At 38.1% G+C, this 288,358-nt stretch overlaps 1 long non-coding RNA gene across 1 annotated transcript; it reads right to left on the bottom strand.

Annotated features, from left to right (window-relative positions):
- Positions 1-279,145: 279,145 nt before the first annotated feature.
- Positions 279,146-281,187, bottom strand: LOC139715484 (uncharacterized). The gene is made up of 3 exons (XR_011709825.1): positions 281,094-281,187; positions 279,996-280,103; positions 279,146-279,231 (listed from the first exon to the last, which is right to left on the bottom strand). It is a non-coding gene; the product is annotated as an uncharacterized lncRNA (long non-coding RNA).
- Between the last annotated feature and the right edge of the window lie 7,171 nt (positions 281,188-288,358).

Here is a 288,358-nt window from a genome sequence, read left to right on the forward strand (position 1 = left end):
ACATTAACCATTCTTTCCTTTAGTGTTCGCGACAATTCAAATCTCTCAAGTTCACAAAGGGCCACGCAGTTCAAAGTAATTGTCATTAATCTTATCAACTCTTTACTATAGTTCGTATGAAAGGCTTCAATTTGTTTAAGATTTTCGTAAACCCATACCTCGCTTCCGTAAATCAGAATTCATAATTATTCATATATCCTGGTTTTTCCTCTAGAGAAAATAACCACTTTCGATTTACTTACATCGACTTGGACAGACCATCATGTACAGTATTCACCGAGAGCATTTAAAGACAACTGTTATTCATTTTCAATTGCTCCTAGTATCACAATAACGTTCGCATACAGAAGCGAAAAGTATAAAAAAAGGTTTATGCCCTTGTCGAACATGAGCTCCTTCATAATTATTTTCTAGTACTCTCTCTAACAAAAAAAAAAGTTTCGAGTGACCTCAGTAATCACTCCAAAATCTTTGAGTGATCTCTGAGGTCACTCCAAAATTCACTCCAATATAACTCGAAACTAACCTTTTTCTGTAAGTCATTCCTTCAAGCATGTCGAGAGTGAACATTTTCACTCCTTCTTTTTTAGAGAGAGAGTAACAAATGGACACCGTTAAACCTTTCTCTTATGAATAATTCAAAATCATTAAAATATATAGTAAAGAGAAGAGGAGGGTTAATTTTCACTTTGTCTGACACCCATGTTGCAATAAAAAAAAAATCAGACATTTCGTTGTCTTTACACAGGATTCTAGATTGAAGTACATGATATTACTCTGAACACTTTCCCCTGACGTTATTTTGTGTAAGCTTAAGGCACAAAGATTCTGTCTATTGAATCAATTTTTTTTTTTGTAATCTATGAAGGCCCAGTATAATCTTTTCTTCAGGGAAAGGTACAAATCTATGACAGAATACAGCACTAAGTACATGGTCAATGGTGAAATAATTTTCTCGAAATCCTGCTTGCTCTTTAACAATAAGATCTAGGGAATTTAGATATCGACTGGGTATTTGATTTGTTATGGAAGAAAAAAGTTTTCTTTAACACAACTTGATAACGAAATACCGCGATAATTATCTGGATCATCAATGGACTTTTACTTTTATAGATATAAATGACATCTATGGACCATTCTGTTGGTATGACGCCTACATCCAGAATGACATCAAACAATTTAGTTAACTCGCCTATCAATAATCCCATATCGATTTTTTTATCAAGCACTTGTTGGAAATCAAATTACTTCCAGCATGTCCAGAGCTTTTGTTATTTTTTTAGTCGCTTGATTTGCTTTAACACTTCTTCCTCAGATATTGGGTTGTTGAAAATGTCTGCGTTTGACAAACTTGAAACATTAACATTGCGATCAATCAGGTTACTAAAACTTATACTGTACTGTTTGGTACACCAGTACCATTCAATGTTTCAAAGTGCACCTGAAATGTACCAATCCTGATAGTACAATTATTCATTTTCTTTTTCGGTTTCGCGATTGATTTTTTCCAAAATTCCTTTGGTTTCTGTTGTCTTCACAGCACGCAGAGATTCGTCGGACTCCTTACAATACATTCTTAGTGGTCTTCCTGTACAGTCGTTTACTCTTTCTAGCTCACAAATACTGCCGCTGTAAAAAGATGTACATTTCTAAAGGTATTTAGCTATAAGTTTTTTGTTTGTTTGTTTGTTGTTGTTTTGTTACAGGCATCATTAAATCAAGGCTTACCATTTGACGTTCTAAAAGGGTGAAAGTTTTTTTTTTTTTTTTTTTTTTTTTTTTTTTTTTTTTTTTTTTTTTTTTTTTTTAATCAAATATTTTCACCATACTTGCCTTGGAAGCTGCCTTAATTTAAACGCTTTGGATTGATTCTTAGATACGGCGGCCAGACAAGCCCGATAGCTTCGCAATACAAATCTGCCACACATCAAACTTACTCGACATTCATCCGATACTAATTCTACTTACGATCGGGAAAGGCGTCCGATGACGAACTAAGCTCTAAGGTTAGTTCCTTCATCAATTCATATAACCATATTTGCCTCATCGGATCACGCCTGACATGTATGAGAGTGAACTGGGCCCCATTTCATAACAGATGATGGCAACTCTTGCTTGAATGGCAACTTCTAGGGGCGGGTTCTCAGCTCTATTGAGCACTATCCACTTCTGCACCGACTTGGAACACTTGCACCATAAAAGAAAATTGTATACATGTACCTTCTAGATATGAAAAGCTGTCATCGACATAATATCAGGCCTACTACGTAATGGCACCACGTTTCCGCTATTGATATTATCGTAAATGTCGCCACCGCATGCACTTGCATCGTTTAGTAAATCTCCCCGAGTCGCCCTACTCCCCGGGATGGTGTCGTGGGAATATCGATGTACCTATCTTCATTGAGTTCGTTATCTGCACGTAGCTCAGCGAGTGGGAATGATAGACTTCCATGGATATCGCCACTGGAATCCAGACGTTGGGTGAGATTTGGATTCGGCGACTTTTTCCTGCAACACGACGCAAGAGAGGATGGAAGATGCTTCACAGAACTTTATCAGAATTTGTATGGAACATCCAATGATTTCATAAAGTGCACAATGATAAAATATGATCCAGGATTTAAAAATAACCCTACCGGAAAGAACACAGTGTAAAACACTGTGTGCATGGCCACATTGTGAACACAGGAATCGCTTCACACTGCTAAATTCGCTTTTGAACACCACTGTGTATCATTAATTCACATGGTGACAAAACATCAATTCACAGTGTGAATCAGTAGGCTCTACGTTGCTATGTGAACTCTCAGTGAAAAGCAATAAAGGACACTCACCCAATTTTTCGACGTCGGTGAAACAGCATAACATGTGCAACCGTGGAAACGACAACTATCACTCCGACGACGCTCACCAAAGCGACGTTGACTGGGCTAGGACCATCTGGATATCGATTGCGATTACATGAATGACTATAATTTTCCGCTCAATTTTACAACGCATAAAAAATTGACGTTGCCATCAATATTAGTTTTATTTCAAGAGAAGCAAGATTTGTAAATTATAAGGTGATTCTCTTTACTGCCATATTACCCCGTGTACTGGAGTAGATTTCCAATGCAATGGAAATGCTTGCATGAGTTGACATGGTTTTGCTAACTTGAATTTGATGACGACTCAAATTAAGTTGATTAATCTTAGCTTCATGTTTCAATAATTCATGAGAGATTACAACTGATATTATCATGATATTGATTTAAGTTCATGTTTATTTTCTTATATTTTATCTCCAACAAAATATGAATAAGATGAAACGTCTGAATACGTGTAATGAGGAAACTAGGAAATGGTAACTGAGGTACATTATAATTAGTGTTGTAAGATAGCAAATGCAAAAAAAAAAAAATTGTTGGAAACGGAGGGGAGTGCTAAAAAGCAGGTCTTCTATTAGGTTTATGCAGCCCCGTCATTAAACAAGGCAAGTGCCAAAATGTGTCTGGCCTATTCGCTTAGAAAAAATTAATGTTTTTCTCAATCCCGGAAGTTAATTGACTCCACCTACCTGCACGCACATTCACCACCATCACACATCATAGTTTATTTTCCCCTGCTATCTTCGCAGCCGAATTTGTATTGTTACGAATCTAGTACGTCCCTATCTTTTCCTCGGGCCGGCCATCTTTTCAAGGAATGCTTATAATGGCGGCCCTCTGCATAATTGCTATTATTATATTATTGTACTCAGTGCTGCATATAGACATGCATACTGTATATTATATTATTAATTTTCTGACTTTGTGTTGAATTTACTTTGTATATTTCCTACATGTTCATGATTAAGTAACTTATGTATGTTGATTTGAAGAAAATAAAGTATATATCAAACAATCAATCAAACCTATGACCTTTGGCCTTGTGATGAACTTCACCTTCCTAAGTAGGGACATCTACCACCGAAATTTGGTCACACATGGACATAGGGATCAAAAGTTATGAGTCATAAGGAAACGCACCGTACCTTGAGGTGACCTTCATGCTGGGATATTGTGTAACTTCGTATAAACACTCGTCCCTCCAAGTTTGATTGAAATTAAAGCCCTCAGTAGAGAGTTATTCAAGTTTTGTAGCGTTACGGACGGACGACGGACGCAGGCGATCCCTTAGTCTCCCCGCACCAGTGGTGGGGAAAAAAAGGGAAAAACCCAATTTCAAAACTAAGATAAACTGAGCAAACTGCCTAGGAAATAGAAAAGAGACAGAGTAGTACAACGTGTACACTCGCACACACACACACACACACACACACACAAACACACTGTCACAGGTAGTTTTTCCCAACCGCAATATCTTGAAATTTCCTTAATAAGTATAAAAAATAATGTAGTATTTGATATTTGTAGAAGAATTTTTTTTCTCATTTGTTTACGTATATCCTTGCCGGGAAGATGTTGTCAAGAAAACACGTTTAGGCACAGTTGTGTCTGTAAAGGAAAATATAGGTAGCTTAGTGGAAATGTATTGAATCCACCCAGAGAGGGAGACAGGTAGTATTATGTAATCGCCTCCAGGCAAGGGTGAATGTCAGGGACACTTGGAATGCCAAGACCCGCCCGAAGCTACAGGTTGTATTGCCCCAGTGTAGGAGAGAGTCACTCTTCATCCTGGCAGCAGAGAGTCAAGTTGTGTCCTGAGGAGCCAACAGGCTATGGCCCTCGAGTTCGAGTACTGTTAATTTCGGGAGGAGTTGTGTGCCCACAATGGTGGGTTTTATCCTGAATCCATACTCCTACCCGGAGTTCCTGTGCTACACCTACTCCGAGCTGAGTTCTTGCTCCACTTCGAGTCGCACTACATTTATTATTGAGTTCGTACTCCACATCGCAGAGAAAGAGGGGTCAACTTGTTTTAATGCCATACTGCCGTCAATGCAGCATTGATAAGACGAGTACCACAGTATCTACCCACACTGGGGATGCAGTATGCGCGCTGCCTCATGAACGTCGAATGTTTCTTCTGGGCCGCCGCCACCGCGCGAGCCGTCATCGCGCGAGCTGCCATCGCACGAGCCGTCATCGCACGAGCCGTCATCGCACGAGTCGCCATCGCGATTACGCCGCTTCAATGATGTCATAACGCGGTCAACTATAATCGCTGAATGGATTGGACTTCAGTCATCGATCAATACAGGAAAGTGCATTTATATTCTTTGGAACTCATGAGACAATTTAAATTTCCGGAAATTGATGTCAATGTGGTAATAATTCAGTTGCAATGGCAACCATTCAATTGTAATACACAATTTAGTTATAATAAATGTAATTTTGTTATCAACTGGCTACGTCATAGCTCTCTTCCATTGGTCGTGACAAATGGGGGCACGTCCGGGAGCAGTTTGTTTTGTCACCAGTGAGTGTAGAAAGTGACTAGCCAGAAGTACAATCTTCACAACGGTATATGTACTGCATTGATGTCCGGAGTGTTAGAAAATTTTAACTGTTGAAGGTTGAGTTAGAGTTTAACAGTGAGGTCATTTCCGGTTTATAAGTTGTTCCACAGTGTTATTTCAACGCAAGTATGGATTTCTCTGAATACATTGAGTTAGGAGAGAAGTATGGGCTACAGGGTGAGACGTTACTTACCTTCGCTCGTGAAGAAAGGGATAAGGAAGTTGGTAGGCGTGAAGCTAATGCAGCTAGGGACGAGCGCCAAAAACAAAGCGAAGAACAGTTGAAGCTTGCAGAAGAGGTTACTAATCAAAAGCAGTTAGAGATTGCTGAGTGTAACAAAGATAGGCATAGTTTAAATCCGGATTTGGATTCTCAAGGGTTTCAGAGTGTGCTTCCCCGTATGCAAGCGTTCAACGAGAACTCTGACGATTTGGATGCATACATATTGCGTTTTGAAAGACATGCTACCTTGTGCAAGTGGCCCAAGGGAGCATGGGCTCCTGCCCTAGGAAACTTATTGACAGGTCGTGCGCTAGAGTGCTATACGCGCTTGCCTGTTAGTGAAACTGATTATTACGATAGCCTTAAACATGCATTGCTGCAGCACTTTTCACTCACTGCAGAAGGCTTCCGGAAGCGATTTCGGGAAGTGAAGCAAAAGGACGGCGAATCTTTTGCACAATTTGCTGCGCGCGTGTCTGGGTACGCAAAAAGCTGGGTTGAGCGTTCGGAATGTAATGACTCTGCAGAAGCACTGTTAGACTTGTGCGTACAAGAGCAATTGTTCGCAAGCTGCACACGTGAGCTGGCGATATTCATTCGTGAGCGCATTCCTGGTAGTGTGCAGGACTTCGTTAAACACGCTGAGCTGTACTTTGAAGTGCGTGGTCTTAGCGATCAAAAGTGTCAGCCGCCATTTAGGGCTAACCAGCCAAAAGGCCCTAGCTGTCATTCATGTGGTAGATGGGGTCATATTGCGCCTAAGTACCCTACAAAAGGGGAGGTAGCTATCAAATACCCTCCTTAACAGCCTACCTCGGGAAAGGCTAAGACAGGGGGAAGTTGTCTCACAGGGCTATGTCCGGATGCACCTGCCGAGGTTGAGTCAGGTAAAGCAGACGCAATACGCACTGCCAAGCTGATATGCGGGCATGAGTTACTCGTGCTCAATAGTGGGCATGATTTAAGTCCTGACAATGTGCCTACCTGTCAGAGAAGAGTGAATGGTAAGAGTGTCACTGTGCTGCGGGACACGGGGTGCAACGCGATTGTGGTTCGCAGAAGTCTAGTTGGGTACTCTCAAAAGTCAGGTGAGCTCCAGCCATGCGTGCTCATGGATGGTACCATACGGAGGTTCCCGCTTGCCTTTGTGGATATTCATAGACCATACCTTTCAGGCAATGTTAAAGCACTTTGTATGGATAATCCAGTCTATGACTTGATTGTAGGTAACGTCACCGGAGTGCAGATGCCAGTTGGAGTCGAAGGAAGGACTAAGGAGGCATCGGGCTCTTACGTGGAGACTGCGTCTGAGGTCGACATGGAGGTGCATGGGAGAGGAGTGGACAATGAGACACAGACTGATGCTGGGGCAGATGGTGGTGCCAAGGGGACTGGAGTCGTTACGGAGAGACGGGAGGAGACGACGGACTCCACCACGAACACTGATATTTGATTTGGGCTAGTGTTGAGACTAGGAGGATGAAGAGGAGGAAGGAGCAACCGTGGAGGCGGCTGAAGACGCCGGACGGCATCGAGATTGCAGCCACCAAAGACGAGATGTTGAGGGAGCAGGAGAAGGACGTGACGCTGACGTGACTCCTATATCATCAATATGAGTCACCTCATGTTGAGAACGGAAACGTTTTCAAACAGCTCGTAGTACCAAAAGCACTGCGAGAATCAGTACTACACCTCGCACATGATATGCCGCTAGCTGGTCATCTCCAAACAAGGAAAACACTTGATAGAGTGATGTCACAGTTCTATTGGCCAGGTATCCAGTCAGATGTAAAGCGCTACTGTGCTTCATGTGACGCATGCCAGAGAACTACTCCAAAAGGTAGGGTAGGTAAGGTTCCCTTAGTTACTCCTCAGTTGATCGACACATGCTTTCGACGTGTTGCGGTGGATATCATATGTCCACTCCAACCTATCACCGACAAAGGTAACATGTACATACTTACACTTGTAGATCTAGCTACTCGTTACCCCGAGGCGATAGCTCTTCCGTCTATCGAAGCTGAACGCGTAGCTAATGGTCTCATGGAGGTCTTCTCTAGACTAGGCTTTCCAAATGAAATGCTTTCAGACAATGGCACCCAATTCACAGCCGGGGTCATGAAGGAAGCAGCGCGTCTAGTAGGAATTAAGCAATTCTAAACTACGCCGTATCATCCTATGGCAAACGGCACATGGGAGCGTTTCAATGGGACGCTCAAACAGATGCTTGGGCACAGGTGTCAAGAGAGACCCAAAGATTGGGATCGCTATCTACCTGCGCTACTATTCTCATATCGTGAAGTCCCACATGAAAGTACAGGGTATTCACCCTTTGAATTGATGTATGGTAGAGTAGTCCGAGGGCCAATGACGATACTCAGGGAGTTATGGACGGAGGAAATTCCTGAGGAAGAGGTAAAGACCACCTATCAGTACGTCCTAGACCTTAGGGATAGGTGACAGTCCACGTGCGAAGTCGCTAGGAGTGTACTTGAGAAGTCATCGCTCAGGTACAAGAAACACTTTGACGTAAGGGCGAGAGAGAGAAGGTTTGAAAAGAGGGACAAAGCCTTACTGCTGTTGCCCACCAGCTCAAACAAACTTGAGATGCAATGGCAAGGGCCGTTCGAAGTGGTAGGACGAGTTGCACGACACAATTACAAGCTGCGGGTGAAAGGTAAGGAAAAGACTTACCATGCGAATCTGATGAAGAAGTACCAGGAGAGAGAGAGAGTGAGGAGTCTGTGAGGGAGGCTAACCACTTGCGTGTGATCGATGAACAGGGAAGTGAGGATGAAGCTGTGTCCATTGAATGCCCATCCATTGTGCAGACTGAAGGTGTGAGTGGCGTTCACATCAGTGATGAGTTGAGCGAGGTTGAACGTAAAGAACTCGTAGGATTAGTGAAGGGTTTCGCTGATGTAATGACTAATGTACCAGGTCACACAAATCTGGCACAACACACAGTTCAGTTCAAAACAGAAAAACCAATTCGTTCTAGACCATTTCCTGTCCCACTGAGTATGAAGGAGACAATACAAGAGGAGGTGAACATGATGCTGGACATGAAGGTTATCGAACCATCGACGTCACCGTATGCAGCTCCTCCTGTACTAGTACCGAAGAAAGAGGGGAAGGTAAGATTCTGCGTAGACTACAGGAAACTTAACTCGGTGACTGTCATCGATAATGAACCGATCCCAAATGTAGAAGAGACCATGTCAGAAATCGGAGAGGCCAAATACTTTTCGAAAATCGACTTGTCGAAAAGATATTGGCAAATCCCCGTCGACGAGAGAGACAGAGAAAAGACCGCTCTCGTCACACCAGAAGGTCAGTATCAATTTCGAGCGCTACCATTCGGAATGGTGAACGCCCCAGCGGTATTCACAAGCATGATGAGGAAGTTGCTTGCTGGCTTGCCTCATGTCGTACACTAAATAGATGACGTAATGGTGTACAGCAAGACATGGGAGGAACACGTGGACGATCTCGGACGGGTCTTCCAACGACTACGAGAAGCTCATCTCATGGCACGACCAAAAGTGTCATCTCGGCTGTCGATCAGTCGAATTTCTAGGACACATCGTGGAAGGAGGTAGAGTGAAGCCAACTCCAGAGAAGCTGGCCACGGTGAAGTCGATGTCGAGGCCGACAACGAAAAGGGAGGTGAGATTGTTCTTAGGATTGGTCGGGTACTATAGGAAGTTCATTCCTAACATGGCCGCGATCGCAGCACCTTTGACCGATCTAACAAAGAAGAACCAACCAGAAAAGGTAAGATGGGGTGAAGTACATGAGCATGCATTTCAAACACTGCAAGACAGGCTCTGTAAGTATCCTATCTTACGCTTGCCAAACAGAGACGAAGAGTATGTGGTAAGGACAGACGCGTCAGACATAGGCATAGGAGCTGTCCTTATGCAAAAACAAGACGGCGACTTGTTTCCGGTCAGCTACGCGAGCTGCAAATTGCTTGAACGCGAACGAAACTACGCCATAGTTGAGCGCGAATGTCTGGCATTGCCACGGGCTGTCAAAAAGTTTTCGTACTACTTGTATGGAAGGAAGTTCACGTACCAGACAGACCCCTACCCACTTGCTTTTCTGTCGAAAGCGCAGCACAAAAATGCAAGAGTTCTTTGTTGGGCGCTAGCTTTGCAAGCGTACGACTACAGAGTGTAAGTGATCAAAGGATCGGAGAACGTAGGAGCAGATTACTTAAGTAGATGCCCTTAATTTCAAAATATAACAGTTGTTCTGAAGGAGGGGGAACTTGGTCACAGGTAGTTTTTCCCAACAGCAATACCTTAAAATTCGGTAAATAAGTATCAAAAATAATGTAGTATTTGAAATTTTGTAAAAGAATTTTTTCTCATTTGTTAACGTATATCCTTGACGGGAAGATGTTTTATGTATTAAATCCACCCAGAGAGAGAGACAGGTAGTATTATGTAATCGCCTCTACACTGCAAAAAGTCCGGTCTTAAATAGTGAACACCGAGCTGGTGTTGAATTTTCGGTGCTCATTTATGGTGTTAAATTAACACCTACGGGTGTCATTTCCAAATTTTAAATTGTTTTTTTTAAGAGTTTCTTAGTAACTGCACTTCTTGTTCATTTTCAATTTAAACAAGACGATCAAGAATTTTACATTAAAATACTAGATATTTTAAAAAATGTGAAAATAAATTTACACCAAAGTAACACCAGCTGGTGTGGTCCCTTATTGAAGCTGGACGGGTGTTAAACCATTGATATTAACACCAGCAAATATCAAATCAACACCATGTGGTGTCATTTGTGAATTAACACCAGTACAGTGTCAAAATAACACCAGGTACAGTGTCAAATTAACACCACGAAGTGTCAGGTGAACACTTTTCAACACCATCACAGTGCATTTTTAACACCTGTGGGTGTGGTCCTTTATTGAAGTTTGATCGGTGTTAGATTTAACACCCGTAGTGTTGAATCTAACATCGATGTTTTTACAGTGTAGGCAAGGGTGAATGTCAGGGATACTTGGAATGCCAAGACCCGCCCGAAGCTACAGGTTATATTGCCACAGTGTAGGACGGCCGTAATCTGGCAGAACTCCCTAAGTCGATTTTGGTCGATTTTCAGGTTTTGAGTGTTTTGTGTGTTTTTTCTCATGCTCTTTCAAGTGGGCCAAAAAATAAGTTGTGAATCGGTACAGAAAGTTATTTTTAGAAAGTGATTTTGGCAAAATTCCTGAGGAGAGAGGGCGATTAATCTGGCAGAACTGCGTAAGTCGAGATTCGAAATGAATTTTCCGATGTTAATCAGGCAGAACTGCGTAAGTCGACTTACGACAACGCTTGGACCAAGGTGTTCCTGCATCCCGCACGGACATGGTATATCTTAACACGCGCGTGCGCGACCTTGGTAGTGACGAACGCGCTGCGCGTTCAGGCTAGCAGTGCCTGCGCCTAGCTAGCTAGCTAGCTAGACACGTCGTACGGCTACGTGTATTGTACACGACGACAGTCACGCTAAAGCAATAACCCTCGTTACTCTTGGGGGAAATTGCCACTTTCTTTCCCTTCATAGACTGGCAGGCTTCAAAACAGGTCAATATGCGGTATGCCTTACTATTAAGTTTTGCTACAATCTAGTGTTTTTTAAGCCTAGAGCATTTCTAGATCTAACAAACGTTATAGTTTGCATCTTGTCTGACATCACGCTCCAGTCAACTTTAGGCCTACTTAGTACTGCTGCAGCACTTGTCCATTGTTAGTGTACGTGAAATCAATGTACCGTGCGGTAGCGTAGGTCACGCAAACAACAATATCTGTAATCCATTGACCATAGCTTCTTATTGTATTTTTCATTGTAATAAGCGGTTAGTGGGCTTGGATCTATGGGATTGATCTCGAGAAGTTTAATGAATATCTAGGATACCGTCCATAACGATGGCATTTTCGATCCAATCCTACAGACGTCAGAAATTGACCAATACTAACACTTAAATTACAGTTTACTTTTTAATACCGGTACCGTACCGGTACTCCCAGTAGAGTTGTGCAGTAGGGGCCTACTACTAGTAGACTACTGGGGCCTACCGTTACTTAACTTAGGCTGAATCGCCGGTTATTCTGTCTTTACTCAGTTTTCTATTTTTCTAGATTTGATTCGGCTAGACATTCTTGAAGTCTGTAATATGAAGAATCTAGAATCTACAGGTTAAACGCTAAATTATAAACATTTAGCCCTAGAAATAGATCTGAAACTTAGATTTAGATCTGTGTTCTATACATTACTACTAGTACTACTACTAGACATTATAGGCTATAGACTTTATACACTTACCGTTAGTCATTATAGATAGGCAGGTTAGGCTTTACGTTGTTCTTAGATCTACTATAATATTAGTACCTTCTAGGCCTAGATCCCCAATAAACAGTCTAGCTGTAACGCTAGATTTAGCCCTGGATATAGAGTCTAGCGTTAGATCTAGAGTCTAGACTAGAAAATCTAGAAACTAATTTTCATTGATCTACTAGTCTGTTATAATGACGCCCCAAAATAGACTTCTGGATGTTATATAGACCTAGACAATCGAGTAGACAGAGTTCGAGAGTTCTCGTACGTTTTTAATAGGCCTGCGTAGATAGTAACGGTTAGAACACTACTACCCTAGCGTTAGTACTGTACCAAGCGACAATAAGGCCTACAGTAGGAGTCGACACAAACGAGAACTAGGGTCTATTTTTTTCTAATAAAGCTGTAAATAAACTTTTAGTCAGGCCTAGCTCCTAGTATTCTTTAGTTTAAATAGAGTTTAGGCCTTCAGCCAAAAGGGTCTAGGCTTACTCTTACTTTGGGCATAGAGTAGGAATACTAGGATAATGATGAGATCAGTAGGCCTATCGTATGCAGATTCCTACGTACCGCTCTACTACTCTCTAGATGTCTAGTGTATCGTTAGGCCTGAATAGACTACGGTCTAGACGGTCTACAGTGTAGTTCCTGTAGTCTTGATGAACAATATATATAGCTTAACATCTAGAATCTAGTCTAATATTATTCTTAATCCAAATGCAATGCTTCACGAGATCGACAATAACCCAAGCAGCAGCCAGGCTTTTGATGTAGCAGTACTTCTTGTGCCGCTAAATAATACTGAAACATGAACACAGACTGACAACATTTGGGGAAAGCAAGTTATTTTCCACATACAAATGAATGGATAAAATGAAATTAAATGTGAATCAATAATGATGACTTTATACAATACAAATATTTCAAAAAAAATTGTACTCAATCTAAAATATTCATTGTTTTGACACTGCATCCGCTGAATAATAAGAGGGTGGATGGTAAAATACGATAGATAACCCGCAGAAAATAGACCGAGATACGTAGTTCTGGTTGATAAACCACGTGTTTATCAGCCAGAACTGCGTATCTCTAGGAGATACGCAGTTCCAGTGCCGTATATTAAGAGAGTCTGGCCAACTCGGTTTTTGGCTTACGTGTTTTGAAGCCTGTGATTGGTCAAAAGCTGGTCCCGTGATCTACAAGCGCCATGTCGTTACTGAAGTGCGCTCATTCGCAATGCCCATTGTTAACTGCCCCTTATTTGGCTTGGTTATTTTGTTACGTCTGAGCGTACACGCTAATCCTGTGACGCGTAATACGCGCGGTAACGACATGGCGTCCAAATTAGCAGTTGGCCAGACTCTCTTAATATACGGCACTGCGCAGTTCTGGCTGATAAGCACGTGGTTGACGACGAAAAGAGATACGTAGTTCTGCCTGATGAAACACGTGCTTATCAGGCAGAACTGCGTATCTCCTAGAGATACGCAGTTCTGCTGAAATCCCCCCCCCCCCCGCATGGCCAAAAACTTACGCAGTTCTGGCTGATCAACCCGGGCACGTGACCAGAGATACGCAGTTCTGCCAGATTACGATCGCAAAAATTTGGCGACGATTAATCTGGCAGAACTGCGTAAGTTTTTTAAATTGGTAATTTTTGCTACTTAAAAAGGTCAAATTGTCATTTTTTTTTGCTGGAAATAAATTCTTTAGACCAATTATGACCGAGAAAAGAGGACAAATGCAACTCATCGTATCTCAGTTTAGAAAGGTGTAACATTGAATCTTTAAACCCGATTTCTGGTGTAATGTGTTAAAGGAGATACGCAGATCTGTCAGATTACGGCCGAGGAGAGAGTCACTCTTCATCCTGGCAGCAGAGAGTCAAGTTGTGTCCTGAGGAGCCAATAGGCTATGGCCCTCGAGTTCGAGTACTGTTAATTTCGGGAGGAGTTGTGTGCCCAATGGTAGGTTTTTATCCTGAATCCATACTCCTACCCCGAGTTCCTGTGCTGCACCTACTCCGAGCTGAGTTCGTGCTTCACTTTAAGTCGCACTACATAACAGTTCGTACTCCACATCGCAGAGAAAGAGGGGTCAACTTGTTTTAAAATCATAGTGCCGTCAATGCAGCATTGATCAGACGAGTACCACAGCATCTACCCACACTGGAGATGCAGTATGCACGCTGCCTCATGAACGTCAAATGTTTCTTCTGGGCCGCCGCCACCGCACGAGCCGTCATCGCACGAGCTGCCATCGCACGAGCCGTCATCGCACGAGTCGCCATCGCGATTACGCCGCTTCAATGATGTCATAACGCGGTCAACTATAATCGCTGAATGGACTGGACTTCAGTCGCCGATCAATATAGGAAAGTGTATTTATATTCTTTGGAACTCATGGACAATTTAAATTTCCGGAAATTTATGTCAATGTGGTAATAATTCAGTTGCAATGGCAACCATTCAATTGTAATACACAATTTAGTTATAATAAATGTAATTTTGTAATAATTCAAATGGCTACGTCATAGCTCTCTTCCATTGGTCGTGACACATACATTTACACCAACAATCAGCTTTATTTTAAAAGAAGAAATTACATGGATAGATAATTTAGTGCGAAAGGTATGGCATGAAGAGATTCTCACTCAATTCCCATTTAAACTGACACTTTGTCTTTCAACATTGATGATAATTGAAACTGTTTATTTTGTCTATAGGTGGTAATTGTACTCGAAATCATAGCTAACAAGTTTTTTTTTCCTATGAAAATTTTAGTTTTTTAAGTGATTATACATCCCATGACATCACATGACTTAATGACAATAGTTATCATGCAACGTATCAAAACCTCTCTTTATCTTTTCCGGAGCAAAATAAAGACCAAACAGATAAGATTTACAATAAAGTTTAAACGAAGGCAACGTAATCTACAGTGCGGGCGTTACCACGGGCACAGAAGTTGAGACTCCTCTTGGAGATCTCTGGAGATTTCGGTATCAATGATTTTGCGTGTTATTGAAAGAAACGGAATAGCTTTAGAGGTGGGGAGAAAATGGTTGGTGTAATGGTGGACGAAGTAGTTTGGTGCCAGGCAAAATATTTGCAGCTATATAAAAAAAAAAGAATACACAAGGGATATGATACACTATAGCGAACGAGCACTTACAGACAAACAGCATACAGCAAGACAGAAAACAATTGTGTTAATTAACTAATCTCTTAGCCATAGCCTATAGGGATATAGGCTAACAAAGGGGGACTACATAGACTTACATGGTGTGACAGAATGTCTGCTCATGCTAAGGTCGTCAATTCTTATGTGTGGGTTTCCTTCCTTTCTCACAGCAATAAACGAAATCTGAAGGGAGTAAACGATAAAGAAATAAGGGGATTTGTTTATACAGAATAATTAATGGCAACAAACAGTTAAGAAAGGCTGATGACACAGAAGTCGCCTTTATCGATTTCTCACTGTATAGTAGTGATTAAAGAGGAGAAATTTGGAAATTTCCGTGAACTATTTTGCATAACGTATCAGCGGAAATCACATTAAATGTATCATGCATAATGTGATATATATATATATATATATACATATATATATATATATATATATGTAATTATGAAGAAATTTCACATTAGTTAGACCTTTTTGTTTGTGAGGAAAAAAATGAAAAGAGCTTTTGAGCTGCACTTCTAACAAGTCCAGTAGTCCTAAATCCATTATGTATCTTTTGCTTCATAACTTTATCGCAACGTGCAAGTGTCTTCATGTTATTTTTTAATGGATTTATACAACTTGGCCAAACGTTAGTAAAACAGATTTGAGTTCGTGCATCATGTCATTGTGTGTATAATATTACATGGTATGCTTGTGTCTATACAGGTATGGGGTAATATTAAATACGTGTGTGTCCCTTTGTATGTGTGTGTGTGGGGGGGGGTGGGGTGGGGGTGGGTGCAACTTAACAATGTGTTGCTCTCACTGCGATTTATAAGGTATATAACTCATATTTTTTGAAATCTTCGAAATCTTTGTTTCTTTCCTAGGCCCTATATGACTAACCCTGAAGACGGAAGAACAAGTAAGATCCAGTTGTGCTTTCATAACTTCATCTCCAGTGGTGCCAAGGGTCATGGGTACTCTCCCGTCACAGCTGCTTTCTATCTTCAATAGTCCGCTACCACTTGAATAATATCTGAAGGAGAGCTGCCATAGTCCTGGGCCGAAATCACGTGGTATTGTGGTCTGTGCCGATCGTTCCAGTCCATTTGCACTCCAACAATTGTAGCTTGTGTAGAAATAACCTATGGCAAATTGCATTGTTACTTCGGTAGTGATAATGATGATACTTAGGTTCAAGTCAAATTGATTCAAACATGTTTATCCAGAGGGACCTGGTAAATATGGTAAAGATACTTCTCAATGTTCAAAGTACAGTACGTGGGAGATTTCAATATAGAAACCGTTAGTCTTGTAAGATGAATGTGGACAATAAAAATGCAATGACCATGATGACTGATTTGGAATTGTGAAGCCGATACCTAGTAGACGGCGAGTTGTCACAATATTGGGGTGTTCTTAAAATTTTCTGTAGATTTTGATTTTTTGTGCTATTTCCCCTATTTTGGGGTTGCTGAACATGAATCCACTTGTTACCATTTTTCTAATCAACGTCTTCACCCGTTTCCATGGCAAGGACTTATTTTCATTCAAAGAACGTGTATTCTTTATCAAACATCATAAAACATTTCAGTAAACACCCAAACAAGTCAATAAAGACATCTCTTTCATCAGATTAAAATCACAATTCTTATAATACCATTGTTACCTCACAACAAAGATTGTTGCCATGGTAACAACTATTTTGAAAGAAAATAGTGATACTTTCATGAAAAAAGCAAGAAAATATGACTAGATCGAGTGAAATATTGCTCACTAACTACTATCATGATAATCAGCTTTTTCTCACTATGTTCATTTCATTTCCTTTTCGTTGCTATAGCAGCAACATGACATAAGCTGCCTTTTAAAGAAAAGTAGGTATTTAAGGAAAGTAAGAATTAAATAAATCTGTTAGAGTTAGATTTTTTGTGCTCTACTTTGGGAGTGCTGTACACGAATCCATCTGTTGCTATATTTCTGAATGACTTCTTTAGCTGTTGCCATGGCAACAAATTATTTTCCTTAAAAGAACATGTATTCCTCATTAAACATTATTAAGATATACTGTTATCTCCAACATATGTCAATATCAACATCTTTCTTTCATTAAATTGAAAAGAAAAAAATCCGAATGTCACAACTATCTCATAGTAATGACGATTACCATTGTAACAGCTATTTTAGAAGAAAATAATGATTTTTTTTTCATCAATAAGCATGAAAACATGAAAAATGTAGTAACTGTTTATCACCAGTTGGGATCCTATTATGATTACTAGCAGTTTTCACTATGCTCATCCCATATTATTGTCGTTGCTATGACAAAACTTTTTTTATGGAAAGAAGAACTGTATCATTAGAAAGGAAGGAAATAAACTAAGCTGTAAAGTTTTAATCTTTGTGCGTTTCGTCTATTTTGGGAATGCTGACAGGAATGAACCTGTGGTCATATTTCTTTTTTTTTCAAATGAAATTCAATCGTTGCCATGACAACAAATTATTTTCTTTAAAAGAACATGTGTTTTTCTTTAAACATCATGAAAACATGCTCTTAACACCAAAATGTGTCAAGATAAGCATGTCTCTTTAATTTCGTAAAGCATTACTTTTTTTTTCAATTTTATGGTTACCTTATAGCAATGACAGTTGCCATGGTAACAACAATTTATTACAGAAAATAATATTTACATGAAAAACAAGAAAAATGACAAGATTGAGTAACATATATTTATAACAAGTTACCATTGGTTCTTTTTTCACTATATTCATCCCACATTTTCTTTGTTTCTGTAACGATAACATGAGAAAAACTGCTTCTTAAAGAAAAAAAATAACGTTAATCATTAGATAAGGATGGAAAGAATATACTAAACAAAAGACAAATAAGTAAAAACACAAAAGTTTTGTCAGCTTCCTAATTTTCTGATCACATTGCACCTTCAAAACCTTAAATATTCGTAATAACGGTTTATCTTTTTAAATGGTTGCAATGGAAATGCATCACATTTTTAGAGAAGAAAAAATCTTCAAGAAAAAATGTTTGAAATTATGGCCTAAATTTTGAAGTATTACAATTGTGCAAGACTATTAGCCATTCGTCATTTTGTTCGTTGAACATCATTTCTGTTCCTATCCCAACAACATGTTAAGAGATTTTTTTCACCATCCCCTAGGGCATATAAAATGCAAATAACAAGCAGTACAAATGTGTAAAAAAACTCCCCAAAATGTTCCAATTTTCTCGTCATGATGTTCTTTGTTTCAGCATCAATGTCTCCAAGACATTTGAAAATCTTAAATGACTATTATACCTCCCCACAGCAATTTCCAACAGTTTACTATAGAACTTTTATCCTTGAAAAAAAAAAAAGAATGTTCACATGTTATTGCTATAGCAACAGAAATGATGTGGAATGAAACTTGGGCAAAAAAAAAAAGATAGCCATTATTTTGTAATGACTATGATACTCACTCTCGTTTTTTTTTCACATTTTTTTGTTGAAATATCAGTAATTTCTTTTCGAGGATTGTTACTATATGGCAACTGTCATTGCTACAAGGCAACAATGTAATAATTGATAAAAGGTATTGTGTTAATTGATTAACGAGATATGCATATATCGACATCTTTTGGCCTTAACAACATGTTTTTATGATGTTAGAATGAAGAACACATGTTCTTTTAAAGAAAATTACTTGTTGCCAATGCAATGGCTGAAGACATCATTTAGAAAAGTGGCCACAGGTGGATTCTGTTTCAGCATTCTTAAAATAGAAAAAAAAAACACAGAAAAAATTAAACTCTACAAAAATTGATAGTTTATTGTTTGTTCTTTTAATAAGATTCTTCTCCTATCTGGGGGAAAAACATCATGTTGTTGCCATAGCAACGATAATAATGTGGCATGAACATAGTGAAAAAAAGCTGATAATTATCATAATAATTCTTCATGGGTATGCTACTCAAACTTTTCATGTTTTCAAGCTTTTTGATGAAAAAATAATTTCCTTTTTAAAAATAGCCGTTACCATGGCAACTGTCATTGCTATGAGGATGCCTTGACAGTCGGAAATTGTGATTGAAGCTATATATGTTTATCGACTTATTTTAGTGTGTATAGCACGTTTTTGTGACGTTTAATCAAGAATACATTTTCTTTTAAAGAAAATAATTTGTTGCCATGGCAACGGCCATGGCAACAGCTAAAGATGTCATTTAGAAATATGGCAACAGGTCGCTTCGTGTACATCACTCCCAAAATAAGATAGAGAGCACCAAACATGTTGTATCAACCCCTTTATTTCATTGTTACTTTCCTTTTAATTGAAATACCATTTTTTCTTTAAATAGCTTTTGTCATGTTGCTGATATAGCAACGAAAAGGAAATGAAATGAACCTAAATTTTCTCTAATGGACTTGGGTCGTTCTTATATTCATATACTAAATTGCTTTTGCCATTGCTTGTTTTTCAACAGTATAAACAAAGTAATCTGTAAAATTGAGTATGCATTTGATAGAATGGTACAGAGGAAGAAATAACAACGACATATTCATGCCTGTGATCAGTGCTGGGGAGGCATAATATACTGTATATATTATACAAACATAATTATTTTGGCATAAAATATAGTCTGCTAAAAAGTAGAGGAACCCCTTCAAAAACTACTCTGTGGGTACCTCAGACAGTTTGAGAGGGGAGGGGAAAGAGGGGCTGAAGAGCTTTAATTCAACTACAAAATGTTCTGAAAAAAAAGAAAAAAGGAACAAAAAGGGGGAAAGAAATTAAAAAGGGGAAACAGAAAATATGGAAGAAAGAGATGAGGCAGTTCAAAAGAAAGAAAGAGAGAAAAAGTTTGGATCAATTCATTCATCACTAGTAAAAGGTAACATAATCTTATTATCAATAAAAAAAAAATGTAAGTGTACATGGAATGGCATTATTCAAAGTGCCATTTTTGTACTAGTAAAACCCAATCCCATAATGCTTTTTTTGGCTTAAGTTATGTAATTTATTATATCAGCGACAATTACAGGATAGATAAAGAATGTTGAAGGGGAGAAAGCTTAAGTCTAGAAATATTTCTATTACGTTATGAATTATGTTACGGAAAAATGATTAACGAACGTTTTCAATGTGAATTTTTAAGAATGTTCAGTACCCTATTCTAATGCCAAGAAAAGAAAAACACTTTCCAGGACAGTGTCACGGACATAGATATCTATAATCATCTATCTAAACGGATGCTAATATGAATATACTCACTCTTTGAATATTGGCTGAAAACTTTTACACATATATCCATTCCCATGTTTTCTTCGTTGCTTTTTTAAAAACTCATATTAACTGTTTGCACAAGACTATTGGGGTGTCCGTGAAAAAAAAAAGATTATTTAAGTCACTGGTGAAAAAAATATAAATGATAACATATTTCGAGAAGCACACAAATCATTGATATATGGAATAAACAACAGTGGACCCACTTAGCTACCATGTAGCACACCACAACATTCTCTTGTATCAGAGTTTTGATTGTTAAAAAATGCTTGCGATCAGTCACATAACTAAACCACTCCAGAGCCTTCCCACGTATACCGTATTGAGGCAACTTGCAAAGCAAAATATCATGGTTTAGAGCGTCGAATGCCTTATGGAGAAGTTATGGATGTCCAGAAAGATACCAATCAAATGCCATTGATTAAGGTAAAGCGTGTGCTAGTTTATCAATAAAAACCAGATGCAAACTTATTGAATTCAGTGACTGACGTTCGCAAAGTTATGAATAAGATGACATAGTTACAACAATGGTTGAAAGCGAGTAGGTAAATGCCAACCATCGTATGGTGACAGTGCGAACGGTCAAAAGCAACAAGAATGGCGCCCCCTGCCACGCCCCGCCGATTAGGCAAGGGACCTCCTAGCAGTACCCCCATTCGGGCGCCAATCAACAACCACGTGACATTATACAATGAAACAATAGAACACAATCATCACCGGTGTATTACACTTGGGTGTCACCTAGCAGCATATACAGCTTTGTGAACACAGTACAACACAGTCATGGGAAATTCAATTCATTGAGAAATTACAGACTGCAAATCATAAAGAATTTACATTGTTCCTGCATAGAGGGAGAAAACAATGAAATGTATAAAGCAATAACCGTTTGATGTGTCAAATAAATACTTTTAAAGCCATCTATATTCTACCATCAAATGTTTCACATACAGGTGAAGAAATGAAAAAAAAACACAAAACAAACCTGAATTGAGTACAGGGAAATTATGGTTAACAGACAATCACATTGTCATTAAGTCAGCCTTACAAAACGGTTATTGTGTTCATCACACATCCGTGTACAAAATTATTTCGATGTGTGTATATATATAAAAAAATGAAATAATAAGGCTTATTGTTTTTTATTATTTAGTCCAGCCAGTATTTGACGCAATGAACACGAAATTGCAACTACTCTACAAATGTAGAGAAACAATTCACACAAAGCTCTATTTCTCTTGTAAAAGTTTCAATTGTATGTAACTTGCTGTCTCTATAGTAATCTACATGCACACACTTGCCCAGTGTAGTAAGCATCCCATCGACTTCTTCCCATAATGATATGTAGTGTGAAATATATTGCAATTTGTAAATTGCCATCATGACTCTGTGGAGGAAGATTTTTTTTTTCTTTAAAAGGCTTTCCAATTTTGATTGTGATTTTCTTCTTGTGACCCTCTTTAAATGACCTACTTCAATGAACAGTATCATTGTCAATATTCATGTTGTGGTTTTTTTTTTTTTCAAATGAGATTACGATTCCTCTGCTTGATGCTTTGGTGATTTGAATTTCCTGTACTTACTGTCGTAATCAAACCAACGAGCACGTTTCCAACATGCACTTTCCTTAGAGTCTTCCATGTCACATGTGGAAGATTCAAAATCACACGTCCAGTATCCTATTCAGAGAGGAACGATAAACAATGTACAGATGTGCCATTTAGCAACATTTCTAGAAATTTTACCAGACGGATCTGTTGTAGCAAAAGTAGTGGCAGGAGCAATAGTGCTGGTAGTGATAAAAGTAGTAATTTGTATCGAATTCATCGAGAAAATGTAACAAAGCATTCATGACTTGATATTCGAGTCGTCAATTTGGCGGCTGGGGTCATCAGCATGGAATTAATAATCATTTTTTTTTCTATTTCATCTCATTTATTTCATTTTTTCTTTTAACAAAAAAAAATAACACAAAATAAATCAGGAGTTGTAACATAGGTACGTATTCAACTTTACTTGATAGATAATGATTAACAAATAGAAATATATAAATGCATACCGACTAAATGTGACCCTGCACCACAAAACAAACAAAATGTCGCCAGACATGGATTTTTAGTTGAGGGCAGATTCTGAAAGAGCAGACTCTAAGCTTTAAAACTATGTGTAACTCTCCTAACCTATCTAAATATTGGACAGAAAGTGCAAACTCTGGAAAAGTGTGAACTGAGAAAAGTGGCTCTGAAGTACATGGTCTATCTGCCTATTCAAGCGCTTATTCTTTACCAAACCGTGCTACCTGTGCGATGAATGGGACAAAAAAAAAAACAGGATGTAAACCACTGGAGCAACAACCATTAAGGGATTATCAGATTGAATGGAAATTGAGCATGCTCTATTAACACATTCTGTCCATGATAAATGCCAACTTTCAAGCAGTAGCGTTGTCCCTTCAAAAGTTATCAGACTTGAAAGTGAAGAGCGTGCAAGGGGTTATCAAGAAATGAAAAGGGGCCTCTATAAAAGACATCTGATCTCACTACTCTAAAAAAAAAAAGTTGTAAAAAACTACTAAAGATGCACTTTCCCATTCATTTCATGATCCCAAACTTAAGAATAATGTAGAAGAAGGGTTGCTCTTTTAGAAAATATGAAAAAAAAACCACCAGAATATTGACTTGGTTGACCCATTTTACCTTTTTTGAGTCTTCACATGAAATCAAGAGGTGCGACTTTTTGCTCCTTTTGTGATGCACGGTCACAAATACAAAGTTATGTTTGGAGGGGGAAAAAAGAAATAAGAGGTCCACCGACAAGCATGCTTGTTTATTGTGAACCACTTAAAGGATTCTTGTAAACATGTTTGTTTACCAAGACAGGACGGAACAAGACAGGACAGAACAAGACAAGAGAAATACAACGACATGACATGACTTGACAGAAGGGTATATGATTGAAAGTAATAAACCACAACAGAATAATGGGAAGAAAGGAAAAGAAAGGAAAAGCCCACACGCTGAAGATTGACGATGAACCCTTAGGTTGTAGAAACCAGCTAGCTAATGAATAATGAATGTCTTAATATGAATTTAACAAGAAGAGTTTTAGATTAAACAAAACGACAAAACTTGCGCTTAAACGAGTTCAAAGATGGAACGTTCTTTTTTTATATCAGAGCTTATGGAACTCCAGATTCTAGGTCCGGTGAAGATGCATTTTGAGCCAATAAAGTTCTCAGCAGGGGTAAATGAAACTCATTAGATCGCCCGGTGGGATGATTATGAAAAGAATGAATTAAAGAAACTGGGAAGTGTATTTTTGTTGTAATTAAACATAAACTGACCCAGTTGAAAGAAAAACAAATCTTTAATTTCTAAAATCTTGTATTTAACAGAGATTGGATCTGCATGCTATCGTGGTGGAACGCCACAAATAATACAAATTGCCTTTTTCTGTAGTAACAATAGTATAGCTATTACAGTTTGATGAGAACTACCCCATGCTAGGATTCCATAATTAAGATAAGGTAATATCAATAAAAAATACAACGTTAACAAAGAGGACAATGGAATATGAAATATAAGGCTATCAATAATACTAATATTACGCGAAATTATTTTGCTAATATTATTGATAACATGAAGCTTCCACGAAAGTTTATCGTCCACGGTGATACCGAGAAATATATGAGATACACGTTCTAAATGAACGTCATCAAAACTGAGGACTGTGCTTAAAACTTCTAGAGACTTATTGAAAAACGTTTAAATAGTTTTCTGAAAATAAAGTGATAATTTAGTGGCTCTTATCCACTGAGTCATTTTTCATATTCAGAATGAACAGTGTGGACAAGAGTAATTGGATTTTGGTGCGAGAAGAAAATACTTAAGTAATCAGCAAAAACTGTATAAGAGAGTGTGTCAGATGATCTGCAAAAATCAAATGTAAATAATGAAAAGAAAAGGACGGGATATACTAACCTGTGGGACGCCACATTTAATGACTCTTAAGACTACAATTGTTCTCGTTCGAAGAACTGCGCCAAGCAGATAGCATTACAGGTAGTGGTGGCAAGCGGTGCCAAGTCATTTCTTCTATTCACTACGGATATAATTCGATTTTGCACAGATGTTTAAAATGTAAATATGACATAACTATAGAGCATATTAAAACGATGTTAAAAGATACATGGTTACGTTTCAACTGATTACAATAGAGGTTTGTAGTATAATTTCGTGGCAAATCCTTGTTTCATATGTGATATATTTGTTACGGTGAAATATGCATTAAAAGCACTGTTTGGCATAAAACAATAGATCTATAAAAATAGTATTGTGCTGTCCGAGACGCATGATGTCCAAATGCATCAAAACATTATTCTAGAACACTTTTTTTATTTTTGTTATGGTGCCACATTTAAGGGATCTATAAAACATCACAATGATGATAAAGTGATATCTGAACTTTTTATTTCATGAACACCACTGTCGATAAGGAAGCATTAAGTGCAGTAAGACCTGTCACGCACTTTTTAAAAGCTTTTTTGATGAACAAAATATATGAATTTTCAACCAAAGTTTTAATAGCTGATGACATTTCTACACTGTCGAAGACTTTGGTAGGATTTGAACTTTTAATTTGTTTTCAAACTGGGAGCATTGTTATTCAATGTTTTATATATATATATATATATATATATATATATATATATATATGGGTGAAAACGTTGATCGACGTACAATTGGCCATTTTCGGGCTTTGCGATATGCAAACCCTTGTAAAATTGTCACCTGTGGGTGTTTTTCATAGTTTTATGTATCATTTGGTAGGGGAGGGTTGTGCCTTTCAGAAAATATACACTTTGTATTGTTGTTACCGCATTTCCTTAAAAAATAATGCCTTAAAGCTGAAAAAAATTGACAAAAATACATATTTTATGAAAAAATTCCAGAATCAAACGTCGCAATTTTTGTTTTTATCCAATTCTACAGCTTTGTTTTTCCTTGTGAGTAAGCCCACATACTCCAACTATTTATTCAAGTACTTCTGCCATGAACGTGTTTATTATTTATCTTATCAGGAACTTTTGAATTCACTCATGTCTGAAAAAGAACGTCTCTGAATGAATTATCTTTTCCTTGACGCAAAAACTCCAGGATGAATGTGAAAACATGTAAGGCTATATTTATTTAGCGTCTTATCCATACTACCATTCCATCAAAATTTGTGAGTGAGCTGTATAAAATAATCGCGTGGTGGCTCATTAAAGAAAATTATACTGAATAACCATCAGAGATGTTCGATTGGTTAATGGTGTCATTAATGAAAGTTGATTATGCTTGAGATAAAAACTGGTGATCAGTACGTCAGTGTGAGCCAGGCGATTATGATTATTGGACACAAGAGCAACATACTGTCCATAAAAATGAGTTCTGGTTGAAAATCCAAATTGGCAAACGTCTCTGATCAAAGCGAATGTCTCTGATTGAAAATCTCTAAAGGGATATTCCCTCATCTGACACTTACACACTGCATGATACCTTATTTGCGCGCTTATATTACGCACTGACGCGCCATCCTGGAATCGAGTCGGCATAATTCAACAACGGAAATGCCCACAAATCCTGAAAATGTGAGTAATAACAAAAACTTTCCTGGTGTTTGTGACGATTTATAACAGTTATCATTCCGTAGATTTGCCAATTAGTATCATCTGTGAAATTATGTATTTTAACCTTTGGATTAGAAATAAATTAAAGAAGGATAGACAGTAAATATGTAAGATTCTACATGAAGATCAAAGACCGCACGTCTCTGAGCAAAATGAAAAACGTCTCTGATAATTACTGTTTCATGAAATAAAGACATCCATTCTACAAATTATGAGAACATTAAAGTAAAATTAGGTCTGGATGGGTGCGGTTAGTATTATAGGAACAAGAAGAACAAAGTTTACACGGGCGTGTTATAATATTAAGAAAAATGAAGCTTCCTGAAAGATGTTGAAAATATGTAGAAGAGTTTCAAATTTAAGGTTTTCTGTTGATTTAGCAAGTGTAAACACATTGCCTGGACAGAAACTGTGTTTTATGACTAGTAATAGGTCAGTAGTGTATAATTATAATGTAGTAGTCACTTTGAATTGCGTATTTTTTTTGTGAGAGAAGCAGAAATGTAAGAAAAACAGGTTTAGGTCAGGGACGTTCTCTGAACAGATAAGATCTGTTCTCAAACCAATATTAATGACCCATCATGGCGAATTCCTGCCAACGTTTGAAGCACATAGGTTCCTCAATCCAAATATAATGCTAATATCTTGTAAAAATCAAACCCATTAAGTACTGATAAGCAAAGATGTTTACGTCAGAGACGTTATACGGGACGTTTTACATATTTTCAACTACTAAAATTGGGAGTAGATCTTTCATTATTCCACAGTAGATGGCCCTCGTATACATACATTGTTCTAGGTAATTTGCGCAATCTAAAAACAATGATGATTTTATAATTTTGATCAGAGACGTTCATTTTGTGCGTACATTGCTCCATTGCATGGCAAGTTAACTTTAATATCATTTTTACTCTATTTTTTTTTCTTACAGCAAGATGGGAAGACCGGATGGATTGTAAACACTCTGAATATCCTGTTTAGGATCTTTAGTCTCAGTCATGTTCATGGAGCCTACAAGTTCCAGACCACGGCCGTGGTACTGGGAAGACCGGACGGATATCTTGGAGGTGCCATCTGTTTACACAATAATGACTTTCCCAACCCCGGTTTCAGGTGTCGCAAGCGACACAGTCGATATTATGCACTGATTGAGGACATTGAATACCAAATGAAGGAGAAATTCAGTTCAATGTTATAATGCCGACTCCGTTTTCAATGCACTCTACTACGTTTGCTTTTGAGCCTGTGAAATTTGAGGCTTATACGCTAAGAAGTAAAGGTTCAAATGATTTGCACCCAATTTGAAACAATAGCAGGACACACTTGAACCCTTAATTATGTGTAATTGCACCCTTACTTAACTGCCTTTTTGAATTTATGCCAATTTCTGCAAATAAGGTTTTTGTACAGTGGATAAGAATATGCAAATGAGTGAGCTAACCATGTCATAACCTCCCTATTTTCCATTGATCGTGTACAAAAAATAACGAAAATTTAATGTTTCTGGCATTGAAATCTGAAACATAATGCTATTCTTGGTTGATTACCTTCGGAATAGTGATCAGTTACATATATACCCGGATTTAAGCCTGGGGCATAATTATGTTTGAATGAAAAACTGGAAATTTCAAAATATTATGTTCAAATGTTATGGCAAGTTGTGAGGGGATGACATGCTCATTTTGCCATTTGCAGATTCATAATGACCATTCAAAAACTGTTTACTGAAGAACTAGCGAAACTTCAAAATGTCACAACCTTCTCATTTTTGTGGAGCCCGTATGATTTTCTTTCTTATCAGCGAATAACTTTATACATTTGGGCTGAATTTCCCCTTTAATGGAGCTTTTTTCCTTTGGAAGTATGGTGAAATATTCTAGTGATATTTTTGAGGTTTGTAAGCCAAATACATGAGAAAAGGAAAAATACTAACGTCTGTGATGAAACAAGAAAACGTCTGTTAAGAATGTCCCTTACCTAGTTTCCACTATGAACACTATAATGCATCGCCTTTGAGTTGAAGGAAGAAGGATTAATAATCCCCTAACGATGTGACAGATAAAATGTGATATTGTTATGTTATCATTGTTAACCTCTTGAAAGAGGTTTTCAGTTCACTTTTGGTCAACAAACAGTTGCTATACCATACTGTCGATATTCTTTTGAGTTTGGTGTTGTGGCGAGTGCATTAAATTGTTTACAATTTATATCTGCCATAGTATGAAAAAAAAAGCGCAGCGAAATTTGATGATTCTAGGATAAGCAAAGGTTAATTACAGCTTTCTGAGACGACATCATAACAGTGGCCCAGGTACGGTCCCTAATGAAAATCCAAACTGTCTTATACTCATACAATCATATTTTAGACGAAGGGGTCAAATTGTAAATTAGTATCAATAAATTTGTGTTTACCTTTGTTATAGATTTGGACTACAATTGAAGCAAACATATACAAAATTGATAGCGTGTTTGCACACCTGCATATACACCTGAAGGTAAAATGCAAAGTAGTGGTCATCATAAACAAAAACAATTCTCGACATTTAGGCCTAGGTAAATGATTTCTCAATGAATGTGGAATGTCCAGTTGTGAGCATCTTTTAAAATAGGGAGTTTGATGTTTAATTTTAGTGATAACTTACAGCCGAAACGTCCCTGATGGAAAAGCTCTCTGATATAAATGAGTAATGAGATAAAGTAGTTGAAATTGCAATTTTTTCACGTAATTTTGTTGTCTGTCATTAAAAGGTGTTGTAAGATCTGAATAATATATCAAGAACAGGCTTGTTGTTGATTTTTGGTGCAGAAATCGAAATTCCTCTTACAATTTGGAGATTCGTAGTTACAATCAGTTAGTATGAAAAATAATTCAAGTTGAAATTACCATTCTGAATTGTTGACAAAAGATTAACATGTGTTTAATAAAGGAAAATGTTGTTTGCTCACAAAACTCTTAAATATGGATCAAAGGACATCATTTGTATTGCCTATGTCTGAGGAACGTCTATGAGTCGAACCAGAACGTCTCTGATCAAAACATGGCTTACTTCCAGCGTCTGTATAGGGCTTTTATGGTGGTTTGATCAAACGAAATGCACTTAATTCATTATTAGTATCTACTGAACATTAACATTTAAACAAATGAGACCCCTGGTACATGTTTTGTTCAAATGAGATGAAAGTGAAGATAAGAATATGAAAATCTCTGCTTAAATGACAAAAACTCCACTTTTTCTTTAACTTCCATGTGTATTAGCTTTTGTAAACTACACAGGAGGTAAACAATATTATAGGAACAAATTAACACAGTGTTCGAAAATATGAACAAGATTAAACTATCTTCATTTGAATGTTTTTTCACCCTTCATTTGAATTTTCATTAAAACGATATAGTCAGAGACGTTCGCCATTATGTCACAGTTCTATTTAACCTTGAATAAAAACAACACCCTTGGAGATATCCCAGTATAATTGGGTTTGCAAGAAAGCTGACAATAATGACATTTCACTGAGATGTATCTATATCAATGAGTCACATGTTTTAATTTTGACCCCTGATTTGCCCAATTGTACATCGTTCAACGTTTTCACCCATATATATATATATATATATATAGTCACTGGGGTGACAAGACCTTGTACCTGCAGTTTTGGTGAAAATGACTTTTTTGGATTAATGGTCAGATAATTAGTTTTATGTCTTGTCCAAATCCTAGATGTCGATTTACCCAAAAGATGAAGCCACCACGGCATGTCAAAGGAATATCTATCCCATTGGATACAGTGCTTTGGCTACCATGTTTTGTTTTTGTTTTTGTTTTTGTTTTTTGCTCTCCTGAACATTTGACATTTTGTAAGATACGAGGTCTTGTCGCCCCACCAGCGATATGTATATATATAAAACCATTATCATCTCGTATTATTACCAAACACATGCATAAACCTGAATTTAGGACTACGCAAATCTACATATAGTGATTTCAAATTTTTTCCACCCAGACTCGTGCCTGTTTCTCCTGACGTCAAAGGCAGACCGTCCATATAGCTTTTGGATATTGGGAGTTGACAACAATAGCGAGGTGTCATTGAAAAGACCGCGAAGAGGCGAAGTCCGTCAAATATACAGTGACTTCTGCGTTGGATGTGCAGAAAAAAAAATCGCTTTAAAAGTGAAAAAGTACAGCTTGTACTATAAAACCAAACGGGGTGTACGGAAACCTTACCACTGGCTGTGCCTTGGTGCAAGAGGGACAGTGTAATGACAAGCCAGATGTCCACATTTCCAACGAACATTTTTTTCTTAATGTAGGCAAGTGTTGTCTATGCAGGTATATTGTCAAATGAAGCTTGGCGCTGGCAAACTCAGTTTCACAAACTTCCTTGACCCTATCAAGAAGTGAGAAATGTTTCGAGGAAACTGTAATGCTGAAAGTAACAGTTTGCGCAAAAAGAGGAAGTAAGCGGAAAAATAACCCCTCATCCTTCGCCTTGTATATATTATACAGTACATATATCTAATGTATATACATATACACATATATTTGTGTGTGCGTGTGTATGTGCATGTGTGTGTTTGTGTGTGTGTGTGTGTGTGTATGTGTGTGTGTGTGTGTGTGTGTGTGTGTGTGTGTGTGTGTGTGTGTAATGCGAGAGTTCGAACCTGACCGAGCGTGCGCGATATCTCATGTAGCATGATTATTAATATCTGAAATAAATCACGTTTGAGATGGACGTTGCTCCCTACGTTTCTCTTTGACAAGGCTTCTGCCTTGTCATATCCCTGGTGAGAATTTATCAAGAGACAGATATTTATATGATATGGATTGGTCTCGAGGGTGATACGATATCTATTGCCTGAACTAGAATCCTATTGCACGAGTCGAAGACGAGGGCGATACAATCCAGTGAGGGCGATTAATGTCGTATCCCCCGAAAGTAGAAAGTCCATATCGTTATTATTATTGGCCAGTCAAAATATGAAAAAAAAAGAAGTCAACCCAAAACAAATTGTAACAGAAACCATTCCACTTGCATTTAATCTGAAAGAGCTACCAACATAACATATCAAAAGTTCCCTAAAATTGGAGTGTTGGATCAATGCCTAATTTGCATCAAAATGGCCACCATATTTTAGCTTATCTTTGGACGTAAAGCCCATAGAAAGTCAGTTCTTGTGTCTAAACCTATGTTTTGATGTCAAGGAACACAATTATGACACGAGTAGTAACTTAAAAACATTCCTTTGTACATAATTTGCATATAATTAAATATATATTGGCCTGTTAATAACACTGTATAAAACGAACCTCTAGAAACTAAATTCTGTTGTCTATACCTATGTTTTTCAGGTCAAAGAACCTAATTGTGATGTCAGTTGTAACCTCAAAGCATTCCTATATACATATTTTACATAATATATGTGCATTTTGCAATTATTTGCAAAATGGCTTGTGCATGCTTCAACTCCAAATACTTTATCCATAAGTGGGTCTTTTATCTTCACTGACAGGAATAATTACTGCAGTACCGGTAACTGCATTCAGGAGTAAGTCATCGAAAATCTGCATAAATAGACATATAAATGCCTTCATTCAAATTACTAATATGAATACACTTAAACTTTTAGGAAACACATATAATTATGTACAAACTGCACAATGTTGATTGTGATGTTTGTATGTATTATTTCAACCTTAATGTTTATCTTCACACCTATATATTTGCATGAATTTGGCAAGTACTGTACCACCCACAATTTCCTCAAAGTAAGCCTTTGAAAATTAATCAATGTAAACAGTATTAAACAAAGCCAATATTGTCATTTAACTTCTACTCCAAATAAGCTTCCAAGTGCGCTCAATGGTACACTTCTTCCTTGGCCCTGGGGGTCTTTAAAGGCTTCCAACTTTGATGTGTTCTCCCTAGTTAGTAGTTTGCAAGACTTCATGGAAGGTGAACTTGAGATACTCAGGTGAGCTATGAACCCATGGGTCACTTTTCCAAAAAGTCGCAAAGTGACAAGGCACCAAAATACTTATGACCAAAATATAGAAAACTCTATTACAATATATACTAAACTCATGTAACTTTTGTATATCAACTTATAAATAAACATGCTCATAATGAATTGATGTACCATCCCTCTTGCAAAAAGAGAATGTAACATAATTACAAATATGTATTGAACAATTCAAAGATGTCAATTTCTGTTTACCTATAATGAGCAAACTTGGAAGATAAATTGAAGTTAAAGTTTACTGAAAATTCTTTTTGTTCAATGCTGTTTAAATTGATTAATGTTCAAAGGCTTTATTTGAGGAAATCATGGGTGGCAAAGCAGGCCTATTTGCAAATTTATGCAAATATATGCAACAAGGTGTAATGATAATCGTTAAGGTTGTGCATTGTAAATGTTTTCTGCCTTTGAAATAATAGACAAAGACATCACAATTAACATTGTGCAGGTTGTATCTCATGTAATTGTAATTTGAATTTGGATATTATGTATATCTTTGCAGATTTCCGGTGACTTGCTCTTGAATGTAAGTACTGTAGGAATTATTCAGCAATAACAGACACAAAGGAACCCACTCGAGGATGAAATAACTTGGCGGCCATTTTGCAAATAATTATATGCATACATCATAATTATGCAAATTGTGTATATTTTTAAGCCACAGCTGACATCGTAATTGCGTTCCTTGACCTGAAAAAAAAACAACAAACATAGATATAGACTACAGAATTTAATTTCTAATGGCTTAACCCGTTCCACACGGGAACCTGGTTGCCTCTGTACTATGTCTACGGGGATTTCAGAATTCAGTATGGAACGAGTTAATTTACAGAGATATTAACAGGCCATTATGCAGCCATTTTGGGTGCATCTATATGTAAATTCATTCAGATTATGTACAACGGAACACTTTAAAGTTGCTATTGATGTCATGATTGTGTTCCTTGATTTAAACAACAAAGGTTGTTTTTATAGGTCTTCCAGGTTAAATGCAAGTGGAATGGTTTATGTTGCAATTTGTTTTGGGTCATTCCCTATTTTGACTGGACTATTACCAATTTAAGGCATCTAGAGCGGTAAAATAAATCAGAGGCGGATTTTTGTTGAAACAAAAGAAATGAAAAATAAAAATGGGGGAGGGGTGCGAGCGTCCACCACCCACTAATTTTGTAAATGCGCCCCCTCTTACAAAATTTCTGGATCCGCCCCTGTAAATCATTACAATGTAAAATCTTTACAACTTTCCAATTCACGGTATTCTACTCGGCGCCAACGCGAGCTCTACAACACACTGCGCGCTACATCCCTATACACAGCTCAGGTACGCGGCGCGCGTATAACAGCCAACCAAAGAGAATATGCCACAAGTGGACGCACTCCGAGGGAGCAGAGCTTTCTATTACACAAGGGAGCTGCCATTTCGCGTTGTTGGAGCTGCCATTGCTCGGATCCTGTACATTTATTGAACAGTAGATGGCATTTTGACGTTGGTTTCTCGTATATACCTCCTTACGTCATAACATCAAAGAACATGAACAACATTATGACGTTTAAACATAATGATTACTTGAGCATTGTGACGTAACTATAAAACGGCGCAAGGCTGACTACGTTGAATATTCAAATCGAGCGCATTTAACATTAAGATACGGGTAACAATGCACTGTAGTCTATATAGGCAGCATGACGTACCATGATAACAATATATTATTACCAGTACCAGGCATCATGTATTCTCCTGTTATTACGCGCGGATTGCGCAGGGAGAAGAGGGGTAAATTTCTCATATTCTTCTCTTTGGCAAACATGTATAGGATTTGCATGTTAAAAACGAGGGGAATAAAGCATCCGGGCACTTGAGCTCCCAGTCAGGAAAATTTGCTGTTGATGACAGTTTCTCGCGCAGTGGTTTTGCGACAAAGGGCAAATTCCCATCGGTTAACATGTAAAAGTAAAGGACGATCGCTGTTACTGCATGAGTTGGCTGTTTCTACGCGCACCGCATACCCGAGTTCGCGACAGAGATCAAATTCCCGTAGGCTAATACGTGAAAATAGAAGACAAACCATGCGCCTGTGTGAGTTCGATGTTATACACGCGCCGCATACCGTGAGCTAGCCTGTGTGTAGGGATGTAGAGCGCAATGTGGTGTAGCTCTAGCTGGCGCCAAGTGGAAAATATATTGTTACCGTTAATTGGGAAATAACACAATGTTTACACTTTAATGATCTATTTACTGCTCTAGATGCCCGAAATGGGAAATAATTTTGATATCCTGTCTAATTTTACGACATTAGCCAAGTTGCCCTCATTAGAATTGTATTGCCCTCGAACATCTCATTCTTGACACATGGCAGATGATGACTTACTACAAGTACTAACACAGAACAAGACAGATAGTAATATGTATTGTATTGTATTGTATTTATTATCCTTCATTAAGAAAATATACAAACAAAGATATATTACATCAAATAGACCTTCAACGGAGGGATGACCCTACTCAGCACTGTTATCGTAACAGCGCTGTGATATACAGCTCCGAAAAAGGCTTGGTGAAATAGTGCGATAAGTTACGTAACATTTTGTATAGTGCTTCACGGGATGCTCTTCACGTTTTCGACACCCAGCAATACAACCAAAGAGTCTACAGTCATACTGCCAGGAGTCGTACATGCCACGAGTCATACTGCCCAATGAGCGCCATACAGCCCACGAGTCATACTACCCACCCACGAGCCATGCATTCCACGAGTTGTACAGCTCACGAGTCATACACATGACGAGAAAGACATTTTGGGAACAAGGCCCACGAGCTCAACATTAACGTTAAACAGGTCCTAAGCTAAACCCTCTGCGAGCCGGACAATGCATTATATACAAGTTTCTCTTGTGTCTAGATCATGTACCAGTGGTACCTGTATTACTTGGGCCCTGTTGCATAAAACCCTTACCGCTGGACTTACCGCTCCTTTCTAGCGGTAAGTCTTCAAATTAGCGGTAAATTTTATAATTCTTGATGCTGATTGGCTGTGACGCCTAATTTTGACGGTAGTTACCATTGAAATTCAATGGTAAGTTTTATGCAACGGGCCCTTGGTGTGTAGCTCGTTGGATAATGACTCATGGCTGTATGACGTGTTGTGTTGTTGTTGTTTTTTCCACCAAGGTCTGGATAGTTCGAGGGCCGTGAAACACATGGGTGCCTTGCTCTCTGGATAACCCGATTTACATGTGTACATTCAACTTGAGTATCAACTGCAGATGACCAAAGTACTCTACTAAACAACACTACATCACGAATAATCATGGCATTCGTTCTATCCGCTTGCATACAGGCCCGTAGCCAGGATTTTTCAAGGGGGGGGGGGGGTGCGGTCACTAAAAAAATGGACCTTCGGTACCAATACCAACGATGACACACACACACACACACACACACACACACACACACACACAATTATATATATATATATATATATATATATATATATTCTTTGGACGACCGAACTACAAAAGTTGTATAAGAATTTGCGCGCGAAGCGCGCCGCAAATTGTGAATTTTGACTGTTTTAATGACGTTTTAAAGTATTGAGGAAATTTGTATTTTTGTCTGTTGCATGCAATCGCGTTACGGTATTTCATCTAGGAAATAAGAAAAACTCATTTTGCCAGGAAGTTGCAAAGTTTAATTGTGTTCGAGACTCTGCGCGCGTAGCGCGCCGCAAAATTGAGAATAGTGATTTTCCTGGTGTTGTTTTAACTTTTATTTTTTCTATTGTATACCCGCGTTAGCAGGCCTGAAGCCAGGATTTTTAAATGAAGGGGGGATTGCGTTAATTAACAAAACGGTCCTATGATACTGTCCCGGGAGGGGTAGCGACAATTAAAAGGTGGACACCATGCTCATACATGGACTTTCAAAATGGCCCCTAAACGAGTAATGATCATATGATTTTTTTGGGCCTTAAAAACAAGTATTCCTTAAATGTTTCCTGCACCCTAAAGAAGTACTTCATCATGATTGAACAATATACCATTTTCCCAAATTTCGGCCTTTTTGATACCCTTTGATTATATACGCTCGTATATCACACTTTCCATCTAATCCGTGAGAAAAAACGACCCCTATTACGCGTTTTCTTTAGCGAGTATGGTCACGGTGTCCACCTTTCAGTTGGAGTTTTCCATCCCATTGGATGCTGTTTGGAAGATGAAACATTCACTTTACTATACAGTATATCAGCCGTTGGTATGCGAGTTTGTCAAAAACGAAAATAAATAAGAAAATTTATAAAACAGAATGAATTGTAAATGTGAACCATTTATATTTTGCCTCCTTGTGGTAGGATATTTCCAGCATTTCCGAACTTTCAAATAATCATTTTAGATTTAATAATATTAAAGGTAGTAGATCCGATTCGCAAACATCTCCAATATCAGTCATGTCATATTAACCATCATGCTAAGAAGGTTTTCTTTGTGAAATTTGGAGGTCAGTGAAATTCAAAAATTAAACATCCGTTAGCCATTGGAAGAAGTTGAGTGCAAATTCAGACCTCAGGCTTAGTGCTCAGATGTTATCCTATTTGATTTGATCTGTCTTACTGTGCACACTAAGATACATACTGGAATGGTTATTTCTTATTTATTAAAGTAATTATATCATAAGTAGCATATTTGGTTACTAGCTGTCTCTAAGCATTTTCGAATTTGGGCTGCAAAGAGATCCACTACCTTTAAGTTAGAAGAGAGATAAGTAAATAATGATAAAATAAACAAACAAAAAAGAATGAGTTTCTTTTGTAATACTATCTGACAAACTTTTTACTTTACCATTTTACTTCATAGCTCAGCACTTTCCATTCTCTCTCATACCCTCTTACCCATTACATTTAAATGAAATACAACTAAAATGAGTTTGCGTGCCTGCATAATACTCTTTGGAAATTATAAGTGAGAATGTTCTTAGGTTTTGGCTCACTTTAAAATGAGAACCAATAGAACTGTCACAACATGAGAAAATGTATAAGTAATAATCAACAGTACATTTCCGAATTTGGCCTGCAAAGAAATCCGCTACCTGTAAGTTAGAAAAGAGATTAGTAAATAATGATAAAATAAACAACAAAAAAGAATGAGTTTCTACCGCCGTATCCAGAACAGAGCCTGAAACGGTGCAGGCTCAAGAAATCGTTTGTACTAATACGTCTTGAAGTACTGTGTGATACTGTTGACTCAGACTTCTACAAAGCTGTAAGTAAGAATTTTAACCCAATCCGGCTCATTACCTGTGTTTTTTATGAAAAAGATGAATAAAGAATGTAAATTAAATAACGACGCGTCACAATGCAGTCTAACGCTCTCACAATGTTATCATACATAGGGTTTTTCCCTGACTGTTTTTACTCCGGAGCTCTTGCAATATTCAGGCTTTTGTAATACTATCTGACAAACTTTTTACTTTACCATTTTACTTCATAGCTCAGCATTCTCTCTCATACCCTCTTACCCATTACATTTAAATGAAATACAACTAAATTGAGTTTGCGTGCCTGCATAATACTCTTTGGAAATTATAAGTGAGAATGTTCTTAGGTTTTGGCTCACTTCAAAATGAGAACCAATCGAACTGTCACAACATGAGAAAATGTATAACTAATAGAGAACTGGAGTAAGACAGGCCTTTCATTTTGTTTCGTCTCTCCTGATCGTTCGTAAGAAATGCTAATTCATGACCACCTTTTCACAATTTGATTGGAGCATGCATTCATAATGGAAAATAGTTGACATAATAATCTATCCCCAGGCATTATCATGCCAACATGTACTTATATGTACATGTACTATATCTTTGTGAGACGTAGATATAAAATGTCTCAGGTTTTCGATTATAGTAATTTCGAGGAATTTCTTTAATTTTTATCATATGTGACCGTGCACCTCAAAACGAATATAAAGTCGCACACACTGATTTTGCGTGAGGACTGAAAATAAGTGAAGTGGGTCAACCTAACCGAACTTGACTTTTTCATATTTTCTGAAAGAAAGGGTCTTCCTTTACATTATGCTAAAATTTGGTATCATAAAATGGGCAGGAATTACTGTTTTTTAGCAGTTTATCTCGAACATTTTTTGGTAGAATAGTGTGGTTAGGTGTGTCTTTAGAATCCCTTTTTCATTTCTGAAAAACCTTGTCCACACTCTTCACTTTCAACCGATAACTTTTGAAAGGATAGTGTTACCGCTTTGAAAGTTGGCATTGATTATGGACAGAATGTGTTAATGAGGCATGCTTAATTTCAGTTTAATCTGATAATCCCTTCATTGTTGTTACTCTGGTGGTTTACTTCCTGTTTTTTTTGTCTCATTCATCGCACAGCCAGCACGGTTTGGTAAAGATTAAGGGCTGGAATAGACACAGTACTTTAATAAGAGCCTCTTTTCTCAGTTCACACTTTTCCTGAGTTTGTGCTTTCTTTCCAATATTTAGATAGGTTAGGAGAGTCCATTTGATTTGAGTAATACATCATTTTAAAGCTTAAAGTGTGCTCTTTCAGAATATGGTCTTAACTAAAAATTCATGTCTGGCGACTTTTTGTTTGTTTTGAGGTGCAGGGTCACATTATATGTAAACTTGAGGCTATTAGATTTTCATCCACTTACCTCTGTACCTGTGAAAAAATGCAAGTGTCAACCTCAATGTCATCCACGAATCGCACGTACTCGGGCGGCCAGTGGAAAAAAAAAAAAAAAACACCGGTCACACGCGCCAAGGGCCATGGCATGCAGTGCCAATATAATAATAGCTCGCACAAATTGATACATAACATTTGTGTTTGTGTACATGGGGACGATCCGATGGTTCATACAACAAAAGGGTTTCGCACAATTATTTTTAACATTGTTAAACGTACTCTTCCACATTTACGTAGCATATAATGTGTCTTTATATTTATTTGGATTGTTATCTTGAGAATTGCTAAAAACCGTTATTATGAAAAAGTGGACCTTTCAGAATTTGGGGGGGGGGGTGCGTACGCACCCGACGCACCCCCCCCCCCCCCCCCCCTGGCTACGGGCCTGGCATATAGTATCACCGAAAGCATAAACATACAGACATATACACGTGTACTTGTTACATGTTTTATACACACATATTGCATATCTAATTAACATGATTTCATTGTTATCACTCATGTCATAAAATACTATTAAAAGAAAATCATGATAGTACATCTTTGTGTGTTTTGAAATAGAGGTGTGGGTAATGGAATTGCCAACAAACAACACAAAATACACCTACCCGTAAATATCACGTTGAGTATAGCTGAATATTTTCATATCTGCACCAGTTTTCAGGTATCAACAGTACAGACAGGTATCGTTGCCTGCATTGGGGTCGGTATGAGAATCCCTAGACCTACAGTGAATCGCCTTTAGCTGCCACCGTTTGAATGATGGTGTCCTCGTACGTGTGTACGAGTCCACCGAGTGTGTTATCCGGCTCAGCATCCGAGAACGTTGGGTTAGCATGGATTGCGTCATTAGAATCCAACTGCCTGACGGGATTGGATTTCGGCGACATTCTCCTGCAAAAGGGACGCAATAGAAGATGAGAAAGGAATGAAAGCAAACATGATTTTTTTCTATTATGTCTTTGATTTCCATGACAGTGGTCTTTTGAGTTGAAATAGCTGAGATAGAAGAGATGAAATCAAAACGGAAAAAGATTTTTTTTCTTTTTTACACATTCGGCCATATAAATATTTTGTATTGTATTTAGAGATGGAAACAAGTAAGTGGATGAATGGAATCAAACAAATAAATGCATAAACGAATGACTCAAATGACTGCATTTATACCTTTGAAAAACTGCAAGGAAATTTACAGAGTTCTTTAGTTTAACTTGTTCGTCGCTTGAGAAAATATATTTGCACGTGTGGACACAAAAACCCGAAAATTAGCGCGATTGGCATCGCGATGCTAATCCCAAGAAATATTGCTCTTATTCTTGAATTAGCACGCTAATCCCCCTCCCGTTTAAGAATCGCGATGCCGATCGCACTGACTTTCCATTGTTTTTTTTTCGTGTGCGTGTGTGTGCGTGTGTGTGTGTCCACACGTGCAAAAATCTCGACATTGAGATCGCGATGTAAATCTCGAGATTTCTAACCCGCTAATTGGTGTATGTGTGAATCCCCTATTGGCTGCAAAATCATACATCCAGTACTTTTGCCATGCAACCAGTATACAAATATTGACTGCTTCAGAGGGGGATGGTAAAACTATTTGCACTGAGGTGATTAGTCACAGTGCTATGCCCCGAGACGAAGTGGAGGGGCATGGCACTGTTGAGAAATCAACACAGGGTAGAAATGTGAGAGAAAGATGTCTATATCAAGGACTTAAAGTAGGCCTTAAGTGGCTTCGTTTACATAACTGGATCTTGTTTTAGTTTCCTGAAGAAATAATTCATACACCGTACCAATATGTTATTTGCACTTCTGTCGCAATTTTCGAAATTCCTCTGCTTTAAATACATGAAGCAGTCACTTTGTCAACTGAGCTGAATTGCATTGATCACATACACACGCCATCGCACCACAGATTTTTGTGATGCCATTGGTACCGCGCTAGCTGCTAGCTAGCGATTATCGCTACTATACGCGCACTGCGTACATTCTAATGTGAGAAATTTAGATATCGATCCGAGAATTACGATTGCGCGCAAATCGTGGATTCCAAATGTACCATATCACGCCAGATAGCAAGCTTTTGTATCGTATTCAGCTGCTCGTAGTTTTCTAGTAAAATTACAGTACCTCCTTTTCCTGTTCTGTATCTTGACTTTGTGCGCGTTTTTGGCGATTTATAACGCAAACGAACAACTTGAAAGCCATCGATGCATCGCGTGTTCATCGTCATCGCATGTGTTTCAATCGAGAGGCATCCATCAAAGACAAACTTCATGAGAAGTGAGAAATAAAAGTAATCTGGTGTGTTTGTAAGTAAACTGAAGTATTGTTTGTAATGTCACGCTGTCGCACATACAGTACAAAATCAACGGTGATTTCGTGGTTTAGGTCCCCACTCGCTGAAAGTGAGAGCGCAGGCATTCCTTTACAAATTGTGCCGCGTACTACTACTGGATTGCTGCTCCACACATAAACATCTGTGTTGCCTAGGCTAGTTAGCGTTCAACTCTTTCAACCTGTGCCGTATACCGTTGGGGTTCTAGACCTAACTATATTATCAACTCTTTTTCGTGAAGCATGACGCAAAGTCAATGGAGGTGGATTGAAGTCCCCATTGCGTACACTGAATACAGCGATAATGTTAGTGTTACGTGTACGAGATGAATGAGGGCGACCCAAGGCCTAAACCACGATTAAGCCAAATCAATATCATTATGTTCATTATGATAATATTAAAAGCCCAGACTAGTATTCGTAGTAACTTCACTCTAAAGTTATACCGAAGAAAGACTAAAGCTGATGTTACGGGAGGTTAACTTTGGCCTAACGAACCATCATAACCACCAAAAATACCCAGACTCTCAAACAAGGTGTTTGGTCGATCTCGGTCATCTTGTCGAACTCTTTTATTTACATATACCTCCGCGGAACGATAAAGTGCCCAGAAATGATAGTACAATGCACATGTATCCATAACACTGACCACTTTGGAAAAAAGAAGAGAGGAGACATAGTCTACTCCAATAATATATCAATATTCAAAAACATTGTCATTGACAATTCAAAACCTAAGATTGAGAACTATTTTGAACTTGCCACTCGTAATCATAGAACAAGAGGCCATTCCATCAAACTAGCCAAAGCAAGGAGTCACCTGGACCATGGCCGGCGCAGCCGTGGGGGCCTTGCGGGCTCGTGCCCCCACACTTTTTGTGCACCATACAAAAGAAAACATAAGGTGTCATCACTTTGGGCCCCCACACTTTTTTTTTTTAACACGGGAGTACGTAAGTGGCACTAGAATAGAAATAGATAGAGATCCTGAAGTATGGCGGCAGTAAGGTTATGTTTTTTCTCTTAAAACTTTTTTTTTTTGCTTGTCAGGTGAAAACACTCGGAAATGGAAGGGGAGAGGAGCTGAGGACCTGTTTTTTTTATTTTCTTTTTTTGGTTTTGTTTTTTGCTTGTCAGCTGAAGAAACCCGGAAGTGGACGGAGAGAGATGAGCTGAGGAACATTTTTTTTATTTTTTTATCTTTTTTGCTTGCCAGCTGAAGAAACCCGGAAGTGGGAAATGAACGGGGAGAAGAGATGAGCCGACGTTTTTTTTTTTTTGCTTGTTAGCTCATGAAACCCGGAAGTGGGCCCCTACACTTTTGAAAACGCTGCGCCGGCCCTGTGGACATCAGGAAAAAAAAATTATAGCCAAAGAGTATAGGCCTAGTAAATTAGTGGAACAAGCTTCCACTATCAGCTGTTGATGCCCCCTCACTCATTAACCTCGAGAAGCAACTATCCTACTTGGGTTTTTAAGTGGGCCCCATAGGACCCCCTTAACCCTGCCACACCATGCTACATTTAGTGATTATACATGATATCCTATCGCCAAGAACGACTACATGTAGGTGTAGCCTTCAATAGAATTCAAAGTAAAAAATTGTGTCACGTCGTAACTATAGCCGCTCTGCACCACTTTCACTTTTTGCCTCCCTCGCGAAGGCTTTGGCCAGGCTTGGGAAAGAGTTGCGTACAAGTGTATTTTCTTCAGCATTACTGCAGTACTTTTTAATGGAATTTAGGGTTCCTTCAAACTATATGAATATCTCTAGTTTAGTTAGGGGGCATAAATGGTACGAGTTCCAAATATTCTTCAGGTTAAAAAAAAAAAAGTTTAATTTCACAGGAAGCAAATGTCAATTTAAAAAGTAAAATACTTAATCATGGGGCCCAAAATAAATGCCTGTTGGTAGGGAGGGCAGTGAAATCTAGTTATTTTGAAGTTATATTTGTCAGTACACAAAAATGTTCTATTGAACATTTTTCTAGTTTTTGTCAAATTTGGAAAGGGATATGAAGGATTAAAAAAACCCATATGGAAGTGGTATCACATGAAAGCTTGAAGTATGGGGATCATTTTCCAATCATTTCTTTTACTGCTAGTCTGTTTTAGAGGGTCCGATTTTGCAGCAAAATTTTTCAATGTAATCTTTAAGTTGAAAGATCGTAACTTGACCACTTTTTTATCGATTTAGCAATCCATTGTCTTTCTCTTGGCAGGACCTTTCCAGTGATACCAAACTTGTCAGGTTTCTATAAAAGAATCCAAGCAAAAGTCATTGGCCTTTCTACTGTTGGCTTTTTGCTTTCCTGCCACCCTGTGGGCCATATATTGCCATAAGAAAAAAGCATTTTAGAATGTCCAGGAATACACTATTTTTAATAAAAAACATGATAGGTATGAATACGAAAAAGTTGTTTTTTTTTTCATGAGTTCTTTATGCGGGAGCCTTCTCTGTTGCTCAAAAATGTTAAATGGAGTTTCAAGTTTCAAGTCAATAGGTGAGAGGATGCATTTCTTTTGGGCAGCATTTACAATGCTTATGTACACATTTGCAAATATCCAATCCTTTCAAATTTGAAGTCAATAGGTGAAAGGGTGCATTTCCCTATTAGGTAATAGTTGGGGTCCTAAGGGCTCAAAATGGGTCGTTTGGTTCAGATTCTTCCAAAAGCACCAAATTTGGCTCATAGGTCCCTATAGGACCATACTCCTTCGATTTTTGATGGGCGCCAAGACTTAATACCCTCGGGGCCGCCATATTTGTGAAATCCAATACGGCCGCCATCCAGGTTAAAGGTCAACTGCAGTTCCAAATTGAAAAGGTTGATTTATGTTATGAATCCCATGTGAAAGATTTTACGGGGTTAAAGAATGTGATTCTAAATATCATTTTTGCAATTCAAGGTCACTATCACCTCTCAAGGTCACTCTCAAGGTCAAATAAGGGTCAAATCAGGCATTTTGTGCATTTTTCGAAATGGCGTCTGTGAGCATTCAACTGCAATTCACTGGTACCCCTATTTTGTCCCACTTGTCATCTCTTCCATACCCCTTCAATGGTTAATTAGGGCCAAGAGCGGTTCCACCTCCTACATATCAATAATGATTATAACAAATAAATGAAAAAAAAAACATATTTAAGATATATATATATATATATATATATATATATGTGTGTGTGTGTGTGTGTGTGTGTGTGACCCTGCACCTCAAAACAAACAAAAATTCTCCAGACATGAATTTTTAGTTAAGACCATATTCTGAAAGAGCAGACTTTAAGCTTTAAGATCATGTATAACTCAAATCAAATGGACTCTCCTAACCTATCTAAATATTGGAAAGAAAGCACAAACTCAGGAAAAGTGTGAACTGAGAAAAGAGGCTCTGTAGCACAGTGTCTATTCAAGCGCTTAATCTTTACCAAACCGTGCTGGCTGTGCGATGAATGGGACAAAAAACAGGAAGTAAACCACCAGAGTAACAACAATTAAGGGATTATCAGATTAAACTGAAATTATACATGCCCCATTAACACATTCTGTCCATAATTAATGCCAACTTTCAAAGCAGTAGCGCCATCCTTTCAAAAGTTATTAGAGTTGAAAGTGAAGAGTGTGGACAAGGTTTTTCAGAAGTGAAAAAGGGATTTTAAAGACACACCTAATCACACTATTCTACCAAAAATGTTCGAGATAAACTGCTAAAAAAACACACTTTCCTGCCCGTTTTATGATACCAAATTTTAGAATAACGTAAAAGAAGACCCACTCTTTCAGAAAATATGAAAAAGTGAAGTTCGGCTAGGTTGACCCATTTCACTTATTTTCAGTCCTCACGCAAAATCAGTGTGTGCGACTTTATGTTCGTTTTGAGGTGCACGGTCACATATATATATATTTAAATCTTTGAGCACAGAAAACGGGCTTCCATCGGTTTCGTTGTCTTTTCTCATTTTCTTTGCTCAAAGTTTTCACTATTTATCAATTGTTTCTGGTCAGTTTTTTTCTTTCTTTGTTTCAAATATACATGCTTAAATACGGCCGCCATCCCATTCCAAGGTGCCGAATCAGGGTGCAATGGCAAAAACGGTAATAAACACGCCTAATCTTATTTTGTCTTCGTTTTTCCTTCTTACGAGATAGCTGGATAGCCCGTATGCAACTAGCTGGTCAGTTGTATGTACTTTGGGTGGAACACTTTACCGCTTTATGCCCTTGAGTTTTCCGATAACGGAATGCCCATTCGGGATCTTTTCATGTATCAGGGGTTTGTGATTCTTTCACACAAGGGACTTCCACTTTTTATACCCAAGTGATGAGGTGCAAAGTGTTGTGCCTCTACTAGAGGGGACGGTATGACAACACACACCATTGCTCAGCTAGACTTGAGATAAGTGGGATTCGAACCCGCGCCGGAACAAAAGTCTTTAGACCGTAAGCCATACGCTATCGACTGAGCCACCTAGTCACATTTCATGGTCAATTATATAACTCTCCAGCTGGCAAGCGATATGATTCTCCTCCTGCTGAAATTGATGTATGCCTGCTCTCCCTTGACGAGACAGCGTCTGCTTCTTCAGCGAAGAAAGCAATGGCCGAAACTTCCAGGGAATCGAGCTCCAGGAGCAATCCAGGTAAGACCAGTATTCTAGGGGCAGTTAACTAAAATCGCAAAGATATCCTTACAAAGGATGACATAATGTTTTCTGAAAGCATTTTCTGAAAACAGTATACAATCGCACGGATGAGCATAACATCACATTATCGGTAGTGTGCCATTTTATTTAATCCCTTCGTTGGCTTTGATCTGAGGGAGTTACGGGTGGGTCGTGGTATTGAAAAGATAAAGGACTTTTCAGCTTTTTCTTGTACAGCATACCTCTCTTCCAGAGCCCAACATCAGGCACTGACAGGGTGCGACATTACTTCAGACTTGCTTTGATGTGGCATGCAAAATGCCTAAGTAGTATGGGTCACCAAACTAGAGCTCACTGACACATTAACTACTTCAATAATCGTGCTCATGTCCAGCAAGGACTGATGAGCAACAAGGTTTATGGGGCAGCCAGCGTCAACGAGGGTAGGCATCATCTCGTCATAACGTGGGAGCAGATCATCAGAAACTACCTTATCTGCTCAAGCGGCGCTTTATCAACATTTCGAAGATGAGTGCTGCTGCAAGTGAGTTTCTACAGGAATCATGACAGCATGGGTCATGATGTGATCCCTGACTTCAGGGAGTGGAGTTGGAGGAAAGATGGCACAGGTACATGGCACTTACTAGCAGTATCAGCCACACTCCGCAATGCTTCAGTACCAAATTTCATTCTTCTGCACCACAGCTGTTTCAAGGCATCCATTGGGAGGTGGAAAACATGGAAATGGAAAAAAAAATAATGAAATGAATGAATGAATGAATGAAGGTGAAAATGCACAATGTAGAGCAGGTGTCAGACGAGCCACGGTCAGTAGTTTGATATTGCTGCAAACTTAAAGTGGAGGGGGGGGGGAGTTGAGGGCCTATCTGACAGGAGGAGACATTGTCGCAATGCCAGCGTCTCGAAGAAATTATTTTCGCTGTCACAACTAACGTGATTTCCAGGGCGACGTCCAAGACGTCTTCAAACAAAGGGACAACTGTGATGCGCCTTAAACAAGGCCAATACCAGTAAAGAGGTCCGCAGCAAGTTGTCGCTCTCAGATCAAGACATGGCTTCCCAATCGTGGTCATTTGCAACATTGTTGTGATGGTTTGGGTGCGATCTGTACGGAAGCTTAAAAGTGCCAACCAGATGACGAGATAAGAAGACGAGAAGACAGCTTAAATACCGAGAAGCCGAGTTATTGCAACTCGGCAAGTCGACTTGCTTGGATCAAGAAGACAAGATGACAAGTTGTTGAAACTCGGTAAGTCGACTCGTTTGGGACAAGAAGACATGATAACCAGTTGTTGAAACTCGGCAAGTCGACTTGCTTTGGACAAGAAGTCGAGATGACAAGTTGTTGAAACTCGGCAAGTCGACTCGTTTGGGACAAGAAGTCAAGATGACAAGTTGTTGAAACTCGGTAAGTCGACTCGTTTGGAACAAGAAGACATGATAACGAGTTGTTGAAACTCGGAAAGTCGACTTGCTTTGGACAAGAAGTCAAGATAACAAGTTGTTGAAACTCGGCAAGTCGACTTGCTTGGGACAAGAAGTCAAGATGACAAGTTGTTGAAACTCGGCAAGTCGAATCGTTAGGGACAAGAAGTCAAGATGACAAGTTGTTGAAACTCGGCAAGTCGACTTGCTTGGGACAAGAAGTCAAGATGACAAGTTATTGAAACTCGACAAGCCGACTCGTTTGAAACAAGAAGACATGATAACGGGTTGTTGAAACTCGGAAAGTCGACTTGCTTGGGACAAGAAGTCAAGATGACAAGTTGTTGAAACTCGGCAAGTCGACTCGTTTGGGACAAGAAGTCAAGATGACAAGTTGTTGAAACTCGGCAAGTCGACTCGTTTGGAACAAGAAGACATGATAACGAGTTGTTGAAACTCGGAAAGTCGACTTGCTTTGGACAAGAAGTCAAGATGACAAGTTGTTGAAACTCGGCAAGTCGACTTGCTTGGGACAAGAAGTCAAGATGACAAGTTATTGAAACTCGGCAAGTCGACTCGTTTGGGACAAGAAGACATGATGACAAGTTGTTGAAACTCGGCAAGTCGACTTGCTTGGGACAAGAAGTCAAGATGACAAGTTGTTGAAACTCGGCAAGTCGACTCGTTAGGGACAAGAAGTCAAGATGACAAGTTGTTGAAACTCGGTAAGTCGACTCGTTTGGGACAAGAAGACATGATAACCAGTTGTTGAAACTCGGAAAGTCGACTTGCTTTGGACAAGAAGTCAAGATGACAAGTTGTTATAACTCGGCAAGTCGACTTGCTTGGGACAAGAAGTCAAGATGACAAGTTGTTGAAACTCGGAAAGTCGACTTGCTTTGGACAAGAAGTCAAGATGACAAGTTGTTGAAACTCGGCAAGTCGACTTGCTTGGGACAAGAAGTCAAGATGACAAGTTATTGAAACTCGGCAAGTCGACTCGTTTGGGACAAGAAGACATGATGACAAGTTGTTGAAACTCGGCAAGTCGACTCGTTTGGGACAAGAAGACATGATAACGAGTTGTTGAAACTCGGCAAGTCGACTTGCTTTGGACAAGAAGTCAAGATGACAAGTTGTTGAAACTCGGCAAGTCGACTCGTTAGGGACAAGAAGTCAAGATGACAAGTTGTTGAAACTCGGCAAGTCGACTCGTTAGGGACATGAAGTCAAGATGACAAGTTATTGAAACTCGGCAAGTCGACTTGCTTGGGACAAGAAGTCAAGATGACAAGTTGTTGAAACTCGGCAAGTCGACTTGTTTGGGACACAAAGACATGATAACGAGTTGTTGAAACTCAGCAAGTCGACTCGTTTTGGACAAAACGACATGAAAATGAGTTGTTGAAACTCGGGAAGTCGACTTGTTTGGGAAAAGAAGACATGATAACGACTTGTTGAAACTCGGAATGTCGACTTGTTTTGGACGAGAAGACAAAATGCCGAGTTGACAAAACACGACAAGTCGACTTGTTTTGGAAAAGAAGACAAATTGGTTAGTTAGTGGAACAAGTCGACTCGTTAGGGACATGAAGACATGATAACGAGTTATTGAAACTCGGAAAGTCGACTTGCTTTGGACAAGAAGTCAAGATAACAAGTTGTTGAAACTCGGCAAGTCGACTTGCTTGGGACAAGAAGTCAAGATGACAAGTTGTTGAAACTCGGCAAGTCGAATCGTTAGGGACAAGAAGTCAAGATGACAAGTTGTTGAAACTCGGCAAGTCGACTTGCTTGGGACAAGAAGTCAAGATGACAAGTTATTGAAACTCGACAAGCCGACTCGTTTGAAACAAGAAGACATGATAACGGGTTGTTGAAACTCGGAAAGTCGACTTGCTTGGGACAAGAAGTCAAGATGACAAGTTGTTGAAACTCGGCAAGTCGACTCGTTTGGGACAAGAAGTCAAGATGACAAGTTGTTGAAACTCGGCAAGTCGACTCGTTTGGAACAAGAAGACATGATAACGAGTTGTTGAAACTCGGAAAGTCGACTTGCTTTGGACAAGAAGTCAAGATGACAAGTTGTTGAAACTCGGCAAGTCGACTTGCTTGGGACAAGAAGTCAAGATGACAAGTTATTGAAACTCGGCAAGTCGACTCGTTTGGGACAAGAAGACATGATGACAAGTTGTTGAAACTCGGCAAGTCGACTTGCTTGGGACAAGAAGTCAAGATGACAAGTTGTTGAAACTCGGCAAGTCGACTCGTTAGGGACAAGAAGTCAAGATGACAAGTTGTTGAAACTCGGTAAGTCGACTCGTTTGGGACAAGAAGACATGATAACCAGTTGTTGAAACTCGGAAAGTCGACTTGCTTTGGACAAGAAGTCAAGATGACAAGTTGTTATAACTCGGCAAGTCGACTTGCTTGGGACAAGAAGTCAAGATGACAAGTTGTTGAAACTCGGAAAGTCGACTTGCTTTGGACAAGAAGTCAAGATGACAAGTTGTTGAAACTCGGCAAGTCGACTTGCTTGGGACAAGAAGTCAAGATGACAAGTTATTGAAACTCGGCAAGTCGACTCGTTTGGGACAAGAAGACATGATGACAAGTTGTTGAAACTCGGCAAGTCGACTCGTTTGGGACAAGAAGACATGATAACGAGTTGTTGAAACTCGGCAAGTCGACTTGCTTTGGACAAGAAGTCAAGATGACAAGTTGTTGAAACTCGGCAAGTCGACTCGTTAGGGACAAGAAGTCAAGATGACAAGTTGTTGAAACTCGGCAAGTCGACTCGTTAGGGACATGAAGTCAAGATGACAAGTTATTGAAACTCGGCAAGTCGACTTGCTTGGGACAAGAAGTCAAGATGACAAGTTGTTGAAACTCGGCAAGTCGACTTGTTTGGGACACAAAGACATGATAACGAGTTGTTGAAACTCAGCAAGTCGACTCGTTTTGGACAAAACGACATGAAAATGAGTTGTTGAAACTCGGGAAGTCGACTTGTTTGGGAAAAGAAGACATGATAACGACTTGTTGAAACTCGGAATGTCGACTTGTTTTGGACGAGAAGACAAAATGCCGAGTTGACAAAACACGACAAGTCGACTTGTTTTGGAAAAGAAGACAAATTGGTTAGTTAGTGGAACAGAAAAGTCGACTTGTTGCGGACAAAAAGACAAGTCAACGAGTGGTCGGAATTTGTTTAGGACAAGTTGTTTATCGATATTTGGGGTCTAGGAACACTACTTCCTGGAAAACTACCTCATAATTACTACCCCTTGGATCTGGATAACTACCCCCGGATAACTACCCCCGTATAATTACCCCCGGGATAACTACTTCTGGATAACTATCCCACAGATGACTACCCCCAGATAGCACTATCAAATAAAACATCATCACAACAACAACAACAAAGCAGTGAATTCAAAGACAAACGCAACTTAAACAATCACTGAATATTTCCGATGCCCCACCCTGACCCGATGGTGTTAGCTCATCCAGTAAAACTGGTAATTAAATTTATGTTCTTTCAGAAAAAAAAAACTTGTCATTATAGTGCCACCCAACGGCAACACATTGCCCTACGATGATCAAAGATATGTTCAGTTTATTTAGAAATGATTTTCCTCACCAAAATCTCAATGCATAAACCTGACCAATGGAGCAAAACACTGGTATTTTTTCCTGAAAATACTGTTTCCGTGACAACACAGTGTCTTACACCGACAAAATAATGACGAAGGTTGCACTACAATCGGGATAACTACTTCCCGCATTAGTACCCCTGGTATAACAACAACAACCCGATAGATACCCTAGGGATTTACCACTGCAATCTTCTACTTTCCCAGCGCAGTTACCCTCCAGGGCAATCACAGGGCTAGCCCCGAACAACTTACCTCCAGGGCTATTCCCGATAGGGCAACTCATGGGCGTCACGGGGGGGGGGGGGGTGCGCTGGGTGCGAACCTAAAAAAAATTGTTTATCAAAAAAAAAATGCTTCAGTCTGCGAGTGACCTCAACGCCGGACGCTAAATAATTGTTTTTTTTTTTCTTATTCAATTTTTATTTTTATTTTGCACCAGGGGGAAAAAACAAAACAAAAAACAAAAAAACAAAACAAAAACAAAACAAAACAAAAACAAAAAACAAAAACAATCACACCCCGGATCTGGCAGCACTGATGCATTATACATACAGTGTTTACTATCTATCGACCGTACTGTATACGGAATATTTCATTCATTGTGCAACGGATTATCAATTCAGAAAAAGCAAAAGCTCCATCGCATGGGAGGAAGATACCCCGCCCCACCCCCTCCCCCTTTATAGGTCTCCAATCAGTGGCGTAACGGGGGTGGGATGGGGGGGGGGGGGGCACGTGCCCCCCCCCCCCCCCCCAATCCGCTGGTAAAAAAAAAAAAATCAAAATGGTAATTCAAAGGTTAATAAACTGCTTTTGAAATTGACATGAAAGGGTGAGCAAGAAATTATTTTTTTTCTCTAAGATTTCTTTTAACCATAATTAAAGAGGCATCAATAGTGTGAAACATTGTTCAAAAAGCCCGGAGCCGACAAAAGATTGTGATTCATCGTGATTCCTGGTTGGTTTTCTGAATGATAGGCAGGATGGAGCAGTGTACTCAGAACATCCGAACGGCAAAGAGTCGCTGTAATGTTGCGCAATGTGATGTAGAATTACATCTCTGTACCTTACACTTCGTTATATCAAAGCTAGATCACTGATTGTTGCTTTACATACTATAGTCTATATTAAAATGCCTTGCATTGCCAATAATAAGACTTGACGGGCTATTTCCCAACTTTCCCAAGACACACAAACACACACAAACACACACAAACACACACAAACACAAACAATTAGGGGATGCTCTAAAGTGCAGATTTTGGACATCCTTCCCCCGCTTGGTCACTTCGACGCCCCCTCGCTGGTCATACCTCCCCCAATCATGAACAATAAACCGACATCCTTGACTACCAGTGGCGCACCGCCCCCCTTAATTTCCAAAGCGAAAACAACATATTTATAGCTAAAAACGGCAGTTTTTGGACTGTAAAATGTCAGAATTTTTACTCTCACTCGCTCCGCTCGCTCGTATTTAATCGCTCTGCTATTCTCCTGATGTTGCTGCCAGTATCAAATTGCCAGCAGTTGCACCCGGTGCGCCCCCTTAATTTCCAAAGCGAAAAGGATAGCTACAAACGGCAGTTTTTAGACTGTAAAATGTCAAAATTTTCAAGCTCGCTCGCATTTTAATCAATTCAATTCAATTCAAACTTTATTTCTTTTTTCGAAAAGAACATAAACATTTCACTTCCTTTGGTAACATAGAATACGGTTGCATAATCAAAACAAAGTAAATTGAGAAAACATAATTGTGGAACCTTGGGGTAACAGAAACGTTGTAAGGAAAATTGATTGACTGAAGTGATACAGACGATATAATCGTTATGCCATTCTCCTGATGTTGCTGCCAGTAATTGCCAGCAGTTGCGCCCTGTGCGCCCCCTTAATTTCCAAAGCGAAGAAATATACCTACAAACGGAAGTTTTTTTGACAGTAAATTGTCAAATTTTTCAAGGTCGCTCGCTCCGCTAGCTCGCATTTAATCGTTATCCCATTCTCCTGATGTTGCTGCCAGTAATTGCCAGCAGTTGCGCCCGGTGCGCCCTGCTTAATTTCCAAAGCGAACAAATACAGCTACAAACGGTAATTTTTTGACTGTAAAATGTCAACATTTTCAAGCTCGCTCGCATTTAATCGCCTTGCCATTCTCCTGATGTTACTGCCAGTAATTGCCAGCAATTGCGCCCGGTGCCCCCTCTTAATTTTCAAAGCGAAAAGATGCGTAGCTAAAAACGGCATTTTTTTAAAACTGTGAAATGCCAACATTTTCGAGCTCGCTCGCTTCTCTCGCTTGCATTTAATCGTTGTGCCGTTCTCCTGACGTTGCTGCCAGTAATTGCCAGCAGTTGCACCCGGTAAGCCCCCCCCCCCCCTTAATTTCGAAAACGAAAAAATATAGATACAAACGGCAGTTTTTTGACGGTGTCAAAATTTTCAAGCTCACTCGTTCTGCTCGCTCGCATTTAATTGTTATGCCATTCTCCTGATGTTACTGCCAGTAATTGCCAGCAGTTGCGCCCTGTGCGCCCCCCTTAATTTTCAAAGCGAAGAAATATAGGTACAAACGGAAGTTTTTGGACTGTAAATTTGTCAAAATTTTCAAGCTCTCTCGCTCCGCTTGCTCGCATTTAATCGTTATGCCATTATCCTCATGCTGATGCCAGTAATTGCCAGCAGTTGCGCCCGGTGCGCCCCCCCCCCCCCTTCATTTCCAAAGCGAAAAAATATAGCTACAAACCGCAGTTTGGGATTGTAAAATATCAAAAATTTCAAGCTCGCTCGCTCCGCTCGCTCGCATTTAATTGTTATGCAATTCTCCTTTTTTTTCTTTTTACAAAAAGTCCCTCCGTGGAAGGGGTATCCCCCTCCTACACCCTCTCCCGCTCGGTTGCTTCGCTCCCTCGCCGAGGATCTCACATCGTCACATAATGTATCCCCGTAATAGTCCTTCATATTATTTTCATTTTCACTATGCTCTACGAAACGCGACTTTTACACTTTTGTTTTTACAAAAAGTTCCCACCGTGGGAGGGGGTATCCCCCTCCCACACCCTCCGCACTGAAGGAGCGAAATTGATCATCGTCGAGGATCTCACACCGTCACATAATGTACCCCCGTATAGTCCTTCATAGCGAAAGATTCGTGTATGTATACAATCACATGTATGTACATATATAGAGTATGTGTAAATGTACATGATGACACAGGATCCAATAAATCAAATAAAAAAAAAATCTCACAGTTTACATTTACTGTCAAAACGCACCCCCCCCCCTTTGAAAAAAAAAGCTGGTGACGGCCCTGCAACTCACCCCTCCCCCGAAAACATCCCCCATCCCCGGATAAATACCACCAGGACAATTTTCGCAGGGCAATTACCCACCAGATAAATATCACCCGGTTGATTACTCCCTCTAGGGCTTTCCCACCAATCCTGATAGCCTACAACTATTACCTCTGGATATCAAACTTCTTAACCTCCAGGCCAATTCACCAGAACAATAATTCCCCATCGGGCATCCCCCGAACCCACGGCCCACGACAACTACTCAGAGGCAGGCAGGGATGAAATGTCATGGAGTACCCCATGAATATGTCTACTTATGGGCCCACATATTTTACCTTTATTTCATAAATTAATGAGTACATTACTGCATCTATTTTGAAAATTCTTATCACCGCCTCCAGATGTGTCTAGGAGAATTTCGATGCTATTTTCTGTTTATACCGTATTTAGAAGTCCGGCAGCCAAAAGCCATTTTTTTTTTTTTTTTTTGGCCGAAGTACTTTTTCTCTGATACAGTTTTTTTTTTTCTCTGATGATTATTCATCTTTTGGGTCTTTTCAAAGGTATTCAGGTGGTTGTGGAGCTCTCACCCTTGGGCAATTTTGATTATTCAAAATGGCGTCCAACATAGCCGCCACACAGCCCTCAATATAGGAAAATGTATGTAATCATGTGTTGTAAATGCTACTATATCAACGTTTGGATTGGAGCATTTGTCCAAAGGTCCAATAACTTGAACAAGATATTTTTGACATTTTTTGTTGCAGGACAGTTGCCACGGTAAACATTGAATTAGCTTAAAATCCCTAAAATGCACAATATAAATACAAAATGATATGGAATCGGGTTTGTGTGTGATTGGTGAGGGACGTGTTGACCAGAATGTTTGGCAGAAATTCGTAGAAACTATTTTACCTAAAGGACCTGAGTAGATGGTTGCCATGGATACTTGCTCTTTGGCTGGTTCCAGACATGATATTTTACATACGAATGTATAGTCCTGGGATGTTTCAAAATTTATAAGTAACCTGTATATATATATATATATATATATATATATATATATATATAGGAAGCTTATCAATCTGTAAAAGAAACTGACTACATCGTTGTCTTCCGAATTTGCCTTTTTCTTGGTGTTATACATGTTACCATGAGAGTATCATCTGAAGAGATAATTGCCTACGATGTCTTGAAGCATCATAAAATTATATACATTAAAGAAAATCCTATGATATCAAGTAGAGGAGATGCAGGAGAGTTCAACCACTTTTTCCATTTTTGGATATGTTTCCTAATCAATTCTTGCTCACAACAAGTGTTTGTTACCAAATTGAAGAACAACTATAAACCTGTCTTGTTATAGCTATGAAAATTTCTTCTACTCTTCTAGGATATTGCCTAATAAAAAAAAAAGAACTTTCTTTAGAAAAATAAATGTCAACACTTTGCAGAGCAAGGAGAGTTAAGCCGTGAGTTGGGCCACCTTTAGAAGACATGTGCTACTTGTTTGAGAGTTAAACCACGATGTCAAACCATAAAGATTAGATTACAAAATCGGCTTACAAGTAGCCAGTAGCCAGAAATAAGATTCGTGTATGTATACAATCACATGTATGTACATATATAGAGTATGTGTAAATGTACATGATGACACAGGATCCAATAAATCAAATAAAAAAAAAATCTCACAGTTTACATTTACTGTCAAAACGCACCCCCCCCCCCCCTTTGAAAAAAAAGCTGGTGACGGCCCTGCAAATCACCCCTCCCCCGAAAACATCCCCCATCCCCGGATAAATACCACCAGGACAATTTTCGCAGGGCAATTACCCACCAGATAAATATCACCCGGTTGATTACTCCCTCTAGGGCTTTCCCACCAATCCTGATAGCCTACAACTATTACCTCTGGATATCAAACTTCTTAACCTCCAGGCCAATTCACCAGAACAATAATTCCCCATCGGGCATCCCCCGAACCCACGGCCCACGACAACTACTCAGAGGCAGGCAGGGATGAAATGTCATGGAGTACCCCATGAATATGTCTACTTATGGGCCCACATATTTTACCTTTATTTCATAAATTAATGAGTACATTACTGCATCTATTTTGAAAATTCTTATCACCGCCTCCAGATGTGTCTAGGAGAATTTCGATGCTATTTTCTGTTTATACCGTATTTAGAAGTCCGGCAGCCAAAAGCCTTTTTTTTTTTTTTTTTTTTTTTTTGGCCGAAGTACTTTTTCTCTGATACAGTTTTTTTTTTTCTCTCTGATGATTATTCATCTGTTGGGTCTTTTCAAAGGTATTCAGGTGGTTGTGGAGCTCTCACCCTTGGGCAATTTTGATTATTCAAAATGGCGTCCAACATAGCCGCCACACAGCCCTCAATATAGGAAAATGTATGTAATCATGTGTTGTAAATGCTACTATATCAACGTTTGGATTGGAGCATTTGTCCAAAGGTCCAATAACTTGAACAAAATATTTTTGACATTTTTTGTTGCAGGACAGTTGCCACGGTAAACATTGAATTAGCTTAAAATCCCTAAAATGCACAATATAAATACAAAATGATATGGAATCGGGTTTGTGTGTGTGATGAGGGACGTGTTGACCAGAATGTTTGGCAGAAATTCGTAGAAACTATTTTACCTAAAGGACCTGAGTAGATGGTTGCCATGGATACTTGCTCTTTGGCTGGTTCCAGACATGATATTTTACATACGAATGTATAGTCCTGGGATGTTTCAAAATTTATAGGTAACCTGTATATATATATATATATATATATATATATATATATATATAGGAAGCTTATCAATCTGTAAAAGAAACTGACTACATCGTTGTCAAATTGAAGAACAACTATAAACCTGTCTTGTTATAGCTATGAAAATTTCTTCTACTCTTCTAGGATATTGCCTAATAAAAAAAAGAACTTTCTTTAGAAAAATAAATGTCAACACTTTGCAGAGCAAGGAGAGTTAAGCCGTGAGTTGGGCCACCTTTAGAAGACATGTGCTACTTGTTTGAGAGTTAAACCACGATGTCAAACCATAAAGATTAGATTACAAAATCGGCTTACAAGTAGCCAGTAGCCAGAAATAAATCTTAGCTTAACAAAATCGGTTTTATCCTAAATTCAAGCATAGAAAGATATGAAAATTTAAGAAGTTCAAACACTCATAAGGCACTTTATTCTTAAACATCCCTTAATATAAGAACCACTCATATCGGGGCTGGCGCTATGTTTTTTAAAAGTGAGGCGGCCCAGTTTATATTCGATACTATAGTCCCTCGCATAATGAAGCAAAGTGAAAATAAGCTACTCATCAGAACTGGAACCTGAATCTTAAAAAACTTACATGACCTAATTTAGAAACCTACATGTACTACAGAAATGAAACAAGAAAAGTAAGTCATAATATGTTTTTTGTTTTTTGTTTTTTGTTTTTTTTTTACAGAAAATTATAACAAACACATATTTTCTTTTTCAGAGTGTTTTTGCCTTATACACTTGTATAATATCAACTTCGGTTAAATTAATATGCATGACTCATGAATAAAAACTACAGGTAAGTATAGTGAGATAATTAACAGGAAATCATGAAACAAACTTGATTATTTCATCCTCAAGGACTGTAGTTTATTACGAACAATGTATGTATTGATGTCAATGTCATGAATGTGAAAGTTATTTCATTATACTCTTCACCTTGTACCACATACTAGGAAGTCTCATTTTTGAAATGTTGTTTTCACGTAAACACTTAATGAACGATTTTTTAAGGAAATTTATGCAGGCTGTAATATTGCAATGTATGTTCCAATATTTTGACAAAACCATGAAAATATTTCACATTGTATGATTTTATTTTTATATTACAACTTGGAAACAAATGAAAACATGCAAATCCCAGCTAACAGTCGGTTTATCCATCCAATAAGTATTACACAAAGATGTTAGTCTCTTGCCATCTAATTTTAATAGTGTCAAGCAATTTTGTTACAATGTGTATGTATGCATGTTGTGGGACTGTCCTTGAAAGTGACATTGAGCAGTTACCATGGCAACCAGGACATATCAACTTCATAATTATAACAGAGGGAGGTACTGGATTTGTGTAACCAATATAGGCATATGTGGAGTAAAGACCTGAAATATGGTATTTCACATTTTCACATCATTGCTATACTGCAATTCAATCCTTCGGCATTTATTCACAATTAAATTCAAGTTTAGGTTGCTATGGCAACTATAAATATAAATTAAGGCTAGATTAATGGTAACTTCATTAAGGCTTTCTTTGTAAGAGGTATGCAGGTATTTGATATTTCGTTGACGTCGCACAAATAACAGGCATTTTTGTGTATTTTGCATACTTTGCTAACTTTTTTGAGGTTTGTTCCAATTATTTGATGGTTACCATGGCAACCAGATTCTGTTCGACTAGAGACATTGTACTAATATTACTGGCCGTTTAGATAAGTGTTCTAATTGAAGTACTAGTGTTTTAGTGACATTTTTCTGACTCTTGTATAGGCTTCATGGCGGCCATTTTGGACGCCACTTTGAATAATTAAAATTGCCCAATGGTGAGAGCTCCACACCCACCTGAATATCATTGTAGAGATCCCAAAGATGAATAATCAACAAAGAAAAAAAAAATATATATATATATCAGAGAAAAAGTACTTAGCCCCCTCGGCTGCCGGACTATAGCATTTATTTCAGTATTGCCCTGCTGCATCATTTTGCAGTAACCACTACATTATAGGTAACACAGAACATTATTTCCATTTAAAATTACCCTTTTCTAAAATTAGACCCCAAACAATCACCTCTCCTCCAATTAATTTGACACAAGAAAATTACCACTCCCATTTAAATTTTCTAACATCGTTTGTTATTTCAGTCGGAAAAAACTCACATTCTGTGAACAGCGAAAAATAACGGGTATCAACGAAGTCTTCGAAATCACAGTGATTAATTATTCGTTTCTTTGTAATGATCTCGGTATTCCCGAGCCGCTCAGAGCCGATAATACATTAACCATCTGTTTGTTTTTTTTTTTTGTCTTGTCACTTTGTTTACTTGCTTGTTTGCTTGCTTAGTTTGCGGTCGTGCTGGTCATCCAAGGCTAACGCTCAGAGATCCCCATTTCTGCATTCTGTCTAGGAATGTAATCGTGAAAAGCTTGCTTGCTTCACATATGATAATGATGATTATGTGAATAATGATGATATTAATAATGATAATGATAATGATAATAATAATAACGAAATAAATAAATAAATAAATACTAATAATGGTGTCTATACTTGCACAGGGCGCAGGTCTACTTTTTTCGAAGGCCTTTCAAGAAATAAAAATGAATTTAAATATCATACATGTTCAAACAAGAAAACACAGAAGAAAAGGACAAGCAACAAACAACCACATATACCAGATAAAGATTGCAATCGTTCCGAACATTACATATTGCAGTTATAGTCCTCATTGTGAGGGGAACAGACACGTTTTAAGTTTGGATTTCAACATTTTATAGATGACAGTAATAGAGTAGGTATACGGGGAAAAGGGTATGAACCGAATGATGTACTAATAAGTTTTTGTGACATCTTTTTTTTTTGGAATATTACACAATAGCGAATTCGAAAAACCCAACCGAGAAGAAGGCAAAGAATGATTAAGCATAGCAGCCATGGGCGTAAATTCCCCCTGTAATGGAGGCGGGGGGGGGGGGGATGGTTTGTACATAATTTTATTACATAAAAGAAATGTTACCATTTTATTGAATTTATTTGGGCACTATTCAGGGCCGCGCCACATTTTTGAAAGGTTGGGGGGGGGGGGTCAAAATGATCTTTCAGTGAAGAAGAAAGGAAATCAAAAGACAAGAGAAACAACAACAAAAAAGTCTTCATACTGACAAGCAAAAACAAACAAACTAAAACAAGAACAAAAAGACTACATATTTTTGCTGCCACTTCCCTCCCACTTTATAATTCATGCAAAAGAATGGGACATTCGCTCCCTGTAAAGTGTGTGTGTGTGTGTCGGGGGGGGGGGGGGGGTCACCAAGCTTCTCCCCCTCCAAAAAAAAAAAACAAACAAAAAACAAAAAACAAAAGGGTGCGCCGGTCAGGTTATTGGCTTGTAACCGTGGTAATAGTGACTATCGCCGATCATCCCCCCCCCCGGAAGGATTTATGCCGTTGATATCAGCTGCAGATTTTGATCAAACAACAACAACATCAAAAAAGAGGAATCGTATATTTGAAACTTAAATAACCCAACTGATATCTAACATTCCGCTGAACTTGAGCTATATGACTTCGATATGAGATTTCGTGATCGACTATCACACATAAGTTACGGGCTGTTTTTGATGAAGTATACAGGTGCTAGAGACAGGACCGATATGGACATAACATCATTAATGATCGAATTTACTTAACATATGCAGGGTGGTCCACGAGGGGTTTCAGCATGTCGCTGCAACATGCTAAAATTCTTGTGCAACATCCTAAAAAGCCAGCAACATGCTATGCAACATCCTCAAGAATTTGCAACAAGCTCAAAGTAAAAGTATTCAAAAATGTGCAAAACATGTGCATAACATAAGAAACATCAAACTACTAGGTACTTTAGATATATAAAACATGAGAGAGAACATTGAATGTAAGCAGCACAAAGAGAGATAAGCAGCAAAATATTGCGTACTATGTACTCATCGTGTGCGCTCCGCGCATATTCAATTTCTGCAATATTCTCAGATTGTGAGCTTGCAACATGCTAAAATTTCAAGTTGTGGACCACCCTGCATATGATTCTGAAAACCAATAACTGAACATTGTCTTCTTGTTCCAAACGAGTTGACTTGCCGAGTTTCAACAACTTGTCATCTTGACTTCTTGTCCAAAGCAAGTCGACTTTCCGAGTTTCAACAACTCGTTATCATGTCTTCTTGTCCCAAACGAGTCGACTTGCCGAGTTTCAATAACTTGTCATCTTGACTTCTTGTCCCAAGCAAGTCGACTTGCCGAGTTTCAACAACTTGTCATCTTGACTTCTTGTCCCTAACGAGTCGACTTGCCGAGTTTCAACAGCTTGTCATCTTGACTTCTTGTCCCAAGCAAGTCGACTTGCCGAGTTTCAACAACTTGTCATCTTGACTTCTTGTCCCAAGCAAGTCGACTTTCCGAGTTTCAACAACTTGTCATCTTGACTTCTTGTCCCAAACGAGTCGACTTGCCGAGTTTCAACAACTTGTCATCTTGACTTCTTGTCCCAAGCAAGTCGACTTTCCGAGTTTCAACAACTTGTCATCTTGACTTCTTGTCCCAAACGATTCGACTTGCCGAGTTTCAACAACTTGTCATCTTGACTTCTTGTCCAAAGCAAGTCGACTTGCCGAGTTTCAACATCTTGTCATCTTGACTTCTTGTCCCAAGCAAGTCGACTTTCCGAGTTTCAACAACTTGTCATCTTGACTTCTTGTCCCAAACGAGTCGACTTGCCGAGTTTCAACAACTTGTCATCTTGACTTCTTGTCCAAAGCAAGTCGACTTGCCGAGTTTCAACATCTTGTCATCTTGACTTCTTGTCCCAAGCAAGTCGACTTTCCGAGTTTCAACAACTTGTCATCATGTCTTCTTGTCCCTAACGAGTCGACTTGCCGAGTTTCAACAACTTGTCATCTTGACTTCTTGTCCCAAGCAAGTCGACTTGCCGAGTTTCAACAACTTGTCATCTTGACTTCTTGTCCCAAGCAAGTCGACTTGCCGAGTTTCAACAACTTGTCATCTTGACTTCTTGTCCCAAACGAGTCGACTTGCCGAGTTTCAACAACTTGTCATCTTGACTTCTTGTCCAAAGCAAGTCGACTTGCCGAGTTTCAACAACTTGTCATCTTGACTTCTTGTCCCAAACGAGTCGACTTGCCGAGTTTCAACAACTTGTCATCTTGACTTCTTGTCCAAAGCAAGTCGACTTGCCGAGTTTCAACAACTTGTCATCTTGACTTCTTGTCCAAAGCAAATCGACTTGCCGAGTTTCAACAACTTGTCATCATGTCTTCTTGTCCCAAACGAGTCGACTTGCCGAGTTTCAATAACTTGTCATCTTGACTTCTTGTCCCAAGCAAGTCGACTTGCCGAGTTTCAACAACTTGTCATCTTGACTTCTTGTCCCTAACGAGTCGACTTGCCGAGTTTCAACAACTTGTCATCTTGACTTCTTGTCCCAAGCAAGTCGACTTGCCGAGTTTCAACAACTTGTCATCTTGACTTCTTGTCCCTAACGAGTCGACTTGCCGAGTTTCAACAGCTTGTCATCTTGACTTCTTGTCCCAAGCAAGTCGACTTGCCGAGTTTCAACAACTTGTCATCTTGACTTCTTGTCCAAAGCAAGTCGACTTTCCGAGTTTCAACAACTCGTTATCATGTCTTCTTGTTCCAAACGAGTCGACTTGCCGAGTTTCAACAACTTGTCATCTTGACTTCTTATCCCAAACGAGTCGACTTGCCGAGTTTCAACAACTTGTCATCTTGACTTCTTGTCCAAAGCAAGTCGACTTTCCGAGTTTCAACAACTCGTTATCATGTCTTCTTGTCCCAAACGAGTCGACTTACCGAGTTTCAACAACTTGTCATCTTGTCTTCTTGATCCAAGCAAGTCGACTTGCCGAGTTGCAGTAACTCGGCTTCTCGGTATTTAACCTGTCTTCTCGTCTTCTTATCTCGTCATCTGGTTGGCACTTTTAAGCTTCCGTAGATCTGCCAGGAATGGAGCGGAACATTTTGATTGTCATGATTTGGTGATTGGGTTGAGTCGTGACAAATTAGGACCTTGTCCGGGAAAATGAACGGACAAGCCGTTTTCTTTCGCATGTTCCATGCGGATTGTGGCGAGGACTCTCACGTCTGGTTGTACACGTGTGCTGTAAGTACATCGTGTATAGCGTCGATGGTGTATAGGCTCATGTCGTATCGGGCCTATGTACCTGCTTGCACGAAGGTTCTGATAGGCCTCATGCGTTTTGGTGAGGATTCTCACATTTTGCTGTACACGTTTGCTCATAGTATGTAGACAAGTGTATAGCGTCGATGACAGGCTCATGTATTGGGCCTGCATTGTTTGCATGTTGGTTTTGACAGGCCACATGCGTTTTGGTGAAGATTTTCACTTTTGGTTGTGCACATTTATTGTGTATAACATTTATGCTGCGTAGGCTTTGGCAGTCATTGACTGTGTTTGGACTACATGTCTGTGTGAAGGCCTAGTGCAGATTTTGGTGAGGAATCTCACGTTTGGTTGTGCACATTTATTGTGTAGACCTCTATAACATTTATGCTGCGTAGGCTTTGACAGTCATTGACTGTGTTTGTAGTTATATAGACTACATTTTGTGTGAAGCCCTAGTGCAGATTTTGGTGAGGATTCTCACGTTTGGTTGTGCACGTTGTGTATGACATTTGTTGCCGAGGCTTTGGCAGTCATTGACTGTGTTTGTAGTTACTTATATAGACTACATTTTGTGTGAAGCCCTAGTGCAGATTTTGGTGAGGATTCTCACGTCTAGTTGTGCACGTTGTGTGTAACAGTTATCTTGCATAGGTTTTGGCAGTCATTGACTGTGTTTGTAGTTATATCGGCTACGTCTTGTGTGAAGGCCTAGTGCAGATTTTGGTGAGGATTCTCACGTTTTACGTTTGTCGTTTTTGCATGAAGGTCTTGTGAAGACTTATTTTTGGTTAGGATTCTCACGTTCAGTTGTGTGCGTAACGTGGACATTGCATATAGGCTCGCACGTGGTTTGTAGTCGCAGACGGTCGGTCTAGCGAGTCGTGTGTAGGGCTAGTGCAGTTAGTGAGTGTGCGTACGCTGGATGCGTATGTGTGGGGGCTTGCGTACACATTGGCTACGGGTCACGCCGAACATTTTGGAAGGTTAGCCTCGGTTAAAGGCTGTAGTATATTTTCTTTGGTAAGTCTAATCTTTTGCACAATCGTGCTATGTGGTTGTTTGTATGGAGTGTATATACACTCATCTGATGTTTTTTAGATCACCTGCTTATGTGATGCAGTGATGTTTTGATTATATGCCTGCTTTGAAGGCTTAGGGATTTTGTTGTTTTCTGCTTTGTGCTTATCGCAGGAAATTGTTGCCTATTTTGCATGTGTAACTGGGTTTTGTGTGTACATGTATATTCATACGTGGTGCATTTTTGTTGGCAAGGCTTTGTAGTTTTGTGAGAAATTGTTACTTCTTGCAAGTTTTGATTTTGATATTCCCACAATGGCTGATGTGGTGCAGAGCTTTGTTGATGAACCCACTCTGGAAGGTTTCAATAACCTTAGGAAGGTACTGTTAGCGAGTTCTCCAGTTCTTGCAGCGCTGAACTTCAACAAGCACTTCATTCTTATGGTGGACGTGCGTGACACAGGAGGAGGAGGAGCCCTGATGCAGAAGGACGACAACGGAGTTGATCATCCCGTCGCCTACATCTCCAGAAAATTCAACAAACATCAGCGATGGTACTCCACTGTCGAGAAGGAGACGTTAGCGCTCGTCATGGCTCTTCGTCATTTTGACGTGTACCTGAACACTACAAAGTATCCAGTGCTGGTGTACACAGACCACAATCCACTTGTGTTCCTGTCGCGAATGAGGAACAAAAATGAACGTCTAACCAGATGGGCGCTAGTGCTACAGGAGTACAACCTTGTGATACAGCACATACGTGGAAAAGACAATGTCATTGCAGACGCTTTGTCCCGTGGATAAGAAAGAAGTGCGCGTATTTCCACGGATAGGACAAAAGGACACCAAATGTGACCCGCGACAACGGTTTCAGGCAAAAGTCGCAATAGCAAATTTCCTCCTAGGCGGGGTACAAAGATCTCTACCATTATTTTTGTCGATTTGGGTTTTTTGCAGAAATCGAATCTTTGATATGTTTTCTACATCTACACTAAATTTCGTAGCATAAGACTACGTTTTTCCTATCGAAAATGGAATTTTAAGCACCCTATGTTGGATCGCACTCGTCAGTTTCGAGCTTCTTTCGAACGCCGCGCCAATATCCCCAGCGTTGCTACGGCGCAAGGTCTCGCATGCGATTGGCTGGTGCGTCGCGCACATTTACATAATTCGGCTTTCGGAGACACCAGTTGCAGTGTTTGCGGAATGCTTTGTCCACGCGTGCATGTGATTACATGCTCCATTGTTCTTGCTGTAGTGGTTTATACGCTGTAGTGCGTGCTCTTCGTTTGGCTTTCTATCCAAACTATTCTACCGCAATGTTCGACAACGGAAGTGAAACAATTATCATGTACGTAGCACGACATAATCGTGTGAAAAGAAAAAAAAAAAACAAAGTCTACTAGTACATGTAGTAAAAATCATGACAGCAGACTGACTCAAGGGAAGGTAGATGAGAGGAAAGGAGAGGTCACATGAAACCAGTTATATTCAAATACTACACATCAAGATCGCACGAAACTAACGAGCCATGTTTGTTCGTTTGTTTTAATATAATTAACACCACCAAACAAGGCAACATATGCACGGCTTGTAAAAGCAAAACAAACAGGAAGCGTGACCTTTGCCAGCACTGCCATTTATCTGCCTTCAAAAGGGTCGGCAATGATAAAGTCAAATCAACAACAATGAAAACGCGATTTGTAAATGTGTGGATTCGCCACCCGCTCCTGTTACATGCACATGGTCATGGCGTGTGGATGCCATTGCGTAATGCGTGCACCATACACATGTACACCATACATGCAATTATCGTATCCGCCATCTTGAAAGACGTAATGGTAAAACAAACCCGAGCGAACCGCATTGTTTTTCGGCTCCATACGCTGAGCTGCTAGGAAGGGTGCCCGGGAAATTTGACTCTCTCAGTGAGCCAATCAGAAGGCGATGTGGTTGCTAGAGGCGGAGCTTAACAGCGATTGGCACCATCGTACGGATGGGTGATTCTCACCTCGCATCGCCGCTCGGACATTGTCTTTGAGAAAGAGGTGAATCTTCAAAGCCCGTTTTCTCGCAATTTTGTCAGGCTAACAACTTAAAAAGTACATTTTATTTCGTTTTCCATGCCCACTTATGGTGCCGAAAAATGCAAGTGTTTTATATCAATGCAAAGCTTAGGAAATGGGCAATGTGATTCAGTGAAAAAATGAATTTTCAAAATGCCCGACTTTTGCCTGAAACCGTTGTCGCCGGTCACAAATGTGCTTACTATCCAGAGATAATAGACTGATGATGACTTGGACGCATGAACAATACCAGACAAAAGAAATGTGTTTCCATGTTATTGTAGGAGAAGGATATTTCTCATGTCAAAGAAAGAGTGTTCTTGTTTTGAAATGATGACACAAACATTGTGTACACTGTTTTAATTTGTATCCATAATTTTGTTCTTGTCTGCATGGAAAAAGCGGCATGTTTTCCAAATTGTCATGATTTTTGCACCAAAACAAGGCAAAATCATTTCCAGTGATATAGCATGAGTTTTGCTATGTTTATGCTTTATGTGCTGAAGAAAAGGGTTTTCAGTAATACAGCATATTTTGATACAGTGTATAATGTAGACATTGAATTAATTGGAACTGCAAATTAAGTTGCATTGCTGTTTGCAGAAAGCACACACAAACACACAAAAGCTGTTGTTGCATCTCTTCAAAATGCTTAATTTGCAAAAGTTGGAATATTTGTGGTATCACCGAATTAATCAATTATACACACACACACACACACACACACACGTTGTTTTTTCCTGGCCCGTGCCCAATGTAAAAGTTTTGTTGACATGGATCACCGAGCTTCACACAATATTCACCGTATGGATCGCGTGTCGCACTCAAATTATTATCTTATAAGTCGCAAAAATCCGGCGAAATTTGACAATGACTGCATTTTCAGAAATTGGCGTAGAATAAAAAGTACTGAGCCAAATTAAATGATTTTGGTATCATAGTCTTCGGCGGAAGATGCTCTTTCTAAAAATGTCAAAAGATATATAACTTTTAGACCGCAAGGTACTGAAAATCCACCGTTCCGCTTTTTTGGGGACACCCGGTATATGTCAGGGCCGGCGCACTCATTTCAAAAGTGTAGGGGCCCACTTCCGGGTTTCATGAGCTAACAAGCAAAAAAACAAACAAACAAAAAAAACAAAACAAAAGAAGGTCCTCAGCTCATCTCTCCCCGTCCACTTCCGGGTTTCTTCACCTAACAAGCGCAAAAAAAAAGAAAAAAAAAAAGGTCCTCAGCTCATTCTCTCCCCCCCCCCCCCGTCACATTGTAGTGCCTCTTACGTACTTCCGGGTTGAAAAAAGCGTGGGGGCCCAAAGTGATGACACCTTATGTATTCCTTTGTATGGTGCACAAAAAGTGTGGGGGCTCGAATCCCCACGGCCCCCACGGCTGCGCCGCCCCTGTATACAGTATGGTATATTCATGTTGTGTGTGTGTGTGTGTGTGTGCGTCTGTGTATGTGTAATACTTAGGTATTATGCTTACGAGGGCAAAAGGTCCTACATGATGTGACGTAGTCTCACATGTTGTTTGAAAGATTGCATGATGATATAAACTAAGAAGACAGTTTTGCGGTTATATCATGTGCTTAAAAGTCCTTGAAGTGATTTTTGATTAGTGAAAGAAGACCCTATTAGAGAAGAGTAAAGAAGTATTTTCCATTCTCTATTCTCTAATGTATTGTTATAAAACATAATTATGACAGTCTCGTGGTTTTTCCTATCTCACAGTTTGCTTCGTCTTTCCTTCTCTCTCCATCGTTTGAGAGTAGTTGTGTTAGGCTATCATCAAGGAATCGAAACAGAAATTGATTTGACGAAAGAAAATCTAACATCAACCGACATAAGATGGAGTCATTAAACGATGTAGTGACATGATTATGGCCTCATTTTATTGTTAGGGGCTTCATCTGGAAACGAGGTTGCGTTCAAGTACTGAAATATGATATATATATATCATTATATTAACAAAACAGAACAAAACAAAACAGCGCTCTCATTTCCTGGAAGAGGCCAACTAGAAAGGAAAATCCCGAAGTAAAACGGTGATTTGAACGCCACATTATCGTTCTCATCGGGGCAGCAAGCAACGCAAAAATGGAGAAACGATGAATCATCCTCAACATCTACCAATTTTTTTTTGCTTTGAAGGTTTTGTTTTCATAAACAATGAGGATGTCAGTCGCCTTTTCATTAACATATTGTCAATTCACCTGTTTAGGGAAGTAAAGTTGTCAATTCACATGTCTGAAATAAAATATAATTCAAAACTGAAATAATCTGTGGATTGTGGCAATACATTGATTATGTATTAAAGTGGGCCCCAATACTGATCTATGTGAAACACTATTTGACACTTGTGCAGACATTTCATTTCCATAGCATACATGTATTAATCGGTTGGATAAATAACTGAGCATCCATTCTCATGGTAACTCACGTGTAAACTATGCCACATTATTTCATAATTCCAATTCACAGAGCTGGGAGCAAAATGTCCTGCTTAATTTATCGTATCGAAAGCTTTTGCAAAAGCAAAGGATGTAAATAATGTAACAAATAAATAAGGAAATAAATGTTACTTAACTATCAAAATTTCTTACACGCAGTAACCTTCAACTTCAAAAGTTTCAAAACCTTTCTTCGTGATAAAAGCTTTCAGTGGAATTCCACCCCATGACAGGAAATAAATGACGCACAATATTTCTTAATTTGCTAATTACTGGCACACGAAGAAAATTTATAGAGTTAGAAAATATGCTGCTTTAAAATGCTATGCAGCACAATTGAGCCTTGCTCTGGTAGATACAAGGTGGATATTATAGGCTGCACTAATATGCGAGTAACTGTAATGGTACATAAATGAAAATTTGCACAGAGACATACGCAAATTACTGTTTGCAAGAGGTTGTACTATTACTACTACTTCCATGACTTCTTACATGTATGTTAGGAGATCTTCTGAGGTCACATGAGCATTTCCTTAGTGATCATAAGCATTGCGTATATATATAGTAAGATGGGTCGCGTTATCGGAGCACCGATAAAGTTTACAAGGAAACTCTCTCTGACCAGAATGTAGTGAAGTCCAAAAGCAATTTGTATTTAACTTTTGAATCTTACCTTCATTATGAATATACTACTACATATGTGACCGTGCACCTCAAAACGAACAAAAAGTCGCACACACTGATTTTGCGTGAGGACTGAAAATAAGTGAAATGGGTCAACCTAGCCGAGCTTGACTTTTTCATATTTTCTGAAAGAGCGGGTCTTCTTTTACATTGTGCTAAAATGTGGTATCATAAAATGGGCAGGAAAGTGTGTTTTTTTAGCAGTTTATCTCGAACATTTTTGGTAGAATAGTGTAATTGGGTGCATCTTTAGAATCCCTTTTTCAGTTCTGAAAAACCTTGTCCTCACTCTTCACTTTCAACTCTAATAACTTTTGAAAGGATAGTGCTACTGCTTTGAAAGTTGGCACTTATTATGGACAGAATGTGTTAATGAGGCATGCTTAATTTCAGTTTAATCTGATAATCCCTTCATTGTTGTTACTCTGGTGGTTTACTTCCTGTTTTTTGTCCCATTCATCGTACAGCCAGCACGGTTTGGTAAAGATTAAGCGCTTGAATAGACACTGTACTTTAGACCCTCTTTTCTCAGTTCACACCTTTCCTGAGTTTGTGCTTTCTTTCCAATATTTAGATAGGTTAGGAGAGTCCATTTGATTTGAGTTATACATCATTTTAAAGCTTAAAGTCTGCTCTTTCAGAATATGGTCTTAACTAAAAATTCATGTCTGGCGACTTTTTGTTTGTTTTGAGGTGCAGTGTCACATATTATGTAACAATTCAGCCTTTTTTTTTGTATGCATTGTGCAATTTTAAAGTGTAAAATATGGGCTCACTGGAAATTTGTGATTGATTATCACAAGATATTAATGTTCTACGAGTCGCCGGAGGATCCAAAAGGAAATCTACGGTCAAACCTACAAAATCACAGCACTACTCTACATCAGCCCAAGATTAGAATAGGAATGAGAGTGTATGAGCAAAGAGAACTAAATAAATGAACTCCTCATGCTACGTTCACGGGTAGATAAATTATAACATAAAAAAATGTGACCCAAGAACAAGTAAAAATATGAACCATATTCTGAAGCCCTTTTAAATACAATGTAGCTTGAATTCATCTACAGATTCCATTGGTTAAAAAAAATTTGTTCCCACTATCCACTATATATCCCACTATATTCCCATTATCTACCCCTCCCTCTGACTTACGAGAAAATTGTCATAACAGTTATAATAGGCCAAGTATCATAATCATGGATTTATCAAAATGTGGTGAAGAGTTTAGAACACATTCGTGATAAAAATTACAATCGATACGAAAAAAAACCCGAAAAAATAATGATTCTAGTCATCCAATTGGACACATCGTTCATGTCAGTTTAATCTGTGATTTTTTAAAATACAAATCCCCTGAAAATTAAGACTTGCTACATTAAAAAGAAATTTATATGGTAGTCAAACTGTAATTGAAAGCCAGCTGATTTCAATTTTTATCTGTTGACGCATTTTAAACTTGAAAAACAAACATTTTGCACGCATTAACATATCTCTCTTTAGATTTTTTTTCCATGACATAATGAAATACACAGAACGTTTAAACACATGCATAAATATTCTGTGATTCGATCAAAATACACGATGGTAGTACATGCACTGCTATAAGAAACGTCATAGTAATCGTCATTGAGCATATCGTCCACTGGAGTCTTGTACCCATCGCTTTTTCCCTATGCTCACAGTTTCTGGGATTGAGGATGTTGGCTACAGCTGGATGGTCCATTCTCGTTGCCATGGTATCGTGGAGTCTTCGATATCTCCATTGCCCAATAGCCCAATTAGGCTTTACCTCAGGCTTGTCGGTGTGTGCAATAGTTAACTACTCGTCACCAATGTCCATTTGTCCATTGCCCTTCTAGCTTGCATCAATCTTTCCTTGTCCATGCTGCGCAAATCTGGTATTCAGCGCATGCACCAGAGAATCATATGTCTTGTCGCTATGAAGAACTGCCACGGTCGTTTTGTCTTCAGTCTTCCTCAGCATCACATTTCCGCTATCGATATTATCGTAGGCAATGTCGTCTGCGCCGCCGCATGCGCCTGCACCGTTCAGTGAATTGCCCTGAGCCGCTTTTCTCTCCCGGATGACGTCTTGGGAAACGTACCATGGGCGTCACCAGGGGGGGGGGGGGGGGGGTGCGTTGGGTGCGAACGCACCCCCCTTCAGATCAAAAAAAAAAAAAAATTAGTCTGCGAGTGACCTCAACGGCGGACGCTAAATAATTACTCTTTTCTAATTTTGTTTATATTTTGCACCAGGGACACACACACACACACACACACACACACACACACACAAAATCAATTCGCACCCCTGTTTCTGGCAGCACTGATTTTGTACATATCTATTACTATCCTACAGTGTTTACTATTTATCGACCGTACTATAAATCCGTACGATACGGAGCACTTATACACGTTTGCCCCATCCCACATAATCATAATATCCGCGATGAAAAGATTTTCTTGCTTTTTTTTTAGAATTCAAGAAATCTGTCCAATTATTTCACCCAAAAGCAGTGGCGTAACTACGGAGCGGGAGGGGGGGGGGGGGGAGGTGGGTGCGCCCCCTCCCAGTCCGCTGGTTAAAAAAAAAAAAAAAGACTTACCGAAATAGTATTCTTCAAGTGTTAGTAAACTGCTTTTGAATGAAAGGGTGATCAAGAAATAAGATATTTTTCTATGATTTCTTTTAACCATAATTAGATAGGTATATAGTGTGAAACATTGTTCAAAAAGCCCGGACCCGACAAAAGATTGTGATTCAGCGTGATTCCTGGTTGGCATTCTGCATATAAGCAGGATGTGCGCAGTGTACTCAGTACATCCGAACGAAGAGTCGCTACAATGTTGCGCAATGTGATGTAGAATGTACACTTTTGTACCTTACGCTTCGTTATATCAAAGCTAGATCATTGATTTTGCAGTGTTGCTTTACATACTAGTCTATGTAAAAATGTCTTGCATTGCCAATAAAAAGACTTGACCTGGGCTAATTCCTAACTTTTCCATGTACATTACAAGACACACACACAAACAAACACGCACAATTAGTTTAGGGGATGCTCTAAAGTGCAGATTTTGGACATCCTTTCCCCGCTTGGTCACTTCGACGCCACCTCGCTGGTCATACCTCCCCCAGTCATGAACATAAACCCACACCCTTGACTACCAGTGGCGGATCCAGGGAGATGGGCGCACCGGGCGCACCGGGCGTCCCCCCCCCCCCTCCCCCCTCCCCCTTTAATTTCCAAAGCGAAATATATATATATATAGCTTCAAACGGCAGTTTTTAGACAGTAAAATGTCAAAATTTTCAAGCTCGCTGGCTCCTCTCGCTCGCATTTAGTCGTAATGTCATTCTCCTGAAGTTGCTGCCAGTAATTGCCGGCAGTTGCGCCTGGTGCGCCCCCCCCCCCCTTAATTTCCAAAGCAAAAAAAATAGCTACAAACGGCAATTTGAGGACTGTAAAATGTCAAAATTTTCAAGCTCGCTCGCTCCGTTCGCTCGCATTTAATCTTTATGCCATTCTTCTGATGTTGCTGCCAGTAATTGCCTGCAGTTGCGCCCGGTGCGCCCCCCTTAATTTCCAAAGCGAAAAAATATGGCTAAGAACGGCAGTTTTTGGACTGTAAAATGTAAAATTTTCAAGCTCGCTCTCTTCGCCGCTCGCTCGCATTTAATCGTTATGCAATTCACCTGATGTTGCTGCCAGTAATTGCCAGCAGTTCCGCCCGGTGCCCCTCCCCCCTTAATTTCCAAAGCGAAAAACATATGGCTAAGAAAAGAACGGCAGTTTTTGGACTGTAAAATGTGATATTTTCAAGTTCGCTCGTTCCGCTCGCTCGAATGTAATCATTATGCTCTCCTGATATTGCTGTCAGTATTTGCCAGCAGTTGCGCCCGATGAGCCCCCTTAAATTCTAAAGCAAAGAAATATAGCTACAAACGGCAGTTTGTTTGTTTTTTACTGTAAAATGTCAAAATTTTCAAGCTCGCTCGCTCGCTCGCTCGCATTTAATTGTTATACGCAATTCTCCTGATGTTCCTGCCAGTAATTGCCGGCAGTTGCGCCCGGTGCGCCCCCCCCCCCCCCCCCCACCTCCTTTATTTCCAAAGCGAAAAAGTATGGCTCCAAATTGCAGTTTTGGGACTGTAAGATGTCACAATTTTCAAGCTCGCTCTCTTCGCTCGCTCGCATTTAATTGTTATGCCATTCACCTGATGTTGCTGCCAGTAATTGCCAGCAGTAAGATGCGCCCGGTGCGCCCCCCTTAATTTCCAAAGCAAAAAAAAATACGGCTACAAAAGGCAGTTTTGGGACTGTAAAATGTCAAAATTTTCAAGCTCGCTCGCTCGCTCGCTCGCATTTAATTGTTATGCAATTCTCCTGATGTTGCTGCCAGTAATTACCGGCAGTTGCACCCGTTGCGCCCCACCCCTCCTTTATTTCCAAAGCGAAAATATATGGCTACAAACGGCAGTTTGTGGACTGTAAAATGTCAAAATTTCCAAGCTCGCTCTCTTTGCTCGCTCGCATTTGATTATTATGCCATTCACCTGATGTTGCTGCCAGTAATTGCCAGCAGTTGCGCCCGGTGCGCCCCCCTTAATTTACAAAGCAAAAAAAATATGGCTACAAACGGCAGTTTTTGGACTGTAAAATGTCGAAATTTTCAAGCTCGCTCGTTCGCTCGCTCGCATTTAATTGTTATGCAATTCTCCTGATGTTGCTGCCAGTAATTACCGGCAGTTGCGCCCGTTGCGCCCCACCCCTCCTTTATTTCCAAAGCGAAAAAATATGGCTACAAACGGCAGTTTTTGGACTGTAAAATGTCAAAATTTCCAAGCTCGCTCTCTTTGCTCGCTCGCATTTGATTATTATGCCATTCACCTGATGTTGCTGCCAGTAATTTCCAGTAGTTGCGCCCGATGCGCCCCCCTTAATCTAAAAAGAAAAAAAAAAATGGCTACAAACGGCAGCTTTTTGAACTGTAACATGTCACAATTTTCAAGCTCGCTCGCTCCGCTCGCTCGCATGTAGTCGTGATGCCCCTGATATCGCTGCGAGCAATTTGTCGTTTCACACCGTCATTCCATAATCCATTTATAAGGGGTACAACCCTCTCCGGCACTTCCACACCGTCCCCCCACCCTTGCTCGCTCCCTCGCATACTACCCCCCCACCCCCCCCCCCCCCCCCCCCCCCCCCCCAAGATGAAATCCTAGCTACCGGCGCGCCGGTGCCCTTTCCCCGCTTGGTTTCCCTCAAAAAACAGTAAAAGTCTAGGGATTGAGAGCTTCCTATATTCCAAATGTCTGTCCAAAAAATCTCGTAAACATTTAGTGTCAAAACGCACCCCCCTTGAAAAAAAGCTGGTGACGCCCCTGCGTACACATCGCCACCTGGTCCGCTATTCTCATGTAACTCAGCAATTGAGATTGGTGGGTTACCATGAACACTAGAATCTAACTGTATGATGGTATTTGAATTCGGTGACATTTTTCTGCAAAGCGACACACACGAGGATTTCAGATGAATAAATGTACCAGCTTAATGAATAGATAAAGAACATTGCACAGTGATTTTTTAGATCTAAAATTGAAATGAGAGCAATTTGTCTTGGTTTTGTTCTGATTCTTTTACTTTTCTTCTTCTTCTTCTTCTTCTTCTTCTTCTTCTATAGTATGAAAATCTAACTAGAAGGATGTGCAACTTATTTGATCCATCAGCACTTCAGTTAAACGCATTTTCAAACTTGTGTTATCCCGTTATCGGAATATTTGCAAATTGATGTATACTGCACAATCTATTCGTTACGAATTTATTCCATGTTTGTCTCCCCTCACCCTTCCGGCATCCCTGAAAATGCTGAAGGAGAAGAAAGAAAAATATTGTACAGTGCACTCGTTATATCAAAGTCCTCGGGACCGGCGATTTTCCCTCATTACATCGAAATATCGTTAAAGGCGAACAATAAGGAACATAAAGATATTAAATGAATTATGATTTTGTGACCGGAATTCATGTAGTAATAATTTCGTTATTTTTCTTTTCGTCGTGACGGGAATGCACCGTAATAGACACAAGGGAGACGAGTCAAGAAAGAAAATATGATTTCATAATCACCTGCGCCCGGAATGTTCCTGCACAAGATGTACTCGTGAGGAAAGGGTATTTTGTTCCTGAAAGCGAAACCAATCGCATTTTTTTTTCAAGCTGAAGTAGACCTAGATGAAACTCACCCCTTTCGGCGCCGATGTAACAGGACTGCTTGCACCATTGAAACGAGAACTATCCCTGGGACGATGCTCATTATAGCGACGATGACCGGACTGAGACCATCTGGAAATAGATTGTGATTGCATAACGACTATCATTTGCTGTATCATCTTATTACCGTGGACATTAAATCAACGTTTCCATTAACCCTTTAAAAAGAAGGATAATATGGCAGTATCTCAGTGCCATTGATGGTATGTACATTTACATTTACACTGTTGTTAATATTTCGTGTAATATCGAAATAATACAAATATGAACAGCTGTAATGAGTTTTTTTTTTTAATCTGCTCATTCAAATTCGAAAAAGAATCAAGCGAAATTGACATACTATTATTTAATTCACTGTTGATAAAAACAATTAAAAGAAGGGAACACATTTACCACATCGCAACGCGGACGTTGTCATGGAAACAGAGGGTGAGATTCCTCCTGAAGATCTCTGCTGGTCTGTATTGCTCTCGCCCTGAGTAACAGCGAGTTTGCGTGATGTTGAAAGATTCTTGATAGCCTGAGAGGTGGGGAAAGTGCTGGTGTGGTGGAAAGGGGTGTAGTCGGGGTCGGACGCGGTATCGATCCTGCCTGTGTGAGACACAGGTAATATAACTGTGGCTATGTAAACAAATAAACAAAATATGTCATATCATGCTCGCGATCCAGCCTTTAAAGTCTCATAACGCATAGCAAGAAAGGAAAGAACTATCAAGATCACTTATTACATTGAATATTGAATTTATTCATCATTGTCATGATTTTGTTTTCCTCGATGTTAATATTACTTTGCTCATGCCAATGGATAGTGTCTGGCAATAGCCCTGCATGCGCTGAGGACCCCTGCATCCCTTTCTTTCTTCCTTCATTCCTTCCTTGATTCTTTTTCTTCCCATCCTTTCCTCTCTAAACCCCCACCCCCTCATATTGTCTCTTGTTGTTTGTCCCACATCTTTGTTTACCTTGGGCGTCTCGTGCCTGTGTTTGTAGTTTCGTTCCTGTATTTTTTTTTTTTTTTTGCTTTATTGAGAGTTCGATTTTCTGAGTGGCCCACATTTCTACAGATCTTGTCTTTTACGTTGGCCTCTCTTTTCTAATACCGCAGTAATTTTGAACGATAGTTTCCAATGTATATGCAAATATTCATTGTTGTATACATTGTATTTTTTCCTTTGAACTTGTATAAAAAAATAACAGTAATGTGATACTGGAAATAAAATCTCTTTTGAAATTGAAAATTGAAATTGTAAGGTATGTCAACAAAGAGGGCTGACCAATACTTACATAGTGTAAGAGAATGCCTGCTTACACTGATATCGTCAATTTTTACGAATGGGCGTCCTGTCATTCTCAAAGCAACGAATGAAATCTGGAAGGAGTAAACAAGAAAAATAATCACTCACGAACGAATAACAAACGATTACATCAACGTCTAGGGTAACGGAACTTGCAATGAAAGGTTGAGCTACACGGTACGGACATTGTCAACAGAACTCTCTCTTGTACGCCAGTATTAATTCCAAACAGGTAGAGTCTTTCTTGTGAAGCTACCAGGTTGTAGCACCGACGACTGATCTCTTTCAAGACCGAGTGAAAGAATTTGAGTGACTTAAGGACCGATATATTAATACATAATGAAGTCTTTTCGAATACCTTAACGTACCCCTTTGAAATAACGAATTTATTCCCAGTACTTGTAGTAGGAGTAATGAATTGAATTGAATTGAATTTTATCCAATTCAATTTAATAGAATTGAATCACATCCAATCAGCCGAGCACGGTTGGAAGTAACAAACTATAATGCATAATCATCAAAATCACCGATTCCAGCAGACGATCTTATCTGACGCTCTCGGCTTTTGATTTGATTTGATTTGATTTGATTTGAATTTAATTCCACTTTGCATTCTGGTCCTCTTGTTCCTTGTTCACAACTGTCATGACTAATAACAACTTGAGGGCTTTGTAAACAGTTACTAGAGCTCTTGCTGTTCTTGTATTAGCTTCTCTGACGTATTTTGCACAAAAGTCAGAGAAAACTGTAAACGACGGGTTCGTCGTCGCTTTTTCTTATTGTGAAAAAAACCAGCACATTTACTCAAACGCATGAAGAAAGATCTAAAAAGCATTTTGAACTTTGGAACTGCAAATAGGAATTCCTAAACTTATCTTCTATCACGTAATTTCAAATCGATGTTGAAATGTCTTCATTTTCTAAATGAATTAAGTCAAATACCTTAACAGCCCAATTTCTATAACAATTGCTGTAAGCAGGTGGAGTTTGTGCACCTTGTGGTGTATACAAAATTACACTATATGCATAATCGAATGTGGGGTGACATCACACTTGTGTGTGTATCCTTATGCGTAGATTTAGTGTGTGTATGGGGGTGTGTATGTGTTCAAATTGACAACATCTTACCTCATCAATCATCAATCAAAGTATATCATTACTAGATTCTTACATTCCTCTTCTTTTATTTTGTCACTCTTACTAACCTTAAAGTCAGAGGAACAAATTAGATCCAATTGTGCTCTCATGATTTCACCTCTGACTTGTCTGATAGCGCCAAGGGTTAAAGGTTCGCTTCCGCTACAGCTACTCACAACCCTCAGGAATCCGTCGCCAATGGAAAGATATCTGAAGGACAGTTGCCATTGTCCCGAATCAAAGTCACGTGGTACTGTGGTTTGTGCCTCTTGTGGGTTTCTATCAACCCAACAAATCGGGCCAGCTGAGAAATAATCTACGAGATGAAACATGACACTTAATGTTTCGGTGGTGACAATAACGATAACAAGGCAGTGTTAAATAACATGATGCAATATCGAAAGGTACGAGGCCGCAGGCTGCGGAACCATTTGCCATGCTACGTTTACACCATTTAGTCAGGCCTCTTGACGTTAAATTCTGAGATTACCGTTACAGGGCGGATAAGAGCATCAAATTTAGAGAGAGGATCCCTCAGGACCTACTCATTGATGGGCCTATATATATGTATATATATATATATATATATTATATATATATACATGTATATATATGCTGAATTTCATTTTCCAGGAATTTTCGCATGCATGAAACTCTGGAACAATGAAATAATGAAATTTTCGCGAGGGGCCAAGATTCGCGAAAGCAAAATGCAAGCGATTCCACACAATGCATTTAATGCCAGAGACAATTCGCGGAAGTTTCATGCCGCGAAAATTGCCTTCGGCTCCAATGCGCGAAAGCTTCATGTAACATTGCATTTATATTATGTATCTGAGGGAGTGCAATAACAAAAACAAGAGGTTCAGATTTGTTGTAAATGTTCTTTTTTGTCATGGAAATGAAATCATGAACCCAATCTTCACCTAGTGGCGGAGGAAATAAAAACACGTGCATATGTGACCCTGCATGACAAAACAAACAAAAAGTCGCAGACATGAAATTTTAGTCAAGACCATATCCTGAAAGAGCAGACTTTAAGCTTTAATATGATGCATTACTCAAACCAAATGGACTGGTGACTCTCCTAACCTATCTAAATATTGGAAAGAAAGCACATTCTCAGGAAAAGTGTGAACTGAGAAAAGAGGCTCTGAAGTACAATGTCTATTCAAGCGCTTAATCTTTACCAAACCGTGCTGGCTGTGCGATGAATGGGACTAAAAACGTGATGTAAGCCGCCGGAGTAACAGCAATGAAGAGATTATCAGATTAAACTGAAATTAAGCATGCCTCATTAACACATTCTGACCTTAATCAATGTCAACTTTCAAAGTAGTAGAATTATCCTTTCAAAAATATAGGAGTTGAAAGTGAAGAGTGTGTACAAGGTGTTTTAAGAAATGAAAATGGGACTCTAAAGACACACTAAAATCACACTATTCTGACAAAAATGTTCGAGATAAACTGCTAAAAAACGCACTTTCCTGCCTGTTTCATGAACCCAAATTTTAGCATTATGTAGAAGAAGACTTGTTCTTTTAGAAAATATGAAAAAGTCAAGATCGGCTCGGTTGACCCATTTAACCTATTATCAGTCCTCACACAAAATCAGGGTGTGCGACTTTTTGTTCGTTTTGTGATGCACGGTCACATATTATAATATTGACAAAAGACACTACAGCACACGAGGAAGAGAGCACAAGGATGTTAAGAGCCAGAAGAGAGAGTACAGCTTATGGAGGAGTAAACACAAGTTTGTATGAAAGAACAGACCACTCTATTATCACCATTGTTGAAAACGCACATGTTGTTACTCAATTGTTGATTATCGATTGTTATATATCGAAAGCCATTTTTTTTTAAATAATATTGAAATGTGAAAAAGTTAGATGATTCATTGAAACCGCAATTTAAATTATTCCAAAGTTTGAGTCCAGTATAAACAAATTTAATGCATTTTGTGAATGCAATTTTGTGAATGCAATGAATGCAACAAGGAAGATGAAGTTCGGTAGTGAATCGTCGTGTGGGGTAATTATACACGTGGCAGTTTAAATGGAATGAACCATGAAATATTTTATAGGAAGTTCATTACTGCTGCAACGGAACATGAAATGATTAATTTGAAATTCATACGAATACTTTCTATTTACGGATATGGTTGAAAAAAAAAACGGTATTTGATTGAGGATGAAGGTAAAAAAAAAATCTGAGCAAAATTTTTGCTGTAACAGGAAATTATCTAATAATGTCTGATAAGTGTTACTCCAAGCCAAAATTCCATTATTCAATTATGGTAACATTAAGCTTGAATTTAACATCATCAATGCAAAGGAGGGGAAGACAATATTTTCTAATACCTATTAATACACCTATAATGTTATCACTTTTGCTATACATGTACTACTGATATGACACTTCCATTGAAACTCATTATCAACATAAATACCGAATGATTTGATAGAATAAACCACTTCGAGGGGGTTGGTATCGAACATGATGTTGCCTGGAAGGCTATTTAAGCAGCTGCTATAAAAAGCATACAAGTTTTATTTGTAATGTTTAGTAACAACTTATTTGCGAAAACCCATCGTGAAAATCTTTTCATTAATCATTTCTTGTTTTTATCAAGATATTGTGGTCAGGGTGAGAGAAAAAAAAAACCCAAACGTTATAGTCATTTGCAAACAATATAAATGAGAGGTTTTCGGAGGACCTACGGAAATGGTTGATGTAAATTTGAATAACATGAGTCCGAAAAGACTTCCTTAGTTTTGGAACACTACATTCCAATGTTTTCATTTGTGAGTCATAGCCGTTGACGTGTACATATTGCACGAGGAGGATATGATTATATACATATATATTTGTATATATATATATATATGTATATATATATTTATACGTATATATATATATATATATACATATCTGTATATATATATGTATATATATATTTATACGTATATATATATATATATATATATATATATATATACATATATAATATGAAGAGTTTGTTCGCAAAAAACCGATATGTCCATATTTGCCAAATTGAGATATTTGCGATTAAAGGTCAAGGAAAATAAAGAGAATAATAAGAAAATTGTTGCTTCTTTTGACCATAACTTCAAAAATGTACCTTTATATGTAGTGACCAATATATCATGTAAAAGGTATTATTTTGTACTTTATGACAGAGACCGTTCTTCAAAATCTTCAAAAATGGACATCGGTTTTTACGAACAAACTCTTCATATATATATATATATATATATATATATACAAATAATATAATATTTATGACCATGCATCATGAAAACAACAAAAAGTCTTTTTTTGTGAGTAGTTAAAATGGGTGAAATTTGTCAAACTAGTCAATCTTTACATTTCAGTATTTTTTGAAAGACCAGTTTCTTTTTCTTTGATATAAATCTTTTGTTTTGGGTCATAAAAATAATTGGAAATTGTGATTTTGTAGTTTCTCTACAACATGTTATGGCAGAGTAGTGAGGTAATAAATAATTTAACACGTTTAATGGCCCAATTTCATTTCTCATAATTCTTGTACATGCACTTCACTTTCCGTTCTCATAACTTTTGACAGGATGATGATACAGCTTTGAAGGGTAATTTCAGCAATGAATGGAACCTCTTTAATGAGTGTGGAATTCCCACATTGTCCCATTCATTACGCGGAGCACAGGGCTTGGTGAGAATTAAGCGGTTGAGTTATAAACATTAAAACTGAAAACCTCTTTTCTCAGCAACACTTCTGGAGTGTGTACTTTCTTTCTATTATCTAGTTGTATCGACTTTGTCCTCCATCTTAAAGCTTAGATTCAGATTTTTTTTTTCAAAATTAACCCTATTGATAACTTAAAATCAATCTCTGGTGTATTGCTTGTGACGGTTTTGTGATTCAGGGTCATGTGATATAAAAATTAGATGCTTTCATATACAGACCCACAAACAATTTTGAGGGGGCGTCAGACAGTCTGTTTGACTCAGCATGTTTGCTTAGAGGAGTGAGAGGACCATAGTAAATTTGATAAATATTCCTCTCATTTGTAAACATAAGCATAACAATAAGTCAGATACATCGGCTTAGAAACCTTTAACCTTGCAAAAGACTGAAATGGAAGTGTAAAGCATACGAACTCGTCTCAGCTGTTATCGATCATTATCATTGTTCTTTAAGAATGGGGCATGTAGGAATTCAGAATTGTGCAATGGTCACAACGGAAGAAATAAAGGAAGAAATAAATTCTAAAGGGACGCAAGTTCTGCGGTGTCTCCTCTTTTTTCTCTTTCTCTTATTCTTGGTTGTTGCTTTTTGTGTGTGTGTAACTGGAAACCATATTGATCTTTAGATTTATGTTTGTACGACATAGAGACACGTGGCGTTTGATACACGAATGTAGTTTGACATATCTGAAACGCCTTCTCAAAAGTCTTGAAGACTTTTCAGAACTCGCATTGAACATTGAAGATAATCCCTTAGCAAGCCCTTTCCAAGCTAAACTGGGATAAGATGGCACGCCTCAGCCATGAAACAATCCTTGTGGGATTCATCTAAGAGTACGTTATATATTATATAATATTGTTGTGTGAAAATCATTCGCTTCAGCTCTGGTCTCATATTCAAGTAATGTGCAGTTCAATGTTTCCAGATTAGCATGACTGTACAGTGTCGGGGCGATCGATAACAGCCCGACACTGTACAGTCATGCTTACCTGGAAACATTGAACTGCATATTACTTGAATACGAGACCAATGTGAAGCAAATGATTTTCACACAACAATAAATATTATAATGAACTCTGAAATAAATCCCACAAGGATAGGAGCAATCATTCACCAGTATTCCCATTGATTCCCACTGGTCAGTTACTAGCCATGAATATGCACAATAAATTATTGTTATTTTTAATGTTTTTTTCTGAGTGGGTATCCTTGCATATTTGATAATAGAACCTACTACACTCATACAATCACAATCATCATTGACAAATATATCAATGTTAATTTTGCTTTAATAAGATTATGATTTATCTGCTTGGCGCATAAGTAATCTGAATTTTTGGTACATACTGTTGTCAGAAGGCCACTGACTGCGACTCCAACATCCACTTCCTTCATCGTCTTTCATGCCACACGTGGAAGATTCAAAATCGCATGTCCAATTGCCTATCCACGGAGGAAAGGAAAGTAAAGAGGAGTGATATTTTAGCAGATTAACATTTCTCCAAAAGTAGACGATGAAGTTATAGTAGTACTTGTATCAAATGGGAAGGAATAGTATTGGTAATGAAAGTGAAAGAAACAGCTGTTTATATTGATCGTGTTCATGGTATTGTTGATTGCAAATTCCATTCATAAAAAAAAAAACGTAATGCAGATAAAGATTCATGACTTGAGATTATTATAGCGACGATTTGTCAATAGGAGTCATTATGATGGCATTGCTGTTATAGTCAGGTTTGGTAACGACTGAATTCTTCACAAGTATACACAACTGATATTATATTGAGATGTTTGAATACAAAACATGCAAAAAAAACCACCTATATCGAACTGTAGACGATGAATTACGAACATACGTTTACACTGATATAAGATTACTTGGAGAAGTAGGCCAATTACAGAATAACTTCTCTGAAAGAATAGAATGAAATTCATTGTTTCATGAATTATGTATCATTGTATCTAAAGGTTTTAAGGGCATCCACATGAACACATTGAAACAAAAGTATGAAATTAGCTGACTGTAATGTATGATGATGTTCAAAATCAACCTTTGTACATGAAAATAATGATAGTGATAATAATAACATTAATAGTGATAATGATAAGAATTTCGACTCATAAACTTTTTTAAAATTGTATTGTCGTCTCCAAGAGGTTTATAAACAAATATCACCCTGATGATAAAATCATGTTAATGGTTTATAGGAAAAACATTGAGTGTAGAACATTTGCTCACTTACTCGTCTATTTTGTGCTTTCCTCAAGCATTTTGCTCTAATCTTCATCTCCATTTTAGATAGCCCATATTAACACAATATGATAAGACACTGACAACATGTGAGACCATGCAACTATTTTTTTTAATTGTGAGCACTATACAATGTCTGTAGAAAAATCATCGTCATTTGTTATAATCATCAATCTTGTGTATAAAATTATATTTATCACAGGACCGACCTATTTCAACATTTGCTTACAGATAATCTGCGTTAAATGTACAAAAGATATTAAAGGCTGTACTTAATACTTATTACGAAGAAGTGCCATGCAAGAGGCACAAGATTCTTACCGTTGGCTGTGGCTTGGTGCAAGAGGAACAGCATAACAACAAACCTCATGTCCATATTTCCACTCATATATTTTAGATGCAGTCAACTCTTGTCTACGTAAGTGTATAATCTACTGCAACAAGGCGTTCATCCACTTCTGGAGTTTGACCACGGTATCCTCCTTGTTTCTCTTCCTTGGTTCTCTGAAGAACTAAGAAATATCTAGTGGAAACTGTAACGCTGAAAGAAACAGTCTGAACAAAAGAAGGAAGTGAATAAAAAAAGCTGTTCACCCTTCCCCATGTCGCACACACGCAACGCACACGCACACGCACAAACACACACACACACATATTATATATATATATATATACACACCTATATATATATATATACATACATACTTCAATTCTATATGCATATAATATATGTATATTGACACCATTTTTTGTTTTCTTTGGTGGTTCGGTTAACTAAAACATTTGTATCTGAGATTTTGGCTTCCTGAAAAAGAAACGTATATAAACATAAACATTGCAAATCTCCCATCAGGCAATAAAACGAAAACATTTTAATATTTGATTTGATTTGATTTGATTTAATTTGTGATTTATGAAACATAACAATCTTTAGTGGACCTGATGACATTTATGTTATCTAATCATGATAATAATATGATTTTTTTTTTTATCATATTCTACACTGTTTGGGAGGACTGCTGTTTTTTTTATGCGCAACCTTTACTTTTTTTTTAAAGTAAATATTTCAATTTACTGCTACAGCAGTATTTCCAACAACAGTCATTCAAAAGGATACAGGGGTTAAGGTCTTTTTAATTTGAAGTATTTCAAGTTCAAATGCATTCACAAACAGTTTACATCGAATAAACCACAATAAAAACACACTGTAAAGACATTATGAATTAGGTAATATTATCTTTAGCATTCGTCCAATTGTAATAACCAGATAACAGGTCAAATTCCCCTGGATACTCTATAAGGTTACATTATGATAACCAGAAATATCAGTAATAATCAGCATGAAAGAAATAAGACTTATCGTTACTATTACTGTTATGATCAAATCTGTAGCAGTCTCAGAAATGTCATTATTAATACACTCATCATAGTCATCATCATCATTATTATCAGTATTAATGATAAGTAGCTGTTGTTCCTAGCGCACATAGTTCTTTCCAGCCCGCTAGCGTCTGATATGTCCTTGAGCACGGCAATGATGGCGACCCTCTTTTTTTGATTTGGTATCATGGTTTCTTCGAGCAGATCAACGGGGAAAGAGCCTTGCTGGATTTTCAGTGAACTAACGGAGCTTTTGAATCAGACTCTTTCTATGGGTCTAAAATTTTGCTCTGTCTCTCTTTCACATTTCTCGTTCCCTACTCCTCTCTATTTCCTTGAAGTCTTACTGTGCATTCCTGGACTGTTTATGTCTCTGCATCTATGTATTTTTATTATGTCGTAACGACGACTTTCCTTACCGTTTGTATATATGCATTATCTTAATTTCCTGGAGCGGTAATTCTGAAATCGTTCCTTGAAGAAATTTCTTCCTTGAAACAGGATTTTTTTTTTCTTCTCAGTGGTATTCTGAAAATCATTCAAAGTTTCTTCCTAAGTCTGTTCCTAACTTTTTTTTCCTAATCTTGGGAAGACACTTAGGAAGATATGCAAATTTCTCAATTAGGGAGAAGTTAGCATTCTTGAATGCACTTATAAAAGAATTTCAGGGAGATATTTAGGAATACCCCGTCCCTGTCCTAAGTATACGTAACGTACGTTATGGCAACCTGCAAAACATCATGATAGGCGTTGCCATTCACTGCGCGCAACAAGTATGGTTGGGTGTTCATAAAACCGGCCACCTAACGTTTTTCTATCAATAGAAACGTGAAAAATCTCACAATTTGCCTGAAATTTTACTCACGTGTGGAGAAAATACTCCGGATTCACAAGCGCGCACTGAAAATGCGATCTGAGGTACGCGCTCTAGATGGCGGCTTCGAACGCGTGGGGTCTCATTTTTTCCGCACTCAGTTGCCCTGTTCATTTCAACCGACCACCCTGACAATACGTATAAAAGGCACTTAAATGCGTTTTTTTCGACAAGCCGCTCTTTTTTTCTAGCCGTCATTTTTCCCCAATAATATTTAAATATATTTTGAATCCTTCGATATTACTTTTGAAGGACTGTTTGATGAATTTTAATTGATCTTCATGAGGAAACTTTTCATTGTAATTGAAATGAATTAGATGAGTCGGTTTATTTTTTCACATTCATTTCTCGTTTCTGCTTCCACTCGTACGGTCGTAGCGGGCGACAAAATAATTATGTCATGTGTATGTGTAACGTGTGTGCACGATCGTACAGGCGGCGGTGACAATTTTGCGGTCAAAATCGTCAAATTTATTACGGAAGGATACTCTACATCTAACAACGAGTCAGCAAAGGTAGGCCTAGTTATATGTAGTTACACGATAAATCTTATTCGATTTTGCTAAATTTCGTTAATTTAGAGGGAATACTTATTTGTTTTCGCCTCATTTTACTCGGTAGCGTAGCCCAGTGAAGAATCGAACACCGTTGCGCGTAGTCCCATGCGTACATTTTCTTTCTGTACGCGCAATGCCATTATAGTGCGCGGTCGGTTGATATGGACCCGGTCGGTGTGTTGAACACCTACCATACTCTGATGCGCGCGAAATGGGCATGAGAAAGGCGACATGCCGCGCACACGTGTACTTAACCCTACGTCATTTTAATTATGCGATTTTCATTGGCTGACTCCTTGTGTTACGGCTTTTCGTATTGGCTTAAGAAAGCACATAGTCGGGGATAAGGATGGCCTAATTTGCATTAAGAAGTTCTTAAGAAATTTCTGAATTCCAATTCTGTCTTTTCTTGGCACTTCCTAAATTTCTGACATAGGAAGGAACTTAGGGAAAAACTTAACACGAAGATTTTTAGAATACCACCTCTGCTCTCTATTCCTCAGCTCGCATTGGCTTGTTAAAAAAAAAATGTGTGTTGCAAGACATTTACCTGCTATTCAGTTATCAATGGCAGCTGTTCAAAGTTGCTACACTAACATTTTAACTCGGCATCGCGTGTGTGCCATTGGTTCTATTCCTTTAATAATGTTATATGAAGCATGATGATACATACATAATATGTATGTTTCATCATGCTTCATTATTTATATATTGATGTATAATATTATACATCAATATATTCTAACATACTCAATTATTACGTAATCAATTATGTCATTGAATATCAATTAAAAAAAAACATTTAGAATTTAAATACATATATTCTTTTTTTCAGTACGCATCTTATATCCTTTTAACAAAGACCTTTAGCTGCTGAAAAAAAAAAAATCAATGAAGAGATAAACATGATACGCGTAAAGTAAATGTCGAGGCGCGGTCAGACTGGCAAAGGATCGAGAAGTTTGGGGCATAGGTACGCGCGCAAGAAAGAGTGTGCCGTCCGATGGCTAGTGATTGGGATGTAACAATTGCCAATGGCCTCGCGCTTCGGACGCACCGCCCGCGAACCGATCGAGATGTTTGCAGTCACACTGGCAAAACTTCGAGTTTTTAAAGATCGCGATCTTAAACTTCTCGATCTTTTGCAGTCTGACCGCACCTATTGTCTGTAGCAGCAGAGCTGGCATATATCGTCTGATATCGCCTTGAACTAACGCCGAATGGTGGCGTCCTCGTATAATACATAAATATGTCACACAGATTGTTGAATTTAGCACGAAAATGGTAACTATTTTCCGTGAAAGACTGCACAGTCGCAGCCAGGCGTGAGACATGTGATGCGTCTAAGTACGCGAAACCGATCTGTTGAAGTTGTTTAACAAAAATGAGTGACAAACGTACGCGATTTTAAGCTCGCTTGTAATTGTTGAGTAACAACAAGTCCCGCTTATTGTGACATCAGAGCCGTGCAATGGAACAAAAACCTCGAGTCAATCGTGAGTTTGACACGGGAGTGAATGGAAATTGGTGTTGTCAGCCATGTGCTATCCATTAATTTTTTTGCTCAAACAAAATCGTGCCGTTGACAGCCACAGCGTGCGATCCGATGTCAGGTAACGGGCAAACGGCATATTGGATAGCTACATTCTTTTTAGGTGTTGTATAATAGTCATTATTTTGTAATAGCATTGAATTTATCGTTGATCGCCATGGTGACGCGGCTCTCCAATATGATAACCTGTGTTTCCTATGGTAGTACAGGGTTGAAGAACGTCACAATAATCGCCATCTACTAAATCGCTCACCAAAGGATTGTCTCTCAATGCCTGGGCCCCATTTTATCAAAAGATATAATCGATCGTAAATTCTCATACCACACAGGTTGCTATAGACTTATGATAGAAATCAACTATACAGTGCCCCCCCCCCCCCCAAAAAAAAAAAAATACAGTCGGATAACACCCGATACGACTAAACTACAGGGGCGTCACCAGCTTTTTTTTTTTCAAGGGGGTGCGTTTTGACACTAAATGGAACTTGCGATTTTTTAATATGATTTATTATTGTTGCCTGTATCATCATGTACATTTACATAATGCACTGTACATATACATTGTCAGTGGCACGTATTCATGAACATAAGTTAAACATAGTGGAAAAATAGCTGGAAAGGACTATGATTATAACATACAGGGGTAGTGACAGTCGTGTGGGATCCTCGGCGAGGGAGCGAAGCGACCGAGCGGGGGAGGGTGTGGGAGGGGGATACCCCTCCCACCGTAGGGACTTTTTGTAAAAGCAGAGTACATAAGCCTGTTTGTAGAGCATCTAAAATCAAATTTCTGGGAATTAAACATAACGGAAAACTCACTGTACAAGGACTATGACTATAACATACGGGGTTACATTATGTGACGGTGTAAGATCCTCGGCGAGGGAAGGAGCGAAGCGGGGATGGGGCAAAACAGCCCCCTGGTGCACACTTCTATGAAATACTTCGAAAATTGTCAGTCCCCAAATGTGTCGAATCTTAATCTGTGTGTAGGAACCGAGCGGGGAAAACATAAATCAAAGAGGATGAAGGAACTTTTGAAAATATTTGAATTCAAGTGGCAGATATATCAAACATGCTTTTTGATGAAATATTCTGAAATTTGTCAATCCCCCAAGTTTTCTAAGTGTATGGTTAGAGACCTAACGGGGGAGGGGTAGCCCCTCCAATGCGAGATTTTGCACTTTCAGAATTGAAATTCAACAATCCGTTGCATAATGAATGTAATATTTGGACAGTCCTCCATTAAAAAGGGAAGAAAATTTTCCTCATTTCGAGAATCATAGAGTGACGTTTGCACCCACCCTTGTCCTCCGGGATTGATGCTCCTGCATACGAGAAAGCTGATGCATTTTTAGAATTCAAAGTAAAAGAGCTCATAAAGATATTTGGAATTTAGGAAGCTCTCAATACCCAAGACTTTTAGTGCAGTAATGATATGAAAGGAAACCAAGCAGGAAACCAAGCGGGCAAAGGGTTAATTGAAAGGAGATAATTATCCCCTCCCACACGACAGTTTTGCTTTTTTTTTTAAAGTGAAGTGACAGGACTGGTGCACACTTGCGATAAAACATTTGTAAATCTATCAATCTAAAGGTGCATTAAGTCCATGGAAAATAGAACAAACGGAAGAGAGTGTGGGAAGGGGTATCCCCCGGCTCCCACACGAGAGAGGTTTTTAATTTGTAGGATTGAAATGCAGCAACCTGGTGCACACTTTGGGTGAAATATTTGGACAGATTTCTATAAAAAAAAGTAAGAAAATCCTCTCATCTCAGGGATTATGACTGTGTGTGTGGGGGGGGGGGCAATTCATATGTTTACCCTTGCGATATATCTATGGGGGAACTTTTTTTTTCTGTCAAAAAGCGAGAAAGTTTTCTCATCTGTGGAATTATTGATTATGGGGGGGGGGGCAAAATTGTGATATGCTTGCCCTCCAATTTTTTAATAAGGCTAAGGCTCGCACTTACTTGGCTCGCATTTTCAATTTTGATTGGTCAGAAATAAAGTGCTGTACAGAGACCCTACATCCTTGCAGCGCAAATACACGTACACGTACACGCAATTAACGTGTACGTGGTCCGTACCGTACTATACGGTCAATAAAATAGTGAACACTGCGAAATAGATAAGTATAAAATCAGTGCTGCCAGAGCCCGGGGTGCGACTTTTTTTTCCCCACGAATTTCTTTTCCCTGGTGCAAAATAAAAATAAAATAATAAAATAGATAATAAAAAGATAATTGTTTTGCGTCCGGCGTTGAGGTCGCTCGCAGACTTTTTTTTTTTGGGGGGGGGGGGTCTGAAGGGGGTACGTTCGCACCCAACGCACCTCCCCCCCCCCCCCCCCCCCCCCCCCCCCCGTGGCGTGTTTTTTTTAGACGGCGCAGATTGGGGACCCTAAAAATCTATTGGGGACCCTATCTCTAAACCTAACCCTAATCCTAATCCTAACCCTAACCATCAAACCCTAACCCTAACCCTAACCCTAACCAAAAACCCTAACCCAACGTTTTTCCCATAGGTTTAACACGCGCCATGCCCCAATCTGTGCCGTCTTAAAAAAAAACGCCCCCCGGTGACGCCTATGAACTGTGCAAATGCTACTTCACGGTCTTAAATTATAACATTTTACTTCTATTTAGCAGGAAACCCCATACAACTTGACTGAGCGGTCACAGGGAAATGTGGACTGTTGTGAAGCACGTCATGAGTCTGATTCTTCCAAGTTTAGCACTTGAATGCTCTTCGAACTGCACATTAATATGTAAACACAATAGACAAAACTTGAAGGGAAGAGATTCCTGACACGCTTTTCAAAATTCCTCATTTCTCTTTGACGATTGAATCAAATCGAATGGGGTTTTCTGTAAGATGTAGGCAATGAGTTATAGTTTCATACCTTGAAATTGTTCGATTAATTCATTTTTCCTAAAGCTATAAGTTATATAAAGTTATAATTGCGGAGGGTCCCGTTGTAATTTTTTTTTTCCGGGTGGGGGGACATACGGTATAATCAATTTTAACTCTTCATAAAACACGGCCCTGATCTGTTCACAGATTCTGGTATAAAGGATGTTATATGGCTGATCCATCCTCGTTGTCTTGGTTTCTTACAGCCTTTGATATCGCATCGTTCCCAGGCATCTTCGTATGAGCCTTGACGCAAGGCGAGTCAGTTTGTGCGAGAGTTTGATACTCGTCACCAGTGTCCGTTGGTCCTTTGCCCGGCTGGTTTGTACCAACCTTTCCTTCGCAATAGACCTACTGCGCGAACTTAGTTTTCAATGCACGCACCAGACAATCATACACCTCGCCATGAAGACCTGTCGCGGTCTTGATATCCTCAGTCATTTTGCATAACGGCATCACTTTTTTCCTCTATCAATAATGCCACCGGGAACGTCGTCTGGGTCGCCAGATGCACCTGCATCGTTTACTGAATCGACTTGGGACACCTTCCTCTCTTGGATGACTTCTTGGGAAACATACATATCCTCAACGGGTCTGTTATCTCCACGTATCTCAGCAACTGGGCATGTTGGGTGACCGTAGACACCGCCACTAAAATGCATCTGTGTAGCGGCATTCAGGTTTATTGTTGGCTGTCTCCTGAAAAATACGCAAACGAGAATGAAAGATGTGTAAGATTAGGCCTACTTCAGATAAGAACTTCTGCACAGAGTTTAATGATTTCACGAAGGATATAAAATAACGTGAGACGATGTAATTCATAAACAAAAAACTCCTAGAGTTTATCTATTTCATAGCATTTGATTCCGAAGATCTGAACAGTGCACATGGGGTTGAACCATTATCTTAGCTTATTATAGACTTTGTACATGAACATGTTGCCGGTAACTTTTTAAAATGTCACCTTTGGTGCTATCAAAGGATTACGCTACGTAATGCATGGTGACTTGTGTTGTTACCAAAAGAATATCTAATCATATATCACATATTTCATGATCCCTTATTACAATTTTCCTTCAGATTATTTGGATATTCCCACGAAGATTTGTTTCAAAACCCAGATTCTGTCAGTGACATCATCTGTCAATGTCTAAGAGACATTGGAATGCACCATCTCTTAGACCGAGCAGTAACTGAATATTTCCCTGCAATGGTTTTTGTCAACCATAATGTATCAGTAGGGCTACTTTAAAAAAAAAAATGATCGACCGATGACGTCACTTGTTTAGGTGATTTAAGTGATTTGAAGAAAAAATAATAGAGAAAATATTCTACAATATGTGGCACGTATTCGGATATAATATGATCAAATAAGTAATATTGACGGTATCATGCATCCATAAGTCAACGCACATTTGGGTTGTGGAGATAATCCCGAGGTCCGATTAGGGATATTCCAAAGCCAGGAATTTCGAAAGTCTTCGGAAACCGGTCACACACTTGAACTGCGTTCACGCTTGCATGGTTCGAAAATGATATTGATCGGTTTCGGTTCGCATGTTGGTCCATTTGTAGTTTTTACCACACATGATGCTAATCCTATATAAACGTGTCGTCGTTGCTTTGTTTTGCTTTTTAATCCCCCAACCAAGTGACGTAGGTTCGGCATGCATTGATGACACTCACCGCACTCGACGTTGATGAAACAGAACAACTGCAACCATGGCAACGACAGCTATCACAACGACGGTGCTCATCACAGCGACGATGATTGGGCTAGAACCACCTGGATATTGTGATTACATGGATTACTATAAGTTGTTGCTTGTTGTACAGCGCATGTAAATCGACGTTTCCGTGCGTATTTGCCGGTTAAGGAGAAGCATGATATAGTAATATTTCAGCGTACTGCTGCTTCAAACTTATTACCATCATACCTGTGCAATGTCTATTCTGTATTAGGTCGAGGTACGTATTCCAACAACTTTTCAACTTTTTAAAAAGATCTGTTATACATAACCATGCCAAATATTGAGCTTGCATTGTCCCCCATTCAGATTCAACTATCAATCCATTCCTCACTGATTCCAATATTTAAACTATATTTTCTTCTCTGAAAATGAACGCCAATTGAAACTATTTTCTCTTCCATAGCAATTCCAATTTCAACCATTTCATATTACCTCAAAGTCAATTCAAATTGAAATTATTTGATCACTCTTCCAAATTATTGATTTGTTCGTGTATTTATTTGAACATAACAACAGGATGTAAATGATCAGATAAAATCTGTTTTTGCAGATATTGCTCTGTAAGGATATTGCAGTTTCCTGCACAGGGGATTACTATAAGAAAGAAAACGCCTACAACAACAGGAGCAATAACAAACAGAAAATGGAAAAAAAAAGAAAATTTGAATTCAAATCATTTCCAATTAAAGCTATCTTATCACTCTGTCAAATTAATATTATCATTAAAGGTATGTTATGTGCCCTCTAAATTTAATTGATTAAGACTAATCTATCTTCTTCCGTACTAACTCCAGTTACAACCATTTCATCTTAACTCGGAATTGGTTTCAAATAAAACGCTTTTATCTTTCCTCGAAAATAATTCTAATAAAGATTATGATTTGGTCTCTTGATTGTATTCAAATGTTATCTGCAATATTTTCATTAATTAACATTAATTTGCAATTGAAACCCTTATTGTATCACTGAACACTGATTGCAATTAAAGCTATCGTGTCGTCTCGCCGTTCATTCTATTTGAAATCATGACATCTAATAGCTTTAGGTGTTTTTTTTTTCATTTTTCGTCTTGTCTAAGCATGGCTAATATATTCTGTTAGATTGAAACAGAGACACATTACCCCCTTCAAGCTTGGAATTTTCCGTCATGGGCTTCCAAGTGCTCAGCAAGGCCGACGTTGTCATTATAATTGAAGATGAGACTCCGTCTGAAGCTTTGTCGTGGTCTGTATTGCTCTTGACTGGAGTAACTAGTGTTGAGTATAATATTATAGCTTGAGAGGTAAGGAGAGTAACGGTCTTGAAGTGGTGGAAAAGGGTGTGGTCTGGATTTCAGGCACTATCATTAAATTTTGATTCTGTAAGAGAAAGGCGGGATATCTCCATCCATCAACGTATCACTTTTAAAATCCTCCTTATTGTTTACAAGATATGTAATAATCTTGCCCCATCTTATCTTAGAGATTTAATTTCCTTCCGCTCCTCCACTTCAACCCGTTCTCTCCGTTCTTCCTCCTCTCTCCAATTATCACGTGGTCCCCGCACCTGTACACGTTATGGTGATAGGGCCTTTTCAGTTATTTCCCCACTTCTTTGGAATAAACTCCCTTTTTATATTCGTAACGCTGAAAATGTTGATAGGTTTAAGTCATTGTTGAAAACTCATCTGTTTACACAACCTTAATTTTGCTGCTGTTGTTGTTGCTGTCGTTATCATAATATGTACATAATGCTGTATTTTGTTTTTACGTTATATATATTATTTTTCCCCGATTTGATGCGCTTAGAAACATCAGTATTAAGCGCTGTATAAATGTTATTCATTATCATTATATCTGTGTCTACTATATACGTGAACAAAGTCACAAAAATGGGATACACACGCGAGCACTTCGATGTACAACATTCAGAAGCAGAAAAACAGTGATGAATGAACTCACTTTTAAAAAAGTTAAAAGTTATATCATCTTATTGAACATGATGAACCTATTGCATTGTATGGTTTCTGTGAATAAAGAGAGCCGACCAAAACTTACTAGATGTAACAGAATGTCTTCTCACAATAATGTCGTCAATTCTTATCCCTGGGTTCCTTCTCTTTCCCACAGCTATGAACGATATCTGGAGGGAGTAAACAAGAAAAGAAAGAGAAAAGGCTCCTTAAAAGAGAGAGAAAAAATGCGACGAAAAGTGGTTGACTGAGAGAGTAGTAATAATAAATATTATTACCTATACGAGGTAGTTCTGCGAGGCAATTACAGTTGGTATTTTGCAGGGTCGGGAGTTCAGCAGGCGACATTGGAGCATATCACGAGCATCCGGGGTTTTACATAATACAGTGGACTCCTGTTATAACGAAATCCTCGGGACCGGCAGTTTTCTTCAGTTATATCGGAATTTTGTTATAACTGAACAAATAAACAATAGAAATACATAGAGTGGATGACATTGCAGCCCATTGCAGCCCAAATCTTTACTTCGTTATAACCAGAATTTTGTTATAACCGTAATCGTTATAATAGGAGTGCTCTGTAAAACTGAATTTTTAATGTATCCTGATGTCTGACTTCCCGAATTTCATTGCCAGAGTTTGATAGCAAAAGTGACGAAGTGGAGTGTGGATTAAGCTTTCTCCCGGTCATGCACAATGATTAAAGGAGACTTTCGGATGATTTTCAGATTTTTACATTTAAACAACCGTAAATTAGACTGAGGACATAGTTTAAGAATTTATAGTAACTGGGATGAAGAATAAGAATATTTTCGAAATTTATAACAAATTGCAATGAACATGGATGATGACATGACAGGGTCACCATAAGAAAGCATGAGTTTGGGCTCAAGGAAGCAGAACAAAAGAAGAAGGCATGCATTCACAGGTGAACTCGCAAGCAAGCGGTATTACACTGCTACATTTCTGAAATCTATGAGCCTCCTATATCTATATATATTCTTAGCTCAAGAACCACAATAAATTCTACAAATCTATACATGGAGCTGTTGATTTATGTACGACATGATGTAAAATTATAAAAATAGTCTGGAATGCTCCTTTAAAATCACAGATTTTCGCAGACGATCTCATCTGACGCGTTCGGCATTGGTTCTGAAGTTTGTTTGTTTGTTTGTTTGTTTTTTCCGATCACAATTTCCAGTGTTAACAACAACATAGGGGCCTTGAATAAGGTTACAACAACAGTTGTAGTCATTGCACGATTTTCTATTCGTTTATTTGTTTGTGTGTGTGTGTGTGTGTGTGTGTGTGTCATTTCTTTTTACACAAAGCATAACAAAAAATGCGTGGTATACAATCAATTATGCACATAGTAAAGTGACTGGCGTCATTATATTTCTTAGCCAAATGTGAAAACAAGCATGCAGATTAAGTTTCAGTATCATGGTGTTGTGTGTGTAAAAGAGTAAAAAATGTGATATGGCTCAGTAGGTATAATAGGGTGATATCAAATATGCGATTATCTTGGGTATGTGTAGTGTGTGTGTGTGTGTGTGTGTGTGTGTGTGTGTTTGCTGAGCATGGCTGCATGTTACTCTAACTGAGATGAAGATATGTCATTAAAATTTTCTTAAATACTTCGGAATATTTGCTTGGTACCGATACTAACCTCAAAGTCGTATGGGCAAAACAGATCTAGCTTCTGTTCCATAAAATCATTTCCGGTAGCATCAAGGGTCAAAGGTATATTTCCGTCACAGTCACTTGTGACGTTCAGCAATGTGTATCCCATAATTGCCCGATATCTGAAGGAGAGCTGCCATTGTCCCGAGTCGAAGTCACGTGGTATTGTGGTTTGTATCACCTGTTCATGTCTTCCAAACCAACATGTGTAGTCTACGTAGATATAATCTGTGACGAATGGCATTATTAGCCCGATGGGGGATGATAATAAAGAATTTTAAGGTAAAAATTATATAATCTTTCTTTTTTATTTTTCATTTCGTGGTGGTGGTGATGGTATATGTAGTTTTCCGAGCAACACTTGATGTCAATGCTGACATTCATGGCAAAGCACAATTCATTAGCTGAATTATCGGGAGAGTGTAACCTTCGACATAAATATTTAGGAGCAGAATCATGCAAACAATGAAAAACCAATAAACATAACGATCTTATATGGGTATAAGGACCATCAAACTCTCAGATCGCAGCTCAAGGGAAACAGCTTTGAACTTGATGAATGCATGCTATATGAGAGTGGATGATTTCCTTTAGGTCCAAAGTCTTCCTCATTATTGTTCATGGTGGTGCAGTTTTTGTTTTGTTTTTTCTTTAAGATGAACATAATAAAGATGGTATCATTATTGTTTATTCCTTATCATTATGATTAACATTTTGACATATAGTTGTAAATGTCGGCCGCCTATGCAACTCAGCCAATACAACCCCTCCCCCACCCCCGGTTATTAATGATGTTGATAATTATAACAATAAGCAAAATTATCAAAATTACACATATATACATATATGACATGATTTTATTATTTTTGATTGATTTTGATTTGGTTTTAGGATTCCTCTTCTTTTTTTTTTTCCTCCCGTCGAGTTTTTGTACACATTCAACAGCAGGACCTACTCTGTTTTCTTAAATTCACAATTTTACTTCTTGGTGCTCAGGTTATCTAGGGAGGTGACCATCACTTCTGGATTATCTGAATTTTTTCAGTACATACTGTTAAAATAAGACCACGTAGAATGTTTCCAACATCCACCTTCTTCGTAGTTTATCATGCCACATGAGGAAGATTCGAAATCACATGTCCAATCTCCTATCCACAGAGGAAAGAAAAAATAAAGATATGTTTGTTTATTAAAGAACAACATTTCTATATCAAAGTAGTAGCAGCAGTAGAAATAGTTGTTGAAGTATGGTAGCAGTAGTAGTAGAAGTTGAATAGTATAGTAGTAGTAGTAGTAGTAGTAGTAGTAGTAGAAATATTAGCATTAGTAGTAGCAGTAGTAGTATTATTAAAAGGAACTAGGTGTTGGAAAATAAATCCCACTTTTGACCCTTAGTATTTCAAAAACTATATATCACATTACTCTGCTATTGATATGAGTAATAGCTGAATAGTGCGCAATTTAAATGGAGTTGATTTGAATATTGATCATAATTCAATTTCTCTAAATCCATGGTTAATTTTGCAGTTTGGTTTCATATATTGGTCAAATTTAAACCCTCTTTACACAAGCTTGAGCTTTACATAGGAACCAATGATGTGTATGTGAGTGTGTGCTTACAATGATCCTGAACAATGGACATGAAAACCAGCTTTTCAGAGCTCTGCTGTCTAGGACTCTGGTATCTTGCTCTAAGAGACCGGACTTAGATTTAGATTCAGAGTTCTTCGGGTATTCAAATAATTAGGTAGGAGCACTACTGGACGTAGGCCTATTGTTTTTCAATATCTTTACCTTAAAGAATTATTATCATCACTCATTCTCAAAGATGATTATGTTGTAGTTAGAATTGGAATGTAAACTGCCTATATCCCCGTGAACATGGAATGCCAAAAATCTTTTCCAGCTTCTTGCGTCTTTTCTTTTGTTAGTCCTATATCATTACCATGCTGCGTGATCGCAGAATTGGCTTTTACCTACAGACACATGTAATGATTATCATCCAATGACTAATCAAATGTATTTATGCATGTGAAGTAGAACTACGCAATAGGTGAAAGAACCTTACCTCTGGCTGAAGTCGCTTGCTGTAAGAGGGTCAGCGTAATGAGATGCCAGACGCCCATGTTTAAACTCAAATAGTCATTTTCAATGCTGACAACTGTCCTTTGAAAGCTCGCAGTTAAATGCAGCTAGGCATTCGTCTTCTCAATTAGTCTGGCCTGCCTCCTTGATATTCAAGAAGTAAGCAAATTTAAGTGGAAACCACTGCTGAAGGTAATGTATGGGCACAAGAAGGAAGTAAGTTGAGATGATCTTTCAATTACTTAATCACTTTCTTATTCTCGCTATCGGATATAACAATAGAAACTCAAACGCCGGCGACATTATTCAATTCACGAAGCACTATTTCTACCTCCAAAGTACTATAGTTTCGTGGACATTCTTGGTAATTGACACGTGTCGGGAAAAACATTATCAACTGAAAGGCTCTGAAAGTGCATTTCTATTGCGAAGTGACAATGTTTTAGGCAATGTTATGAATTGTGACCGCGTTTATTGTTAGTAAGATCTCCTCATTTATATGAACGTAGCGTACGGCCAACTTTAATTCTCACCCAATCCCTAGCGACTAAATATTTACATTTACATCAGATCCATCTAATAGATTATTGTTAATTGAAAGCAAACGATGCAGTATGATTCTGTAACTATTTTCAAAGAGTAAGTGCGATTGCAAACAGAACACCAGCAATTATGATCCCTCATTACGTTTTAACACTTCTGTAGACATAACTGAACACTACTGCGATGCAAGACGTTTCATAACCCATCACGTACGCAAAAGTAATTTCACACAACCAGTATCCGTACTACAATATACCTGATTCGAAAATAGAGATAATAAAAAAGTTTACCGTATATGTTCTCTGTTAGATCATGTTTCCTTGTTGATGTTGATGTTGATGTTGATCGTATTAATTTCATATCTTTATTGATTTAAAAGTTTATTTAGAAGTTTACCTGCATCTTATTACAATTACCCTAAACAATATCACATAAGAGATACTGAATGCATGATAAAGCATGTATAATAATTCGGATGACAATAAATATCGCAATTTATCATGGCAATCTGCCTGGATGTAATAGTCGTTATATTCCTTATATCATGCCAAATCAATTCATTCTCTAAATCACTTCCAAAAATTTAGTAGACGTTCGTTCAACTAACAATTTTGCATCTATACAAATATTATATTAAAGGCATAATTTACCATTTGCAGATGAAAAAAAAAACAGCATTAGGTGCTTTGAAATAGTTCTAAATGTGAGTTGAGATAGAGACAACCGCTGTAAAAAAAAAAGAAAAGTATTGTTAAGGACACAAAATGTGAACAATAGTTATAATAAAAAAAAAAGGTTCTCAGAGTAAACCGTCTACGGTTATGGTTTATTGAGAAAAATAGTGATATCTCCTTATGTTTTAAGCTTTATTGTAAAATTGTAAATGTCATATGTTAGGATGTTTTGTGATACTACAGACCTACACATATGCATCAAATGTGATATCTTGAACATTTTTTTTTAGATCATTGTTCTTATTCCAAAGGCAAACAGGACCTTTAATCAGCTTGGGAATGTGAACCATTAAGATACATTTTATTAGTTCTTGAAATATTCAATGATAATCTATTATATGAATTGATTTTCAATAATTCAATAGTTAACATGCCTAGAAGGATATTAAGACTTTTGTGAGAAATTACAATGATATTTGTATCATCCGCAAAAAGTGTGAAATGTAACAATGGGGTCGATGAAACAATATCATCGTACACCATTATTTTTCACTTCTGATACCAACCTATTTTACCTATCATCTTACATTAATAAGCATTCTCTTTGTGCACATAGATGTAATATGTCAAAATGTTTTGGTTATAAGTATAAGTTAAGGGTGAGTCAAGTAACTTTCAAAATAAGTCTTGCGAAGAAGGTAATGAAATGCAAACAAACATATACAAGCAACACACATACACACACACACTCACACACGTACACACACACACACACACATTTGGACAGCTTCCAACGCCATTTATTGCAACTAAATGTCAAGTTTAAGTCTACTACACTTTTGTTATAATGTCTAGAGGATTTTTCAATCTTTTGTTGTTCTGTTTGAAAATATTGAGAGATATAATTATAACAAAGAAAAAATGTATAAGGACCAAACTTTACCGGGATCAAGCCAAGAAACAAACAAAGAAAAAATCACTGAAAAATTTTCCCCAAGGTGATAAGTAGGCCTTAGAGCATTGCGATTCATATCCAGTGGGTTTTCCCTGATTGACGAATAAACCGTGGGATTCTCTTTGATTTCCTGTCAGTGCCTGCGATGATGGCAAATCATAAACATGAATTTTCAGGAGAAACATAGGCAATAACATGTTGGCGAACAGAACAACAGGGAGATCCATTGACAGACAGATAGAAATGCAAGTAGATAGATAGATAGATAGATAGATAAACAGATAGACAAAGTATAAAGATAGACACTATTGAACAGGCAGATAGATATATCATAGGGCAACATGTAGATTGATGTTGTCACAGAAACACAAACAATATAATATACTCTTTGTATGAGATGAGACTTGATCATGTGAATGATATATTACATCATCCACGTCAAGCTCTGCTTATGATCACGGACCCCTGTATTGATTTCCAATTTGTTCATATAGCGTGCCTTAATATGTTGCTTTGATTTATATGTTATTACAGACTGATGTTATTATGAAATTGACATTTCTTATATTGATTTGTATAATCATTATTAAACTCTCATTTTTTGCATACTCTGTATCACTTCGTTTGTATTTGTTATTGTATTTGGAGAAAGAAAATGCAGAAATAAACCAAACCAACCAAACCATATGATAAACAGGTCTTAGAGAACATAGAAGCGTGTGTGCGTATCTGTGCACTACCAGGCTAGAAAAGGAGTCGCTGCATTTGAACAACATATAAACTAGAAAACACATTAAAAAACACAAAGAAACACACACACACTCAAAATACACACGAAAGTAGCAAGCAGACACATTATGTCCCCGTAGGTTTCCCAGACACACGTTCTTGGATTAAAGGGGGGGGGGGGGGACATACGTCTCTTTTCTACCGCGATGGATTCACAGCGGAACACATCGAGTGATTTATGGGGATCTTAAAAGGAATGGGTGAGTTTTGGTTGAGATGAGATATTTGCGAGATGATTAAAAACCACTTACAGCACGCAATTCTAAGAGGAATTAAAAGTTTACTTGATCAAAATCATTTTTAAAATGGCTGAGCTATCAAAAATCAAAGTAAAACAAAGTAGTCCCACTTTCCTTAGGACTTCTTTGTTTTTGGATTCTATTTTTGGATTTTTTTTTAATTGTATAGTTAATTGGTGGAGATGAGAATTGGGCTTTTAATTTTTTTTTTGTGAGACACCAAGAAACCACTTATAAAATAGTACAATGCATACCATTTTAAGAGGGATTCAAAGTTTATTAGGTGAAAATCAGTTTTGGAATTGCTGAGACATGCAGTATAGAAATAAAACAAATCGATCCTAGTAAAATATAGGTCCCGCTTTTTATTAAGAATGCTCTTTTTTGATATCTCAGCCATTGTAAAACTGATTTTCATCAAATAAACGATGAATCTCTCATGGAATTACATGCTCTTTCATATTCCATGAGATTTTTCTCATTATATCACCAAAAACATTACAAACCTGAAGTTAGGTCTCAACCAAAACTATACGCTCCCTTTAACTTTTGTATGAAAGACTACACCCAATATTGTTGTAAGGAAGCGTCATGTCGTCAAAGGAAATGAAATATCAACGAAAATAGAAACCGATATTTCAAGTACTGAAATAACAGCTATGTGTCTGTAATCATGATGTTAGATATTTTATACATTTCTACATCATTTGGAATTCACCGCAATAAAATGAACAATATGGTCTACTTTATGTTCAACATTATATTCAGATTTATTGTACACTCATCATTAAGAAATACAGTGACAAATTTTTTCACAGTTAGATAAACAAAATGTAGGTGATTAGAAGGATACATGAAAGTGCACGGTAAAAGAAATGAATCATTTCTTACAGTAAATTCACCCGTCGACAAATTATAATATCAAAGACAGCAAAAATTTAAATATGAATAAAAACGATTAATTATATACAAAGGCTTCCATGTAAAGCACTTTAGAATTGCCTGAATCTGTCCAAGGATATTATATTATATACAATGTAGATGATAAGTTATCTATATATGATACCTAAAGCTCTTGAGCAATTTATACAATCTTATTTTAGAAGGTAATCAAACTCCACATTTCAGCACCTTTGACAAATAAGAAATTCCTCTGTGATCATTGTTACAGAGTATCTTGTTTTAGGATATTGACAACTTGCAGTATGTCTAGTATTGTAATTAAGGAATCACTCTTCAGTCTTAAACAGTTGTAGGAGAATCAGAAAAAAAAACACAGAAAAATATCATTATGAAAGTTCGCAAGATGTTTTACCTTTAATATAATGAGTTTATGTAAATAACGATATGTGGTTCTAAGCACTACTGTTTTTTTTTCTTTTAGAGTTTAAATACACCTTCCCGTCTTTGTCGTAGTAGAATTTGCCATAAGAATTATACAGTCACTATGATAGGGCGATATTACAGTATGAGCTCAAATGCTTAAAATACATTCAGCATGAATTTAAATTTTCTTTAATTAATTTTTTTACTTGATTAACTTTTTTTTATTTTCCTTTGTTCATACATTAAACCTCTTCAACCGTGAAAAAAAAAATTAAAGATACATGCGAATTATCTACTAACAATGTTTCCGTGACAAAAATCATAGAATATACATGATACAGCAATATTATCTTTTTTATTGTTAATCCCAGTGCTTGAACGGAAATATACAATACTCACAGCCATTTAAGTACCTTACCCATGCACATGTGTACAGACATATTCCGTGAAGGCCTACCTTTAAATTTAAATCTAAATTCAAATTCAAATTTTACTTCATTTCACTTTTTTAAAAAGAGAATGTATATATATATATATATATATATATGATAAATCTAACATGCGAGCCGTTGAGAATATACATAGCCAGCCCGGTATAACAACATGTTCATGTCCACATGCTACTCAGTATAAAAAAAAAAACAAAAACATACACTCTTTATACACTCTGCGAAAAAGTGTAGTTACCCACTGAAAAGACTACGGCGTATTATGTGGGTACCTCTGAGGGAAAGGGACAAATAGGGGAGGTTGGAATTAAAACGACACTTGTTTCCATTCCAAGGGCTTTCCTAAAACTGCATACAGGTTTAAAATAAGCTATAGCTGGACAAAACAAATGTCATAGAATTACGCATCATTACGCAATTGCAGCTCGAAACATGCAACGGAACAGAGTAACCCCTCAGAAGCACGTGCTCTGAAATGCAACTAAGGCAATTTACTAAGCGCAGTCCGTAGTAGTAGTCAAAGAGTCAAGCTATTTCTCCGTATACATCACTGCTCCACGGTGGTTCATGTCGAGTCGGAGCATTGTTTTGGAATCCGCAAATGTCAGACATCATCACAGAATAATAGTCACTGGTACTAGCAAACGACGAATCGTCGTCGCCATGGCGAAGCGGTTCCCCTATACAGTTCTGATAATGTGTGTTTCCAATGGTAGAACTGCTACGAAGAACATCATAATGATTGTCATCGAACAAATTGTCCACCGAAGGTTTGTCTCTCATCGCCTGTTCTGTTCCCAGATTCTGGTATAGAGGATGTTCGGTGGCAGATTCATCCTCGTTGCCATGCTTTCGTGTAATCTTCGATATCGCATCGTTCCAATGCATCTTCGCACGAGTCTTGACGTCAGGCGTGTAGGCTTGTGCGAGAATTTGATACTCATCACCATTGTCCGTTGGCCCATTGCCCTGCTGGCTTTTGCCATCCCTTCCTTGGCATTGCTTTTTGGATCTAGTTTTCAACGCACGCACCAGAGGATCGTACTCCTCGCCATAAAGAGCTGATGCGGTGTTGATACCTTCAGTCATGTTATATAACGGAATCCCATTCCTTCTATCGATAGTGCCACTGGCAACGTCGCCTGCGTTGCCGGATGCACCTACATCGTTGAGTGAATTGGTCTGAGCTGCCTTTTTCTCTTGGGAAACGTACACATTCTCATAGGGTCCGTTATCTTCATGTAGCTCAGCAATTGAGGATGATGGGTTTCCATGGATACCGCCAGTAGAATCCAACTGTTGGGCAATCTTCGATATCAAATACATCCTAGGCGTCTTCGTATGAGTCCTAAAGTCAGGCAGGTTGTTTTGTGCAAAAGTTTGGTACTCGTCACCAGTGTCCGTTAGTCTATTACTCTGCTGGTTTGTACCAACATTTCCTTGCCAATGCTGATGGGAGCTAGTGCTCAAGGAATGAACAAGAGAATCATACTCCTTATCGCTACGAAGAGTTACCGCGGTCGTGACATCCTCAGTCATTTTGTGTAACGGCATCATATTTCCCATATCGATAGTGCCCCAGGCAATAACGTCTGCGTCACCGGATGCACATCCACCGTTTAGTAGACCGGTTTGATCTGCCTTCCTCTGTATGATGACGTCTTGGGAAACGTACACATCTCCACGGGGTCCGCTATCTTTATGAAGCTCAGAGATTAAGGATGATGCATTACTGTAGATAACACCAGTAGAATTCAGTTGTTGTGTATTCTTTGATATCGCATATTTCCAAGGCGTCTTCGCATGAGTCTTGAATTCAGGCTTGTCGGCTTGTGCTGAAGCTTGGTACTCGTCACAAGTGTCCTTTGGTCCACTGCCCTGCTGGAATGTACCTACCTTTACTTGACCATGTCGACTGGATCTGGCGTTCAACGCACGCACCAGACAATCGTACGCCTTCTCGCTATGAAGAGCTGCAGCGGTATTGATATCTTCATTCATATTGTGTAGCGGAATCGCATTTCCTATATCGATAGTGCCCCAGGCAACGTCGTCTGCCTCGCCGGATACACCTGCATCTTTCTCTGAATTGGCTTGAGCCACTTTCCTTTCTAGGATGACGTCTTGGGAAACGTACACATCCGCAAGGTGACCGTTACATTCATGTAACTCAGCAATTGAGGATGATGGGTTTCTATGGATACCGCCAGTAGAATCCAACTGTTGGCCAATCTGCGATATCGCATAGTTCCTAGGTGTATTCGTGTGAGTCTTAAGGCTGGGCGTGCGAGAATGTGCTAAAATCTGGTACTCATCACCAGTGTTCGTTGGCCTATTAACCTGCTGATTTGTACCAACATTTCCTTTGCCACGCTGACGGGATCTAGTGCTCACCGTTTCATCGTTTAGTGAATCGGCTTGAGCTGCCTTTCTCTCTAGGATGACGTCTTGGGAAACGTACACATCCCCACGGTCTCCGTTATCTCTATGTAGCTCAGCAATTGAGGATGATACGTTACCATAGATACCACCAGTACATTCTAACTGTTGGGCAAACTTCGGTATCGTATCTTTCCTTCGCGTCCTCGCACGAGTCTCGACGCCAGGCGTGACGGTTTGGGCAAGAGTTTGGTACTCGTCTCCAGAGTCCGTTGGTCCATTTCCCCGCTGGTTGGTACCAACCCTTCCTTGACATTGCTTTTTGGATCTAGTTTTCAACACACGCACCGGTTTATCGTACTCTTTGTCATTTCCTCTATGGATAATGCTACAGGCAACGTCGTCTGCGTCCCCGGATGAACCTGCATCGTTTAGTGAATTGCTCTGAGCCGCTTTCCTCTCTAGGATGACGTCTTGGGAAACGTACACATCACCACAAGGTCTGTTATCTTCATGTAGCTCAGCACTTGCCGATGATTGGTTACCATAGATACCACCAATAAATTTCAACTCTCGGGCAAACTTCGGGATCGCATCTTTCCTACGCGTCCTCGCAAAAGTTTGACACTCGTCTCCAGAGTCCGTTTGTCCATTGCCCCACTGGTTTGTACCAACTCTTCCTTGACATTGCTTTTTGGATCTAGTTTTCAACACACTCGCCACAGGATCGCACTTCTTCTCGGTACAAAGAGCTGGTGCGGTGTTGATATCCTCAGCCATTTTGTGTGACGGTATCATATTGTTTTCTCTATCCACAGTGCCCCAGGTAACGTCATCTGCGGCCCAAGATGAGCCTGCATCGTTTAGTAACTCGGTTTGAGCCACCTTCCTCTGTAGAATGACGTCTTGGGAAACGTACACATCCCCACGGGGTCCGTTATCTCTATGTAGCTCAGCAATTGATGATACGTTACCATAGATACAACCAGTACATTTCAACTGTTGGGTAATCTTCGGTGTCGCATGGTTCCAATGCCTCTTTGTACGAGTGTTGACGCCAGGCGTGACGGATTGTGCAAGAGTTTGGTACTCCACACCAGTGTCCGCTGGTCCATTGCCCTGCAGGTTTGTACTTGCCTTTCCTTGGCCATGCTGATTTGATCTAGTGCTCAACGCACGCACCAGAGAATCATACTCCTTCTCGCTATGAACAACTGCGGCGGTCTTCATATCCTCAGTCATTTTATACGGCGGCATCCCGTTTCGGCTAAGGTTCATACCCCAGGCAACGTCGCCTGAGTCGCAGCATGCACCTGCGTCGTTTGGTGAATCGGCCTGAGCTGCCTTCCTCTCTAGGATGACATCCTGGGAAACGTACATAATATCTCCATCGAGTTCGTGTTCTTCGTATAGCTGAGAGATTGAGAATGTTGGGTTACCATGGATACCGCCAAGGGAATACAACTGTTGGACGGGATTTGAGTCATGTGACTTTCTCCTGAAAAAGTGAAGCACATGTGGATGAGAGAAAAAAATATATAAGAACTTTATTAGAACTTGTACGGAGAGATGTATCGTTTTCACAAACTGTAAAGGGATCAAGTAATCTAAGCTTCAAAATAGATGGCTCTCTTATTTGTCTACTGCTTCAACTTTTTTTCGTTCTTTGGTCGTGAAATTAAAAATCAACATTTGAACAATGCGTAAATTGATCAAACAGCGTAGCACTTACACGGATTTTCTCAGAAAATGATGTAAATTATGTGCATATAATTGTTACAATCCATCTTCCAATAATCGTCGTTTTAAGCTGAGTTACCGTACGGAACCACTTCAATTCAGCTCCTATAAAAGTCAATTCAATGGACTGAAAGCTTTATATGTGTGTTCGTGTGTGTGTGTTTATGTGTGTGTAAGAGAGAGGGAGAGAGAGAGAGAGAGAGAGAGAGAGAGCTGGGTTGAGAAGTTTACTTCATGTTGAGGAGGATATTAAGTAACTTGAAGTAGCATGCCAACACAATAGTAACATGGCTCTAGCTCGAGTGACAAGCACATGCTAGCTTCTCTCGCTATCACTCCAGAGGAAGAACCTTTAACAAAAGATTTCACTCCTAATGACTTTTGGCACCAATCATCTCCCTGATTATAACAACAGTTTGACAACAGTTTGACATTATGCTTTCTTAAACGAACATTTACAGGAAAAAGAAAGTAGCGCGATCCATAATCAGTGATGTATTTCTTCAGAAATGCCTAGATTGTCGACTTGTGACTGACTATATAAGTCGAGATTTAAACTTACAAAGCTGACATTCAAAACTCATTTCAGCCGGACGTGTTCTTGGAAAAAGTGTCCACACAATATATTTTTAAAAATTGCTGTAGTTGTCGGTATGCCACTACAACTGTATCAGAATTCAGAATGCTTCGTGTATAATCACGATAATATTTCCCCTTGCCATCAAAAAAAAGTTTGGTTTTATAATTATCTGCTCCATAAACGTTTCCATACAAGATGATAAACGTAAGTAAGAGTCTTTTTGTTGCTTTCGCCATACGCAGTGCCCTGTATGTAACTTTGATATAGCAGCTTGTCTTTCATTTGCCCGTTGAATTAGGCACTTCATGGACAGCGATGGAGGAAACTCACCTTGTGCGACGTCGGCGAAACAGGACAACAGTTGCAAATATGGCGACAACAGCTATTACTACAACGAAGCTCACCATGATAGCGATGATGACCTCATTAGGATCTCCTGGATATCAATTACGATTATGTGTATGACTATCAAGTTTCTTGATTGTACAACGCATGTATATAAAAATCGACATTTCAACGTTAACAATCTATCGACTTACTTAACTACGGCAAACAACAAACTATTTCACTAAACAAAACATATATATGCACAACTTAATGACTTTTCATATTTGCTAATAACGCAAATTTGAAAAAAGTATCGTTCCAATATAAACCTTTCATATTCTATTGCTAATTACAATGGAAAATATTATTTCATTTCATGACATTAATCCCAACATAAAGAACCATTGTGTCTCTCAACCGATTACAGCTTTTTTCTTTCTTCCTTTTTTTTCTTTGTTTAGTTTAGATGAAGGGCACGTACCACATTGCAATTCGGACGTTATCACAGGAATGGAAGTTGAGACTTCGCTAAAAGATCTCTGGCTTTCTGTATTGCCCTCCCCTGGAGGAACACGGAAATTGCGTGATGTAGACGGAGTCGTGATAGGTTGAGATGTGGAGAATGTGTCAGTTTGATGGAAAAAGTTGTGATCTGGGCTGACGACGGGATTAGTTGTGCTTGTGTGAGAGGCAGACGAAATATCTGTAGCTTTATAAACAAAGACACAAAATACAAAGTGCACTACCGAGTGAGCATTTACAGACGTACAACCTGCAGTATAATATAAAGAAACAAGCAAACGCACTTATTTATTGAAGGTTTATATCTTTTCGTAATTGTATGGTATGTCAACAAAGGTTGCAGACCAAGACTTACATCGTGTAATAGAAACGGAAGTAGCGTAGACGGAAGATGCGACTCCGCTTGACGAACTGTGGTGTTCAGTATTGCTCTCGGCGGAAGTTACTGGTAGCCTGTGTGATGTATGAGTCGTTAATGATTTGGTGTGATGGGAATCGGTGTGGTCGGAGTGAAAGGCGGTATTAGCCTGGCTTGCAGAGGCAGTCGAAATATCTGTGGCTTTGAAAACAAAGGCACGGAAGATTTGGTTCACTCTTGAGTGAACAGACGTATATAACATGCAATGAGGCAGAAAGTAAACAAGAAAACGTACTTATCGTAGGGAATGTACCTTTTCGTCATTGTTTATGTCAACACAGAGTGCCGACCAAGACTTACATGGAGTAATAGAAACGGTAGTTGCGTTCACGGATGATGCGACTCCGCTTGAAGAACCCTGATGGTCTGTATTGCTCTTGGCTGGAGTAACAAGAAGACTGCCTGATGTAGGAGTGGTGATGGTCTCAGATGTGAGGAAAGTTTTAGTAAGATGAGAATCGGTGTCGTCGGGGTGAAAGGCGGTATTAGTCGTGCTTGTGTGAGAGGCAGGCGATATATCTGTTGCTATGAAAACAAAGAAACAAAAGTCATAGTACACTCTCTAGTAAGCATTTACAGACGGACAACAGAGGAAGGTAGAAAATAAACAATCGATAGCAATTACTGTATGGAATAATTCTTTTCGTTATTGTATTGTATGTCATCGAAAAGTGCCGACCAAGACTTACAAAGTGTTACAGAAACGGAAGGTGGGACTCCGCCTGAAGATCCTTGGTGGTACAGGTGTATGTACCATTGCTCTCGGCTGGAGAAACGGGGAGTTTGCGTGATGTCAAAGGAGTCGTTATACGGTGAGAGGTGGGGAAGGTGTCGGTGTGAAAGGTTGTGGTCCGAGTTGGGGAAAATTTGAAGAGGCAGGCGAAATATTTGTAGGTATGTAAACAAAGACACAGAATATATTGTACTCTCTCGAGTAAGCATTTGCAGAATTACAACAGAGCAAGATATAAAAAAAAAAAAAATCCAAACGCACTGACTGAACTGTAGGGAATGCATCTTTTCGTCATTGTATAATGGTATGTCAAAAAGAGTGCCGACCAAGACTTACAAGATGTAACAGAAACGGAAGTTACGTGAACGGAAGATACATCTCCGCTTGATGATCCGTGGTAGTCTGTATTGCTCTCCGCTGGGGCAATAAGGAGCTTGCTTGATCTTGAAGGACTAGTGATAGCCTCAGATAGGGGAAAAGTGTTGGGGTCATGGGAAAGGGTGCTGTGGTCTGGTCTGAGGGCGGTAGTAGTTGTACTTGTGTGAGAGACAGGCGAGACATCTGTGGCTACGCAAGCAAAGACAAATATATATATATATATATATATATATATATATATATATGGTACACTCTCGAGTCAACAAGAGCTAACAGACGTACAATTCATACAGTAAGACATTAAGGCCCCAGTCACATAATGCTCTGTGTCTGGCGTTACGTCCAAAAGAAAGTCTTTTTTTTTCTGCGGACTCCCGCTTATTCCTTGCCGTCAACAGAAAATTTTTACAAAACATACGGGAAAAATGCGGGCGATACGGACAGATACGACCAGATGCGAATACTTGCGTCCACTTGAGGATATTCTTACGAATTGGCACGTAATTTGTTCTTTCAACTTGCGTAAACTTCCGAATAGTTCTGAACACTTGCGGAGAGTTGCGAATATTTACGGAGAGTTGCGGATATTTTCGGATAGTTACGTATAGTTGTAAGAGATTGTTGTAAATAATTATGGACAATATTGTTTTCTCTGACAATCCTTGCCAAGTCAGTGTATTATGAAAGCAAGTTTATCACATATTGGACTGTCTTATATTGTACACTGGGGAAAACTGAAATTGAATTTCCTACAAGTTGTGAAAATCTTTCGTATTCCTTTAATTTGCTTTACAGTAATAAAAGATATATGAAATTTTGAACTTGAAGTTTGAATCTTATTTGTGCAAATCAAATATGAATAAACATCATACATGTAAAGAATACATAACATAATTATACCACAAACAAAATACAATATAGATCGATAAGTTAAACATTAGAGTAAGAAAATACTACTTATAGTCATGGAATAGGCAAACTGTAGTTACGCTGTCATTGTGCAGCTATATTCATGACTTACATGTACTGGGTTATGTTTGTTATAACAAAGCAATGCTTATTAGATTTCCAGAAAAAAAAAATATTAGGACTTTCGAACACCCCTCCCACACCCAAATACAATATAAAATAAAAATGTTATACACATTCCATGGAGCGTAAAGTGGGTAAGACTATAGAGAAATACTAAATTTGTTCTCATTTTATATAATGTATCGCTGTCCAACTCCTTCCCCGGCCAGAGAGGTAAATAAAATGCTGCCACCCCATCCCCTTCCCAAAATATTGCCTTTTTCGAAAAATATACATTCAAAGAATGCAAAAAAAAAAAAGTTCAGCACCAAGGGTCAACCGATGTCATGTGCATATTGGTGCCACCAAAAATGATCATTTGTGGGAGAAATTTCATAACTTGACCATGCGGTTCTACCTCTCCACTGTCCGACGCCGACTGTGTTGTAGCATTCCTTCAGGAAAAGGCACTGCAGCTTGGCAACACGAGTTGTGTGGCTTCCCACGAGTCTCTGTGTTCCAATGCGAGAGGAAAACTGAAAACGTCGAAGGACGTAATCGTCCGCAGCATCCGTAACTATCCGCAAATATCCGCAAGCAGACGAAAGTGCTGTGATACGTTAACTTGCGGTTACTTTCGGATACTTACGGTGGACGTAAACGGACGCAAACGGACGGGAGGTAGATTTTTTTTTCGGATGGTCTGCGTCCAAGCTACGGATAGTTACGTTCGGTTACGGATAATTACGTTTGGTTACGGTTACCTGCGTATGCCTGCATCCGTAGAGTCCCTCTGCGAAATTTTGAACATTTCAAAATTTCACAGGCTTGGCGCCGTCACTTTGCGTTTCTTACACGGATGAGTTACAAACAGTTACTTCTACATACGTTCCTGCGGATGCCAGCGTCCACTCATCCGTATCTATCCGCAGTGGACGTAACCCATCGTAAAGCACTGTGTGACTGGGGCATACATGAACAATCAAAAGTACCAACTGTAGTGAACGTATCTCCGTCATTGTATGGTATGTTAACAAAGAGGTCTGACCAAGACTTACTTGGTGAAACAAGATTTCTGCTCACTCTGATGTCGTCAATTGCTATAAACGGCTTCCGTTTCTTTCTCACAGCGATAAACGAAATCTGGGTCGAGTAAACAAAATTGAACAGAAAAATAAAAGGTTAGGCCCTATATATTTGAAGGAAGTAATAAACAATGACAATAACTTAAACGGTGACAAGCACTTACAATAAAAGGCTGATACTACAATCATACTTTTTGAAAGAACTCTCACTGTAGGCCTACATTTAGGCCTATATATAACAATTGGAAGTGGGCAAAGCTGATGATAACTCAGACTTTCTAGCAAAGTCACTAGGAGAGCCAAGACACAGCGAAAAAAAAATATATTATATATCTATTCAAGATCTAGTGTAATTACGTATTACATGAAACCTCATCTAATTAATCATCGTACCCCATTTAATACCGCAATTTAATCCCAGCATTTTATAGCAAAAATCACTATCAATCGGCCTAGCACCATCCGAAGTTGAGTAGCTCTATCAAACATTTTTTTTTCATCAGGGTTGTCTTTATTCATGATATCCTCCACATCACTTACGTGATGCATAGTAATCTAAATTGTAGCTCTCATGAGACAATCTCTTCTAAACAGAACGATCATTTACAGAGCGTCTCTGCAAAGGCAAACACGTCACATTTCATGGAATTTAAATAGAAATCGCTCTATTCCTTTCACTGTCTGTGCCACGCACCGTTTCTCAGGAGAACTTGATTTATTATATGTTAATCCCAAATGAAGTGAGGTTCGTTATTCAGAAACACTAAAATTCTCTGTTTACAAACATGTTCCTTGATTCTAAAATGAAACAGAGTTCGTTATTACGATCCATTGTGGAGTCACTCGGGAAGTTTGTAACGCCTATTGTTCGTCTATCCAAAAATAAAGTAAAGCTCGTTATTACGCAGGGTCGTTAACCTGGAGATGGTAGGAATCTTCATTATTCCGGATGTGCGTTAACCAGAAAATGAAATTAGTTTCGTCAATGAAAGAAAAATTGATATGTTAAATACAATTTCTCTTCATGTTTCATAAGATTTACATTTGATTTAAAATGTGATCATTCAAGTTCTAGTACATTTGAATGATTACCGAAATCAGCATTGGTAAAGGCAATTTGTTTACTCAATTTTATTTCATCAACATGCGATTTCGTGTTCTCTATATAATAATTATAAACAAACATGCAGTGACAAACCTTATTTACTATTCCGATTATCAAAATGTCGGAATGATGAACCTTATCTTATTTTCGGATCAACGAGCCTTCGGAATGACGAATCTTGCTTTTCAACGCACATGATGGGTGTTCACAGCATATGTGCCATATGCGTATAGTTGCGTGTTTTCATCATATTTTGTATTTGAACGAAAGAAACCGTGTCGGTCCCGAGGACTTCGTTATAACAGGAGTGGACTGTACCATGCATATAGTAAAATGGCTGCAGTCACTTTCTTAATTCTGATAATCCTTGCATATGTTTTTTTTTTTGGTCTCATTAGTAAGAGGAAAGGTTGGAAAAGCATTCTGAGAAAAATATAAATGAATAATTGGCTCCACGTTCTGCGATGAATCTGATCATATAACTTTAAAAGGCCGATATGTTAAAACAATAAAGAAGATTGAATTTGAGTATCATGATGCGTAAAATAATTTGAATTTGAATTTGAGTATCATGATGAGTATAATAATCAGTGTGTGTGTGAATGAGAGTAGGTGCGGGCTGATATCACATGTGTCTATGCATGCCTGTTATCAAAGTGCATTATGTGTGTGTGTGTGTGTGTGTGTGTGTGTGCGTGTGTGTGTGTGTCTGTTTGCGTGTGTGTGTATGTGTATTTTCCGTTCTCATTCTGAGCAAGTTAGGTCATTAACGTTTCCTAAAATTTGTTAAGTCTTTGCTTGATGATTATGACTGACCGTAAAGTTCGAGGAACAAAACAGATTAATCATGATTTCTTTCGGAATGAAACCAGCAGTCGGGTTAAAGGTCATAGCTTCACTTCCGTCACAGTCACTTGAGACGATCAGAAATGCGTATTTAGCTGTTTGATATCTGAAGGAGAGCTGCCATAGTCCTGGGCCGAAGTCACGTGGTATCGTGGTTTGTACCGTTTGTTCACCAAGCCAACATTTGGAGTTCACGCGGAAATGACCTGTAATAAATAAAGGATAATTGACCTGCTGATGGAAATGATGCAATTTAAAATGTAAAATAACATGAAGTAACTTCGTTAATGTAGCCTTTGGATGTTTCACTCAACCACGTATATATGAAGTTGATAAAGATTCCTCCCTTCAGAATAAATAACGTATAGCGTTTTCAGTTTAGAAACAGTGAGTTTTGGGGGTTATTATTTTTTGCGGTAGAGTGAAAAATTGATGACTGAAATAGAACCATTCGTCTCACCTCACGTTATCTTTCCTATCATCAGTAGTATCGATGAAACATAAGAATTCAGACTTCCGAGATGGTGGAAGCAAAAGATCTTAATGCATTTCCAATGCAAGTTTTTCGGCCTTTCTTTCTTTACTTTCTTTTTTCTTTAAAGAAGTTTGGGCTGAAGAAATATGAGAGTGCGAAGGATGATTATTCTTAATTACGTCAGAGCATGCCTCAACGAGGAAATTCTCGAGGAAAACAGTGGCGGATCTAGGCAGGGGGGGGGGGGGTGAGCGCAACTGGCTTGAGCGTCCCCTTTAGCTTTTGTTAAAACAAAAGAAATACAAAGAAAAAAAGGATCTATAAGATTTTGTAAAGGCGCCTCTACTTTACGGAATCCGCCCCTGGAAACTCCTGAAGCAAAAAAAAAAAGAAAAAAAAAAAGAAAAAGGAAGATTTGTCAAAGGTTTCCTCGTTTTCGTTCTCGGAAGTTCAGATTTGAGTGATGCCCATAAGGAAGATTCCATTATTGTATCTAACATCGTTATCATGATGTATTATATTCATTCACACTTGAATTGCAACCATCACTGTAGGATGGTTATACCCCCCCCCCCCCCCCCACACGGTGCTAACAATACTGACAGAAATTACCATGAAGTAATCAATATATATATATATATATATATATATATATATATAGCGCTTTTTATAGATATCTATCATTATTATCATTAATATCATTATCATTATTTTCATTATTATCATTATCATTACTATCATTATCGGTATCATCATCATTTTCATTATTGTTAGTATTATATAAATATACAGAACGGCTATCTGCCTGACGTGGCAAATGACGCATTAACATTAGTTTTCACTACGTCGACATACATTGTACATGTATACACGTTGTGTTTGTATAAAGTATGTACAAAATTATGTCTAAGTTAGGGTCTATACTTTTTCAAATTTCTTCCTATAGGATCATAATTATGATATGTTGTATGAATAGTTCAAATTCAAAGTGACTGCTAGGACTCTGTATAGGATTGTAATCATTCTGTAAAGATTATTAGGGCATTATGGTTTCCTTGACCTCAAGTGGCTTTTCTTTATACAGCTTTGACAGAAGGACCTAAATGACAATCACAGAAAATACCAATGTAATCTCCATTCTAATGATAATCAATGATGAATTTTCTGCTTGGTGATAAGGTCATTTAGGTACATACTGCCATTATGAAGCGCCGTGGTACGATTCCAACATCCGGCTCCCTTGTCGTCTGTCATGTCGCATGTAGAAAATTCAAAATCGCAGGTCCAATCTTCTATCCATCAGAGAGGAAAGAGAAATAATATATTGTCGATGCGTGATATTTTCAGCAGCATTTCTTTTAATGTAGACACTGAATTTACTGCAGTATAGTAGTATCAAAAGTAGTAGTATTGGGAGTCAAAGTAGTAGCTGTTGTGCGTTTATTGTCAAATCCATTCACACAATTATATATCACATATAATACATTATGTTCATGAATGAGGCTGGTAGCCTCATTCATGAGGAATAGCTTATAAAGTTTGACAAAATATTTACAGACTTAATTCTTTACATCACTACGAATATGATTATACCGAAATGTTTTGATAGACATATGAAATAACCATAATATTGTATATAAAAAAATGATTTTAGAACATACGTGTCGTATACTGTTCTAGTACAATACTGTTCGACATTGTTATCATGGTGATGGATCAATTTAAAAGAGTCAATCTTTGTTGACTGAGATGTATGATGATGTTCAAATACATGAAAAAATGAAATATCTCCAACTCACAAAAGGAATATAGTACATGTGAAATATGGACGTTCTTTCAACGAGGTTATACTACATACTCCTAAATAGGTATCTTTATAACACTGTAAGCGTATGTTCTAAAATCATCGTTTAGCAAGTGTTTAGTGTGCTACTTAAAATTATTTCAGGCTATATATACAAACATCTCGGTATACATTGAATACATTGTTCAACGTTGTGATGGATCAATTCAAGAAAAATCAGAGTTTGCTATTGTGTCAAGCTGAGATGTATGATTAACTTCAAATACAAGAGAGAAAGAAAAAAAAAGAGCACTTGGAGAGCGCGAGCCTCTACCAAGTAGCTCAGTTCCACCCATACAGGAATTCTGAAAAGTGTCCCTTTTTCTCCAATGATCAAGAAGCTTTCTGTTTTGTTGTGTCGCATGATCTACCTCGTCAGTCGTTAGCTAGCTGCACGCTGCGCCTCGGGCGGGAGCTCAGCTTGAACTCACTTGTATGTTGTATCATCAGTTTCTTAATATATATCAACTTTTTCTTGTATTAAAGTTTCATCCAGATCCGTTGAAAGCTTTTTGAGTTATTTTGCAGACAGACAGACAAACAAACAAATGCTGTCAAAACCCTAACCTCCTTGTTGGAGGCAATAACTCTTGAAAACCTAATTTCTTACATTATGCTGTCACCTTCAAGGATTCTAAGAACAAATATCAACCTGACAACATACCGTATAGTTTTTTGTAATGGTTAATTCTAACATCATTGTCTAATAGAAGCCTTGGTTATAAAATATTCGCTCATTCCCCTATCTTTTAGGTTTTTTAAATCTATTTTTGCATGAATTTTGATATTTAGTCAATATTAAACTCTGACAGGATGTTGTACAAGATTTTTTTCAAACTGTACGCATGAAGTACAATGTCTGTATAAGAATCATCGCCATTTTTTAGTATACTATCATCAAACGGATGCATGAAATAATTGTAGTTACTAGACACAGCTATTTCACAATTCCAATGTACTCGACCCAATTAACTCGCTATTTTTTTTCCTTGGTGGTCATATTTACTGCATGGGTCTTCACAGTAGCAGATATTACTTACAGATACAGTGTCATCTGCGTTAAACATGTGTACGGTAAACATTACATGCTATACTTACTGCACGGAAAGAAGTACTAAAAAAGAAGTGCTAAAGCAAAAGGTACTGGAACCTTACCGCTGGCCATGGCTTGGTGCAAGAGGGCCAACATAATGATATGCCACATATCCATAATTACTTCCTCTCAGATAATTGAGATACAGACAACTGTTGTCTACACAAGTGCCTCAGTTCACTGCAGCTAGGTGTTTAACCACTCCCGGATTTTTAGGCCAACCTCCTTGGTACACGGAAGAAGTAAACAAATATTTAGTCGAAACTATAACGCTGCAAGCAAGACCCTGGCAAAGAAGGAAGTGGAAATAATACAACTGTAGCTGTCTATCTGTCATCATGTATGTACGCACACACAAACACACACACACACACACACACACACACACACACACACACACACACACACACACACATACACACACGTATATATATATATATATATATATATATATATATATATATATATATATACATATATATGTGTGTGTGTGTGTGTGTATGTAAATGTTTAATTCAGTTCAATTCAATGGTTTCTTAATTTCCATCATCAAAGAAGAAAAAGAAAACATGATTCAAAGCGGTAGAAGCTGTATATATGCGTGTGTGTGTACATACATATTCATAGAATTAACTCATCCTCCCCTCTGCCCTGCTGGCCTGAATTTGTCGAAGTAGAAAAGCAAGCATGCTTGAGTTCAGGATGATATCCGTGTAGTTCCGCCACAATGTTATTATGAATAATAATGAAATCGAAATCCAAACATTGAATGTGCCACACTTGGGATATTTATAATGTTTGTGATCATTTCCGTATTTAAAAGCCAAATGACCGAAATCATTATTCTCGATTTGTATGTGATATTCCCATCCGATATCAACCAATTTTAGTTTATGTCTGACAATGATGCATCAGTCAGTTATACAGGTGTACATTATTTTCATTATTTTAGTAGCTAGGAATTTTTTTCTGGTCCAAGTTGCGGGTGAGTTAAGCAACTTTCCAGCAGCCTGCAGCCTTTAAAGGAGGCATTGAAACTCATGCACACACATACCAAACACACATGCAATCACGCACACACAAATACACAGACATACACATACATATTTGAACAGATTAGGCTTCAAACGATATATATTATGTTTTATGACGTCGTCTTGACTTTGATGACTATCTTACTACATATTTTAATTCCATTGGAGTATTTTTGTTTTGTTTACAGTATATCCCAATTTGAAAAAAAATACAATCAGTTTTCCGCATGGAAATCTTTCAAAATTATAAAACAATGTGACTTATTTCAGGGTATGAAACTATAACTTGTTACCTACATCTTGAAAAAAAAACATTCAATATGAGTAAGAAGTCACACAGAAAATGTGGATTGTTGTAAAGCATGTCATGGTTCCATTCTTCAAAATCTAGCTCTTGGATACTCTCAGCATTTTGTAAGGTGTGAGCACGATGGAGAAAACTTGGAGGAAACGATACTTGAAATGCTCTACAAGATCCCAATTTCTTCGTGACTGCCGAAGCAAATCGAATTGGGTTTTCTGTAAGATATACATAACAAGTCATAGTTTCATACGTTGCAATTGCATTTTATTGATTCACCATTCTCAAAGTAGAAAGTCCAATTGGATATACATTCCTCTTTTTTTTTGGGGGGGGGACGGTATATCAATTCTGTATAAAGCTATAGGGAAAGGGTTTATAAAATAAATAAAATATGATTGTGATGCCATCAAATAGGGTACGATGTCAAAACTTGACAGGATCAACCCATGAAAAAGTTAATAGCTCGTAATCCTTGCGATTAAACTACATTAAAATCTTTCTGATGGACAAATAAACCTTGGGTATACTTTTGGTGTCATGTGATGAGGGTAAATTTTTAGAAAATGCAGCAATACATAAATACAAGATGATAAAAACAGGTCGAAAGGTGGATTGATAAGGGGATACATTATTACAAAGATAGATAAGTAGACACAGAGATTGGCAGACAAATAAAGCAAATGCTATGCTCAAAGAAAGAGAAAGACAACCGTGAATAAGTATGAATGTAGGTGTATTTGAACAAACACTCTAGAACACGCATGAACAAATAAACACACTCACAAATGCAAACATAGTGCTTGTATGAAGACACTTCCCAACACGCTTTCTCTGATATCACCGGGTTATAGGTGAGAAAAAGAGACAGAAGTTTGTTTTTTTTTCAACTTTCATCAATTGACGGTACCGGTCAAAAAACAACAACAACAACAACAACAACAACAACAACAACAACAACAACAACAACAGAGGTAATAATGTCAGAAGTAAAAATGATAAGAATATAGTGGAAAATCTCTGCTCTCTCCAAAACCTGTAGACAGAGAATACAGATAGGTTGGTCGATAGATAGATTCCTCCTCCTTTGAATGGATTCACAGCAGAACATATCGCCTGACTATAGTAATCCACACTACTTTTGAAGATATATGGACTGTTCACACCTTGTTGTTATTGGTAGGCGATTAGTATCATACATGGCCATACGAGTGAGATGTAATATCAAAGTATAACACAGTACCCCCTCAAAAATTCTCCACTCATCCTCTCATAACGTGTCTTCCCGAAGAGGAATTCTACGCAGATTTTACGTGTGATGATGTGTGGGTTTTAGTTCAGAAAAAAAGCTGGTTATGGGATAATAATGACTTGACCCTTGGTGAGATGTAATAAGACTAGTGCACTGCAAAAACATCGGTCGATCAAGTGTCGATAGAGGACCACACCCACAGGTGTAGAAAATATGTTGGATGGTGTTGAAAAGTGTTCAGCTGGCACTTCATGGTGTTAATTCCACACTGTATCTCGTCATATTTTTGACACTGCGCTGGTGTTTGTTCAACAATTGACACCGCATGGTGTTGATTTGATATTGTTGGTGTTAATGTCAATGGTAAAACACCCGTCCAGCTTCAATATGAGACCACACCAACTAGTGTAAATGTGTTAACACCTTTTAAAAAACAATCAAGAACTTTATGGGAAAATTCCTGATCGTCTTGTTGAAGTTCCAAATCAACAAGAAGAAAAGCAACTAACAAACTATTCAAAACGGAGACAATTTTATGTTTTCAAATGCCACCCGGAGGTGTTATTAATCTAACACCATACATGAGCACCGGAAATTTAACACCAGCTCGACGTTTCATAATGAACACCGAATTATTTTCAGTGTGTATGTCGATATTTGAATCACTATGATAGCGGGAATTCTCTCCCTCTCTGCTTTCCTCTCTCTCTCTCTCTCTCCACCTCTCCTTCTCACTATCTATTATGACTTGCTTTTAAAGCTATCTCGCTGCACCTCTCTCTCTTGTCCTTTTCAAACACTCCGTTTGAAAATGTATATGCTTCGGTAGTCGAACCTCAAAGAAGGAAGCGAGTTCTTGCTATTGAGAGAGAGGGGGGGGAGGTGGCGCTCCACTTCTCTACACGTTTTACACATTGATCTCTCTGGACTCACCCTCACCCACACACGGAACTCTAATTCAGCTTATTGAGGAAAAAAGTGCTAAGTTACAATACGTATATTGGGATTCACATTACATGCATTTTAATCGATGTACAAAGTCCTTACACTACATTCGCTTAAATGATATTATGTAAAGCTTAATTAAACATTTAAATTATATATTCATCTATATCATATTGCATACTCAAATGTTGTCATGTAATATTTCAAATATGTCATGCAATTATAGAGTCTAAATAATTAACTCAGTACACATCTTATATGCTTTTTGAAATAGAAGTTTGGTTTATGAGAAATATCCAGGAAAGAGCCACACCTAATACGCGTAAAATCATGTTAGGTAGCTATTCTTTTTACGTATTACTGCACCATATCTTTCACCTTTTGACAGTATCATAGCCATGGTCGTCTGGGTCAGGGATAACCCATTGGCCCGAATTCACGAAGGTGGTACAAAATGAAACCATGGTTTAAATCATGGACAAAAACCATGCAGCGCCAAGTGTCGCACGGAATATGTCGTTACGAAATTGGTCATTTCATCGATGAAATGATTATTTTATAAAGAAATGACAAAACTTTGTAACGAAATGACAACATTTTGTAACTAAATGAACATTTCGTATACAAAATGATAATATCGTTAACGAAACGGTCATGTCATTTTGTCAACGAAATGACCAATTTCGCAACGAAATACAGTATTCCTTGCGACACTTGGCGCTCCATGGTTTTAGTCCATAATTTAAACCATGGTTTCATTTGTACCATCTTCCTGAATTCGGGCCATTATGATTCATTCATTCATTTCATTTATTTCATTCCTTCTTTCTTTTTCTTCAAACATAACACGAAATGAATCAGAAGATATAACATAGGCATGTATTCGACTTTACATGGTAGATAATGGTTAACAAATAGGAAATCATACATGCATACCGGCAGAATACAAAGTTATGTTTGGAGAAAAAAAGAAGAAAGAACTGAGAGGTTCACTGAAAAGCATGCTTGTAAATTGTGAACCACTCAAAGGATTCTTGTGAATACATTAAACTTTTTTTTTTTTTACAAAGACAGGAGAGAACAAGACAGTAGAAACACAACGACATTACTTTACAGTAGGGTATACCATGACAGTAATAAAACACAAAAGAACAATGGAAAGGAAGGAGAGAAAGAAAAAGGAAATGAAAGGAAAAGCCAACACGCTGAACATCGGGATCGTAAGAGGGAATTGAGGTGTTTCAGCTCAATCAGTGGAGCAAAGTTTATACAAATAAGATAATGTAAAAAATACACAATGATGAAATCAATGATTGACGGTGAACCCTTAGGCTGTAAAGACCAATGAATCGTATATATCTTAATATGAGTTCAACAAGAAATATTTCAACTTACGCTTAAACGAATTCAAAAATAAAGAATTTTTTATATCACAACTTAAAGAATTCCAAAATCTAGGGCCAGTGTACATAAATGTATTTTGAGCCAATAACGTTCTCAGAAGGGGTAAATGAAACTCATTTGATCGCCTGGTGGGATAACAATGAAAGATTGATTTCGTGGAAACATTGAATCAAAAATGCTGGGAAGTGCATTTGTGTTATAATTAAACATAAACTGACCCAGCTGAAAGAAAAACAAATCTGTGATTTTTACAATCTTATATCTAACAAATAATGGATCTGCATGGGAACGTGGGGTCGTTGGGTCTACCAGTTCAGTGGGGCCTGCAGTGAATTGCCTCGAACTACCGCCGCCGTCCTTGGTGGCGTCCTCGTATAAAACGCGTACGTCTCCACCGAGTTCGTTGTCCTCTTTTAACTCCGGACGCGAAACCCTTCATTTCTGACACAACCACATGTGACCGTGCACCACAAAACAAACAAAGAGTCGCACCCCTTGATTTTACGTGATGACTCAAAACAGATGAAATGGGTCAACTTGAGTTTTTCATATTTTCTGAAAGAGTTATCTTTCTTCTACATTATCCTTTAGTTTGGAAAAATAACACGAATGGGAACGTGTGTTTTCAGCAGTTTTTTTTTTCTACCACTCCCTTTCTTGGGGAGAGTAAAAAATGATCAGGTATGTATTAGAGGTCGTTTTTATTTCTTGAAATCCTTTGTACACTCTACAATTTTAAGCGTAATAACCTTTGAAACGATACTGCTACTGCTTTGTAAGTTAGAATTAATCATGGACAGAATGTGCTGATAAAACATGCTCAATTTTAGATTAATCTGATAATCTCTTCATTCTTGTTGCTCCGATGGTTGACATCATGTGTTTTGTCCCCTTCATCGCACCGTTAGTGCGCCTTGGTGAAAGATTATAAGCGCTTGAATAGACTCTGTACTTCAGAGCCTCTTTTCTCAGTTCACACTTCTCCATGGTGTGTGCCATCTTTCCAGTATTTTGGTAGGTTAGGGGTATCCATTCGAATTGAGTTATACATCATTTTAAAGTTCAGAATATGTCCATAACTAAAAATTCATATCTGGCGACTTTTTGTTGGTTTTGTGCTGCTGGGTCACATATCGTCTGTTGAGCATGAGAAGGGCGTTAAGTTGTCTTAAACACTATGGGTTTTGTGGCCACTTAACGTCACATGAAATTGGATGATAATTATTCAAGCTACACAACTCTCACAGTGTTATATGTGCACAAAAATATCTTTAGAAACTAAATTTTCGTCGATTAGCAACCAAATTATTTAAGCCCCTTCCCTCCTTTGCATGAACCACAATCTCCTCTGAGGTTTTATAAACTTATACACTTCTTCATGCAAAGATATTGCTACTATAATCATTACTTTGAACAAGTTACCTCAATGAATATGCGTATCAATGTTATCTTCATGAATAAAACACTGACATTTAAAATCACGTGGCTCTTTGGAAATTTCATGTTGTAATCATTTTCTATATTCTTCCTGTGCACTTACATATTTCTTTTCGTGCATGTGATTTCACTCTCATACACCACAGTCAAACATTGGACATGGAGTGGTGTTCTCACTGTTTCCTGCTTCAAGGAGATCATAGGCAGCCAGCCACCTCGGCAACGTTTTCTTTTTCCTAACTTCAGGCTCAGATCACCCGTTATGATTCTCTGTCTCATTTCCTCATCCATAATGATACTCCAGTGTCATCTTTCTCAACTGATATTGCGGGTATGGATAAGTATTGAGGTGTGAAATTTGACCCTTTTTTAATAGCTGCCCTTGCACTGAATGCGTGGGATTTGACTGTGTGTGAAGTGAATTTCATCGTAGTCCTTACCGGGAGTTTGGAAAACTGTAAATGCTACTGATATAATATATATGAAAGTTAGAAACGCTAAGCTGGAAACCGGTTGACACAGTGTGTGCAAATTCATCATGTTAGAAACTCTTCTACGCTATTACTTTTCATGGAAACTGCAAAGACATTCAGGAAACAGTAATTTCATCTGGTAATGATATTTTCAAGAGGCAGAGGAAGGCCTCATGAAGATATATCGCATGTAACATTTTGGTTATTTCGTATGCATTGTTTCGTCTATGGCAAAGCTGCCATGCAATTACTGTATAATGGGCTTCCGAGAAATTATTGATAAGTTTTACGACATCTGTTCTATGAGTTTCGTTGTATGCATTTGTATGACTATTAACATTAATCAAGAGCACAAAGTTACATTACTGCATTGCAACACCGCATCACTACAAACTAGCCTTAATTTGCTGTTTGCAATACTGTGTGACGAATTGGAAACAAGATTACAAGTACAAATACAATCATTATTTGGTGTATCTTAAATAATTATATTATTTGATACACCAAATAATTATATTATTTGGTGTATCTTTCATAATTATCCGACTAGACAATCTAATGAGTTTCATTTGCCCCTCCTGAGAACTTTATTAGCTCAGAGTACATTTATATACACCGGTCCTAGATTTTGGAATTCATTAAGCTGTGAAATAAAAAATTCCCCTTCTTTGCATTCTTTTAAGCGCAAGTTGAAATCATTTCTGTTAAATCCTCTTTGATATACTTCGTCATTAGTTAGATCTCATCAACCTCAGGGTTCATCATCCATCCACCAATCTTTCGTTTACTGACTTCATTATTACGTAATGGATTACATGGATTATTATGCAATAGCCATTAAATCCCTGCACAGCTGCGTGCAGTACCAGCCCTCTGAAGCACATTCTCAATCACCCCCTGTTCCATTTCCCTAGTTCAGCGTGTAGGCATTCTCTTATTCTCTTTCTCTTTTTTTTCTTTTCCTTTCTCTCTCCCCATTCTTTCCGGGTTTTTTTTTTGTCAAGTCGTGTCATGTCTTTTGTATTTCTCCTGTCTTGTTCCGTTCTGTCGTAAATTATAACTGTGATAAGTATTTGTAAATAAGTAATTCATAAGTTTGTTCATTTTTTGAGTGGTTCACAACATACAAACTTGCTTTTTAGTGGACCTCTCAGTTCTTTTTTTTCCTCAACTGAAGCATAACTTTGTACTTTTTTGCCAGTATGCATTCTTTTGTTTATTTGTATCATTTATCATTTACAAAGTCGAATGTTTATGTTTATGATGTAATTCCAAATATATTATGCGTTATGTTTTGTTGAAAAAAAGAAGAATGAAAAATAAATGAATTGAAAAAAAAATGAGTCAGTCACGTGTCAGTAGTGACTAAGCCTTTACTGTCGCCTGCAAGGCTGAAACCGATCATTCTGGTTTTAAAAAAAGTATCATGTCGTCAAAGGAAATAGGGTCTCAACGACAACAGAAACTGATATTTGATGCACTGAAATAATAACTCTGTACCCGTAATCATGATGTCAGATATTTGATACAATTTTGCATAGGATGAAATTCCCAGCAAGAACGTGAACAATTTAGCATGCCTTGAAATCAACTTTGAATTTAAGTTTATTAAAGACAGGACATTAAAAAGCAGTAAATATACATGATACCAAACTGAATGTAGACAATTAGGAGGAATGCATAATATGCAAGTGGGAAGAAATGAATTCTTCATAATGACTTCGCCCGTATACAAATTCGTGGCATATATTATAACTTCTCCATATCTCAGGACCTTCAGTAAATCTGATGCGTCACTTCGAAAGCCATGTAATGTAGCATAATCTTCTCAATTTTCTTTTTTTTTTGGGGGGGGGGGGGTTGGTAGATAATTTTTCATATCGATATACAGCTAGCTGAAAACCTACTCCACTGCAAGGAAAAGGAAATACTGGTTTAAAAATGTGAAGATTATTCTATTTGTTTTTATGTTTTATTTTATTCAATTTAATTTAATTTAATTTATTTATTTATTTCATGTCATTTTAAATTATCATATTTCAATCTTTTTTTCATTTCTGGATTTTAATGATGAGACACGCACACACACAAGGATTTTTTTTTCAATCTTTGCATGACATATTTCGACATAACAAAATGCATTCGTTCTTGACAACACTCAATGACAGTATTAAATAATACGACATCTAATCTATTTTTTTTTAATTCACAAAACAACATGTGTAAATATAAGTATAATTCAGAATCCTATACAACAACAAAAATGAAAGAAAAGGAGAAAAAAAAAACTCGTCCATGAAAAAAAAATCAGCGAAAAACAAACAAACAAACAAACGAATGACAGACATGGCACATTATTGAATAAGGAAATAAAAGGGGGAACAAGAAGCAAAGATTTAATTAGACTATGTGCCCAGCCTTCTGTCCCTCCATCGAGCCAGGGAGGTGCCCAGGGTGATGGTGTACATGTGTACTCGGGGTTGCAATTGTTGGGGTAAGAAAACAAAACAAGTCTCTTCATCATTTTATAAATGAGGACAATGACGCCCATAAAAGAAAATAAGAAAATAAAGATTATACCACCAAAGTCGGTTTTACGCCCAAGATCTTCATAATTATAGCCACCGACTTCATATGTGTGGAGTGATGACTCGCCGCAAATAAAAATTCCTGTTTTTAATTTTTTTTTGACTGTCATGTTTTAGGACATTGATCATTGATGACCTGCGGTATCTTTTAGTATTGTGTTACCAAAAGGCCCCATTCAGTGTAGAATTATTGTCGGGAATTCCTGAAGTTGTTCCATTCAATGGACATAATAACAGAAAATTATGAAAGTTGATACTCTCATTTATCTTAAAAATGCATTAATTTCATGTAAGAGTTAATGTGCGATCACGAAAATATAAATGAGAAATGAAAGGTCCAGCTTTATTTCAGAGGATATGCGTCCCAGTCATAGTCTTACTAGCATTTGCAAAAGTAGTTATACAATTATTATGAAAAGGATGTATTAAAAAAATATTTAAAAAAATAAATAGATGATTTCTTCATAAATGTATTGTAAGCATTTGATGTTTAGAATATACGCAGGATGACAATCTTCATTGTGTGAAGTGCAAAATGGTTTTAGGAATTTATAGCATAATCTATTTATTTATTTATTTTATTTATTTCTAATCTTTTGTCAGGGCAGTCCATTCACCAATAAATAGTGGTCTTCCATGGAGCCCTGAATAATATTGATGAACATATGTACATTACATAGCAAAACGTATATACAGAAGATGACATAATACAGTGTAGATACATACCAGCGTACTGTACATTGCAAAGTAACACAAAAAGTACATGCCACAGCAAGAGTTCACCAGAATGCCGAAATAACAATTAAAAACGCTATCATACAGGAATGATAAAGCCCAGAATGAATTTCGTGTGTTACTTACAAATAGCAACTCTGCTTAAACAATCTCTTAAATGAATATATGGAAGAAGCTGATCTAATTGAATGATCTAGCCTGTTCCATTCAAGTACAGAGGATACGATTGGGCTGCACTTGTGACAATCAGAGCGAAATCTTGGCACACATAGATTTCCACTGTCTATTAGCCTTGTATGATGTTCATGTACATCACTAGGCTTAACTAAGTGCACCTGAAGGTACGAAGGTGCTAAGTTATGGACGCATTTATATATCATCATAACGCGGCTGAAATCAAAACGTTTGTCTAGTGTCATCCATTTAAGACTTTTGAATAAATCAGCCGACGGTGTGTCATATGTTTGTCCAAAACTATTCTTGCTGCCCTCTTTTGAATTTTTTCTAGCTTAGTTGTATGGTATTGAAATCTGTTTGACCAAACAATAGAACAGTAATCAAATTGTGGTAACACTAGACTATTATAAAGTAATTTTAGGGATTGTTGGGGCAAAAAGGCCTTCGCTCTCTTTATCATGCAGACACTTTTTTGGGTACGTTTACATACATTTTCGATTTGTTTAGACCATTTCAGTTCTTCATCTATCAAAACACCTAAACATTTAGTGAACTGAACTCTTTTAATCCGACTACCATCTAATGAAATACTGAAATTTTCAATTTTCCCGAGATTAGCACGGGAGCCGATAATCATGACAGAAGTTTTGTCAGTGTTAAGGACGAGCCGATTTTTCTTAATCCACCCCATTACTTTATTTAGTGCAACAGTTATCTTTTCTTCTAAAACTGTTGCGTCATTAGCACTGACAGTGAGGGTCGTATCATCAGCGTACATATCTATAACACCTTCTGAAGTACACTCTGGTAGACTGTTGACATATATTGAAAATAAAAGGGGACCAAGAATTGACCCTTGAGGTACACCCAATTTAATAGTTGAAGGGTGGAACTTGGCTCCTTTGAATTGCGTCACTTGCTGTCTGTCACTTAAATAGGATTTAAACCAATCTACAGTCGTCTTACTACACCCTATACACTTTAATTTATGTAAAAGTAGGTCATGATCTACAGTGTCAAATGCCTTCCGAAGATCTATGAAGGCAACTCCAGAAATTTGATTATTATCTATATTCAAAGACCACTGGTTCACAAGTTTTGCAAGAGCAGTTGATGTGGAATGAAATGGTCTAAAACCAGATTGATTAGGGTGTAGTAAATCATTCGCATTCATGAGTTCGCTCAGTTGTTGATGTACGGCCCTTTCGATAATTTTACTCACTGTAGGTAAGATTGAGATGGGGCGGTAGTTATTCAACGACGAAATATCTCCTGCTTTAAATATCGGTACTACCCGAGCCTTTTTCCATTCACGTGGAACAACTCCCGTAGACAGGGATTTGTTGATAATATCGCAAAGAGATTCTGCAATAACATTCTTTGTCATCTTTAAACGTTTGCAGCCGATGTGATCTTCTCCGGTTGCTTTATCTATGCCAAGAAGCTCGATCTGTCTCAATGCAAAATCTCTCGTTATCATACTTAAATCAAATTGAGGATGAGATGGAACAAAGCCTTTGTCCTCATCAAATATCATTTGCCAAGTATTCCTCTGCAGGTCTTTTGTAATTTGATAATATGATACCTAAGTATTCATGCCGTATTGATTTCTGATTTATCCAGTCCAAAATACATCTAAATTGCTGCATATACATAGTTATTTACTGGATTGCACGTTGCTAAGTTCTGTATTTTTCTTTTATGATACATTAGACCTCTGCAACCTTTAGAATAAGCAGCAGGGTACAGATGCGTGTGACCAATCTGCTAAACAATGTTTTCGTTGCAAAATGTACGAAACATGTACTTCTTGTTACTGTCAATACCAGTGCTTCCACTACAATGTGCAGTAATCGCAGCCATATGCGTTTTTGTTATACTCAGTCACGTGTGTACGGATATCATATTCTGTGTACTTGAAAATTAAAGCGAAACTTCCCACCATTTTCGAAGCGTTTTCCTTATACTGTATGCAGGTTATGAACAAACACTCTAGACAGACTCTGCCATTGAATTATGGCTTGCAGCAAGATTACGCAATGTAAAAACGGCTCCATGACAATTGCTCCTGCAACAATTGCACCCATGACATATCCGCATGCTGAACCAATGTACAATTCTACCCACAAACATAACCTTATCCCAAATCCTAATCATCACATCAAACTAAACCTAAAACTCTTATCATCAACTTAACCCTAACCTTAAGTCCTCGGGGAAAAAAAGACCGGAATAACTGTTGCAGAAGGATATACCGTGTCACCTATAGAAACATACAACGGAATAGTTAAACTCCCTCAGAAACACTGTTTTGAAAATAAATGCTCATAAATCTTGCCAAGTGCAGTCCTAGTGGTAATAAAAGAGTCAAGCCAGTTCTCCATATACATCACTGCTCCACAGTGGTTCGTGTTGAGTTGGAGCAGTATTTTCCAACACACCAATGTCAGACATCATCACCGAACAATAGTCACTAGTGTCAGCATACGACGAATCGCCGTCGCCATGGTGACGCGTCTCTCTCATATCATGATCTGTATTTCCGATAGTAGTATCACTATGAAGGACATCATAATGATCGTCATTGAACAAATCATCAACGGAAGGTTTGTCTCTCATCGCCTGCTCTTCTCGCAGGTTCTGGTATAGATGATGTTCGGTGGCTGATCCATCCCCGTTGTCATTGTTTCGTGCAGTCTTCGATATCTCGTCGATCCCAGCTAGGGCCTTCTTATGAGCCTTGACGCTAGGTCTGACGGTTTGTGCAAGGATTTGGTACTCGTCACCAGTTTCCGTTGGTCCATTGCCCTGCTGGTTTGTACTAATCTTTCCCTGGCCTTGCTGATTGGACTCAGTTTTCAACACACGAACCAGAGAATCGTACTCCTTCTCGCTATGTAGACCTACTGTGGTCTTGATATCCTTAGTCATTTCATATAACGGTATCCCATTTCCTCTATCGACAGTGCCACAGGCAACGTCGTCTACGTCTCCGCGTGCACCTTCATCGTTTAGTGAATCGGCCTGAGCCACCCTCCTCTCTAGGATGACGTTTTGAGAAACGTTCACATCACCACCGAGTCCGTTATCATTTTGTAGCCCAGCGATTGGAGATGATGGATTACCTTGAATACCGTCAGTAGATTCCAACTGTCCAGTAATGTTCAATATCGCATCGTTCCTACGCGTCTTCGTATGAATCTTTATGCCAGACGTGGCGGTTTGTCCAAGGGTTTGGTACTCGTCACCAGCGTCCGTTGGTCCATTACCGGCCTGCTGGTTTGAAGCAATATTTCCTTGTGCATGCTGATTGGACTCGGTTTTCAACGCATGCATCAGAGAATCATACTCATTCTCGCTACGAAGAGCTACTTTGGTTTTTATATCTTCAGTCATTTTATGTAACGGCATCACATTTCTTCTATCGAAATTGCCACAAGCAACGCTGTCTGCGGCGCTGGATGCACCTGCATTGTGTAGTGAATTGCCCTGAGCCACCTTTTTCTCTAGGATGACGTCTTGGGAAACGTACACATCGCCATCGGGTCCACTATCTTCACGTAGCTCAGCGATTGAGAATGTTGGGTTACCATGGATACCGCCACTAGAATGGAACTGTTGGGCGGGATTTGATTTCGCTGTCTTTCTCCTGCAAAAATGACGCACACAACAATGAGAGATTAATGAATACAAAATCTTTATTAGAACTTGTAAGTGTTGAAGGATTTCGGAAGATGCACAGTGATAAAACGATCCAGTTGACAATTATTTTTCAATTGTTTATCTTTTGTTCTTCCTTGCACTGATCTCCCTCCCTTTTTTACCTGAAGAAAGGTCAAACTTGGGTGATGCATAACCTATTTGATCAGTACCCTAATTATAGGTATTTGCCAGAAAATTCATGTGATTATTCCAATCCTCTTTTCCGTAATTTTCCTTTGCCTGTCAGTGCCCCCCTTTTGATATCAATTAAACGGACCGGAAGCAATGGAACGACGAAATACCTGTTGAAATCCAGGTTCGCTACCCCTGCTTTATGTCTATTGCGCTTCATGGAGGACACTCACCTTCTGTGACGTCGGTGAAGAAGGACAACAGCTGCAACTACGGCGACAGCACATATTACTACGACGATGCTCACTATGATACCGATGATGGCCTGACTAGGGCAAGCTGGATATCGATTGCAATTAGATTGTAGGACTAATATCAATAGTTGCTTGATTTCAAAGTGCATGTAAAACTAACGTTTCCGTCAACATAAGTCTCGTTTCAAAAGAAACATGTTAATGACTATATTTCAGTGTGATGTTGCTTCTATCTTCTTGCCATCAGCATTTAGCCCTCTGGAGAAAGTATTTCGTGTTATGTCGAAGTGCGTACCGATATGCGTACAAGCACAACTTAATGAGTTTCAAGTCTTTGTTCATGCAAATTTGATTAGGAATCGAGTTAAATCCAGTCACACAATATTTCTTCCAGTATAAACTTTTTTGTTCAATTTGTTGCTGATTACAGCTGAAAGTATTATTTCATATCTCGACATTAAGTCAAAATTATGAAACTGTTTCACTGCCTGAAACGTATCTCTGCCTCAATTCTACTTGAAATCATAGTTTTTTTGTCTTTGGTCCGAATTCACGAAGGTGGTACAACTGAAACCATGGTTGAAACCATGGACTACTCGTTTCGAAATCAGTCAGTTCGTCGGCGAAATGATCATTTCGTTAACGAAATGATGATTTCTTTGACGAAATGATTGATTTCTTAACGAAATAGGCCATGCGACACTTGGCGCTCCATACAAGTTATCCATGGATTAAACCATGGTTTCAATTGTACCACCTTCGTGAATTCGGGCCTTTGAGTTTTTTTTTGATACATCACAGTATGAGATTAATTTGCAAACGTCATTATGCTTTAATATCAAAATTTAATGTTTACCCTTTTGCAGTAATGAAACCAAAACTGACGAAGAGAACATACCACATTGCAACTCGGACGCTGTCATGGAAACGGAGGTTGAGACTTCGCCAAAAGATTTCTGGATGTCTGTACTGCTCTCGGCTGTAGAAACAGGCAGTTTGGGGGATGTAGAAGGAGTCGTCATAGCTTGAGGGATGGGGAAAATGTCGACTTTGTTAGCAAAGACACAAAGGATATGACCACTGTCTAGTGAGGATTTAAAGACGTATAACATGCAGTAAGATTTAAAAAAAATCAAACGCACTTAATATATGGAATATTTATCTTTGGTCATTGTATGACATGTTAATTAGCCAAGAGTGCCGACCAAGACTTACACGGTGTAACAGAAACGGAAGTCACGTAAACCGAAGATGCGACTCCGCTTGAAGATCTCTGGTGGACTGTAGTGATCTCGGCTGAAGTAACAGGGAGCTTTCGTGGTGTAGGAGTCGTGATAGCTTGAGAGATGGGGAAGGTGTCGGGGTGACGGGAAAAGTTATCATCCGGCTTGAGGGCGGTATCAGTTGTGCTTGTTTGAGAGGCAGGTGAGATATCTGTGGCTATGTAAAACAATACACACACACACAAAAAAAAAAATGTGATACTCTCCCGGGCCAGCACTTACATGTACAACATACGGTAAGACGGACATAACAATAAGCAAACACCTTATCTCTTCGTCATTGTACGGTATATCAACAAACACTATCGACTAAGACTTACATGGTGTATTGACAGAATGTCTCCTCACGATGATGTCGTCAATTGCCACGAATGAGCTTCTTGTCAGTATCAGAGCATTGAATGAAATCTGGAGGGAGTAAAAAAAAATACACGGCTGTACTAAAGTCAAGAAATAATCAATAATGGCAGCAATAAACACTTGAAACAACAGGCTGATGCAATTCTAGTGGACGTTGCAGTCATTGGGAGAGGACCAATCAGGGTGGCATTTCATGAAGAGTTTTGATCGGATATTTTTTTTTCTGACAAGGTGTTATAAGCTATTGAAATCCTTGTATCTGATTTCCTGAGAGCAAATTAATTTTGCCCGACCAATACGTCAGACAAAACCGCTTCATGAAATGTCCCAGAGGATCACTCCTTGAGACTTTCCAGCCAGTGGGAAGAGCGAAGACCATTATCTCCATATCAAAACCCAGCGAAAGGATGAGGTTCAAGTTCCTATGTGAAAACATATGGCAGTGTGTGAGATCTCTTTCTAATTTATCAACGTGTCCCTTTCAAATTTTCAAACCGTTTGGAAGAAAACGTCGCAACCAATCATCCGAGCTTCATTGGAAGTGACAAACTACTATAAGACAGTTCGGAGTTGCCCATGAGCAGAACGCAGTCGTTTGTACCAACAGGCAAGTTGGTTTTTACATTTACAGAGATAAGCATCTGTCCTTCATGTTAAAAATTTAATGGTGTTTGCCAGCACATCTACATGACAGCAAGCCTGGTAATTGGCATATTGATGGATAAAGTATATTGCTACATTTAATGTATTTAATTTCCGTCATTTCCTCTTTTTCCTTCACTGTGTTTTGTTTCTCTCTCTCTATCTTTCTCTTTACAAGAGAGGTTGCTTGTGTTTGTCCATTTGTTTGTTTGTTTGTTTGTATAGGTCTGTATGTGTTGTGCACCTTTTATATTATGTCCAGCTAATTGCTTTTTGATGTTATTTAGTCTTTTTGTCCACAAGGAGACTGCAAAATACAAGCTTAGCTTTTTAGCATGTCTCCTCCATTTCCTGCAACTTTAGTTTTAATTCAATTTTCATTTGCTTTTGTAATACGTAGTATTGTTAACTTCACGTATTTTTCTTTGTTTTGAATACTACATTGTATTGATGTTGTGTTATTTTGTGTATGAAAATGTTGTTGGAAATGAAATAAATGAAATGAATGGAAATGAAATGCAATTTGAAGAAATGGATTGCTCCCCAGTTGTTCATTGAAGGGACCATTCTCGTCACCTGGTCTAGTTCATTTGTTATTTGAAGGTGATTGATTAATTTCATTTGAATTCTTTCGTTAGGCAAGATAATGCAATGTGCCGCTTTGAAAACGAATGAAAATGGCTAATCAACTGAAGAAAAAAAATGAATGGTCATGTGTAAATGTGTAAATGAGGTAACTAAGAACTAGCTCCGAATGGCGTCTTAATTAGTCCTTGAATTATACAAATGTACTCTAGGATACTGTATGTATTAAGCTTTCTCCCGGTAATGCACAATAATCAAAGTCACAGATCTCAACAGTCGATCTCCTCTGACGAGCTACCGGGTTTGGCCCTCTGTATAGTTCTTTGCTCACGATTGTCACAACAGCAGTATCAGGATCATAACAGTATTAGGGTCATAAGAGTCCAGAGCAGCAGATGCTACTATTGTGAATTTCACAGAAGAGAGTGTTTCGTTTATGATAAACCATGCATACACGTGCGAAATAAAAATGAATCCCGTCGACTTTATTGTGATGATATGTCCTTTTTTCGGGGTGGTTTTTTTTTTTTTTTTTTTGGTGTGTGTGTGTGTGTGTGCTCCTGACATGTAAAGAAAGATTTTAAAAAACCGTAAAGGACTGCAACTAGCAGTTCCAGAATTTATCTTCTAATATAATTTCGTATCTTTGTACGAACAACTCGACGAATGTCTTCTTGTTGCTTTTAAATAATTCAATAGGATTATAACTTAATAGCCTAATGTTAAAACAGATTTCACCAGGCTGAGTGTATCATGTAACGTGAAGAAGAGGTCTACGTAACTGCAGGTGTGTGGTGATATCACGTGTGTGGTATATATCATTATGTGTAACTGCGTGTGTGTAAGTGTGTGTATTAGTGTGTGTACAAGTGTGTGACGAAACTGACAATACATTGCTCTCAATGCGATCAAACTTTATCATTAACATTTGCTGTTTTTTAATCCTTCTAAATTTTTGCTTGGTCTCAATGACTAACCTTAAAGTGAGAGGAACAAATAAGATCCAGTTGTGCTCTCATGATAACACCTCTGATAATGCCAAGGGTCAAGAGTTCGCTTCCGCTGCAGTTACTCACTACCCTCAGGAATCCGTAATCTCTTGAAGCATATTTGAAGGACAACCGCCATTGCCCGGAATCAAGGTCAAGTGGTATTGCAGTAGAACTGAACCAGCAATCGCCTATGTAGAAATAACCTGGGACAAACACATCATTATGGCGATGGTGATGGTGGCGATAATAATGATAATACAATGTAATGAGGAAAAAGATGAAATGATATGATGTCACTTTGTTACCTTCGTATTAAACCTGCCATTGTGATAATCAAGATTGCTCTCAATTGTAACGTACGTGAGAGATATCAGTTCAGAAACTGTTAGTCCAACGAGTTTACCGTGGCAGGAAATGGTAAATAGACAATGACTGAAACGGAAATGTAAAGCTGATACCCATTCTTCTCTGCTGTTACTATCCTAATTTAATGATGAAATTTATCGATGAAATATCTAGGAATTAAGAGTTTGGAAAAGATGAAAGCAAAAGAAATAAATGTACATGTATTTCAAATCGACGTAAGTTTTATACTCATGATTTTTTTTTAGCCTCATCTTTTTTCTTTTTTTTTTTTGGGGGGGGGGGTGTATGCATAATGGTGGCAAAGCATATCGATCCGCTTTTGACCCCAAGATGCTCGATTGTACGAAGTATTCTCATAGATCGTAGTGTGGCGTATCTATCACACACAGTCTTTTTAGGACACACCTTGAACCTTGCTGCTTGAGGAGATAATATCCGAAGCAGCTCTTTCCAAGCTAGACTTCGATGGGATGGGACACCTCAACTATGAGGCCCTTATGAATAAATGGAAGGCATGATATAGGTGTGGATGGTTTTCTTGACGTCTGAAATTCAAACTGTTCTTGGTAGTGCAGATTATCATGATGGCCACTACAGGGATATCATTGTTGTTGTTATATCAAATTGTTATTGTTCCGAAAAACTGTTTGCAATCTAATTATGTAAAGAGGTAATGGTTATAATGCCAACAAACAAATATATACCACAGCATGTGTAACCGTTTATATGTATTTTTGTCAAAACAACAATATCTTATGTAATTCCTCATATGGATTTCGCTCTAATTTTTCAACTGAAGTGGCTCTTGTCGATCTGCAAGATAGTATTCTTATTGCGTTAAATGATAATTTGCATGTTAATGGTGTTTTTCTTGATATGTCTAAAGCTTTTGACTTAATAAATCATGAAATATTGATTCAAAAGCTTGATTGTTATTGTATTAGAGGTCATCCATTAAAGTGGTTTAGAAGTTATTTGAACAATCGGACACAAGTTACATTATACAAAAAAAAATTATCGGATACAGTGCATCCGATAAAACATGACATGTCATGTGATGTTTTACGTGGAGTCCCCCGAAGTTGCATATTAGGGCCAATGTTATTTTCGATATTTATTAATGATATGTGTAATATTTCACGTGTGGTTAAGTTTGTTTTAAATGCTCGTGATTCTACTCTATTGATTTCTCATTCTGATATGAATGTGTTGATAAATAATTAGAATAATGAGTTATTCAAATTATCAAAGTGGTTTTGTGATAATATTATTGATTGTAAATATTAAAAAATCAAATTATATTAACTTTTTGAAAGGTAAGAAAGAGATTCCAGATTTTGAACCTAATGATGCAAGAATGAATGATGTAAAATTATCTCAAGTAGAATGTACACAATTTTTAGAGGTTTATATTAATTGTAATTTGAACTGGATAAACATAAAGAGATGTTGAATGAAAGAATTTCGAGAAATATTGGATTAATCAATAGGCTAAAAGGTATTTTTACCAGCGAAGGTTTTGATTTTATTATATAACAGTTTGATTTTATCTCATTTGAATTATTGTAATGCTGTATGGGAAAATACTCATCAATCAAATTTACACAACACTTTTATCCTTCAAAACAGAGCAATTCGATTATGTACAAACTCGCATTATAAAGCCCGTTAATGCCTTTGTTTCTGAAAATGACTGTTTTGGATATATATCAATTGAATAAGTTTAATATTCTTATATATATGTTCAAGCATAAAATGAACTTGTTACCTGAGATGATATCTGGTATGTTTAAATCTAATGATCAAATTCATAGTTACAATACTCGAATTAGTAACAATTATCATTTATCTAGTAAAAGGTAGATAAGATGTATGTAATGCACACACTCAGGCTCACTGAACCCTCGTGGAAATCTTTATCAGAAAAAGTTATAAATTCTCCAACTACAAATATTTTTAAGAAAAATCTGAAAAGACATTTGTTACAAAGTTAGAGTTGTAATTATGAAATACAATTTGATTATGGATAATTTTATGTTTTTTGTTTTCTAGGGGTTGATATGACTAAACACTATCATTTAATTAATGATAATGCATTTTTTGTGAATGTTTGTCTTTTTTTTTGTGTGTAATATTTTCACCCGACCTATGCCATGATCGTAATGCAATTATTGTTTCATATCATTCTTTCTGTTGGAAACTACCCTGACAAGACCCCGGTCTTTGGTAGTTTCCATGTTTCATTTATAGTTATTATATATTATGTATGCATGTTCATGTACTCGTTTACTGTCCTCAGTTTGTCAACGTACAAATGATATGTTTTTTAAATGAAACAGAATACGTAAGTTCAAGATCAAAGTTCAAGTTCAGTTCAATTACACATAACTGTCATCTAATGTATTTCTTGATCACTTTCTCAAAAGAACCAATTGTCGTTTACATGTTTGAACTCGTTTGATAGTCCAGTCCAGATTTACTATAATTACCTCAGACAAGGAGGTAATGTTCTTGCCTGCGTTTGTTTGTATATTTGTTTGTCTGTATATAACGATTATATATCTAAAAAATTGTAAACGGATTTAAATGAAACTTACAGGAAAAGTTGATTTTGACACGAGAAACACATTATCAAATTTTGGTAGTGATGCGGGATTTCTTTTAATGAATTTTTGAAGGATCTTTCATCTTTTGGCATATACAAGTGTAGGGTCAATGAACTTCGGAGTTCAAGCTCTGCTTGGGTGTCGGGCAACTGAAAGCTGATGACGAAAAGGCTTCTATTTTCCAAAATTCTTTTATCTTAAGCATGCATGTCTGAATGGAAATGACTATCTGCATGGGAGAACATCTCTGTGGTGGAAAGGAGCCGCCTTGTTGAGGTCTAAAAGTGTATTTCTAGTTAGATTTGACGCAATTAGTGCAAGAATACAATCTAGACTACAAAAATGCGAACAATTTACATTTCTTACATAAAAAAAAGACTTGTACACACTTGGCGATCACACATCGCCGGTTTATATGGCGGTTCATGGGGGGTTCAGCAATTCGCCGTTCTCCCCCAAAGACTGTGTTCACACCTAATACAAACCCTGGTCATCCGTCACTCATCCGCCATAGACCCTGAGAACCGCGGGGAACCGCCAGAAAAATTAAACTTGTTTAATTTTTCGAGGCGGTCTTGGCGATTTGAAATGGACCGTGTTCAAAACGCCGTTCACCGTATAAAGAACGGCGTCCTCCGTGTTTACACCGCAAGATCAGTGATGATACCGTGTTAACATCGCCATAGGTGGATGCTTTGATGACGTCATTCACGTATACCAAAGACAAAAGTGGTCCAAATATGCTCCCTTGTGCAAGTACCCCACACATTATGGGTAGAATGTCTGAGTTGGTGCCCTTAAAACTAGTATATTGACTTCGACCGCTGCACATAGCTTTCGAACCAGCGAAGGAGTACACCTCGAATGCCGTAGTGTTCTAATTTGTGTAGCAGAATACCATGGTCTAATGAATCGAATGCTTTGGACAAGTCGACGTAAATGGCCAAAGGATTCTTTTTCTCTCTCTAAAGCAGCTGTAATCTGCCCCACGACATGTAAAAGGGCTGATTCAGTGGAGTAAGATGGTCGGAATCCAAGCTGTTTTTTAATCAATACGTTCTTTTCTGACAGGTATTTGTACAATCTTTTGTGCATAATACGCTCGAGGATTTTAGAGAGAGTATGGAGGAGAGAGATTGGTCTGTAATTTTCTATGAGATGTTTTTCGTTCTTTTTAAAAACCGGAATAACTTTAGCTAGCTTAAGGGAGTCTGGAACTATGCCTGAGTAAAGTGAAAAGTTGAAAACATGGGGCAATGGCTGAGCAATGAAGTGAATAATTATCTTATTAAATGTAGAACTTAATACATTATGTCCACAGGAAGTTGAACTTTACAGACTTTTTGTGATTTCAATAATTTCTGACTCTTCAGTAGGCATGAAAAAACTGAATCAAATATTATTTCAGAGTTCAAAAAACCTGTGAAACTTTTTTTTTTCAGTGTCAACGTTGTTGAATGCTAAGGTTTCTTTACTTCTTTTTATTTTAACACATAGAGTAACAAAGAAGTTTAATGTTTTAAAAAATGGTAGGTATGTTGAATAGTACATCAGTTATATTAAAAGATGTGTTTATAGTTTTGTTAAAGCTTAACAGCTTAAAAGATGGCCAGCTACGTGAACCTGTAAGTTATACACAGAACACTTGTGTTAAATGTGTTGGGTTCTGCTTTCGTGATTATGTATGCCTTTTTTAAGACTGCATGTTGATACAGATATAGTGAAACTTAAGAGAGTAGAGGGAAAAGAAATGTTGAAACTTGAAAAAAAACACCATACTTTGTTACGTGAACTTGTTCATGATAATACAGGAAACTGTAGACTCTACTGTATTTCTATTTATTTATTGACTGTTGTTAGAGATATGTGAAAACTTAATTGAGGAAGAGAGAAAAAGAGATGTTGAAACAAGCAAGTACTTGTACATATCTTGATAAACAAACCTGTAGATGAACAGGAAGCTTTGTAAACTATGTTGGATTCTGCTTTGACATGTATGTCTTAATAATGACAGTTAATACAGATATTTGAAAAGTTAAAAGAGAGAGAAAAAAAGTATGTTGAGACTTGAAGACAAATGCTTATTGCATCACTTATGTCAATCTGTAAATACACAGGGAAATACAACTTTTCGCATTTTCAATAAATTGCGTTTACCTAACAAAGCAATATGCTCCTTGTTGTAACCCATTGAAGGCGAGTGACAGGGGCTTGGTATAGACTCCTCCGTGTTACTACCGCGCTAGTCTGCGTTAGGGGGTTACGCCATTTCCTGACCCACTTTATCTGACACACTCTTTCTGACACACTTTTTTTGCCATTCACTCTGTACACGGGGCAGTTTTCATGAGATGGCCTCTGTTATTCGCTACTGTGCTAATGAATATTAAAGACTATGGTATGGCTTTTCGAACGTCGCGCTCAAGGCCGGCCAATAAGAGGCGGCCAGGAGCTGGTGAGCTGGAGGCGCGCGGCAATTTCTAACCTCATCCACTTGCTAGGCCTTGCTACTACGTGCGCTTCCAGTACCCTTTTTTTCAGCTGCTTAACCCATCCACGTACGGGCCTCTGTGTAATCTGTAATTTCGTGCCTGCCTAGTAAGTCGGCAGTGAACTTGTAATTGGGAGCGATCTTCCCTACGGCGCGATCTACACGCGAAGGGTATTCATACGTCATTGAAAAACTGCCTGTGTCATTCCCACTAGACAGGAGGGATGATGCATGTACACTTGTGGGAATGTGCACTTAGGTGACTGTCGCATGCATGCGTGCTCGTGGCTGGGAGAGTGCGGCAAGAACGCTAGGAATGCACCACCAGCAGGTACGGTGGGTTGCAAATTCTTGGGGCAAAATTAGACTTCATTGTTCAGCCCGTCTAATATTTATATATTCATAATAATTTTAATTCTTCATGACTATAAAAATATTTAATATATTCATAATACATTTTAGAAGTGTAATATGAAATATTTTGACTTTTTTTTTGCAATCCAAAGAAAAAAATATTTTGAATAAAAAATCAATAATAAATAATAGTTCTTGACTCAAGTCTAAACTTCGTGCGTCTTCTTGCAGTTACCCCGCAGTTGCCCATGGATACGACGCATAAATAATCGGCTGTTTGCTGAGTCATTCCTATCCTCCAGCCTCTGTTCAAATTGAGAGTGATTGTTATTTTATCGGTGGCATTTATAGTTTCATGACCTAATCCAATAAAACTAGACAAATTTAAACATCAAATGTTGTAACAGTTTTTGTCAGAATTCCCTATCAATATCACTTGTTGCCACGATAGTTTTCAGATTTCACTAGCTTCATTATCGAAGCTGTTCTGAGGCTGTTGGACATTTGAAAGAACTGCTTTGTAAGAAATCACCTTGTATTTAAATTTTATCTATTTTCACACACAAGAATTTTGATGACTTACATAATCTTTTAAAACTATTCTAATGTCATAATATTTCATGATGGTATGTGTTCTGTCTTTACATGGCAAGATGGGATTTTTTTTTCTTCCACCCAGGGTCAAAGAAGGAAGTGACAGGAAGGAAACCAAAACGATAGGGAGGAAATGAAAAGGATAGAATGAAACACCTGCTCAGCGGGCTCTTTTATTGATTTTTACAATGGTGAATGCAGTACATCAAAATTTAAGTACAGTTCTAAATAATTTATTATTTGAAAAATGAGCAAAGAAAATGGGATATCATCGAGTTCTAAATGAAAACTAAATTAGCATCGCCATTTAGATCTATAAATATTTACTAAAGAATAGCCCTGATGCAACCTTATTGTCAAGCTTTTGGTTGAGTTTCTTTAGAGAAACGAATTTTTGGAGCACTAACCTAAGTGAACAACCAAAAGGTTTTAAAAAATGATGAAATGCAGGTCTCTAGACCACTCCTGTGCATGAGGGAGCAAAAGCCCCCATGGACAGTGTCACTCTCGTCCTTGACCTTGGCCTAGGCTAGGCTACTCGTGTCGTTCTCGCCATCAACGTCATGGTCACACGAAATAAATTGCATCATCAAAAGGGTTCGTATATCATCACCAGAATCATTATGATCATCATCACTATCATCTCAACCACAGCAAAACCTGAATATCATTCCCACCATAGTCACTCCCAGCTCACAAAAACACATCAGCAAACGTACAGACATCGCAGACTTTGTAGCGAACTACGTTAGACTTTACAGATAAATGTTAGTTGTACACAAAATGAAATGGAGGTGGAAAACTAGTAATGAATACACGGAGTTCATCAACGATGGCATTTTACCGTAGAAAAAATATACTGAACATCTTGCATCGCAAAAAAAAAAAAATTGAGGTAAAAAACTAGGTTGAGGAAAACTAGGGTGAAAACCCGCTGCTAGGAAGACGAACGATGAAGACACTGTACGGTAAAAATGCACACGGAAACAAACGAGTGGGTACCATACAAAGTATGAATTTTCTCGCACACACGTAGATAATCTACATCGTGTTCAATCAAAAAACTCAACAAACACTCGAACAAAAACTCACCTCTAAATTGTTGCAAACGAGATAATCACTGCAAAAAATGGGGGAAAACACTTGTGGTAGTACGATTGTACTCTAAGAATAACAGAGATAAGATGATACGAAAGCAAAAGAGAGAAAAAGAGAGAGAAATGGACAGGAAACTTGCAGAAGTTATGCCACACTCACTGACACTAAAACGCAATTCGACACACACACCTGTACAGGTAATCAGATATCGTCATGGACCCCCTTGATAAGGAGATCGATATCACGATACCACGCGTAAGTCAATAGCTAAAAGCCAATCACAGACACAGAATCAGACAGAGTGACTCATTATGAAAAAAAAATCGTAAGGCTGTTGAATATTCATTAGCACAGTAGCCAGTAATAGAGGCCTTCTCATGAAAACTGCCCCGTGTACAAAATGAATGGCAAAAAAAGTGTGTCAGAAAGAGTGTGTCAGATGAAGTGGGTCAGGAAATGGCGTAACCCTGCGTTAGGGACGTGTATTGATTTTAACTTTACGTACGTAACACGCTGTGTCTCTAATGATGTACGGAAATACAAATATTGAAGATCTATGCTTATAGTAATTTAATTGGGTACTATAATACTTCTGCACGTCATAAAATCTTGTATTAAAAGCTCTGCTCTAAATCCAAATCAAATAAAAAATATGACCTTTATGATTATATACAAGAAGATAATCTCCCTAAAAGGGTCATTTAATTGGATTTATGATTTTTCCTCAAATGCCTCGTACACAGATATAGCGCAGTAGGCCCCACTACAGTCATACAGTTATCTTTTTCATCGATCGGGGGAGTCGAAAGGGGAGGGGGAGCAAAAGTTGATGAATATGTGCGAGAAGCAGAGTGACTGAGAGGGGGGAGGGTGTGCTTTGGAAATGTGCAAATCTGAAAAATGCTGCAAGTGACTGCTCCAGTCCCCTCTCACTACCCCCCCCCCCCCAATCGACACATCTGAATATTTAAAATACTAATTGTATGTATACTAACGGTTTACTTTCTCGACCTGATTAATGTAATGTTTGCATTGATGGAAAATTGTTAACTGTGACCCTGCATCACAAAAACTTACAAAAAGTTTTCAGACAGGAATTTTTGATTAAGGATACATTCTGAAAGAGCATGTGTAATCTAAATACTAGAAAGAATGCATACACTCAGGAAATGTGTGAAAACTGAAAAAAAAAAGGCTCTGAAGGACAGGGTCTATTCAAGCGCTTAATCTTTACCAAGCCGTGCTAGCTCCGCGATGAAAGGGACTAAACACAGGATGCAAACCACTGGAGTAAAAACAATGAAGGGATTATCAAATTAGGCTAAACATTGAACATGTTCTATTATCTTTTTCATCGATCGGGGGAGTCGAAAGGGGAGGGGGAGCAAAAGTTGATGAATATGTGCGAGAAGCAGAGTGACTGAGAGGGGGGAGGGTGTGCTTTGGAAATGTGCAAATCTGAAAAATGCTGCAAGTGACTGCTCCAGTCCCCTCTCACTACCCCCCCCCCCCCAATCGACACATCTGAATATTTAAAATACTAATTGTATGTATACTAACGGTTTACTTTCTCGACCTGATTAATGTAATGTTTGCATTGATGGAAAATTGTTAACTGTGACCCTGCATCACAAAAACTTACAAAAAGTTTTCAGACAGGAATTTTTGATTAAGGATACATTCTGAAAGAGCATGTGTAATCTAAATACTAGAAAGAATGCATACACTCAGGAAATGTGTGAAAACTGAAAAAAAAAGGCTCTGAAGGACAGGGTCTATTCAAGCGCTTAATCTTTACCAAGCCGTGCTAGCTCCGCGATGAAAGGGACTAAACACAGGATGCAAACCACTGGAGTAAAAACAATGAAGGGATTATCAAATTAGGCTAAACATTGAACATGTTCTATTATCACATTCTGTCCATGATTAATACCAACTTTCAAATCAGAAGCGGTATCCTTTGAAAATTTAGTAGACTTGAAAGTGAAGAGTGTGCAAAGGATTTCGAGAAATGAAAAGGGGCCTCTGAGACATGCCTGATCATTCTACTCCCCCCCCCCCCCCAAAAAAAGGACGTATAAAAACACTACTGAAAACACATTTTCCCATGTACGTTATGATCCCAGACTATAGAACATTGCAGGAGAAGGATAGCTATTTCAGCAATTGTCACAAAATATGACAATCTCAATATTGACTCGACTGACCCATTTCACTTTTTTGAGTCCCCACGTAAAATCAAGGGGTGCGACTTTTTGTTGGTTTTGTTATACACGGTCACAATTGGACGAACATCTTCTAACTTATTGGGAGTAATTTTGAATAATAAATTGACTTGGCATAAGGAACATAACAACTGTTATATCCATACAGATTGGTATATTATGTAAATTGCGATAATTATTGTCATCTGAATTATTGAATATGCTTTACAATGCACTTATTTCCCTCATATGACTTATTGTAATATTGTTTGGCTTAATAATATTGTCATAGGACGCAGGTAAATTGTTTTTGTCCTTAGTGCAAAAGAAGGAAATCCGAATATGATCACACTCTACGTATTCAGTGTGTACACCCCGTTATTTAAGTAGCTAAATGTGTCATACATTGGCGATAAACATACGTTTTAAACTTCCGTATTTATGTATAAATGTACCTTAAAAAAATGGTTACAATGCAAACATTCATTTGTACCCTACAAGACATTCAACAGATTTCCATTTACACAATCGGAAATTCCTTATAGCTCACAGGTCAGTGAGACATCATTGACCAGATACATGGAATGCTTTGGCCGACTCCCCAAAAAACACGAACGTCTCTGTTTTCTTTCAAACCTAGTTTAAAGAGACACCTTTTAACTCAATTTATTTAGTAAAATTGAATATGATATGATATGATTTTGTTGATATTTTTATCTGAATTTATCTGTATTATTGTATTGATATACTGAAGAATAATAATATATCATATGGCCCCAACATAAACATCCAATTCACCAATTGCACTCGAACAGCAGCACTCACTCACATCTTCTTTTCCCTCTAAAGCATACTATTGTAATTAGTAGGAAAAAACCAGCCATTTTTTTGTGAGAGGCAAACCTGAGTTATGTTTCCAACTGAGACTCAGTCAAGCTATTTTTGATTTGCCTCATCTGCATTATATATGACTATAAATGTTTTTCAAATATTTTTTTGTTGTTACGCATTGAGTATAAACTTTACTGATGTGTTGCTCCTCTGTCATTTGGTTATGTTTTGTTTAAATTTGTCCCATAGATTTAATTCATTTTTTATTTGATTTGATTTCAGAAGCAAAATCAATACGTACTAACGAACGAACGAGAATCTAATGACATTTTCTAATTTGCTTGAAGCTTAGATTTGAATTTGCAATACTTGAAATGCTGCCGTTGGGAAAGCGCAGTTGATCACGACTCCAGCATCCATATCCATCCTCGTCTGTCATGTTACATGGAGAAGATTCAAAATCACAGGCCCAATATCCTATCCAGACAGGAACAAAAAAATAAAAGATATGGGTTATTTTAGCAACTTTTCTACTAAAGTACACAATATGTTATGTAGCGTTAGTATGTAGTAACAGTGGTGGAAGTTCAAGTAGTCGTAGTTTGAATTTTTGTCAAATCCATTCACATTTGCATGGCTTACAAATTAGAAGTGTGAATTTGGCAACATAATATACGAATCCATTATCACGACATAGCTTAGTTTAGAGTCAAATCAATTAACATAACAGATATGATTATTCGTAGGTATATATGTGTCAGTGCATCACAAAGCGAACAAAAAGTCGCACCCCTTGACTTTATGTGGGGGCTCAAAGAAGGTGAAATTGGTAAACCGAGTCAATCTTGAATTTTTCATATTTTCTGATAGAGCTATCCTTCTTCTACACTATTTTGTAATTTGGGATCATAACATGAATGGGAAGGTGTGTTTTCAGCAGTTTTTCTACAACCCTTTTTTGGAGGAGAGTAGCCGAATGATCAGGTATGTCTTAAAGGCCCGTTTTCATTTCTTAAAATCCTTAGCACACTCTTCACTTTCAAGTCGAATAACTTTTGAAGGGATAATGCTTCTGCTTGAAAGTTGGCATTTATCAGGGGCAGAATGTGTATAAAAACATGCTTAATTTCAGTTTAATGTGATAATCTCTTCATTGCTGTTGTCCCGGTGGTTCACAGCCTGTGTTTTGTCCTTTTCATCGCACAGCTAGCACGGCTTGGTAAAGATTAACCACTTGAATATACTTCAGAACCTCTTTTCTCAGTCCACACTTTTCCATAGTTTGTGCCTTCTTTCTGGTATTTAGATAGATTAGTAGAGTGCATTTGAATTGAGTTATACATCATTTTAAAGCTTAGAGTCTGTTCTTTCAGAATCTGCCCTTAACTAAAAATCCATGTTTGGCCACCATTTGTTTGTTTTGTGATGCATGGTCATATGTGACCCTGCACCTGAAAACAAACAAAAAGTCGCCAGACGTGAATTTTTAGTTAAGACCATATTCTGAAAGAGCAGACTTTAAGCTTTAAAATGATGTATAACTCAAATCAAATGGACTCTCCTAACCTATCTAAATATTGGGAAGAAAGCACAAACTCAGGAAAAGTGTGAACTGAGAAAAGAGGCTCTGAAGTACGTGTCTATTCAAGCGCTGTAATAATTAAGCATGCCTCATTAACACATTCTGTCCATAATTAATGCCAACTTTCAAAGCAGTAGCACTATCCTTTCAAAAGTTATTAGAGTTGAAAGTGAAGAGTGTGGACAAGGTATTTCAGAAATGAAAAAGGGATTCTAAAGACACACCTAATCACACTATTCTACCAAAAATGTTCGAGATGAACTGCTAAAAAAACACACTTTCCTGCCCGTATTACGATACCAAATTTTAGCATAATGTAAAAGAAGACCCGCTCTTTCAGAAAATATGAAAATGTCAAGTTCGGCTAGGTTGACCCATTTCACTTATTTTCAGTCCTCACGCAAAATCAGTGTGTGCGACTTTATGTTCGTTTTGAGGTGCACGGTCACATATTATTATTATATATATCATATATGTATGTATGTATAATATATATATATATATATATATATATATATATATATATATATATATATGTATATATATATATATATACATATATATATGTATATAAATGTATATATATATATATATATATATATATATATATATAATATCAACGATCACTATATACAATGTATCATTGCTGTAAACCTTTCCTTAATTTCTCATATTCCACACTTCTACAACTGCAATGTGCGTGCATAATTATATGAAATGATATTGTATGAATAGTATATTGAAAGATGATCTAAATACACACCATCATGTATGCACTGATATAGGTTTTTGCAGTCATTTCCGTACGTTTGTCATTCAATTTGATAATTGGGTGATTCAATTTCAAAAAGACAGCTCCATGAAGATAGTCATCAACGTCGGTTTTCGATCATTCAATTTTGCACTTTTACTGTCAAACAGTTTTAGCATTTACATCATTCAAATCAGAATGCTCGTCGAGAGCATTCCATTTCGTCGGAATGCGAGTGAGCGTGCTTTTCGAGCATTCAAGTTTGCAAGAGAGCATTTTAGTTATGTGATTCAATCTAATTTTAGCAGTGAAAGGCTGGCTACTGGGCGGATACAGAAGGAAGCCGAGATAACAAAATGGCGTGCACATGAAGGCGTAACGTTGCTCTATCACTCCAGAAAAAAAATAAAAGAAAAGAAGAATAATGTTCAATGGTAAAGACACACCTGCTCCACAGATGCCCCAACCGCCAAGCAGTAAAACGCTATTTCTACACAGAACGTTGTGAGAAAAACTCATATCACAACATAATGTTTGGTATTCAAATCACAAGAAATGAGCATTTGTTGTTAATTGTGATTTCATGAAGTCTTTAACTATAAGTGCATAGAGGCACATCTGAGCAAAAAATCAAGGGAAACATAAAACAAAGACATGACATGCGTGCTCAAAACATAGACAATGCATAAAACACATGATTATGTTAATGACTATGTGATAAGAACAGGTCGAATGCTATAGTGCCAATTTGATTACTTGAAGTCTTAAATAGGTTGATGCGATTGCTTTGAATGGTCAAAAACGGCATTGAGCATGCACAGCCCCGTCTCTCGCGAAGTTGAATAACTAACAAAGTTGGAGCACTTTTGACGAAATTAAATGACATTTTTATTGTATATACATGAATGCAGATGCGACTGAACGAAAATGAATTTGACCGTCAAAAGGACCGTGTATGGTCAAAATCCTCGAATCTGAATGGTTAAAACATTAATTTTACTGAGAACTTACGAAATATACCCCAAAGACCTTTGTTACGTTACTTAAAAAAAAAAAGAATATTGACTATTGTGTTATTTACCCTTAAATAACTCATTTTCTGTGAAGATGTAAAGCACATTAACTTGCTGCATGCTCAAAATGTTCAAACTGTTTGAATGGGTTAAACTGAAAAAATAACAAGCTGTCGATCTCAGTTGGGTGAGATGTATAATGATGTTCAAATTGTAAAAAAAAAGCATATCAAAGTTTCAGAATTCTGCTATAACTTTGGAGAGATCTGGAATATCAACCTAAAATAGAATGAAGATCAAATTTAATGTAATCGATGATATAATAATAATCATTTTACAAACAATATCGAGATAATAAACCCGTGATATATTGAGTATTATAAATCCATTCAAGCTCTCTATCAAAATCTCCACCGTTCTATGCACTTTACATTAATAAGTAACCCCTTTTTTTAAATAAATAGCTTTATTATTCACGCAAAGCTTTGTAAAGGTTCTTAATTCTGTTGTTTGTATTTTTCAAAATACAAGTATTGTTACACGATTGCTTTGTAAAATAAGAATTATTATTATTCCTCATAGTTCGACATTGATGATTTGAAATATATTAATTTGAAAATAAATCATGATTGAATATCCTCCACAGGTATAATAAATCATGATTGTGTCGTCATTTGAAATCGGCATACCAAAACTCGTTTCCAGCATTTACGCTTGTTCTTTTGGTCTTATGTCATTCCTATACTGAGTGATAGCAGTAAATTCTATTACCTACAGATACAATGACTTCAGGGTTAGAATGTACAGCTAAAGATCACGCGCTGTACTGAAAGTGAAGATTTATTATGCAAGAAGTCCGAGAACCTACCTCTGGCTGTGTCTTGGTACAAGAGGGCCAGCGTAATAATGAGAGACCACATGTCCATATTTCCACTCAGAAATTGTTATTGCAGACAACTGTTGTCTATTGGTATAGTGCAGCTAGGTATTCACTCAGAGGGTTGTATGAGACTCCTGCTTTAACTGAAGATGTCGGAACTATAGTGCAAACGATAACAGCCTACATAATAGAAAGAAGGAAGTAAGCGGACTGACAATAAAAGTTCGCCTGACCTCACTTCTCGTAGTCGTTTTGTAGCATTTAAACTGTAAAACCAGGCCCGTAACTGGAATTTCTACTCGAGGGTGCTTTTACGCCCTACATGAGACCGACCTTAAAGAGGGATCGAAGGGATCGAGAGGGGTTGCTGATTGGGGTCCCTCTTGATTAAGGGGAATTTTGGAATTTAAAACTGTCTGAAAATCAGGAATTAGCTGTACTCTAGACAAGAAACTGTGTATATCATGTTTTGATAATACCCATGGATATTATCACCAAAAAAAATAAAACAAAATAAAAATATTCCCCATCCTTAGAGGCTTACCTCAAGTCCCTGGAAAAAAAAAAATGCATATTGAGGATCGCACAAAGGAGAGGGTGCCAAGTCGTTACCAGTCATCCTCAAATCCTCCATCCCTCTTAGCAAAAGCTTCATACAAGAGTAGTCATAATGGTACTAAGCAATTTTAGTAAATACATTGTACCAACAATACAGCCTGTTTCTTATCGTATATTTTGATTTTAGAAGTCAGAATATTTTTGGTGACACTATACAGGCCTATATTTTTGCGGGTGAGTGATAGAATGACTTTAGATAAATCTTAAGAACCCTGTATAGAACCACTTAACCACACCCACACACACACACACACACACACACACACACTTGAAAATTGTAAGTAAAAGAAGATGCCAACATCACGAGTTGTTTATTGATATATAGGTCCTACTCAAGTTGCATCTATTCAATACAAGCAGATTTTACTCAAAATTTAGTCAAGTCAAATGGCAAGTCATTACTTTTAAAACCAGCAGCTAATATAGTGAAATATTGGAAAACCCTGAAATCAAGCCACCAAATGTTCATGATGACACCTCCCACACGAGGGAGCTTTTGTATTTTTTTTTTAAAGAAAAACATTGCATACGCATATTTGATGGAATGTTAGGGAATTCACCAATTAAAAAAAAAAGTGAGCTATATCTTTGGTTGTTCCCTAAATTTTTCAGGGGGGGGGGGGGGGGGGGGATTGTTCCAATTCTGATATTCCGTCACTCCTGAGAACACTTCATACTGAATTACAGAAATTGTCCGGACAGTTTGAGAGAAGTAGATTATCACTGTACAAAAAATCAACAACTAACTTTTACTTGTATTTATAGTAGGAAGAATGAAATCAATATGCAACATTCCAATATTATGGTGGATGGCAAATTATTAGATTAAAAAAAAGTATCAATTATCTTTGCATTAATATCAATTGAAATTTGAAATGGGACGTTTATGTGCAGCATATCTCTCTTCAAAAAATTTCCTCTGATGTTGGCAGACTTCACAATCTTTATGTTCCAATTTTGTTCAGGCTGTTTTAAGCCCCTGATCCTATCTAACATTTCATATGGAAACATTGTTTGGACAACCTCAAGATATACTATACCGCTTTAAAGGGAAATCCTTCCGTATAATTGTATTATGCACTTAATCAATTTTTGGAGCATTCAATTTGCAGAATTGAAAACACCCAAAGTAAACAGCATTATTTACTTGCAAAATTCACTTGTTTACGTTTCCCTTCGTATCGCGTTAGTTACTGTCTTCTTTCGGATTCTCATTTTCAAAGTTGAACAAGACCATACACTTCTCTTTTGAAAGACAATCTGACAAATTTCATTTACATAGTGATGGCTTAGCTGAAATCTATCAGACACACCCAACCCGATATTTGGAACTCTCTTTCTCGTGATATTCGAAATATTAATTCTATGCATTCTTTAAAGAGAGTTGGAAAACAATGATGCTGTTTGGACGTTCTATGGTTTGCTATACATGTGTCGATTGTTTAAAAAAAAATAAAAATATCTTTCTTGTCAGGGGCGGTCCAGGATTCCGTAGGGGGGGGGGGGGGGGGGGGGGCGCAGGTTATAGTTCTGGTGCCACTTCTGGGTTTAATCAGCTGGCAAGCGGGAAAAGGGGGCCTTTAACAGGATTTTTACGTGATATTGATTTGTGAAAAAGAAACAAGCATGCTGGGATAAAAACAGTCAAACATCGACGATCGCCTAGTTCCCTTGTCCCCTTTCCTCTTGTATATCTCTTCTCAAATCACTCCTCCATTCTGGTTTGTGTTTGTGTGTGTGTGTGTGTGTGTGTGTGTGTGTGTGTGTGTGTGTGTGTGTGTGTGTGTGTGTGTGTGTAATATATGTTATGTACTGTATATGGCTACGAGCAAATCAATTTATGCTCAAGTTCTAGCCATTGTGCATTATCCACTGTGCTTGACATAGATCTTGTTACACATTGTAAATGAAATGAATACGAAACTATTATGTGTACTTAAAAGCAACGTGATGATGTAGAGATTGTGTTCTTAGTACATAAAAGGATCGAGGTTGAAAGGTATCTCTTTTCACCTTCCTGGTATTTCTACGTTTTTTCCCACACGCAGTTAAGGTTGCAGAGTGGGGAAAGTCAGTGACTTTCCCCACTCTGCAACCTTAACTGCGTGTGGGAACCGTGACGCAAATCTCTCGTTTGAAGAGGCTACACCCCAGTAAATAATGCCAGTGCATATCATGGCAATCAATGACTTAAAGTCAAAGATATAAAACACCTGTTTCTTGACCCTGGCCTAATCTAAGCATCAGTCATCGCCACAGCGCCACAGGAGGGGGGGGGGGGGCACCGCGAGAGGAGGAGATTGTTTTGGTTTTGGCATGGGCCATGTAGCTCCATGGTGCGTGTGTGTGTGTACGTGTGTGTGTGTGAGTGTAGACATTCAGCGTATGCAGACAGAGCATGCCTGTACTGTAGTGACCGGAACTATTGTCATTCCATTTTGCTCTCCCCTTCTCCCTCCCCCATCTCTCCCCCCCCCCCCCCTCTCCCTCCCTCTCTCCCCCTCGCTCTCCCTCTCTCTCTCTCTCTCTCTCTCTCTCCCTCTCTCTCTCTTTCTCAATGATCCAGTCAGCAGGCTGATTGTAACCAGGGAGGTAGTCTCACCTCCCCGTTGTAACTCACTGCCAAATAGCACATTGTCAGCACCGGCAAACTGGCAATGCTCTCCTTCTTATTCCTGTATTTTCGTTATTTACGGGTCGATTTTTTTCGTTCGAAATGTAAAATGGATGACCACAGAATTTCTCAATAGAATATAAAATTGAAAACTTTAGAAAGGATAGAGAAAATTGAGTTCACTTTGAATGGTCTGCCACAGGCAGATATCCTTATCATGCTCTTACGTAATACGACAGCTGCTTTCTCAACGATCCAGTCAGCAGGCTGATTGTAACCAGGGAGGTAGTCTCACCTCCCCGTTGTAACTCACTGCCAAATAGCACCGGCAAACTGGCAATGCTCTCCTTCTTATTCCTGTATTTTCGTTATTTACGGGTCAATTTTTTTCGTTCGAAATGTAAAATGGATGACCATAGAATTTCTCAATAGAATATAAAATTGAAAACTTTAAAAAGGATAGAGAAAATTGAGTTCACTTTGAATGGTCTGCCACAGGCAGATATCCTTATCATGCTCTTACGTAATACGACAGCTGCTGGAGTCATCAAACCCTGGCTTGGCCTCCAGGTTTGTCACGCCTGAGCAGAAAGTTTATTTGCAAATGGACAAGTACTTCGACTCCCAACTCCCAAACGACAAATATACGCACCCCACTTTGGGTAACCTCAGTTGAGGACTCGCCTCAAACGAGGGATTGACGGCATCCGGGAGCATTATAATGTCTTTTGCGTGGATTCACCACGAAACATATCAGGGATCACAGCGGCTGATTTTATAGTGATCTTTACTGAGTGGTCTCCTTATAGGGATATACTATGCTGGCTGTTTAAACGGGGTCATCCCACAAGACCGATACCCACGAGTCATACACGGGCCACGAGACCGACATAAAAAAAAAAGTAGGTCCACGAGTATATAGCCCATGAGTTCGATACTATGCAAAAACAAAAAAATGCTCACGAGACCGACACTAGGCAAAGAAGGCTCACGAGACCGACAGGATGAAAAGCGCCATCTACATGTCAATTACAAATAATTCTACCTGTACAGGGTGTTCCATGAAAGGGGAAATTAGATACTGGCGGATGCAATTTCGTCACGCTAACGACATCAAGTATGTATAATGCAGATATTATCTACACATGTGGCTTTTAGGAGGCAGTTTTGTCACACTACGGGGAGCTTTTACTTTTTGAAACAAAATTTTTCTCTTCATAGGACCCCCCCCCCCAAAAAAAAGAAAAATGATAGAGGACAAGAACAATGTATGGTTTAATTTTAGTTGCCATCATGCTATTTTTAATAGGCTTTCCCAATTTCTAGCTGACAGGAGGTATTTGTTTTTTTCGCACTGCAACATTGACGATTTTGTGAAATATTTTCTTGTTAACTTCATTTCATAAGTGTGTACTTTTTCTACTTATTTGATATGAATGTCCACATCATTTTGCTTCATTTTTTTCTAAGTAGATGTATACCGGTATATGTTTTGCGGAAAGAAAAACGAGGGTGTTTTGGCATTTTGTAAATAAATGTGAAACATCTCATGCACTTTTACTGAATTTTGTATATTTTTTTCACAAACACTCACACGAGCAAACACAATTAAAGATCTTGAACCGTTCAGGGGTGAGGGAAGGCATTTGATTGGGTAATACCCTAGCAGCTCTTCTTTTCCATCTCTCATATCTTCCTTATGTCATTATCTGGACACCCGATACAATACATTGGTCTAAAGGTGGCGCTATTCATCCTGTCGGTCTCGTGGGTTTTCTTTGCCTAGTGTCCGTCTCGTGAGCCTCTTTTGCCTAGTGTCCGTCTCATGAGCCTTTTTTCGCGTAGTGTCGAACTCAATGGGCCGTATAACTTGTGGGCTAAAATATTTTACTTGATATCGAACTCGTGGGCTTTATTTAGTCAAGGTCGAACCCGTGGGCTGTATAACGTGTAGACTGTACGACTTAATAGCTGTATAACTCGTGGGCTCTACAGCTTGTGAGCTGTATGACTTGTGGCCTGTATGACTCGTGGGTGTCGGTCTCATGACGTGCATCCGTTTAAACACTCATGAATATCAACACTCTTAAAACATCCGAGTCAGAACTGACCCGGAACTGGGTCCGTTGGGGTCATACACCGTTCCGGGTCAGAAATGATAAGGAATGGGGTCAGATATGACCGATTCAGAGTCATGAATTGGGTCAAGGTGACCCCATTCGGGGTCTTCATGACCAAATTCCAAGTCATTTTTGACCCGGAACGGTGTATGACCCCAACGGACCCAGTTCCGGGTCAGTTCTGACTCGGATGTTTTAAGAGTGAATGATTTTTAAAAAATCTATATCTTTGTGGCTGTGTGTGTGGGGGGTGTGCGTGCGTGTTTGTGTGTGTTTGTGCTTGTCTGATTGTCTGTCTGTCTGTACGTCTCTTTCTCAATTTGCGGTCACCATAAATGCAGCGTCATTGAAGCATCGTCCAGAGGAGAGATTTTGGGTGAAGTTTACTTGTTAGATTTTGATGAATTAAATTAAAACTAACAATGAAAAAGTACGTTATGTGATACTAGTAGTTGCTACTTGACTCCTGTTCAGTCCGGATCAGTTTATTTCATGTATTTACGGCAATATGCTTCAACGAAGCTGTTCTACCAATCCGTTAACAGGAATAGTGGAACAATTCATAAAACAATACAGTAAAGGCCATAACTAAACAAACAAACAACAGCAACAACAAACAAACAGTAGCTACACCCATCATTTACAACCCTAAAACGTATAAGGGTGATTATGTATACTAAGGGTTGCTATCTGAACCATCATTATTGGAATACATTTTTCCCTCAACCTGCCTCTGTCTGTCTGTCTCTCCGTCCCCCCCCCTCTCTCTCTCTCTCTCTCTTTCCTTCTTTCTTCCCTGTTTTATGCTAGTAATCGGAGAAAAACCCTATGTTTAAGATGTGTAAATATCCTTTAAAAGAAAAGCTAGTTCTCACACCCAGAGATGGCGCTCTACTTCTTTTTACGTAGTGGTCTTACAACCATTTATCATGTATGCTTTACTTCCAGGATATGTCAATGTATAAACCATTTTCTTCTACAATGCTTTGAATTTCATGTGCTTTTGTTGACTCTATTTCTCGAGAAAAATAAAGTGAGTATTTGGAATTGCTGCACAACTTTTGAGTAGCACTTTCTGCACATCAATTAGGAAAATTGATATTACTGTAGAACTTCTAGGTTTATTGATAGTGATATATCTTATGGTGACTACGTTTATACAAACATTATTTCATTTGAACAAACATGCCCAATGTAACATACGGAAAGAAGCTAGGAGGCAATTGAATAAAAAAGATCAGTCAAAGCCCTCTTGAAACGTCAGACAATTACATATTGTTGACGATATTAACGATAAAAATAGTAGTGATGATCGCTGCGGCTAACCATTATTTAGGTCAATGAGTGACAACAATAACCATTATCATTAGTTCCACAATTACTATACAAAAGGTATTTCATTTGTATTATCATCGTTCATATCATCATCGTAGTCATCATCATCATTATCATCGTCATCATTATGATCAGCACTGTAATTATCAGTTGGCCCATGTTGGCGCTTTCAGAGTCAGAGGAAGGTTGAACACTCATCTGAATAACTTTAGAAGCAATGGATAAAGTGTAGATTTAACTTAAAATTATGCAAGAGGTTTTGATTAGTACTTCTACGTCTGTATGGACATCTCTTGACGTCCTTCCGTATTAGTTTGTCTTTTCTTATAATCATATATTATGTACTGACGTAGATGCATGTTTGAGCGACTGGTATTAAAAAGGTTATGACAAAAATATATCACATACCCTGTTACATCAAATGCCAAAACGTGTTGCTGCAATGTACTTTGCACAATGAAGATATTGCACATTCAACAGTTTCGCTATTTCTTATGCATATTTTTATTTTCAAATGTATTAAACACTCACCAGAACGAACAATGCAATATGCTACATAAAAAATATGAACAAAATGTAGGTGATTAGAAGAAACACATGGAGAGCATGGGCAAATAGAAACAAATCTTACAGTAATATCACCCTTAAAGAAAGCATAACATTAGATAAAAGCGGACCCTGACAAGAGAACAATATAGCAAATATACATCCATACAAAAGCAAATCGATAGCATGAATTCCTGGCTTTGACATTAAGCATGTTTAGATAATAAAATCCGTATGGACTCACGTATTAAACTAAAGTGATATACAGAACTTCAGAGTAAAAGAATTGGAGAAGTCTGGGAGATGGTACGAGCATAACTATCGAAGTTGGCAAGATCTTTCATCTCCATTGTACTAGAAGTAAAAAAAAATCATGTATGAGCACGATTGTGTGCATTAGCATTGATATAAACTACTTTGTTTTGAAATATTGATAATCATCCATACTCTCTCTCTCTCGATCTACATTGTATCTTCAGGATCTTTGTGTTACTAAAATTTGCAGAAATACATGTATACAATTATTATGAAAAGGAAGTTATTCACAACCAGTCTAAAATGTGTGTCACTTTTTAAAATACGTGAAACACCGATGGTTCTATAGCAATCTTATGCCACACGCTGCATAATGTGTTCAAGAAACGTTAATTTGTGATTTATCAAAATCCCTTAAACTTTGACTGCCAACATGCTTAAATTTATGGTAATCTAACTGTAATTCAAAGTTAGTCAATTCTAGTTTTCTGGCTTTGTCCATAAATTCAACTTCTTTAGCCATGAAAACTGACTGACAACAGTGTATAGGTACATGAAAGCTATCTACTAAATGTATATTTTTCATTACAAAGGTTACAAAACAAATATCTACATTTTGTTATTGTAAATATCGCCACTTCGATTAACAAATGTAATTATTGCAGCCATTCACTTCCAAGGAAAGGTACCGATATTGTTGTTTCCATTCAATATGCTTTGGTATTTAAGCAAAGCTTCTCACCATTTTCAAGGAGGTTTCCTGCTATTTTTTGGTTGTGCAAATACACTCTTAGATAGACTAAACAACACTTATTGCATTTGGGCTTGCAGCAGGATTAAGCAATGTAGCGTGGAAGTATACAACGGACTAGTTTATCCCTGTCACGACCACTGGTCTGAAATGCCAGTCCCAAAGTGCCAATCAAAGAATCAAGCCAGTTCTCCGTACACATCACTGCTGCATAGTGGTTCGTGCCGAGCCGGAGCACTACTAGTATATTGCAATCCATCAGTGTCAGACATCACTACGGAATAATAGTCATTTGTAACAGCATCCGACAAATCGTCGTTGCCATGGTGACGCGGGCGTCCCATGCGATGTTGTGCGTTTCCGGTGGTAGTACGGCCATGAAGAACATTAGAGTAATCGCCATCGAACACAACGTTCACGGAAAGGTTGTCTCCCATCGGCTGCTCTGCTCGCAGATTCTGGTATAGAGGATGTCCGGTTGCTGATCCATCCTTATTGTCATGGTTTCGTGCAGTCTTCATTACCTTATCGTTTCCAGGAGTCTTCTTACGAGTCTCGACGCCAGGCTTATCGGCGTGTGCGAGAGTTTGGTACTCGTCACCAATGTCCATTGATCCATTGCCCTGCTTGCTAGCACCAAACTTTCCTTGACCATGTTGCTTTGTCCCAGTGTTAACCGCACGCATCAGACAATCATAATCCGTCTCGCTATGAAGAGCTGCCACAGTCTTGATATCCTCAGTCATTTCATACAACGGCATTACATTTCCTCTATCGATTATGCCACAGACACCGTCATCTAATTTACCTGCATCGTTAACTGAATCACCCTGAGCCTGATTCCTCTCTAAGATGACGTCTTGGGAAACGTACTCTTCCCCACCGTGTCCGTTGTCTTCGTGTGATAATGATAGGTTACCATGGCTACCGCGACCAGGGTCCAACTGTTGGACGAGATTTGATTGCGGTGACCTTTTCCTGTAAAGTGACGAATGTGATAATGGGAAATGAATAAAAAAACTTTATTAAAACTTGTATTGAGAATAAAGTGATTTCACAAAGTGCGCAGTGACAAAGAAATCCAAAATTTGAAATAAATGGCTTTGTTTATTATCTGTCTTTTGTTCTATCTTCGCCTTCTCCTCCTTCTTTGCTCGGGGAAAAATCAAACTTTTAGGATGCACAGCTAAACTGTTCAAATAGCACAATAGTGATACGTATTTCCCTCGGAAAAAGTAATGTTATGATATCTAATGCATATCATTAAGATAATTCCCCTTCTATTAATCATTGTCTTGAAAGAGAGAGATAAAGGAAGGGATTATCTCTTACATGTCAATACAGCCCTGATGATGGTCAATCAAACGGATCGAAACTTCTTGGACAAGGAGGGACCTGATTGAAACCTCCGGCAATTTCATACGTGATCGGTCAATTAAGTTTCAAAATGAATTGTTACGTTTCCTCGTATTTCGGGCCACCAAAATTTCAATTAATATAAGATTTCAGTGTCCCGCTGAAAAAGAAGTAAGTGTCAAGCCCTGATTTTATATAAAGAGTGGGTTGAGACTTTACCTTCTTGTGTTGAGGATATAACGTATGTTGAGAGGAAGTGATTGACAAACAGCTCCCAAAGTCTATATGTTGCGTAGCTTTTGGTTTAGGAGGACTGAACGGTAAACGTGGGGTTGACCTACCTCCATTTTAGCGTGCTATCGACATTGTACATCAATTGACCATGTTATCGATAAGATTGAGAAACCGGGCTGAGAGAGTAGAAGTGCAACTATCATAAATTCTAAAACAGGTTATTATTCCGTAAGGGGAATACGCCTTCGCCCACCCACTTGCTGATAACATTTAGTATCAAAACTGCCGCCATTCCCGAGCGAAGCTGTGAGCCAAAGTCTATTACGCTTGCCTCTCTTTTCTGATGGCATGGTTCCATTTCTAGAGACAATCGTCTGCACTCTTGCCTAAAGCCTTTGATAAAAGCTTCCTTGGCAGAGGAGAAGTGGCACTACTCATTCCCTTGATCATGACAACAGTATGACCACTATTATACTCATTATACTGAAATAAATGAACATCGACAAATAAAACCGGTGCAATTCAAAAAGACTCGTAAGTTTCTTTCACAAAAGACAAAATTAGTAGGTTTTTATTTTCTTCAAAACAATGATTCACGGATATTATTCAACAGTGATTTCACTCGAATTTGTTAATAATGGGAAAGCTGTTCACTCAAAATATTTCGTTCCTGCAATTTTCGGTATATTTTGTTTCTCTCGCCAAACGCCATGCCCTGGTCTAAATCTGCAAGTTATAACGAAACGATTTGTCGTTTCCGCGGCCGAAATACGCGCATTCTTGCGGACACTCACCACATTCGACGTCGGTGAAACAGGACAACATGTGCAACCACGGTAACGATAAGTACCATTACGACGATACCCACCAAAGCGACGGTGACTGGGCGAGGACCATCTGGATATTGACCGTGATAACATTGTTTGACTATCATTTGCTGACTTCATGAAGCATGTAAATCGGGGAAAAATAAGCACTTCAAGTTTAGAAGCAAGATATGGCAACATTATAGTGTCATAGCATGCATGTTGTCATGCCTTGATTTTATCGCTATCAATATTAACCCACGTATACTGGGGTAAATCTTTCCTGTAATGTCGAAGTGCTTACAGCATACTTAGATGAGTTTTCAAACAACTACCTAAATCAATCAACATTTGAAGAAGAATGAAATTAACCTCGTATCCTATTGCTTCCGATTCAATTTCTTTCATTTCTTGACATTGATATCGACTTGAACTGCAGCTTTATAGTAATTCTGATTGAGCTGTTATTTCGTCTCTTAGCATAAATTTTACCTGAAATTATCACTTGTGACCGCTTTTTTTTCACTTGTCTTGTATTGTTTCTTTTTCTTTTACATCAAATGACGTATTCACAGGAGTCATCGTTCCTAATGAACTATCAAAACTTCATTTTTTCAGTGATGAAAATAAAAATCTAACATATAAGATGTACGGTAAAGTTTAAAGCTAGACATAATAATTTACCACATTGCAACGCGGACGTTGTCCTGAAAACTGAAGATGAGACTCCGCCTGGAGATCTCTGGTGGTCTGTAGTGCTCCCGTCTTGAGTAACGAGAAGGTTTGCTTGATGTAGTAGGAGTCGGGAGAGCTTGTAAAGTGGGAAAAGTGTTCGTGTAAAAAGTGTGATCGATGTCGGGGATTGCATCGATCGTGCTTGTGTGAGAAGCAGGCGAGCTGGATGTGGCTATGGAAACAAATTCACAAAAGATATGATTCACTAATTAGCACTAATGTTCAGACGTGTAGCATATAGGAAGACAGAAGACAGACAATTAAACGCACTAATGACATTTAATAGTATATCTTAGTATTGTATGGTTTATCAACAAAGAGGGCTGACCAAGACTTACATGGTGTAACGGAATGTCTTCTTACTCTGATGTCATCAATTGCTAGAAATGGCACCGCCTGTCGTGGCAGTCTCACAGCAATAAATGAAATCTGGAGAAAGTAAACAAGGAAATATGAAAGAATGGTTCATACAGGATCATTCCAGCGGGTTCTTTAACAGACAGCTGTAACGAAAGGTGGACTGACAGATCAATGATTGATTATATGAGTTAATTTCCTGTTTGTCACATGTCTTTATGCCGGAAAGCATAAAACACGAACAAAACAAAAACAAAAACAACCATAATTGATTCAAGGTCGTAAAATTCTTTCCTGAAGTATTCATTGCAAGTAATTGACAAACTGCCTTACATCGACGTAAATATACATCGAATTAATTGGTGTGTGAGTAGTAACCATGATAAAAAAAAAGAAATCATAGGCACACACACTCGGGTTTGATTCGAACAATCGACCTCCTCATGACCTGACAGGCGCTGACAGGCGCTTTATCCAGTATACCACCGAGCTTCCACCCGATAACCAGCAGTGAATGCCGGACGGAACCTCTATTGTTTAACAACAAATATTCAAACAATGTTACGGTATAAAATTTTGTCAAAGTAAAGGGACTCTCTCTGTACGTTTAATAATATCGGAGGTGCTTTATAAATCAAAGGATCTCTCTCTGAGAATTTCTAGTCAAGCCCCCACAGAGAGGTAAGATTACTGATCTCTACCGAGAAACAGAGCACGGATAAGATTTAAAGAAATGCAAAGAGCCAACCGATCAGAACAACGACAACGAAAAAAACAATTTGAACACGTATTAGATTTGTAATTTGTCTGATGTATTTCAAAGGTATATGTATAATGGTTTAGTCAGTGTCGTAATTATAAATGTGTTGTACAGTTGTAAAGATTGGAAAGTCGCTGGTCTGTATCCTATGCATGCAAACAAAAATTCCAAAATTAAGCTTCTGCTACATCTCCCTATCAATGCATGCAGAGTAATGCCTTCTTAGTCATTATTGAATCAGATACTATAGTTTTAATACCTCAATGTAATGCATGGTTGAGTTCGTGATGCGTGATAGACATTAAAGATTATACGAGCAAATTATATGGTGCGTGTAAGACAGTACGCGTTGTTTGATATCAGATTTGTGTGTATTCCAGTTGTAATTGGGTGTATACTTTTTGAATGTGTGTGGATGTGCGTGTGTTGAACTTTACAACATGTTGCTCTTATATCGATTTGTCACTTTCATTTTCTTGAATATTTGCATGGTAAATATGACTGACCTGAAAGTCGGAGGAGCAAGACAGATTCAGTTTTAATTCCACGTACAAATATCCGGTGCGGTCAAGGGTCACGGGTATATTTCTGTCGCAGTCACTTGTGACGTTCAGGTATCCATGGTTATTCATCACATATCTGAAGGAGAGCTGCCATGGTCCTTGGCCGAAGTCACGTGGTATTGTGGTTTGTGTCGTTTGTTCCAGTCTACCATCACCATATCTATACCAACAACTGGAGGCTGGGAGGTAATAATCTACGACAAATGACATTGTTATTTCATTGGAGATGATAATTCAGTTCAAAGTTCAAATCTATTTCATATTTCCACTTTCTCAATGATGAGATTACAAATTTATTGACAATAAAACAAGAATACAAACCATATACAATCATGTCTTTTGATTGAAGAAGAAAAAAACACATTCTTGACACAAATGTACATGGTCATATCATATGAAGATGTCACAAATAAGTATCACAAATATGATGGGGCCTACATAAAAGCTTTAACGCTTGTAAAATTGTAGGTTCCCAAATTCATAGGCATATGATTATACGGAGAACTGATATGTTTGTCTTGACCAACTAAAATTATACCAGTACAAAAATCGATAAAGAATAAACTAATGAACCACATAAATATCGCACAAACCAGACTGTATACAAATCTCGCGGTGTTTGAAAAAATGCTATATATTGAAATATGTATCGGTACCATTAAATTACTTTAATAACTTGGTGCTGCGGACAAGGACAAAAGACTAGGAGTATAAAGAAAAAAAGTTGCTGAACACTTGGTAGTGTGTATCCACTATTAAAGTAATAACTGTTTTAATTTGCGTTTGAACGTGAATAAAGATAAGGAAGAAGTGACATCTTGAGGGAGGTCATTCCAATATCTGGGTCCAGTAAATATAATTGTTTTCTTTGTAAAAATAGTGCGAGTACGGGGAAGGTGATAGGCGTCACTCTCGCGAGTAGGATAACAGTGGATATAAGAGCGATTCCTTTTGAACATGTGGATAAAAACAGGTGGCAATTCATTAGTTATTAGTTTATACATGAAAATTCAGAAATTGTAATAAAATAGGTCTGGAATTTTCAGAATTCTGTTTTGATGAAAAAAAAAAACAGTTGGTATGAGCAAAATATCCGGCGTGGTTTATGATTCTTATTGCACGCGTTTGAATACGGAGAAGGGAATCTAATAATGAGTGAATTGCATTTCCCCACGGCAAAAATTCCATAATCAAAGCCTTGGAGATATTAAAGAAGAATATATACTCTGTAAAATATAAACAGGAAAGAAATGTTTAAGCTTATTCAAAACTCCGATATTTCTAGACAAAATCTTATCTAGAAAATTAATGTGAGTTCGCCAGGATAATTCTCGGTCAATCCAAAGCCATACAAACTTTGTGTTATTAACCTGCTTTAAACATAAATCATTTATTTTTATATCATGTGGGACAACATTCAGAGAATTACTGAATACCATATAATGAGTTTTTTTTTTCTATGTTCAAGGACAATTTGTTCGCATAAATCCAGGATTGCACAAACCTGAGCTCAATATTCATCATTATTAATTAATGCATTAGGGTCTCGATGTGAAAAAAACAAGCTTGTGTCATCGGCAAAACAAATGAATTATAAAATTTGCGATGATTTTGGAAGATCGTTTGTGTATCAAATAAATAAAAGTGGGCCCAAGAGGGAGCCCTGTGGGACTCCACATGAAATAGGTTTTAATTGCGAGTCTGGCCGTTAATATTAACAAATTGCTTTCTTTCTGTTAAATAACTCTTAAACCATTCCAAGGGCGTCCCGCGGATTCCATAATGACACAATTCATAAAACAAAATTACGTGATCTATCTTATCGAAAGCTTTAGAAAAATCAAGAAAAACTCCAATTGTATGTTCAAAATTATCTATAGCATGAGCTACTTTGTCTATAAAAGTAAGTAGAGCATGAGTTGTGTTGTAATGTTTTCTGAAACCAAACTGAAAATCCGACCAAATAGTATGATTTGTGAGAAATTTTGATAATCTTGTGTAAACCACCCTTTCAAGAATTTTAGAGATTGAAGTCAACAAAGAAATGGGTCGGTATAATGAGGCAATAGGTAAAATAACATGATGTAATTTCGTAATTTAAACTATTGCACTCAAGCACGTTATTCCAGAGGAACTGTTTACCAAGTTTGTCAAATAACCCTCTCCACAGTGAGAGATATGGACATGCGAAGTGATTGTGGCAGAGTTAACATGCAATGAATGAAATGTTACGTCACACGAGTGTCATGTGCAGTGTACTGGTGTATAGGCCTACTATGTAGGTATCTACTGTACATCACACTATTATAATACATCTTTTCATATATAGCGCACTTCCAGTATATAACACTGAACAATTAGCGAGGTCATAAAGAATGTAGGTTATCTTCATGATTACGTTAATTTCTTAAGATTCTCTTAATAAACTGACTATAGGGATGATAAGCAATGTATTTCATACTGAATGAGAAACTATGTTCAACATAATCAAAGGTCTTTGTTATTCGCTGATAAGTGTCTTGAGAACCGTGTTATTCATGGCAAAGCGCATTTTATAGTTGGGTGAGTGTAACAAAGGAGGTTTTATACATGGAGTTCCAACTGGCTGTAATTATTCAAACAGTTGTCATATTTCTGTTGTAGTACAAAAGAATTCCACAGGTGCACTCGTGCCTTTGATGATCGATGTTCGACGTCGTCGTCTTGCGGAGCAATCTGAAGATTCATTTTGAACGTCATCAAAATGTTAGCCATATTTTGCTTATTTATTCATTAAATGAAATGACATTTCACTTAATGATAAAGAATGTAGAACAAAAGTCAACTCCGTCCAGAAATTTGCGCAAAAATGTAAATCAGAGCTGTATCATGTGAAAATGTTTAAAACTGCACCATCCTGGAAAGCTGGTGTTATCACTTTTCCGCTTAATTTCCACAAATGAAACGAATATGGAATAATCTTCAAGTATAATTCTTTATTGATAGATATACCAGATTAGTGCCCGGGTATGCCCAATCGAGTAATTTTCATCTTCATTTCAACATTGTTTTTGTTCAATTTCTATTCGCACATCCTCATGTCTATACCACCTACCTTTTATGAGAAGGGATAGCGAAAAGTAATTACCATCACCTAGAAGACATATCTTCCTTTGAAAGTGGCTGGTGATTATGCATTGAGACACGAGTCAATTGTCTTCGTATCTGCGCGCCAGATCCTGTTTGGCACATGCTTCAAATATTTCTTAGTGGCGGCATCAAACATGGTGATGGGATCAAAGGAAATAACACTGATGTTACTCCATCTCTTGAACCTCCTTGGTGTAACATAATGTGACCGGGCATCACAAAAATGCCCGGTGAAATGGATCAACCTAGTTTATCTTTATCTTTTATATCTTCTTAGCAGTATTTTGTGAGAACAGTTTACTTCTTTTCAGAAATTCTACTTTAAGAATTCAGTGGAAAAGTCCATTTTGTATTGAGCTATACATTGTAAAGCTAAGAGTCAGATCTTTCAAAACCTACCCTTAACTAAAACGACTTTTTTCATTGTTTTGTTATACGGGTGATATGAATATCACTTGCACTACAAAAAGTCCGGTGTTAAATAGTGAACACCGAGCTGGTGTTAAATTTTCGGTGCTCATTTACGGTGTTAAATTAACACCTCCGAGTGTCATTTCCAAATTTTAAACTGTTTTTTGAAGAGTTTCTTAGTAACTGCACTTCTTGTTGATTTTTAATTTAAACAAGACGATCAAGAATTTTACATTAAAATACTAGATTTTTGAAAAAATGTGAAAATAAATTTACACCAAAGTAACACCAGCTGGTGTGGTCTCTTATTGAAGCTGGACGGGTGTTAAACCATTGATATTAACACCAACACATATCAAATTAACACCGCGTGGTGTCATTTTTTAATTAACACCAGTACAGTGTCAAAATAGCACCAGGTACAGTGTCAAATTAACACCACGAAGTGTCAGGTGAACACTTTTCAACACCATCACAGTGCATTTTTAACACCTGTGGATGTGATCCTCTATTGAAGTTTGATCGGTGTTAGATTTAACACCCGTGGTGTTAAATCTAACACCGATGTTTTTACAGTGTGCAATCTAAGGTCGAGAACCTATCGTGCCTATGTAGGGCGGTTATGACACCACCTATCCCCCCATTTATGATGAAAATGATAACAGCTAATGGCAATATACATGGAAAACGCTAGTAGCCATCCTATCGTATTTCATTCATCAGTTGTTGGCTTCGCACAAGAGTTACTTTTCTTTTGTACGATAGTCCAGCCCGGATGAATAGCATTGGTAAGTCTGAGTGAGTGAGTAATTACACATGATTATGAAAAAAAAAAAATATACGTAGACATACAACACAAAAGCCAGCAATTCACAATATTTCATTTCAGAAGCAACTAAACATTAGCATTCATTTTAATTGTGGCAATTCCATTGTATATCAAATGGTAACACCCTGGGTCTATAACATGTACGATGTACTTACACACAGGTTGCATAATAAGATATAGGCCTATCGATGAATTGTCATGCTTCAACTGTTACTACAGGAAAGTATACTCTTTCTCAAAGGACTTTATGATTAATTTTGTGTTATAGTTTTCTCTTGACTGGCTTTCTCTACAGATTTCATAGCCAATATCACTTTTTTTTTGGCTCTAATGATGTTATATAAAAATCAGTTTCTCTGCATGATATTAAGGTAATCTGAATTTACTTATTTATAGTACATACTGTTTAAACGAGGATACCGAGTGCGTTTCCAACATCCACCTTCCTCGCCGTCTTTCATGCCACAAGTGGAAGACTCAAAATCACAGGTCCAATCTCCTGTCCAGAGAAGAAAGAGATTATGCAGATATGCCAGCATAGCTAGTCAAGGTTAGGTCCGCTTGAATTCCAACGCAACAAAATAATGGAATCTATCATGTACGTATATTTGTAGATTCATATGACATAGCTTTATAACGCATGAAAAGCCACTGTACGTGATTCCATACTTACAATTATATCAAGTTTATTTGAGAAGCATACTGTGATTTAAGCCACATGTTTTCATGGGAAGGAAATCATCGTTTCATTGAAAATGTAAGTGACTCTACATAGCTGCAGAAGAGGGCCAAATAGTACACTATTTAACACTGAATGGGTCAACTTAAAGGAAAGTCAATAAACTTTCCTAATTGAAATGCATAATGATGGTGAAATGCATTATTAAGTATTGAGTCCACCAAACAGAAGTTTTGAGAACTACAGTATGCTGTCCCAAGAGTCCTGCATAGAGACAAGTGACAAGAGACAAATATAGAGGGAAACTGTTAAGTGCGTTTTTACTCTTTTTGATAATGTCTTTGAAATCAATTTTTGTAGCTTCACATCAAAACAATTCTATTGGAAGACTGGCAGCATTTGGAACCTTGCAAGTCAGATTTTTCAAACTGCTAAATAATGCTTTTAATGGTACGACGATATATTTGTTAATAATTATCCTTGTAGGTATTTGATACCATTATAAACGCATTCATGAAAAAAAAAATGTAAATCACTACAGGATAAGTCTATCACCGAACTTTGAACGTTTTTGACCCAAATTCGCAACACATCATTAGGGATTTAACGGCTTCTGCGTCAAAGTTTTGCTGCACCTGATAAAGTATATAAGCAAGAGTTACAGGAACCTTACCGCTTGCCTCGGCTTGGTGAGAGAGGACCATCGTTATGAGTAACCACACTTCCATATTTTCACACAGATCTTTTAGATAGGCCTCCTTGATCCAAGAGGATGTATAAATTAATGATAACGCTGAAAGTAATAACCCACGCAGAAGAGTACAAGGAGGAAGTATAGTTGGATGAAAAATAGCAGTTCCCGCCTGACCGCTGATCCCGTACTCATCGACGGTGTCGCACTTGAACTGCAAGTATCGGGTCCGTAACCAAAGTTTTGAAAGAGGAGAAGGGGGAGCAAACATTACATGAGATTTTCCTTTAAAACTGAAGGATTTAAGTGACAGTGTGGGGATGGCATGATGATCAGCCCCCACCCCCTTTATGGAGGGGCTTTGGAAATGTTACTAGCAATGTGATTATGTATGATTAGATAGATGGATAGATAGATAGATAGATAGATAGATAGATAGATAGATAGATAGAGATGTGTTTGGTTGTACTGAAGAAAAAAAACATTCTTTGAGGACAAAATCAGTGTATATCCATGCATTCAAAATGAAATTAAAAACATATACAACATATTGTGAACCTTCCAGGCGGATGTCAAATTACTGCCTGAATGAAAGAAGTCATTATTCAGACAGACGAGTATTAAGCATCTGAAATGAAGGCAGAGCTACCAAATCTCACGCATTGTGAGTGAAGCTCAAGCATTTACGGTCCGTCTCACGATCTAACGCATGGCATCCATTTTTTTCTCAAGCATCGAGAGCATAGCTTAAAGGATTAAAGTGAGAGTTGCAATTGAAGGCTACTTTCTTCCCTTTTGTCTTTCAAAATAAGTAAAAAATAGTCACTTAAGTATGCACCAGCTTGCACCATTAAGAGCTAAAAATTGAAAAAGCTCTCTACCGTGGGAGGGCGGACACCCCCCTCCCATACCCTCCCCTTGCTCAGTCGCTTCGCGACCTCGCTCACGCACATGCGCGCGTATGGCAAGCCAACTTACTTTTTAAAAAAGATTTTCTGATATCACGAATTCCATTTCGTGGTATCAAAAATTTGAATTTCTAAAATCACAAATTCAATTTTTGATATCACAAATACCCATTGGTTTATCACGTAAAACCAATTTTTGATATCACGAAATCGAATTAGTGACATCACAAATTCAATTCGAGATACAGTATCACGAATTCACATTCTTGATATCAAGAAATACATTTTGTGATATCACTAATTCCAATTTGTGATATCATTAATTTACATGGAATTTCAGCACATATCTTTCGCAAAGAAATCATTTGATTTCGAGCATTAGTTTTGCGCTGATATTCAACAGTAAATTCTAGCGTTAATTGAGCGCAGAAATACCCAGGGAATTCGAGCTTTAGTTCAGTGCAGAAAACCAACGGGAATTTGAGCGTTAGTTGAGCGCAGAAATACACACGGAATTCGAGCATTAGTTTTGCGCTGAAATTCAACTGTAGTTGAGCAAACGTGACACCTTAAGACTCAGATAAAACTGCAAAACCATAGGCCTACATTCATTGTTCTAGTAATGTGCTGATAAATCTAGCTCAAAAATGTCTCCATGGCTGAAATGCCACCACCTCTGAAAGTGGGTATAAAGATGGCAGACTTCATAACAGCAAATCATACGCATCTCACCTCCAGTGCCAATGTGTTAAGATGTTTCAACCAAAATGATGTTATACAATGTCATTGTGTACCTGATATTGACAGTAGCCTATTAGCCTACATCAGGTATACAATGCCATTTTATAGGTAATGTAACCTATGTCCCATACCTGATATAGCCTATTAACCCTTTCTCTATCAGTGAGTCAAATATGCACATATTTCACATATTTCAGTTCATTTATTTATTTCAATCTCATTTTCTTTCAACAAAATATAAAAACCTATAGGCATGAAATGAATATGACGCACAGAAGGTTAAACTACCATTTACACGTATGGAGAAGACGTATGATTCTACATCTGAAGAACCTCGGAAGGTGGTCCTATAATTAGGCCTACCCCTAGCATCTGACGGGGAAAAAAATCATCGCACTTGCACGCACTTACAACATGCGACAGAGTAGGGATACCGTACGTGAGCAGTACGTGTAATTATACAGCCTCCGCAAGAGAACGTGGCAATCGCACGCAGATTGTAAGTTGTAAGCACGTACAACTCACCAGTCGCGTATAGGGAAAACGGCGCCCGGGGCAAGCGCGAAAATTGCGCCCCTAATTTCTGAAAAAGTGTTCAACCCCAACCCCACCCCGGTAGTCACTTTAAACAAAGTGCACATGATATGCTTTTTCAAGCACTTAAAAGGGGTCTTTTGAGAGTGATTTCAATGTAATGTATTTTGATAAATTTTGGCGAGCGAGCGCAGCGAGCGAGCCGAAAATTTTTGTATTTCAGCTTACAAAACATGGAATTCTTGTCATTTTTTGCTTATCAAATCTTACAATTCTAATCAAGATATAGTGACGGCCTTATAGATAACGATTTCTACCAACAAACTGAGGACTTTAAAAAATACTCTAGATTAGTACGCGCGAGTGAGCCGAATTTGTATATTTCCGCGTCATCTTCACGTGTTGTTCTTATCTCTTTTTTTCTGATAAATTTTGGCGAGCGAGCGCAGCGAGCGAGCCGAAAATTTTTGTATGTCAACTTACAAAACATGGAATTCTTGTCAGTTTTTGCTTGTTAAATCTTACAATCAAGATATAGTGACGACCTTATAGATGACGATTTATACCAACAAACTGAGGACTTGAAAAAATAACTCTGTGTTATAGTACGAGCGAGTGAGCCGAAATTTGTATATTTCCCCGTCATGATTACGTTTTCTTCTTATCTTTTTTGACTTTTTTTTTTGCGCCCCCCGTATGTTCGAAACCGTTGGCGTCCGTTGGCGTCCTCTTTTGATCCAATCGGTGATCGCTTCAGAACGAATGAAATTGCAGCCGCGTTCCGAGTAACATTTTTCCTGCTAAATATAAAATGACATGTGTGAACACAATATACATTGTAATTTTGTCCGCGTCATCGTCACGTTTGTTTGTTTTGGGTTTTTTTGATAAATTTTGGCGAGTGAGCGGAGCGAGCGAGCCGAAAATTTTTGTATTTCAGCTTACAAAACATGGAACTCTTGTCATTTTTTTGCTTATTAAATCTTACAATTCTAATCAAGATATATAGTGACGGCCGTATAGATAACGATTTATACCAACAAACTGAGGACTTGAAAAAAATACTCTATATTGTACGAGCGAGTGAGCCGAAATTTGTATATCGTCATCATTACGTTTTGTTCTTATCTTGTTTGATTTTTTTTTGCGCCCCTTCCCCCCCCCCCCCCCCCCATGTTCAAAACCGTTGGCGCCTTCTTTTGATCCAATTGGCGATCGCTTCAGAACGAAAGAAATTGCAGCCGCTGCTCCGTGAAACATTTCTCCTGCTAGATATAAAATGACATGTGTGAACACAATAGACATTGTCATTTTTTCCGCTTCATCATCACGTTTTGTTCTTACCTTTTTCTTAATATAAATTTTGGCGATCGAGCCGAAAATTTTTGTATTTCAGCTTACAGAACATGGAATTCTTGTGTGAACACAATAAACATTGTCATTTTGTCCGCGTCATCATCATGTTTTGTTTTTATCTTGTTTGATTTGGTTTTCTGCCCCCTCCTCACCATTCTCCCCCCCCCCCCCCCCCTTTTTCCTGGCGAGTTTTTTTTTCCTTCTTCTTCTTCTTCTTTTCTTTTTTTTTCTTTTTTTTTTGTTATTCTTCTTCGTTTTTTCCTTTTTTTTCTTCTCCTTCTTCGTTTTTTTTTTTCGTTTTCTTTGCGCCCCCTAGGAGTGGCGCCCGGGGCACGTGCCCCCCTTGCCCCCCCCCCCCCGATACGCCACTGCAACTTACTTACCACGTGCACAACGTACGATGCACGTAACCCCTCATGGCCAGGCGTAGTCCAGATTCTGGACGTTTTTTTATCATTACGCATCCACGCGCCGCTCCACAGCTTATCGCGCTATCCCCTGTAACCGCTCGATGCCAACAAACTTGTCCGAAAAAAACGTCCAGAATGGTTTGACAGTGCGTAGGGTCAAAAGTTTACTATTAGGTATGCTGACGTATTGCCCTATTGGGTATGCATGAAAACTATTACAGGGATCGATCACAGAAAAGAGTTCTGTGGGATCGATCGATCTGCAGCCAGCTGTGTCCATTGCGCCGTGAATACAGTGCGATCTGCAACAATTACTAATTATGTGCACAGAGATGCCTGCATTTTTGCACAACACACATTATCACACTCAAAGAGCCAACTCTTTGATCACAATGCAATGCGATACTCAGTTCTTCAGTGATCCGTACCATGCATTGTTGCACAGCTGATTCGTGCAACGTTTTTGACTGGCTGAAAGTTATGGTTGCAGTCATGTCCGACCTGCTTTCACGTGGTGTTTTGGACTTTGTTGTGCCCAGATTCAATGATGACTTGAATATTATTCTTGAGCTTGAAAATGGCGAGCTACAAATCACCAGCTCGCCGATGTATAATTTGTGATGTGCCACTTCTAACGTCCAAACACTACATAAAACTGCACAGAACTCTGTGAAGGTCGTGAGATGTGGACCTCAAGAAAAGTTGGAAGATTTGTTTGGCGATGTTATTGTTGGTAAAGGGGATCAATATGGTTTTTTTTTTTGGGTTTTTTTTTTTGGGGGGGGGGGGGGTGGGGATTGTGCCAATCATATTCATTAAAGGAAATAATTTTGTCATCAATTATTCTTCATTAATAATATTGTATGATGAAATCTTCAGAAATTAAAGAAATTCTTTAATTGACATAGGCACTTGTATGCACCTGTTTTCACTATTATCTGGCCCACTAAATAACAATGCAATTTTGTAATGTAAGCTCAGGGCTGTGAGATGTGGGTTCTATGAACCGGTACTTAGCTATGGTATACAAGATATCAAGCATATTCAGGGGCAGTGGAGGTGAAGGGGATAGGGTACATTACACAATTTGTAGTGCAAAGTTTTGAAGTACATGTAAGGAAACAGAAGGTGCCTTTTTTGTTTGTTCTTTTCCCCAAATGTTAGTAGAGAGCAGTCTAAATTTAAAGAATTGCGCTAAGTTTGTACAACTTTTATCATTTTATTACCACTTCATGTAGGGCCTACTGGGCAGTTAGACCGAAACTATTTACTTTGATAATTTCTGTAACAGAGACAATCAGACCAATATCCCTTTTGTAAGAATACCCCGTCACTCAGTCTTTTGTTTGTTAGTCTTCATGATAATAGCAAGCTAAATTTAGTAAACCAAGATGAAGACGCTTAGGGGCATTTTTGCTAGAGATATTGGTCCATATGTCTCTGGCATTACAGAAGTGAACAGTTTCGGTTGAACTGCCCTTCTGCATTATGCATTTATATATCTCTTCCTTTTTTTTTCTTTTTTCTTTTTTTTGCAAACCATACCTGTATTTGCTCAAAATAGTAGCTCCATGTATATATACATTATTTGATAAGTAGGCCTATTCATATCAAAAGACAGTCTGACAGAGCAACTGTTTGTTTCTAATTCACAAACATTTAAGGGGGATATCAGCGTGAAATTATGCTTGGGAAATGTGTGGGCCATGCACATAACACACACAAATGCATACACGCATGTGCCCAACTACACACACATAAACATACACAAACACATGCACACACACACACACACACACACACTCACATGTTAGCAATTTGATTAAACCCCCTATTACAAATCACATCCAAATTAAAACATTGTATATATGTACTTTGTACATACAGCTGTACAGTGTAGTAGACTTTACTTTTTTTCAACGTTTATGGCACCTGATTATTGGTAAATAAGTTTAGATCTTTTTTTTTCAGTGTTGAGGTGTGGTCAGGAAATACATCAATTTATCACTATTGTACTTTGAAATGTACAATGTACAGTGTACATGTACATTGTACATGTGCAATATATGTACTGTTAAATACACTGTGTAGTCTTCATCATTTCATGTACAGTAAGAGCAGACAGCAAAGTGAAAACAAAAGGACTACGAGTAGTGTAATTTGAACATATGTATAATTTGTACATTTTTTAAATCACATTACTTCTTAAGCCTACATTATAAAAATTTGGCCATGATGGTAAAACTGTTAATGTTGTACCAATTACCAAGGAAGTTTCAAAGCTAGCATCCCACTCCCAACTGTCAATAATGAGTTCAAAAAGTTATCACTCGGGGAAGGACGTTCAAAATAATTCCTCAGGTGTATAAGTGTCTTTAGAGTTGGATATTCTGTGCCAGCAAGTACAATGTACTCATAAGGAACTGAAATTAAATGTTCTATAGTTGATAGAATATTAGGCATATTTCAGTTGTTTCTCCATGCTCTTGAAATTCCTTCATTATACACTTTCACTTGTACATGTACATGTACAAGTACTGTAATATACAATACATTTACTGTATATTCATGATAGTTCATGATCATTGTTCAACAACAGTGCATTATTTCAAACAAAATATATTGTAAACTGTTTGACTCTGAATTTTGATGTCAGAGAAATAATTTGATATGTCACATTTCAGTCTGATTACCATGTGTAGTAGACTCTCAATACACATCAAAAACACAGGATTAACACAAACTGGTTACAAGTTATGACAAAGAAATCTTCCTGGTCCCACTGTACATTTTGTTTTTTCATTTGTTGAGCTTTACAACAATTCTTGGTTTAAAAAAAAATGCTTAGAAGTTCAAAAAAGAAAATAAATTCATTGCTACACAGTTCAAACTACAGGTACAAATGTTCATGTGCATTAACAGAACTAGTTTTATTTTTATCAAAATGGGCCAAAGAACATACTGTACTTCTCATGAATGATTTTGTATGTAAAGAAAGTATATGTAAACAAGTTCTTGATAGTTGTACAACTCAAAAACATACTCTACACATGTGTACACTTGTATGTATGCATAGATGAACATGCGATGTACAATTACATGTGCAGACAAACAGCATAACAGTTCAATTTTCAAACACCTACCCAAACACCCAAAACACGCAGCCCATACCCACTTGGCATGGTCTGTATGTACATGTGCATGTAATCCACTACATCACAAAAACACAACCTTGAACTAAAATATTTCAACTTTTCCATAAGTTTATCACTTGTAATTACGATATGTACCCGTCAACATGTCCAATGAAATGAAAATATTCACGCCTAAAAAACAAAGTACAGTATGGAAAGTAGGTGTGTACATTTTAATGTACATTGTATTTGCCTCTATGAATAAGAGCAAGGTACAGTAATTGCAGTGATAAAAAGAAAATTATTGTACATGTAGCATGGAACTGCAAAAATTTAGGTACACCAGAAACCAATGTACCAACCACTCACCATTACAAACCCTAAGGAGGAAAAACACCCACAGTGGATTCTTGTTTTGAAACAATCATATGAATTCTCTAAAAAACAATTTTCAAAGCCCAAAGGTACAAGCTAAGTTACATGTACATGTGTATACGTAACATTTTTCATTAAAAAAAAAATCTGAGCTACGATGTACAGCTGTACAGCTGTACATGATCCTTCATGTTACCAGTATATCTGATAAGGCCTGAAAATTGAGTGCTTTTAAAAAGTGGATATAATCGTCTAGATCACTTGGGCATCCACACAAAACCGTACTGTGTACGTTGCTTACGTCAACACCCAGGCCAGACGCAATGGTAGCTATCAGAACTCTGATTTCACCATCTGTTGCTAACATGCTGTCAACAATTTCCTTTTGGATAGTTTCTGTGTTCCGGTGGTACATATAAACTTATTAATATACCTGTGGCAACCTTCTGGAAGCAGTGCCATAGGTCGCGTACACATTACTGCACATTTTTCTTATCATCCTTTCACAACATGCACCATGGATCTTCAAGTCATCTGCCAGCCACTTGAACATTGTATCTAAATCTCTTGCAGCAGACTTGACAACATGTTTTATATTTTGCTTGTCCGGCAACTGATTTATCCACACATAATTGCGAAGACCAAAGTTTTCGATGATACCGCTACGCACATCTCTGGTTGCAGTGGCTGTCAGGGCAACAGCGGGACTGACGACTGGAGTTTCGATCGTAATTCGCCCAATTTTCCATACACTGCTCGAAATGCTTTGGTGTCTCCATATTATGCAGTCCCCCCAAGGGCGTAGCGAGGGGGGGGGGGGGTGTTTTGGGTGTTCAAACACCCCCCTTTGCCAAAATGGCGGTGTTTGAGGTGTTCAAACACCTCCCTTGGGCAAAAGGGAGGTGTTTGAGCTGTTCAACACCCCTCTTCAACAATGTTTAGATGCTTAAAAATGAAACAAAAGCTGTCTTTACCGCTTTTATTTCCATTTTGAATTCTGCCTTTCCTTTCTTTTGTGTTCATTTTCTTTCTCTCTCTCGCTCTCTTCCCTGCTTTGCTTTCTGGCCGAATCGCGAAGAGACATTGCGCATAATGTTCACCGTTTACCGGTATTATACCGTACGCGGTACCGTAAATTGTGTATGATGCATAATATTATGTGTGTGCAATGCATGCTATACAGATTCTGTGACGCGCTTTGTGTATTATCGAAGCATCGACGTTTCTACTTCTTCTCTTCTTTCTTTTCCTCACCTTTTTGTCTTTTTTACTCCTTTTTTTCTTCATGTTTTTTCTTTTCCTTTTTTTTTTTGCGTTTTGGGGGCAACCACACCCATCGTCCCCCTGGCTACACGGGTGTGGTCTGGGTCAGGTTCTCCCATTTGTTTATACACAAAATGCGTCGGTTACTAAACCCAATGCTGTTTTGCGCCCTTTTCCATATATGCATGGCAGGCGTTACACCAAAAACGGCGATCTATCCGGTCTTCCTCTCTCCATAATCTTTTGTAAATTGGGGTCTTAAGTCTTAACTATACTGATGCTTCATACATTTATTACTAGTAGTAACATTGGTTCATTGGTTATACGAGCACAATTTCGCCGGCGGAGGGGAGGGGAGCTGAACCTTTCGGCTTTTTGCCAGATTATCAACTTCCTTATTTTCCCAAAATAAAGTGAGAAAAAACGCTACACAATCCAGTGCCTCAAATTTAGATTTTTTTTTTTGTTCTTAATAATTGAAGTTAATTTAAGCTAATTTGTGTGTGTGTGGGGGGGGGATCCAGACTATTAACACTAATATAAAAACAAAGGCCGTTCTAAAGGCAGATTTTGGATATCCTTCCCCATTTGGTCACTTCAACGTCCCCTCGCTGGTCATACCTCCCCAAATCATGAACATAAACCGACACCATTGACTACCAGTGGCGGATCCGCCCCCTCTCAATTTCCAAAGCGTAAAAATATAGCTACAAAAGGCAGTTTTTGGACTGCAAAATGTCAAAATTTTCAAGCTCACTCGGTCCGCTCGATCGCATTTAATCGCTATGCCATTCTCCTGATGTTGCTGCCAGTAATTGCCAGCAGTTGCGCCCGGCGCGCCCCCCCCCCCCCTTATTATAAAGTATAGCTACAAACGGCAGTTTTGAGACTGAAAAATGTCAAAATTTTCAAGCTCACTCGCTCCGCTCGCTCACATTTAGTTGTTATGCTATTCTCCTGATGTCACTGCCAGTTATTGACAGCAGTTGCGCCCGTTGCACCCACCTTAATTTAAGCCAAAAAAGTATAGCTACAAACGGCAGTTTTGGGACTGTAAAATATCAAAATTTTCAAGCTCACTCGCATTTAATCGCTATGCCATTCTGTGCGCCCGGTGCGCCCCCCCCCCCCCCCTCCCCTTAATTTCCTAAGTGAAAAAATATAGCTACAACCGGCAGTTTTGGGACTGTAAAATGTCAAAATTTTCAAGCTCGCTCGCTTCGCTCGCTCGCATAATAATCGTTATGTCATTCTCCTGATGTCGCTGCCAGTAATTGCCAGCAGTTGCGCCCGGCGCGCCCCCTTAATTTCCAAAGCGAAAAAATATCGCTACAACCGGCAGTTTGGGGACTGTAAAATGTCAAAATTTTCAAGCTCGCTCGCTTCGCTCGCTCGCATATAATCGTTATGTCATTCTCCTGATGTCGTTGCCAGTAATTGTCAGCAGTTGCGTCCGGTGCGCCCACTTGATTTCCAAAGCAAAAAAATATAGCTACAAACGGCAGTTTGGGGACTGTAAAATGTCAAAATTTTCAAGCTCGCTCGCTCCGCTCGCTCGCATTCATTTTAATTGTTATGCAATTCCCCTGATGTTGCTGGCAGTAATTTGTCGTTTCACACCGTCATTCCATAATCCATAAGGAAAAAAAATGACTGCGCAGTGAAATGTATCACATTCCGTTATGTATTGCAGTCCCCATTACAGTTTCCAGACTGACAGCACAAGCACATACGCGCACATACACACGCACGCACACACAAGCATGCATACACACCCTCAAAATTACTTTTCCACGAGGTGCCCCCCCCCCCCCCCCTGTCTTGACCAACCCGCCACGGTACGTCACTGGCTGCACCCGTCCGGTTATGGGCTTGTAATCGTGGTGATGGTGACTATCGCCGATCATCCTCCCCCCCCCCCCCCACTCCTTAGCACGGATTTACGCCGTTGACACACACACACACACACACACACACACATACACTTGTTCAACGTCCGTTGGCAAAAGCATACGGGCAATTCCGCAGTTAGGTGGACATGACATGGATAAAAGAAATGTGCCTCTTTATCTTACTCTTTAATCTAGGTATCAACTAATGCCATGGATGTTCACCAATCATTAAGGTCTTTTCAATTCAGTAGATTTTATCTTTCGTATTTATTGATTTCGCGAGATCTAAAACCATCATTTAAAATGTACATGTGGGACTGGGGATGCTGAAATTCACTTAAATGCAAATTACAGTGGGTTCCTTTGAAATTTTTTCCTCAAAGTTTTGCTAAAGGGTAAAAGATAAATACATTTAAATACTCCAGAAGTCATGTGACATTTTGTCAATTACAAAAGGGTGAAATGACCTGCGGAATTACTCCGGACAAATGTAACATTACTAACCGTAACGTTACTAACCATGCTTTTTGGGGTCTAGCTAAGAAATTATTGGTCGAACTGCTAAAAAACATTGTGTGAACATTTGTCATGATGCAATAATTGAAATTAATGCAACACTTTGTTTGAAGTAATTTGAATTTTTGCACACTTTTTGTTACAAGACATTGATTTTTTTGTCATGTCCTTTTTTCGTAACGTTACTAACCAGCCCTTTCAGTTGCCATAGCAATGCTATTATTTCTTGGATTGTAATCATTCTTTTCTGTATCATAAACCTGGGAATGATGAACATGTTTTTGACATAATTTTGGCTTTAAATGAATAAATGGTAATTTAGTAGTAAAAACAAATATCTAAATTTGTTCAAATGTAACGTTACTAACCGCGGAATTGCCCATTATACGGATTTGGGGAGCCCACAGACACGACGTAGCAATTTTAGGCTACTGCATGAGAGACTTCTGCTGCGTCCGGGCTGTGTTTGGGCCACGGATTCACTCCCCCTATGGATGATGCGCGTGCTCTCTACAGCCAACGAGCGCACAACGAATTGACACTGTGCGTCTTTTACGAAAAAATATAAAAGACGCCCGGTGTCAGTGAGGTGACCGTAGAGAGCACTCGCCTTACGCAGCTCGATCAATCGAAGCGAAAGATCCTCATGCACTTAAAGTGCCAAGACGTGTCTGCGTGTTCCAAAATCCGTACGGAATCGGTACTCCCCATGTACGGATCTCAAATGTTGCCCACGTTTTTGCACGTAAACAGCGTGCGGGCCACGTACTTACACCTTGGGCAACCGTACGGCCGACGTGCGTTGACGTACTCCCTTCCGGCGGTTGCCACTCCCTCCGTTTTCAGAAAAAACGTGGCGGACGTGGCCTCCGCAAGAAAGGTACGGGCAAAAAAACACGCATTGTGGGTTACCTGGGCAAGCTGTTGCCTTATTGTATTATTCTGCTATGCCTGAATTAATTTGGCTCTTTTTAAATTAATGATCCTTGCGTCGAGTTATTAATTTGAATAAAAATATGCAGTACTCGCTGCTATTAAGGGATTCGGACCAACACTGGCTATCGGGCGAAAGCTTGGTAGTCTAGTGGATATGACGCCTGTCTAGTAATCAGGAGGTCGTTTGTTCGATTTCCATCCGAGTATGTAAAGCCCATGATGTTTTTTTTTTTATATATCATGGCTTTACACTCAAAACACACTGAGTAATCGGTGTTTATACATGTTGAGAAGGGCGATTTGTCAATCAGTTGCATTCAACCACTCCAACCATGATTAACCCAGTGACTTCCTGGGATACTACATTACATCTATAAGTTAAAGCAAAATTCAATGTAACTCGTAAGAAAAAGAATCAAGATAAATTTCCTTCATAACAACAGGGCTCTGGCACTGTAGAGGCGTGGGTTTGCCGCCTTCGACGGCCCTTCTAGTTCATATTGCCCATGAGTCGCATTGGCATAACTACGGGAAGGGGCATGGGGGGCACAGGTCCCCTCAAATTGGCTGGTCAAAAAACCCAACAAAACATTTACGAAAGTAGGAAAGGAAAAGAAAGGAAAAGAAAAGGAAAGAGAAAGGACAGAAGAGCAAACAAAAAGAAAGTGGAAGAGAAATACCCGGAAGCGTTCGCTACCTTCGCTCACTCGCATTTTAAGTATCTTAAGCAATGCAGGTTATATTGATAGTGACTATTCTTATAAAACATGTAAAAGGGAATTGGTTTGTATCTTGTGTCTCTATTTAATGTCATATTATTCTTTTACTTATAAAGAATTTTAGTATATAATATAACTGCAAGGAATCGGGCGGAGGTTGACCTAAAATAGATGAATTTCAGTGGATAATGGCCTGTGACCAATAGCCTATTCCTATCATACCCACTATGAGAACGGAAGATGCCGATAAAATATACACCACAATGAGAATGGAGAAACAATACAGTAGAACCTGGGGGGGGGGGGGGCGTTTCATGAAGGAACTTGTCGGATAAAATGTCCGACAAGTCAATTATATCCGACAAGTTCAGAGAAATCAGCCAATCAGACTTAAGAATTTCTCAAAACTTGTCGGATATAACTGACTTGTCAGATATTTTATCGGACAAGTTCCTTCATGAAATGCCCCCCTGTTCTCAGTATATAAAATTCCAATTTTTTATCGCTCGTAAAATCTAGGAACAAGATGGTTTCCAGTAGCGTGATCTGCCATGCCTGAATATCATAATACTTGGGTAACTATACGAATGCGGCATGAAGATGTACTTAATAAAAATCAATTATTGTATTTTGATGACGAATCTACGTTTTAAAGAAAATAAAGTTTCTTGTCGATCGCTCGCTCGCAGAATGGTTACGGACGGCAAGCGAAGTGCCCAAACAGTCATATTCGGCTGATAGCTTGCGGCTGATAGCTTAGGTGATGGAATTATCTTATAGGCTTATAGTGAATTTTGGTGACGAAATCACACTTCTATACCGTGAAAAAAAAGAAGTAAAGTTAATGAAATTTCAGATGAGATCACTACGAACACAATACAATACAATAATAATAACGATAATGATTGATGATAATAATAATAATTATAATAAAGATGATTATGATGATAATAATAATGATAATAATAATAATGATAATAATAATACTAAACAGAATGACAGAAATAGTTAAGATAGATATGAAATAATTAAATCTGACATTTCCTTTTCCTTGTTTGCTGTTAATGTCACTTTCATATATTTGCATGTTTTATTTTTATGTCCACATGTCTCTGTATCTTCTGAATATGTAATTTCCATTGAGTTACATGTAAAGAGAACAAATTCCCATATGGACAATAAACGATGAATTGATTGAATTCACATTATTATCATAATTGTTATTGTCATTACTATTATCGTTATTATTACCATTTTTCATGTTTATCGGCAAAACTCCTTTGAGCTTCTTCCCGCTTCCCACCCCCTCTCTCCACCATACTTCCAAAGTGTTCCCGCTTCTCCTGTCAATCAATTATTTTCAGTTAAAATAAAGAATAGATCTAATCTTAAACACCCCCCTCTAAAAAATCCTGGCTACGCCTATGGTTTGAATGCTGATGTCTGAAAATCATCCAGAAGTCTACATCTTGCAAAGAAATCTAAAAAGGAAATAAGATTGATAAATGTGTATATAATAATGATCACATAAGTAGATTCTCATGGGGAATCTGAGAGATATCACTTGCAAACAAAGTGCCCTACGTCGTACATCGACGTAATCAACTCAACGGAAGAATTTCATGAATTTGAATAGTTAGCAGTACCCTCTGCAAACTACAAGTATTAGACCCACGCAGCACTGGCTGTCATGCATTCAATTTAACTTCCCTTGAATTGCCAAAAGTCACATTGAACTCATTTTTTTTTTTTTGTATAAAAAGTATGCAAATGTCAGTTATATTCTATATTTTTGTCGGAAATTAAATAAAATGGAAGTGAAATATAAAAGAAGTAATAAAAGAAGGAAAAAGTAAGGAGGACCATAAAACTTGAGTTTGATATTAGATTTCAGCTTTGACCATTTCAGAATTTTACGTTCCCATTTCAGTCATTGCCCGACTTATGCCCAATGGCTAGTTACTCTGCCATAGTAAGCTCGCACGCTTGACTTACCATTTGTACGTGATATCTTCACCTGCGTGTATATTGGTTACAGTTCATTATTCCGAATGTTTGTAAATTCCTAATTCCGAAAATGAAATACGGTTCGTTAATCTGACTCTGAGGGGAAAAAGGTTCATTAATCCGAGAACGAGGTGAGATTCGAAATTCCAAAGGTTCGTTAGTACACACTCTTTTTATGCCTCCGCCACGAAGTGGTGCCGGAGGTATTATGTTTTCGGGTTGTCCGTCCGTCCGTCCGTCCGTCCGTACGTCCGTCTGCTTTCGTTTACGCGATAACTGGAGTAATATTTACTGGAATTTTACCAAACTTGGTCCAAGTATAAAGTATGATGGGGCAGTTTTTTGATTAGATTTTGGGTGAAATCGGCTACAGGTCAAAGGTCAAAGGTCTAGGTCAAATCATGAAATTGTATCCGTTTACGCGATAACTTAAGACTAGATAGAGCAAATTTCACCAAACTTTGTTGGAGGATGATGTATGATGGGACAATTACTTGATCAGTTTTTCAGTGAAATCAGACAGAGGTCAAAGGTCAAATATCAAGGTCAAATCCTAAAATACGTGATAACTCAACACTGGATGAAGCAGCTTTCACCAAACTTGGTCCAAGGATGATGTATGATGGGACAATTAGTTGAGTAGATTTTAGTGACATTGGCAAGAGGTCAAAGGTCAAAAGGTCAAGGTCAAATGCTACAAATGTTGCAATTTCCCCCATATCTATGCTATGCCCAAAGGTATTTCCTTGAAACTTGGTGTGGACATGTACTACTGCGTACAGATTCTCCAGAGAGAGTTTCATGTCATAAGGTCAAAGGTCAAAAGGTCAAAGGTTAGGTGAAATTGTTGCAATATCACTTTTCTCGCAAATGGTTCAATGTATCTTCGTGGAACTTGGTACATACGCATGTACTGACTGGCAGAGATTATCTAGGGAATTTAGGGGTCAAGGGTCAATAGTCAGGGGTCAAAGGTCAAGGTCAATTCCTCAAAATTTTACTATTTCCCTCATATATATGCAATGCTTGCATTATTAGTTTCAAAACTTAATACATGCATTACCTAATGGAGATTCTCTGGGAAATTTCCAGCTAGAAGGTCAAAGGTCAATGGTTAAGGGTCAAAGGCCAGACAGGCTTCAATGCCCCCCCCAAAAAAAAAAAATCTATTTTGTACCGTTATTACACTCCTTCTTCATACCTCGGAAATTACTCAATGCATAAACTTATAAAAAGGTCTGTCATAATTCAAGTAAAAATTCTCAATTCCCCAAATATGTATACCTGCACTCTTAGAAAATTAAAGCAAACCCAGTTCCAGACATTTCTGACAAACCTGTCATTTCAATATTTTGCCACTTTTTAAAAAATGATATGGATCACACATTGTGAAGACATTGTACTATACGCCTATTGGGAGAATCATGCATTATGGCGGAGGCATCAGTCGCCATAGCGACATTTCTAGTTTTATTATAACAATTGACCATAATTATTCCATTTTCGTATCAATGAACATCACCCAAAACGTAAACCTTTTAAGATTGAGAGACATCTTTATCAAATTTGCTACAGCCCCCTAGAAAACATACTTGAGTCTAACATACTATGCTGCAAAGTACACGATAATATTATATTAATCATGCGTTGTTATGATTATTAATCATCTTTATCATCACCATCATAACCACCGTCATTATATCATTTGTTTCAGATTTTTTCCACGTTGACGGCCATTGTTGGTCTGGTGATACACAAATGGTACAAACCACAATACCACGTGACTTCGAATCGGGACGATGGCAACTCTCCTTCATATATCAATCAGATAGTAACGGATTATTGAGGGTAGTAAGCAGCTGTAACGGAAGTGTACCACTGACCCTTGGTACCATCGGAGATGATATCATGAGAGCACAACTGGATCTTATTTGTTCCTCCGACTTTAAGGTTTGTAATAGTGACCAGATCTAGGAGAGAGTTTAGGAGACTATTTAAATTTTGATTGCAATGAAAGCAACATGCTGTCAAGTTCAACAAACCACACACACATACGCAAACACACCCACCCACACACACACATAAACACACATGTTTACACAAAATGATATACAAAAAAAAAGTGATATCACCCCATACCCGAAGTCGTACACCCACCATGATATGAAATTTCAGCCTGCTTTATTATTGAAAGACTGGGCTAAATTCTAAAATCTGATTCATATAAGAACACGGAGTTTCTTTTTTTTTTTACATTGATATACGTAATATCTTCTGACCCGTTGTGTGACTGAGATATTCGCAGTAATAACAACATGTGTAAAAACCTTTTTCAAGACCATCATGCTATTGTTCGCAGTCATAAACAAAGAACTAGAGAGCCAATTCGAAGCCAAATAAATAGTTTAACCCATTCCACTTCTACTGAATAATTCAGTCCGGCCAGTAATTGATAGATTAGGTAACATTTCGGATGGCGTTCGGTTGATAAGTTGTGAATTTTCCTACCGAACGCTGGAAATAGAATTCGGCAATTGAAAGAGGGGATTGATAAATTACACTGTAGGCTAGGAAATTCGAAACAGATATCACACGTACCTTTTTGGTCCTTGAATCTGACCCTCTAGTTAGGCCTTGGTAGAGATCGGCAGTTTTTGCTGTACCGAAGGCTGTGTAGCCGTTAAATGTGCAAAAACTAGAATGTTCAAACGTATTACCCCGAAATGTGAAAATCTCTAAAATTGGATGAACCAAAAATATGCAAACATGACGCCGTGACATGTGCAAACATTCAATTTTTTAAGAAAAAAATGTGGAAACATATCCCATAAATGTACAAAACATTGTTTTCATCTAGAATGAATCGACTTCAAGAATATCACGAGGGTCCTATAGATGTATACTAAATTATGTGTCAAAACTACCCGTGAACAGTTCACATTAAGATGTTTTTCAGCTCCTTGAAAACCTTAAAAACCCCATAACTATTTTCCACCTAACTTGCGTGGTAGCAATCTTGCATGCAAGATTTGGGAGCATATAATTCTCAATTATATCTCCTAACTGCCATCAAACCAGATTCTCACTGATTCCCAGCATGACTTTCGTCAGGCTGTATCAGCTACCTTGCACCACACAGCTATCATCAACAATGCCAGGCTCTTCCCTCCTTCAGAAACTTAGTGAAGTGAATAACAGGTTCTTGAGCTTCCAAAATGCGCGAGATAGAGCGCGCAATCAACGCCTTGTGTCAAGCTCCAGTATTACAATGACATCACAGGTGATACACTGCACTGGAAGACGGCTTTCATCTCAGCAAGAAAACAGTACGTGGTTATTGAGTGTTCAAAGTCCTCATGGCAGGTTGTCTCTTTCCTCATTATGAGTCCACCAAGGTTCAGTCATTGGTCAGATTCTCTTTCTTAGTTCACAAATGACATCCAAGAAAACATCAAGTCCTCTCTTTGGCTATCAGTCTCGTCTACGTAGATATCTGGACTGATGATGACCCTCACACGCTGTAGCAAAATGTCCATCAGCTGTTATTTTGGTTTGCTACATGATACATATAGTTTAACGTTAAGAAATGCGCTGTCCTCTCTGCCACACCAACACGCACCGTCTTGGCACAGATAGATTAACCAGAGTCAAAGACTACAAATAGTTAGGCTAGACAATGACTACAGACCTGCAATTGAATCAACATTGTCAGAACTTCAGGAATAAGATAAGTCGTACACTTGGCCTCGTGCGCAGAATTCTGCCACCATGTTCGAATGATGCCAAAGCCAGGGCCTACACATGCGTCAGTCCATCCTCAAGTATCGGCTTCAGAGGTATGACATCCACCCAGGTTGAAATTCTAAAAGGCTATTTTATTGACCATCAAAACCAAGACGCTTGTTGGTTTCATTATAAGGGCATTAGAGTATTGGTCCGAAATAATCCATTAAGAAAATCCCTAGTTGGTCCAGTACAAATCCAGCAGAAATCTTACAGAAACCAATAGAATGTTTTACAGGTCCCATAGAATACCCATATTGTTGGACGAACGGAATACATTCTGTTCTGTCTAACAGAAATCCAGTAGCCACTGATATAGCGTTCTAATGGAATCTATTGAAACAAACAGAGATTTATTGGAAGACTAAATGAGCTTACTTGTACATACAGTAAGTTTAGCTACTCCTATCCTACATGCTGACTAAAGATTTTCTATCGGTTTATGGGTGCACATTTGAAAAGTTTGCCTCATGGAACATTTGTGCATTTCTGTAGAAAACCAGTTGACACCAACAAAACCATTTGAAACCACAAAACGATGAGAAACCATAAAGAACTTGCTATTAATTTTCCATTGCATGCACCATGTGGGTCTTTATGAAATATGTGTTGGTTCTGCTGGATATGTTGGTTACTGTGTGTCTTGTTGGATCTCTTGGCATGCCTTGGGTCTGCTATTTGTTTGTTTCTGTTGGACTTTTGATGGCTGCAATTTTCATGAAATTCTGTTGGCTTTGTCGGGAATTCTGTTTGTCCCAACTTTACCAGCAGACACCAATTGACATCAATGCAAAACAACATAAATGCTGTTTGATTGTTTTTTAAATTGGTTGTATGGGATCGTCGACCTGGACACATACTGTAACAGCTGTTACCTTACTTGGACAAGCTTACAGAGATAAGCAGCTCTGTTCTTCACTGTGACTTCAGGAGATCAACATCCTCAACTTCCCTGGTTTCAGCCCTTGGATAGGACAAATTTTTTAATTCCGTCCTCGTCGGCTCTTCTCACAATGCTAACTTTTAATGCCTTTTCCATTGATTCCGTCATCAATTGGTCTACATACCTTTTCCAAAAGTTAGAGCACATCAACATCCTGCATAGACAGTTACAATCACAAAGCCAAGTATGTTTTAATACTCAAAGCTAGAGTAGATGCATAACGGTACAAATTTGCAACCCTCCCAAGGTAAGTTAAATGATGACTATGGAATACTTTATCAGAATCTGTGGTATTCTTTATAAACCCAGTCATATTCAGAGCGGTCGCACTTCCCTTCGAGAATAGGATGCAACCTCCTGTTGGATTCTGCGTGTTGTAAAAAGAGACCAATGCATAGCACGGACTCTCTTGCTTTTATTGTACATAACAGAGACTGCATAATCTTGCTACATTGGCCCATCCATTGGAATAATGACGTGATCTCCATCCCGATGTGGCTTCTAAGGGTCTTACTGCAACAAGTAACAAGTAACAAGCATCCCTAGTGTGATGCTTGTTACACCCCCACAGCATCAAAGCCCCCCAAATGTGGGATCAGTTTTGTAAACTTATTTTCTAGAACCAGATAGTGCTATGAGGGGGGGGGGGGGGGGGGGTCATCCCCCAAGACCGAAACCCACGAGTCATACAGCCTACGAGTTCGACATTGGACAAAGGTCTATGAGTCTAAGAGCTCACGAGTCATACTGCCCATGAGTTCGACAATAGGCAGATAAAGCCCATGAGTTCGACTGATAAAACAGGGGGCTTAATCCGTCGGTCTCGTGGGCCTTGTTAGCTTAGTGTCGAACTCATGGTCTGCATGACTCGTGGGCTGTATAACCTTTCTGTATGACTTGTGAGCTCTATGACTCGTGGGCTGTATGACTCGTGGGTGTAGGTCTCATGACGTGCACCCCTATGAGGCACATTAATAACTGCAGTTAATAGTACTTGCCAAGCTTTTTGAAATCTGTCTGGGGGTTTTCAAAAGGCAAGAAGTAATGTCAAAGATTAAGGCTCATTTTTTTTCCAGACTTCCCCTGTCATCCATACGTAATATTGTTGAAGTAAATTGATTCCTGGTGAAAATAATGATTTGCAAATTTCCAGGATATGTTGGCACATTTCACGTCAAAATTTTGCACATTTATGGGTATTTGCACATTAAAGTGGGTATTTGCACATTACTTCACGGGTCTGCAGGGGCTGACTATTAAAAAAAAAAAAAAAAACTTACGAATCTTTGCTTGCTCCTCTTGCCGTCACTATGGACATACAGCGGGAGTCGGTTTGACAAACGTGGCAAAGGCTACTCCTGCTGCATTAGCCTTTCATTTTCAGTTTTTGATGCCCTGAATTTTAAAGTAGCTATCGACTATTTATTCTGTAGAGAGCATCTTATTATTTACTCTATTTTTTTTTACTCCCTCCAGATTTCATTTATTGCTGTGGCACAGACAGGGTACCCATTCATAGGAATTGACGACATAAGCGTGAGCAGACACTCTCTTACTCAATGTAAGTCTTAATCGGCCCTCTTTGTTGAAATACCATGCATGGCAAAGATATAAATTCAATATCAAGGTGTTTGATTTATTACCTTCGTTTTGCTGTAGGTTGTACGTTCGTAAGTACTCGCGAGTGTATCATATCTTTGGTTTATTTCTTTACACAGGTACAGTGATCTCACCTTCCTCTCACACAAGCGTGAGCACTAGTACCGCCCCGAAGCTCGACCTCACCCTTTCCCAATATACCAACACTTTTCCTACCTCTCAAACTTTCACGACTCCTACAACACGCAAACTTCGTGTTACTCATTCTGAGAGCAGCACAAACCGTCAGAAATCTTCAGGCGGAGTCCCATCTTCCGTTTCCATGACAACGTCAGCATTGCAATGTGGTAAATATGTTGTTTTTGTTTAAACTTTTACGTAAATCTTATCTTTTTGATTTATGCTTTCGGTATGAAAAAAAAATCAAATTAAGTTTCAATAAGCATAATAGATAGATAGATAATAAGCATAATAGATAGATAATAAGCATAGTAGATAGTACAAAGTTTTTAGGACTTTACATCGATAGTGACCTTTCCTGGAAAACTCACGTTAATTTTTTAAGCAAAATTTTGTCACGAAATACAGGAATCCTAAACAAACTGAAACATTTTTTGCCCAACCATATCTTGCAGATTGTATATTCAACCATGATTTCCCCATATCTTAATTATGGAATTCTTGCGTGGGGTAACGCGTCTAAATACTTACTGGATTCACTTTTTCTTCTTCAAAAGCGAGCGATCAGAATTATTAACCATGCTGGGTATTTATCTCACACTAACGCCTTATTTCAGAAAAATAAGATTTTAAAACTGATAGATTTGTTTGGTTATAATTTAGGTATTTTTATGTATAAATTTTCCTCAAAAGATCTTCCTGGTGTCTTTTTACAGATGTTCATAAGAAACAATTCTGTCCACCACTATCCAACTCGCCAGAGTGACGCTTATCACCTTCCACGAACTCGAACAGTTTTCGCTAAAAACACAATTATGTATACAGGTCCTAAATATTGGAATGATCTCCCAACAGAGGTTAAAAGCTGTCTGTCATTATCATCCTTTAAGCGTAAACTCAGACAGCATGTATTGAATAGCTACAACACCCAAGTGCACTAAAATTCCTTTTTATTATGCTGATGGCTGCTCTGTTATACTATACTCAGTTGTTGCCATGTGTTCAGACTCATGCATATACATTTTAGTTGCATGCTCTCTCAAATTCTTCCCATCGGTGTTTTTCCTTCCACTTCTAGTAAGACCTTGGTCGTGTCGCATAGTTTTCCCCTCCTTTCTTTCTTTCCTTTCTTTTATGTATCATTGCAGCTGGCTGGTATATCACATATAGGAATTGCAATTGATTCATGTTCTCCATTTTTTCAAATCTTTCCCCGTGTCTATGGAAGCCGGAATGTTTAAACCCTAATAGTATTTAAGTATTCACGTCATTATCACTCCCATGTCTAAATTGCTATTAGAGCAACTGCTATAGTGTGCAGCATGTGGTTACTTGTTTTCATAAATGCATATGAGAAGAATCTTCTGAGCCCCGAGTAAGAGTCATTCTCTTTTGTTTATCCTTACTTTGGTCTTAATTGTACCCGTGCTCCTCATCCTGTTCCCCTCACTAGGCTTTTGTTGGGACCTACACTCAACAAGCTTTGCTTTTTAGTAGGTTCCATCGTATTTCTCTTCGCATCCTTTACTTTGATTGAAAATGACACATCGACCGTTATGTATTACTTTTGTATTCCTATTTCTTCATGTATATATCCAAGCTGGACATTCTGTATTATATTTCGTTATATACCATGTATTTTCCATCGAGAAATACGAAAATGAATTGAAAAAAAATTGAAAATAATTACTATTGTGAATATGCCATGTATCAAAATATTAACGTTTCAATTGGAATTAATGTTGAGAGACATAGAGGCAAGTTAAGTTCGAACTAACGTAAAAAGAAATGAAATCACAGTTTCAATTATTGTAATCACGGATTAATTAGTAAAGAATATGAATTAGAAGCAAAGGTATATTGCCCTTACTTAATTCTTTACCAAATTTGAAATAGGAAAACCACGCAAACTCATTGACGTACAAGTACGCACATCGACATTAAATGAAAAATCCACTCCAGTGCGCAGATGATGCTAGCAACAAGAAAGAAACAGCATAACCATGAGATATATCCATTATCATACTTCTGTCGACGGAGACATCGGTTTCACTTGTAAAATCAAGCACAACTGATAATCGTACATGACTTGTAATCGCAATCGATATCCAGATGGTCCAAGCGCGGTCATCTTTGTTGTAATGGGCATCGTCGCAGTGATAGCTGTCGTTGCCATGGTTGCAGTTGTGGTCCTGTTTCACCGACGTCGAGTAGAGTGAGTGTGATCTAGGCTGCTCCAACATAAGCTGGGAAAAATTACAATCAAAATCATACCAGGGCATCACGTTTGGCGAAATAACAAAAGGGTTGTCAAGACATTTGCAAATTGCCCCGGTCTTCTTTTCTCCTAGGACTATATAGGGTTAGGGTTATGGTTAGAGTTGTGATAGGGTTTTAGGTTTATTAGTTTGATGTGAGGATCACGATTGGGGTTAGGTTTATATTTGAGGGTAAAATGAATGTTTGACTTAGCGGGCAGATATTTCATAAGGAGCAACTGACGCAGGAGCAAATGTCAGGGAACCGACAAAGGGACTGTTTCTGACAGTCACACCTGGAATAAGAAAGTTGAAGATTCAAACCAAACATGAAACTGCACATTTTTTTCTGACTTTTCTTTCGTGTGTATGCAACTGTCTTCTTTTCCCTTTGACGAACATTTTGCAATTACTTTATTCATTGTGATCACAGGCCCGTTGTGTTTCATTCGTGTTAACCGGGATTAGAGGTCTTATCGTCGTTATGACTGGGAATGCATGATAGAAGAAGGAGCAAAATACAGACAATTGAGAATGAAAATTAAATTGAATATTTAGATTTCATTTCAATTCATTTTATTTTTCATACTTCTCGTATATGAATATTACATCAGAAATAACAATACGAGTTTTTTTGCCTTGTAAACAACGTGAAAAAAACAAAAAAATATACATGGTAATAACACATCAATTGTAATGATAACTGGTCAATTTCGAAATGGGGTTGAACAAAATGAAATAATCAGTGTTTGTCAAAAAGAAAAAGAAAAAGAAAAAGATCACTTGATTACTGCAAGTTCTTAAAAAAAGCGCTTCTTATAAGTTCCGTCCTTTGTAATTCCTCTCTTTATATCTTTGTGTTACTTATTTAGGAGAAAGCCGCCGAACCCTGATACCCCCATACGGTTGGATTCTAGTGGCGATGTTCATGGTAACCCAACGTTCTCAGTTGCTGAGTTACATGAAGATAACGGACTCGCTGGCGATGTGTACGTTTCCCAAGACGTCATCCTAGGGAGGATTTCAGCTCAGGGCCTTTCATTAAACAAATCGGGTGCGTGCGGAGACGACATTGCCTACGACAATCTCGATGGCAGATGTGTGATGCCTTTACATGAAAAGACTGAGGATCACAAGGTCGTGGCAGTTCTTAATAGCGAGAATGAATACGATTTTCTGGTTCATGCACTGAACGCTAGATCCGACCAGCATGCCCAAGGAAAGGTTGGTACAATCAAGTTGAGCGATGGGCTAACGGAAACTGGTGACGACTACGAAACTGTCACACAAACCGACGAACCTGACGTCAAGACTTCTAGGGCAAAGACGCCTTGGAACAATGCGATATCGAAGACTGAAAGAAATCATGACGACGAGGATGAAATATCCACCAAACATCCTGCATACCAGAATCTGCCAGGAGAACAAGCAGTTGGAGAAAAGCCTTCGGTGGGCGATTTGCTTCATGATGACCACTATGAGGTTCCCCATAGCGATACGATAGGAAACATACACCATCAGAGCACGGCAGCGCCTCGTCACTGTGGCGAAGACGGTTCGTCGGATGCTGACGCAAGTGACTATTATTCAGTGGTGATGCCAAACATTGGTGGGTTGTGAAACAATGGTTCAAGACGGCGTGAACCAAGGAGCAGCAGTGATTTGTACAGAGAACTGCTTTGACTCTTCGACTACAACTGACGTCTGCGCTGCGTGAGATTTCAGTGGCATTCGAGAACAGAGGTGATATTAGGGTTAAACCATTCTGTGGCAAGTTTTGGGGTTAAATTGCGAAATCTTGCAGAACGTTCTAGTTGGCAACTGTCTTTTCTAGCTAGAGTCTATTTGCATAACCCGTATGAAATTTTAGGGAACTGCCTTGAAAATGGTGAGAATTTCAAATACAAACAAAGATATCTGTACGCTGTGCTTGTTTAGGGCGCGTACGGACAAAAATGTATATTTCAATCCAAGCTATGAATTTGACAACAACAAAATGCAGATGTGTGTGCTATAATCTCTGTAATGAAAGGCATGTTTTTAGTTCATAGCTCTCATGTATATACCCTGCTAGTAGATTTCAAGATTCAAGAATTTCAACGTATTGATAACGAAAAATATAGTATTCGCTAACTTTCAATTTTTGGTAGATTACTATAGCTTTGCATATGTTGAAAGTTTACATTTTCAAGGGTTTTGAGAAATCACAAATTGATATGGCATGAAGACATACGTACTGTGTGCAATGAAATTGCGAGAAGCATTGATATTTTCGTACATGTGATTTTTATCCTGAAGATATTCTACACATTTTACATCTTACTTCCATGTCATTATTACTGTGTAACATCTTCGACATAGTCTGACAAGACAAAGAAAGAGAAAGACAGAGAGAGAGAGAGAGAGAGAGAAAGAGAAAAAGATAGCTGTTTAAACTGGAAAAGGCCTTTTGGTATTAAATGGTTTACCATACAAAATAAGAACAATCTTTTCACTAAATCAATTCAAGAAGAGATAAGTTGTATTTATTAGATTTACATAACTTGCAATGATCTTGCCACGTTTAAAGCGATGTGTCCCCTCATAATGTATGTGTATGTATGTGTGTGTGTGTGTGTGTGTGTGTGTGTGTTTGTGTATTAATATGCAAGTCGGGGGTTGAATGATTTATTTTGTCATCAGGGTCCAACTTCATATAAGGCAATCAGCCTTCTTGTTGTGCCCTTACACTTTTATAATGCGTTTTCCATTGTCTTTTTTTTTGCCATCTCTGTCCTGCAGAAGGTTGTATGATTGTAAATGTCTCAATGTGTTTTTGTTGTGTATCAATTGTGATTTTTTTATGAAAGTGTTGAACGAAGAACTTGAACAAAAAAAGTCCTTGTTTTAACTCTTAATATTTTCATGCTCGCACAGTACTTTTCCTAAACCGAATATATTGCACATACCGTGTATATGAACTTGTCAACTTTTTATCACTTGCAGGTTTCATGTAGTATTTTTCAGATTTTTCTACTAATTGTTTCATCTTGGAAGGTGATATTCATAATTGAACAATCCAGATATAGTATTGATTAAAATAATTGTTGCAAATATCCTATAACAAATAAGGACGTCATTATTTCTAAAGGCCCAGAGTAATCTGCTTTCTGAAATGAAATGATGTATATAATATAATATATATATATATATATATATACGTATATATACATATATATAAATTTGTATATATATAACTTAATAGTTTTAAACATGAATAAATATGTTTTCTTTTATTATCTTAAAATTTGATAAGGAGTATTCAGAGTATATCATAATTGTCTTTTTTATGAAATTATTTTTTTATTGTTTTGTGCCATGGTTCGCTGTGTTTTATGCCGTATTTATACTCTGGCAATGAACTGTATGGAATTCATTTCTTCTCTATTTGCCAATGCATTCTAATTTTTTTAGCACTCACCTTATTTGTAATCAGCTGCAGTCTGTTTATTTGTATTACCGTATTGTATTTTCCATTGATTTTTAATGCTTAGCGTTCGAATTTAAATTTGAAGTTGATCATATGTAAAGTGCAATGTTAATCGAATGTCTTTAATATTTTATAACACCATTACTGTCTCAAATAGACATTTGTTATTCCAGGGAGATGAGACGGTTTCTACCTCATAGTGTTGGAAGTATTAGTCTTATTGAGTTGACACCCTAGTTCCTGTCACGTGATGCTTTCCTAGCAAAAGATCAGTTTCAATCACTATTGACTCATACGACGTACACCCCCTCAAATAAATAAATAAATGAAATCTTAGCAACCAAAGTCAGATCGGATTACGAAATTTTCATGCTGATCTGGAAACGTGATTTTAAGAACATAGCAAACCAGTGCTAGCCTTGAGTGATGTAGTGATGCCATGCACGTAGCACTATGCCTTCGTACGTTTGACTGTTAATATCCATTTGAATGCATGCAATGTATAACTCATAGAATAGATGTCTTGCAATTCATCACAATTTTCAGCGAGCCCATGTTTATCAGGGTTTTGCCGAAACAAAGTAATGTATACGAAAAGGGCAAATTGTTCATATGAGTATATTAAATTTGCAAATTAGATTGCGTAATTAGGTATCGTATACTGCATGAGTTTTCACTACACAAGTCACATGAACGATTTTCCTTTAACTTTTACTCGGTGCTCAAAAACGCAACGCACCCCAGTACAAGACATGATTACCGGTATATACATGTAATACCTGAAATCAAATGCGAAAAAAAAAGATAGTAAGGTTGTAGTAGTAGAAGTCGTAGTGGTAGTAGTAGTAGTATAGGAGGACATTCAAGCTCTAATATTCAATGTTTTACTATAAAATAACTCCTAATTTGGCTTTAGTTCGTCATTAAATTGTATAATGAAGGATATTGTGTGGTTATCATGCGCCAACGTTTTTCTCTGTCATGGAGTGGAATTTTACTATGTACTTGCATGTATCATTGAAAAAAAAATGTTGAAGTGAATGTTGTTGTATGGCAGATATAATCATTGATAAATGTTATTTCAATATTTGAAACCAACGCCGCCTCCAGTGGTCCATAACAAACCATTGGCAAGTATCAGATGACCTCAACTTTTATAAATGGTTCGAATAACATCAATTGATATTTAGATTTTCTTTCTTTAAATGAGGGTCTGTTTCGATTCCGTGAGGCAATGGGAAAGCCTAGCGCAACACACTCGAGTGAGGGGGGGGGGGGGAGAGAAACTAGAAAAAGAAAGAGGGAACGAACATTCAGGAAGTATGAGACCGCTTACAATGCTTCGTACTTTGTTAAGAATACATCTAAAGAATGAAAAAAATACTTATTTACTTTCCTCTTATGGGGTTTTCTTTGGCTAAACAAGTCTATCCAAGGACACATTTCACATACTGTGTTACCACAAACTCACTTTCTCATTCACATCTTTTAAACAGCACAAACTCACTTTCATATCTACAGCTCGTGGGCAGCGAGTGAGCCAGCCAGCCAGCCAGCCAATCAGCGATCTTGTCCCCACGCCTCCGCCCTGTACAGGGCTCACACCTGTAAATAAAATGGACTGTCCCAGACCCCTTCACAAATAAATGAAGAAAAAAATTAATTAAAAATCAATGATGTAGTTTGGCAAAAAAAAAAACTGAATAGCTGTAGATATTGAGTATGAATTCCTCTACAAACTGCATTTTGGTTGGAAGATGGAAGCTTTTCTGATGGAATTTGAGGGGACTATATTTCATTGGGTACGTGTACGGAAAATAGGTGATTTTTTAGTGACAAGAACTCGTAGTCTGGCTTTGCGGACCCCTGGACAGAATTAGAGCAGAACAACCCACCCTGAAAATCTGATGGATGAAAGGTAATATCTCACTTATTCAGGTTAGTGAAGATGAAACACCTCATTTCTCCCCGCTATTTTACAGAATGTTTTGAAATGTGAATTTTAACACACGTCTCTATGGGGAATTATTTACCCGTGTGAGCCCTACAGGAAAGCGAAAATGGGGACGGGAGTCCGAGTACGGGGACTGTCACAGCTGATTGCTTCCGCGTATTCTCGGCCTTCCCGTCGTGTGGCCAAAACTCTCTATTGATAGCTGAACCGGGCTCGGCGATGAAAAGAGTACGTGTATAATGACCGAACATGCGATTGTCAGTGCTTTATTCGTTGATTGATGTACTACTGACTGAAAATAGTTGTGACATAAATCGACAAGAGCAACCCGTCTCCTCTTCATGGCCGCAGGTTAAATGGATGGTACAGTATTGGTGGAGATGAGAACTGGGCTTTTAACTTTTTGCGAAATACCAAGAACACACTTATGTATTAGTACAGAGCATACCATTCTAAGAGGAATTCAAAGTTTATTTGATGAAAAAAAAAAGGTTTGGAGTGACTGAAACATCTAAAAACAAAGTAAAACAAAACGATCGTAGAAAAGTGTGGGTCCCACACTTTATTAGAATTGCTCTGTTCTGGATATCTCAGCCATTTCAAAACCAATTTACGTCAAATAAGCGTTGAATTCCTCATGGAATTACATGCTCTTTCATAAGAGGCTTCTCATTTTCTCACAAAAAAATGTTAGAAACCTGAAATAAGATCTCAACCAAAACTATATGATCCCTTTAGTCAATACTTTCATCTTTGTATTGCTGCGAGCATACAAAAGAAAGTTTGACAACACGCAGCTTGGCATTCCGCATGGCACGAACCCGGCCACGCTGTCGAGTTGCTCTGTCAATTGGGGAAAAGTAAGCCAGAACACGTCTGAATGTTCTTCTTTGTTCCTAGTTTAACATCAAATTATTTTATGAAACTGCTATTGTGGTCCCTTTCAAAGACTATAATTTCCTAAACGTACTTGAGAAATCGTAACATATCATACTACAGCTGCTTTGATTTGCCCCCGCCCCCCCCCCCCCCACCAAAAAACAAAAACAGAAACAAAAACAATCCTCCCAGTAACATCTTTCATTTGCGATTAGCATGGATAGTGTATACACATTTTAAAAGCTCGGTCGATAACAGGCCAGCGGTGCTGTTTCCTACTTATGACGTCTCTGCATATCATTATCATAAATTAGATTGAGAGCCGTTTTCCGATTTGGCGAGGAAGCGCTCTCTGGAACTGCTATAATTTCTTCATAATCACGTACATATATAGTGGAAGACAAATGTTTTCAACTTGATGTAGAGAGTTTATCTTACGAAAAATTGAAACAGCTAGTGTGAAATCTCATTTGAGCTTGCAATCCCTCTTTAACATTATATCGTAGGACCTATTTAAGTTATGAAGCGCATTATGCCCAATACAATAGCTAGAAACCAAAAGAACAATAACACATGGGGCTTTCACTCAACACAAAATAAAGAGATTCCACACATTGAATGAAAGCAGTCTGCATATTATCTAGACCCGTTTGACCGGGGGTGGGGTGGGGTAGGGAGAGACACCTCAATCAGCAATCTGCCTCTGCTCGGTCACTTCGCTCTGTATAGTAGAACTCTGGTCACAAGTTTGATTTGCAGTTCAAGAACATCAAAACGACTACTTTAACGGTGGTTAAGCGAGATGCTATTTTCAACCTACTTCCTACTTTCTATTTTGCGTAGGCTGTTACTATCAGTGTTTCTATTAAACACTTTCTACTTCTTCAGTCAACGAAGGAGGTTTGCTCAATTCCCTGAGCTAGCTGATGAAAGCCTTGCTGCAGTGAACTGCACAATTTTGGAGACAACAGTTGTCTGTATTAAAGATATCTGATCGGAGAAATGGAAGTGTGGCTTCTCATTACACTGGCCCTAACCAGAGCCACAGCAAGCGGTAAGGTTCCTGCACCTCTTACGTACACTTTTTCACAAGCAATATAGCACGTAATGTTTGCAGAATGAAATCACCGATAGCCTGATGTAGAAAAAAAAAAAGAAGCCGCTAATGCTGCTACCAGTCAACAATGGAATGTTTAGGCCACAAAACAAGGCACTTTATCAACAAATAAACTTGAAATTATTGTTGATCGAATGCTTTGAAGTGACATGGTTCCGTCTAGTGATAAATATTTATTTTCTCTTTTTCATAGGCATGCACACAATTGTTAATGATAAGAGACAATTATAAATCTTACTACTCGTGTGAGAATCACAAATTGGCCTATTGTCTAATAATGTTTACCGACTGAAAAATTGAAATTGCACGGTCTCACATGCTGCCAAAGTTTTCGATATTGTATAAATCTGAGACCATGAAACAAAAAGAAAAATGGATGAAAATTAACGCAAATGAAAATAAAATAAAAATGAGAATTAAAAAAACAACAACCGAGTGACCGAATTATTTAACTGCATGTTTCATCCATACTGCCAATAGATATTGGTGTTAAAATAAAAGATTCAGTAAACATCTTATTTGTATGGTGATACTTGTTTGTAGATCTCTTGAAAGAAAATTATCCTTCCATGAATTCTTACATGATGATCCATCTTAATCAGCAACGCTCGACAAATTGACTGACTTTACTTGATTTATATGACAATGGCTCCTATTGTCAAATTCATCACATTTTGTGAATTCATTGGAAGTGAAAATAGGTCATGTACTACTGCTTTGACTTCTTCTATACTACTATTACTACTACAACTTAATTGCCCACTATAACCAGTATTGTAGAAATATTGCGTAAAAAAGAACACGTATGTCTCTTTTTTTTTCTCTCTGGATAGAAGATTGGACCTGCGATTTTCAATCTTCTACGTGCAACATGATAGCCGACATAAACAATATTGGACAGTGGCGTCGTTCCTGGGACTATTTCTCTAACTGTATGTACCACACATCCATAATTGTATTACTTTATACAAGTAATGTACACGGTGAAAGGGCGTTAGTGGAGATGCAGCGCACTCGAGGGTATAACAATGGTGCAACATGCACAACATTGTGAATACCGGGTACAATGTACGTAGGAATATGTATGTGTTTCTTTCGTTATCTATCATATCCATTCCTGCAGCTGATGGGGAATGTACTCAAATCTTCTGCTTTTAATATTTCAGAATTTCGACTCCCTGATCGTGTTACGCTTAAAAAGATCAAAGACAAATACCAGTTCATATAGATGGGTATGATACATTACAGTTTCATTATAGTCATTGCATGCTTACTATGCCGCAATCAACTCCCAGGACTAACAGTGTTCAAACTGATATCTCTCAACGATTATTGTTATTTTTTCTTTAATATGCTAGGACGCTCTCGAAAAGCACGCTTGAGTCAAACGGACTTTTCCTTACGAAGTAGCATACTATTTTACCTATTGCATTACCATCATTATAATCACTATTGTCACCGCCATCAACACCACCATAATGACGTCATTTGTCACAGATTTCTACTTCGTAACCATCACTCATTATTGGATTGATGAACTAACGTCAAAGACCACAATACCACGTGACTTCAACCCAGGTCACTGGCGGCTCTCATTCAAATATCGTTCAGCTGGTGACGGATTCCTGAACGTGACAAGTCACTGCCACGGAAGTGTACCTTTGACCCGTCTTCCACTTACAAGAGGTTATTTTAAGGAGCAAATAATGAATTTTTCTTGTTCCTCCATCTTTAAGGTGAGTCATACACAAAAGCAAAGTAGAAGTCGGAAAACGTTAATGACATACACCATTTGTTGGACATTGTTATATATATGTCAAGTTCAGCACACAAACACAAACACACACTAGTATAGACCTCTTTGAAACTCTTACTTGGAATGATCATGTGAAATATATTTCATCTCCTATTGCTCGTAAATTTGGAATATAATGTAAACTCAGACATTGTTTATCTTTTGATATTTTGATCATGCTTTATAATTCACTCATCCTACCATACATTTCTTATTGTAATATGATATGGGCAAACTCGGTGTCTGCTAACAGTACTATATTAAAATTGCAAAAGAAAGTTATTCGTATATGTGCAAATGCTGGTTATAATGATCACACAGATCCCCTTTTCTTCTGCTTTAAGACCTTAAAGGTGAACGACATCCACATTTTACAAAATGCACTTTTGATGTTCCGCTTTAATACTGACTTATTACCCTCTTCATTTATCGATATGTTCCAGCTGAAGTCAGAAATCCACTCCTATCCTACAAGGCAAGCAATGGATGTACACTTGAGTAATCCCAAAACACTCCTAGCACACAAATCCGTAAGACATACTGGCCTAGATATTTGGAATAGCCTTCCACTTGAATTACGTAACATTAAGTCTATTCATTCATTTAAAAAAGCAGTAAAGAAAATTTTGATTTCACAATATACCGGTGATACTTTCTGTAGAAACACTTGATGACTCATTCTTTTTTCATTGTTGTATCTATTATGTTTCTTTCTCTCTGAGTCTCTGCACGTGCGGATGCACCTGCAGTACACTGTGCTCCTCTGATCCACTGGGATTCATTCCTTCTCTGTTGTTCATTATTCATGTTATGTCGGGCGAATCATGGTTCACTATAACGTCATGCCCTGAAAGGGCACGTAGAAATTTATGCTGTGTATACAGATGTCTTCTTCTTCTCCTTTTTCTCTCTTTCTCATTCAATGTAACTTTTACATGACAAAAGAAACACTTATTATGTGAATATATACATCACTGTAATTTATTAGTATAAATACAGTATGTGCATGTATGTATGTGTCTAGGTATAGAGGTATGTCGAGTTGATCTGCCGAGACTAGTATCCGGAGGTTTTTATCATCTCCTCCCCTTCCATTCTTCTCTCTCTCTCTCTCTCTCTCTCTCTCTCTCTCCCTAACCCTTATTCCACGAGTATCATGTTGGACCCTCTTGTTTTTCTTCATTGTAATGTTATTTGTTATCGGTTGCCAAACAGTCAAGCGTTGTGCTTATTATTGGCAATCGTTCTGTATGCAAATTATTAACATGTTACTCATGTAATTATATTACAGATGTATTGTTATAATTGATGAAAATGATGAAAATTGTATAAAATATACTACCGGTATTTTGTACTTTGTTAATGAAATTGCAGAAAGTTGATGTATTTGAAAAAATGGCATACAGAGAATAAATAAATCAAATCAAATCAAATCTTTGATATAATCCCACACCTGCAGCCACATACCACGCAATGCACTCTTATATACACACAACATCGTGATACTGAAATATATAAAAATTCAGCATGTATGCTGTCCTCTGTGTAAATGACATTGCTTTGGCTGTTAGGATTGTATGTTCTCAGCTCTCCCCCCCCCCCCCCCCCGGACAGTACCTGCCTTTTTGATAATGAGGCTACCCTGTGGAAATTAAATAAATGGATAAATAAAATAGATAGATACAATCTGCTTTATTGCCATAGCATAATGGGATACCATAGTTACATAGATAGTTAGATAGTTGAGAAGTCAAATCAGAATATGGATCCATTAAAGGTATACATAGTTCTGGTACGCCTGTACAACTGTCAAATTTCGCTCCAAAATGTACATGTATGCCTAAGAAATGTGTGGAATAACGCTGTAATAACAAGATATTCGTTGGTTAATGCGAAAATTCGGAAATGCGAAATATCAACCAAAAACGTTCGCATCACAGAACTTACCCGATTGGGGTCAGGCTAATTCGGACTCGGGGACCGAGTTGGCCTAGATCCTTCTGGAAAAAAAGTCGGTATAATATGTTTTCACTTTAACACAGCGATATGAAATAATAATGTAATTGTAATCTTGCAATTTAATTAATGGAATATCTATTTTTTTGGTGTGCGAAATGTCCAATCTCTCCTCATAACTTGAAAAAAAAATGAAAGCATTATCGCAATTAAAGAGATTGTATAGTGTTGGTTAAGATAAGGATTGAGCTTTTAACTTTTTTCGAGATAGAAGAAGCCACGTCTGAAATGTTACAGAGCATATGATTCTGAGAGGAATTAAAACTTCATTTGATAAAAATCGGTTTTTGAAATGACTGAGATATCCAAAAATGAAGTAAAACAAAGTGATCCTAATAAAAGGTTAGACCCACCTAATTAGGATCCCTTTGTTTGGATATCTCAGGCATTTCACACCAATTTTTCATCAAATAAATCTTGAATTCCTTGTTAAATTACATGTTGTTTAATATTTCGTGAAATATTTATCATTACCTCGCCAAAAATTGTTAGGAACCTGAAGTTAGGTCTCAACAAAAACTATAAAATCCCTTTATAAGGATAACGGCCATAATTCTACTATTTACATGGAAGTCGGCATTAATTTCCCTTGATGCGTTGCGTAGAATAATTCAAATTTAAAATCTTGTTCCATTTCACGAGTAAAGACCATACACTATTTGTTTTATACAATACCCCGGACATCAATGGATGTGATCCACACAAATTCTTGAATTGAGCACGGATATGGCAACCATTTTTGCGAAAGGCGAGTTAGTAACACCGTCACAGTCAGTCCAGTTGTGATATACGTACTACGCGAAAGCGAGTTCTCCCTGGTAGAGTGATCACATAGTCTTTCCCCTATTTGCAATCACAACATCTGCAGCGTGAGTCCCTTTGACAATGTCTCCTACTGCACGTTGCATCAGCGTTTTATAAACAGTGTTTCTAACTACAGAAAATCATGTAATTATCGATTACTTATTGATTGATTGATTACTTTATAGCGCAATCTGGAAATTCTTTGTACATTGTGGATATCACACACACACGCAAAAACAACCCAATATATATATATATACATCACAGGTACGCCACAGACATATCACAAAATGCGAATGCCATACGAAGCATTCTTTTACTTTTTCTCGTTTACTCCCCCCCCCCCCCCCCCCCAGATTTCATTCGTTGCTGTGAAGGAATACAATGCCAGATATTCTCCACGCATTGGAATTGACGACATTAGCGTGAGAAGACGTGTTTTGCCATGTAAGTCTCCGTTGGCCCTCTTTTTTGGTATATATCCTAAATACAGTGACGAGATACATTCAGTGTAATCAGTGCATTAAATTGATAGTTTGTTTTCTATCTTACTCGATGAATAAAACAGACCCAAACAAAACAAACAAAGAAATCTTCAATCGGAGTCGCATCTTCCGTTTACTTGGCTTCCGTTTCTGTTATACCGTGTAAGTCTTGGTCTGCACTCTCTGTTGGCATACTATACAATGGCGGAAAGATGTGTTTCATGTGATACGTGCGTTTACTCGTTTGCTTTCTACCTCATTTCGCGTCTGTATGCAATAAATGCTGGCTCGAGAGTGTATATCATTTGTCTTTGTTCACATAGCCACACAGCTAGCTCTCCTGCATGTCACTCAAGCACGGCTATATACCACCCGCATTCATCCCCAACCACACCCATTCCCACCACCTAATACTTTCCTCACCTCTGCAGCTACCACGACTCCTTCAATGTCGCACAAACTCCCCGTTACCCCAACCGAGAGCAATACAGACCACCTGAGATCTTCACCTGCAGTCGCAGTTTCCCTTGCCATGACAACGACCGCGTTGCAATGTGGTATATTATGTTTGCTCTCGTTTGAATCTTCATTGTTTATATTTATGATATGGAAAATATGAAAATTTGGTAGGCAAGATGACTAACCGTGATTACACGTATATCATGTGAGGTTATTAAAATGACAAAAACACACATGGGGGCAAAAAAGTCAATTTCAAGTGGTATCAACGCCAAAAGACAAAAGAACAGTTCCGAATTAAAATTCTAAGTAATGTCAAGAAACGAAATAGAAGTTTCAGTCGTAATTAGTGATAAATTAGATTAAAAAATCGAGGCAATAAAATATGGATTTTATTTAAACATGCAACATTTCATGAAAAATGTACTCCAGTACGTGGGCTAATCCTAATAGTAATAAGTATTAGGATGACAATGAGATATTGCCAGATCCTGCTTTTTTTTTCTTTGAAACTAAATTTGATGGAAACGTTAATCTTGAATGCTTTGTAAAAGCAAACAGAAACTGATGGTCACACATGTGATCCCAATCGATATCCAGATCGTTCTAGCCCGGTCATTGTCGCTGTGGTGAGCATCGTCGTAGTAGTAGTCGTCGTTACCATGGTTGCACATGTTGTCCTGTTTCACCGACGTCGAATGTGGTGAGTATCCTCGAGGCTGCGCGTAATTCGACCGGGGGAAACGACAAGTTTCGTTATCAAAGTTTCAGACCAGGGCATTGGGCTTTGCGAGAGCAACAAAATATACCATTCAACTGCACCAACGAACGTCCAACGTCCCAGTAGAATCATTAATCATTGTTTTGAAAAAAAAAAAAAAAAAAACCTCGACTAATTTTGTCTGTCAAAGTAACGATATTTGAAGAATTTCTGAAATGAATTGATGACTGTTTATGGTTCACAATGGTTTTGTTTGTTGATGTCCCTTTTATAATAGTATTATGTAACTGTGTCATGATCACCGGGATAACTGGTGCCGATAGTCCTTCTGCGATGAAGCTTTTGTTTAGGACTTTTTTCCCAAATACCAAAAGAAGCGAGCAGATAGTTCTCTCAAGAGCTAGAGCCTGTCTGTTTGGCTCGCAGCTTCACTTAATAACGTCGGCAGTGCTAAAGGGATGGTATTGTTTTGGTTGAATTAGTGATTCAGGTTTTAACTTTCTGCGAGATGATAACAGCAACCACTTACATGAAATGTTAAAGAGCATGCAATTCTAAGAGGAATTCAAAGTTGGCTGAGATATCCCAAAACCACTGAACAAAGCGGTCCCAATATAGGTGGGACCCAACATTTTTATTTATCATTATTATTATTATTATTTTTTTTTTTTGGGGGGGGGGATGTGGCAGAATGGATAAGAATCCCGACTCCCAACAGCCCAAGCGAGTTCGATTCCCGCCCAGCGCTTACGTCCTTGGACAAGATGTTTTTACCAAACACGTCCCTCTCGACCCAGGTTTATAAATGGGTACTTGGTAAACAGTACTAGGTAATGATAATAATAGGGCCCTCTTGTAGGACAGTGGCAACACTGAAGAGGCTATCCTGGATAAAGAAGAAGACATTAGAAGTTTTTCTTTGTACTAGAATATCTCTGTCATTTCAAAACCGATTTTCATCAAATGACTTCCTTTTACTATTGTTTTATTGTATAAAATTCTATTTCATTTCGCAGAAAGTTAAAATCTGAATCCCATATCACCCGGAACCATACCATTCCCTCATAGCAAGGTTATTTGCAAGTGGATGGTTGAAGGGGTATTCCCCAGTCCGGGTTAGGAGACTTTTTCAGAATTTGTGCATGAAAGTTGCATTTACAGAGCACTTCTACTCGTTCACTCTTTCAGCCCGGTGTCTCAGTCCTATCGGTAACAAACCATGTTCGAATGGAGTACAATGTCAATAGCACGTTACGATGTTGGTGGGAAAAACCCACACTCACCGTTCAGACTTCCCTAACCAAAAACTATGCTCTTGTCTGTTAATCACTTCCTTTCACATTATTTCATATCATGTGATATGACACAAACAAGTATTAAAAGTCTCAAACCTTCCATAAAAGTCTCAATACATGTCATGTATCAGGGCTCGACAACATTTTGTCAGCGGGGCTCTGAAACTTTTACACTTGGTATTTTGGTGGCCCGACATACAGAGAAATATAACAATTCGTTTTGAAACTTAATTGTCCGATCGATCCTCTAAAAGAGCCCTTTGTATACATTGCAACACGTGAAGGAAGAAGCGGTAAGTGCCTCTAGATCTCAATTAGGTCTCTTCAAGCTTTTGGTCTGTTTGATTGACCTTCATTAGGACTGCATTGTCATATAAGAGGAAATTATTCCTTCCCTCAGCTCTGCATTTAATTAGGGCTCGGTCACACTGCCCAAAAGTCGCGTAAACGCATGAATCACGCAAGAAATTTGGTTGTGCGTGCTGGTCCGTCGAGAATTTTCGCTGATTTACGCGATGAAAATCACCGATGAATTGCCCACGAACTACGGAAAGATCACGCAAAAATCACGAACAAACCACGTACGTTCAGCGCATAGGCACGCAAAGGCCCCAAACAGGGCGAATACGTCCACGGTAAACCACGCATAATCTGCGTATTATCACTAATGAACTGCATATGAATCGCGCATTATATGCGCATGAACGCAGTAGCGGCAACATTTTCACGAACGATCACTGATATTTCACGCATATTTCATATGCATTGTCCGCGTAAGAACGACGCAAACTACGCAAAAATTACGTAAAACAGCGCATTACTGCGTAAACTTTTACGCGAAGCCGAGTTTTGAGCCACTGGCCAAGGCCCGAAAGTCGCGTAGACACATGAACCACGTTAAAAAAAATTTAGCCTTACGCGATACATGCGCGCGGTTTGCGCATTTCATGAGTTTGTCTGACGTGGAACCTTCGTAGTTGTCCGCCGATGTGCGCCAGATCGGCGCTTTACGCGATTCCAAGTTTTGAGCAGCTCAAAACTCGGCTTCGCGTAAAAGTTTACGCAGTATTGCGCTTTTTTACGTAATTTTTTTGCGTAGTTTGAGTAGTTCTTCAGCAAACAATGCGCGAAATATGCTTGGAATATCAGTGATCGTTCGCGAAAATGTTGCCGCTATCGCGTTCACCGACGACTTTCCACTGACGAGTAGCAGACATATTTGGACATATGTTTCGCGCTTATAACACCTACGTACCACTGAAAATCACTGAAAAAAAATAAATAAGCGCATGTAAAACTTATGAAATACTGATGAATCACGGATGTATTACTATTAAAAAGCTCACGTATGATTGGCGCTATATCAAAACGGCCATTTTATCATATCCCGTCAGGCCAATTCCCGCTGTCGAGGGGTGCACATCAAACCCGTGATCTTTCCGTATATTTCTTGCGCAATTCATCGGTGATTTTCATCGCGTAAATCAGCGAGAATGGTCAAATTCTCGACGGACAAGCACGCAAAACCAAATTTCTTACGTGATTCATGCGTTTACGCGACTTTTGGGCAGTGTGACCGAGCCTCCATGGAATCGCTTAAAGCGCCGATCCGGCGCACATCGGCGGACAACTACGAAGGTTCCACGTCAGTTAAACTCGTGAAATGCGCAAATCGCGCATTTATCGCGTAAGGCTCGAATTTCTTACGTGATTCATGCGTTTACGCGACTTTTGGGCAGTGTGACCGGGCCCTCATGACTAACCGCTGTCAGAAAGCAGAGGAAATAATTGCTACCCTTAACACATGCCAGTATCAAGTTTGATGGAATGTGTATTTCTTATGAAAATGAATTTCTGTGTTGCTGCTTTCACTCAATTCACATTTCTCTTTGGGTTTGGGTTCCCTATAGGACAAAGATAACAAGAAGGAGAATTACAATATTTAAATGCGTTATTATAGCAATACCTTCTGGGTAAAATACGTATCATTGTTGTCCTGATTGATCTAAAACTACAATATATGCGTTCTTCAAGGTTATTCTTTTTTTTTCACTGAGCAAAGAAGGAGGAAATATAGAAGAAAGAACATTATCAAGAATCTCGCATCACCTGATCACTGTACACTTTGTAAAATCAGGAGATTCTCCATAAAAAGTTCTGACAAAGTTGTCTTATTCATTTCCCATCCTCGCATTCTTCACTTTCTCAGGAAAAGGTCACCGCAAACAATAAATCTTGCCCAACAGTTGGACCCTGGTCGCGGTATCCATGGTAACCTATCATTATCACACGAAGAAAACGGACACGGTGGGGAAGCGTTCGTTTCCCAGGACGTCAGGAATCAGGCTCAGGGAGATTCAGTTAACGATACATGTGCATCAGATGACGCTGCCTGTGGCATTATCGATAGAGGAAATGTGATGCCGTTATATGAAATGGCAGAGGACATCAAGAAGGTGGCTGCTCTTCATAGCGAGACGGAATATGATTGTCTGGTGCGTGCGGTTTCCACCAGATCACAGCGGAATCATCAAGGAAAGTTTGGTGCTAGCCAGCAGGGCATTAGGTCAATGGACACTGGTGACGAGTACCAAACTCTCGCACAAGCCGACTTGCCTGACGTCAAAACTCACAAGAAGACTCCTGGCAACGATAAGGTAGTAGAGACTGCACGAAACTACGGCAATGAGGATGGAGCTGCCAACGGACATCCTCTGTACCAGAATCTGCGAGCAGAGCAAGCGATGGGAGACAATGTTTCCGTGAACGGTTTGTTTGATGGTGATTACTCTAATGTTCTTCATAGCCGTACTACCACCGGAAACGCACACCATCGCGTGGGACAGCCGCATCACCATGGCAACGACGATTTGTCGGATGCTGTTACAAGTGACTATTATTCCGTAGTGATGTCCGACACGGAAAGGTTGCAGTATACCAGTAGTGCCCCGGCTCGGCATGAACCACTATGCAGCAGTGATGACTGTGTACGGAGAACTGGCTTGATTCTTTGATTAGCACTTTGGGACTGCGCAGTGGCTTTTCAGGTAATGCAGGGGTCCTGACGGGGTTACTGTGCAGTTATGTAGGCCTAACGCTTCCATGCTACATTGCGTTATCTTGCTGCAAGCCCTAATTCAATAAGGGTTGTCTGGTCGTTTGCTAGAGTGCATTTGCATAACCAAGAAATAGCAGTAAACCGCTTGGAAAATGGCAGGAAGCTTTGCTCCAATTTCAAAGTATATCAAATGAAAATGAGAATATCATCTCACTGTGTTTTATTTAAGTACGAAAATGGCTGCGATAATTGCATACTTTAATCGAAGTAGCGACATTCAAAATAGCAAACTGTAATTTTTTTTTTTAACTTTGTAATGGAAGACATACGTTTAGTAGAAAGCTCTGATGTATCCATACCCTGTTGTCAATTTTCATATTTAAAGAGGTCGAACTTATGGACAAAGCCAGAAAACTATAGAATAATTGACAAACTTTCGATTACAGCTATAGATTACCATACATTTGAAAATGTTGCCAGTTAGAGTTTTAAGGATTTTGATAAATCACAAATTAACATTATTTTCTTGAACACATTATGTAGTGTGTGGCATTGTTAGAAACGTCGGTTTTTCACATAAGAGTGATACACATTCCACACCATGTAAGGATAATTTCCTTTCATAATTATTCTGTGCTTGCTTCGGCAAACTCTAGCAAGACAAAGATTCTAAAGATAGACGGAGAGAAAGGGAGAGAGAGAGAGAGAGAGAGAGAGAGAGAGAGAAAGGAGTGAGAGGGGGTGATTATATATATTGTATTTCAAAAGAAAGTAGTTAATATCAATGCTAATTCACAAAATCGTGCTCACACAATGATTTTCCTGAACTCAGTACAGTGGAGTTGAAAGATCTTGTCAACTTCAATAGTTATGCTCGTACCGCTCCTAGATTTTCTCCTATTCTATTACCCTGAATAGTGATATCTGTGATTGCAATACCAGTATGGTTGTAGATATGCCAGCACAAAAACCTTCTCGATAAGGAATTGCTTATTTTTCATGAGATGTGGAGAAGCCTTCCTCCAGAAATTATTATTTTGCATGTTTTAAGCAAAAGTCCATATGAACTTTATCATCTTAACAAGCTTCTAGAATTTCAAAGGATTACATGCCATTTCAAATTGCTTTGTTGGAATTTATATTTGCTATTGTCAGTCTGCTGTTTTTATAACGTTATACCTTTTCTACGGCTAACATAATTCTAAAGAACACATTTCTTTCAATTTGACTGTGCACTTTAGTGTTTCTGTTATTCATTTGCATTCTGTATATTCGTATGTTATATGTTTTAATGTTCGTAACGGTGAATTTTGAATAAATTTGAGTAAAAATTATGATGCATACGATGTACCAAACTGTTACATGTGATTTATTTTCATTATGCAAAGCACATCACAACATGTTGTGGTATTCGTTGTCACTGGGAATATGATATATTTTCTCATAATCCTCACCCATTTCATGTGTCAAACATGTAATGCATCTTAGTACATATCATAATCATGATTACGAGAAAACGAAATACGGAGGACGTCAGGAGATTAATTCAAGTATTAATAATACCAGAATTGATAATACAACCTCTAGGATATCTTCTAGCTAAATGTACACTTTATCCAATGCCTCGAAAGTTATTCAGATGAGTGTCCGACCTTCCTCTGACTATGAAAGCACCATTACCAGATCCACGAACTATCTCTCTGAAAGATCAAAGATCGGATAGGTCGTATGCAAATTTGCCACATGTACGACAACTCGACCGTCTTTCCACCTTAGCTTCCCATTTACATAAAATACTGATGAATAAAGTATCTGGTGGAGTGAAATTACTGTTCCTTGCATCATGTCTGTGGACTTATCGACACTAAAAGAATTAGAATATGAATCGACACAGATTTTGATCAACGGTTTCCAACTTGCAACTGATTCACAAAGTGAAAATACCGATTTTTCAATGTTGAGGGGAGAGTTCGGATGCATTGTTCTTTCCTTTGTTTTTTGTTTGTTCGTTTTCTTTTTTTAGTGGATAAAAGTTATTTGCATACAAACTCGGTTAGGATTCGGACCCAACACCTGCTGATTACTGGGGTGGTTTCATATTCGCAATACTATAACGAACTCTCACCTAATAGGAAGTGAGGGGGGCGGCATATTGAAACTAATGAATCACAAGGAAGATACAGATCTTTTAATTTATGTTCTCTATTCACATACCACTGTCACAGCATTTGCAGTTTTCCAATATTCTGTAAAAGTCTACGATGAGATTTTCGTTACACCATTACAATTAACTGATTAAATATCATCCTTTTGATACAGATCAGATTTTCACATTCTCCATACTTTATGGATTCATACAATATCAGTTGAAATCGGACACTCGCGAAATTATATCATTAAGAACAAGGAAATAGGAAAGAAAATTATTGTAGGTTTGGAGAACTGAGCCGGAAGCCCAGCAAAACGATGCGGCTGTCTAAAGCATAATTATGGAGTCCTTGAAGCAGCTAATGTCTCTATGTCAGAGAGCGTTCATACTTTTATTTTTTTTTTGCGTGCATCTGCTTAAATAGAGCCAAAGATAATCGCCTGCCACTCACACAAGCAAGACTAACACCACCAAAACCCCAAGCACAGCCTCGTTATATCTCACCAACACTTTCGCTCGCCTCACACAAGATATTACGACTCTATTTACAAACTAATTGTTTCTCTATAGTTGAGAGCAGTACAGACGAGTACAGATCGTTAGGCGGAGTCCCATCTTCCGTTCCCATAACAACGTCTGCGATGATGAGTACTGCTTCGGCTGGAGCGGGGAATTCCACGATGCAAGGTGGTAAACATATATTTTTGCTTCCCCGTAAAGCTCCTTTTTTTAAGATCTGAAGGAGGCAATTGAAATCAAATACACACAATGCGATAATGTCATTTGATGTATTTAAAGGTTTGGAAGAAAACAACAGAGGTGTTAAAAAATATCATGTGAGTTGGAATTGATGTTAAAGGACGAAGATTGAAATCATGTGTAATTAATGTTACCTAGTGAGTGATATCATTGCTTCAATAAGAATCCTGTTTAGTCTGATTTTTTCTACTTCTGGATTGTAAACATGAAGGAAACAAATACATTCCCACCACTGCCAACTCTTATTTCACATAGGCCTACACCTGTACATTACCTCATCAATAATCTCTGGAATTTATGGAAATCAAAATTGTGCATAATGATGCATGGCAGCATGCGAAAAGATTGATAAAATCAAAATCCATAAAGATAAGAAAACATTACTAATAAAGATACAAAAGACACCAACTGGGAAAAATTGGACACTGGACTGAAAAAGGAGAACAGGGAGAAATATTAGACTTACACTTTGATTTTGAAGATATGTGATCTCTCTAATTAGATCAGGGGGTGCACTAACCACTTCAATGTCATCACTAGAGAAATACAGGTAAATCAGTCCATCAGTGTTTTATGTATATCGCTATGTATCGCTATATATATATATATATATATATATATATGTATATATGATATATATTTATATTATATATATATGTATATATAATATATATTTATATTATATATATATATATATATATATATATATATATATATATATATATAATGGAGAGAGATGAGACAAAAAAATACAACAAGAGAAGTAGAGGAGGGAGAACAGGGAAGGGAGACAGGTTAAGTGCAAGCCCCATCACTGCACCCATTACCATGATTAATGCTTATACAGTGTCTTTTTTAATCATTCACACATCGTGTTGAACATTATGTTTCGCCACATTACATTATGCAAATCTAAAATAAGCTATGTTTGATACATTGTTCTATAAACATTATGGTTTCAAATCTTTGGAGAGTAAGCCTATCCTTAAACCTTCAGACATCAACATTTCAACAACAACAACAACAACAACAAAAGAAAACCAACAAACTCTCCTCTGCCGGTACTAGCAAGTCCATTCAAATAGATTTCTTATATACCCACCCCTTTGAATGTGGCAATAATAATCTTTACACCCATCTCACTTTCTGAGCTTGTAGAATTGAATTAATGGATCACATATTTCCTCCTCCGCTTTCCGAATTATTATCATCAATATCATTCTCACCCCTCATTTTGATTGAATATGTATTCACTCACAGAGACTAAAACAATACTTTGATTTTGAATTTTAACGGGTAGCGATACGAGAGTTCTAAATTGAAATAATATTGATGCATTTATAAGAGGCGCTGTGGCATTGTGAATAAGACTCCCGACTCCCAAACGAACGACCCGAGTTCGATTCCCGCCCAGTGGTTACGTCTTGAACGAGATGTTTTTACCCACATTGTCTTTCTCAACCCAGGTGCATAAATGTGTACCTGTTTAGGGTAATAATAATGGCAGGACCCTCTGGTAGAACAGTGGCAACACTGAAGAGGCCTCCTGGATAAAGAAGATCTGATAAGAACATTGTTGTAATGATAAATGCAATAGGAATTAAGGTAACATAACGAAATGCTGATTTTATTTCAGTTTAGAATCGGTATAAAACTGAGAAAAACAACAACAAACAAACCCATATTAAGAAACAAAATATACACGATTCAAATTCAAAATGATAGGCGAAACGAAAGGTGCAATAAGTACTATTGATAAGTGACAAAGAACAGTTTTGATTAGAAGGAAAGTAAAGATGTGACGAGATTGTTCAGTCGGAATTAATTCTGACTAGGGAAATACTAGTTTTATTGTAATTCATGTTGAGAAACTGATAATAGCATCAATGCTACTTAATGCTACTGAAAAATAAATAACCTCAGTTCGAATGAATATTTTTGACAGAAGAAAAAACGGGGGCTACTGAAGTAAATTCTAAAAAAAAACAGCATAATAATTTCACAACTACATTGAACCATTATAAAAAGTTTAAATGATTTTTTTTTCTTTACTCGCATAAATCCAGATAGTCTGTGTTCGTACATCTGTCCTGTTGTAAGTATCGTCGCAGGGATAGACGTTTTTGTCATACTTGCAGCTGCCCTGTTTTACCGACGTCTAATCGGGTGAGTGTCATGTATGTAGGATGTACCTACTTCATAGGTGGGGTGGGGAGTGGGGGAGATTACAGGTTTCTCTATCAAAGTTTCATGGTGGAGCATCGCGTTTGGCGAAAGCGACTACAAGAAACAAGAAAAAATTATCGACCTTTACTCGAGTGTATAACGTCGTATTTTCTCAAGCAATGAAAAAGTGAAACTGAAGAGCTCATTAATGTTCTTTGCAGTTCTTTAAAGTATCGTTGCTGTCATTTCTATGACCGGAAATGTGAGGGAAAATTCTGTCCGGTTTTGATTTCTTCCTTTTGTAATGTATCACACATTAATATTTGTCATCTCACACACTGCAAAAAGTCCGGTGTTAAATAGTGAACACCGAGCTGGTGTTAAATTTTCGGTGCTCATTTATGATGTTAAATTAACACCTTCGGGTGTCATTTCCAAATTTTAAACTGTTTTTTGAAGAGTTTCTTGGTAACTGCACTTCTTGTTGATTTTTAATTTAAACAAGACGATCAAGAATTTTACATTAAAATACTAGATTTTTGAAAAAATGTGAAAATAAATTTACACCAAAGTAACACCAGCTGGTGTGGTCTCTTATTGAAGCTGGACGGGTGTTAAACCATTGATATTAACACCAACAAATATCAAATCAACACCATGTGGTGTCATTTTTTAATTAACACCAGTACAGTGTCAAAATAACACCAGGTACAGTGTCAAATTAACACCACAAAGTGTCAAGTGAACACTTTTCAACACCACCACAGTGTATTTTTAACACCTGTAGGTGTGGTCCTTTATTGAAGTTTGATCGGTGTTAGATTTAACACCCGTGATGTTAAATCTAACACCGATGTTTTTACAGTGCAAGATCATTTTCATGGAAAACATAAAGAAATGATACTAAAAACGTGTTTTCTTTCATTCTTCTCCTATTCTCACTTGCATTACTTTGGCAGGAGAAAGTCCCCGAAGTCCAATCCCGTCAAGCAGTTGGATTCTGTCGACGTAATCCATGCTAACCCGACGCTCCCAGATGATGAGCTACAGGGAGATAACGGACTCAGTGGAAACGTGCATGTTTACGAGGGCGCCATCATTCGAACAATGGGAGCCCAAGGCGATTCACTGTAGGCTTACGTATCATGCCGACCGCAACGTATAGGCAACGCAACGATAATACTTATACGAGACCGTCGATTTATAGCCGCTGCTGGAAAATGGTGCGGTTTATAATGTGTAAAAATATCAGCTCTAATCAACGTGACAATATGCGTATTGTGTGTTTTTCTTTATTGGCAATATCTCTATAACCTCACCACTTTTTCAAAACACACAAAGAAGGAATTAACATGATTGTGCTTTATCTAATGAGATATCATAAGTGATAACAATGAAATCATGTTGATTAAAGATGCAATATTTATGCAATACATTTAGTATGCATGTATAGTAATTAATGCATGGCTATGTATTATGGTTTGCAAACGGATAGAAAGAATGCAACTTACGTTATGCATTGTTGTGAAGTAGTGTACTTAATTTACTTCTGCAGTTGATACTCAAGGAAAATGCACACAATCTAAAGCGGGGATATCCAAAGAACTAGACACCCACGTATTATGCGACCCTCGAGCTAAACTTTGAAAAAAAAAGGGACCACGAGACATACACCCACTAATCATTATCACAAGAGCTACACACCAAGTAAAACAGGTCCATGAGCTATAGACACTAAGGAGAAAGTTGTTTATTGATACGATAGTGTCCAGCTCATAGAACGTATAGCTTATGGGCCTATTTGTTGGCCTTGTTCCCAAAATGTCTTGCTCCTGGCATGTATGAGCTGTATAACTCCTGGGCTGCATGACTCGTGGGCTGTATGGAGCTCTTTGGCAATATGACACGTGGCAGACTCCTGGGCAGTATGACTGTAGACGCTTTGGCTGTATTGGTGGGTGTCTAAAACGTGAAGAGCATCCCGCGGTCACTATACAAATGTTACGCAATTTATCGCACTATTTCACCAAGCCTTTTTCGGAGCTGTATAAAATAATTTTACAAAATGATGCATCACACACACACACACACACACACACACACACACACACACACACACACACACACACACACACACACCAACACCAGTACCTGTAAAACATTTTAAAAATGCGTAGACACAGAGACAAGAAAAATAATTCAGGAAAAGAACAGTACAAGGAAACAAAGAGAGGCAGAGAATGAGAAAATCAAAAGTGATACGAAAAAGGCATACATTGCCAGAGTTCAAACCCGAACCATGCCTTGAAAGCTCCGTTGGTTCTTCGAAAAAGCCGGCTAGCCACTTTCCCTGCTGACCTGTTGAAAGACAACATGATGCAAATCATAATCAAGTTGGTCACAATCACCGCCATGCCCATGCGTAAAAGGACACGACATTAGCTGGCGGGTAAGACCAATCTGCTAGCAAAGGACTATGATTTTACCATATCGGTCTACTGATGATATGGTGATGATGATATAATGATCATGATGTCGATGATAACGATATTAATGATGTTGATGATAACGATATTAATGATGACCATATATACTATGGAAAACATTTATATATATGGTATACTTTGGTACATTATTTTGTGCAACTAATAGTAATGATTATTGCTATTAACTTTTGACCTAATGGTTAGGGATTACCACTAATATTCTTATCATTATTATTGTCATCATATCTATGTGATTGTCTGATGTTTCCAGAGCATTTTGATTAAATTCTTTCAATGTTGGACTTTACGCAAATTGCCTCGTTGCTTCTTTACGTGTTTTGCTTTGTAAATGTCTTTTAAATGAAATATTTGTGTGTGTGTGTGTGTGTGTGTGTGTGTGTGTGTGTGTGTGTATAAACGCTGTCACCACAAAATACATCAATAAACTTAAACTTTTCGCAAAAAAATATTTCTATTTCATGATAACCACGTTGTGTAATTCCAAGTACTCGTTTAACTGGGAGAAATGGAGTCAATAAAATGAATGCGCCTGGAATTCAAACAGCGTAAAAGAAAATGGATTATCATTGGCATATCACAAGCAAGCATACATTTTAATGATGATAGTAAGACCAACGGCTAAAGCGCGTAGTGAAATAGAGCGCCATTCCTGGATGTGAGAATACAACAGGGGCGGATCCAGGAATTCAGTAAAGAGGGGGCGTGTTTACAAAAATAAAGGGGGGGGGGCGCACGCACCCCTCCCCCATTTTTTTCTTTTTATTTCTTTTGTTTCAACAAAAAATAAAGGGGGGGGGGGGCGTGCGCCGGTTGCTGTCCTCCCTGGATCCGCCCCTGTACAATTAGCTTCCTTTTTAAGGTTAATTGACTACTACATTTTACATGTTTAAATGCATGGTGTTCCTCCGTCCACTGGCTTAAAGAAGAAAAGAAAAAAAGAAAAAGAAAGAGGGAGAGAAAGACAGATAGATGGACATACAGACTGACAGAGACAGAGGGATTGAGAGAGAGAGGGAGAGATAGATAGATAGAGAGAGAGAGAGAGAGAGAGAGAGAGAGAAAGAAAGAGAGGGAGAGGGATGGAGTTTATTTTGTCATCGGTGCAACCAAATCGACTCTACAGAAGTATGCATAGGTGCCACAATTTTGCACACTTCTGGTAACGTGACACGAGTCCATCGGTGCATCGGTGTCAATATAAGGGCCGTTTACACCGAGCACGGTAACGGCAACGGTCCGTTTTTTCTTTGTGTGTGTGTGTGTGTGTGTGTGTGTGTGTGTGTGTGTGTGTGTGTGTGTGTGTGTGTGTGTGTGTGTTTGCTATAGTGCGCCAAAAGAAATCATGCATGGTTCTGTTTTAATATCACTTCCCCGCTCATATATCTTCCAACTGTTGATTTTGTCGCTCTTGATTTGGACATAAGAATTACATTTGGAGGAGTTTTTACATAATTACTGATTGTGAACAGAACCAGACATGGTTCATTTTGGCGCACCAAAGCTGGAGACGGGACCGTTGCCGTTATCGTGCTCGATGTAAACGCCCCGTAGTGCTCTATTTGCATCTGTGCATCATTTCATGTAAAGCCAATTGGCGGGTGAGTTTCGGCACATTTTGGTAAATTGCACATTTTGGTAAATTACCAAAATGTGCAGTTACCAAAATGTGCAGGACATTGACGGCACATGTTGGTAACTTTCTGCTCCACCACAATCATCACAAAAACAAATTATAAGTGCAGTTAGTTTTTGTCCCCACCGAATGAGTTCGGCAGCCTAAAGGCCTTCTCACACCTTTCCGGGAAAGCTACGCAGGCTTGTTGCGAGTAAGGTGTTTCCAGCACGCAGGAAAATTATCTCGCCTGTAGTTGCCCGGAGCTACGCACGCAAGTTCGATTTACCCGCTGCCAAGTTTTGAGCAGCATCTCGCTGGCAACTCCCACGCAGGTACTTCGCAGTTCCCGCAAAAAAGCGGACAGCGCGGCCAAGATAATGACATTTTGTCATTTCTGTTTATGGCCTTCTGCCATTCCTTCAGATGAATTTCCGAGTTGTCAGCCCCCACGCGCCTGGCACGCAGGTCACACAGAATACCCGCAAGAAGAACATAAGTAGCACTCATCCAGCAAGTAAGACACATGCACAACTCGCCCAAATCTTTGTCCGCCCTCAGAAATTGTCCGGTATGCTGGAAAATCCTCCCACGCAACAAGCCCGCGTAGCTTGCCCGGAAAGGTGTGACAAGGCCTTAATATGGTTACGGGTAAAATGGATTTGCGTGCACACCTCCGGGGGACTACGGGTGAGATACGTGCTAGGTACTGTTACGGACAGGTCATCTACGGGGACCTCCTGGTAGAAAAAATTGTTCTTCGCAAGTCGCACGCAAGCTACGAGGGCTTGTTGCGAGTAGGGGTTTTTCAGCACGCAGGAAAAATTTTCTGAGGGTGGACAAGAATGTTTACGAGTTTCGCACTTGTGTCTTATTTACCAGACGCGTGCTACTTACCTTCTACTTGCGTGTATTCCGTTTGACCTGCATGAGAACTTTGAAACCGATCCGTTTTCTGCTACGAGCGACATACGGGTACTGGGAAGTTGGACTCCTACCAGCGTTGGAGTTGTCTGCAAGGTGCTGCCGGTAAGGGTCTCCTACAGGTGTTCTGCGTGTACCCCCGCAACTCACTCGGAACATATTTTGAACATGCTCAAGGTCATATGGTATCTGGGGAAGTTTGACTTGCGGGGAAGCAAATTTGCTACCCCGAGTTCTCCGTAGTTAGTCCGCACCTGACAGTACCTAGCGCGTATCTCGCCTGTATTTGCCCGAAGGTGCGCACGCAAGTCCGATTTATACCCGCAGCTAAGTTTACAGCATGAAGGCCGTGTCACACCATTCCGGGCAAGCTACGCGGGCTTGTGGCGAGGAGGTAGTTTCCAGCACGTAGAAGGTTTTCAGCGGGCGAACAAGAATGTTTGCAATTTTCATTCATGCCTTGTCATACCGTACGGGGGAACTTCTGCGGCTTGACTTGCGGGGAAACAAATTTACTCCCCGGAGCTCTTCGCAGTTGGTCCGCACCTGACAGTATCTAGCGCGAAGTTGCCCGGAGGTGCTCACGCAAATCCGATTTAACCGCAGCCAAGTTTTGAGCATGACCAAAACTTTTTCTGGGTGAGTCGCGGGAATGCCCGTAGAGGTCCACGCAGCCAGTAGGAGACCCTTAGCGGCAGTACTTCCCAGGCAATTCCCACGCAGGTACTTCGCAGTCCCGTATGCAGCCAAAATAATGCAATTCTGTGAGACTTCAGCCATTCCATTAGAGGAATTCCTTCACTGAGTTGTCAGCCCCCACGCGACTGGTACAAAGGTCACATAGTATACTCGCAAGTATAACGCGTCCAGCAAGTAAGACACATGCGATGACTCGCACAAATCCTTTTCCTCAGGGATGTCCGGTATGCTAGAAAATACCTACACGTAACAAGCCCGTGCAGCTTGCCCGGAAAGGTGTGACAGGGCCTAAACATGGTTTGGGGTAAAAAAAAAAAAAAAATATGCGTGCGCACCTCCGGCCGACTACGTTTGAGATACATGCTAGGTACTGTCATGTGCGGATCATATACGGGGACCTCCGGGTAGTCAAAATTGTTCTTTGCAAGTCACACGCAAGGCTGGTGTGAAACGGCCTTGACCAAAACTTTTTCCGGATGAGTCGTGGGAATTGCCCGCAGAGGTACACGCAGAACGCCAGTAGGAGGCCCTTAGCGGCAGCACATCACAGGCAACTCCCACGCATGTATTTCGCATTTCCCGTATGCGGCCAAATTAATGACATTCTGTGGTACTTAATTCTGCCATTCTTTCAGAGGAATTCCTTCACTGAGTTGTCAGCCCCACGCACCTGACACGCAGGTCACACAGCATACCCGCACGAAAAGCAATCGCAATAGCTTACTCGAGCCTTCAGCTCGGGTGAGCTAAATAAGTGTCTTGCCTGTCTTTACTGCAGGACCATATCCCCTTAACTCCTTGACCGTATTGTAAATCTCAAGCCCATCCATGGGTTTTTAGTTCAGTTACCAAAATGTGCAGATTGTCCATAATGTGCCGGCAAATCCACTTTTAACTGCACTTTTTGGTAACAGTTGATCCTGTCAGGTATAGGTGCACTATCGGCACATTTTGGTAAATTACCAAAATGTGCAGTTACCAAAATGTGCCGTGACATAGTGACGGCACATTAGGGTAACTTGCACATATTGGTAATTTACCAAAATGTGCCGTAACATGGTGCTCGGCGATTGACGTTGCAGTGGTTAAAGCGAACCGAAACCGACGACGTAATAACGCGACCCGGCCATAATTTCGAATCTACTATAGATATTCTACCCACGTACGGGAACACGCTCGGACTTCTCGACTTCTATAATCGTTATACTGTGTGCCAGCTCATACCGGTGTTTTCGTGTAGGAACGATGTCGACGGTAAGGACATCTGTTGTGTCATTCATTTATTTATCAATGTTTTGTTCTTGGTTACTTGCGTTGTTTTTGGGCTGCTAATCACAGTCAATTTTTGATAGTTGAAAGCTAGTACTATTACAATGTACTTTATAGACATATGACCTACCTTAAATACTGTGGTCTCGTGCTACCGTTTGTGTGTGTGTGTGTGTGTGTGTGTGTGTGTGTGTGTGTGTGTGTGTGTCTGTTTACGCTCTAATGTACTTCCATATCCTCTTCTAGATATTAAAAATCCACAATACCAAATGGTTAATTGCCATCACTTTTGTTGATATGAACCACTGCGATTACCGTGAAGCGTTGATATGTACGTCGACTTTTCCATGCCGTCACTCAAAACAGCTCGCTCTTTGCGAGCTGCGTTCACATCTAAAATTAAAGTCAGCCAATTTTAGTGGTACGTGTACAACCGTAAATCCCTGACACAGAGACACGCATGCGCAAATGTAATTAGCATTAGCGTGAGAAGACATCCCCCTTCCCCATGTAAGTCTTAGTTGATAAACCATACAATGACCACGAGATACATTCAATGTCATGGGAGCGTTTGGTTGTTTGATTTCTGTTTTGCTGCGTGGAGGTCCTTCGCTCCCGAATGCATCATATCTTTAGTGCATTTGTTTACATAAGCGCGATTAATACCATCCATTCCCATCACACCAAGGTAATTCCCAACTCTCAAGCTATCACGACTCCTAATTCATCATCAAGAAAACTCCTCGTTACCCAAGGCGAAATGAGTACAGACCACCAGAGATCTTTAGGTGGAGACTCATATTCCGTTTCTATGACAGGCCAGCGTGACTAGGATTGTTATGGGAGGGTTCAGAATCAGAAAAAGTGGACTTTTTTAGTTGAAGTTCATGTTTTCAGTTCCGTTATTTTACACATTGGAGGCGCAAAAAAAAAAAAATCTGGTGCCACTTCCGGGTTTACTATATTGGGTAATGGCTTTTTGAATCGCGTTTGAAGTTTATATATATATTCTTTTTATCATGTTTACTACACCTTTATGTCTGGCATTTGAAATTATTTTTGTAATACGTAAGAGTTTAATTCTTACTCTAACGTGTGATGTGTTCGTCGTTTTGTATTGTTTGGAAATATGCGAGAAATCGCAGGAGATCTATCTTTTTTACGGTTTGCAAAGACCGTTGTCATTTGCCATGTATACGACAGTTTTGTTGACTGCGCGCACTCTTTGCGGACATCTGAACCGTCGTGTAGAGGACGGCGTATCGCTGTGTTTTAACACGCGCACCTAAGGAAAATGAATGAAATGAAATGGCAATGACGGTATGAAAATGATAATAACACACAAATTATGTCAAGTTAGAAACTGAAAATTTTACAAAATGTAAACGGAATGTCCATTATCGAAAAGACTAAAATCGAAAAGACTAAAATGTCAAAATCTAAAATTTTACCGAAAATTGGCATTTAGGACGGTTCGGATGACCGCTGACGATTACATTCGTTACGGTAAAAAGAAAAAAAATGAAGATTTGATAGGCATGACTATCGTCATTAAGTCGTATCTTGTACTATATACTCCACAAGAAAGGAACAAACAAACAAACAATCAAACTAAATAACTAACTGACTAATTATCTAGCAAGACGAGCAGCAAATAGTAATAATTATGATAATAATAATAATAATAATAATAATAATAATAATAATAATAATAACGAGGTAGTTCGAGTTCGAATGGATGTCATAAAGATTTCAATTGTATTCCCATTTAGTCTTTTTTGTTTCAGTTGACACAGGATCAATGATCGGGAGTTATCTTTTGTTTTGTTAGAGTTATGAGATTGTGATAAGGACACGAAGAGAAGAGTTAGTTAATAGTCCCGTGATTTAACTACTCACTTTCACTTGCATTATCTTTATTCAAATACCGGGGTGCGGCCCTTATTGATAACGAAATGAATCACAACAAAATTCGCGGGAAACCCAGCCAAGCATTTCTTACCATGCTGCGAGCAGGGCGCTGTTTGCAAACCCTCGATTCCGCCAGCTGTTGGCCTGAAATTCTTTCTACCTAGACAATAGCTCACAGTAAACAAGGGGGTAGGAGAGAAATAAAGACAGAAAAAAAAAAACTTTCCGTGCCGTTTACGTCTGACAGAAAGCATATCAATCACTTATTGAAATCACATCAAATGGACAACCAAAAGTAATGTACCCGTGAGTCATCGACGTACGCCATATCTTGACCAATCTCAAAGATCTCTGTTGGCATCAGGGCAAGTCTATAAAATTCTATAAACGTCTATAAATTATGGAAGTATATTTGAAAGAAAGTTAATGTTATACCCGTAACTAATGATGGATTTATTATTTTGAGTCTAGGAAGTGTTGGCTTCAAAGGAGGTTTCTTTTTTATCAAAAAGATGAAACAGTAGAAAAGGAAGCAATTACACATAATAAGTTATGCTAAAATCATGTTGAATCCAAACAACTTATCTCTCCCTTTATTATGAATACCAAAAGAAAATGAAATCAACATTCTAGATTTTTTAGTCAGATTTTAAACATTATTAAATATCTCCTTTATGGCCTCATACGTCTTTTAGATTATCATTATTTTCAAAAATTGTAAGAAACGTTTGGCTATGTAGCATTTTTACTTCGAAATTTGATGTAAACGTAATAACATGCAACTTCTTCACAAGCATCTTTGCGTAGAATTGATGCAATTTGCTGACTTTTGCTAGTCACAGGGGGTGGATCACGTTATAGGGTCGGCATCTTTCGCTCAATCTTTCCTTTCTTTTTTTTCGGGGGGGGGGGGGGGGGAGTGGGGTTGGATCACTTAAACGGGTCTTCCCAATTATTCTCTGCGTAGAAGTGAAGTGGGATCTTTCATGTCGTCACTTCCTCAAACACGGGTCCTCCATTAATGTCCTGTCCGAGGAATAAAGCGCGTATACCTTTTTCTAAAACGGCCGACTTAAGAACAACCATTGACAACATAGATTCAGTGGTTCCCGAGCCTGGATATACTAACTGCAAGCAACCTCATTCGCATAATCAGTATAGGTCAATGAATATATATTGACATATAATGAGCTGGAATTGCTAACTACTTAATATAATATGGCAAATACAGATATGTTATCATGGCTGTTGTTATCTCAACTAAATACCTGTTAACATAGCTGATATAAGACATTGTGAAGGATACAAGAGAATAAATTATGACCTGTATATTACGTGCAGTATTATCAAGACATAAAACGTTAACAGTACAGGAATTGTGAAAGTGTTATTTGCTTTAAATTAATCTTTTTTTCTCCAAACTTCTTTATGTAACTTACGACGTTTTCTCAAAGAAAGTCAAATCATTTATTAATGTATAAAAGACCTCTGAACTATCAAGCTAAGAGGGTTAGAATTATGTAAATAGACTTCCCTAACCATTCGAAATGAAGGCAAGAGTGTATATCCTTGCGAAGAGCATGCTTACTGAGAAAGCGGGCTTTGAAGAGTAGAGTCAATTTAGGTGTTTGATCTCATCCACCAATGTTCTGTGCAATGAATGGAACAAAAGCAGGATATTTAATTGCTTAGCAACCACTAGGATTGATTACCAAACAAAACTGAAAGTTTGTTAACCCGTTAACTCATTCTTTTCAGGACTGATACTACGGCCAAGTACAATGGTGTCATCCTGGCAAAGTTATTAGAGTAGAAAGTGAAAATCCTTTAATGATTCAAAGGGTTTCTCTTGCTCTGCTCCGAATCCGTAAAACTATTAAAGAAAGTCTACGTCAGGACTCCCGAGAAAGATGTTCCATAGCATAACTGCAGGAAAAAAAACAAAACTTTATTTACCGTTTCGTTTTATGATCCCAAACCTCGACATTTACAAATAGAAGGAGGGTTGCTCTTTCAGAAAATATGAAAAACTAAAAATTTACTTGGTTGATCGAATATTCCTCATTTGAGTCCTTACAGATATCCGGGTGGTACAACATTTGTTGTTTGTGCAATGCACGATCTCGCTTAATCTATACTGACTCCAAAGATTTGGAGGGAGTCGATTGAACATAACACTGTCTGATGTCTTTGTTGACAGATATATCCAAAGGAATGTTTACCAATGAAGTGCTATCTTAAGTTTTGCATACTATTTATTCGTGAATACTAATTATTCGTGAACATAATAACAAAGATGTTTAAGCATACAGTTTAACACAATTTGCAGTACCAAATACAAGCCCATTCAGCATATATATTGCATTAAATTTTCCTTTGAGTGGTTCACATTCTACAAGCTTGCTTTCTAGTGGACCTCTCAATTCTTTTTTTTTCTCAACTGAAACATGACCTATCATTTTTTGCAAATGTGCTTGCATATATTTGATTTGATTTTATTTTATTTTATTTCATTGGTTCCTGCATTATATCATTGCTCAGGCAGATACATACACACATAATATATACATTGATGGTACCACACATATAAATGGACATACATAAACATTAGTTGCTAACAAAGTAAGTTTCTTCATTACCTTTAGAATAATTATGCAGCAATACAGTTTCTTCATTGCCTTTACAATGTACAAAAGAACATATCAGTGATGCAATGAATAACGCAGAAGGGCTACAGCTTAAGCAATACTTGATTTGCATGCTGCCCTCGTACATAATACATAACATATAGGAAAATAGGTGAGGGATGACTTGCATAGAGATAGGATAGGAGAAAGGAGAAAGGAGAGGGGAGAGGTCTGTCTGCTTTCGCTAATACACAAAGTTAGATCACCTGGATTACTGAATAGTAAAGTATTTTCTCACCGAGGTACAGGTGAACAGTTACAGGTCATGGACGGTTACATAACATTACGCAATAAATTCAGAACGGCGATAATTCCACGAGGGAATTTCATGTACAATACAATTGCAATAACATTATAAGATCACTGACTCGCCGTGCGTGGTTTTAGTCCGTACGTTCTTGGCGGAGGCCACGGCATTCATGTGTTTTTTTGTTTTTTTTTTCTAAAAACGTGGGGAGGAAGTGACTAGCGCAGGGAGGAAGTACGTCAACGCACGACACTCGCACGGTTGCGCAGGGCACATGCAGGGTGTAAGTACGTGGCCCGCACGCCACGCCTGGCCTAGTCCACTGCCTGGACTGTTTTGCGTGATCATTTACCGCGCGCACACGCCGCTACAGCATGCGTATGCCCCACCGTACGCTCGTGTATTAATTTGCCGCGCACACACGCATCTCGACCTCCAAAACAGTCCAGTCTGGTTTGCCAAGTCTCCCCGAAATATTTCGGAAAAAATTGACCCCACCCCCACCCTCTCATTCATTTCGAACATCCTGATTGGTCGATGAGATCGCGTCCAGCAGACAATTTGCGGGATCGAAAAAAGTCGATCGATCTCTAATCTTGTAGTCTTATTGCAAACAGGTATATTGCATTTAGCAATATAAGATACGTATTTTACGCCAATATTTGCATTAATCTCCACATATATTAATGGAATTTCAAAATAATTTTTCTTTTTATTGAAAATTGCTCAAATAATATATCTTAGAGATCATAAGAGGAGAATGAAATTAGAACGTACATAAACCGTGCGAAAGATTAAGACTAACTTCTACTCGTTCCCATAACTGTTATAAATTAAATTATAAATATCACAATTATCAACATTTTAAATCTATTTTTCGACAAAAAAAATAATAATTTAGAAATTACAAATGAAAAATTGATAAATACGTGTAGAAAAGATATTCGCCCATTTAAAGCATCATGACCTATCGTACGTGTTAATTTCGAGGTGGCTTTTACTTCTCGATCGGGGATCCCCCGGATCGCTTGTACAGCATACAGCTTGCGCAACAATGTGCTTTTCGTATTGATTCCGAGTCTTGCGTTTTCCGACCAAAATCTGTGCAGCATTTCAAGTATTTCCTCCAAACCTTGTTTACATGATCAACGGATGTCAACATCAGCGTCTCCGCGTCGCTTTTCTGACAGTGATAATGAGAAGAGCATTCAATGCAATGTGCTACTGAGAAGCTTGGATTCGTTGACGGTTTCGGGGAGCAGCTCAGCAGAACCAGAACTTAGAAGCCTCTACTACACGTACTCGTTTCTCCGTGCGTGGTTATGATTTGTTATCTCCCTGCCGACTGGTTTCGGCAATAGTGTGGTGTTCCAACTTCCAAGCTGCACCGTTATGCGTTGATATTCTTCGCAAACTAGATCTACATGATGGACCAGACTCTCCGAAAGCTGTGGCTCTTGTTGTCATGCCTAGCCCTTTGCAGTCTTTAAGTAATTTCGGACCAGATGATCAGGGCTATGGATCTTGCTTGGCCTGCGTGACAAAGTCGAAGACTCAAGCGGCCTAGCGGTAAGCTAATCATTTAACGTTAGATCTATCCAGTTTCTAAAAATGATTCGTCAAGGCATCTTTCATTACGTGTCTCTTGTCTTGAATTACAAACTGTAACTGTAGGCCCCTACTTGAACAACAAAAAGATGATTGTAAAACTAAATGTAGTTAAATGTCTGGCCTCTGGGCCGGGTAGGGTAAACACATGTCAGGCTTCTACTACAGTGGTACTACTACTACTCTTGTGAGTGTTCCTAGGTGTACTGAGTTAAATCCTGTGTAATTGTGATAAATTGTTAACACTGTAACTGCGCTGGTTTAATTGTTTTGTACAGTACAGTAACTACTGTAACTTTCTCGCATACAAATGCAATTACACACGGGCCTACTGCCTTAATTAGCTTTAGTCTGTGAGCCACAGCCTGTGTCTCGTCGGCTTTGCTCCTCTACACAGAGGAGCAATCGAGACACACGCTGTGGCCCACAGAATAATTCTTCATGTGCATGTACATTGAGAAAAAAACTCAAATAGGAACATGCTTCAGTATGCAAATGTACTCATACTTGTTCATCTACAGATTAAAATTATGCAGTCTTATGGCTATGTGATATGCATTGTAGAGACTGCAGGCATTATTAAAATCACATGTGCAATGTAGAAAATGTTTTTTTTATCTTATTGTTTTTTTGTTGTTTTTTTTTTCAAATAGGGGGACTCATAGGCGTAGCCAGGATTTTTTAGAGGGGGGTGTTTAAGATTAGATCTATTCTTTATTTTAACTGAAAATAATTGATTGACAGGAGAAGCGGGAACACTTTGGAAGTATGGTGGAGAGAGGGGGTGGGAAGCGGGAAGAAGCTCAAAGGAGTTTTGCCGATAAACATGAAAAATGGTAATAATAACGATAATAGTAATGACAATAACAATTATGATAATAATGTGAATTCAATCAATTCATCGTTTATTGTCCATATGGGAATTTGTTCTCTTTACATGTAACTCAATGGAAATTACATATTCAGAAGATACAGAGACATGTGGACATAAAAATAAAACATGCAAATATATGAAAGTGACATTAACAGCAAACAAGGAAAAGGAAATGTCAGATTTAATTATTTCATATCTATCTTAACTATTTCTGTCATTCTGTTTAGTATTATTATTATCATTATTATTATTATCATTATTATTATCATCATAATCATCTTTATTATAATTATTATTATTATCATCAATCATTATCGTTATTATTATTGTATTGTATTGTGTTCGTAGTGATCTCATCTGAAATTTCATTAACTTTACTTCTCTTTTTTCACGGTATAGAAGTGTGATTTCGTCACCAAAATTCACTATAAGCCTATAAGATAATTCCATCACCTAAGCTATCAGCCGCAAGCTATCAGCCGAATATGACTGTTTGGGCACTTCGCTTGCCGTCCGTAACCATCCTGCGAGCGAGCGATCGACAAGAAACTTTATTTTCTTTAAAACGTAGATTCGTCATCAAAATACAATAATTGATTTTTATTAAATACATCTTCATGCCGCATTCGTATAGTTACCCAAGTATTATGATATTCAGGCATGGCAGATCACGCTACTGGAAACCATCTTGTTCCTAGATTTTACGAGCGATAAAAAAATGGAATTTTATATACTGAGAACAGGGGGGCATTTCATGAAGGAACTTGTCCGATAAAATATCTGACAAGTCAATTATATCCGACAAGTTTTGAGAAATTCTTAAGTCTGATTGGCTGATTTCTCTGAACTTGTCGGATATAATTGACTTGTCGGACATTTTATCCGACAAGTTCCTTCATGAAACGCCCCCCCCCCCCCAAGTTCTACTGTATTGTTTCTCCATTCTCATTGTGGTGTATATTTTATCGGCATCTTCCGTTCTCATAGTGGGTATGATAGGAATAGGCTATTGGTCACAGGCCATTATCCACTGATTTTCATCTATTTTAGGTCAACCTCCGCCCGATTCCTTGCAGTTATATTATATACTAAAATTCTTTATAAGTAAAAGAATAATATGACATTAAATAGAGACACAAGATACAAACCAATTCCCTTTTATAAGAATAGTCACTATCAATATAACCTGCATTGCTTAAGATACTTAAAATGCGAGTGAGCGAAGGTAGCAAACGCTTCCGGGTATTTCTCTTCCACTTTCTTTTTGTTTGCTCTTCTGTCCTTTCTCTTTCCTTTTCTTTTCCTTCCTTTTCCTTTCCTACTTTCGTAAATGTTTTGTTGGGTTTTTTGACCAGCCAATTTGAGGGGACCTGTGCCCCCCATGCCCCTTCCCGTAGTTATGCCAATGCGACTCATGGGCAATATGAACTAGAAGGGCCGTCGAAGGCGGCAAACCCACGCCTCTACGGTGCCAGAGCCCTGTTGTTAGGAAGGAAATTTATCTTGATTCTTTTTCTTACGAGTTACATTGAATTTTGCTTTAACTTATAGATGTAATGTAGTATCCCAGGAAGTCACTGGGTTAATCATGGTTGGAGTGGTTGAATGCAACTGATTGACAAATCGCCCTTCTCAACATGTATAAACACCGATTACTCAGTGTGTTTTGAGTGTAAAGCCATGATATATAAAAAAAAAAACATCATGGGCTTTACATACTCGGATGGGAATCGAACAAACGACCTCCTGATTACTAGACAGGCGTCATATCCACTAGACTACCAAGCTTTCGCCCGATAGCCAGTGTTGGTCCGAATCCCTTAATAGCAGCGAGTACTGCATATTTTTATTCAAATTAATAACTCGACGCAAGGATCATTAGTTTAAAAAGAGCCAAATTAATTCAGGCATAGCAGAATAATACAATAAGGCAACAGCTTGCCCAGGTAACCCACAATGCGTGTTTTTTTGCCCGTACCTTTCTTGCGGAGGCCACGTCCGCCACGTTTTTTCTGAAAACGGAGGGAGTGGCAACCGCCGGAAGGGAGTACGTCAACGCACGTCGGCCGTACGGTTGCGCAAGGTGTAAGTACGTGGCCCGCACGCTGTTTACGTGCAAAAACGTGGGCAACATTTGAGATCCGTACATGGGGAGTACCGATTCCGTACGGATTTTGGAACACGCAGACACGTCTTGGCACTTTAAGTGCATGAGGATCTTTCGCTTCGATTGATCGAGCTGCGTAAGGCGAGTGCTCTCTACGGTCACCTCACTGACACCGGGCGTCTTTTATATTTTTTCGTAAAAGACGCACAGTGTCAATTCGTTGTGCGCTCGTTGGCTGTAGAGAGCACGCGCATCATCCATACGGGGAGTGAATCCGTGGCCCAAACACAGCCCGGACGCAGCAGAAGTCTCTCATGCAGTAGCCTAAAATTGCTACGTCGTGTCTGTGGGCTCCCCAAATCCGTATAATGGGCAATTCCGCGGTTAGTAACGTTACATTTGAACAAATTTAGATATTTGTTTTTACTACTAAATTACCATTTATTCATTTAAAGCCAAAATTATGTCAAAAACATGTTCATCATTCCCAGGTTTATGATACAGAAAAGAATGATTACAATCCAAGAAATAAGAGCATTGCTATGGCAACTGAAAGGGCTGGTTAGTAACGTTACGAAAAAAGGACATGACAAAAAAATCAATGTCTTGTAACAAAAAGTGTGCAAAAATTCAAGTTACTTCAAACAAAGTGTTGCATTAATTTCAATTATTGCATCATGACAAATGTTCACACAATGTTTTTTAGCAGTTCGACCAATAATTTCTTAGCTAGACCCCAAAAAGCATGGTTAGTAACGTTACGGTTAGTAATGTTACATTTGTCCGGAGTAATTCCGCAGGTCATTTCACCCTTTTGTAATTGACAAAATGTCACATGACTTCTGGAGTATTTAAATGTATTTATCTTTTACCCTTTAGCAAAACTTTGAGGAAAAAATTTCAAAGGAACCCACTGTAATTTGCATTTAAGTGAATTTCAGCATCCCCAGTCCCACATGTACATTTTAAATGATGGTTTTAGATCTCGCGAAATCAATAAATACGAAAGATAAAATCTACTGAATTTAAAAGACCTTAATGATTGGTGAACATCCATGGCATTAGTTGATACCTAGATTAAAGAGTAAGATAAAGAGGCACATTTCTTTTATCCATGTCATGTCCACCTAACTGCGGAATTGCCCGTATGCTTTTGCCAACGGACGTTGAACAAGTGTATGTGTGTGTGTGTGTGTGTCAACGGCGTATGAAAAATCCGCGCTAAGGAGTGGGGGGGGGGGGATGATCGGCGATAGTCACCATCACCACGATTACAAGCCCATAACCGGACGGGTGCAGCCAGTGACGTACCGTGGCGGGTTGGTCAAGACAGGGGGGGGGGGGGGGGGGCACCTCGTGGAAAAGTAATTTTGAGGGTGTGTATGCATGCTTGTGTGTGCGTGCGTGTGTATGTGCGCGTATGTGCTTGTGCTGTCAGTCTGGAAACTGTAATGGGGACTGCAATACATAACGGAATGTGATACATTCCACTGCGCAGTCATTTTTTTTTTCCTTATGGATTATGGAATGACGGTGTGAAACGACAAATTACTGCCAGCAACATCAGGGGAATTGCATAACAATTAAAATGAATGCGAGCGAGCGGAGCGAGCGAGCTTGAAAATTTTGACATTTTACAGTCCCCAAACTGCCGTTTGTAGCTATATTTTTTTGCTTTGGAAATCAAGTGGGCGCACCGGACGCAACTGCTGACAATTACTGGCAACGACATCAGGAGAATGACATAACGATTATATGCGAGCGAGCGAAGCGAGCGAGCTTGAAAATTTTGACATTTTACAGTCCCCAAACTGCCGGTTGTAGCGATATTTTTTCGCTTTGGAAATTACGGGGGCGCGCCGGGCGCAACTGCTGGCAATTACTGGCAGCGACATCAGGAGAATGACATAACGATTATTATGCGAGCGAGCGAAGCGAGCGAGCTTGAAAATGTTGACATTTTACAGTCCCAAAACTGCCGGTTGTAGCTATATTTTTTCGCTTTGGAAATCAAGGGGGGGGGGCACCGGGTGCAACTGCTGGCAATTACTGGCAGCAACATTAGGAGAATATCATAAAGATTATAATATGCGAGCGAGCGCAGCGAGTGAGCCTGCAAATTTTGACATTTTACAGTCCCAAAACTGCCGTTTGTGTAGCTGTATTTTTTCACTTAGGAAATTAAGGGGAGGGGGGGGGGCGATTAAATGCGAGTGAGCTTGAAAATTTTGATATTTTACAGTCCCAAAACTGCCGTTTGTAGCTATACTTTTTTGGCTTAAATTAAGGTGGGTGCAACGGGCGCAACTGCTGTCAATAACTGGCAGTGACATCAGGAGAATAGCATAACAACTAAATGTGAGCGAGCGGAGCGAGTGAGCTTGAAAATTTTGACATTTTTCAGTCTCAAAACTGCCGTTTGTAGCTATACTTTATAATAAGGGGGGGGGGGCGCGCCGGGCGCAACTGCTGGCAATTACTGGCAGCAACATCAGGAGAATGGCATAGCGATTAAATGCGATCGAGCGGACCGAGTGAGCTTGAAAATTTTGACATTTTGCAGTCCAAAAACTGCCTTTTGTAGCTATATTTTTACGCTTTGGAAATTGAGAGGGGGGCGGATCCGCCACTGGTAGTCAATGGTGTCGGTTTATGTTCATGATTTGGGGAGGTATGACCAGCGAGGGGACGTTGAAGTGACCAAATGGGGAAGGATATCCAAAATCTGCCTTTAGAACGGCCTTTGTTTTTATATTAGTGTTAATAGTCTGGATCCCCCCCCCCCACACACACACACACAAATTAGCTTAAATTAACTTCAATTATTAAGAACAAAAAAAAATCAAAATTTGAGGCACTGGATTGTGTAGCGTTTTTTCTCACTTTATTTTGGGAAAATAAGGAAGTTGATAATCTGGCAAAAAGCCGAAAGGTTCAGCTCCCCTCCCCTCCGCCGGCGAAATTGTGCTCGTATAACCAATGAACCAATGTTACTACTAGTAATAAATGTATGAAGCATCAGTATAGTTAAGACTTAAGACCCCAATTTACAACAGATTATGGAGAGGGGAAGACCGGATAGATCGCCGTTTTTGGTGTAACACCTGCCATGCATATATGGAAAAGGGCGCAAAACAGCATTGGGTTTAGTAACCGACGCATTTTGTGTATAAACAAATGGGAGAACCTGACCCAGACCACACCCGTGTAGCCAGGGGGACGATGGGTGTGGTTACCCCCAAAACGCAAAAAAAAAAAAAGGAAAAGAAAAAACATGAAGAAAAAAAGGAGTAAAAAAGACAAAAAGTTGAGGAAAAGAAAGAAGAGAAGAAGTAGAAACGTCGATGCTTCGATAATACACAAAGCGCGTCACAGAATCTGTATAGCATGCATTGCACACACATAATATTATGCATCATACACAATTTACGGTACCGCGTACGGTATAATACCGGTAAACGGTGAACATTATGCGCAATGTATCTTCTCGATTCGGCCAGAAAGCAAAGCAGGGAAGAGAGCGAGAGAGAGAAAGAAAATGAACACAAAAGAAAGGAAAGGCAGAATTCAAAACGGAAATAAAAGCGGTAAAGACAGCTTTTGTTTCATTTTTTAGCATCTAAACATTGTTGAAGAGGGGTGTTCAACAGCTCAAACACCTCCCTTTTGCCCAAGGGAGGTGTTTGAACACCTCAAACACCGCCATTTTGGCAAAGGGGGGTGTTTGAACACCCAAAACACCCCCCTCGCTACGCCCTTGATTCAAACATATTTTTCTTTCTTTTTTTAACTGAGCACAGAGTTTCAGAATTTGTAGTGATTTGGTTGAGGAATTAGAATGTTTTCAAAGTTCATTTCATATTACAATGAACAAGAATGATGTCATAGCATGCCTTGGGATTTTCAGAGTATTGCTGTGCTCTCGGACAACAATGAATTCCACAAAGCAATACATGGCACTATCTATTTATGTACCACTTGATGTGAAGTTTTACAAATTGCCTAGAATATCCCTTTAAATATAATAAATTACATAAACTTGCTGCGCATACCATTGGAATAAACTCCTGTACGATTCCAACATCCACGTCCCCCGTCGTCCGTCATGCCACACGGGGATGAATCAAAATCGCATGCCCAATCTCCTATCAATGGAGGAAAGAGAAATAAAGCTTTTTTTTTCTTTTTTGCCTTTACCAACATTTCTTCAGAGAACAAAAAATGACGATAAAGTTTATATTTGTAGAAGACGTTGAGGTAGTACAGTATAGTTGTAAAGTGTAATAGTCACAATGGTAGTAGTAGTAGTAGTAGTGATAGCAGTAGAGAGTAGGGGAAAAGTAAAATCGAAAATAGTTTGGATTAATTGCTAAGTCCGTATTATGCCAAGCAATATGAAAATAGCTAAAGTTGTCCAGATATTTCAAAAAGGATGATTAATTCGGTGTACGTAATTTTCGACCTATATCCTTGCTCTCATGCTTTTCTTATATCTAGGAAAATACATATATAGAAAAGATAGTTTATACCGAAATTGCCGATTTCCTCAATAACTACAATTTATTTGTTTGTCTGTTTCTTTATTGGATTATCAGTTTGGATCCCGAAAGAAGCATAGCACAGCACATGCCGTAATAACATTCATACATAAATTAACTACAGCAATATTAATAGCCCTTGCCACACTCTTGGCATTTTCCTTGACGTCTCCAAGGCTTGTGGCATTACTGATCATGATAATATACTCTTACAAGAGCTGTCTCCCTAGGGTGTTAGAGGAAGGGCGTTGGAGTTGTTCAGAAACTATCTTACAGACACAAACAGTATGTTTACCTGAATGATAACACCTCTTCAATGTTTATTACTTTATATGAATTTACTATCCCTTGCAAGAATCCTTGGCCCAATATGGTTCGAGATTTACATTAGTGACAATATTCTTCACGACAGCTTCCCTTTGTTTTGTCGCCAACGATTCTTAAATATTTTATCTCATTCGGACCCTCATCATCAGTGATCAATTACATCACAAAATGTATGATGAATTACAAAATGTTCCAATTTGGTTGGAAAAAAGTAATTTATCTTTGAATGTGCTAATAACTAAATACATGTAGGCCTAATTTAGGGTTAACTTCTGATTGATAATATTTATTTATTACACACACACACACGCACACACACACATAAACACACAAAAAACTTTTATTCAAGCACCAATCGTTTGTTTAAAAAAAAAAATCACAATTTATTATTTACAAGATTTTCATTTGGGACAGTTCATGCATACACTGAAAATGACTTTCCACTTATATTATCGGAAATGTTTATCGGAAATATTTTGTTGACAATTACCCAACAAGATTACCCAACAAGACAATTACCCCAGTCAAATTGATTGCATTTACCTTTGGATAAAGCGTTATCTAATAAACATTTTTACATACACCCGGCCTAAACTCTGGAATTCATTGGACAAAAGTTCCACTTTGGTTCTTATGACTACTACATATTTACTATTTGTTGCCAAAAGAAATATATCATACAAATATACGTATCGATTATTTTTGTATGCCACAAAACAAATTTATTCTTGTTATTGTCATTGTTACTGTTTATGGTATTGTTTAGTAAATTACCGCTCACTTATGTCTGCTTTTTTTAGACAATGTGAAAAGAAATTCAAATCAATTGATAAATCAATCAATGTGCGACGATTTTTACATTAAATAAACAGCGATAACACACGCTAGAACAGTACTGCACCAGTGAAAAAATCTATACAAGAAGAGTTAAGAGAACCTTACCGCTGGCTACGGCTGCGGCTTGGTGCAAGAGGGCCATTGTAATAAGAAGGCATACGTCCATATTTCAACCCAGATATTCAAAATAATGCAAACAACTCTTTACCGTGCACAAGAGTGTATTTTAATAGCAGCTAGGGTTTCATCCACTTTGAGAGTTGGCCAAACCTCCCTAATCCAGACTAGTGAAGAAGTAGAAAATGTTTAGTGGGAATCATAATGCTGAAAGTAGCAGCCCACGCAAGGCAGAAAGAAGGAAGTAGGTGGATGGAAAAAACAAATATCAGTTCGCCTGATCATTGTTCCCATAGTCAGTTGTTGTTCTTGGCCTACACTATTGGGACCATAAGGAGAGTTTCACTAAAGATGGGAAGGAGCAGACATTACATGGGCGGGACGGACGTAATCGAGCAGGGGCAGGTTGCTGAATCGTTTGTCTGCATTTTCCACAAAGTATAGACAACATCACCAACAATACTCCAATACTTATCATATTACATCAAACACAAAATGGATATATCCCATACATAATCATATTCAATGTACCAATAATAAAAAATTGTATACATTGGTATTTTTTTTTATATTATTACGCAAAAACAATTAGGAAATTATTAATTATTCGATTGAATTTATTACAAACAAATTGCAGGAGACCGTCATTTCAAGCTGAAGTTTGAATTTGACGACGACCTCTGAAATTGCGTATGGCTTATATTTTCATTGCAAATCATTTAATACATACTAATACGTACGAATCTAATTGAAGAGACTTCCTCTTTAACTGTATCATCCAGGAAAGTATTTTTCTGTAGATTTTTCAGAGAGCAGAAAGATCATGCATGGGGAGTATCTTAATTGACAATTTGTAAGTTTGTACCCGTTGAAGTAATTCTATCAATTCAGTACCTAAAGTATCGGAGATACAGAAAGAAACACATGGAAATCATCAGCGAATAAGAAGAAAACGAGTACTTGATGAATGTTGCATATCATTCATATAAAGAACAAATAAATTAGTCCAAGCAAATTTCCGTGTGACACACAATTGGCAATAATACAGGTGGTAGATGTAATGACCAGTAACAAAAGCACATTGTTTTTGAACAGTAAATTAACCCGTTCCATACGGGAACCTAGTGGCGTATGTATTTAGTCTACAGAGATTTCAGAATTTAGTAAAGAACGGGGTAAATCCTGTAAATAACAAGCTACAACGAACACATTTTATGATATGTGAAACCTGATGTTTAAAACCTAGTGGTTTATGTATTTAGTCTACAGAGATTTCAGTATAGAACGGGGTAACTACTGTAAACAACAAGCTATAACGAACACATTTTGTGATATCGTTGAAACCAGCAAGCCCCGCGAAAATTAGTGATTTCCGTAAATGGATATCAAAATTTTAGGTTATACAACTCAAAAGAGTAATACAATATGCATTTGCAATCATACAATTCTCTCTCTCTCTCGCTCTCCCTCTCTCTCTCGCTCTCTCTCTCTCTCTCTCTCTCTCTCTCGCTTTTCCTGTCTGTCTGTCTGTAGCAAGTAGCTGGAAGTATACCCTGCGTTCAAAGAATTGTTATCACATTGTGTTAGTAATCCGACCTAGACAAGGGAGGTGAGCTCTAGCATCTGTAGATGGCGCTCTAGTTCTCTACAAGCTCTACACATTGATCTTATGATCATCATTTATACATTATCGTAATATTAATACGTGTAAACATGTATAACACACACACACACACATACACACGCGATTTTTTTTTCTATTTTGACGTTAAGATAGTTTCATATTGCTTGGAAAAGGTTTGATTTTAGCTTCAGACGAAACAATCGCGCACTTTTCTTCTTCTTTTTTTAATCAAAGGACTACTTTAACTTGCTACCATAGTAGTCAGTAGTAGGTCCTACTTTTTTCACATTAATCCGGAACAGGATACTTTAGACTGTTAGAAGCGATAATGTTTTCTATTTGATGTGTTTTACGGGGACAGTGTTTACACAGCAATGACGTACAACGTATATGCATAATTCTTATAGGTTATAACAAAAGAAACACTCCTAAAGAAACACACACACACACACGCACACACACACACACACAAAAGATGCTTATAACTTGAATATTCTCCCTATTTTGATTGCAAATTACAATTCAAATTCTGTTGGAAACATAACGAAATGAAATGAAAGTAATCTCGACTACGATAGGAATGCAAGTACTGATTGTCAATAAAATGATGATAATCATTGTTATTAGCATCATAACTATCATTATTCTTATCAGCAGTAGTAGTAGTAGTAGCAATAGTACCGTCATTAATATCACCATCATCATCACTACACTGTAACATCAGCATGGTGAATGATAAGTTGTTCCTAGTCCTTTACAAAGCAGATCCTTCTTTCCAGCCAGGTAGTGGCTGATATGCCCTTGGGCGTGGCGGTGATGGTGACCCACATGGTTATGGTTTGTATCATGATGTCTTCGAACAAGTCAACTCGGGAAGTTCCTCGCTGGATTTTTTTTTTTTTTTTTTTGAAGAGCAAAGGAAGTTTTCGTTCGGGCCTGAAATCTGAGTACGTTAATAAAAAAAAAAAAAAACAACAACAACAACCTGTGGAATTATTCCGAAGTTTGAGTTTATAATCCGAAAATAAAATTAGGTTCATTATTCCGACCTTGGTTAATCTAAAATCATGAAAATAGAAAGAAGGTTTTTTGTTCTATAAATGAAAAAGAAAAAGGCTTGCTAACTGCTAACGAACATTTAAAATGAAGAATCTTGTTTTATTTTCGGATTAACGAACATTCGGAATAGTCTATTCACTACAGAACTACGCCCCTCTGTGAATAATATTATTTTGTAGTCACCTCTGCCCATAGTTTTAACCAGAAACTCCAGAGGCAAAGTAAATTTGCATACTCGTTCAGTAACACATGTAATACCTTATAATAACGTTTATAAGGTTTATAACCTTATATAACGTTTGTTTGTTTGTTTGTTTGTTTGTTTTTTATATAATTTTATTTACGTAGGGGGTTTTGTTCCGGGAAACCTGGGGGAATCCGGTTCAGTAGCCGCAATATGACCTTAGAGTACGTGATGAATGTATGTGTATTAATTTTTATTTGTTTTGATGAGAGTTTCTTCTTTGGAATTTGTAAGTGTTTGTCTCCTAGCTTCAGGACTTCTTTTTATTCAGATAGAATTTATGCTCATGTGCACTTCTCTGTTTACACGGTATCAAAGGTAACCTTTTTCCCCCCGAGGGTCCACTGCACCTCTCAAGGGTGATGTACATTTTTGTGGGTGTATTCGTATATATGTCAAAGCTTATAGAACTTCCTTTGTTCACTCTCCTGTGCTCTCTCCTCGGCGCCTGGGGGGTGGGAAGTTAAACAGACCCCTCCAAGTTGAGAAGTTTACTGTGCGCGTCCCGAGCGTAAATCCATTTCTGTCCAGTTGGTACGAATTGTGCGTTGCTTTCCTTTTGGACGTCGTTGGCGCATCAGTAAACAATTGTTCTGTCCTGCATTATCACCTCAAAGATTTGCTGCGTCGAATACCCCCCCCCCCCCCCCCCCCCCATGCCGGGAGAAAGGACAGGAGACTTCGCATCTGCAGCCCAGGCCTGGGTGTATAATAATGTTATCGTACAAAGGAAGTTACGGAGAGTGCATAAATGAGCTAGGTGAATAGTACCTTTGTTTTGTTTTTTGTTTGTTTTTTTGTTTTTTTTAAGATTGTAGTGTGTGTTCTTACGCCTTTGGTTTTGTTTTGTCTGGTCTTTGGTAATATTTGGTGTTTCCATTGAAGCCTATTTTTTTCCACTCGTTTTCTGTGTATACGATTCTAGAACTATTGGTGTTAACGTGTAGTAGAGACTATAGTCCAAAAAAGGATCAGACGCCTGGTAGTTTTACTATCATTGAATGCTATCAGACTTTTGTTTTGTGATTTCAAAAATGTATTTGTCATATACCCTGTGAAAAAGCACGATGTTCTTCGATCTGATCAATAAAATCCAGAAATACAAAAAAAAAATACCTTATAATGCGCAATTATGTCATCCGGAGGTTTCTGTGTATAGTGCAGGAAGTATGTTCTATACCTAAGTGTATATGATAGATCCTACATAAAATCTGAACTTTTCTTGTGTATTGTTTGGTGTGTTTTGTGGTGACGTTAAAGGAGACCTCCGGATGATTTTCAGATTTTTACATTTGAACAACTATAAATAATTAGTTATACTGAGGACAGAGTTTCAGAATTTGTGATAATTGGTATGAAGAATAAGAATATTTTCAAAATTTAGAACAAATTGCAATGAACAAGGGTGATGACACGGCAGAGTCACCACTGGAATGCATGAGTTGGGGCTCAAGGAAGCAGAACAAAAGAAGGCATGCATAGAATAATTATACACAAGTGAACTCGCAAGCAAGCGGTATCGTAATGGAATTACACTGCTAATGTCTGAAATATGTGAACCTCCTATGTCATCATCCTTGTTCAGTGTAATTTGTTTAAGGTTTTTCAAAGTATTGTTTCTCTGCTCAAGAACCACAATAGATTCCACAATTCAATACATGGAGTTGTCGATTTATGTACGACAAGATGTGAAATTATGAAAATCGTAAAATCGTCTGGAATGTCCCTTTAACGAGGAAGAAGGGGTTGCGATAACACCATGTGTACGATAGTCCTTGAAAGACTATTGTTTAGCGAAAGAAGAGCCTATAGAGGTCGGGAAAGCGAAGAAGTATTTGTTTCACTCTTCATTCTTTTGATGTACTCTCAAAAGGCAAAACAGCAACTATGTAATGGTTTTTACTTCCTGAAAGTTCTCTGTTTCTTTCTTTCTTGTTTTATCTCTCTCTCTCTCTCTTTCTCTTCCTCATTTGAGTATATGAATTATATTGCTTTGTTAGGCTGTCATGATGTCGTCAAGGGATGAAAGCTCAACTTCATTGGATGAAAGAAAATCAAAACATCAATTGATTGGTCCATATCAAACAACCTCAAATTCTATAGATTAGTCATCATTAGCCCATATCAAACAATCTCAAATCTTATAGATTAATAATTAAAGAATTGTTATCGGGCTCTGGTGGTGGTGTTGGTTTCAAATATTAAGAGAACATCTATAATGCACCAACCTTCACTTCAAAAGTTTTCTCCACAATACATAACAGGAAAAATAGGTTAGCGCATAATAAGCACACCAAAGACCCTATCCACCATTATACAATTTAAAGACGAACTGCAAACAAATTAGGAGTATAATAGCAATATACAGCAAACATTAGAGATTGAATATTCTTGAACTTAGGCCAAACAGGCTGCGATCTATAGCGGGAAGTCCGGATATTTATGTGAATAATTTGAAAGGCAATGAAATATAAATACGCAGAGTTGCAAAATGCCATGACATAGGCTGTCGGACTACTACTACTACTACTACTAGTACTACTACAGCTTCAGCTTCAACAATAACTACAATTACACTGTACAACTACTACTACTACCTCTAATACAACCGCTTCTCCTATAACTACTATCACTGTTAAGTATTAAGTTACAAAACATAATTATGTTCACTTATGGTCAACAGTCAGTGTACAAAGTTATATCACTCCATTAAACCACTACCATCACTTAGCCGTAGCCCTGATTCGATGTGTTCGTAAATTTATGTTTGCCAAGCTTCATGACGATTCGGATATATTTTCCGTTTAATGTGAGTTTTGGTTTAGTTTGATTTGGTTTTGTTTTGCTTTGCTTTGTTTTGTTGTTTTTCTTTTGTGCAAATCATTTGGGTTAGTGGCGATTTGCTTGCACTCTCTAGTATTCAAGACTGACACCAATCTTCGGAAGGAAAACATCATGTTGTGAAAGGAAACAGGGCATGAATGAACATAGAAGCTGATGGTTCAAATATTTGACTGTGAGTCTGCTTTGATAGTGTCAGATATCAAGAACATTTACATTCTGTATAGTTCGTAATTTAAGGCAAAGAAATGTACAATTCAGGCTGCTTAATATATCTCCAGTGAAGGATTCCAGTGTTTCATCATGTATTCGTACACCGGGTTCCCCTGAAAAGCAGTTGAGAAACTGAGGGGACTTCCCTGTTTAAATATGGCGGAATAAATAAAGTAATAACATATTCAGCTTCCGATTCCGATTCCCTGAACATTGATTGCTGAAAGATTGAAATATAATAAGATATGCAAAGGGAATGTACGTAATTAGAAGAAAATTATAGTATGTGGACAAACAGTAAAAGAAATCAATTTCTTGTTATACTAAGTTCCCCCTAGACTAAGTACAGCATTAAAAAAAGGAAACTGTGCAGCAAGAACAAGAGCAAATCGTGTATACATACATAGAAACTAAATATATGACGTGTGTATGAAATAACCTTAGAATTCTTCTATGCAAATGAAGACAATAAAACTGTACATGCCTGGGTATGTTATGAAGAATCTAAAAACAGCCAACTCCATTCTTGTTAAAGGGATCGTATAGGTTTAGTTGAGAACCTAATTTCCGGTTTCTAACTTTAGTTGAGATAATGAGAAACCTCTTATGAAATATGAAAGAGCATGTAATTTCATGAGGATTTCAACGTTTATTTGATGAATATTGGTTTTGAAATGGCTGAGATATCCAGAAGAGAGCGATTCTAATAAAGTGTGGGACCTACATTTCATTACGATCGCTTTGTTTTACTTTGTTTTTGGATGTTTCAGTCATTCCAAACCCGATTTTCATCAAATAAACTTTGATTACCTTTTAAAATGGTATGCTCTCTACTATTTCATAAGTGTTTTTGGTATCTCTCAAAAAGTTAAAAGCCCAATTCCCATCTCCACCAATACTGTTCCATCTCTTTAAATTAAAGTATCTGCGATTACAGCTGTAAGAACAAAAATATTATACAAGATGTTTTACCATAACTTCAACTATATTCCTCATTAATATATGTTGCAAGTATAAGGTACCACTAAAAAGGTTTTATTTAGCTCTATCCGATTATGACCTTATTTGACAAGTTTAAAACTTGCACTTAGAATATTTTCCGATGAAACTCTCCATATTTTCAAATATCCAGTGCCCTGCAAAATTTGATTTCAGGAAGTAGGTAATTAAGCTATTCTATAACTCAGAACCTTTCCAAAAAAAAAAAAAAGAAAGGATGAAATCCTAATCGGCGAGGTTCTTCTGTTAGGATGTAAATCACTAGCAGTGTTTCCGGTATCTTGGTTACGGATATCAATATTCAGAATTGAAAAAAAGTGGTGAAAACATGGAAACTGCTAGTCGAAATTTAAGAACAAAGTTGGCAAGATCATCATTATATCCACTTCATGAAAAATACTGTATGAGTGCATGGTTACATGAATGAGTGGTGATGCGATCTACTTCCTTTTGAAGTTTAAACAATACCTCTCCCCCTCTCCCCTCTCTCTCTCTCTCTCTCTCACTATCACTATATCTATTATTTGCCGAGCAAACACATAACAATTATCTTCATATAAAATTGAAGTTTTTAAAACGTACAATGTCAAAGTTGGGACTTAAAATTTATCGCAGAAAACATCAATGGACATTACAAAACGTTTTTATTATGTCTGCTACGTCTTCGTTACTTTTAAAAAAGTCCGCAGGACGTTTTTTTATTACGTCTGCCACGTCAACTTTGTCTTTTAATGAACGTTAAAAAGAAAACGTTTTTATTTGGTCGGCTTCGTCTTCGTCATTGGTTTCTTTATCATGAATATTCATGCATAAGAAATTATTTATGGATATTCAAATAAGAAAAGTTGAAATATCAAAAGTAGTAGAAATACAAAAGACATTGGAATCTAAAGTATTTATGCTGGACTCAAATTGTCAGTGTTGTAAATTGTACCTACGTTATTGTTCAGTTTTAATATTCGCAATTTCAAACTTGATTGTGCTATGAAGCGGTATTTGCATATGTTAATAGGCCTAATTAAGGTATGTTATTTATTTTTTAATAATTATTTAATTATGTAATTATGTCTTCATGCATAACATTTTTTGTCGATATACAAAAGAATATGATGCAAATACATCAACTGGGAATAGGACGTAGTAGGTATAGGTGGTAGGACATTAGGAACAGGATAGGATAGGATTATTTATCATAGGTTGAAGATTACGGTACATTAATGCGAGGTTGTGCCTGTATAATCTCATAACTGTACTTTTTCAATGCCCAATGAAAATAGTATTAGACGTTCTTAAAAGGTTTTCTGGACGTTCTAGATGGATACGAAAAGTTCTCTAGACGTTCTGGAAAAGGTCATAAGATTTTTTTTTTAATCGTTGTAAAGACATGTTTTTAAAGTTCTGGGAGTTTTTCAAAGGCTTTCTGGACGTCCGCAGAAAGTCCACAAAATGTTCTTGGGTATTCTTAAAAGGTTTTCTTACGTCTATAACATCCAAAAGTTTGTTTTGCAGGACCTTAAAAATTCTGCAAGGCTTTTATTGTTTGCTTTTTTTTTAATTAAAAAATCTTTTTTATAACGTCCATTTGAAACCTTTTAAATACGTCGAAAACCTTCCACAAAAAAGACGTTCTGGGAACATTTTGATCCAAAAAATTAACGAACTGGTACGTTTCAAGAACGTTCAGAAAACGTCCAAATGTTAGGTGGGTGAGCCGCCTTTCTCTCCAGGATGACGTCTTGGGAAACATACACATCGTTATCGGGTCCGTTATCTTCATGTAGCTCTGCGATTGAGAATGTTGGGTTACCATGGATACCGACACTAGAATTTGCCTGTTGGGCGGGATCTGAGTCCTGTGACTTTTTCCTGCAAAAGTGGCGCACATAAGGGTGAGAGATGAATCAGATAACTGTATTAGAATGTATATTGAGAGTTAAATGATTTCACAAAGTGTAAAGTGATCAAGCGGTCCAAACTTTGAAATAGTTGGCTTTCTCAGTTGTCTACCTTTTGTTCTTTTCTGTACTTTTCCTCCTTCTTTGCTCGAGAAAAATAAAATCAAACATGAAAAAGGCACAAATTGAATGATCGATCAGCAAAATACTGATAAGTATTTTGCTCATAAAGTGATGTTAACCTAGTGCATAATAATTATTGCTAGTGAGATTTCTTTCCATTAATCATTGTCTTAACTAGAGAGCTCCTTTTTAAAATAAGGATTTATTCTCATGTGTCAATGCAGCCCTGATGAAGGTCAATCTAACGGACTGAAACTTGAGGGACAATAAGAGACCTTAAACGGAAATCTAGTGCCCATATATTGCTTCTTCCTTCTCCTCATACATCATAAGTATATATGATACACAGGATTCGACATATGTGATGGCGTGGTGGCCATGTAATAGTAAATGATAATAATAATGATAATAATAATAATAATAATAATGACAATAATAATTACAATAAGAATAATAATAAAAGTAATAGAAATAATAATAATTGTTATTATCATCAATATAATAATTATAATTATCATTATTTTTCGTTAATTTTAGGAAAGGTTTTTACCAAAAAATCTTAGAATTTTTCAGAAACTCTTGCAATTACGACTGACCAAATTAGTACAGACTTTTTTTTTTAGCGGATATCCGACAGTCATTTTCACTCGGAGATGTTCATAGGAGAGTTGTTCTCATATCATAACATACGGGCTTATGCCGAAACGAAAACCTGTAGAATAATTGTGACCCGCTACAACAAAAAGGTCCTAAAGTCGCGCACTGTCGAAGCCGTGAAAATCGAGTTTAAAGTCAGAGCATTAAAATTGGTCAAAACTTACGATTTTCTGATTTTGATATATTAATGGAGTAATCTGTCGAAATTTTGAAGCAAAATGATCAAAGGAAAGATTAAAAAAATAGCGGTTTTCTGAGCCAGGTTTTTGGCGTTTCAACGAAGCAGAAACTCGTTCGAAAATTTGGATTGAGCGCCACAGATAGGTTCCGCCCGTGACAACGACCAGAGTGATCACATTGGTCAGTTTGCTGCTTGCTGCTAACCGAAGCGTGAAGCTCGCACACTGCCCAGTCGACTTGTGCACGTGCGGGCGGCGCACACTGCCCAGTCGACTTGTGCACGTGCGGGCGGGGGTGCGCTATGCTCAGCCGCTTGCGCATTTTTTATTTACACGCATGCCTGTGGCTTTTGGCAATTAAATTCAATGAAACCGCTCCTGATGCGTCAATGCTTACTCCGCGGTAAGCGCTATTTGGGCACCCGTCCCGCTTCATCATGAATATTCATCATCTACAGGTAGACGTAATACCGTGGAAATACATGATTTTTTAGTTTCTCGGCAAAACTGAACATTTTTCCATCTCCCGGCGAGACGTTTTTACATTCCTCGTTGATGCAATTTTCGAGAATTTTACATTTTCCGGCAATACGTTTTTACATTCATATAGCACATATCCAGCGTTCTGCCATTTACTAGTACAGTATCTTACTGCCTGATGAATATTCATGATGAAGCGGGACGGGTGCCCAAATAGTGCTTACCGCTCGGGTTGTGTGTTGCGATGAGTTCTGTGAGTATTTCTGTGGTACTGTACATAAGAGTTCTGTGGGTACTGTACCCTCCGCTCGCGACGATTCCGATTCGTACACGTGCATCAGTGAGTGTGTGCACGCGCTGTGAAAGTTTTGCTCGCCGTGGTAGACCCTCATCCAATTATATACTATACATGTAGTAGTACATGTGTATAAAAACGGGTGAGAGTGCGAAAAACAAGACAATACAAAGCAAAACAAAAAATCTGACAAGAAGGAGAGGGGGAGAGAGAGAATCATAAGGAAAGAGATTAAAAAGCAATGAATATTCTGTGATATCTCATCAATCATGCACAACAGTGATCAATATTATTGCGGGTTACATGGAAGACCATAACTTTATTGGTGTATGATGGGGATGTGTAGGCCCCTAATGGGCTACAGTGACCAAAGATTATATAGTTAACGCTTATTATTCTACAGCTTTTCGTTCCTGCAAATGGGGTTATTCTTGCTCTCGCCAAATGCGATGCCCTGGTATGAAACTTTGACAACGAAACTTGATATTTTCCCCCTGAAGTGCACCCAGTCTTGATGATACTCACCCCACTCGACGTCGGTGAAACAAGACAACTGCAACCATGGCAACGACAGCTATCACGACGACCATGCTCGCTAAAGAGACGATAACTGGACTAGGGCCACCTAGATATCGATTGTGATTACATGTATGGCTATTAGCTGCTGCTTGATTTAAACAGGGTAGTGTAAAGTACAGACTGTAGACGTTTCACGTCAACTAGCATCAGTTCAAGAAGCGCAGGATATGACAATATTTCAGTGTCCTGCTGCTTTTTGTAATTGCTGTCAGCATTAGCCATGATGGAGAAGATATTTAGTGGAATGTTGAAGTGGGTACGTGCACAACTAAAAGAGTTTTCATGGTTTTCCTTTATCAAGTTTGATAAACAATCGAGTTAAATTGATATGTTACTAGGCAGAACTCAAACTTTTTTTTTCATTTGTCACCGATCCCTGATTAGTATTTAATTTTTCAACATCATTCCAAATTTAAACGGTAACTTTGCCTCTCAACAGTAACTCTTGTCATCACGACCATACCACGTATCTACATCCATTCAACCGGACTTACTTGTGAAAATCATGGAGAGAATATCTTCGTGACATGTCTGATATGTCTGAGTCACTTGTTCAGCTTTGTCTGGCTGGCAAGCATTCAACTGGTATCGGTAAGTAGACAATAATACTGAATGTAGTTTAGACGTCGAGAAATTTACATGATGATCGACTTGCATGTTGGTAAATGGCTGCGTCGGAATTTACCTCCTCTGTTTAGGGAAGGATCTTGCGTGTTTACATCTTCACGGACTTTCTTTCAAGCCATGGTTCCTTGTATTAGGATGGCATCTTCTTTGTTTTCAAAAGTAATGCTGTCCCATTTTTGTTTTTGTTTTGTTTTTTCAGGTACGTGAACACGGCGGATTTATTTCCCACTGACGGGGATCTGTGTAGAGGTTATATGGTCTCACAAAAATCAATTATCTTTACAGCTCTTCGCTTGACACTGAATTGTGTGAACTACCCTGTTCCATTTGAACGTGAAAATTGAACATTCTGTTTGGGGGGTCTACTAGTGTCTCTTGAAGAATGTTCACAGCTCAAAGTAGATAGTAATCTGATATGACTTAAAATAATCCGTTGGATTTATTTTTCTCTGACAGTGCTTGGCAGCATTGAAAAGAGACTCCTTTGCCCCGTGATTGGGATGCAATGTTGGACGCCCTGTCTTCGACATCCGTCTGTAGGATGGAGGGCACTCTGTTCGTACCAATTTCTGTCAGGTGCTGATTTTGCTTTTCCTTTGTCTCTTAAGATGAAGGGAGGGAGGATGCTCCTTGGACAGCGTTCCTACCCTTCCAAGTTTGCGGATAAGTGGGTGGTGTCAATGTAGCCAGTACAGGTCAACGTGAGTGTGTGTGTGTGTGTGTGTGTGTGTGTGTGCGTGAAGGGGGGGGGGAGGTTGCGATACACTGATGATCGCAAAATGCCGTCCTCCTTGGCCATGATCAAACAATCCACGATTGTTGTCCCTGATGTTTTTAAAGTGAAGTTCATGAACGGGTAACAGCTGAAAGAAGCTGTCCAATTCAGCAGACTTTATATTATTGACCCATGTATCTTCTTCGTATGTGTGAGCCCGCTGCTTCAATAAATGAGCCTGGAGCTGTTATAATACTTCAAACTATTCAAACTGCCCCTGAGTATCTAGGACTGAAAATATGAATGGTTCCATCGCACAATCATTGTTCTGTTTGAAGAATGCACTGTGGTGCACAAAGTAACTTGTTGACAGCACAGCTTTAACATTTGTTAATTTGACCAGGGTTCAGTTTGGTCTTTCGATGATGCACTGGTACACCCAAAAGACAGAATTCAAAAACACAAACGAAACAGTGTAATATGCAGGATTCGGGGTGTCAAGGGAAACGCTGTAAGGACAATTGCACTGTTAAGACCAAACAGCCTCTCCACAAACTTCTTTACCATCACAGCAGATCCCGGTCAACGGGGAACGAATCTTTCGTATTCGTTCACCCTGAACAGCATGGTAAACCGTTCTGAGGACAAAGAAGCTGCCATCCTTGACATCCTTGAGTCCGTGAAGATGTGTGTTTTCCTTGCGAACACTTAACATCCTTAAAGAGGAAGAGAATTCTGACAGAACCGTTCACCTTTCACCAACATACAATTTCGTGATCGGGATAATTCCCCGAAGTGAAAAGTCGTGAAACTGTTATCTCCTTGATGTTCACAAGTAAGTCCATGCAGTCGAACAAATTACGGGAAAAATACATGTTTTTAAGATTCTACCGGCATGAATCGAAATCTACATCGATGTTATTATCAGTTCTGAAGTAAAAATTATTTTGTCTCTCGGCGTTAATTCTAATTGAACTAAGACTTCCAACAAGTCGTCTTGTTTGTAAGGTTTTGATTTTGTTTTTGTTTTTGTTTTTTTGTTTTTTTTTTGCTCGTCACATTAGTCGTCATGCTTATTATTGAAGCTCAATTTTTCATTATTTTCGCAATGAAAATGATAAGATAAGATAAGATTTAAGGCAAAGTCTAAATGAAGGCAACACAATATTATCTAGGACCTTGCAATGCGGAATCCTCTGCAATCGGCGTCCCAGTTATCAATAACGATAACGATAACGTTGTCGTGGAAACAGAAGATGATACTCCGTCCGAAACAGAAGATGATACTCCGCCATCAACAGAAGATGAGACTCCGCCAGAAACAGAAGATGACACTTCGCCTAAAGATCTATGATGGTCTGTATTGCAATCACCTGGAGTAACAGGCCGTGTGTTTGATGAAATAGGAGCCGTAGCTTGAGAAGTCGAAAGAATGTCGGTGTAATGGGAGTGGTCGGGGTCGAAGGCGGTATGCATCGGGCTTGTGTGAGATGCAGGCGACATAGCTGTTGCTATAAAAACAACACATAAAAAAGATATGATACAATCACGAGCTTTTACACACACAAACATCATACATCTAGACAGATAAACGAACTCAGCTATATACTCATTTGTAACATAATATTGATCTGAATGTACCTCCATATCATTTGCATATGGGGTGCCAACGAAATGGGGGCCAACCAGGACTTACGTGGTGTCACAGAATGTCTGCTCACGCTAAGGTTGTCAATTCCAATGCTTGGGTCCCACTTCTTTTTGACAGCAATGAATGATATCTGGAGGCATGGAGTTAACCAAAAAAGGGAGATGGTCTAAACAGCCTGAATATAAACCATTAATGATAGCGATTTCAATGGTAGTAAACATTCGTAATAAAAGGTGATTGGATGATGATCTGGCAGTAGCCTTTGTCAAAGGAACTCCCGCTGTATGTGTGTGATTGCAAAAAGAGAAAGACCTTGTCATTGTTTGTGGTCAGGTGAATAGAGAGCCACAAGAGTCCACAGATCTCTACCGAGACTTATCAAATTGAAAAGATTGAAAGAAAAAAAAAACATAAAGAATAAACAAACAGCCAAATAGCGTTTGATAGTAAAAAATCATACCAGTCTTTTGAGCACCGTCGCCGTCCGAAATGCAATAAGTTATTAAGAGACTGAATTATTCAGTAGTGGTGGTGTGTCGGTTAAGCTTTCTCCGAGTCATTTAATAAAAGACGCGCTGACGCTCATGACAATTATTTCAGTCTAATGCATACTTTGTTGTGTTTCTTCGGTCTAATTTAATTGTTTGTCTTATATACCATTCATGACTGAGTATGCTATACTATTGTACAAGGTGCTTGACGCGTACATGAATAAATGTATTAAAATACGAAATAGGAAAAAGAATCTTCGTAGACGTGATGGCGATAAGACCATTATAGGCATTACACAAAAATGACCAGTAGCAAAATACTTAGCGGGAATTGGACGAAGTGAGGATAAGACCAAATCAAATGGGTCTAGCCTCATTGGCATTAAATTAGATCAAATGGTATTAGACCAAAGGACTACAGCACATGTCATGTAAACTTAACTATGATTACATTATTGCATATCTATTTTTACTTCTATTCTAGGTTACGAGGAAATATGGGAAAATCACGCTACGTACATAGAAATTCCAGCAAGAAACTTCTACTGCATCCTTTTTAATGACGGAAGAAATGTCTTCATAATTGTTCTGATTTAAGTCAAATCATATATCCTTTTTCGTATCTCAATGTGTCATTGTCATTTTTTTTCTATATTTTCGTTTAGTAAATATGACTAACCTTAAAGTCGGAGAAACAAGACAGATCCACTTCTCGTTCCGTAAAATAACCTTTGTTAGCATCAAGTCGTACAGGTGCCCTTCCGTCACAGTCACTTACGACTTCCAGGAATCCATCTCCTTCTGAGAAATATCTGAAGGATATCTGCCATCGTCCTGGGCCGAAATCACGTGGTATCGTGGTTTTGACTGTTTTAGTTCTACCATTCTGGCAATGGAAATTTGCCCGGAAATAATCTGCGATAAATGAAATTATTGTTTTAACTTATGAATGAACTATTGAATTGAATTGAATCGAATCGAATGAAAACAATTTGTAACATTTCAATTCAGTATAAAAGAAAAAAGATAAAAATCTATTTCCACTGCAGCAGTTTCAATGTAGGTACGTAACACTCTGTGCCTGTATAACGTATGTGCACATAATGCCCAAGTTTAGTAATGGCTATTTACTTCTCCCCACCTTATCATTCTCTATGAATGACTCTGCGCAATTTCAGAATGACTGCTAATACTTTATATCTATTGCTATTAATATCTTTCTATAAAGGCAATTGTGATTTGTATCATGATTTCTCTCGAGCGGCCTTCTTTACAGATTTAGCAGCATGATTATCGCCATCATTTGCAATCTTAATGCTATTTCTGTTTAAAATGAGATTTGATGATTTCTCTGCTTGACGCTATATGGGTTAATCTGAATTCGCAGTATATAAGTCTTATACATGTATATACGTACTGTTGCCAACATTCCGAGTATGCCTCCAACATATGTCTCCCTTGTCGTCGATCATGCCACATGTGGAATACTCAAAATTGCATATCCATTCTCCTATCCAAAGTGGAAAAGAGAAATAAGAATATGTGATACCTTTAGCAAATTTTCTACAAAACTGAACAATATGTAATGGTAACATGGTGCTATTGGTGGTTTCATAAGCAGCAGTAGTATTTTGTGCACTGACAAATCCAATCACTATACATGGCATGGATTTTGAAACATGGATTGGTAAAAGAAAGCATTACAGTTTGCTATTGCCAAAGCTCATTACTCCAAATATGAAAGAAGCTTCGTTATTCCTAAGGTTCGATAATCCGAAAATAATGTAATAAGGTTTTGTTATTCTGAAGAAAGAAAAATAAGGTTCGCTTTTCCAAAAATATATTATTCCGAAAAAGAAGTCAGGTTTGCAATTTGAAGGTTAGTTAGTACTCATGCACCTGTTTTTGTTTTGACATTTTCGGATTAATCAACCTTATTTCAGTATAATGATGTCGTCTCTTGAAAGAAGTAGGTATACCAAAATTCGTTTCTGTTAGTTAATTCCTTCTCTTTTGTTGGTCTTAGATCATTTTCATAATGAGTAGTTGCAGCAGTGGTTTTTATATACCTATTACAGATACAGTGACTTGCGCGTGTACAGTAAACATAATATGTGAAGAAGTACTAAGCAATAGGTTTACTGGAGCCTTACCGCTGGCTGTGGATTGGTGTAAGAGGGCCAGAGTAATGAGAAGCCACACGTTCATATTTCCTTCCTGATATTTTAGGCAGCTGCTGTCTATAAAATGGTGTTTTTCACTGCACCTGGGTGTTCATCCCTCCGGGAGTTGGGAAAACCTATAACGATCCACTGAAGAAGTGAGAAATGTAATGCTAGGTAACAGCCTGCTCAAGAGAAGGAAGTACATACGTGGTCATGATTATGTTCTTGAACTCCCGATATCACTCCCGTGACCAGCACTTAATTGGAGGGATGGGGGGGGGGGGGCACAGACATTTATGAGATCAAACCTACTGCCAGGAGGGGAATCAACGTGGGGAGGTTTGAAGTGCCTCTATTCTAATATGAAGATGCTGGCTGAATGAGAGAAGTCTGCATATCCAGACAAGATTGAGCTTTGATAAGCATGATGAGGGTGACGGAGGGTGGGGCTGGGTAGGAGGAAGGGGAAGGGGATGAGTTACTATTAAAAAGCAAGTCTCCTCCCCCGCCCCTTACAGGCACAGGTGACAGGCATGACACTGCAGAATTGTATATATTTTTAATAAAAATATATAATCATTTTGCGTATAATTAGGTGATACGCTATCAGCGTATCACCTATTGTGATTGTCAAAATCTCTCTTTATTAGGTGATACGCTATCAGCGTATCACCTATTGTGATTGTCAAAATCTCTCTTTATTTCTTTTTATTCTTCTTTCTTTCTGGACAATTTTGTGTCATCAATATCTCAAGAATGACATTACGGAATAACATGACATTTTCAGGGAACATGTCTCATGACAAAATCTAGCCACAATAAGGTTTTCATGACAGTAACATATCTATGACGTCATCTAGGCGCCATTTTGTGATTTTCGGACCATGTTACATGATCGATCATAACTTCATATCTAAAGGTCATGTCTGTATCATTTTCGGCGGACATTAAGTTCAGGTCACGCTCTATCATACATTTTAATGCTAATTACCTAAGACATTATTACGCGCGCGTACGCGCGCGTCAAACTTTTAAAAGGCTCAAAACAACTTACCAATGGGAAATCTCGAAGTTTCAGACAATTTTAAGCGTTTCGCGCGTTCGCGTCCGTCCGCACATTTTCGCGCGTAGTGCGCGTAAGCAAACTGAAAATGCACATTTTTTGACAGATTTGGATTCCTGATACATTAAGTAACAATATCCATTGATTTCCGATCAATTTTGACCTATAACAAAGGAATGCGTTGGCGTCAAAGTTGAAATTTCGTGTGCGCGTCTTTGTGCAAATATAGCGAAAAACATGTCTTTGTTTATTTCGCCATAGCTCTTTAAAACGTCTGGTTACCCTATGTTTTTATTGCATATTACAAAAACATATGAATTGGAAATAACGTTTCAAGTATTAATATTTCCATAATTACATTATGACGTCATCATATCATCATCTGAAATCAAAAAAGTGGAATTAATTTTTTTGAGGTACTGTTTCTGACATTCATTTGCTCGTATCTCTGTTGTTTAAGCTCAATATTATCCCAAATTCAGATATGTTGTACTTTGAACATTTGCCTTTTAAGTCCATGTCATGGTTTTGAAATTTAATGACGTCATCATACTTTAAATTGTGATTAAAGGTAAAGACGCAAAATCGGACAAGTTTACGTGTTATGTCTATGGGAGGGGATCTTTTTTAAAACCATGCATTGACTTGACAACGTTTAAGCACCTTTATCTCAGCTGATTCTGCTTCATTTCCTCTGAAACTTAAGTATGTTGTAGCTGAGACAATAAGCTGCAATAATCATGCATTTTCTTCTTCGAAATCTCCTCATCAGGTTGACAATTTTGCAGTTTAAAACTGAAAATGAGAATGGAATGTGGACAAAACGATTTCCGATTCAGCTTTCACATACATAAGTTTACGTTCCTCATATTTTCTCGCCGAGACGTATGGCCGAGTGGTTAAAGGCGACGTCTCAGAGACGTGAGGTTGCGGGTTCGAACCCCACAAGATCACGAAACAAAATACTTAGCTATTTTACTTTTTTTCTTCAATTTTGTATTACATATTCGTCCATTTAGAAATCACGTTCGTATATAAACGCACCTATACACACACACAGACACACAGACACACACCATATCCCTCTTTTTTGTGTTGGAGACCACATTGCTTCGACTGCTGCAAAATTTTGCAGGCTCACTTTGTCTAACCGATCGTAGTATGTAATGACGACGACGGAGGTGTTGTACTTTGAACATTTGTCTTTCAAGACCATGTCATTGTTTTGTACTTTGATGACGTCATCACACTGGAAATTGTGATTAAAGGCAAGGTATCAAAACCAGCCGATTATAGGCTTTATGTCTACGGCGCGTATTTTTCCCAAGTTGCCAGAAATGGCATAGCGACATCAGTCGTTACAAGGCCGCATTTCCGTCTAGCAATGCAATACATGTTCACGCGGCCACGATTGTTGAGTGGGCATTGACTTTTTCCCCCTGTAATATCCATACATTTCTTTTTTGCCTTACGATTTCCGGGGATGTCCCGTGGCCGAGTGGTTAGAGAAACGGTTTTGCATGTACGCTCAATATAACATCAAGGTGCCTATATCACATTCTTTTCTTTGTCGATCACAGATGACCGACACCTGATCACCCCAAGCGTATCACCTAACTCGTCAGCGTGACGAGTTTCATATCTCGTTTCTTTTTATTAGGTGATACGCTATCAGCGTATCACCTATTGTGATTGTCAAAATCTCTCTTTATTAGGTGATCCGAGAATCCTCTCGGATCACCTTCTGTATCTGTACTGATTATTTGTTCTTCTTCTTCTTCTTCTTCTTCTTCTTTATTTCTCCGCAAAAGTTGTGTAGAGATAAGCTCAGAAAGTGCATTGCCTATGAATGTCAAACTTATACCATATGTGTATCATGTCCCAAAGACGACATGTCAAGTAAAATCGTAGTGATCAGTCGACCGTGACGTCACTATGACGTCATTATATGAAAACACATTTTCAATCATATCTCATTAATGGAGTGGAATTTCTCAATGAAATTTACGTCACATAAATTTCAATTCAAGGGAATTCTACCCATATTTTCAGAATTCCTCGCATCGTAAAGACGTGCGCGTACGCGCGCGTTGAAATATTTGTATGCTCCAATCAAGCTCAAATTTTTTTTGCATACGTTTCAGACCATTTGGAGCATTTTTTGAAAAATTGAAAAAATTGGACGGACGCGTACGCGCGCGCACATATACGCACGTACAGCTCATATGCAACAGAAATTTCCCGATTTTTTACATTTATCGGATGTCTGAAAAGTCAAGGAATATTTCTAGCAAGTTTCAAGTCAATCCGACTCAATATGACGTCATACGGGACTGTCAAAGTTGAAATTCCGCGCGCGCGTCAATGGCGATATACAGTACAACAATGCCCCAAAACCGCCAATTTTAAATCCGATTTTACTCGTCAGGATGGACGGTGACCCCCCATTTTCTTTACATATTCTGAAAGCTGATGAGTTGTACATGTCAGTTTATGGGTTGGCGATACTGAAAAAGTCATTCAAAGATATCAAATTTCTTAATAAAGTTAAAAAAGTAAATTTTCAAAATGACGTCATCAAATTTCAAGTTCATTCAAGCATATCTCACTTTTTCTTTAATTGATTTACGTCCAAATTTCAATATGTTGTAGCTTATTAAATGGTCTTTCAGATATATAATAACAACAATTTGATTGGATGACGGCATCACCTCGTAAAAATGGATTTAAAGTAATCTTGTCAAATTTGACCAGTTTACGTGTTATCTCTATGGGAGTGCAGTTTTTCTGGAAATGAAAACTGACATGACTATCTTTATCGAGCACTAGCTCACTTATGCTTCGGTGAATTTCTCCCATATTTTAGTATGTTGTAGCTGAGACTTTGGGCTATCGTTAATGTGCCCTTCGTTTTTTCATACGGAGTCGGCATCATGCCCAAAAACTTGGTTGAAATTAAAGCTTATCTTCCATGTATTTTCATATTCCTTTCTTTCTGCAACTTTCTTTGCAATAACTCAAGAAAAACAAGCTCTATCAGCCCAATATTTTGCACATGTTTAGTTTATGTCACGTACATTATTTCATAAAATAACAACTACTTGATCGGGCACCTTCTTGGGTATGTAAATTAGGGTCAAAGGTCAAAAATGTTTCATCCTGTATCTTGGTTAATACATGTCTTATCTTTCCCATATTTTGCATACGTAAAGACCATGTTACAAGAATCATTTCACAAAATAACCACTTTTTGCTCAGACGCCATCTTGTCTGTGCAAAGTAGGGTCAAAGGTCATATGTACTTCTTTCTTTATCTTTATTATGACGTGTTATCTCTATGGGAGGGAATTTTTCTAGATGTGAAAATTGACATGATTGTCTTTATCGACGACTAGCTCAATTACCCTTCGGTGAATTTCTTCCAGATGTTAGTATGTTGTAGCCAATGTAATACTCTTTAAGTTTTGTTAATCAAAGTTTTAATCGGATGATGTCTTCACCACGTGAAAATGGATATAATGTAACCTTGTCAAATTTAACCAGTTTACGTGTTATCTCTATGGGAGGGAATTTTTCTGGAAATGAAAATTGACATGACTTTCTTTATCGAGCACTACCTCACTTACTCTTCTGTAAATTTCTCCCAGATTTTAATATGATGTAGCTGAGACTTTGGGCTATCATCAGTGATTCTTCATTTTTTCATACGATGCCGAGATCACGTAAAAACTTGGTTGACATCAAACTTATATTCGATGTATTGAGATATTTCTTTCTCTCTGCAACTTTCTTTGCAATAACTCAAGAAAAACAGCCCCTATCATCCCCATATTTGGCACATGTTTAGTTTATGTCACGTACATTATTTCATAAAATAACAACTACTTGATCAGACACCATCTTGGGTATGTAAATTAGGGTCAAAGGTCATAAATGTTTTAACCTGTATCTTGGTGAATACATGTCCTATCTTTCCCATATTTTACACACGCAAAGGCCATGTTACAAGAATCATTTCACAAAATAACCACTTTTTGGTCAGATGCCATCTTGGCTGTGCAAAGTTGGGTCAATGGTCAAATATACTTCATTCTGTATCTTCTTTATAGTGTATACCGAATTTGGTAACAGAGATAGCAGACCTAACTCTCTTTTCTAAATGAGAATCCAAATATCACACGTCCAATGTCTCTAAACACAGATGAAACCTATATGGTCATGCCTATTGCGATCAGGACTCGAATCATTGATTAAAAAAAATCGGATCACCTAATTTGTCAGTCTTGACAAATTCCAAGTCTAGTTTCTTTTTATTCTTCTTTCTTTCTGGACAATTTTGTGTCATCAATATCTCAAGAATGACATTACGGAATAACATGACATTTTCAGGGAACATGTCTCATGACAATATCTAGCCACAATAAGGTTTTCATGACAGTAACATATCTATGACGTCGTCTAGGCGCCATTTTGTGATTTTTGGACCATGTTACATGATCGATCATAACTTCATAACTAAAGGTCATTTCTGTATCATTTTTTGTGGACATAAAGTTCAGGTCACGTTCTATCTTACTTCTTTTGATGCTAATTACCTAGGACATCATTAAGTGCGCGTAAGCGCGCGTCAAAATTTTAAAAGGCTCAAAACAACTTTCCAATGGGAAATCTCGAAGTTTCAGACAATTTTATGCGTTTCAAACAATTTTGCGCGTGCGCGTCCGTCCGCGCATTTTCGCGCGCACAGCGCGTCAGCAACATGAAAATACACTTTTTTTGACAGATTTGGATTCCTGATACTTTGAGCAACAATATCCATTGATTTCTAATCGATTCCTACAAATAACAAAGCAATGCACTTGCGTCAAAGTTCAAATTTCGCCTGCGCGTCTATGTGCAAATATAGTGAAAAAACATGTCTTTGTTTATTTCGCCATAGCTCTTTAAAACGTCAGGTGACCCTATGTTTTTATTGCATATTACAAAAGCATATAAATTGGACTTGACGTTTCAAGTATCATTATTTCCATAATTACATTATGACGTCATCATATCGTCATCTGAAATCAAAAAAGTGGAATTAATTTTTTTGAGGTACTGTTTCTGACATTCATTTGCTCGTATCTCTGTTGTTTAAGCTCAATATTATCCCAAATTCAGATATGTTGTACTTTGAACATTTGCCTTTCAAGTCCATGTCATGGTTTTGAAATTTGATGACGTCATCATGCTTTAAATTGTGTTTAAAGGTAAAGACGCAAAATCGGACAAGTTTACGTGTATTGTCTATGGGAGGTGATTTTTTTAGAAACCATGCATTGACTTGACAACGTTTAAGCACCTTTATCTCAGCTGATTTTGCTTCATTTCCTCTGAAACTTATTTATGTTGTAGCTGTGACAATAAGCTGCTGCAGTAATCATGCATTTTATTCTTTGAAATCTCCTCATGAGGTTGACAATTTTGCAATTTAAAACTGAAAATGAGAATGGAATGCGGACCAAACGATTCCTGATTCATCTTTCACGTACATAAGCTTACGTTCCTCTAATTTTCTCGTCGAGACGTATGGCCGAGTGGTTAGAGGCGTCGTCTTAGAAACGTGAGGTTGCACACGTACGGGTTCGATCCTCACAAGAGCACGAAAGAAAATAATATTTTTTTTTTTTACTTTTTTTCTTCAATGGAGTACTACACCTTCGTCCATGTAGAAATCACGTTTGCATGTAAACACACCTATACGCACACACTCACACAGTATACCTTTGTTTTGCGTTGGAGACTGCATTACTTCGACTGCTGCAAAATTATAGTTTTGCAGGTTGGGCTTTTCAAACTGATATAGTATACTGTAACAAAATGAAATTTGTTCATATCAATTCAGTAACACAATGTAGTCGTGGTTACTTTGTGCTGATTTATACATGTAACAAGCTATACATTGTAAAAAAGGTATTCAGTCTTCTGTATTGATGATTATTTGTCAATTAGTGGTTTTTGTGGAGTTTCAGATAGTGATAAAAAGTATGGATGATAAGTGCAGCGATAATTCCTATAGTTAGTTCAAAGCTGTGTTACAGATGTTTGATACATACATTTAGCATTGTGTGTGTGTATATACGTGTGTATACAGGTTGGCCATATGACACATTCTAGACAATTACTCTTAATTGATTAGCAAACGTGATCAGCTATGGAACTGGATATGGTACTAATGTATGATGTTAATGATTCTGATTAAACTGTGACGAGTTTAAAGGGATAGCGTAACTGTGTGTAAAAATAAGGCAATTATAAGGATATTTTAGGGCAATTTGATAACCATGCCTATAATAATTTCATACAGGTACTAATGCCTGCCTCATATTCATGTGATAGATCGTCATGTCAATAGCAAACTGACAACGTACGATGAATGTGTTATATATTGAACAACTGTCTTTCAAGTCCATAACGTTCCCCATATTTTCCCGTCGAGACGTGTCGCCGAGTGGTTAAAGGCGACGTCTCAGAGACGTGAGGTTGCGGGTTTGAACCCCACAAGATCACGAAACAAAATAATTAGCTACTTTACTGTTTTTTTTCTTCAATTTTGTATTACATATTCGTCCATGTAGAAATCACGTTCGTATATAAACGCACCTATACACACACACAGACACACACACACGCCATATCCCTCTTTTTTGTGTGTTGGAGACCACATTGCTTCGACTGCAGCAACATTTTGCAGGTTGACTTTGTCAAACCGATCATAGTATGTAATGACGACGACTGAGGTGTTGTACTTTGAACAATTTTCTTTCAAGACGATGTCATTGTTTTGTAATTTGATGACGTCATTACACTGAAAATTGTGATTAAAGGCAAGGTATCAAAACCAGCCGATTATAGGTTTTATGTCTGCGGGACGTATTTTTCCCAAGTTGCCAGAAATGGCATAGCGACCTCAGTCGTTACAAGGCCGCTTTTCCGTCTAGCAATGCAATAGATGTTCACACGGCCACGTTAGTTGAGTGGGCATTGACTTTCCCCCCGTTATATCTATACATTGTTGTTGTTTTTTTGTCTTACCATTTCCGTGGATGACCCGTGGCCGAGTGGTTACAGAAACGGTTTCGCATGCACGCTCAATATAACTTCAAGGTGCCTATATCACATTCTTTTCTTTGTCGATCACAGATGACTGTCATCTGATGACCACAAGCGTATCACCTAACTCGTCCTCAATGTGACGAGTTTTCATGTCTCGTACTATTTTATCTTTGCTCCCGTATGATTATCAAATTAGTAGTGAGCGTTCCGCCTATACAGGATATGAGCAGCTCCTCACATCTGCTTCCATATTTTGTTCTAAAATAACCTCAAACAAGATAGTGTGCTTCATTTACTGACATTTTATCAACATTTCAACCTTAAAGTGCTGCGAATCCAATGTAAATCATCAACAATGGCAAGAGACAGAAAAAAAAACCCACCAAAACAACACCTGAAACAAACGGGAATGGTGAGCGATGTCACATTCCCTCTTTCATGTAAAGAAACATACGCCACTCTTGCTCCGTATAAAACTTCCACATAGAAATTTGAATTTTCTGAAAAAAAAAGATTAATCGAGTTAAAGCGATCTCGTTTTCTGCGTAATAGTTTTTCCTACTTTAAAACGTCTGACAATACCTCTATCTGTTTGTGTACATTTTGATTATAATAAATCAGAATATGTTAAACATAGTTGCTGGTGAGCCAGGCAACTACACGTATCTAAAGAAGATACCGTTAAATCTTTGCATTGAAGGCACAAACAAGCAAACACACATGCACACACACACGCACACACGCACTTTGATAGATTAGGTCTCTAATGCCATATTATGTCAACGTCTAGACTCAAGTCTAATACACTTTGGGGTTACATGTTTAGTGAGGAGGGATTTTTTTCTTCTCTTGCTTTTTTTTTGGGGGGGTAGTTCTGTATGACACTATTACTAAAAGATGTATTATCGTTTAGAGAAGAAACTTAAACAGGCAAGATTTGTTTTACCACAAAGCGGGGAAAAAAGAAGACGATGCATTTGAACTAGTATGATAGAACACACACACACACACACACACACACAGATGCAACAATCACACAATTTTCTTTGAGTCAAACGAATCCTTCAATTCGTTTTTATATTGATATTCTTTTTGTACAACAATCATGAAATCTTGTTTTTTTATTTGGTGGATGATAAGGTGAAAGTTTTTATACACAGCAGTAAGGCATATGAAGGCACAACTAAAAGAAGCACACGTAAAGAAACAAGAAATGAGATAATAACTTGAACTTGTACTTGAACTTCGCCGGTTTTAGATTATCAAATGACCAAACAAATTCCACGAATACATAATGATATCACATAAAGCAATCATAGGTTTCATATAAATAAAGGTATAAATCATCATTAAAATATCAGCAGTTATCACTGATATTATCTTTTCCAATATTATGATTTGTTTTCTTATCTTATTTGTATTCTTAGATAATGATCATCATTATGATCATCATTTATCTGAGTAACAATTATTTTTTCCTACTTTGAAAAAGTCGCATTCTTAATTACATACATGATATTGCTAATTAAGAATCACAGATAGAACACATCATCATGTTGAGCAAAGCTTTTTTTGTTACATAATTGCACCAGTTTTCCGTTATCGACAGTCTCGTAGACGTCGTAGACTGCGGCATATAATGATTCGTACAGTACAACGCCTTGAGGTGTCCTTGGTGAAATGTTGGCGTCCTCGCACACGTCGTCGGTGATCATCCTAACCTTGGTTATATCCCGATTTTAAGTCAAATTTTCGATTTTAAGATTTTCAGTCATTTCGATAATGGACATTCCGTTATACATACTGTGACATTTTCAGGTTTTTTTAAAATTTGGACTTATTTCTGTTCAATTGTTACTTTAATGGAGTCTTGTCATTAGGATCTCATGATGACTTTATATAAACAGAATACAAACATTAATTGTTATCAATTATGTGTATTATATTTAATACTCAGTGATCAATTAAGCTAATGAAATTGACTGCAGAGATATATTAAAGTGCTCTTTGAATGCGAGTTTTATTCGATGAATTCGAAAGGTAACTTCCTGACCAGAACGAAGAAACCTCTGTCGCCTCCACCCCTCCCCCCTTTCTTTTTTTCGTCGAAAGCCCCCCTATCAGTGCTGCGATCTCAGTCGACGTCCCTGGTGAGACGAAGCCGAATGCAGCTGCAGTATCGAGACTTGTGTCTCACTGGTGACATGGTTACACGGTGACACGGTATGATCACTTGGCTTGCTATGAGGATCATTCATCAGAACGTTTTATGATGACATATTTTGTAGTTTTGAGTCTTAGTCTCTTAGAGGGGAATTCTACAAATCTTTATTCAAATGTCATAGCAAGAAAGGTTGTACATATGAATATCGTACTTCTAAGAAAGTCAGAATGTAAATGGGTCGATTCAAAGATCTACTGTGATGAATTTAAAGTGTAACCTTAATTTCAATTTAAACCTCCCAAATTGAGCATCTGGTATACTGTTTATATGCAATCAAAACCAATCCCATTGTTTGCTACACAGTATACCATTTAATTAAGGAAAATTAATTAGTTTTCTCACTTATGACTGACTATGTCACCTTTGACAGAGAACATAAACTGTGTATGAGCACCTATTATAAAGTGATTATAGTCCAATCGCATAAAGTGTAAAAGAAATGTGCAATGTTTCGTTTGGCTTTGTCTACTTTGCGGCTGTATGTATTCCGGATGTTATATTTTACTGTTAGCAAGATAATACTCTACATTTAACTTTAGATTTGATATAACCTAGATAATTGTATTACTATAAATTATCAAGCTATTGGTCTTTTCAGAATTTGAATTATCCCCGCAAATACTCATACCTCTACCCATTTATGTTTGTTAGCGTGCTCATTATCATATACAACACAATAATATAAAACTTACAGATGATAGCTTGCTGGGGATTTGAATATCATATCAGGGCTTTAAACCTGTCATGGGATGACAGCAGCTGCAAAGCACTTCCAATTGATGAATGATTATCAAATGGGTAATTGAGAAAGATGAAAGCTGCATCTCATAAAATCAAGTGGAAAGTTGTGATACTCATAGGTGGGCAGAAGTTTTGAAAGGAAGTAGAGTAGTTTTAGGTGTTTTTTTTTCTTGGAACAGCATACACTTGTAAGATGAAACTTTCGCTCATGCGTGCGTTGCAAGGACTTGTGTTAGATGTTGAAAACTACATCTATCAACTGTCTATTGTTAATATATATTCAATGTGTTATGACATAATAGTTACACTTTTATGAACCTTCTTTGAGTAAAATTGTTTGTGATGTCTTTTCAGGGTTTCCATAATTACTGCAAAGGTAGAGCCTTTTTTTTCCTCTCTTTTTTTTTTGAAAAAAACTCTTGGCACAGTTCACACTCCGGGAGGGAAGAGGGGCGTTTCAAGAAGCGTTTTGTCAGATATAATTATAATCATATATATATATATATATATATATATATATATATATATATATGATAGTGATACATTGTGTTTCTAAGAGTGTGAATGAAGGAGATTTCATCCAGCTTGCAAAACCGTGTTTTATTAAAATGGTTTAATGCCATTTTAGGTTTTAATCTCATATATGATAGTGATACATTGTGTTTCTAAGAGTGTGAATGAAGGAGATTTCATCCAGCTTGCAAAACCGTGTTTTATTGTGAGCTTTCGGCCTTTAGCCCTGTTCACGACTGTACATGACAAGCAATCATGATACTGAATATTCAATTCAAAAGTTTATCTATTTCCATCGAAAAAAAAATGCATGATTGAAGACGGCATATGTGTCAGTTTGACATTAATCCAGCTGGAAAGGACAATTCATAGAACACTTAATATAAAATGTATGCACGAATGGTATTATAGGAAAAAAGGAATAATACAAACTTTGACATAGTAACAAAAAAGAGGTAATCAAAATGATGGAAAACAGTGTTTCACTATTACTAATAAATACAAAATAATGGGTGTATACTACGTACAGGCATATCATACAATAAATATATCAAACAAAACTACACCACATAATATCATAACTAAACTTAATTATGTAGTTACATGCTAAGCAGAGGTGTGTTCGTTTGTGGTTGTTTGTAAACTGTAAACAAGCTTTAGGAGTTAAAGAATTGCAATGACCACGAGTATGCTCATTGTATCGTATTTTTAAACAATCCTCCGCCATGTCCGCTGACACACTTGCATGAACGCTGAACCCAATTTTTTATACCATCGGACCCTATATGCCCTACTCTTGCCTGACATGCACCATTGCACACACCTTCCCTCCCAATATATCACATGATCACTCTCATCCCGCCACAGACAGCCACAAGACAACCCAAGAAACGCACACACCTCTGCTTAGCAGGTAACTACATTATCGAATTTAGTTATATGGTGTAGTTTTGTTTAATGTTTTTTTATTGTATCATATGCCTGTATGTAATATTTACCCATTATTATATATCTCTTTACAGTAATACATTATGATTATAGATGATGACTTGCGGGGGAGGGAACATACCGAATGTTCCACCCTAAGGGTTTGAAGTCCCGAGACGAAATCGAGGGATTTGTAGCCTCCCGAAATAGCATTTCAAACCCTGAGGGTGGAACATTTGGTACATGTTCCCGACAACAAAAGTCATCATCTGCTATATTATATTGGGTTAGTCAAATACGTCAGATCAAATACTTGAATGTCAACCACCAGCAAAACGCACTCGATCGCTCGCTCGCGCAGAGCCAAATATACTGTGCGCGCGCGGTCCTAGGCATTCTGTCATTTGTTACGTAAATATTTTTTTCCCCATGGGAGAACATTACAAGAATTATGTTCGCCCATGGGCGAACATAACGAATGTGCCTCCATCACGTGACTGTGTTTAGCCAATCACTAACCGGTATTTGACTAACCCATTTAATATTGTTGAATGTTTTGCAATTGCTGAATATGTTACCAAGTATGCTCTGAAGCTCTGAACTCATGCCGAAATACAGAACCCAAAGCATTATGTTCAATACTCCATTATAATCTGCTATGCTCAAAACATCCATTTCATTTCATATAAACAGACAATATAAAACTGAAGAAGAGACCTAAGGTTGTAAGCTTCCACTAGCCGGCATCCTGCGAAATCTTCTGTCCTCATTATTGTCTCGATTATATATACGTGTATATATATATTCTTTATATACGTATATATATATATATATATATTCTTTATATACGTATATATATATATATATATATATATATATATATATATATATATGTGTGTGTGTGTGTATACAAAGCCCTCTGAGCCTTCTTTCAAGTTCTCTGTTTATTTCACATTTCACTTCAACTTTAATCGATGGCATAATGTCAGATTGTAAGAAAGAGTTGATTACAGTAAGTGTATTGTATGCATTGTATTTGTATTTTCATTTGAAATGGAAATAAATAAACGAAACTGAACTGAACTGATATATGTATAGTGATACTAGTATATATATATATATATATATATATATATATATACATATAATATGTATATAATATTATAGTGAAAGCAATGGACTAACTCAGAACATGGTGGGGCGGTGCAAGGTCACATAAAACTATACTTGCACGAGAGACGTGGCTGCGTTGTTGAGTTGCAACTCCTTTATTGAGCTTTGGGCTGATTGCCCTTCTTCAGAACATAATATTACTACATACAATTACAGAGCGGAACTTACGCTGTTGCTGCCAAGTACGGTTGTCTGTAGAAGGATTATAACCGGCTGTACATGTGTGTGTGTGTGTGGGGGTTGTTCTGTGATAAGGAAGTAGAGTAGTTTTAGGGTGTTTTTTTTTTTTTCTTGGAACAGCATACACTTGTAAGATGAAACCTTCGCTCATGCGTGCGTTGCAAGGACTTGTGTTAGATGCTGAACTATCTATCAACTGTCTATTGTTAATATATATCCAATGTATCATGGGATAATAGTGACACTTTTATGAACCTTCTTTGAGTAAAATTGTTTGTGATGTCTCTTCAGGGTTTCTATAATTACTGAAAAGGTAGAGCCTTTTTGATGGAACCTCTTGACACAGCTCACACTCCGGAGGGGAAGAGGGGCATTTCGTGAAGCGTTTTGTCACATATGTAATTATATATATATATATATATATATATATATATATATATATATATTTTTTTTTTTTTTTGGGGGGGGGGGGAGACGTGGACAAACTGTTACAAGCTACTGGAATCCTTGCATATGCAAAGAGTAAATCGTCGGCTTCATGCCAGAAGGGCCCTAACAGTGTACAAAGTCTATGGTGTTAAGGCCCTTTTGGCATGAGGCCGACGAAATTTGTACGACAAATTCGACAAATTTGTCGGAAAAAAAAACCGCTTCAACAAATGCCCCCCCCCCCATGTACTGATCATGTTTTTAAGTAAAAATCCGATGATTCCTTGCGCTTTGCACAGTTGTTTGTGCCCCTCTCTGCTTCGTTGCCAACATGCTGACGCCAGTCTGGTGATTTTGATTGTCAACTTTATATCATGATAGCGTATTCTAAAGGAAATAAATAAATGTTTGCATATATGTTCACACATATGCAGGCAAAACATACATTGTGTTTCTAAGTGTATGAGTGAAGGAGATTCCATCCAGCTTGCTAACCGTGTTTTATTCTGAGCTTTCGGCCTTTAGCCCTGTTCACGACTGTACATGACAAGCAATCATGATACTGAATTCAATTCAAAATTTTATTTATTTCCATCAAAATAAAATGCATGATTGAAGACGACATATGTGCAGTTTGACATTAATCCAGCTGGAAAGGACAATTCACAGAACACAATATAAAATGTATGCACGAATGGTATTATAGAAAAAAAAAGGAATAATAAAAACTTTGACATAGTAACAAAAAAGAGGTAATCAAAATGATGGAAAACAGTGTTCCATTATCACTAATAAATACAAAATAATGGGTGTATATTACATACATGCATATCATACAATAAATATATCAAACAAAACTACACCACATAATATCATAACTAAACTTAATTATGTAGTTACATGCTAAGCAGAGGTGTGTTCGTTTGTGGTTGTTTGTAAACTGTAAACAAGCTTTAGGAGTTAAAGAATTGCTGCAATGACCATGAGTATGCTCATTGTATCGTATTTTTAAACAATCCTCCGCCATGTCCGCTGACACACTTGCATGAACGCTGAACCCAATTTTTTATACCATCGGACCCTGTATGCCCTACTCTTGCCTGACATGCACCATTGCACACACCTTCCCTCCCAATATATCACATGATCACTCTCATCCCGCCACAGACAGCCACAAGACAACCCAAGAAACGCACACACCTCTGCTTAGCAGGTAACTACATTATCGAGTTTAGTTATGTGGTGTAGTTTTGTTTAATGTTTTTATTGTATCATATGCCTGTATGTAATATTTACCCATTATTATATATCTCTTTACAGTAATACATTATGATTATAGATGATGACTTCCGGGGGAGGGAACATACCGAATGTTCCACCCTAAGGGTTTGAAGTCCCGATTTGTAGTCTCCCGAAATAGCATTTCAAACCCTGAGGGTGGAACATTTGGTACAAGTTCCCGACAACAAAAGTCATCATCTGCGATATGATATTGGGTTAGTCAAATACGTCAGATCAAATATTCAACGTCAACCACCAGCAAAACGCACTCGATCACTCGCTCGCTCAGAGCCAAATTCACTGTGCGCGCGCGGTCCTAGGCCTTCTGTCATTTGTTGCGTAAATATGTTTTCCCATGGGAGAATATTACAATAATTATGTTCGCCCATGGGCGAACATAACGAATGTGCCTCCATCACGTGACTGTGTTTAGCCAATCACTAACCGGTATTTGACTAACCCATTTAATATAATTGAATGTTTTGCAATTGCTGAATATGTTACCAAGTATGCTCTGAAGCTCTGAACTCATGCCGAAATACAGAACCCAAAGCATTATGTTCAATACTCCATTATAATCTGCTATGCTCAAAACACCCATTTCATTTCATATAAACAGACAATATAAAGCTGAAGAAGAGACCTAAGGTTGTAAGCTTCCACCAGCCGGCATCCTGCGAAATCTTCTGACCTCGTTATTGTCTCGATTATATATACGTGTATATATATATTTTTTTCTTTATATAGGTATACATATATATATATACATATATATATATATATATATATATATATATATATATATATATATATCTGTGTGTGTGTGTGTGTGTATACAAAGCCCTCTGAGCCTTCTTTCAAGTTCTCTGTTTATTTCACATTTCACTTCAACTTTAATCGATGGCATAATGTCAGATTGTAAGAAAGAGTTGATTACAGTAAGTGTATTGTATGCATTGTATTTTCATTTTTATTTGAAATGGAAATAAATAAACGAAACTGAACTGAACTGATATATGTACATATACATATATATACTAGTATATATATATATATATATATATATATATATACGTATAATATGTATATAATATTATAGTGAAAGCAATGGACTAACTCAGAACATGGTGGGGCGGTGCAAGGTCACATAAAACTATACTTGCACGAGAGACGTAGCTGCGTTGTTGAGTTGCAACTCCTTTATTGAGCTTTGGGCTGATTGCCCTTCTTCAGAGCATAATACATGTATTACTACATACAATTACAGAGCGGAACTTACGCTGTTGCTGCCAAGTACGGTTGTCTGTAGAAGGATTATAACCGGCTGTACATGTGTGTGTGTGTGGGGGGGGGGTGTTCTGTGATAAGGCTCGTTCCCATTTAATCTATTATAAACTACAAATACTCATTTCCTTAAACATCAGACAACATAAAGCTTCCAACATTTTGTTTATAATTTCTACAAATTTCCTGTTTTACATTATCGCAGCCATACATCACATTTCAAACTCTCTCAAACCATTTTATCTCAATAATTCTGTACGTTACACGCAAGAAACAATAATCTAATACCTTAAAGTGAAATCTATGTCAAAAATATTGGTTAGAAAATAATTAGCAAACTTTATTCATCAATATGTATCTTTATGGAAAACTTTACATACAGACATCGACGAAAAGTAGGAGTTGTCGTGCATGCGGCATTATAGTCGTGATAGTTAATTATTTCATCTTCGTTCTTTCAGATATCAGGATATATTTTGCAATCTGTTATAATCTTGTTTTCAGAGGCACGAGCTCCATGGTCAGAGGAAACCCAAACGCTTATTATGTGAATAAGTTTCCAGGCAAATTAATCGAGACGCATATTGCCACACATGATGTTGTGCTACTACTTCTCTGTCTTTCTTGGCAAAGGGTTTTTTTTTTCCCCTGCAATCATACTTAATGTATTGGGATGCGTTGCGTGTTTGAGTGAAGTATACAAGGATAATATCTCACGTGGCCAGTGACATCCAATACCAATGCATATTCCTGGAATCTACGTTTCATAATGAAGATAAACAACACGTCACAATTTGTTACGGCAAAATCCTGTTATGTAACTGCTACTGTTATATGGGTTAGCTAAAAACCTGTGATAAGTTACAAGACGGGCTAATCTATGACTTTCTTTTAATACGTTGTGCGCTTTTGTATGAATACCAACGGCCAAACTAACGGACAATGCCATAGCACTGCATTACAACACCACATCCTTCCGGGCTACCAGTATTTTGCAGTGTTGGTAGATTCATGTTTGCCAATCTTCATGACTATTTGGAAACTTGGAAACACGATCTTAAATTGAATGATATGGGGACCGGAGTTGTGTTTAACACGGTACGCTGTCCAGGAGTAAAATTACTTTCGCTTGACTTTAGACTGCAAGAGTGAAACCGATCGGGGGAAAAAGCATTCTGCTGTGAAAGAAACTAGTCTACGCTTTATGACCAACTTCACATTCAAACTTATTCAACACATTGACCAACAGCAAAACATACACCATCATAACAAATAAACAGGATACAGGTGATCAGGAGAAAAAAAAGATATGGTGCACGGGCAAACAGGGAAAAAAGATTTCCTTGTAATAAATTCACCCATAGACAAATTTTAGTATAAAAACAAAGCAAAATGTGAGGCAAGAACAATAGCAAATATATATATATATATATATATATATATATATATATATATATACATACAAAACACTGGCAGCACCACTCTGCATCGGGTTAAAGCGTTCTCTCGCAGTCCGTCTCATTTCATTGTAACCCACCAGTGTCAGACATCGCTACCGAATAATAGCTACTACAATAGCATCATGACCAAACGAAAATTTTACGAATCGTCGTCACCATGGTGCCCCGGTTTTGCCATAATTATTATGATCATGTGAGTTTCTGATGATAGTACCGCTATACAGAACGTGACAGTAACCGTCATCGAAGAAGTCGTCCAACGAAAGTTTGTCTCCAATCGCCTGCATATTCTGGGATGGGTACGTTCGGTATGGCTGATGCATCCTCGTTGCCATGGTGTCGTGTAGTCTTTGATATCCCATCGTTCTCAGGCGTCTCCGCATAAGTCTTGACGTTAGGCTTGTCGGTTTGAGCGGGAGTTTTGTACTCGTCACCAATGTCCGTTGGTCCATTTCCCTATCGCATTGTATCTACCATCCTTTATTGACCCTAAATGCTTGGATCTAGCTTTCACGCATCAGAGTATCATATTTCTCCTCACTGTGAAGGCCTGCCGCTACCTTGTCTTCAATCATTTCATATAACGGCATCACATTTCCGTTATTGATAGTGCAACAGGCAACATCGTCTGTGGCGTCGTGTGCGCATGCATGGTTTAGTGAATTGCCCTGAGCCGCCTTCCTATCTAGAGTGACGTTTTGATAAACGGGCATATCGCCACTGGGTCTGTTATCTTCATGAAGCTCGGGGATTGGGAACGATGGAGTACCATGGGTACCTCCGCTAGAATCCAACTGTTGCTCGGGATATGGGTTCTGGGACTCTCTCCTACCAAATCAAAGAGCAGGATGAGATGAGCAAGAGAATTATAATGACCTTTGTCATCGAAATCGAAGTTAAAATGTAGCTCTCCCACAGCTTCTTCCTTTTTCCAATGTTAATACATTCAGCAAAAAACAAAGTAAAAACTTTGTTGAGTTCATAATTTTCATAAAAGATTTTGATGAAAATAAATGTTATATACCATATTAAAAATAGTAATTGGCTATCAACATAGTAGGTCAATATAAAGGGATCTTTAGGCATGAGTGAACACCTTCGTTTTCAGTTCTCCAAAGCACAAAAGTAACAATTGCAAAAACTGTCATACATTTTCTTTCATTTGCAAATGCCCTTGAAGACAACAATGATAACAAAAGACCAGTTTAACACAATGAGAGAAATGACTGAAATAGCAAAAATAGGTTTTCGTTAACTCCATCTCTTTATAACCTTAAAAAGTGGAACCTCAAGGGCGTAAAATGAGAATTTTCTGTTAACTCAAACTTCAAATGATATAGGGATTAATGGCACAAAGATAATTGAATAAACAGAATATATCTATTTCATTTATTCAATTCAGCTATTTAAGAATTCGCGAGACAAATTCAAGAACCAAAATTTAATATGATTTACAATATTACAATATTTGAGAAATCCATTCAAAATCCTACCATTTTTGTTAATATTGCTTCTTCTATCATTTCATTTGAACTTGGATTTGACAGAAAATTCTTAAATTTCCTCCATTATTGTTAGACTTTATTGATCTTTTGAGCTTCAAATATATTATAGAGATCATAGGTATATTTTTGCCATTGAATACCTGTTTGTATTGTGTTAAATTCGTCTTTTCTTCTTATTGGTATGTGGAAAAGCATTTACCCATGGATGACAACTTGTTTACTTTTACAATTTATACTTTTGTGCCTTGGAAGAAAAAAACCAAAGGTGTTAATTCATGCATAAACTTTCACTTTTTATCTACTTACCAAGTTGATAGCATGGCAGCTATTTTGAATTTTACTGTATGATCTCCATGTTACAGTACTGAAATATCTATCTCGAGTTTGTCAATTAGGCTACTTGATTGAGCGTGCATTTAGTGCGCGCTGTTGTATGTACACTGTGATGTCAGTGACATTGCATTGTGTTTTATTTTTGCTACACCTTTTTTTTTTTCATGCCCTTGAATTTCAGTCGTGATGTTTGTCTTGGCAGCCATATTGCAATTGAAAAGGGCGGGCATAGCGTTTGTCAGGTACATCACATTATTCAATAATCAACCCAGCATGTTGAAATATCTGTTTGCACCGAATTTCGAGGCGGTTATATTTTGGAGTTCAAAATGGCGGCCGACCCACAGGTCAGACCATTTGGATCCGGCATTTTTCTAAATAAGCGCCCTAAATTACCCCCATACGCAAAAAGAGATATGAACAACAACACCGACACAAAATAGATTAATCAGGGAAAATGTAGTTCAATACAAATCCGCTAGCTGAATTTGCCTACACAAGATGGTAAACGTGAGTATAGATCACTTTGTAGTTCTGCATCTTTATATATTTGTAGCAACATGTCATTAAACCCCTCCTCATCCCCCCCCCCCCCCCACCCCCCGGGTGATCAGGTGTAGCCTATAGATGACACTCACCCCTTTCGACGTCGGTGAAACAGGACAGCGACAACCACGGCAACGAGAACTATCACTGCGACGATTCCAACCAGAGCGAAGATCACCGGGATAGGACCATCTGGATTTTGATTGCAATTACACATATTGCGAACAGTTTTTGCTTGATTCAAAATCGACGTTTCCTTCAACATGGAGCATTTCAAGAGAAACAGGCTGTGGCAGCAACTCCTGGGCCCTGTTGCATAAAACCCTTACAGCTGGACTTACCGCTCCTTTCTAGCGGTAAGTCTTCAAATTAGCGGTAAATTTTATAATCCTTGATGCTGATTGGCTGTGACGCCTAATTTTGACGGTAGTTACCAATGAAATTCAACGGTAAGTTCTATGCAATGGGCCACAAATGTTTCTGCTTCTGTTGTATTACCACTGCTATAAACATCTTGGGTATCTATTTCCTATAACATTAACAATGTCGAGGTGCGTACTCCTACAACTTCTCATGCTTTTCCTTTTTTTCCGTCTAAGTAATGAATCGATTTATAGAGATGTGTTTTTGCTCTTCAATTTGAACCAGTTTAAGGTCATTGCCGATATGAACTGAAGCTATTAAAATTTTTTCTCCCTAAAAATTACTTTAAATGGAAGCTTTCACTTCGTGTTTTTGATATTGATTTCAACATAATTCTTGTCTCTCAGCTCAGCATTCATTTCTAATTGAAACTCTTCTTGAATCACTCAGCATTGATCCCTTTTGAGAGTATTATATTGTTTCTCGTCGTTAAATCTACTTCAAACTATTTTTCTATCTTTTCATTGTCTTGGCTTTGCTTTGCAGTCAATCACATGATATTCGTCACAACATTCATCATATGAATTAAACCTGTCTTCAGTTTTCTGTAATGAAAAGCAAAGCAAAACAAGATTTATCGTAAAATTTAAACATAGGCAACATATCTACCACCTTCCATCGCGGAGTTCTCCACCCTGGGTAACCAAGTGCTAATCAACCCTGAGGTTGTCATGAAAACCGAAGTTAAGAATTTGCCTGGAGGTGTTTGGTCGTCAGTATTTCCTTTGGCTAGACTGTCAATGAGTCTATCTGATGTACATGGAGTCGTGAAAGCTTGAGAGGTGGAGGGAAGTGTTGGTGTGATGGGAAAGGTTGCGCTTATGCGAATGTCGTCAATTGCTACAACTGGCTGTCCTGTCCGTCTCACAGCAACGAATGAAATCTAGGTGAGGTTACAAAAAATACAAGGCTGCTTTAAACGGAAGAAATAATCAATAATGATAGCACCTTAAATGCGACAGACACTTGCAATGAAAAAAAAATGCCACAGCAGTAGCCTTTGTCAAAAGAACTACTGAGTGCAAAAGTAGAAAAACTTTCTAGTCGAGACGTAAGTGAGAGTCAAGACCACCACTCTCTACCTAGACCGAGTGAATAGATATGAATAGATATGACCAAAAATAAAAGCACACACTCACACACACACACACACACACACACACACACACACGCAAATAGGCCTTCATGCACACAACTAATGTTAGTGCGTACTCATGAGATCTGTTCGAATTTCTTGAAATATACCCTCATTGAAATACGGAATTTTATTGCGAGGGTGTTCTTTTTTTTATATATTTACGATAATCAGACACACGAATGTTAAAACCATATAGCAGATTCAATTTTAGTAATTTGTGTTGTCTGTAAACCAGTTCATGGTGTGGTATGGCTGCAAGTGCCGGGTGATACGTCACTCAGTACCATAGTGCATGTATGCGTGTGCATATGTGTTAAACCTGACGTCATGTTGCTCTCATTGCAATAAAGATATGTCATGAATATTCCCTTGATTTCTTCTTAATTCAATTCAGAGTAAAATTAACTTTTATTTTTAGACAAAAAATATAGATCTTACTTTCTTATGTGATAGAGATATAATTTGTATAACGATACATTGCAATAAGTTCTGAATCAATCAACGTGAAGTAGACAAATATTGTTTATTGCACACTGTACAAAAGATGGAGGGATCCACTAAAAAGATAATGCTCGTAGAATGTGGGCCCCTGTTGGGAAAAAAAAAATCAATAAGATAGGTTGAAATCGTGGCCAGGTAACCCATACTAACCTTAAAACTAGAAGGACAAACTAGATCCATGTTTCGTTCCATGAAATAACCTCTGGGACTGTAAATGGTCGCAGGTATACTTCCGTTACAGTCAGTTGTGACGTTCAAGAATCCATTAAGATTTAGATAATGTCTAAAAGACAGCTTCCATCGTCCTGGCTCGAAGTCAAGTGGTATTGTGGTTTGTGCCGTTTGTGCGTTTCTATCTCCGCCACAAGTAAAATCTGCGTAGTAATAATCTGTGACAAATGACATTATTACTGCGGTGATGGTGGAGACGATAATGATAATAATGATAACAATGTAACAGGTAAAATAATATTGTTACTTCGTAAGATGATATGTTTGCCTCAAACATGTATTCTCCAGAGGGCCCTATCAAATTTGATATAGAAAAGTGATAGATCCTATTGAACATTTCTTACTGGAAAGAACACAGTCTCCCTCAGTGTGTTCACAGTATGGTCACATATTTCACTACGTGAAAACGCGGAAATTTAACAGTGTGGGGATGATTTCACACTGTCTGACTGTGGTTTGGTTTTCACAGAGCGTCCACATGGTAATGATCTTAGTCACACTGTGAATTGATAATTCACAATGTGTTCACACTGCTAAAACGCTCGAATCCAACAGTGAGAAGAGATTTCACACTGTGTTCACAATGTGTTTACACTGTGTTCTTTCCAGCAAGGTTAAACGCATGTCGGTTTCGTAGGGGTGCCAAACATTATACATGTCGTGCCCTACTTCAATCGGCTCTGCGCAAATTCATAATGGCCACAGATAATCTTTACATTAATCCCTCTGAACATGTCAATTCAATTTATATTATGTTTTTTTCCCCTAAAAGTGACAGTCTTTACATATTTGACAGTAGGAACTTTCATGTCATCATCATTATCTTTGTCATGTATTGTTATTTGTCTAATGATGCATTGTTTAGGCCCTATCTATCTTCTCTGCAAACGCCTTAAGATTATCTGAATTCTGCTGCTCATACCATTGAAAGAAATCGAATTAGTGTTCCTACGTCTCCAACATCCACCTTCTTCGTCGTTTTTCATATCACATCTGGAAGAATCAAAACTGCAGTTCCAATATCCTATACCTGTGGAGGAAAGAAAATGCAAATAATAATTATGTGCTATCTTAGCAACATTGCTATACCTGTAGACGATAGCAAAGTTGTTGGTGTAGTAGAAGTAGAAGTAGAAGTAGCAGTAGTAGTAGTAGTAGTAGTAGAAATAGTAAAAGGATAGTGAAATCAGTAATAAATTCCATTTTTGCCCAACCATTTAATTATATAATTTAAGTTATATTGACTTGAGATTGGACGCTTGAATTTGCCATAAGAGCTATCATCGTACAGCACAGAAGGTTGGCATCGATTTAATTCTAACATAACGAATTATTATTATGGATATAGATACTCCATACATGTGCAAGAGCTATTTTTGTAGCACATTGACAGATAATTCTAGAAACTATATAAAGATAATCATTTAGAGGAATTTCGTATGATCTCGTGGAAAGAAAATTCCTGAACAGCGTATGATAATGATGTTCAAATGCATGAAAAAAAAAAAACAACTCCAGCATACATGGCATACGAAAGTTTTGAAAATTGTGCTGTCATATTTTAAGAGATAACATACAAATAATGTCAAGTTAGTAAACTCTTTACTGAATGATTTATGCTAACGTTTTTTAAATTGTCTATAATATGAAGTATTGGGTATAGAAAATCAAATCATTCACTCACCAAAGTTTGACTTTGTGCTTTCCAGGATTACGAAAATGGTCCGTATAATATTAGCTTGATATAATTATCGTCATAACTTATTATCGTTAACCGTCACGTCTAATATTGAATTTACAGTATATCACTGCTGCCCCGCTCATGACTACACATGCATTATGAGTCTTTTCTTTTGTTGGACAGCGCTGAACCATTCCCTTACACTAAGTGGTCGGAGTTGTGGTTTTTACACAAGTATTATATATCCTAGCGATTTCTGCTGTCTGCGTTTACAGCGATGTTACACACTAAACACGGCACACGGGAAGAAGTACTTTGTAAGAAGTACGGGAAGCTTACCGCTGGCTGTAGTTAGATGCCAGAGGGATAGTGTAATGAGGAGCAATACGTCCATATTTCAACCAAGATATTCTAATGCAAAGAAGTGTTGTCTATAAACAAGTGTGCAGTTCACTTCAGCTTGGCGTTCATCCCCTCTGAAACTTGGCCAAACCTCGTTGATCCGGTGAAGAAGCAGGAAATGATAAGTGTATAGAAATCATAATGCAGAAAGTGATAACAGCCTACGCATGACATAAAGAAGGAAGTTGTAGGTGGATTAAAAAAAAAGTAGCGGTTGGCCTGACCATTGTTCGCGTATAATTATAGTCATTTGTTGATCATGAGCTGTAAATATTACTCCCATACATAATGAGAGTTTTACAAAAGGGGGAGGAGCAAACTTTACTTTACTTTAGAGTATCGGTCGAAGTGAACATGCATGCAGGGGCTGGTACTATCTGATATTGATCAAGGGTTAGTGCCCTCACCCCAATCCTACAAGAAGAAGCTTCCATAGTCCTGGATTTTGATTTGTTTGTTTTCTTTCTATTTTTTATTTTCCCTTTGTGTATGTTTTCTTCCTGAAGAGCCAAAAAAAGTATGAGTGTGTGTTTGGCGGGAAGGGGGAGCAGGTCCACGCCCCCTTCCTTTCATTGCCCCAACCCTCTAACAGGACTCCATATGCAGACTCCTTTGTGTGTGTGTGTGTGTGTGTGTGTGTGTGTGGAAACTCTTTGTCTTAAATACATTGAATTTGTTTATCTCACTTTTGCTTTCATTTTGAATATGCAATAAGGATATGACCTCGTCCTTCATAACTTAAAGGGAAGGTAAACCCAAAAAGCAATGTGGATTGAGTGAAAGCAGCAACATTAGTAGAACACATCAGTGAAAGTTTGAGGAAAATCAGACAATCGATGCAAAAGTTATGAATATTTAAAGTTTTGGTGTTGGAACCGCTGGATGAGGAGACTACTAGAGGATATGACGTATGAGTGGACAACAATACAAAGAAAATTTAAAGGAAATTCAACAAAAATTCACTTTTCTAGAATTATGAAAGAGCAATGGAACAACCTCTTTCAGAAAGCAGGGGGAATAATTGCTACCCTTAACATATGTCAATATCAAGCTGATGGAATTTGTAATTTTCATGAAAAATTGATTTTTGTAGAATTTTCTTTATATTTTCTTGGTATTGTTGTCCACTCATACGTCATAACCTCTAGTAGTCTCCTCGTCCAGCGGTTCCAACACCAAAACTTTAAAAATTCATAACTTTTGCATCGATTGTCCGATTTTCTTCAAACTTTCACTGATGTGTTCTACCAATGTTGCTGCTTTCACTCAATCCACATTGCTCTTGGGGTTTATCTTCCCTTTAAGAGAAGATAGCGTTTAAACTTATAATATACTGACAACGCTACTCCAGACAGCTGCAAAGCACAAGTGAATTATCAACAAAAACAGTTAAGACTTCATGGAACTACCTCTTGCAACTAAGATGAGGTTAAAACAGGAGAAAGAGGAAAAGATTTAATCGTAAAAAAAGTCGCCAGCATTCTGTTTTCAGCATTCAGCAGGCCTATATGTCCGTGTATACTTCTGCCATATGCGACCACAGTACAACCGAATAGCACCGTAAGCAAGACATTGAATGTGCAATAAAGTACACAATATCAGTCCACTATTATATATCAAGGAATCAGTTACCCCACATGTTCCCACTCGTAGTCGTAGATCAGTTACTTCTCATTCTTCTTTTAGTTAATACAAAGTTTTATGGTGACAGGTCATTTTCGGTTGCTGCCCCATTTTACTGAAGGCTTCCGTGGAGATAGAACGTTGAGTGGTAGAAAACTTAAAGGGATCGTATGATTTTGGTTGAGACCTTGCCTCAGATTTCTGATATTTTGGTGAAATCAGTAAGAAACCTCTTATGAAATATGAAGGAGCATGTATTGGAATTTCAAGAGGGATTGAACATTTATTTTATGAAAATTGGTTTTGAAATGGCTGAGATATCCAAAAGAGAGCAATCCTAATAGAAGATGGGACCCACCTTTTATTGGGATCTCTTTGTTTTGCTTTTTTTATCTAATAAACTTTAAATTCCTCTTGGAATGGTATGCTCTGTATCATTTCATAAGTAGTTTCTTGGTATCTCGCAAAAAGTGAAATCCCAATCCTCATCTCCACCAATACTATACCATCCCTTAAAGTGCACCAGATATTTTTCTAGGGTATTCACATCATGTGGGCGTGAAAAAGGGCCTCCCCAATCCCGACGTTTCGGTATGTTCTTGCCGAGAATTTTGAGAGTGAGTAGTCAGAAGTATAGGAGTGTCACAAGTTTTTAGAATGTGAACTGTATTATCATGCCCAGAAGAGGCCTGATGCAAGCTGTCTCACCAGGAGATGGCGTTCTACTTCTATACTCGCTTTCCATAATAAGCCAATTTACGGTTCACTTTGCGCATGAGCAGAAAAAGGTCATTTGTACAATCAGGCATGTTGGTATTTTGATTCACTGAGATAAGCATCCCTGATGTAATGACTATTCAGGTAACCCTTATATGGTGCTTACTAACTCATCCACCTGACAGCAAGCCTGGTATTTAGCAATGTAAAGTTATAAATTAAGATTGTATTGCTTACGTGTTTATTTATCCAAACCAGCGTTGATATCATTATGATACTTGTTTTCATGTTCTGTTGAAAATTACGTGATTGAAAGTTCCTCTTGATGTTATGTACTCATGTAAGCGTTATGTATATTACTATGTGTTACTTTATATGGAAATAAAATCATTTGAATTGAATGGAATGTTGGTATAGAAAATGCATTCGACACAAAACATTAAAATGAATGCCTGCTGAAGTGTCAATTGACAGACCATTCTGGTCACCTGTTCTGCAAAAGTTCATTTTTTGTTTGAACGTGAATTCCATAAATTGTGGAGATGCTTATTGTACATCATGCTGCTTTAAAAACGAGTGAAGTACCTAACCAATTGAGAAAAAAGAAAGTTCATTTGTACCAATGTGCACATGCGCTAACTGTGAACTGGCCTATATTGATTTCAAGGTCTTCATTCATATGATTATACAATAAAATATGTGTCAATATGCATATATTAATATATATATATATATATATATATATATATATATGTGTGTGTGTGTGTGTGTGTGTGTGTGTGTGTGTGTGTGTGTGCGCGCGCGATTTATACAAGTAGCTGATCGCATAGAGTTAACACCATTCTCGTTCCGAAGTCGAGATATACCTGCTACCAGCACCCCCATTCCCCCCCCCCCCAAAAAAAAAAAAAAAACCTCAGAAAATATGGGATGTTCTCAATCATATTTAACTTTAAGAATACACCTTACTATGTTACAAGTGAGGCATCACTAGAAATGTTTTACTGTGCTTTGTCTGCTTTATTGTACACAACGGCGGTTAACCCATTTCGCAATTTTCCATATACATATATATATATATATATATATATATATATATATATATGATATTACTTTTCATTATTCCGAAACAAAACAAGAAGTGCTTAAATTCGAGACGCAGCTATCACACATGTTCTCTATTAAAAACGAGTAATCAAACGTAGTAGCACAATAATGAAACATATAATTACATTAAAAATGATTATTTTTTTTAAAACATGATTTTATTTCAATTTCACAAACAGTGTCTCGTTTGGAAGATGCTTCATAAACAAACTCGTAATGAAGCAAGGCAAATTACAAAATAACTTGAATATAGCACAATTTCAATTATAAAAATGAGCAAGCAAAGTTGTCTGGAAACAATGTCAAACGACACACAAGAATCATTATATAATACCCTAATAGAAATACTAATAACAAAACGTAAAAATACTAGTAATCAGTAATAATAGTAAATCGTAGTAGTAGCGCCAGTCCTGGTAGTAGTAGTAGTAGTAGCAGTGGCAGTAGTAGTTATAGTAGTAGTAGTAGTAGTAGTAGTAGTAGTATCAGTAGTAGTAGTAGTAGTAGTAGTAGGACTAGAGTCATCATTAATATCATTGCCATCATTAGCACAAATATAAGTAGTTACAATAAATAACAAGTGTTCTTATTCCTCTGAAAAATAGGTTGTTTTTTCCAATCTGTTACTGTCTGATATGTCCTGGCATTCAGTGAATCGCTCTGATCCGCCTTCTTCTCTGACCAGTATAAGACGGCCTAGAAATCACACACATACACCGAATCCGTTATCTTTATGAAGCTCGGGGAGTGGTGAGAATTAGTATGTAATATGGGTTACCGCGGAGAGCTGCACAAGCTGCCATCAAAAGATGGCGCTCTACTAGTCTTTTTCATGTGGTTTACACTTTGATCTCATCGTACACGATAATCAAGAATCGTACAATATTCTGTATAATTATACGATAAAATAAAGAGTTGAACTCAGAGACGAATTAACTCAATTCTGTTGAGATATTTGCGATTAAACCTGCTAAAAAAAGAAAATAATAACAAATAAGGACTATTATATTCCTTGCATTTCATTTCATTTCTTTCATATCCAGTAAAGCATTATTGTACAGCATAAACTTTGCATACATAGTTTATACTACTAGTAAATACATAATTCTCATTTCTAATGATAATAGAAATTATGCTATTACGAAATACAATCTAATTGAAATTGGTACTGATATATTGTATGAAAGAAAAGTTGTTTGTAAGGAAAGGGACTGCTGAGAAACAGAATAATAATTTTAACAATTTGTTAACTTACAGGTGAGGAATCTCCAGAAATCATTTACTTTGCTCTAACGGCAGATAGACATACTCTACAGTAATTAATAAAAATGGCGTAGCCCATTTGTTGATTTTTCGTAATAATATAATTTGCGATCATCACCACAAATTTGCTTCATGAGATGTACATGAATAAAAACATACGCTTCTCTTCTTTCATTCCATGCTTGACTCAAAGTTCATAATACATGCATCACTTGATGTGAGTTAGAACAATAAACAGGAGTATTACCATATTTTCATTTGCCCCAAATTTTCTCTTGCATGCGCAAGTAGAGACTTTAGGTGAGCTTTTTAGGCCTTTTTGACAATCTTTTGGAGGAGAAAAAAATCATTGCCTTAATATTCATCATTTTTCCTTTCATGTGGTTAATATTGGTTTCATAAATGTCTGTAAATACCCCTCCCCCCCCCCAAAAAAAAAAAAAAAACAACAACAACAACAGCAACAACAACAACAACAACATTCACTGTATTAAATAGCACTAACTTTGTTTTGTGTGAGTTCTATCCCGCATACTTATCATGAGCCAATTGAATCGTGCTAAGTCGGGAACGCTGAACGCTTGTTTTCCGACTATCCGTAGAATTGGTAGAATTGAAGACGCAACTATCACGCAAATTTCTCTAGTCAAGCGCGTAATTCAAATTGAGTAGTACTTTCTTCACATGAGCGGAACATATCATTGCAATGCAAATAAGGTTTTATATGATGCATTTTTAGGTGAAAGCGTTTACACAGACAGCATCTCATTTGGAAGATATGTCAAAAGAAACACTCTTAAAAAAGCTAGGCAATATAAACTACCTTGAATATTTGCACAACTTAAGTAATCAAAAAAGCAGTGAACATCCTCCGGAAACAATATGAAAAAGCTAAAGAATTATAGTATAATGCATTTAAGCAAAAGCTCAAGCGCAATTTACTGAGCTTGGAAAAACGTAATCAACTGCTAGCAACAACAACAACAAAGATTCGTTTTATGCATACGGCTTTAAGCATATGCTTGGTCTCTAGGCAACTGCTCGCGGGCAGCAGGCAGTAATTGCTTGTGCTTGTTAGCAAAAGTTTTTGCTCGAATGCAACTGCTTGTTTGTTTGTTTGTTTTTTATGCATACGGATTCGAGCAAAAGGCTAGCACAAGCAATATTGCTACGTATCATACTTGCGACTCATGTTCATCGACTCGCCCTAAGCCGCCTTCCTCTGGCGGTTTAGAAATCGAACGCAAAACCATCTCCACCGCTGCATCCGCTATCTCCATGAAACTCGGGGATTGAGAACGTTGGGATATCACAGGAAACACTAGAATCCAACTGAGCCGCCATTATCCCAGTCATAATGGCGTCCTCTAAAACTTGCACGTTTCCAGCGAGTCCGTTGTCTTCATGAAGCTCAGCAACTGAGTACGTTGGGTTACCATGGATACCGCCCCTAGAATTTGACTGTTGGCCGCGATTTGGGTTTGGTGACTTTCTCCTGAAAGAAAAAAGAAAAGTAAGTCACCAGAGGATGAGAGATGAATAACAAAACTTTAACGGAACTTGTCCAAGGAGTGCAATGATTTCACAAAGTGCACAGTGATTTTATAGGTTTAAAGAGATGGTTATTCGTATTTGACTTCTTCTGTGCTCGGAAAAGGAAAAGAAGTATAGATATGTAATCTATCGATCATCAGCACCATAAGTATTCACATTAAAAAAAAGAAAAAGAAAATATATATATATGTATTGTTGTTTTAGCTTGTATAAGTTTAGTAACATGATGTAGACTGAACAAATTGAATGTACATGACAAATTTCCTCCAAGTTGACCTTACCCGAACAAACGTAGCTCGCATTACTGATATCTATGTACAATACATAGAGATAAGAAAGTTCCGGCAGGCGCATCCTAACAATGATTGGTGGACATTCAACACTCATTTCACTCGGTCGCGTTCGTGTAGTGGGAGAGTGTGTTTACATTTATTTCACACGTTTTCGCTGCTAACCTTGTCGGTAATATATTGAATTGTTTTCTGCAAGACGTTTCACCCAGGCCCTCGGTAAAAATCCATTGTGTTAGCCACTGGAAAACCGGAAATCACGGAAAGAGTTAAAGACTTACGCTTATGCAATGTATTAAATGTGAGTGTCAAATGTCGTAGGGTGCCGATTTTCAGGTAGTGTCCCGTTTTTATAGTTCCGCTTACATATGAACGGAAGCCAACATTATACCATACAGACTTGGCTAATCCTGGCCACCTTCGCATTTCACAAAATAAGCTTATATCTCCCTTTCTGCATTGTGTTACTGGGAATAAAATCATTTAAAATGAATTGAATTGAATTGAATTGAACGGTTACCAACATCCCGCTCGCCATTCACTTCTGATCTTTCACTTTTGGTGTGTATTCTAGGTAATTTGAAAAAAAAAACAACAACAACAAAGGAACAGTTAACAGACAAACCCGAGCAGATCCGCTTCATGTTA

This window comes from Diadema antillarum, unplaced genomic scaffold (genome assembly GCF_040938485.1).
Source record: "Diadema antillarum isolate AM-2024a unplaced genomic scaffold, OU_Dant_1.0 scf00000006, whole genome shotgun sequence".
In the NCBI taxonomy this organism is placed as follows: Eukaryota; Metazoa; Echinodermata; class Echinoidea; order Diadematoida; family Diadematidae; genus Diadema; species Diadema antillarum.